The 288,358-nt window shown below is 43.9% G+C and overlaps 1 protein-coding gene across 1 annotated transcript; it reads right to left on the bottom strand.

Annotated features, from left to right (window-relative positions):
- Window positions 1-119,096: 119,096 nt before the first annotated feature.
- LOC141105850 (alpha-2-macroglobulin-like protein 1) lies at window positions 119,097-287,197 on the bottom strand. The gene is made up of 38 exons (XM_073595991.1): window positions 287,039-287,197; window positions 282,449-282,508; window positions 271,178-271,379; window positions 263,853-264,009; window positions 261,822-261,874; window positions 260,764-260,784; window positions 259,348-259,516; window positions 257,845-257,929; window positions 250,019-250,145; window positions 237,284-237,398; window positions 232,778-232,890; window positions 230,315-230,473; window positions 229,657-229,908; window positions 222,019-222,076; window positions 209,075-209,217; window positions 208,122-208,271; window positions 206,289-206,456; window positions 194,355-194,466; window positions 193,527-193,550; window positions 188,024-188,099; window positions 180,982-181,213; window positions 178,663-178,786; window positions 174,166-174,284; window positions 171,608-171,659; window positions 166,597-166,680; window positions 161,506-161,682; window positions 159,129-159,207; window positions 153,370-153,523; window positions 150,139-150,219; window positions 142,583-142,745; window positions 142,241-142,458; window positions 137,687-137,902; window positions 133,100-133,227; window positions 130,280-130,370; window positions 128,087-128,146; window positions 124,191-124,290; window positions 122,813-122,868; window positions 119,097-119,363 (listed from the first exon to the last, which is right to left on the bottom strand). The coding sequence occupies exons 1-38, from the start codon at window positions 287,101-287,103 to the stop codon at window positions 119,361-119,363; spliced, it is 4,446 nt and encodes a 1,481-aa protein (XP_073452092.1). The 5' UTR covers window positions 287,104-287,197; the 3' UTR covers window positions 119,097-119,360.
- Between the last annotated feature and the right edge of the window lie 1,161 nt (window positions 287,198-288,358).

The following is a 288,358-nucleotide window of genomic DNA, read 5'->3' as shown; positions in this document are numbered from 1 at the left end:
ATCGTCCAGAGGTAAACTCAACGGAACCCTAGACCCGGTGCCGGTGAAACAGAGGTATCGAGAGTGAAGGTAACAGCCCGCTTAAACCAGCAGCTCCACCGAGAGTTAGTGCTACATGTGGGGACTCGTCCGGGATTTGTTGACCATCAATTCTCGCAACCCAGAGAGGTGTTTCACCGGGAGTTTACGGTGAGAGCTGGACTTTGTCAGGAAGAGAAGAGGTTAAAAGTTGCAGGACTTTATTTCTGAGTGCCTAGGCGGCAGGCGCCAGTAAAAGCCTGGGAGCTACGTGATCAGAAGAACAAGTGGGAGGAGCCTACCCTACTTGATACCGCGTGTTTGGCGCCAGAGAAGAAGAGAGGCCTCGTGATCGTGCTGAGAAGATCAAAGTGTGGCCATGTCTTTTTCAGCGATGCAGCCAATTATGGGACCAAGAATGTTCCCTGCAAGCACTGTGTCGAGTATTGTACTGACCGGAACCCTGCTTATGGACACTGGTGTTCATCTGAAGCCGCAGGGGAGGTTTGTTCTGTATACCTCAGGAGATATTGAAGGACTGGGCATGATCTGCCACCGATGTGAAGGACTGGCCGTACATCTCCGTCCATTTGGCCGATGTCGGCAATGTGGAGAGTATTTGTTTGTGGTGGAGCAACCTACCATGTCGCCCCGTGCTTATCGAATGGACTGGGCAACAGGTATCGCCGCAGTAGAAGCTGCTACTACTACGGAGAGAGAACGGCAGGCCACCACTTGTTGCAGAGAATGTTCCGGAGAGAGACACTGCTGTTGCCGTCTCATCAGCGGACATTGCTTTGAATGCTGTGTCCACCACGCCTGTCTCTGTTGTACCTCCAGAGGAAGGTGGGATATGTGAAGGCTTCCCGCGGCCGTGGCCGAGGCCTACCCCAGAGACTACCCGAACCGGATCCAGCAAAGCCCACAACGGGAACGGGTAAGCAGCTGATGGGGAATGTATCTGGGGCTGTAAATAAATATCTGCCAGCAGAAGAACTGGGAGATTCGGAAATAGAATCCTTGGCGGATCTTTCCGGTGATGATGACCTATTTGAGACTATGTCACAAGAGATGTTATGGGCACAAGGCGAGGATGTCGCTTCTGCTATGACTTTCCCTGAATGGACAGCCCTGAGTTCTGGGAAGACGTCACCCTGTGTGGAGCCACACAGCACTGTAAATGAGACATTGTCAAAAGTTGTTAGTTCACTTCAGACAACGGCTGGGTCTATGGTGAGCAAATCATTGGATTCATGTGTGCCTCCTGGCATGGGGAAAAACAGATCCTTGCCCAAACTTGCACGTTTGCAGAGAATGTTGAACAAGCCTGTAGCTACGGAATATGGCTTGGAGTTCCCTTATGTCCCTCAGGACATAATGCAAGTGATTGAAGTTAACCGGGAACTTTGGTACAGTGAAGCTGTTTGGGACTATTTGTCTGTGCCTAAGCCTTTCCGAAAGACTGGATGTTCTGTTAAAATGGATGAACGTTTTAGTGGATGTTTTATGCACTGGAACTTCGGTCGGCACATCTATGCTGACAAAGTGGTTATCTGCAGGCCCGGAAAAGAGGACGTTGTATATTTCATTACTACAGTAGATAAACTGGGAAAGACATTGACCTTGCCAGATCCCCGGTTTTATTGGTGATTATGGACAAGAGAACTTTGGAGTTAGTTAGTTAGTGTCAGTATAAACAGATCTTCGTGGTCAAGATCTGAATATTCATCTCAGTGTTTCAAATCCAAGGACTTCTTTTTGCTAGCCGGATTTCTTTCATTTGAAGAGAAAAAAAATTATACAGGGATGGACTCCTAAAGATTATTTTTATATAGATTATGAGAAGAGAGTCTCATTTTTAAATTAGGCTTTGCTCCTGAAGTTGTACAGGATATATGTGTGTTAATATGCTTTCCTTTTCAGGAACCATTCGATCCTCTATCAAGCTGTTAGGATTTTCAGCTAGATAGACAGTGAGGTTATGTACAGTCATAGGATGGTTTTGTTTACAGACGTGAACATATTGTTTTATAGATGTTAATCTTATAATGTCTTTCCATTGTCTTTCCTTCTTCTTTATCTAATCCAAGTTTTAAGCTTAAATACCTACTCCCAGGCTTGGGAGTTATTATCATTATTTTTGGACAGACGTTGGGGACAACGTCTATTGTAGTGGGGGGAGTATGTAGCGCTGGTAGATTTATGATCTACCATCTGATAGGTAAATTTAGTGAATTTCTCGTTATAGGAAGTTAGATTTGCCTTTGTTCCAGCTTGGCTGACGTTGCGTGTGGTTCCACATTGTGCCGGTGGGTGTCGTTGTCACCATCGGCGGGTGTTGGAAAAGCAACGCGTTAAAGCAGATGAGTGCTCCTCTGAGACAACTCGGTGGAGTTGATCCTCCGAGTTGCATTCTGGGAGAGGGTATTTATGGGACAGACGCCATGTTTAGGGGTTCGTTTTCAGCCATCTGCTGGCCCTCCTGGCCGACAGGTATGTGTTAGTGTACCACCTTGTGGTCCTCCGTTCCGGAGGCCCGCGTCGCTGCAGCCGAGGAATGGTCCTGAGCTGTCTATCCAGAGTGAAGAAGCTGGACAACCAAGGAGATCCCAGGGGAGGACCCGTCATGGAAGGATCATGCAGAGTGCTGGTCTGGAGAGGGGCCTGGTGACTCGGTTGGAGGACGTATCCTGAAGTAGTCTTATTACATGGTACTGCCGGGTTGGCTTAAAGGGTCCAAGTACTGTGTCTGACATTCATCGCGAACCAGTACATCCTGTGGCAGAGGATCGTACGGGTTTATTTCAAGCAAGTCTGTGGCAGAGACTTTTGTTCGTGCTACGTACTGGCTGCTAGGCAAATGAGAGAGGCCTATCCAGGCGAGCAAAGACTGTGTCCCACAAAAGGGGATTGCACTCAATTGCAGTATTCAACTTTAAAGAATGTTCTAAAGAAACCTAAAGAAAGGTATTTGAGCTTCCCTGCAGTTTTCCTCCTGCCTCTTTCCTGCTACTTCCTTCGTTACTTGGTTCAATAAAGCATTGAAAAGGTACTCAAGTGTTGGTGCTTATATCGTCCAGAGGTAAACTCAACGGAACCCTAGACCCGGTACCGGTGAAACAGAGGTATCGAGAGTGAAGGTAACAGCCCACTTAAACCAGCAGCTTCACCGAGAGTTAGTGCTACACTACATTTGGAGAGGAATCAACAAGCCCTATGATGAAAGGCACACCATTCCTACTGTGAAACACGGAGGTGGATTGCTGATGTTTTGGGGATGTGTGAGCTACAAAGGCGCAGGAAATTTGGTCAAAATTGATGGCAAGATGAATGCAGTATGTTATCAAAAAATACTGGAGGAACATTTGCATTCATCAGCCAGGAAGCTTCGCATGGGACGTACTTGGACATTCCAACATGACAATGATCCAAAACACAAGGCCAAGTCGACCTGTCATTGGCTACAGCAGAATAAAGTGAAGGTTCTGGAGTGGCCATCTCAGTAAAGAGTAAACACAGTTGATTTGATAATAAATGGCTTTAGCCAAACACTAACCATGAGTGAAAGAAATGTTTTTGTGTTCTTATTCATATTCTCTGAAAAATGGCCAAGAAATCATAAATTCTGCCAGGGTATGTAAACTTATGAACACAACTGTATGCAGCTATAGACACTATACTGAAATGGCAGAGATCAGCAATTTATAGTGTTACTGCGATCGTGCGGTGAGCGATCTTGCGCTAATTGACATTGGTTGGAAAGGTCACTGACACTGACATTGCTAGTGACACTAATACAGTGATCAGATATAATACTATACACTGAAACTGTACTAATGACACTGACTGCTTTTCAGGGAGAAGAAACAGCCAGATCACTGTTCCCATGCACAGAACTCTGATTGGACACAGCCGATCAGCAGGTTTCAGCTGAAATCACTGGCTGCCAAAAAAAAAACCAGGAGTGTGTAATTCTGCTTAAAGTTTGCCCAGTACAGCCAGGAGCTGTACAAGACAGCCAAGAAAGTACAGTGCAGCCAGAGTTCATGCAACACCGCCTGTTTGTTTATTTGTACAGAGCATCCAGAAGCCTAGCAGTCCTCAAGTTGTGAATTTCTTCAGTTCTGGGGTATCCCATGCCCCCCATCTCTATCCAAGTTACTGTTCCAATAAAAAGCCAAACAAAAACCCTCTAGCCTGATCTTTGAGCCAAAGGAAGAATGCTGAAAATGCAGCGTGCCTGGTTATGTATGCTGTGACTGGGGGAAAAAGACCCAAATTACCAGCGGCTCCTGTGGGGGGTAGCACTGCATATATATTCTTTGCTATAGTGTGATTGGTTACTGCACAATTTACATTTTTCCTAATTTCTTTTACAACTCGGGTGTTGCCTATACATCCACATTAAAGTGGATAGATAGCCCTAGTGACAAGGTGGTGGGATAAATACACTGATCTTCACTTCCATTACTTTCTGATGGCCCACTTGACCCCTACTCAAAATATTTGTCTTTGGGATTTACTTTTGGAATGTTTTCCAATTTTATTAGTCCAATTCCAGTTCAGTTTGGCATGACTGTTTTTCACTAAAACTTCCCTAAGATGAATTTCAGGATTATAGTTCTATTATAGTTATAATTATGTTTACTGGTTCCAATTGATTCAATATATTTCTGATATTAATTTATTGTGACTTGTTTCTTGATATGGTTTTATAGTGCCATTTGTGTGTTCCTACGAACTCACATTTCTATCTATGTTCTATTTTCACTTTGTAATTTTTAATATGGCCACTGGGTGGCCATCTTGTATTCTTAGTATGTCCCCCTATGTTTATATTAAATTGGGTCCGGTCTGTGACACGGATCGTGCTCGCTGACTTGATTACTATTTAGTGCCTGGTTTTCATCTTACTTCATCTCTGGGGTACCTAACTCTATATGAGGTTTATGGTTCCCAGATACCCGACCTTTTAACTCACTTCCAGTCAGTGGGGTTTTGCCATTTTATGTATAAGATCGTATCCCCATTGATTGTGTACGCACCTGCGCACTTGACAGTACTCAGTGTCTGGGATTATTCGATCTGGGTAAGTTCGCTGATGGAGCGGTACCCATAGCGAGGCTTGGTCAAGTGAGGCACCACTCAGCGCTTGGGACTATTCGATCCTCTGCGCAAGTCCGCCGATGGAGCGGAATTCAAAGCGAGGCTTGGTCAGGCTCTTTGTGCTATAAAGGGAGGTGATGAGACTCGCCGCCCGTGCCCCTGGCTGACGTGACTCTATCACGAAACGCCGCGTAGGGCAGAGCGACGTGTTCTCCTCACCTCCCATTGCTGCTGTTGCTTCCAGTAGGACGGGCTGTCTGTGAGCTTCCAGCCAGCGCTCCAGACTACACAAACACCTACTATTGTCTACTAACGTGTGTTTAATCTTTTTACTTATTTTAATAAAGTCAATGATTTTACACTATATGGAGCCTTTTTTCTTTCATGCCATATCCGCAATGCTGTGGGCTGATGTCTGAGTACAGGGGGTCCCCGACTTACGAACATCCGACTTACGAACGACCCCTACTTACGAACGGGGCCCGAGTGACGTCACCGCGGCCTTGTCCGGCCTAGTGAAGCCTCCAGGATCCCCGGTCTTTCCTACAAGCGCTGCCCCGCGGAGGTGCACCACGGCCGGCCTGCCTGGACACACCATCTATCCATCTCCTTGCTGTGCCATCAGGTGAGCAGTCCGGCAGTACTGTAATATGCTTAATATATGCACAATATGCAGTGTACTGTACCTGTTCCTCCTGTCCCTGCCCCCATGTAGAGTGAGAGGGGAGAGCTGTGCTCCTCCCCTCTCAGCTATGACAGAAAATCTAGCAGTGCTAGGAGGTGACAGGGTCAATAAAGGGAACCTGTCACCTCCAATTGCTATCACACAGGGAATTGTTTTCTCCTGTGTGATAGCAATAAAGTTAAGTGAAAAAAAATTGATAAAAAAATAAAATTAAAAAAAATAAGAAATACAGTATTAAATTAAATTTAAAAAAAATAACAAAGTAATTAAAAAAAGTAAAGAATAATTAAAATAAAAAAAATTATACTGTCTGTATCCTCATTAGATGGATTTAATCTCACTTCCTGACTCTGAGACTGGATTTGCACTTAAAAAAGGTACTGTTCCGACTTACAAACAAATTCGACTTAAGAACAAACCTACAGTCCCTATCTCGTTCGTAACCCGGGGACCCCCTGTACCTGTCAGTGTGAACATCCCTAGTATGATACCAAGGTCTCTGATGTCTCATCTCGGTACAAGGCTTCTGGTCCATTGGTCGTGGTTCGAATTATTATTGATAAACAGCTCTCTCTGATCCTCTGTAACGGGGGATCATGAGTTTCTGGTAAGCGGCCAATCTAATTTTTCGGTGGTGGAACAAGCACTTTTTTCTTCACATTTTTTTCTTCTCACAGCAAGAATTTATGTTTTTTGGAACTTATTTGAGCCTTATATATATATTTTTTTATATATATATATATATTTATATATCACTTGGGTGATTCATATTTTTGTATATGGACTCTTATAATATTTTTTGGTTTATCTTTTTTGATTGATTATATATTTGGCAATGTGTTTTGAATTTCATGTTTAATGCACTGATGGGGATTCTTTCACTTATCCTTTAATATTTGGTTTGGCGATGATGTGCATGATCGCTATTCCTCTCTAGCGCGATTCAACCCCCTTTTTCCCATTTGATTTCACTGTGTTTGTGTTACATAGATGAATCGCAGCTGTGATTGTTATTGTGTGTGTACTTCACCGTAGCTCAGTTTTTTTCCCCCTTTTTTCCTAACCAGGATACCAAAAGCAGTAACAGCATTTATCTACGCAGGTGGTTTTTTTTTGGTTTTTTTGTTCCCCTCTCAGCTTGCGAGGGTAGATAAGAGGACTGACAAAAAGGACTGAATCTGCATTTTTTTCAGGCTGGGGTTATCTTTGAACCCACATCTTATATTCTCACAGGTGTACATTAAAAAAAAGTTATACTGTGTAACTAAAAGTAATACTGAGAGGAGAGTCCTCACATACGCCCGCCACCCGGGAAAGGGAGACTGGTGCCTAAATTGAAGCGGTAAAGAAGAAATGAGGAGTAAATCAACAAAAGGGGCTGGCGTCAACCCGCCTAGAGTAAGTGCAAGCCCAGGGACCATCAGAAAATATATGGTACAGGAAGGCGACAAAGACAGTCCGGGTAGACAAACAGGGGCAAAAAGTAAAACACCTGAAGGAGTGCCAAGGACGGGACTGAGAAGACAGGGCGCCGAGTCTGACACCCATATGGCAAACAGCGAGTTATTAGAGGAAGACATGACGATGGAATCCAAACAAAAAAGCAGATACGAACAAAAGGCAAAATGGCGGAAATGTTTGCGAGGCTGGAAATATCGATAAAAGGAGAAATAGCAACTTTACATGAAGACATGAACCATTTATTAAAAAGGGTAGAAGATACAGAGAAAAGGATGGACATGCAAGAGGATGTAATAAAAAAGCTTAAGAATCAGATGGAGGAGATGCAGAAAGAACAGATGAATATAAGGTATAGAATAGAGGACCAACAGAACCGGAATAGAAGGAAAAACCTACGGATCAGAGGCCTCCCTGAGATCCAAGGAGAAAAGGAGGAATTGCAAGAAAAAATGGACCAAATTTTTGGCCATATGATAAACACATCCGGTGAAAGCAGTAAAATAAAGCTTGAAAGAATCCACAGGAAATAGCTGGGGATGTTCCAAGAGACATCATCGTAAGATTCCATAACTTCCAAGATAAAGAACAGATTAGGACTTACTTAAAAAATAACCGATCAACAAAATATGGGGAGACTAATCTGCAAATTTTCCAGACCTGGCAGCAGAGACACTAGCCAGGAGAAGAACCTTAAAACCCTTACTTGAGCTGCTGAAAGTAAATAACGTTCAATATTCATGGGGCTTCCCAGCCTGCCTACTTGGACGCAAAGAAGGCCGATCTGCAACCCTAAGATTTCCTGAAGATACCCCAAAATTTTGTAACCGCTTGGACTAGCCTCTGATAGAATTAACGGGGTGGTGGGAAAAAATAGAGAATACAGCAAACCCAGAAGAAGAACAAGCCTGGCAACCAGTCTTCAAATCAAAACAAATAGATGCAAAGAAGAAATAAAGTCTAAAGGAAATAGGAAATAAGATGCGGCTTACAAACGTAGCAGACAAAGACAAGAGGAACAGTGTTTTTTGTGCTGGGGGAGATGGATTGAGTGGGGTGAGGGAAAAAGGGAGGGGTGTGAACGGGCACGGGACCCCATAGACTTCTAGGGGTAGTGTCGGCTCTAGCGGCGACCACACTGAGTGAAACCTCTAGAGGGATAACCGAAGGGCCTGGTGGAGTTTGTAGGGCCTCAGTTTACTGGGCCATGGGGAGGCCTGTTTTACCCCCATTTGGGAGGGGAAGGAGGGGAGGGTGAGGGGGGAGAGGAAGGGGAGGAGGGGGCGGGTGGGAGGAAGACAAAAAAAGGCTCCTGCCGGGAAACTACGATTTAGGACTACACAGATTACTATTCTGATGGAGGGTCAAATACAGAGAATTCTAAGAACTAAGAAAGAATGACTAGTGTAAATATAATTTCGTACAACGTTCGTGGCCTAAATTCCCCCATAAAATGCGCTAATATTTTGGGTGAATTAAAATATTTCAAAGCAGAGGTTGTATTGTTACAGGAGACACATTTATCCCTGGGCAAGAATCACAAAATTTTCTCAAGACTTCCCGGTATGGTTTTACGGGGATTCGCCTGTAAGCCGTGCGAAAGGAGTTGCCATAGGATTTGCCAGGGGGGTAAAGTTCGATTTGGAAGAGATAAAGACTGACCCGGAAGGGCGCTACCTATTTTTGAGGGGGAAACTAAATGGAACCGAATGCTCACTGGCAAACATATATGGCCCCAATAAAAATCCAAATAGATATCTCCTGGGAATTCTGACCGAGTTTATGGAATTTAAGAAAGGGGTTGCCATTATGGCTGGAGATTTTAAATTCTGTCTGGAACCAGGAGAGGACAATACGTTGCATGCACGGGGGACGGATGTGGTAGGTACGAACAAATTGAAACAGAAACTGCATCAGTGTCAACTTGTAGATGCATGGAGGGCGCAACATTCCAACTCAAGAGACTACACGTTCCACTCCCCCGTGCATGGGACGTATTTTAGGCTAGATTTCTTCTTGATTGAGCACAGATGGCTGGAGGCAGTAACTAGTACTAATATCGGAATTATGACCTTCTTAGATCACGCACCCGTAAGTTTACAACTAAATATAGGAGAGCTACAAAAAAGAGCAATATATGGAGGCTAAATGAAGAACTATTAAATGATAAAGAAATAGGAAAACTTATAAAAGAAGAACTAGAACTGTACTTTAGGAGGAATAAATCAACGGAGATATCAGAAGCCACTGTTTGGGAGGCCCATAAAGCCTATATAAGGGGAATACTTATTAAAGCTGGGTCCGAAAAAAAAAAAGTCTAAGCAAGATAAAATAGCTATAACAAAGGAAATCTATGACCTAGAGCAGCTCCATAAGTCAACTGGGGAGGGGGAGGTGTTATTAAAACTTTACCGTAAAAGAGAGGTAATGAGAGACCTAGTAGAGCAAGAGACTCGAGCGACATTTAACTTAATTAACCACTTCACATCCGCGCTATGGCCGAATGACGGCCACAGCGCCGACCTGAATTCCAGGGAGGCCGTCATATGATGGCCTCCCCTGTACACGTGCCCTGCAGAGCGCGCGCCGAGCGTGCTGTGATCACCAAGTCACTGAGACTCAGGTGATCACCGATCGGTCCCGGCCCCTTACCATGTGATCAGCTGTCAGCCAATGACAGCTGATCACATGATGTAAACAAAAGATCGGTAATCTTTTTTTTTTCTACTCACGCTGACAGCTCGGATGTGAGGGACATCGGTCCCAAAGTGGAAGAGGCACATCTGCCTCATCAGTGTCACCTAATAGTGCCAGCTAACAGTACCCACAGTGCCACATAACTGTGCCCACAGTGCCACATAACTGTGCTCACAGTGCCACCTAACAGTGCCCACAAGTGCCACCTATCAATGCCCACAAGTGCCACCTATCAATGCCCACCTGTAGTGCCAATCAGTGCCACCTAGCAGTGCTGCCCATCACTGCCACCCATCAGTGCCCATCACTGCCACCCATCAGTGCCCATCACTGCTGCCTATCAGTGCCCATCACTGCCGCCTCATCAGCGTACATCAATAAAGGAGAAAAATTACCTGTTTTAATTTTTTTATAACAAAATATAAAAAATAAAAATTAAAAAAAAAAAAATTCAGTTTTTTACTTTTTTTTTAACAAAAAGTAAAAACTGCAGAGGTGATCAAATACCACCAAAAAAAAAGCTCTATTTGTGGGAAAAAAATTATAAAAATTGAATTTGGGTACAGTGTTGTATGACCGCGCAATTATCATTCAAAGTGCGTCAGCACTGAAAGCTGAAAATTGGTCTGGATAGGAGGGGGGTTTAAGTGCCCTGTAAGCAAGTAGTTAAGAAAGAAAGGTATCTAGGGGGAAACAAACCGGGGAAGTTCCTTGCAAAGGTACTAAAAAAAAAAAAGAAAGCTGCCAACTACATTGAGAAAATAAAGACAACAGGGGGGATATGAGATATAGATCCAGAGAAATTGCCAACATTTTTCAAAATTACTACGGGGAGCTATACTCAATTAATAAGATGAACACACCAGTAGAGATTGAAAAAAAAAACAGGAAAAAAACAAAAGCTTTCCTAAAAGATATAGGATTAACTAAAATAGCAGAAGAAAAATGTAGTGATCTAGAGGCCCCTATAACAGAAGATGAAATAAAAAAATGTTAAAAGAAACACTGGTTGGTAAAAGCCCTGGGCCCGATGGCTTGACTATACTTTACTATAAAAAAAATTTCAGGACATATTAATCCATAAATTGTGCTCCTATATGAATGGGATTGGGGCAAAATGGGATATGAGGAAAGAGGCGTTGGAGGCCATTATTACCATCATCCCGAAAGAAGGTAAAGATAGTACACTCTGCTCCAGTTATAGGCCCATATCACTCTTAAATGCGGACACAAAACTATTTGCAAAAGTTCTGGCGGGGAGACTAAAAAACATAATGAATGATATGATACACCCAGATCAGGTCGGATTTATTCCAGGCAGGGAAGGGAGGGACAATGCCATTAGAACACTCTTGGTAGTGCAGAGAATAAAAGATAGTGGAGCCCCAGGACTACTCTTGTTGATAGATGCTGAGAAAGCCTTCGACAGGGTAGACTGGGGTTACATGCAGAGCATGCTGGAGGAGATAGGACTTGGGCCAAATATGTCCAGATGGATAAATGCATTATACGTACGACCTACAGCGAGGGTTAAGGTAAACGGAACACTCTCAGAGCCGTTTGAGATGTTCAACGGTACAAGACAGGGGTGTCCACTCTCCCCCCTTTTATTTGTGCTAGCGTTAGAACCCCTCTTAACAAAAATAAGGCAGAACCCGGATATTAGTGGAATAGAAGTTGGAGAAGAGGTTCATAAACTAGCCGCTTTCGCGGATGATATTTTATTCTATGTAACTCGTCCGAGGATTACCCTACCAAATCTGCTTACAACCTTAAAAGAGTATGGAGAAATATTGAACTTTAAGATAAACCCTGCTAAATCAGAAACATTAGAAATTAATAAAGGTAAAAAAGGGGATCTCTCTTTTCAAAAGGATTTCCCATTCGTGTGGGGGAAAAAAGAACTTAAGTACCTAGGAGTTAAGATAACCACATCAAGAGGGTCACTATACCAGTCTAATTTTGTGCCACTCCTCAATGAGATTAAAGAGGAGTTGAACAGAATTACAAGAGGACAGCTATCATGGGGAGGGAGAATCAACTTATTTAGGATGACAATCCTACCCAAAATCTTGTATAAGATGCAAATGCTTCCAATTCCACTCCCACAGGCTTACTTGAAAACATTACACACACTTTTTATAAAGTTTATTTGGAGAGGGAAAAAACCACGTATTAGTTTTGCACAATTAGAAAAAGAAAAGGAGAAGGGGGGGTGGGGGGCTCCAGATATTAGAAGTTATTACGAGGCAATTATTTTATCACGATTAATAGAATGGGCAAAAAACAATAAGGAAAAGCTTTGGGTGAAAATGGATAGCACGATATGTAAAGTAAAAATGGAAAAATAATATGGATCCCACCACAATTTAGAAAACTTAGCACAGATACACATGATATCACTAGACATGCATTAAAAGTGTGAGATAACTTGCACAAAAGAGAGAAATGGGAGTATAACTCACCTTTAATCCCATTGAAGGACACAGAATATTTTGCACCAGGGATGGAGACACTGTTTGGGAAATGGATCTTACAAGAGGATACACAATTAAAGGATGTGATGGAACAGGGTAGAATCTGTACATATCAGGAACTAAAAAATAATATTACTATGAACTCATAGTAATAAACCGATGGCGATATAGTCAATTAAATCATTTTATCGAAACTCTCCCCCAACCCGTTAGATCAGATAAAAACTTACGCCCCTGGAGAAACTATGTGTGGATAAAGTGGGGAAGAAGGGGATCTCTAAGATTTATAGAGTGATACTGGAACTGAAGGGATTAGAAATACCGCCATTTATTAAGAAGTGGGAGTCGGAATTGGACATACATCTGAAAGAACCAGAGACTGATGTGTTATTGAAGTGGATACATGAAACAACTGTGAATTATAGGATGCTCGAGTTAAATTATAAGTGCTTGGCTAGGTGGTATATTACCCCAGACAGAGCACATAAGTACCAGAACGAAACATCGCAATACTGTTGGCGGGGATGTAAAGAGATCGGGACGACAGCGCATATCTGGTGGCAATGCCCGGAAATCAAAAAATATTGGGGAGAAATTAGGCAAATCATAACCGAAATAATCAATATCGGAGTCCCGGATGATCCATGGGGATCTTTATTTCACGGGGTTAAAATGCCAACTAGGACATATTTGAGAACATTATTACCACAACTTTTGAACGCAGCTAAAAGCCTTATTCCTAGATACTGGCAAGTAAAAAAGAGACCCAAATGGGCAGAATATAAGTGTTCCATAAGGTGTGCTGAGGCGATGGGAACCAGAACAAAAAGGAGACGTGGCCCCAAAGCAGTTAGGCAGCTGAATGCTGAAGAAGCAGAGAAAAGGATAGACTAGAACTGGTAGGAGCAAAGGAGATGGGAGGTGGGGTAAGGGAGGAGGGAGTGTTGTGGGGGGGGGAGGGAGGGGCGGGTACATTAGGGGTCTACATACTTAATGTATATTAAACGAAACATGAGGTATGTTGTAATTCAAAGGAAAAAAAAAAAAGAATTCCACAATGATGCGAAAATGAGACGGGATGAAATTGAACTGTAAAGTTGAAAACATGTTTCCCGGAAAATGTTCACTGAAGTGGAAAAAAAAAAAAAGACTCATAATACCTCCTAGATTATGTGTTGGGGTGTTTACCTCACAAAAAAGGGGTAATTTTGTGGGTGTTTTCATTGTCCTAGTACTCCAGGGCCCTCAAAAGTGTGATAGGTCGTCATAAAATAATATGTGTAACTTTTGCTCCTGGAACGCCTGAAGGTGCTACTTGCATGTTGGGCCTCTGTATGTGGCCAGGCTGTGTAAAAGCCTCACACATGTGGTATCGCCATACTCAGGAGGAGTAGCAAAATGTATTTTGGGGTGTAGTTGCAAGTATGCCTATACAGTGTGTGAGAAATAACTTGGTATTATGACAATTTTGTGAAAAAAGAATCTTCATTTTGCAAAGAATTGTGGGAAAAAGTTACAACTTCAAAAAGCTCACCATGCCTCTTAATAAATACCTTGGAATGTCTACTTTCCAAAAAGGGGTCATTTGGGGGATATTTTTACTTTCCTGGCTTTTAGTGTCTCAAGAAATGAGATAGGCCGTCCGTAGATCAGGTGGGATCAATTTTCAATGATTGGCACCATAGCTTGTAGACTCTATAACCCTCACAAAGACCAAATAATATATACTTACTTGGGTTATTTTTACCAAAGATATGTAGCAGTATAACTTTTAGCAAAAATTAAAAAAAAAAAAAATACTAATTTTCAAAATTTTTTAACTAAAACGAAGAAAATGCATTTTTTTAAACAGATTTACGGTCTTTTTTTTATTTATAGGGCAAAAAATAAAAAAAACAAATTGTGATTAAATACCACCAAAAGAATAAAATGTGCTTTTATAGTCCATATAGTCAATCAGACCACTGTTTTCATAGCCGTAAGGACTATTTCAGAACTGTTTTCTGACTTATTTTGAGCTACTTTGAGATAATCACCCATCGCTACCTACTAGATACAGTACTGTGAAAAAGTATTTTGCCCCTCGCTGATTTTTTTTATTTTTGTTTGCATATTTGTCCCCCTTGAAATGGTTCCAAAGGCAGAAGTGTTTTTATCTTAATGCATTCTATGCATTAAGATATTAAAAAATCAGTATAAATCTGATATAAAGCAGCCCCTCTCAGCCCCCATAATACTTACCTGAGCCCCATCATCGATTAATGCACGAGAGACTCGGCTGTCCGGGACTCTCCCTCCTGACTGGCTGAGACACATAGAGGTGCCATTGGCTCCCGCTGCTGTCAAAGTCAGTGAGCCAATGAGGAGAGAGAGGGAGTGGGGCCGAGCCCTGAATGGACACACAGAGCAGCGGCTTGGCTCGGGAAGGAGAGGTCAAGAGCGCCGGCAAGGGACCAGAGAAGAGGAGGATCTGGGCTGCTCTGGGCTGCTCTGTGCAAAACCATTACACAGAACAGGTAAGTATAACATGTTTGTTATTTTCAAACAATAAAAACAAGACTTTAATATCACTTTAAATGATTCAGATCATCAAACGAATTTTCATATTACACAATGATAACCTGAGTAAATGCAAAGTGTAGTTTTTAAATGATGATTTCATTTATTCAGGGAAAAAAGCTGTCCAAACCTGCCTGGCTCTATGAGAAGTAATTGCCACCTAAACCTAATAACTGGTTGTGCCGCCCTTGGCGGCAATAATTGCAATCAAGCATTTGTGATAACTAGCAATGAGTCTTTCACATCGCTGTGGAGAAATTTTGGCCCACTCTTCTTTGCAGAATTGTTTTAATTCAGCCACATTGGAGGGTTTTCCAGCATGAACGGCTTGTTTAAGGACATGCCACAGCATCTCAATCAGATTTAAAGTGTCCACAATCTAAGCCTAACCTATCTAGCCCTGTAAAGAAGAAATCAGTATTCATACCTTTTTTGAAGCCAATCCGGTCTTTAGCGGTGGAAGCTCTGCAGAGGACATGGCCGACAATGGCTGTGAAATGAACGGGGAGTGACGTCACCCATAGACCTACTATGGGGCTTCCATTGTCGACAGTGTCCTCTGCACCCGCTTCCACAGCGAAGCCGCGGCTGACAGCTTAGCATGGGATCAGGTTGGATCGGCTTCAAAAAAAGGTACTATACTGATTTCTTCTTTACAGGGCTAGGTAGGTTAGTGTTAGATCCTGGATGTCTGTAGATGCAGAGATTTTAGTGTTAGGGTGGACTTCTACTTTAACTACTTCAGATCCGCGCTATAGCTGAATGACAGCTACAGCACGGACCTGCTTTGCCGGGAGTACGTCTATTGATGTCCTCCCGTGCCCGAGCGGCCTCCCGTGCTGAAGAAGCGGAGAAAAAAATAGACTAGAACTGGTAGGAGCAAAGGAGAGGGGAGGTGGGGTAAGGGAGGAGGGAGTGTTGTGGGGGGGGGGAGGGAGGGGCGGGTACATTAGGGGTCTACATACTTAATGTATATTAAACGAAACATGAAGTATGTTGTAATTCAAAGGAAAAAAAAAGAATTCCACAATAATGCGAAAATGAGACGGGATGAAATTGAACTGTAAAGTTGAAAACATGTTTCCCGGAAAATGTTCACTGAAGTGGAAAAAAAAAAAAAGACTCATAATGCCTCCTAGATTATGTGTTGGGGTGTTTACCTCACAAAAAAGGGGTAATTTTGTGGGAATTTTCATTGTCCTAGTACTCCAGGGCCCTCAAAAGTGTGATAGGTCGTCATAAAATAATATGTGTAACTTTTGCTCCTAGAACGCCTGAAGGTGCTACTTGCATGTTGGGCCTCTGTATGTGGCCAGGCTGTGTAAAAGCCTCACACATGTGGTATCGCCATACTCAGGAGGAGTAGCAAAATGTGTTTTTGGGTGTAGTTGCAAGTATGCCTATACAGTGTGTGAGAAATAACTTGGTATTATGACAATTTTGGGAAAAAAAAAATCTTCATTTTGCAAAGAATTGTGGGAAAAAGTTACAACTTCAAAAAGCTCACCATGCCTCTTAATAAATACCTTGGAATGTCTACTTTCCAAAAAGGGGTCATTTGGGGGATATTTTTACTTTCCTGGCTTTTAGCGTCTCAAGAAATGAGATAGGCCGTCCGTACATCAGGTGGGATCAATTTTCAATGATTGGCGCCATAGCTTGTAGACTCTATAACCCTCACAAAGACCAAATAATATACACTTACTTTGGTTATTTTTACCAAAGATATGTAGCAGTATAACTTTTAGCCAAAATTTATAAAAAGAAAAAATACTAATTTGCAAAATTTTATAACTAAAACAAAGAAAATGCATTTTTTTAAAACAGATTTACGGTCTTTTTTTTATTTATAGGGCAAAAAATAAAAAAACAAATTGTGATTAAATACCACCAAAAGAATAAAATGTGCTTTTATAGTCAATATAGTCAATCAGACCACTGTTTTCATAGCCACAAGGACTATTTCAGAACTGTTTTCTGACTTATTTTGAGCTACTTTGAGATAATCACCCATCGCTACCTACTAGATACAGTACTGTGAAAAAGTATTTTGCCCCTCGCTGATTTTTTTTATTTTTGTTTGCATATTTGTCCCCCTTGAAATGGTTCCAAAGGCAGAAGGTTTTATCTTAATGCATTCTATGCATTAAGATATTAAAAAATCAGTATAAATCTGATATAAAGCAGCCCCTCTCAGCCCCCATAATACTTACCTGAGCCCCATCATCGATTAATGCACGAGAGACTCGGCTGTCCGGGACTCTCCCTCCTGATTGGCTGAGACACATAGAGGTGCCATTGGCTCCCGCTGCTGTCAAAGTCAGTGAGCCAATGAGGAGAGAGAGGGAGTGGGGCCGAGCCCTGAATGGACACACAGAGCAGCGGCTTGGGTCGGGAAGGAGAGGTCAAGAGCGCCGGCAAGGGACCCGAGAAGAGGAGGATCTGGGCTGCTCTGGGCTGCTCTGTGCAAAACCATTACACAGAACAGGTAAGTATAACATGTTTGTTATTTTCAAACAATAAAAACAAGACTTTAATATCACTTTAAATGATTCAGATCATCAAACTAATTTTCATATTACACAATGATAACCTGAGTAAATGCAAAGTGTAGTTTTTAAATGATGATTTCATTTATTCAGGGAAAAAAGCTGTCCAAACCTGCCTGGCTCTATGAGAAGTAATTGCCACCTAAACCTAATAACTGGTTGTGCCGCCCTTGGCGGCAATAATTGCAATCAAGCATTTGTGACAACTAGCAATGAGTCTTTCACATTGCTGTGGAGAAATTTTGGCCCACTCTTCTTTGCAGAATTGTTTTAATTCAGCCACATTGGAGGGTTTTCCAGCATGAACGGCTTGTTCAAGGACATGCCACAGCATCTCAATCAGATTTAAAGTGTTAGTCCACGATCTAAGACTAACCTATCTAGCCCTGTAAAGAAGAAATCAGTATTCATACCTTTTTTGAAGCCAATCCGGTCTTTAGCGGTGGAGGCTCTGCAGAGGACATGGCCGACAATGGCTGTGAAATGAACGGGGAGTGACGTCACCCATAGACCCAGGGCTGTGTTTTGGCCTAGGCTGACAAGGCCTAGGCCTAGGCGGCACTTTGCGGGGGGCGGCAAAAAGGGCCGCCCCCCCGCATGAGATAAAGCCCCCCCACCCGTCTTGCCGCTCCCGCTGCAGCCTCCCGCACACTTGCAGCCCACGGCGGCCGGCTTTCTGTAGCGGCGCCACTGTGTATGGGCGTGCTTGTCAGAGGGTGGAGGCGTGTATCTCACGCCCCCCTACTCTCTGACAAGCACGCCTATACACCACGGCGCCGCTACAGAAAGCCGGCCGCCTTGGGCTGCAAGTGTGCGGGAGGCGGCAGCGGGAGCCGGGAATCGGCAAGACGGGTGGGGGGGCTTTATCTCATGCGGGGGGGCGGCGTGTGTCACTCGCGCCCCCATAAGCTGCAGGTGACAGGTGGAGCCTTAAGCTCCGCCTACCCTCCCCTGCTTTCCTGCAGTGAATCTTCTCCTCGGCCCTGGGGACGGGATCTAGCTGTGACGTCAGGAGGAGAGAGGAGCATGAGGGAAACCCCCAGGACAGCAGGTACAATGATTGAATAAAGTATATCAGTGTTATGGGCACTGGTAGCATTTGATGGGCACTGGCAGAATTTGATGGGCACAGTGGCAGCATTTGATGGGCACAGTGGCTGCATTTGATGGGCACAGTGGCTGCATTTGATGGGCACAGTGGCTGCGTTTGAGGGCACAGTGGCAGCATTTGATGGGTACAGTGGCTGCGTTTGATGGGCACAGTGAGGCTGCAATTGATGGGCACAGTGAGACCCCCCCCCCTGTGATAGCATTAAAACTCAGCAGCTAAAAATACTGTAGATGCTGACTTTTAATATTAGGACACTTACCTGTCCAGGGATCCAGCGATGTTGACACCTCAGCCGATTTTCAGATTGGCTCTCGGGTTTTGCCACTATCATTCATGGTAAGGGAAACCGACCGGTTCCCTACTGCACATGTGGGGCACGTGTGTCACTCGCGCCCCCATAAGCAGCAGGTGACAGGTGGAGCCTTAAGCTCCGCCTACCCTCCCCTGCACTGCTTTCCTGCAGTGAATCTTCTCCTCGGCCCTGGGGGCGGGATCTAGCTGTGACGTCAGGAGGAGAGAGGAGCATGAGGGAAACCCCCAGGACAGCAGGTACAATGATTGAATAAAGTATATCAGTGTTATGGGCACTGGTAACATTTGATGGGCACTGGCAGAATTTGATGGGCACAGTGGCAGCATTTGATGGGCACAGTGGCTGCATTTGATGGGCACTTTTAATATTAGGACACTTACCTGTCCAGGGATCCAGCGATGTTGACACCTCAGCCGATTTTCGGATTGGCTCTCGGGTTTTGCCACTATCATTCATGGTAAGGGAAACCGACCGGTTCCCTACTGCACATGTGCGAAGCGTGTTGCACTTTCTGAATGGCCCAGTGGAGGAAGGAGGAGGGTGGGGGCAAACTTCAGAGGGGACAGCGCAGTCTCTCGGAAGTGGGGAAGGGTACCTGTCAGAAACAGGTACCATTTCCCCCCTGAAAGGTGCCAAATAAGCCTAAAGAGGAAGGGGTGTTTACAGATGATAGGGTGGGTCTTAAACATGAAGGGGTGTGGCCTTGGCAGGATGGGGTGGGTCGTATCTAAATTAGGGGGGTGCATGCGTTTAGTCAGGCCTAGGGCAGCACAAAACCTAAATACACCACTGCATAGACCTACTATGGGGCTTCCATTGTCGACAGTGTCCTCTGCACCCGCTTCCACAGCGAAGCCGCGGCTGACAGCTTAGCGTGGGATCAGGTTGGATCGGCTTCAAAAAAAGGTACTATACTGATTTCTTCTTTACAGGGCTAGGTAGGTTAGTGTTAGATCCTGGATGTCTGTAGATGCAGAGATTTTAGTGTTAGGGTGGACTTCTACTTTAACTACTTCAGATCCGCGCTATAGCTGAATGACAGCTACAGCACGGACCTGCTTTGCCAGTAGTACGTCTATTGATGTCCTCCCGTGCCCGAGCGGCCTGCGCGCCCCCTGCAGGGCGCGAGCACTCTGTGATCAGCAAGTCTATGAGACTCGCTTGATCAAAGATCGGAGTAAGGGGTCGATCCCGACCCCTTACCACGTGATCAGCTGCCAGTCAATGACAGCTGATCATGTGATGTCAACAGAGCCGGTAATCGGCTATTTTTTCTCCTCATGCTGACAGCGTGAGGAGAAAAAAAAAAGCCAATCACCAGCGGCTGTGAGAGGGACATCAGTCCCGATCAGGGCGAGCTGCAGCCAGATCCTCAGTGCCCACCTGTGCCCCCTGCCAGTGCCACCTAGCAATAGGAAACAGTGACGCCTACCAGTGCCCACCAGCGCCACCCATCAGTGCCCACAGTGCCACCTATCAATGCCCACAGTGCCACCTATTAGTACCCACAATCAGTGCCTCAACAACAGTGCTACACATCAGTGCCACCTATCAGTGCCAATCAGTGTCACCTACCAGTACCCATCAGTGCCCATCAGTGCTGCCCATCAGTGCCCATCAGTGCCACCTATCAGTGCCGATCGGTGCCATCTATCAGTGGTACCTATCAGTGCCACCCATCCGTGCCACCCATTAGTGCCACCCATCAGTGCCATCGTATCAGTGTCAATCAGTGCCACCTTATCTGTGCCCATCAGTACTGCCTTATCTGTCCCCATCAGTGCAGCCTATCAGTGCCCACCAGTACCGCCTCATCAGCGCATATCAATGAAGGAGAAAAATAACCTGTTTGCTAAATTTTATAACAAACTATTAAACATGATTTTTTTTTTCAAAATTTTCCATTTTTTTTGTTTGTTTAGCAAAAAAAAAAAATCCCAGCTGTGATTAAATACCACTAAAGGAAAGCTCTATTTGTGGGAAAAAAAAGATAAAAATTTAATTTGGGTACAGAGTTGTATGACTGCGCAATTGTCATTCAAAGTGCGTCAGCGCTGAAAGCTGAAAATTGGTCTGGGCAGGAGGGGGGTTTAAGTGCCCAGTAAGCAAGTGGTTAAGTACGGACTTTGACTAGGCCACTCCAAAACCTTAATTTTATTTTTTTGAGTCATTCAGAAGTGGACTGCACTGTATGTGGATAGCTCTGTAAATTTTATTTCAAATCGTGAAAGGGTGATCATTCTGCAGTGTGACGAAAGAAGGTTGCGCAATGTTCAGGAGTTCTACAATCCTCTGACAGATTTTAGTCACTTGATCCTTAGAGATAATTCCTGTGTACTTGTTTGTAGAATGTCTAATTATTACATGTTTAGCAATATGGACTTGTGGCAACGCCTCATCATTGTTGACAATCTTTAAATCTTTCTTTCTCCTTGGGCTGAAGAACACCTAAAATTATTCATAGCAGCACATGCAGCTTCTGTGGTATCGGGGGATGGAAAGGAGACCCATTAAGAGAGAAGTATTGTTTTTTTTACATGAATCATACTTACCTAGGTGGATGCTGCATCTGTTCCCTACCGGCTTTAAGACTGGGAACTGAAAGATCAAAGACTGCTGATCACTGGGTTCTCTGAGCTCCCTGAGCAGAGAGCTGGTATCCAAATCACTTGGTGGAGGGGGGGTTATGGTGTGCGTTGTGGGGTTGTTTTTTAGGGGTTGGGCTTGGCCCCTTAGTTCCACTGAAGGGAACACTTAAGGCATCAGCATACCAAGACATTTTGGACAATATTATGCTCCCAACTTTGTGGGAACAGTTTGGGGATGGCCCCTTCCTGTTCCAACATGACTGCCAACCAGTGCACAAAGGAAGGTCCATAAAGACATGGATGAGCCAGTTTGGGGTGGAGGAACCTGACTGGCTTGCACAGAGTCCTGACCTCAACCCGATAGAACACCTTTTGGGATGAATTCGAGTGGAGACTACAAGTCATGCCTTCTCATCCAACATCAGTGCCTGACCTCACAAATGTGCTTCAGGAAGAATGGTCAAATATTCCCATAGACACACTCTAAACCTTGTGGATGGCCTTTCCAGAAGAGTTGAAGCTGTTATAGCTGCAAAGGTTGGGCCAAATCATTATTGAACCCTACGGTCTAAGACTGGGATGCCATTAAAGTTCATGTGCGTATAAAGGCAGGCGTACCAATACTTTTGGTAATATAGTGTATATTGCTGCAAACATACAGTATGTGTAAACAATACACACTGATTAGTGATCCCACAATCCCAGTGCTGCAACACTAACAGATGAATGCTAAATCCAATAAGCGATGCAAAACAAGCTTTAAACATTTAATTGCGATGGAGGTTGAAACCACAACCCCAGTGCTGCAAGTCGAGCAAAACAAGTCCAAACACCACACACTCTAAGGAGAGTCCATGAAAATAAGTGCTCAATATTTACTACACTCGTAGTTATTCTTCCACTATATCAGGTAATGTCCCCAAGCGGGCAATCAGCAGGAGTCCCACCACTGATGATCACCTTTAGCATTAGACCTGTGCAGAAAATTTCTGTCTCCCAGGGGCATGCTGTGTACATGAACTGAAAAATACAGCAATTGGCTGTCAGACTTTATTTAGCCATTAGCACTGCTGAAGCTTATTTAAGGTCTTACATAATGTGGACGCCACTGTGATCTGTTGGCCTCTACCAGGCCTGGAATACAAGCCCTCTTCTGCCCCTGCTTACAGATTTAGCCATACAAATTATAATTTATTCGTACTTGCGAAACATACTGTTCATCTTATCTTGGGTGTATTTGATAGTGTAATCCAATCAAGATAGAGAAATATGCTCTCTTATCTGTTTTGTCTTTGAACCTTGGTCGTGTCCTGAAGAAGCCTAACGGCGAAACGCGTAGACATACAAGGGCTCACTGCACATAAATATAGATGCATAAATGCTATATTTTTTTATCTCCTTTTTGATTTTTCGATGTAAATTCTAATAAACTTTATTATTTATACCACTTTTCCTCTCCATTGTTTCTTAGCCTATAAAGTCCGCCCCTTTGGTAATACTTTGTAGTACCTTTTTCTCTGTTAACTTATTACATGGTTACAAGTGTTCTGATTATCATGTAGCTGTTATGACCATGTTCCAAAACGAAGAAATTGGTTCAGGTGGTTCCTTATGTATTTATTATGCAGGACTGGTTTTGCTGTTTATAGCAAATGCATGATTGTTTAACCACTTTAGCCCCAGAAGGATTTACCCCCTTCCTGACAAGAGCACTTTTTACAATTTGGCACTGCGTCGCTTTAACTGCTAATTGCGCGGTCATGCAATGTTGTACCCAAATGAAATTTGCGTCCTTTTCTTCCCACAAATAGAGCTTTCTTTTGATGGTATTTGATCACCTCTGCCATTTTTATTTTTTGCGCTATAAACGGAAAAAAAAATGATATTTTCTACTTTTTGTTATAAAAAAAATCCAATAAACTAAATTTTAGTCATACATTTAGGCCAAAATGTATTCGGCCACATGTCTTTGGTAAAACAAATGTCAATAAGCGTATATTTATTGGTTTGCGCAAAAGTTATAGTGTCTACAAACTACGGTACATTTTCTGGAATTTACACAGCTTTTAGTTTATGACTGCCTATGTCATTTCTTGAGGTGCTAAAATGGCAGGGCAGTACAAACCCCCCCCCCCAAATGACCCCATTTTGGAAAGTAGACACCCCAAGGAAATTGCTGAGAGGCATGTTGAGCCCATTGAATATTTTTTTTTGTCCCAAGTGATTGAATAATGACAAAAAAAAAAAAAATTTACAAAAAGTTGTTACTAAATGATATATTGCTCACACAGGCCATGGGCATATGTGGAATTGCACCCCAAAATACATTTAGCTGCTTCTCCTGAGTATGGGGATACCACATGTGTGGGACTTTTTGGGAGCCTAGCCGCGTACGGGGCCCTGAAAACCAAGCACCGCCTTCAGGATTTCTAAGGGCGTACATATTTGATTTCACTCCTCACTACCTATCACAGTTTTGAAGGCCATAAAATGCCATGATGGCACAAAACCCCCCCAAATGACCCCATTTTGGAAAGTAGATACCCCAAGCTATTTGCTGAGAGGCATGTTGAGTCCATGGAATATTTTATATTTTGACACAAGTTGCGGGAAAGTGACCAATTTTTTTTTTTTTGCACAAAGTTGTCACTAAATGATGTATTGCTCACACAGGCCATGGGCATATGTGGAATTGCACCCCAAAATACATTCTGCTGATTCTCCTGAGTACGGGGATACCACATGTGTGGGACTTTTTGGGAGCCTAGCCGCGCACGGGGCCCCGAAAACTAAGCACCACCTTCAGGATTTCTAAGGGCGCAAAGTTTTGATTTCACTCCTCACTACCTATCACAGTTTTGAAGGCCATAAAATGCCCAGATGGCACAAAACCCCCCCAAATGACCCCATTTTGGAAAGTAGACATCCCAATCTATTTGCTGAGAGGCATGTTGAGTCCATGGAATATTTTATATTTTAACACAAGTTGCGGGAAAGTGACAATTTTTTTTTTTGCACAAGGTTGTCACTAAATGATATATTGCTCAAACATGCCGTGGGCATATGTGGAATTACACCCCAAAATACATTCTGCTGCTTCTCCTGAGTACGGGGATACCACATGTGTGGGACTTTTTGGGAGCCTAGCCGCGTACGGGGCCCCAAAATCCAATCACCGCCTTCAGGATTTCTAAGGGCGTAAATTTTTGATTCACTCCTCACTACCTATCACAGTTTCGAAGGTCATAAAATGTCAAGATAGCACAAACCCCCCCAAATGACCCCATTTTGGAAAGTAGATGCTGAGAGGCATGGTGAGTATTTTGCAGCTCTCATTTGTTTTTGAAAATGAAGAAAGACAAGAAAAAATTTTTTTTTCTTTTTTCAATTTTCAAAACTTTGTGACAAAAAGCGAGGTCTGCAAAATACTCACTATACCTCTCAGCAAATAGCTTGGGGTGTCTACTTTCCAAAATAGGGTCATTTGGGGGGGTTTTGTGCCACCTGGGCATTCCATGGCCTCCGAAACTGTGATAGGCAGTGAAGAGTGAAATCAAAAATTTACGCCCTTAGAAAGCCTGAAGGCAGTGCTTGGTTTTCGGGGTCCCGTACGCGGCTAGGCTCCCAAAAAGTCTCACACATGTGGTATCCCCGTACTCAGGAGAAGCAACAGAATGTATTTTGGGGTGCAATTTTAACATATTCCCATGGCATGTTTGATCAATATATCATTTAGTGACAACTTTGTGCAAAAAAAAAAAAAAATTGTTTCTTTCCCGCAACTTGTGTCACAATATAAAATATTCCATGGACTCTACATGCCTCTCAGCAAATAGTTCGGGGTGTCTACTTTCCAAAATGGGGTCATTTGGGGGGGGGGTTTGAACTGTCCTGGCATTTTATGCACAACATTTAGAAGCTTATGTCACACATCACCCACTCTTCTAACCACTTGAAGACAAAGCCCTTTCTGACACTTTTTGTTTACATGAAAAAATAATTTTTTTTTGCAAGAAAATTACTTTGAACCCCCAAACATTATATATTTTTTTAAAGCAAATGCCCTACAGATTAAAATGGTGGGTGCTGAATATATACCACCATAAACTGTATGTCACTTACTGCCATATTTTATTTTATGTTAAACAACCCATTTTATGTTATGTTACACAACCCATTTATTTTTACTCCCCACTTTTCTACTTTCTGTATCCTTTTACGAAATGCTCAATAAAAATTTATTGAAAGAAAAAAAGAACGCTAAAAAAAAAAAAATGGTGGGTGCTCATTTTTTTTTTGTCACACAGTATTTGCGCAGCGATTTTTCAAACGCATTTTTTTGGGAAAAAACACACTTTTTAAAATTTTAATGCACTAAAACACACTATATTGCCCAAATGTTTGATGAAATAAAAAAGATGATCTTAGGCCGAGTACATGGATACCAAACATGACATGCTTTAAAATTGCGCACAAACATGCAGTGGCAACAAACTAAATACATTTTTAAAAGCCTTTACAGGTTACCACTTTAGATTTACAGAGGAGGTCTACTGCTAAAATTACTGCCCTCGATCTGACCTTCGCGGTGATACCTCACATGCATGGTGAAATTGCTGTTTACATTTGACGCCAGACCGACGCTTATGTTCGCCTTTGCGCGAGAGCAGGGGGGGGACAGGGGTGCTTTTTTTCTTTTTTTTTTTCTTTTTGCTTTTCTTTTTATCTTATTTTTAAACTGTTCCTTTCATTTTTATTTTTTTTTTAAATCATTTTTATTGTTATCTTAGGTTATGTAAATATCCCCTATGATAGCAATAGGTAGTGACAGGTACTCTTTTTGAAAAAACTGGGGTCTATTAGACCCTAGATCTCTCTGCCCTCAAAGCATCTGACCACACCAAGATCGGTGTGATAAAATGCTTTCCCAATTTCCCAATGGTGCCGTTTACATCTAGCGAAATCTAAGTCATGAAATGCTCGTAGCTTCTGGTTTCTTAGGCCATAGAGATGTTTGGAGCCACTCTGGTCTCTGATCACCTCTATGGTCAGCTGGCTGAATCACCGGCTGCATTCTCAGGTTCCCTGTTGGGACAGGAGAGCCAGAGAAAAACATGGAAGACGGTGGGGGGGATTCCCTCCCACTGCTTGTAAAAGCAGTCTAGAGGCTAATTAGCCGCTAGGATTGCTTATACATGAAAGCCGACCGCTGGCTGAAAAGAATGATACTAAGATGATACCTAAACCTGCAGGCATCATTCTGGTATAACCACTCAAAGTCCAGCAACATACCAGTACGTTGCTGGTCCTTGTTGGGCATATATTGTAAACTTTTTTTTCATGCAGCCTGTGGGCTGCATGAAAAAAAGAGATTGATCGGTGGGTATGCCCACCATTAGAATACCTCCCTTCATCCACCCACTTCTAATGATGGGCATACATGCACCATATATATATGCCGAAGCATGGGGGCATCCTCCCGCAAATCTTAGGAGCAAATCGCTCCTCCACCCTCTGCTGCCCCCACGCTTCGGCATATATGCTGAAGTATGTAACTGTGGTGGTGAAATCACCTCCGACAGCGCTGGAGTCACGGCTTTATGTATCGTGGGAGCAAACACTGTTGCTGTCAAGATAAATAAATCCGCGTTGCAACTGAATGGCGTACCTGCTAAGCAAATGATGGTTAACAATAAAACAAAGTAACATTACAGTATAACAGTAAGACTTACCATACCTGCAAAGCAAATACAAAAAAAACATAGTAAAAAATAAAACATTTAACGCAACCTGTGCCTAAAATATATATATGCCGAAGCATGGGGGCATCCTCCCACAAAAGGCAGGAGAAAATCGCTCCTCCACCCACTGCTGCCCCCACGCTTCGGCATATATGCTGAAGTATGTAACTGTGGTGGTGAAATCACCTCCGACAGCGCTGGAGTCACAGCTTTATGTATCGTGGGAGCAAACGCTGTTGCTGTCAAGATAAATAAATCCGCTCTGCAGCTGAATGGCGTACCTGAAAACAAAAAAATGGTTACCAACAAAACACAGTAAACAGTAAAGTATAAAAAAATTGCATATCTGAAAAGCAAACATGGTAAAACATAATAACAAAACATTGCAGAATAGAATACAGTAAAAAAGAGCAGAACAATAGAGAGAGAATAGAGAGAGAGAGAACAATATTTTTGTGTTTTTTTATTTTTTTGTGTGTTTTTTATTTATTTATTTATTTATTTATTTATTTTTCTACACTTTTTTTTAGTAACTTTAACTTTTGTAACTGGTACCAGGTTTGGGTCTCTCAAAATGCGATGGCATCTTGGGAGACCCTGTGAAAGTGTGTCCTAGTCTGTGCAATGCTGTACCCTACGCTAAAACTCAACTAGTGTATGGTAGCGTTCAAAACATTCACCAATGCATAGACCAGGATTGTCAGGACAGGAGGGACAATAATACCAGGTGTCACGCCTAAATCCGCGCTTTCTACAGACACGACATCTTCTTTGGGGGGCCCATGGGGTAGGGGTACTCGAGAGGACATAAGGAAAATGCCTCTAATGCAGCCGGCTTACTGCATGTGGTTGGGGAAGGTGAGGTGGGCCACCGTCTGGAAACAGAAGGGCTCTGATGATCTCTTCCTGGAATTTAAGGAAGGATCCAGTTCGTCCTGAAGCTCTGTATAGCACATGAGCATTCAGCAAAGCCAATTGAAATAAATAAACAGACACTTTTTTGTACCAGCGTCTGGCCTTACGGGCAACTAGGTACGGCGTCAACAACTGGTCGTTGAGGTCCACCCCTGCCATATTTTGGTTATATTCGTGGACACAGAGGGGTTTCTCCACAACACCAGTCGGACCGTCGTGTCTGCATGAAGGGAGGTAAGAACGAAAACATTCTTATTATCCCTCCACTTCATAGCGAGCAAATTATTACACTGCAAGCAGGCTCTCTCCCCCAGCCTAAGGCAGGAATCTACAAGCCGCTGGGGAAAGCCCCGGCAATTAGGTCGCACGGTGCCACATGCTCCAATCTGTTGATCAAAAAAGGTGACTAAAAAGTGGCACGCTCGTGTAATAATTGTCCACGTACAAGTGGTACCTCTTTCCGAATAAGGGTGACACCAAGTCCCACACTATCTTGCCAGCGCTTCCTATGTAGTCAGGGCAGTTTGTCGGCTCTACGTGACTATCTTTGCCCTCGTAAACCATAAATCTACATGTATAGCCTGTGGCCCTGTCACAGAGCTTATACATCTTGACCCTGTATCTGGCACGCTTGCTGGGATGGTACTGTTTGAATGACAAGCGGCCAGAAAATTTAATCAGGGACTCATCAACGCAGACAACTTGATGGGGAGTAAACAAGTCTGCAAAACGTTGGTTGAAGTGGTTTACGAGGGGCCGAATTTTGTAGAGCCGATCGTATCCAGAGTCTCCACGAGGATGACAGAGTTCATTGTCATTGAAGTGCATGAACCGCAAAATCTGCTCGTATCGTGCCCTGGCCATGGAAGCAGAGAAAACGGGCATATGGTGAATTGGGTCAGTGGACCAATATGACCGCAACTCACTCTTTTTGGTTATGCCCATGAGGAGGGAAAGGCCCAGAAAGATCTTAAATTCGGAGACCGTAATTGGTCTCCAATCTCTGGCAAGGGAGGACTGGGGAATAGTGGCGATGTGTTGACCAACGTATAAATTGCTTTGGTCCACAATAGATCTATAAAGATCTTCGGTGAAAAACAGCGAATAAAAATCCAGTGGCGTAAAATCAACTGTTTCCACCTGAATTCCGGGTTGGCCAGTGAATGGGGGAAGTACGGGTACTGCAGAAGTGGTGGGTTCCCAATTCAGATTGGCGAATGCAGCAGGAAGGGCACTATGGGCACAACGGGCCTGTGTTCGTCTTCTTGGTGGCAGCGGGACACTACTAGTGCTTGCCACCTCGCCAGCTTGAACTGCACTTATGGGACGCGCCACGTCACCACGTGATACTGCAGTGCTGGATGTACGACCAGGGTGTACTAGGCCGCTGGTGCTTGCCAGTTCACCAGAAGGAATAGCGGAGCTAGTACTGCTCTGCTCCATACGAGGGACCTGCGGTTCTTGCACTTCAAGGACAGAAGATGAAGATTGGGGTCTGGTACGCCTGACCTTAGCAGGGACCACAACTCCGTCGTCAGAGCTATCTGTCATGGAGCCGCTGTCCTCTACAGGATCGTATTCTGAGCCTGAATCTGACAGATGAGTGACTTCCTCTTCACTATCTCTCATACTCAGAAACGTGTAGGCCTCTTCACTAGTGTACCTTCGATTTGCCATTTTGGGCTCTAAATTTAGGGGTACACTAGTGAGACTCACAGGCAAAAAAGCTCCTGACTGTTAGCGACTGATTCAAAACGCTACCAAAAAACTGTTAGCGATCGCAGGGATCAGGCCTGACTCTGCGAATGCTGCAGTTATGTGTACTTAGTGTTTTGTAAGTGTCAGTGATCGATCGATACTGCACTTGGGTGGGCTGGGCAGGGCTGGGCTGAGGGGCAAAACGCAGGTGCTAGCAGGTATCTGGGCTGATCCCGCTAACACTGTGTTTATGGGAACCTTAAACTGCTGGGGATGCTAGTATAGATCTGATCGGATCAGATATTGATCCGTTCAGATACTATAGCACTAAGGGATGTGTATGCTGCGTGCGTGGGTGTTAGCGGTACTGGCGCTAACCTGACGCTGCCTGGGGCGACGCAGACCTTATCTGACCCTAAAAACGTAACTTATATCACCGCCGGGCAATTAGGGGGTTAAACCTTTATAAGGTAATAAACGGCGGGTGCCCTAAAACTATAATAAACTATAAAAAACAAACTAAGGGTTAACTAGGGGGCAATCAGGGGGTTAAAACCATTAGTAGGTAGTATATGGGGGTCCCTGTCACTATAAAATGCTGACGGCAAACCTATATACTTACCTCCCTAACTAGCGTCACCAGTGACACTAATACAGCGATCAGAAAAACGATCGCTTAGTGACACTGGCGACGGGGGGTGATCAACCTTTATTAGGGGGGGTTAGGGGGGTACCCTGGACCTAAAGGGGGGTACCCCAGACCTAAAGGGGGCTAACCCTAACTGCCCTAACTGTCACAAACTGACACCAATGCAAAAAAAAAAAAACTGCTATTGGTGTCAGTGTTACAGGGGGTACAGGGGGGTGATCGGGGGGTGACTGGGGGGTGAAAAGTGTGCCTGGCGTGTTCCACTGGAAGTGTAGTGTTGGTGCACTTACTTGATGTCATCTCTCCTCGGCGCCGGAACGAAAAAGACCAGCTCGAGGAGAGATGACATCACTTCCTCTGCCTCTGTTTACATTACAGAGGCAGAGGAAGATTCTCATTGGCTGGGAGCGATCGCGAGGGGGGGCCACGAATGGATGGCCTCCCCCTCACGTCTGATCGCTTCCAGACAGAAGCCGACCGCCTCGGGCACGGGGGGGTCCGATCGGACTCCCTGTCCGCGGGAGGAAGATCACATACAGGTACGTGATTCTGCCTGCCCGTGCCATTCTGCCGACGTACATCGCCGTGAGGCGGTCGGCAAGTGGTTAATGAATGCGTAAAATAATTTTGTAGTGCTACCCTTGTGGGAGCTGCTGATTAGGATGGGTCCTCTGTTTTTTTTTTTTTTGCCTCAGGGGCGGGACAAGGGGTGGGCAGGAGGGCCAGGGATTTTGGGGGGTTGTGCTAAAATGGATCAACAATGGCAATGACACAATTTAGCATACAGCATGATTAACAGTAAGGGCTAGGCATAAAATGAGATTTGGCATCCAAATCAGCATAAACAGTAGCATGGCCACCTCAAGTGCAGCAGTGAGCAGTAGTAAAGTAAAATCTACTGAGTGCTGGAACTATACTGCCAGAGCGCATTTATAGTGGGGATGCTAGTCCTAGACCGATTGGGTATAAATTTTCCAAAAGAAAAGGAGGAAAGTAGCAAAGCGGGGTTATAGTATAATTGCTACAGGAGGGGCAGTCCTATGAGATGTTCTTCTGCCGACCATCATTGGGGCCCTTTAGGAGCGTTGGTTCACTTCATGATTGTCCCAGTTAACCTGCATGCTGTATAGGTATGGTATAGTCTTGGCACAGGTACTAAGTAGATGTGGTTCAGATGGGCCCATTCACACTATAGCAGAGAGCTGCTTTTTTCTGTAGAAGAAAAATGCAGCTCTTTACAAGGGCACAGAGAAAACAATGGTTTTCTCTGTGCCCTGTTCACACTTCCCCACATCTGTAACCTGCGGAGCTAAAAAAAGGCAACACTGCTGCAGTTTTGCGCACCACTCTGCAGGGGAACTCAGCCAAAATGCACAGAAATCTCCTGCAGCTGTGGACAGGAGGGGGTGATTGGTGTGGCTGGGGGGGCATCCTCTGTATGGCTCTCTGTACAGCAGCTGGAAGCCGGCTTAGTATCCTTTCCCTCCCACTGCTTTCATTTGCTTGACAGAGAGGGGATCGATTCCTCTAATCCACTGCACCGATCACCCCCTCCTGTTCACTGTCTCATTCTCCCAGCTGCCGGGCCCCCTGTGCCTCCTCCACCCTCCCCCCACACACACACTTCTCTCCTACCGGATGCTGCAGACACACGAGTTGGAGATCGTGAGGATGGAGAGCCAGGAAGAAGCCGATAAATATGTAATTTACCGGCCCCTTTCTGAATGCACACAGTGAGTGATCGGTACCGAGGCCCCAGAATACATACTGTCTGTGTACATGTGCATCCACACACCTGTCAAATTAGGACCTGTAGCTGTTTTCATACAGTTGCTGCATCCCCATAGCATAACACAGGCTGCCTGCACATAGAAAACAGAATCTGGCTAGCACAAATATCTGGCTCGCACTGTACAGGCCACAGTACTCATATGAGTAAGCCTCAAGACTTCATATATATATTTTTTTGTTTAACCATCTTCAGCCCTCTCCCCATCTGATGTTTATTTTTTCTCCCATGTCTCACCTAAATTATGGCCTTTTCTTATCTTTACAACTTTGCCCCTTGCAAGTCAGATTCTCAAGAGGAAATTATGCCCTGCTAGGCAACTACCCTTTATTAACTCCTAATTAGTAAATTAACAAGCACCACCCCACCTCTAACAGTATAAAACTAAAACACCTTTAAGGGGAGGCACATTTTCTCCTGGGGTTCTTTCTATAAGTGGGGGTATATTTAAGTGGGAGCACTTCCGACTCTGCACTTCAGCGAATGCACAAAGCGATAGTATACAGGAAACTACTTTGAACAACACCACACAGCACGCAGGTGACCTTGTTTACCCCTTCAGCTCTCCTTCCACTCAGCATGCACTCTCTACTAGGGATGAGCTTCGTGTTCGAGTCGAACCCATGTTCGACTCGAACATCGGCTGTTCGCCCGTTCGCCGAATTGCGAACGATATGGGCCGTTCACGCTAAATTCGCGTGGCGCGTCACAGCCCATAATTCACTGCGGCATCGCAGTGCATTGCTGGCTGATGATTGGCCAAGCATGCACTATGACCCGCATGCTTGGCCAATCACAGCGCCGTCAGTAGAGAGAGCTGTAAATGGCCAAAGCCAGGGTGGCTTTGGCCAATTATGGCTCAGGGGATTTAGTACACACCCCACACTATATAAGGCCGCCTGCACGGCGGCCCTGTGTAGTGTGTGTTCCGGTGTGCTGAGAGATAGAGAGAGAGAGAGACAGTGTCATTTGATTTGAGTTAGATAGATTAGGCAGAACAGTCAGTCAGTTAGCTGCACTTACAGTGTATTGTGTATATATATGCATCCCAGGTGTTGCATATATATATATACACTGTATTCAGTTTAGCTAGATCCATTCCTGTTATCTTCTATCTAGACTATTTACATTTAATGCAGTGCGTCCTGCTCACAGTGTTCAGCTAGATCCGTTCCTGCTATTTACATTTAGTGCAGTGCGTCCTGCTCACAGTGTTCAGCTAGATCCGTTCCTGTTATCTTCTAGACTATTTACATTTAGTGCAGTGCGTCCTGCTCACAGTGTTCAGCTAGATCCGTTCCTGCAATTTACATTTAGTGCAGTGCGTCCTGCTCACAGTGTTCAGCTAGATCCGTTCCTGCTATTTACATTTAGTGCAGTGCGTCCTGCTCACAGTGTTCAGCTAGATCCGTTCCTGCTATTTACATTTAGTGCAGTGCGTCCTGCTCACAGTGTTCAGCTAGATCCGTTCCTGTTATTTACATTTAGTGCAGTGCGTCCTGCTCACAGTGTTCAGCTAGATCCGTTCCTGCTATTTACATTTAGTGCAGTGCGTCCTGCTCACAGTGTTCAGCTAGATCCGTTCCTGCTATTTACATTTAGTGCAGTGCGTCCTGCTCACAGTGTTCAGCTAGATCCGTTCCTGCTATTTACATTTAGTGCAGTGCGTCCTGCTCACAGTGTTCAGCTAGATCCATTCCTGCTATTTACATTTAGTGCAGTGCGTCCTGCTCACAGTGTTCAGCTAGATCCGTTCCTGTTATCTTCTAGACTATTTACATTTAGTGCAGTGCGTCCTGCTCACAGTGTTCAGCTAGATCCGTTCCTGTTATTTACATTTAGTGCAGTGCGTCCTGCTCACAGTGTTCAGCTAGATCCGTTCCTGCTATTTACATTTAGTGCAGTGCGTCCTGCTCACAGTGTTCAGCTAGAGCCATTCCTGCTATTTACATTTAGTGCAGTGCGTCCTGCTCACAGTGTTCAGCTAGATCCGTTCCTGTTATCTTCTAGACTATTTACATTTAGTGCAGTGCGTCCTGCTCACAGTGTTCAGCTAGATCCGTTCCTGCTATTTACATTTAGTGCAGTGCGTCCTGCTCACAGTGTTCAGCTAGATCCGTTCCTGTTATCTTCTAGACTATTTACATTTAGTGCAGTGCGTCCTGCTCACAGTGTTCAGCTAGATCCGTTCCTGTTATCTTCTAGACTATTTACATTTAGTGCAGTGCGTCCTGCTCACAGTGTTCAGCTAGATCCGTTCCTGTTATCTTCTAGACTATTTACATTTAGTGCAGTGCGTCCTGCTCACAGTGTTCAGCTAGATCCGTTCCTGTTATCTTCTAGACTATTTACATTTAGTGCAGTGCGTCCTGCTCACAGTGTTCAGCTAGATCCGTTCCTGTTATCTTCCTACTGACAGGCAGGCTTGTCTGGTTACAGTATATAAAGCTACCTGAAGAAAATTACAGGTGTTCTATTTGATCCTATTAGTACCACGGTCAGGCAGCTAGACTATTTACATTTAGTACAGTGCGTCCTGCTCACAGTGTACAGCTAGATCCGTTCCTGTTATTTTCCTACTGACAGGCAGGCTTGTCTGGTTACAGTATATAAAGCTACCTGAAGAAAATTACAGGTGTTCTATTTGATCCTATTAGTACCACGGTCAGGCAGCTAGACTATTTACATTTAGTACAGTGCGTCCTGCTCACAGTGTTCAGCTAGATCCGTTCCTGTTATCTTCCTACTGACAGGCAGGCTTGTCTGGTTACAGTATATAAAGCTACCTGAAGAAAATTACAGGTGTTCTATCCCAGCTTAGTGCAACTACAGGCCATTAGTATGTCTGGAAGGCCAAGAAGGAGAGGCAGACAGTCACAAGCCAATAAGAGAGGGCAAGCAGGCTCTGTGTCTAGTGCTGGTCGTGGAGACGGTGCATCCTCATCAGCACGTGGCCATGGGACACGCTTGGCCTTTTTTTCGGCAGCTGGCCGTGTTGAGCCGCAACATGCGGAAGACTTGGTCAAGTGGATGACCAAGCCATCCTCATCCTCCTCATCCTCTCTCACCCATGCCCAGGGTGCTTTGTCTGGCAAAGCAGCGGCCTCTTCCCTCAGCTCAATGTCATCAGTGACTCCTTCCCTAGCTCCACCATGTCCCCTGAGGATTCCCTCGAACTGTTTGACCACAGTGTTGGGTACATGCTCCAGGAGGATGCCCAGCGTTTGGAAGGCTCTGATGACGATACTGAGCTCGATGAAGGCAGTAACATGAGCACGGACAGAGGGGGTGCCCAAGAAGGACAGCAATCTGGCAGTCATGCTCCCCCTGCTGCAGCATACTGCCAGGTTTGCTCCAGTGATGAGGAGGGAGGGGATGATGAGGTCACTGACTCAACGTGGGTGCCTGATAGGAGAGAGGAGGAGGAGGAGGAGGAGGAGGCGGCGGCACATCACCAACGAGGCAGGATGCCCTCCAGGGGCCAGCCTAAGGGCAGCACATTGACTGCATCACACCCCAAAGCTCCACATGTGCAGGGCGCTGCAGTCTCTGCGCGTTATTCAAAAAGTTCTTTGGTGTGGGCCTTTTTTGAGACGAGTGCATCAGATCGCACCGCTGCTATTTGCAACATATGTCTCAAGCGTATCTCGCGTGGCCAAAACATCTCCCGCTTGGGTACCACATGCTTGACCAGACATATGTTGACCTGCCATGCAGTTCGTTGGCAAGCGTATCTAAAAGACCCACACCAAAGAACAAAGAGGATCTCTCCTTGCTCCTCATCAGCTGAGATTTCCAACCCCACTAGACCTTCAGTCCTCTCTGAGACCTGCAGTGAGAGGAATGAAGGTGTAGAATTAGGTGTGTCACAGCCAAGTACTTGTGGGCAATCTGCTTTTGGTACACCGAAGTCAGATTGTACCAGGCAAATTTCCCTGCCCCAGCTGCTGCACCGCCGAAAGAAGTTTGCTCCCAGCCATCCACATGCCCAGCGGTTGAATGCTAGCTTGGCAAAATTGCTAGCACTTCAACTGCTGCCTTTTCAGTTGGTAGACTCTGCCCCCTTCCGTGAGTTTGTGGAATGTGCGGTTCCTCAGTGGCAGGTACCCAAACGCCACTTTTTCTCACGGAAGGCGATTCCGGCTCTCTACCGGCATGTGGAAGGCAATGTCCATGCCTCGCTGGACAGGGCGGTCAGCGGTAAGGTGCATATTACCGCTGACTCATGGTCCAGCAGGCATGGACAGGGACGTTACCTAAGTTTCACGGCGCATTGGGTGACTCTGCTGGCAGCTGGGAAGGATGCAGGACAAGGTGCAGTAGTGTTGGAGGTTGTTCCGCCACCACGCCTCCAAAATGCTGATTGTGACACACCTCTCTCCTCCACCCCCTCCTCTTCTTCTTTCTCCATGGCCTCTTCCTCGGAACCAGCGGTGCTCCGTAGGCGTTCAAGGGGCTACGCAAGTACGCAGGCCAAAAGATGCCATGCGGTGCTTGAGCTGGTGTGCTTGGGGGACAGGAGCCACACTGGGGCAGAGGTTCTGTCAGCTCTGCAGGGGCAGGTTCAGAGGTGGTTGACGCCACGCCAACTTAAGGCAGGAATGGTGGTTTGCGACAATGGCACCAACCTCCTCTCTGCCCTCCGACAGGGACAAATGACCCATGTGCCCTGTTTGGCTCACGTCCTTAACTTGGTGGTGCAGCGGTTCTTGGGCAGTTACCCGGGCTTACAGGATGTCCTGAGGCAGGCCAGGAAAGTCTGTGTGCATTTCCGCCGGTCATATAATGCCAGTGCTCGGCTGACGGACCTCCAAAAGGAGTTTAACCTGCCCAAGAACCGCCTAATCTGTGACATGCCCACCAGGTGGAACTCAACGTTGGCCATGCTGCAGCGGCTGCACATGCAGCAGAGGGCCATCAATGAGTACCTGTGCGACTATGGCACCAGGACAGGGTCAGGGGAGCTTGTTTTTTTTTCCCCACGCCAGTGGGCCATGATCAGGGATGCATGCACTGTCCTGTCACCATTCGAGGAGGCCACGAGGATGGTGAGCACTGACAGTGCATGCATCAGTGACACTGTCCCCCTTGTCCACCTGTTGGAGCACACGCTGCGTGGAATAATGGACAGGGCACTTGAGGCAGAACAGAGGCAGGAAGAGGAGGACTTCCTTAGCTCTCAAGGCCCCCTTTATCCAGACAGTGTTCCTGCGTGCCCGCCGATCACACAGGAAGAGGACGAGGAGGAGGAGGAGGAGGAGGAAGATTGTGTCAGTATGGAGGTGGAGCCTGGCACTCAGCATCAGCAGCAGTCTTTAAGGGATCAGTCCCAAGGAACACATGGACTTGTACATGGCTGGGAGGAGGTGGCTGCGGACGTTGTTGTCCTTAGTGACCCAGAGGACTCCGGACCGAATGCCTCAGCAAACCTACGCTGCATGGCCTCCCTGATCCTGCAAAGCCTGCGTAAGGATCCTCGTATTCGTGGTATCAAGGAGAAGGACCAATACTGGCTGGCAACCCTCCTTGATCCACGTTACAAGGGTAAGGTTGCGGACCTTATCTTGCCATCGCAGAGGGAGTAGAGGATGAAACATCTTCGGGAGGCCTTGCAGAAAGGTCTGTGCAACGCGTTCCCAGAGACTGGGAGGTTACAAACTCCTGTTTCTGGACAACGTGTTGCTGAGGCTTCGGTCAGTCAAAGAAGGAGCGGTGGAGAAGGTGGCCGTCTGACCGATGCGTTCAGACAATTTTTTGGTCCGCAGCCCCAAGGTATGATCGGTTCCAGCAACCATCGCCAGCGTCTGTTTTACATGGTGCAGGAATACCTAGGGGCAAGATCAGACTTGGACACCTTTCCCACCGAAAATCCTCTGGGTTACTGGGTCTTGAGGATGGATCACTGGCCAGAGCTTGCACAGTATGCAATTGAGCTACTGGCCTGTCCTGCATCCAGCGTTCTTTCGGAACGCACATTCAGTGCTGCTGGAGGAGTGGTAACCGATCACAGGGTGCGTCTGTCCACCGACTCGGTCGATCGGCTGACCTTCATAAAAATGAATGAGTCTTGGATCACCACCAGCTACCAAGCACCTGATGCTGATGTAACCGAATAATTTTTTTTGAAATCTCAGATCCCTTCAAAGACTGCCTATGCTGATGCTGAGTGACTATCCCTGAGTAATTATCCTCTTCCTCCTCAATCATCACGCTGATAGTTTGTAAGAACATTTTTGGTTCTGGGCGCCACCACCAGTGCCTAAGGCACAATTTTTCAGCCCCTGTTTAACAGGGGCGTGTAATTACAATTTTTGATGTAATACTTTGCAGCAGGGCTCGTTCCTGCATTCCAACTAGAGTGTCTGTGAGGGGTTGCAGTGTTGTGGCACCAGCACCAGTGCCTAAGGCCCAATTTTTCTGCCCCTATCTAACAGGGGCGTGTAATTACAATTTTTGATGCAATACTTTGCAGCAGGGCTCGTTCCTGCGTTCCAACTAGAGTGTCTGTGAGGGGTTGCAGTGTTGTGGCACCAGCACCAGTGCCTAAGGCCCAATTTTTCTGCCCCTGTCTAACAGGGGCGTGTAATTACAATTTTTGATGCAATACTTTGCAGCAGGGCTCGTTCCTGCGTTCCAACTAGAGTGTCTGTGAGGGGTTGCAGTGTTGTGGCACCAGCACCAGTGCCTAAGGCCCAATTTTTCTGCCCCTGTCTAACAGGGGCGTGTAATTACAATTTTTGAAGCAATACTTTGCAGCAGGGCTCGTTCCTGCGTTCCAACTAGAGTGTCTGTGAGGGGTTGCAGTGTTGTGGCACCAGCACCAGTGCCTAAGGCCTAATTTTTCAGCTCCTGTTCAACAGGGGCATGTAATTACAATTCTTGATCTAATATTTCACAGCAGGGCCCTGTGAGGGCTTACAGTGTTGTGGCCACAGCAACACCTAAGGCCCAAATTTCTGCTGAGTATATAGGGCAGGACCCTACTTTCAAACATCTAACTTACAAACGACTCCTACTTGCAAACGGAAGGAGACAACAGGAAGTGAGATGAAATCTACCCCTAGGAAGGGAAATTCTCTCCTGTAAGAGTTAATATGGGAAAACAATTTCTCCTTTCCACTGATGCTTTCCAATCCTTGTTCCACAAAAAAACCCAAATTTTCAAAAAACATTTTTCATTGGGACAAAAAAGTGAGGTGAAATCTTCTGAAGAGGAGGAAAGACAGCAAAACAAATGTCACAGGGGTGATAACCCTTCCCTATGTTTTCCAAAAAGCTTAGAAAAGATTTTTTGGCTGGAGCTAAACACGTTAAAAATGTTCAAAATTACAAACAGATTCTACTTAACAACAAACCTACAGTCCCTGTCTTGTTTGCACCGCCTGTATACTGCTGTTCAGAGTATATAGGGCCTGGTGGCCCCACACCTTTCCTTATTTTAATTTGGGTGCGGGGTTCCCCTTAATATCCATACAAGACCCAAAGGGCCTGGTAATGGACTGGGGGGTACCCATGCTGTTTGTCTCACTGATTTTCATCCATATTGCCATGACCCGACATGACATTAAACCCGCAAGCAGTTTTAAATGAGATTTTTTCCTTTAAAAATGACATTTGGTGCAGGGACTGTTCTAAACATGGGAAACACGCGTCACTTTACAGGCATACTATAGACACCCCCCAGGTACGATATTTAAAGGAATATTTCACTTTTTTTTTTTTACTTTAAGCATCATTAAAATCACTGCTCCCGAAAAAACGGCCGTTTTTAAAAGTTTTTTTTGCATTGATACATGTCCCCTGGGGTAGGACCCGGGTCCCCAAACCCTTTTTAGGACAATACCATGCAAATTAGCCTTTAAAATGAGCACTTTTGATTTCGAACGTTCGAGTCCCATAGACGTCAATGGGGTTCTAACGTTCGTGCGAACTTTCGGTCCGTTCGCGGGTTCTGGTGCGAACCGAACCGGGGGGTGTTCGGCTCATCCCTACTCTCTACCACTCCTTCTGACACTTGTGTCCTCTCTCCTAAACCACTTGCTTACAGGGCACTTAAACCCCCCTCCTGCCCAGACCAATTTTCAGTTTTCAGCACTGACACACTTTGAATGACAATTGCGCGGTCATACAACACTGTACCCAAATGAAATTTTTATCATTTTTTTCCCCTCAAATAGAGCTTTCTTTTGATGGTATTTAATCACAGCTGGGGTTTTTATTTTTGCTAAACAAACAAAGATGGAAATTTTTGAAAAAAAAAAAATCATGTTTCATAGTTTGTTATAAAATTTTGCAAACAGGTAATTTTTCTCCTTCATTGACATGCGCTGATGAGGCGGCACTGGTGGGCACTGATAGGCTGCACTGATGGGCATGGATAGGCACAGATAAGGCGGCACTGATAGGCACAGTTAAGGCTGCACTGATGGGGACAGATAAGGCGGTACTGATGGGCACAGATAAGGCGGCACTGATGGGCGCTGATAGGTGGCACAGATGGGTGGCACAGATAGGTGGCACTGATGGGCACTGATAGGTACCACTGATGGGGGGGCACTGATGGGCGGCACTAATGGGGGGCACTGATGGGTGGCACTGATGGGCAGTGATGGGCGGCACTGATGGGCACTTATGGGCACTGGTAGGTGACACTGATGGGCACTGATAGGTGGCACTGATGTGCAGCACTGTTGTTGCACTGATGTGGGTGCTGATTGGTGGCACTGATGGGTGGCACTATGGGCACTGATGGGTGGCACTGATTGATGGAACTGTGGGCACTGATGGGTGACGCTGGTGGGCACTGGTAGGTGGCACTGCTGCCTATTGCTGTGTCACAGAAGATCGCCGTGATCGGGACTGATGTCCCGATCACAGCTGCTGGTGATCTGTTTTTTTTTCCTCCTCACGCTGTCAGCGCGAGGAGGAAAAATAGCCGATTACCGGCTCTGTTTACATCACATGATCAGCTGTCATTGGCTGACAGCTGATCATGTGGTAGGGGGTCGAGACCGACCCCTTACTCTGATCTGTGATCAGGCGAGCCTCATAGACACGCTGATCACCGAGTGCGCCCTGTAGGGGCGCGCAGGCCGCTCGTGCACGGGATGACATCAATAGACGTCATCCCGGCAATGTAGATCCGTGCTGTTACCGTCATTTGACAATGGTCCGGATCTGAAGTGGTTAAACTCTTTCCTTCACCACCCCACACCTTTTATATATCACCCTCATTTCTGTCCTCTCCTCATTACTGCACTCTGGCAGCAGCTGCAATCCACACAATTTAGTTTCCACTCCTCTTCCTCCCAAAGCCAGCCCTCCCTTCTCTTGCGTCCTTTGGAATGCCTGCTCTGTCAGTAACAAACTCACCTTTCCCCATGACCTCTTTATCGTTAACTCATTTAATCTACTCGCTATTACTGAAACCTGGATTCATGAATCCGACACTACTCATACCTCCCAACTTTTATACTTCAGAATGAGGGACAAATGAGGGAGTAAGTGAGCTGCGGCATGCGTAACAGTAAAATGTGGGTGTTGCCAAAATCTTAATGGATGGAGGGTCTTAACAGGTGTAGTTAAGCAAAACCCAGTTCTCTCACCAATGCCCCCACCCTAGCTTTCCCAGCAATTTCCCCTGGCTCTCTTACAAATGCCCCCCCCTCCTCTCTTACTAATGCCCCCCCCCAGCTCTCCCACCAATCCTCCCCTCCTCTGTTACTAATGCCCCCTCCTAGCTATCCCACCAATTCCCCCCACCTCTCTTACTAATGCCCCCCCCCAACTCTCCCACCAATTCCCACCTCCTCTGTTACTAATTCCCCCCAGCTCTCCCACAAATTCCACCCTCCTCTCTTACAAATGGCCCCCCCCCCCAGCTCTCACACCAATTCAGCATGCAGTGAGTTCGTATTTGATTTTTCAGTGCGTTCTTGTCCGCTCGTTGCTGATTCTCAGGTCGCTCTTCACAGGTCTTGCTGTTCTTCAGTGCGTTCTGTTACTTCGTTCTGACCAGCCGACCGTTTTGAAGCCATGTTGCGTGTACGTACTCATCATAGAGTTCGTGCTGTGCGGGGGCTTGGTGTTGGGGTTCTTACTTTGACACAAGCCCAGTCCATGAACAGGGCGAGGAGGAGTTCATGGACCAAGAATTGGTTGCTCCAGCGTGACCAGTTCTGTCAAATGCCTTTGCTCCGTGAGATCCGTGAGAATAATCCTGTTGATTTCAGGAACTTTCTCAGGATGACGGACCCCATTTTTCACCGTTTGTTGGCTTTGCTGACCCTCAGCAGGCAGGATACCTGCATGGGGCAAGCCATCACTCCGGAGCAGAGGCTAGTTGCCATGTTGCGGTACTTGGCGGCGGGGAGAAGCCTGCAGGGCCTTAAGTTCTCCACAGGCATCTCCCCCCAGGCTCTGGGGATCATTATTCCAGAGACCTGTTCTGTCATAATCCAGGTCCTGCAGAAGGACTATATTAAGGTAAGATTTATCCTTTAAAATCTCATATGTATTTAATGTTTGCTAATGTATTGTATTTCTTTCATCATTCTCTAATTACCATGATTGTAATATGCTGTGAATGTCCCCTTTGTCCTTGTGCATGCAGGAATTTTTTAAAGTTTGTTTTTTGTCCTTCATGCACATTTGCCTTCACTTACCTCCCCAGCAGGCTTTTTTTTTTTTGGGATCCCAAAAACATTTGTAACCCCCCTCCCTCCAACCGCTAAGTCAACCGATACCAATCCTCTATCTGCTGACTTTACCAAACCCATACACACTATACCTACTTCTTTTGTAGTCATATTTATGGATAAATTCCACAAAGCATGTAGTGCAAGGGCCTGCCTGAATACTTTCAAATGGTACTGTTTAAAGTTTTTGTATCCTATTATTATCTTGATAGGTAATTGCAGAACGTAAAAATGTGCTCCAATTTGGACAGTGTGTATTTATATATTTGTATTATGACACTTCTTACCTGTCCAGTGGGCTGCCAATAGTGTAAGTGAGGGGCTGGCCAAAGTAATACACATTACTGTATTTTTCGGCGTATAACATGCACTTTTTTCCCCTTAAAATCAGGGGAAAATTGTGGGTGTGTGTTATACGCCGATCCCCGCCGATCTCCGCTGATTGTGAGCGGAGCAAGCGCCGCTTTGTGTTTGTCAGCGCCGCTCACTTCTCTCCTCTCGCAATCAGTGGAGATGGGCGGGACTGCGAGAGGAGCCGAGGGAAGCCGAGTACACTCGGCTTTGTGTATCTCGCCGGCGCTCGCTCCTCTCCACTCACAGTCAGCTGAGATCGGCACCAATTTTAAATAATCAGCGGCTGGGTAATGCTGCAAAGAGACTGGCAAGGCTACAAAGGCACTGGGCAATGCTGCAAAAGCACCGGGCAAGGCTGCAATGATGGACAAGGCTGCAGATGGACACTGATAAGGCTGCATTGATGGGCATTTAAATGTAAGTTTTTTACCTTAAACTTCCCTCCTAAAAGTTTTTTCCTTAAAATTCCCTCCTAAACTTGGAGTGCGTGTTATACGCCGGCGCATGTTATAAATACGGTATTTATGCATTCATCTCTCAATGAAGTGGAGAGGGTTACCTGTCCAAAACATCTCCCCCCCTAAAATGTTTACAATGGGCCATCAGAGGGGGTTAGAAATCTGATAGGTGGACCTTATACCTTTGTCTTTAAATACTCCCTAAAATAAATGTTCTAGTGATTTTGGCCAAGAATATTTGTGTCTAATCTGCTTTCAATGTTTATGTGCAAAATTACTAATTTTTTTTTCTTGTTTGACTCAACGGTTTCCTTCCACGCCACAGGAATGGCAGACTGTGGCCTCCCACTTTGCCACCCGTTGGGACTTTCCCAACTGCGGAGGGGCAATTGATGGGAAATACGTCAACATCGTCCCACCCCCTAACTCGGGGTCATACTATTACAACTACAGGGGGTTCAATAGTATTGTGATGTTGGCGGTGGTGTTGGCTACTTACGAGTTCCTCTATGTGGACGTGGGGAAAAATGGCCGGATGTCGAATGGTGGAGTCATCGCCCAGACCGAGTTCTACAGGCATCTCCAGAATGGCAGTTTGGGCTTGCCACCTCCAGAAGACAATGCGGAAGGACTCCCATTCGTCTTCGTTGCGGATAAAGCGTTTGCGCTGGGGGACCATCTTATGCGGATATTCCCTATGAGGACCCTCACCCCGGCTTGCCCCGCCAGAGTGACCGCGAGGTCCGTTTAAGATACCTTGAATACTTTGCGGGTAGGGGGGCCATCGATATGCCAGACAATGTCTGAGACATTTTTTAAATAAAAATATGTTTGAAACTGAACAAATATTTGCTTTGATTTACTGCTTGTCTTTCTTTTAGCTGTCTCCTCGGTTATCTTTTAATGGTATTTTTTTTGGCCTTTTTCTTCAACAGTGCAAACTAAATTTCTTTGAGACAATCTCTTCTTCGGCTAACTATTGTTATCATGTTGTGGGTCTGCTACACACACACACCTTGTTTTTGTTGTTAATGTATGTAATGCATTACTGACAAAAATATTCATAATTTTCAGCACCATGACCAAAATTTGGGGAGTCATGAAAATGGTGTGATTTTGTAAAATTATAAAGCACTGTTGGGTGTTATTTACTAAAGGAAAATCCACTTTGCACTTGAGACTGCACTGAAACTGCACTTGTAGTGCAAAGTGGATTTGCCTTTAGTAAATAACCCCCATTGCCACTGAAAACAACAACTTTACTCCAAAAACTGCTTTTGAGCATTGAAAGAAGAAGCCACACATTGTTGATTATCAAACTTTTTACTTAAAGCACAATCACATGTGCATTTATAAAAGGGTTTTTGAACAAATCAACGTGTTTGTTGTATAACATTTTTTTTAGGTCACGTTAAGTTGAAATCGCCTTTTATAGGTAAAATAGGCATGTTTAAAACCATAAAACAATACACAACTCTGGAACTTACAAAGTTCAACTTTGATAAAGTAAAGGCAATATCAGGCATGAGTATATACAAACTGTGTTTGATATTGCCTTCGTCAGATGAGGTGATGTCACCCCTGTAAAAGCCAAATTTTGAAGATGCACACAAATTGGGATTCAAAATGGAGCTTTCCCTCCTGATCCCATGCCTAATGTCAACATGTCCTAGCTTCCTTCATGGGGGATCAATGGACGTGTTTTGGGGGTGCAACCCCTTCCTCTCACCTACTTTATTATCGAGGAAGGGGTTGCACCCACAAAACATTGATCTTCCGTGATGGCAGATAGCACATGTTGACACACTGTGTGCATCTTCAAAATTTGGCTTTTAAAATATGTAAAAAAATTAGTCATAAAAACAAAAATAAACAAGAAAAAAGTTAGGGATTTCTGGGTGTTTTAGATTCTCCCTAAAACACCAATGATGTTCTTCTTTTTTTTTTTAACATCATTGATGTTTTGCTTTAGATTTTCTAAATCCCTATTGCACCCCATTATCGCCTCTATGAGGATCTGGGCACTTTCACTGGTGAAATGACCTTCTTCCACAACATCCCCATCACCTTAACAAAAAAAACAAAAAAAACACACCATGTATTATAAATATGCAGGCATCCATCTATTACCTGAAGCAGACACTCACCTGTTGTGGTGACAATTATGCCAATTTCAACAACGTCTCACTCCCTCTGGTTGTGTTTGGGGGATTTCCCCTTCTTCCTGAGGTGGGGAGTCCCTGCTCTCCTCTGATGAGTGGTGTCCTCCGAGTCTTTTCTCCCCTATGTGAAAATAAAATAGGTATACTTAGCACACAGATATTTAAGGGCAGAAATAGGAAAATGAAACATTGCTTGGAAGTGGTGTACAAATGTCTGTTTTGGCAGAGTTCCAAGCTGAATAATTTATTTTTTTACCTTTGTAAAGCTGGAATACTTACCTGTTTTGTGCAAGCTTCACAGATGGAGACACCCCTATAGTATTCACTGGAGCACCTGCGTGGGACACCCTAATAAAAAGTTTGCTCTGGTGTCCCACACTAGTGCTCCTGCGTCCAGATGTGTAAACAGCTGCTGAGTGTCCTCTCCTTACACAGAATCTAGTTTGCATTTCATTCTAGTTACAAACCCATCTAGACAACAAACTTTTTTTAATAGAAGTAGGCCAGAAAAAATGTATTGAACTGCATCTGGCCAAAACATTGTATTTTAGTGGCCGAACGAACAATGTTTCCTACGAACGATTAATGTGCCCATGAACATGAAAGTTGCCATTTTAAACTGTACAACAGTAAACAAAAGCACATGGAGCTGCACGAACGTTATACAAAGAAAGAATAGGAACACAGGACAACTACTTACTTTTTTGCAGCACTCTCCTGATCCTTCTATACTGATCATGCTCCCTTAATTTGAGGTCCGACCACCGTTTCCTTAGTTGATCCTTGGATCGTCGTACCCCAAAATTCCTGTGCAGACTCTTCACAACTTTAGCTATGATCTTGGCCTTTCTCACATTTGGGTTGGGGTAAGGTCCATACTTCCCGTCATAGTCAGTCCTTTTCAAGATGTCCACCATCTCTACAAAGGCCATATTTGATGCCTTAAATTTCCTGCGGATCGGGACGTTTCTGGCTCCGGGCTTTCCTCCTCCTCGTTGCTGCTATTATCATGCACCTGCTCTGTCTCCGCCATGTGCTCTACCCACTGCGCCGAAAGAGAAGGGGCGGGGAATAGACTAGAAAGAACGTCAGGGGCGGGCGGAGTTTCACGCATGCGCATGTGTATGTAAAGCGTAACACACGTGCGTTGTACGTACAATCTGTGAGCGGAGGAAGGAGTAGTGGAAGCGCTGATCGTGATAACAAAGGTACAATTTTACCTTGGGCCTATACTGCTTATAGATTGAGGCCTTTATTGGGACAAGATTAGGAGAGTTTAGCCTGACATTAGGGTTTGTCTTGTGTTGTGTCTTGCAGAGAAAATGGATCTAGAGAATGATCATGACTTTATACCCATATTCCTTGATATGTACAGGGAGCTGCCCTGTCTGTGGCAGGTAAACCACCCCTTTTATTACAATAAAACAAAGAGGAAGGCAGCATTGGTGGAATTTGTGAAGCCGGTGATCCCCACAGCAGACATCCCCTATTTGAAGGCCCTAATTGGTGGCATGAGGAGCACTTATCTTAGGGAGCGCAAGAAGGTCCAGGATTCAATGAGATCACGTGTTGCAGCAGATGACATTTATGTCCCCAGGCTGTGGTACTATGACAGACTGCATTTTCTGGCAGGCCAGACTGAACCCAGGCCAGCACTCTCCAGTCTTCCTTCAAGGCTTCCTTCCACCTCAGCTGAGGCTTCAGTCGACCAACCTGGGCCTTCCAGGCAGCAACATGTGGAGGAGCCCAGCTTGAGCCAGGTATAGCATTCTTCTAAATATTTCTGTTTGTCAAATTAATTATGTTAAATATATGTTAGTTTTGATAAATAATTTCTGATTTCACAAAGTGTTTTACATATCAATAGACAGCAGTGGCCACAAATGATTGTGACAAGAATGAAAAATGCTGGGGTCAGGATGATAGTCTTTTCTATTTATTAACATTCAATTTGCAACAGTCATGAGCTGAAAATTGTGTGTGATTGATGAACAAAAATCTAAAACTATGTCCCTTTTTCATACATAGAAAAGTCTCAGCCAGGAGGTGGCAGGGGTAAGTGGCAGCCAGGAGGTGGCCGGGCCCAGTAGCCTGCCCAATACCCAGGCCCCTCCCCTCGGCCTTCCACAAAAAAGTGTCAGGAAGAGGAGTAATCTGAAGGAGGCAGTAATTGGCCTATTTTGGAAGGCTACTGCAGCCCTCAGAACCCCCCCCCCCCACAGTGTTCACGAGATCGTTGCCTACATTACAGCTTGCAAAATGCTGGTAATGGAGGAGAGCCAACGCCTAATATGTGAGTATCTCATCTTACAAGCGCTAAATAAGGGGTTGAGGGGCCAACCCACAAGCCAAAGCCACGTTTGTGAGTTCAACCATGGTCCTCCTCCTCATCCACCTCCACCACCTGCCACACCTCCAACACCAGAGCCACAGCCTGGAAGGAAGCGTCTAAGGAAGACAAGAGAGTGATGGCCTGGGTTCAGTCTGGTCTGCAAAAGATGCAGGCTGTGTAGTACCACAGCCTGGGGACATAGATGTCATCTGCTGCTGTTCCTGATCTCTTGTAGTCCTGGACCGGATTGTGCTCACTATTATAAGGACTCCTCAGGCCACCAATTTTGACTGTAAAATTATTGATATCTGCCCTTGGGTACAAAAGCTTCTAAATTTCACCAGTTTATCCAGCGTTGCCTTCCTCTTTATTTGGTTATGACCCAGAATAAATGGCTATTTATTTTTCACAAATACTTGCCTATGTGTTTTACTTCAAAAAGGACAGTTTGTGAGTAGGCAGGTACATTTCAAAAATACAATGTCAAATTAACAAGGGACACCAACACCAAGCAACCTCCTTGAGATTAAAAAATACAAGATAATAATGGTGGTAACTTGACACACAAAACACACCCAAAACAATTATGGAGATCACCAAAAAACAAAACAAAAAAAAAAAAAAACAGGAGATCTGGATTAACCACTTCAGCCCCGGAAGGTTTTACCCCCTTCCTGACCAGAGCACTTTTTACAATTCGGCACTGCGTCGCTTTAACTGCTAATTGCGCGGTCATGCAATGCTGTACCCAAACGAAATTTGCGTCCTTTTCTTCCCACAAATAGAGCTTTCTTTTGATGGTATTTGATCACCTCTGCCGTTTTTATTTTTTGCGCTAAACACGGAAAAAGACCGAAAATTTTGAAAAAAAATGATATTTTCTACTTTTTGTTCTAAAAAAAATCCAATAAACTCAATTTTAGTCATACTTTTAGGCCAAAATGTATTCGGCCACATGTCTTTGGTAAAAAAAATGTCAATAAGTGTATATTTATTGGTTTGCGCAAAAGTTATAGCGCCTACAAACTAGGGTACATTTTCTGGAATTTACACAGCCTTTAATTTATGACTGCCTATGTCGTTTCTTGAGGTGCTAAAATGGCAGGGCAGTACAAAACCCCCACAAATGACCCCATTTTGGAAAGTAGACACCCCAAGGAAATTGCTGAGAGGCATGTTGAGCCCATTGAATATTCATTTTTTTTGTCCCAAGTGATTGAATAATGACAAAAAAAAAAAAAAAATTACAAAAAGTTGTCACTAAATGATATATTGCTCACACAGGCCATGGGCATATGTGGAATTGCACCCCAAAATACATTTAGCTGCTTCTCCTGAGTATGGGGATACCACATGTGTGGGACTATTTGGGAGCCTAGCCGCGTACGGGGCCCCGAAAACCAATCACTGCCTTCAGGATTTCTAAGGGCGTACATTTTTGATTTTACTCCTCACTACCTATCAGTTTTGAAGGCCATAAAATGCCCAAATGGCATAAAACCCCCCCAAATGACCCCATTTTGGAAAGTAGACACCCCAAGCTATTTGCTTTGAGGCATGTTGAGTCCATGGAATGTTTTATATTTTGACACAAGTTGCGGGAAAGTGACAATTTTTTTTTTTGCACAAAGTTGTCACTAAATAATATATTGCTCACACAGGCCATGGGCATATGTGGAATTGCACCCCAAAATACATTTAGCTACTTCTCCTGAGTACGGGGATACCACATGTGTGGGACTTTTTGGGAGCCTAGCTGCGTACGGGGCCCCGAAAACCAATCACCGCCTTCAGGATTTCTAAGGGTGTAAATTTTTGATTTCACTCTTCACTGCCTATCACAGTTTCGGAGGCCATGGCATGCCCAGGTGGCACAACCCCCCCCCAAATGACCCCATTTTGGAAAGTAGACACCCCAAGCTATTTGCTGAGAGGCATGGTGAGTATTTTGCAGCTCTCATTTGTTTTTGAAAATAAAGAAAGACGAGAAAAAACATTTTTTTTTTTCTTTTTTCAATCTTCAAAACTTTGTGACAAAAAGTGAGGTCTGCAAAATACTCACTATACCTCTCATCAAATAGCTTGGGGTGTCTACTTTCCAAAATGGGGTCATTTGGGGGGGTTTTTTGCCACCTGGGCATTCCATGGCCTCCGAAACTGTGATAGGCAGTGAAGAGTGAAATCAAAAATTTACGGCCTTAGAAAGCCTGAAGGCGGTGCTTGGTTTTTGGGGTCCCGTACGCAGCTAGGCTCCCAAAAAGTCTCTCACATGTGGTATCCCCGTACTCAGGAGAAGCAACAGAATGCATTTTGGGGTGTAATTTCACATATTCCCATGGCATGTTTGAGCAATATATCATTTAGTGACAACTTTGCGCAAAAAAAAATAAAAAAAATAAAAAATTGTCTCTTTCCCGCAACTTGTGTCACAATATAAAATATTCCATGGACTCGACATGCCTCTCAGCAAATAGCTTGGGGTGTCTACTTTCCAAAATGGGGTCATTTGGGGGGGTTTTGAACTGTCCTGGCATTTTAGGCACAACATTTAGAAGCTTATGTCACACACCACCCACTCTTCTAACCACTTGAAGACAAAGCCCTTTCTGACACTTTTTGATTACATAAAAAAATAATTTTTTTTTGCAAGAAAATTACTTTGAACCCCCAAACCTTATATATTTTTTTAAAGCAAATGCCCTACAGATTAAAATGGTGGGTGTTTCATTTTTTTTTTTCACACAGTATTTGCGCAGCGATTTTTCAAACGCATTTTTTGGGGAAAAAACACACTTTTTTAAATTTTAATGCACTAAAACACACTATATTGCCCAAATGTTTGATGAAATAAAAAAGATGATCTTAGGCCGAGTACATGGATATCAAACATGACATGCTTTAAAATTGCGCACAAACATGCAGTGGCGACAAACTAAATACATTTTTTAAAAGCCTTTAAAAGCCTTTACAGGTTACCACTTTAGATTTACAGAGGAGGTCTACTGCTAAAATTACTGCCCTCGATCTGACGTTCGCGGTGATACCTCACATGCATGGTGCAATTGCTGTTAACATTTGACGCCAGACCGAAGCTTGCGTTCGCCTTAGCGCGAGAGCAGGGGGGACAGGGGTTTTTTTTTTTTTTTTTTTCTTTATTATTAATATTTTTTTCTATCTTATTTTAAAACTGTTCCTTTCATTTTTTTTTTTTAATCATTTTTATTGTTATCTCAGGGAATGTAAATATCCCCTATCATAGCAATAGGTAGTGACAGGTACTCTTTTTTGAAAAAATTGGGGTCTATTAGACCTAGATTTCTCCTCTGCCCTCAAAGCATCTGACCACACCAAGATCGGTGTGATAAAATGCTTTCCCAATTTCCCAATGGCGCTGTTTACATCCGGCGAAATCTAAGTCATAAAATGCTCGTAGCTTCCGGTTTCTTAGGCCATAGAGATGATTGGAGCCACTCTGGTCTCTGATCAGCTCTATGGTCAGCTGGCTGAATCACCGGCTGCATTCTCAGGTTCCCTGTTGAGACAGGAGAGCCAGAGAAAAACACGGAAGACGTTGGGGGGGGGGGCATTCCCTCCCATTGCTTGTAAAAGCAGTCTAGAGGCTAATTAGCCGCTAGGATTGCTTTTACATAAAAGCCGACCGCTGGCTGAAAAGAATGATACCAAGATGATACCTAAACCTGCAGGCATCATTCTGGTATAACCACTCAAAGTCGTGAATGGCGTACCTGAAGACAAAAAAATGGTTAACAATAAAGCACAGTAAACGGTAAAGTATAAAAAAATTGCATACCTGAAAAGCAAACGTGATAAAACATAATAACAATAAAACATTGCAGAATAGAATACAGTAAAAAAGAGCAGAACAATAGAGAGAATAGAGAGAGAAAGAACAATAAACGACAGCTATTATTTTTTATTTTATATTTTTGTTTGTGTTTTTTTTTTTTTTTTACACTTTTTTTTGTAACTAACTTTTATAACTGTAACCGGTTCCAGATTCGGGTCTCTCAAAATGCGATGGCATCTTGGGAGACCCTGTGAAAGTGTGCCTAGTCTGTGCAATGCTGTACCCTACGCTAATACTCAACTAGTGAATGGTAGCGTTCAAAACATTCACCAATACAAAGACCAGGATTGTCAGGACAGGAGAGACAATAATAGCGGGTGTCACGCCTATATCCGCGCTTGCTGCAGACACGACATCTTTTTTGGGGGGGTTCGTTGGGTAGGGGTACTCGGGAGGACATAAAGAAAATGCCTCTCATGCAGCCGACTGCATTTGGTTGGGGATGTGAATGGGGGAAGTACGGGCGCTGCAGAAGTGGTAGGTTCCCAATTAGGATTGGCGAATGCAGCAGGAAGGGCATTATGGGCACGACGGGCCTGTGTTTGTCTTTTTGGTGGCAGCGGGACACTACTTGTGCTTGCCACCTCACCAGCTTGAACTGTACTTATGGGACTCGCCACGTCACCAAGTGTTACTGCAGTGCGGGTTTGACTACGACCGGGGTGTACTAGGCCGCTGGTGCTTGCCAGTTCACCAAAACGCTACAAAAAAAAATGTTAGCGATCGCAGGGATCAGGCCTGACTCAGCGAACGCTGCAGTTATGCGTTTAGTGTTTTGTAAGTGTCAGTGATCGATCGATACTGCACTTGGGTGGGCTGGGCTGGGCCGGGCGGAGGGGCAAAACGCAGGTGCTAGCAGGTATCTGGGCTGATCCTGCTAACACTGCGTTTGTGGGAACCCTAAACTGCTGGGGACGCTAGTATAGATCTGATCGGATCAGATATTGAGACGTTCAGATACTATACCACTAAGGGAGGTGTACGGTGCGTGCTTGGGTGTTAGCGGTACTGGCGCTAACCTGACGCTGCCTGGGGCTGGTGCTTGCCAGTTCACCAAAACGCTACCAAGAAAACTGTTAGCGATCGCAGGGATCAGGCCTGACTCTGCGAACGCTGCAGTTATTTGTTTAGTGTTTTGTAAGTGACAGTGATCGATCGATACTGCACTTGGGTGGGCTGGGCTGGGCCGGGCGGAGGGGAAAAACGCAGGTGCTAGCGGGTATCTGGGCTGATCCCGCTAACACTGCGTTTTTGGGAACCCTAAACTGCTGGGGATGCTAGTATAGATCTGATCGGATCAGATATTGATCCGTACAGATACTATACCACTAAGGGAGGCGTATGCTGCGTGCGTGGGTGTTAGCGGTACTGGCGCTAATCTGACGCTGCCTGGGGCGACGCATATCACCGCCGGGCGATCAGGGGGCTAAACCTTTATTCGGTAATAAACGGCGGGTGCCCTGACACTATAAAAAATAAACAAACTAACCAGCGTCACCCGTAACACTTATACGGTGATCAGTGGTGAAAGGGTTAACTAGGGGGCAATCAAGGGGTTAAAACATTTATTAGATAGTATATGGGGGTCCCTGACGCTATAAAACGCTGACGGCGAACCTAAATATTTACCTCCCTAACTAGCGTCACCAGCGACACTAATACAGCGATCAGAAAAATGATCGCTTAGTGACACTGGTGACAGGGGGTGATCAAGGGGTTAAAACTTTATTAGAGGGGGTTAGGGGGGTACCCTAGACCTAAAGGGGGCTACCACTCACTGCCCTAACACTGTAACTGTCACAAACTGACACCAATCAGTAATCAGAAAAAAAAAAAAAAATACTGCTTGGTGTCAGTTTGTGACGGGGGGGGGGGGGGGGGGGGGTCGGGGGTGTTTTATGTGCCTGGCATGTTCTACTGTGTGTGTGTAGTGTTTTGTGCACTTACATGTCTTCTCTCCTCGGCGCTGGAACGGAAACTGCCAAGCCGAGGAGAGATGACATCACATCCTCTGCCTGTGTGAAACTACACACAGGCAGGGGAGGATTCCGATTGGCTGGGAGCGATCGCGAGGGGGGGGGCCACGATCGGATGGTCTCCCCCTCGCCTCCCAACGCTCCCAGTGAAATGCCGACCGCCGCTGGCACCGGGGGGGGGTCCGATCGGACCCCCCCGCCCGCAGGAGGCAGATCATGTACAGGTACGTGATTCTGCCTGCCCGTGCCATTCTGGCGACGTATATCTACGTTAGGCGGTCGGCAAGTGGTTGAAAAAACAAACCACAAATAATACAAAATATAAAAACATTAAACCAAAACATTTTTTCGTTAGATCTGACAAATAAAAATATTATATTTGGCCTCAACACACCAGAGAAACTCTGTATGCTCTTAAATGAACTTAAAAGAGCCCACACTGATGTAGTGTTCGTCCAGGAGACACACTTTAGGACAGGCAACCCGGCCTATTTAAAAAAACGACATTAACCACATGCGTATCACGCCACCGATCTAGAAGCCAAATCTAAGGGAGTATCCATATTCATCTCAGAGACGGTACCCTGGACATGCACCGATACCCTAGTAGACCCTGGTGGCCACTACATGTAAATTAAAGGCTTGCTAAGGGGCACTAAAATGACACTAGCCACTGTATACGCCCCAAACGACCGACAAGACACCTTCTTCCACCGCACACTGAACTTGCTCACTGATTTCACGGAAGGCCAACTAGTGCTGGGGGGGACATTAATGTACCCATAATCCCCGCAGCTGACACTTTTTCAAGCACCCCATCTCTACGTTCAGGTGTACACAAAGGCATAACTCGAGACTTATATGATGCCCAACTGATAGACGTCTGGAGGCTAAATCATTCTGGGGAACGTGACTATACTTTCTTTTCATCCCCACGCAAAGTGTATTCGAGAATAGATTACTACTTTGTCCTCCATAGTCAATTGAAAGCAGTCCACAACGTTGGGATAGGCAACATCACATGGTCAGATCATGCACCTATCACCATGCGTTATTGTTTGTCCTCATCTCTGACCACCAGATCTAAATTTTGGAGGCTAAATGAAAGCCTCTTGCAGACACCGGAGGTCCTGACAGACGTCCAGACTTAACTGACACATTACTTTTAACTCAACGACACAGGAGACTGTGACCCAGGTATAGTATGGGAGGCCCACAAGACTATAATAAGAGGCATACTTAATAAACATGGCGCAACCATCAAAAAAGAAAAGGAACAATTACTATTGGACCTTCTTCACAAGATACATGACGTAGAATCCAACAAAAAAAAACACCGACTACCTTGATAGAAACAGAACTAACATCCCTCAGGAAACAAATTGTGGATCTATTGCAGTATAAAGCCAAAGCAGCCTTACAAATCTGTCAGAAACTATCCTACGAGTCAGGAAACAAGTGTGGGAAACTTCTAGCCAGATCAGTCAGAACACATCGACTTAACACATATATCCCCCAAATTATAAACCATAGGGGACAGAAAAAGACCACACCAACCCAAATTGCGGAAGAATTCAGGGACTACTACACCTCCCAACTAGACCACCAAACGACATAGCCCCAGGCCCTGATGGGTTGACCTTACAGTACTACCAAACACTCCTGACGATACTGGGCCCCCACATGGTGAAGATGTTTAATGGACTGGGTGAAGGAGATTCTCTACCCAGGGACACCCTGCGGGCACACATATCCCTTATACCAAAAGAAGGCAAGGACCCAGCGGCATGTGGCAGCTATAGGCCCATATCCCTCCTGAACGTGGACCTTAAGTTATTCATGAAAATTTTAGCCAACAGACTGACCCAGTTTATGCCAGATCTAGTTCATTTAGATCAAGTGGGGTTTATCCCTGCCCGGGAGGCAAGGGATAACACCACCAAAGTCCTCAATCTCATCCATGTGGTTACCAAACATCAAATCCCATGCGTCTTTCTCAGCACAGACGCTGAGAAGGCGTTTGACCGGGTTAACTGGGTTTTCATGTCATCAGTTCTTAGACAGATTGGCTTAGGTCATAAAATGATACAGTGGATCTCTAGCATTTACTCCACACCCACAGCACAGATTAAGGCCAACGGAATCCTTTCAGATACATTCACAATATCAAACGGTACTAGACAGGGATGCCCACTCTCGCCCCTCGTTTTCGCCTAACTTTAGTACCCTTCCTTTGCACTATAAGACTGAACCCGGACATATCAGGTGTGACAGTAGAAGGTACCCAATATAAAACCTCTGCTTATGCAGATGACCTTATGTTCACCCTAACTAATCCCATAGTGTCATTACCAAACCTCCTAAAGGAATTCGATAGATATGGGACTCTCTCCAATCTAAAAATTAATTTTGATAAGTCTGAGGCAATGGGGATCAATATAACTCCAAATAGATTGAGATCTTTAAAATCACAATTCAAATTTAAGTGGTCAGACTCCTCCCTCAAATATCTGGGAACCCTGATTCCCAGTGATTTACGACACACCTTTGACCTTAATTTTCCCCCCCTGTTGACTAAAACTCGACTACTATTGGAAGAATGGAACAGTGGACTACATTCCTGGTTCAGCAGGTGTAATTTGCTTAAAATGTCCATACTTCCGAAATTCTTATATTGTTTCCAAGCATTGCTAGTTAAGATCCCACCTCAATACTTTAAGCAAATACACTCCATCTTCACCAAATTCATTTGGGCAAAATCAAAACCTAGACTGCGTAGAAACACTACCCAAACATTACGGAGGTCTGGCCCTCCCAGACTTAAAAAATTACTACAGGGCAGTACAAATCGAATTTCACATCAAACTCCAGTTAACTGTACACATATTGCTGCAATGAAAGACTATGGGGGTTATTTACTAAAGGAAAATCCACTTTGCACTGCAAGTGCACTGAAAGTGCACTTGGAAGTAAAGTTGCTGTAGATCCAAGGGGGACATGCAACGAAAATAAAAAACAGCATTTTAGCTTGCACATGATTGGATGATAAAATCAGCAGAGCTTCCACTCATTTCAGATCTACCCCTTAGATTTAGAGCGACTGCACTTCCAAGTGCACTTTCAGTGCACTTTCAAGTGCACTTGCAGTGCAAAGTGGATTTGCCTTTCGTAAATAACCCCCTATGTGTGTTATTAGAGTACCATTTCAAAATAATGCTCTTTTAGTTAAACCAAATGTGATTTAACCACTTCAGCCCTGGAAGGTTTTACGCACTTCCTGACCAGGCCATTTTTTGCGATACGGCACTGGGCTTCTTTAACTAACAATTGCGCGGGCGTGCAACGTTGTACCCAAATAAAATTAATGTCCTATTTTTTCCCACAAATAGAACTATCTTTTGGTGGTATTTGATCACCTCTGCGTTTTTTTTTGTGCTATAAACAAAAAAAGATCGACACTTTTGAATAAAAAATAATTTTCCTTAGTTTCTGCTATAAAACATTCCCAATAAAAAAATTTTAAAAATCTAATTTCTTCATCAGTTTAAGCCAATATGTATCCTGCTACATATTTTTGGTAAAAAAAATCCCAATAAGCGTTTATTGATTGTTTTGCGCAAAAGTTATTGTGTCTACAAACTATGGGTTAGATTTATGGCATTTTTAGTTTTATTTATTTATTTTTTACTAGTAATGGTGGCGGTCAGTGATTTTTTTAACAGGATTGCGGTGGACAAATCTGATCTTAAGTGACACTTTTTGGGGACCAGTGACACCAATACAGTGATCAGTGCTAAAAAAAAATACACTGATCAATGTATAAATGACACTGGCAGGGATGGGGTTAACACTAGGGGGCGATCAAGGGGTTATATGTGCCCTAGGGAGGTGCTTTCTAACTGTGGGAGGGGGGCTGTTACACTGGAGGAAAACACAAGATCTCTCTTTTCCTCACTGACAGATCATCAGGGTGCCTTGTTTACACAAGCACACTGCTACTCCGTGTACCCGGTCGCCGGACCTGCTGATTGGCTCCCGCTGTGTCCAATCACAGCGGGTGCGGCGCTCTGGCGGCGTGTGCCCACCCCCTATACCGCGAGCACAAAATCACGTACAGTTACCCTATTTTGCACAGCCATGCTGCACTGCCACAGTATGTGTTCGGTGGGCGGTCTGGAAGCGGTTAAAGAGTCATGGTAATCATTTGATGAAGATTTTACTTTTGTTCACTTTACCAAAAAATCTAAAGTTTTCGATTCGACCGATTCAAAATCTATCGCTAAGAACATTTCGCATGGAAAAAAGTAAATTGAAAGAAAATTTGAAAAATTCCAAATACGAATTTCGAACTGGAGTCCTCTTCCACTCCTCCGACGACATCACGGAGATGGTGAATGTTAGAGACCTTGCGCTCCTCCACCTTCCCTTTGAGGATGCCCCACAGATGCTCAATAGGGTTTAGGTCTGGAGACATGCTTGGCCAGTCCATCACCTTTACCCTCAGCTTCTTTAGCAGTGGTCGTCTTGGAGGTGTGTTTGAGGTCGTTATCATGTTGGAATACTGCCCTGCGGCCTAGTCTCTGAACGGAGGGGATAATGCTCTGCTTCAGTATGTCACAGTACATGTTGGTCTTCATAGTTCCCTCAATGAAGCACTCATGCAGCGGGGAAGGGATCACCGCTCCAGGTGGATGTGTGGAAATGGCACTCTCTTCAAGGTGGAAGCATCAGGTGCAGGCTAAGCATATAGCAATTAGAAGAGGGAAGGTCTGGACAGCCGCACTCCAATAAAAAAGCCTTTATTGTGCAAAATAATAAAAGTACAAACCACAGCAGGGTACAGGATAAAATACTGACGCGTTTCACACTCTCGACAGTGCTTAGTCATAGCTATACAACCACAAAACTTTGCTACAAATATATACTAGTGCATATTAAACATGTGATCAATTGTGTAATTAATTGAAGCTAATCAATTATTTAAATGAAATTTGGTTAATAACAAACATGTGTGGTTGAGTATAGGAGCACATATGTGTATCCAGGTGAATTAACTTAAAGTGAACCTAAAAAAATGAAATAATTCATTTTATATAACTATAAATGTTGGATGAATGTGCTATCAAAAAAATTGTGAATGAATGGGTATGGAAAATGTAGTAGAAACCTCAAGATTGGGAGTAAGGAGGAAGGAAGAACCACGCAAAGACTGGATGGACACTGTATATCAGAAAAAGCCGTTCTATAAATGAGAATAATTTCTGTATTAAATGTATATGTAGATCGATGTAAATATAGAACAAATTGAATGGGACACAAGAAGTTGAGATAGATGTTTTAAAAAGAGGGAAAATAGAGGAATATACATCACAGCAAAAGCTGTATGGAAATATAAAAATAAACGTGAATATATTTTAAAAGTGAAAAATAAATATAAAAATAGTTGGACGTGGTGCATGGTTCGGAGAGTAGTATCTGATACTGAGCCACATGTACCTAGCAACAGTTGAGAACAAGTGGGTGAAGATGAACTAATATATCTATGCTCTGGCAGATGGTTCTGAAAAATTCTGAAATAGTAATAAATTATCCTGAGAGGAGTCATTTCGATATGAGGAGCACAAATAACCTAAAGTAGGGACTAAGTTCATTCTTTATTATGTACATGAGATACATATGGATACTGAGTATATGATGGATAATTACTATACTCTGAAAATGCGATTTATTGCATGAGAAACTTCTAATGGAACCTGTTACCCATGTTGTTACATTGTTGTATTGTTACACTATGCTGTATATTTCTTACAATATGTAATAAAATCTTTATGGAAATAAATAAATATAAAAATAAAAATGAATAATAAAAAGTGATTAACTCCATATGATTAGAAATGTTATTTAATCACAAAAATATATCTTTAGTGTATACTACATAAAAAATTGCTGTACATTGGTTTGTACAGAGGTAATGAATTTAACTTGTACTACAGAAAAAAAATTGGCGTGAGCTGCTAAAGTGTTTAGATTTGGCTTGACAAAATGGTGGCAACCCTATTCCCTGTCTCAGGCTTGGATGTCCACTGGAATGGTCTCCTGCTGGCAGGCGAATATTTAGACAGAGGTGCTCTCCCTACTACCTCCGTGCCAGGATGAAGAACATTCCTGGGCAGTTTAATAAAAATCATCTCTCCACTCCGCCTTCTGCACAGTGCCTATTGGGATCTGTAGTGTAACCATTATAGTGTAGATATTATATGGATGCCTTCTCAAACTACAACTCCCAGGATTCTCAGCGCTCTGCATAGATGTCTATGGGTTTGCTTGGTTTTCAGATTACCGCTACCCATCAGATTATGCAATGGAAGTGACGCTCCGACCAAAAAACATAATGCGCATGTGCGATTCTGATAGAAGACCCATCCGGACATCCCAGCTACATCTTGAATTTCAGAGTAATTTTAGCAATAAAGTGAGCGTAAAGAAATAAATATAGTATATTGACATCTGTGATGCTGTTTTGATGTTACATTTTGAAAGCCTAAATGTTTAGCGCTGACTAGTGCAAAATGTAACCTCAAAACACCATCACAGATATCAATGCACTATATTTTGTTTATATACGCTCACTTTATTGCTAACATTACTCTGAAATTCAAGGCGTAGCTGGGTGTACTAAGATGTCCACATGGGTGTTCTATCAGAATACCGCTACCCATCAGATCATGAAGTGTTTGGAATGCCGTGGAACGCATAGCACATTCGCAGTAAGTATTTTTTTGGTCGGAAGGTCACTTCCATTGCACAATCTGATGGGTAGCAGTATTCTGATAGAACACTTGGCTATAGGTCTCCCCGTGCTGCCCAGAGGAGGTTGGTGCAGCATGACATCAGTAGGGGGAGAATAAGGGGCAATTCAATGTTTCCTTCTCCATATTGTTGTAGCCCAGCACCTGGCTACAATATCATTAAAGTGTCTCTAAACCAAAGAACAAAAAATGTAATCTATTGCAGCTCACCAGTCCTTCGGTGTGGATTGGCCGCATTAATACATTTTTTCAGGCTTTTTTTTCTTCTTTATTTTCATCTCGTGAAATATCTGCCAGTAACACACTTCCATAGATGCAAATTGTTCCAGATGTATAACCTAGATCCCGCACCTAGGTGCGCTATCCCTGTGATGCTGTGTCCCAGGCTGCATCCCGACATTAAAGCATCATCTTTTTTGAGTTACTCAAAAAAGGGTATTGCTGAGGGGAATCAAGCCCGCAAGTGGGCATGATTTGGGTGGAACTACTTGGAAAGTAGGCATGATCTGCACAGAACCACCCAAAAGGAGGATATGATATGTGTGGGCCATGGACAGCGATAAAAGTGTCCTGGAGGACTGGGACGAAGAAGTTGGCAAATAGGAATGGGCTTGGGCGTGTTCGGGATCCCACCTGCCAGGTCCCTCCAGGAAGCAGACACTGCACACCGCTTATCACAGACACTGAGACATTTCCCGATCCGCAGTTGCACAGATCGAGAAATGTCTCAGTGCCTGTGATTAGCGGTGTGCAATGTCGGCTTCCTGGCGGGATCGGGCAGGGGGGATCCCGAACACGACCGAGCCCATATCTTTTGGTAAGTATGCACTTCCTGTCCTAGGGTGAGAATGCTCACTCATTGTACTGTATCTTTGGTGGAGCAGGGTTTTCATCTCATAGGAATATCTCCTTCTCTGCTCATCTTCATATCACAGGGGGTTGGGATTCTGTAGTCCAAGGAGATAGCTGGGAACAATGTAACTGTCAGCAAAGACAAAGGCTTCACTGCTGGTTTCCCTTACCATGAATGGCAGCGGTAGCACCCGAGAGCCAATCTGAAAGTTGCTTAAGGTGCCAGCTTTGTGGGAACCCTGAACAGGTAAGTGTCCTAATATTAAAAGTCAACAGCTACAGTATTTGTAGCTGCTGACTTTTATTTTTTTTGTGTTTTTTTCTGGTTTTCAGTTTAGTGTTTATCTGGCTGGTACCCATGGGCGTCCGCAGCATAGGGCGGGGGTCAATTGCCCCCCCTGGAATCATAAGAAGGTAGAGGCCGACCCATATATCGGAGAAGGGAGGAGGAACGTGAGGTTCCTCCCCCCTTCTCCACATGCTGTTGGCAGAGCAGCGCCGAGGTGTGTGAAACTGTATGGAGAGAGAGATTAGCTGTCTAAATTGAGGTTGGGTGTCGGGGGTGGGCCGGACCCAGGGGGCGGGACCCAGCTATCCAACACCAGCCAAGGGGATGCAATCTGGGTGGGCCGCTACGTGTATGTGGCCCCGCCCTTTTTTAAACAGCCCAATCATTGGCTGGATAGCTGCTGGGTCCCCTGTCCCGCCCACCCCGGGTCCCGCCCACCTCCGACATCACGCTGAATTTGTCAGATCCCCTCTCTCTCCATACAGTTTCACACAGTTACACTATCGGCTGTGAAACCTGCCATTGCCATCCAGTGCCACCTGCCAGTGCCATCTGCCAATGTCAACCAGTGCCTGCCAGTGCCATCTGCCAGTGCCACCTGCCAACCAGTGTCACCTGCCAGTGCCAATCAGTGCCATCTGCCAGTGCCACCTGCCAGTGCCATCCAATGCCACCTGCCAGTGCCATCTGCCAATGCAAACCAGTGCCAGTGCCAATCACTGCCTGCCAGTTCCACCTGCCAGTGCCAATCAGTGCCATCTGTCAGTGCCAACCAGTACCACCTGCCAGTGCCAACTGGTGCCATCCAGTGTCACCTGCCAGTGCCAATTAGTGCCACCTGCCAGTGCCAATTGGTGCCACCTGCCAATCAGTGCCAACCAGTGCCACTTGCCATTGCCACCTGTCAGTGCCACCTGCCAGTGCCAATCAGTGCCACCTGTCAGTGCCTGCCAGTGCCACCTGCCAAAAAAAAAAATTGGCCTAAAATATCGGCCGCAAATAGCCATGATATATCGGCCATCGGCCGCCCCGATTTCTAAATATTGGCATCGGCCAGAGAAAAACCCATATCGGTCAACCTCTATAGACAGGCAGATAGGCACATGGCCATATTAGGTCAATGATATCACGAGCCTTCCTGCCCCTTTGTATACTGTACGTGCAGTTGCAGGGTGGGAAATCTCCATCCTGCTACTCATTGATTCAGCAATGACTTCTAACATTCAGGTTTGGACCAAACCCAAGTTAAACCCTACTGCAGCGTGAGATTTATTTATTACCTTGGCTTCCTCCAATGTCAAAATGCTGCAAAAATGTAAAAAAGCTTGTAGGGCAAAAAGTAATTATATACAGTATACTAACCTGGGTTTACTGGAGAGGGTGTTGTTGTGCGTTCTTTCGATGAAACCCTGGGAAATGCAAAGTGGTCCAATTTTCATGAGAATGTGTGCCAGCACAATACAGGTTTGTCTTCTCACAAGGGTTGGGCTACTTTGCATTCTCCAGGATTTTACTAGAAGGAGCACAATATCACCCTAGCCTAGCATAGATTTTTTCCCTACATTATTAATTTTTTTGTTATTCTGTATAGGGGCGAGGGAAGCCCAGTAGCCAGAGACATTGTTGCTTCTCAAGGGATTAATATGGCGTGCTCTGGATATAGCTATATACATATAACTATGGGGAGGGGGGGGGGGGGGAGACAGAGTCGGGCAACGTTAGGGGATGGGAGAACTTGGTGGTAATGTTAAATGTTTCACTTCAAGTCCAAGAATTAGTCCATGTGAGGATAATAAGGTGCTGAGTATATAAAAGGCAGCCAGTCCATAAAAGCTAGAAGGAGCTCTGGAACAAGACAAGAGAAAAAAGGACGGCGCCCTCTAAGTGCAGCGTGTTTTACAATACCTACAATACCTTACCTACATCATGGTACAAAAAATTGAAACTTAATACCAAGTACCAAGAGGATTGTCTCATCAAAAATAAACTACAGAAGCTAAGTATGGACTTCGACGATTACAATTCAAATAAGATTTATTGTTGGAAAAAACCCAGACATAACCCACAGCAACCTGGTCCTCCTGAAAATTACCCTAAACATCCCACTCCATCTAGGTATACCATACCCCTCCATCTACTCAACGTTTTTCACATCCTTCAAGTAAGTTATTTAATCAGCGTAAGCGGCCATCACCTTCGGGACCAACACAGTCCACCCTTACGCCAAATGATGGTGACCATCGTTCACCTCCAACGCAAGGCTCTTCCACCATTAATTCCAAAACCCCAACCGGAAAGACTGTAAAAAAGAATAATAATACATATCAGTTTCTACTTCAAAGACACATATTGACAAGGTCACATCAGGAGACATAATCCATCAGAATCCAATATTGCTCATTCTAGATTTCGGTATTGGAAATCTAAATATTATACAGCCTATGACTACAGACGTTTCCAGGCTTACCACCAACGTAACTATACCACCCATTAGAGATAATTCCATGATAGTACCTGTGAATGAACCAACAACCTCCACTACCATTCCTTCTTTTTTAGTGATCATCCCCCAACCCTGCCCAAAAAGAAAGCTCACCGACGAGGCAGGAGAGGGGGGAGACACAGACACAAAAAGGAAGGAAAAGTTGCGTGAACTGTAAAAATTTTCAACCTCTCCGACCACACATTATCCATACCTGAACAATCACTATTAGCACGTGGTCTCACGTTTGCCCCTACAGCCTCCCCTAATCCATTCACTCTCTTTTTAGATCTAAATAGGTTAATTAGAAATATCACCATTAAACGTTTCTTCAACATTCAAGCCACCAAAAAAGACAGTAACACTCCAGACATTGCTAGTGATCATGCAGAATGTAGTACCATAACTGAAGATCCCCCCGTTCTAGGGCCTGCAGAACTTAAGGCCCTACATCAGTTAGAAGATCTGTACACCGATGAGCTTGTCGAATCATTAACTCAACATTTGCCTACGTCCCCACCCATTCAACACACTAAGTTTAGACCGAAATCAATTTTCTATCCCACTTTAGCCAAAGGACCATATGTTCAAACCTTTTATCCGGTTGTATATGCCGATATCTTATGAATGTGTATACAATCCAGTTCACATACCCATACACCATCCAATCTAACCTCCGCAGAACGCACAGCCCTCAAATCACTTACCATCAATAAACAATTGGTCATTAGGCTAGCGGACAAAGGAGGAGGTATCGTAGTCCAAAACCGTACAGATTACATGTTAGAAACCACCAGACTTCTATCTGACACCTCTACATACAAAAAACTCCCCAGAGATCCTTTACCTAACTTTACTATTGAAGCACATGAAATAATAAACAGAGCAGCAACAGACGGTATAGTTGCAGCACAAGGGGCCGCATTTCTTAAACATGACTTTTATAAAAGGCCTTATTTTTACCATCTACCTAAGGTGCATAAAGACCCGATACATTCTCCTGGTAGACACATAGTGGCTGCTATGGAAAGCATAACCAGCTACTTTTCCATTTATATTGATCACTTTTTGCAAAGTATAGTACAAAACTTACCTTCCTACATTAAAGATAGCATTCATCTTCTGAACACACTATAACACTACTCCTGGGAGCCTACATACCGCTGGCTTTCGCTGGATGTTGTTTCCCTATATACATCTATTCCCCACAATATTGGACTTCAAGCCGTACAACACTACCTCAACAATCAGCTACAACTTAACCCACGTCAGAATCAATTTTTACTTGAAATCTTTGAATTTTGTCTAACACATAATTATTTTGAAGCTAATGGTGATTTCTATATTCAAACACGAGGAACAGCTATGGGGGCCAATTTTGCCCCTAGCTACGCAAACCTAACTATGGGTTTTTGGGAGCAACCACACATACAACATAATAACCCATATGCGTCCCACATAGTTTTCTATGGGCGCTACATAGATGATGTGGATATTATTTGGGACGGCCCAGAAACCTCCATTCAACCATTTGTCCAAGATTGTAATAATAACACTATCATTCACCTCGGTTACAGATAGCGAAAAATTGGCCTTCTTAGATCTAAAACTGTTTCATTATGATAATATCATTTGTGCCCAGAACTATACTAAATCTACCTCAGGGAATCCTTACTTGCACTTTAATAGCTGTCACCACCCACGATGGGTTAAAAATATCCTAAAAAGTCAGTTTTGCCGATTGAAGTATATTTGTACGCGTTTACAGGACTATGAAACCCACGGCCAAATATTAAAAGTTAAATTTAAAGATAAGGGTTACCCAGATCATATTGTCGAGGATGCCTTTCAAAATTATCTCCTTGAAAATGTGAGGGACAAGAGAGAAACCAATACTGATGACACTATCCAACCTGTTAGATTTGTCACACAATTCCACAACAGATTTAAGAAAATGGAAAAAAATCTTTACCAAACACTGGTCCATTCTGTGCGAAGATCCACACTTAAAAGTCAGCCTAAGCGAAAGACCACTGATTACTTACAGATGGGCTAAGAATATAAAAGCCCAAATAGCACCTAGTAAAATTAAATCAACACGTTCTAAAACTAGTGCTCCCCTAACCTTTTTTAATATCAAAGGCATGTATCAGTGCAGGAAGCCCCTATGCCTTACATGTGCTCATGTTATCCATAGGCAAAAAGACTTCCATCATAAAGGAAGACATTTTATAATTCCTGACTTTTTCAACTATGGTTCTGAATATGTAGTTTATTGTCTTAAATGCCCTTACGTAGGCCACACCGTATGTACACTATTCAAACGGTTTGGAGAGCATCTTCGTAGAGAAGGGCAGCGATAACCACAGTGTACCCAGACATTTTAAAGAATGTCATGAGCAAACATCCTCAGGATTATGCGTGTGGGTAATAGAGTCCATCCCACATACCCTCCCAACTGCTGAACGTTATAAGCGGTTGTGCGAAAGAGAGAATTACTGGATCTATACACTAGACACTTTATTGCCAGGAGGCCTTAATGAGGGCATCGAAATTAACATCCTGTTATGACCCCAAACGTATGCCCATCCGGATTTTATGTTTTATTCTTAATTTTAGACATATAGGTGTGTCTGTATATATATATACCTTTTTTATATATATTTTAGTATATGTATCTATAATCCCTACTGATCGTAAGTTCAATTTATCTTTATGTTTCTCTGGTTCTGCACTATGCACTTTACATGTATGTATCCATTTATGTATTTCTGCATAATTTTGTATATAATCTTGATCATAGAAAATCATCCACCCAAAGTCTTTGTTCTTTCACCCCCCCCCCTTCATTACCCAGTTTAAACTCCTCTCCCTCTCCCCTCATCCCTTCCAATTCTCCCCAAAACAGTCAATTTGATTTAGTTCATTTCACCATAGTCTATATGAACCTTCACCAACACCCTGACATGTGTGCGGGTATATGTGTGTATATACGTGTGCATATTTTACATACATGTGCTTCATGCGTGTGTGTGTGTGTGTCTATATATATATACACACACACACACACACACACACACACACACACACACACACATATATATATATCACATGTGTGTATATAAGTATATGTAAAATACTATTCCCCAATTTATATTTCTTAATAATATTAATAATTGTAATATTTTTAAATATATTTTAATCTACCCTCCCCCCTTCCCCATCTGTAGGCTTAAAACTAAATGCCATGTTTACTTTTAGCTATACAAGCGTAACTCTATTTTTAGCCGCTAAGTACATAAGTGTCTTTTAGCAAAAATTAATTCCAATATATATTTATCATTTACCATCTATTACATATAGTATTATATATTATATATATAAATATTAAGTGATATCTCATCACTCACTAGTACCTATAATATAGCTCCATTTCCCTGGCCCTCCCTTTCTCCCTTTTGCCCCTTCACGCTTTCCTTACTCTCCCCGTGACACAGACATTATTGCCATACTGTGTTTACCTTGTTTCCATGGTTACTAAGGCACCGCATTACTGGACACAGTTCGGCCCTCAACCACATCTCAACCCCTCCCCTCTCTTATGGTATAAGTTCCCTCAACAAAGATTGCCACCAGCATAGCCTGCTCCGAACATGAAGCACCGCCCGCCTAACTCTGTTCCCGGAAGTGAGGACACCACAACAACGCGGAGCATCACGGAGCATCCCTCTTCTGCGTCCCAGCCACCCAGAAGCGCTGAGTACCCACAGCACCGCCGGAAAGCCACAGGACACAGGACACCCTCCACTGGCCCATGAGACTCCTATCACTCGGGAACATGCGGATGTACCTATCCACTGTAATAAATTTATTGTAAAACTTAGAGGGCGCCATCCTTTTTTCTCTTGTCTTACATTGCTGCTTCTGACTGATAGACTCCGGAGATTTGGAGTGAGATTTTGTGATGTCACTACTTTGCTAGTCACTGTTCTCCTTGCTGGAGGCTCTTAAAGCAAAGCCCTGCCTCTACCAAGATGGCTGGCTCAACATAGAGGCACGCAGAACAAGATATGGTAAGTCAGTAATCAGCAAATTTGCCTTCTCTCTGCCCTCTTTTGGGCTGAGCTTCCAGAGTTCAAAATTGAATTATAAGTGAACTATTGGAGTCAATAATATTACAATTCATTGCAATATGGACAAACTTGGACAGGGAGAAAACAATGGACAGGCAGGTGGTTCCGGAGGCATGGAGGTCTTTATGTGAGAACAAGACATTTGATGTAGACATGGGCGGCTCATACAGTGAATTGCCATTTCCATAAAATATTTAATACTTTTTGGGAAAATAGTTAATGGGTATGTGGACAGGGGATTATAGCGGTGCTAGGGTCCAGGAGTATAAAGAGGAGAAGTACGAAAACAAGAAATTTATACAAAAAAATATATAAAAAATTACAAAGTTTATTAATAGTTGTATATAGGTAAGAAATTACATTTAGGACGATTGACATTTAAAATAAGTACATAAATTGTATATGACCCAAAGTATAGTAAAGTAGGCCTGATGGAGATGGCCGTCGAAAGAGGGGGGGGCTCGATTTCCTACATGTTTCGCCAAGACATTGGCTTCTTCAGGGAACAAGAGCTCAAGAAGTGGAAATAGAGAAAGGGTTCTGTATACAGAGATATAGAAAACATCATGTGAGCAGATATATTCATCAATACAATACTTGGTATATACTTAGCAGGGTTAATATTGTGGCTGGACAGTCATGCACCCCAGTGGTCCCACCAATTCCGATATTGCAAACATACCTGCAGTGTCGGCACCAAGGGAGCGGCCGCACGGAGGCGTCACTACAAGGGAGTGGGCAGGCCGCACCGTAAAATATGCCTGCAGAGGGTATACAATATACCTGGCAATGGAATGTATTGACATTGTGTAAATACTTATTGGATTTTACATATGAAGATCAGTAGATAGTTATATATCAATTACGTGAAACTAAATTATGTATACATAGTGTATCAGATTCTCGTTAAGGCGATATAAACTCACTTTGTTCTTTAAAAACGGTAGATTAGAGTGGACATAGAGTGCCTGTAGATGGATGCACACACACAGCAGGGCAGTCAATGAACTCAACAAGATTGGCAATCAATTGAAAAAAAGCCTGAGTAAGAAAGTAAATTGCTTGGAGAGTAGTACTAATGATAGTTCTGGACTTTACATGGCAAAAGTCATCAAAAGAGTATATTTACTTACTCTGATTGACTGTCAAGTAGAGGCTTAAGAATGATGCAGTCACATATGTAAGATGTTTAGCTTAGGGGTTTTTTAATAGATTTTCTTTAGAGTAAGACAGAAGCTGCAATACATCCTAAAAAGAGTAAATATAGAAGGAAAAGAAAGTTTTTGAATACTATTAAACAGAAACAGGGCTGATAGGGAGACAGAAAATATCTTACCTAATCAGCCATACAATAAATGATGTTACTCGAGGAAATCTGTATTTGCAAAGAGGATGGATGATGGGTCCAAAATGCCTCCTATGAATAGTGTTTAGGAGCACAATGAGTGGTATACTAGGAGAAGAGTCGTAGCAAAGTGCCATAGAATAAAAGAATTACCTGAATGCTATGTGTGGGATAGAAGCAGGCACGTCCCTCGTCCAACAGTGGAACTGAGGGACTGGCCGGTTATTGTTATACCCCCCACACCTGATCCAATGCTGATCAGGTGTGCGGACGCAACCAGGGCACATCCGCGCCTGCGCATGTCGCGGTGCCGCGGAACTACACGTTCCATCATGCATCGCGAGCGCATGCTCAGAACAAGCGGGCCGTCTGGCGAACGGGAGAGCGAGACGTCATGGGATAGAAATTCCCTAGGCGCCGCTCTCTCCCATCAGCCGATGGAAACAGAAGGGCCAGGGAGTCCGAGTGCGGCGCGGACGTGCAGGGCAGACAGAAGTCTGCCCCGGGCGTCCGTACAAGCAAACACAGTACTGGCGATGCACCTCCCAAGAGGGAAGTCAGCGCCACGACCACTTACCCCAGATTGCCAGATAGCCGGAGATACGAAGCGATCGGGTGAAGGGGCACATCGAGCGCACAAAGAGGTGGGCGGAGACACAGGGTGGGGGAGCATGTTTAACTAACCCCCACATGGCAATCCCTAAGGGTCCATGGGGATGCCGGAAATACCTGTGTGTCAGCTCATAGTGTCCAGCCACAAATTGCATAGTATACATAGAGAACCATAGGGTTCTGGTTACAGAACAAAGTATCTAAAGAAACAAAAACAATACTTAAGTGATATAGACTTACATCAGAAAAACATGTGGATCAAAAGGATTATTTTTGTATGAATACAATATCCAACATATTTATAGACATAAAAAGAAAATGTAAAAGATTTTTAACAAAAAATCAAAAAGTAAATGGAATGTGTTGCTGTGGAAAAGAAAGCATTTATGGCAAATCACAATAACATAATAAAAGTTACCTTAGCAGAGCTGTAAACGAAGCCACAAGTGGAGCCATGGCAGGAGAGTGGAAAGCGAAAAAGAAAAAGGAGAAAAAAAAAAAAAAATATGAAAAAGTGGAAAGGGGAGAAGGAGGAAGGAAAGAAATGAGTGAAAAAAGAGAAAGGAGGGAGGAAGAAAAGAAAACAGGTAAAGGCTACAAACGAAGCTGACCGAGAGATGGGCATGGGAAAGAAGAATACAAAGTGTATTGTGAATATGATACGTAAAAGAATAATATTAGAGAAAGGGTTTAAAACTGATGTATTCGTTAAGTCCTGGAAAGTGAGTGGCATTTAATAAATGGATCCATTTTGTTTCGAGTCGTAGCAACTTATCTATGCTGCCACCTCTTACTTTTTGGGAAAGGTTAATAGGAAAGAGATCTAGCTGTAGAATCTCAGACATTAAACTTCTATTCTGTGTGCACAGGTTATTTGGTTAAGCATGTTTTGAGGCCAATGATTATTACTAAAGAACTTTACATCCTATTTGCATTTTAGAGACATTAATTAAATTTCCCAATCCCAGATAACACAGTGATTCATTTTGTCATATATAAAGTGTTTCTTGCTAAATCTCTTATGCAAACACTACCTGAACTATGACTTGCGGTTATATAATTCAGAAGCTTTGAGGGATTAATGACCAATTTCACTTTTGATGTCCTAAATTGCAACACCCGCTCTCCCTGTGATGTTAAGCCTGCAAGTCTCTATTTCCAGCCACTTCTCTCCAGCACAGTATATAAACCCTAACTGCACATAATTTGTGTCAGGTAATAATTATCGCTAAAATTAAAACCAATAGACCTATTTATGAAAATAGAAGAAATGTAAGTTTAAAAAAAAAGAGAACTCAGATAAAGTAACCAGGTGACTTTACCCAGAAATTTAAAACTGCAACCTGATTGGTCAAAATGGGCAGGGTCCTTACTTGGGGTTGGATTTGTTTCCTCCAATTTGTTTGAATATTCCCTCAAAATGCAACACTGAAGACTCTGTGCTGCATGCTTTAGGTGCAATTTGGACTTTAATCTTTAATCTATCAACTAGTAAAGTTCAGGAAAAGGGATGGCTTTATGTTTACTGAGCTGCAGAGAAGCTTGTGATGCTTATCAGCAACCCATACAAGGCCACTTGACTGCTGGTTCACCAATTGCTACCCCCTAATGAGTGCCAATAAATACACAGACTGCATGGTTTTAAATGGCTACAGAGGTCCTGTAATGATCAATTAAACAATTAAACTAAGGGAGAAGTATAGCCAAAGCTCTTTTGGTCCTACTTCTTCTATGGATCACAGGAGTGCAGTTCATTCTGCACTCCTGTGACCTGGTTTCAGCCGACAGCGGGCTAGAGTCAGCTGTCAGCTGACATCACACCACATGGTCAGGATCCACCCAGATGCCTGGCCTGGAACCTGGCTCAGTCTCTCAGCAATCCATTGAGAGCCTGAGCCAGCCCCTGCCGCCCAGTCCACAGCCCGGCGCTCCAGTGAGCATTGGAGGGGCAGAGCAGAGGGCCACCGACTGAAAGTCATGGCTCTCTGCTCAGAGTGGAGGGGAGAACTGAGCAATTAGTGGTGTTTGATCAGTTCTCAGTGCAGAGACTGCGGGGGACAGATGCAGTATTGGATTAGGCTGCATCCATCTAAGTGAGTACAATTGTTTTTGTTTAAATCTCGAACTTATCTTTTAATGCAGTGCTTAACCCCTGAAGAACCACTTGGCATGGCGGGTTCTCTGTACTTTGCCTGTGAACTGTTTCTTCCCCTCTGACACACCCGGTTAGGTAGTGAGATGCTACAAAAATTCTATATGAGCACAAACTGGGATTTTTTTCAGCCGGAACACGGCGGAACGCTGTTCTGCTGCCTCCGGCACTGGACTGTGCATTTCGATCACTATTGTCACTTCTAAACACCAGAAGTACCACTTCTGTAATTAGAAGTGACATCACTCCTGTCCTGGCCGCTGCAACAAATCCTCCCAGGGCGCAGCTGATGTTATGTACAGGCCCCCCCCTAGGCAGAAGGGACACTAGAGAGGAGTCCTCTCCCTAAGAACTTCAGAGAACAGGGGCGGACTGGGCCGCTGATCTCATGCCCCAAAAAAGACTGCCACTGAGGCGGCCGAGACCTGTAGCTGTCTTCACCACTGGCTCTACTGCCCACTGGTTTCTAGGGCTGCACCACCTGGTGTCTAGCAACCAGTGACGTCATGTCACGTCCCCACCCTAATGCCGAGAGAGGCCCCAGCATTCAAAGCGGAGAAGGATTTAACCTCCTCCTCCTAGACTGCTCCATGACCGCGCCTAATGCTTTCCACTTACCTTCTCCATCTCTATGATCTTCTATGGTGTGCTCTGGGGGAAGGGAACTCTGAAACTTAAAAGGCTCAAACTTAAAAGGCTCAAAATTAATTGAATATATACTGTATGTTGATAAGTACATGTACAATAGCTGGAAGGAGATTAAAGACTGCTTATGGACAAGGGACTGATTTGTTATTGTTATCTGCAATCGTCTCCATCCTGATGTTTAATTCGTGGTATTTGTTGCAGACACATGCTATGGGACCTCAGCTGCCATTGGGCAAATTTGGACTTGAAAAGGTTTGCTACCCCCAAGGTAATTTGAAATCCAATTCAGCAGCTGCTGTATATTTTCCCCAGTTTGGTTGTTTATGTAGTTAGGGACCACACTTTGTAGAGGTGCCATGGTATGGCAATGGAGCTTCACGTATATTTGGGAATGTATATGCAAGAAAAACCTCTATTGGAAACCATTTGTAGGTACGTAGGGAACAATGGTCCCCCCATATGCATCTAACTTTCTTGGAGGTAAGATGAATGAGAAGCAATATACAAACAAATTTACCAACTTAGACCTAAACTTGTTTTACAAAGACCAATCCAAAACAAACAAGTTAGATTAATACCATTCAAACCTTCTCATAGAATTGCGTTGTACAATATAGGGTGCTACTAAATCCCATCCCATCTCTCCAGGCTACTTACAAGAAGTATGATGAAATGGACACACCCACAAATTATATTGTTTAAAAGCTATGTATTTTGGCAATACTTTGTGGGTGTGCTCATCTCATTATACTTCCTCCATACAAATTGTTACACACAGTTTGCAAGCAAGGAGAGAAAAGACACGTTATTGCCTTGTCACCAAAATTGTAAGGAAAGGCCCCACAGCTGAAAAATACTGAAATCCGGAGGGGCAGGAGGCGGAGCCTAGCGGAGCAGACATGCATTGTTAGAGCTCCACACCGCTGAGGAGAGAAGAAAAGGACAAAGCGGAGCCTGCAGGCTCAAAAGGTATCCATTTGAACCTTTTTGCCCCAGGGAACAAACTGTGAAAGTTTGGGCAGGAAATATGGTACTGGGAGAAAACCGTGGCAGAAATAAAAATCACCTCACAAAGAGCTCACAGGCACTCACTGCAGCTGAAGCAGCTCCAGTCACCTCACAATATACAGAATCAGGGCGCTCTCACAGACAGAAAATGTCACAGCAAGACTCTCCATTTGAGTCAGATACAGAACAAATCCTCTCACAAACTTCTCCACAAGCCTCCTTAGAATCCCCAGTAATATTATTACAATTTGAAAAGATGCTTCATAAGGCTTTAAAACAAACCTCAGACCAAATAACAAAAAGCCTAACCAAAGAAATAAGAGAGCTGGGAAACCGCACCGCAGCCTTAGAAATAAAAATGGATGAAATTGAAATTACAACCCAAGAAAATATAACAGAATTGGAACAATTAAAAAAAGAGAATTTAATACTTCAAACTAAGCTCGAAGATTACGAAAATAGAGCCAGACGTTCAAACTTGCGCATAAGGGGAATACCTGAAACTGTGACAGACCTGCAATCTACTATTACTGCTCTATTACAAGAACTAAAGCCAGATATCCCTATTGAACGTTTAGAACTGGACAGAGTACACAGAGCCCTCACAGCCAAAAAGAAAGATGGACCCCCACGTGATATAATCACAAAATTTCATTATTACAGAACGAAAGAACAAATACTAATTGCTGCAAGAGAAAAAAAGGAACTTAATTTTCAAGGACACAATTATCAAATTTCTGCTGACCTATCCCAACTTACTATTACTAAAAGACGATCCATGAAACCCCAACTAATGGAACTGCAACGCCACAACATTATGTATCAATGGGGCTTCCCCTTTTCAGTCAGATTTAACTACCAAGGTACAATTTACAGAAGCAGATCAGCAGATGAACTACAACAAACCCTTTTAAAATTAAATCTGACAGAACCCACAAGCAGCAACACTCCCACACGCAGAAGAATGGCATCATCTTCACCTTCAGGCAGCACCCAGAAAATTTCAGAACAAAATGGGAATCATCATTCTCACAAAAGAGGCCGTTATGCCACATCATCCATGGACCAAGAAGATTCAATGGACTGACATCCTAATTCCTGATATCTCTTCATTTATTATACTAAGAGATGGTTCTCTATAAAAAAAACTATATTTATAACTGAATGTAACTGCATTCTGATAGTCACACACTGTGTGGGATCATGTTACATTCCAGTTATATTTCTTATTACTTCTGATTCATATAGCCTTAGAATATACAAATGAAATAAGGAAATTCTTGTTCAGTTATATATTATCAGGTAATAACAATAGATTTATTACTTTAGGACAAATATGTTCAATAATCCAGAAGTAATGGAAGCTTTTTCTTTCTTTTCTTAAAACAAATATATTATTACCTAACTAGTTCCTAGAGTTATGTTTTTGTTTATTCTAATCTGAAGCAATACAACCTCAATTTTATGAGTTAACATATCTAAACAGTTACATATGAATAAAATATGTAATTGTTTACTCTAAAAGGGTTAAAATCCCAAAATAATTCAAACTATCTTCATCAATACCAAAGTTATTACCAGTACCTTTCTAACTGAATTATTTAGCCTAGGGCAAGACTAACCATATAAAACCACCCTGGAATAAATAATTTCAACAAAAACTATATTCTGCACTCCAATTAATGAAACATCATTTTGATGTCTTTTGACATAGCACTTCTCTTCTGTAAGCGGAAGATCCGTGTACCCCCATTAGCCCTCCTCATTCTCCCAACCATATTATGTGGGAGTGTGACGAAGGCACTTATTCCCCTGCGAGATATATTTATTCTCTTTCACGGGTAAATTGTGATTACTTGCAAAAAATAATTTATACAATGTATCATCTAATCTCATATGTTTTTTGTTTACTCTTTACTCCAGAATTCACTGGTTTCTTTTCTATCTATTCATCTCTTCAGTCCACACAGGTTGATCTGCGCAGTCAGCTCTGCATAACAAAAAGTAAGTCAAAACTATTTGATCTATTGCCATGGCACCACTGAATATACTTTCCCTGAATGTTCAGGGAATAAATGTCCCTCAAAAAAGGACCAAAGCCTTCCGTACTTTCCATAACAAGAAGGCTCACATAGTATGCCTCCAAGAAACACACTTCACCAAAGATTCTACTCCAAAATATATTTCTCCTTTTTATCAACAAATTTACACGGCTTCTGCCTGTACCAAGCAAAGGGGAACTCTAATTGCATTTCACCGATCCACACCATTCACCTTATCATCAGAAATTAAAGACCCAGAAGGTAGATACCTGATACTCATGGGTTATATAATGGATACAGCAATCACGGTGATTTCCTACTACGCTCCTAAGAAACAACCTACACCATTCCTCTCACATATATTACAAGTGATTAATACACACAAAATAGGAACAGTGATAATGTGTGGGGATTCAAACCAGGTCCTCCTCCCATTTCTAGATAAATCACCTTTTACACCATCCAAAATAACCTCTAGATTACCTTTTTCTCAACTTCTTTCCAAATACAATCTGGTAGATTCATGGAGAGAAAGTAACCCAATGAAAAAGAAATTCACTTATTTCTCGCACCCTCATCAAACCTTCACCAGAATAGATCATATTTTTCTAACAATAGGAATGATACCAGAAATTATTGCATCAGATATAATTCCGATTCCGTGGTCTGACCATAATGCAGTATACACTACTATAGCCTCAGCCATACCAAAAGCGCATGACCCAACGTGGTACTTACCGGACATAATGCTCAAACACCCACTACATCAGATGGCCATTGAACAAGCTTTAAAGGAATACATATCAATTAATAATACAACAGACATCTCCCCAATAACACTGTGGGAAGCTCATAAGCCTGTCTTGCGTGGTACAATACAAAGACAAATGGCACTATTTAAACGGGAACGCAAAAATCTAGCAAAAAAACTAGAACTCAATTTTAATGCAGCCTACATATCATTTCAAGATAATCCATCTCAGAGTACAAAATCTCATCTGTAAAAATCTAGATTGGAATACGATCTATTTCTCACTGAGTCAGTTGATAAATCCCTCAAACGCTCCAAACACAATTTCTACATGAATACAAACAAACCAGGTACATATTTGGCTCGGGCATTAAATTCAACTAACAAATCTTTCAAACCAATACGTTTGAAATTATCAAAAAATGTTTACACTTGTAATCCAGTTAAAATAGTCCATAAATTTCACTCACATCTCGCAACTTTATACAAGACAAACAATGAATTTAATCCTACAGAGGCTGAATCCTTCTTCTCAAAAATAACCTTACCTGAGTTATCTCAGAATCAAAAAAGCAGTTTGGATGAGCCTATAACTATAGATGAAGTTGCTAACGCCATAAAAGACCTAAAACTTAACAAAAGACCAGGCCCAGACGGCTACTCGGCTTTATACTATAAAACATTCTCAGAAATACTCTCTCCCATTCTCACTGAAACTTTTAACAAACTTCTAGATGGACATTCTTTTCGGCAAGAAACACTAATGGCAATTGTTTGTATGATCCCAAAACCCCTTTCTGATGATACTTCCTGTGTGAATTATCGGCCTATCTCTCTGTTAAACCTCGATATTAAATTATTAGCAAAAATAATAGCAAAACGCCTCAATAGCATTATAGGAAAATTAATACATAGAGATCAAGTAGGCTTCATGCCAAATAGACAGGCAGGCGATAATATACGCAGGGCAGTGTTATTGGCACATATTGCTAAAAAACTGAAAATCCCTTTATGTTTTCTATCTCTCGATATTAAGAGGGCATTTGACACAGTATCCTGGCAATATATGCAATATTCATTACAAAAATGGGGTTTTGGACCCCACTTTTTAACATGGATCAAAGCATTATAAAATAAACCCAAAGCCTATATAAAATATGCTGGATACAAATCTGAAGCCTTTAATATCGAAAGAGGTACCCGACAGGGTTGCCCATTATCTCCCTTATTATTTGCCCTTATACTCGAACCCATGGCCCAATACATCAGAACAAACCAAACTATAACTGGCATTGAAGTAGGAGGTATTACACACAAATTATGTATATTTGCAGACAATATATTACTTTTTCTATCATCACCACAGGTCTCTGGTCCTAACTTAATACCAGCTCTTGATGGATTTGCAGCCCTATCCGGCCTTATGATTAATCCTAAGAAATGCCTAGTGCTTAATATTTCACTCACAAACATGGAATTGATCCCGGCTAGGGCTGCACTCCCATTCACATGGGCAGAAAAATCAATCCCATATCTTGGAATTCATTTAACAGCATCTCATTCTGACTTATTCTCAACCAATTATCCTCCTGTATTAAGACAGATCACAAATCTAATAAAACAATGGCCGCAACTTCCTTTATCCTGGATAGGGAAGATTAATGCAATCAAAATGACTATTCTACCCAAATTGCTTTATCTATTAAGAGTCCTCCCTATTCCAATTCCTTCCTATTTTTTGAGAATAGTACAAAAAAGAGCAACTTTGTTTATTTGGGGCTCTTCTAAACCACGTATACCTATACACACACTACATCTTCCCAAAAATAAAGGAGGCCTGGGATACCCTAATTTTACTAACTACTACAGAGCAGCACATTTGGCCAGTCTGTCCAAATACCATGCAAAACAGGAAATCCCATTATGGGTATTTATAGAAGCTTCAGAAAATGACCCTCTATTAATATCAAATTTATTATGGCTTGATCCTAAAGACCGCTTTAAAATTCATAATCCCATAACTAAACACTTCTTATCTCTCTGGGATAAACTAAAAACCAAATATCAGTTACAATCTCCACACAATCCTCTCCTTTCTTTTATCAGAAATCCGGCCTTTTATCCGGCATGGATCTACCCAAATTCTTTTAAAGCTTGGACAACATCAGGCATTCAGACACTAAATGACTTCATAGCATCTAAATCATTCCTTTCATTCCCATCGCTTAGAGAAAAATATGATCTACCAAACTCTGAGATATTTAGATATCTCCAAATCAAAAATTTCTATACACCATTCCTAAAGGGAGATACACCATTATCCCAATTATCCATTTTTGAATCAATCTGTACAAAAGATCCATTTGCTAAAGGTACAATTTCATCACTTTATAATCAATTATATGGAGTAGCAAATCTTAATAGACCCTCTTACGTTCAGAGGTGGGAGGAGGACCTGGGACGAACTTTAGAAGACACGGACTGGTCTAACATATGGCTCACATCTAAGTCATCTTCACCCAACATCTTAGCACTGGAGACAAATTATAAAGTCCTAACTCGCTGGTACCTTGTACCTGCTAGAGTGGCAAAATATTCGCCTAATACCTCAGCTCTTTGTTTTCGAGGATGCCCAGAAATGGGCACATATTTACACATATGGTGGACGTGCCCAGTAATCCAAACCTTCTGGAAGGAAGTCTTCGTGATTGCATCTAAAATATTAAAAAAAATAATACAACCAGATCCATATTTAACTTTACTTAATCTAAAACCGGAATGGTTAACACTCTCTCAATTCAAACTTATGATCCAACTAATAACGGCTGCAAAACAAACAGTGGCCAAGGCATGGAAATCTCCTACATTGGTACTAACAGAAACAATTCACAGAATGAATAATACAATGTCCCATGCTAAGATGGTAGCCATCGATCAAAATCAAATTCCAAAATTTGAAAAACTTTGGCATCCTTGGATAAAACAACAGTTCCTGTCAAACTTCAATGACTCTGTCCTGTTGCCATGGTAACAGATTAAATGACTTACAGAGACACCCATTCTAAGGCTTCAAAGAGAACTAAAAAGAATAATAAACTGACGAGCGGGACAACCTTGTGGACCATACCTCTACCTTTCAACCCTTTTTCTTCTTTCTCTTTCCTTTTCTCCACCTTACGATTAAAGCTCATTATCAGAATTTATTTGACCTATATACACTCTACTTGTAAACAATATGTATAGTAGGTATAAATCATTTAAATACCTACAAAAGTAACTAAGGAAATGATATATATCTTTAATCTAGGTTTACGTGAACCCAATGTTTAATATTTGAAATTTCATGATATTTACCTATATAAACCCTACTGTAAAACAATGAGCTTACTTTATAGATCCTTGTAAACTTACTTTATGTATCTTTATAACATTGTATACTCAATAAACTTCTTTTGACAAGGAAAAATACTGAAATCCTTTAAATTGCATGTCTTGGGGATGTCTTTAACCGCTTGACCTCCGGAAGATTTACCCTCCTTCCTGACCAAGCCAATTTTTGCGATACAGCACTGCGTTACTTGATTGATGGCACTGAGTGCGAGTTTGCGCGACGCTGTACACAAATGTCCTTTTTTCCCACTAATAGAGCTTTCTTTTGGAGGTATTTGATCACCTCTGCGTTTTTTATTTGTTGTACTATGAATAAAAAGAGACTGACCATCTTATCTTATCTGCTATAAAACATATCCAATAAAAAAAAAATTGAAAACATTTCTTCATCAGTTTAAGCCAATATGTATTCTGCTACATATTTTAGGTAAAAAAAAATCCCATTAAGTGTATATTGATTGGTTTGCACAAAAGTTATAACTTCTAGAAACTATGGAATATTTTTTATTTATTTATTTATTTATTTTTTACTAGTAATGCTGGCGATCAGTGACTTAGAGCAGGACTGCGATATTGCGGTGGACATTCTGACACTAACTGACACTTTTGACACTTTTTGGGGACCAGTGACACTAATACAGTGATCAGTTCTAAAAATATTCACTGTACTAATGACACTGGCTGGGAAGGGGTTAAACATCAAAGGGGAGGTGCTTTTACTAGGAGAAGACATGGATCCTAGTCCCTGCTTTGCAGAATCAGGATCCATGCCTTCCCTCCTGTTAGAATGACAATCTGCCTTGTTTACATAGGCAGATTGCAGTTCTGTCTCTCTGGCTGATGATCAATGGGTAGCAGCAGAGGCACGCATTCGCGCCCCCACCCGGAGGTGCAAGATCATGTATATATACTGTACAAATAATAGGCTGCGCTGCTAATAAATAAACGTGATCATAATTGATACAACCACCTTAATATTGATTGAACGTGAACAAAAATATTTTGTGACAATTAAACGTGAGCAAAATAATAAAAAATATTCAATAACTGAAAAGCATAAATCACATGCATGATGGTGAATAAGGGTTCAGTGATCAAAACAATTGAGTCCATATAATCCAGAAAAAGAGAAAAAAATATAAAATTAAAGTCCCTGTGGGTGAACAAATCGTCACCACCACACCACGCTGATCCCGGAAGGAACGGGCAGCAGCTGAAGCCGGCCGGCGCATTTGTGATTTTAAAGGCGAACATATACTGCACATTTTGTAAGTGCTTTTCTTTCATTTAATAAAGTAGTTTTTTAATTGTATTACGCTATGGAGCATTTTTCTTTATGTCTATTCATGGATTGGGAGCGGAAATGTCCTCATTAGGCTATTTTCCCGGAGAAGTGGCTGGTGACACACATACCCTTCACAGCCTTTGCCTCCTAAGCCTGCTGCCTAGTGAGGGTGTAAATGTGATGGGACCAGTCTTGGTCTCTCAGGCTTGCTACTTGAGGGGGGTGTAGCTCCAGAGAAAGAGGTTTTTGCTTCTCTGGTCTATTGCCTGGCGAAGAAGGAGTTCAATTACAAGTCTTAGCTTAAAGTTCCACAGCTGCTAATTGCTGGTCTCAGCTTAAAGGTCTACAACTAGCCTATGACAGGGGCTGAAGATACTTAAAAGCAGCAAGAGCTGGCCTGAACTGTGAGAACCTACTTGTGGCCTGCATGGGCCAGAGATCGCTTACACACCGCTGAGCTGTGAGCCCCTTGTGCAAAGACATTATTGCATCAGAGTGGGAAAAGGCAGAAACAGAGATTGGAGCGATTACACTATGGGAGCCTTTCTTGCTTTTATTTCCGGAGCCATACAGCCTCAGCCACAGACCCAGATGCTGGTATAGGTTATTGGGAAACCTGTAATCTCCCATATGCCTGGATAGACCTTTGTTGGTCTTTTGAGTCGGTAAGGAGCCTCATATCCACTTGGGTGTATTCACTTTTTGGGAGATTGGATTTCCTTTATCACGGATTTTGGATTAGTTCTTCTTTTTTACGTTTATGAACTTTATATATGGAATTTTTTTAATCACACTATTTGTGATGGGACTTTTTATGTGCTCTTTTTGTTTTTTTTTACACTATTAATTTTAGTATTTCATTATACACATATCCTACAGTGGTCATAATTTTTATGGTAATTTTTCACGGTATTAATTATGATATTATGTTTTAATAATTTTTAATAATTTTGGTATTTTCATTTATTGGTTGTCCTTAGCGCTGCATAATATTTATACTATTATCTAGAGGATGTGTCTGACTCTTTTATGCTGGCTGCTTTGGTAATTTGGGTTAAAACCTTGTTTTTTATTTAATGTGTTTTTAGTTTGTAAAGGTTAATCCCTTATAGCTACCAATCAATTATTGGGTTTCTAGCGCAGCGTTAACCCTTTTTGGTTTTTTTTACATATTTTGAAATAGGAATATGACATATTTTTCAGGCTGCAGTACGGTTTTCAAAGATGGCCTCAGTAACCACGTGCTTTGGCATTGTAGAACTATTTTTGCTTTACAATTAACTTTGTACCCCAAACTACTGTAGCCACCCTGTCATCAGATTTGTCTATTCAATTTAGTTCTCCTGGATAGTAGTGTTGCCTAGGTCAATTTGTAGTTTTCTCACTTGGTTTCTCCTCTAAGTTTGAGGGTGCTGCAGTTCCTGCTGCTGCCACTGGGTGTCACTGGTGCTCAGGGCAATAGTGATAGAAGTGGTGACAATCTTGAGCAATTGAGCATATGTGTCCCCTCTGACAACCACTAGGCGGTTAATGGTCAGTTGTGAATGCCAGGGGAAGATATAAATGTTTGGGGAGTGCCTGCTGGTGAGCTCTCTTCCATCCAGGCTATAGACTAGGGAGGTGTGTGCGATTGTTTGTGCTATGTAGGCCAGAATCTGTTTGGGACCTAGCACAGAATTCCTCAGGCTGCCCTGCCTAGTTGAGGAGGGTACAGTTCCCAAGGTGGGAGAGCCAGTGGATGGAAGTCCTACTGGAGGAGGATTGGTGTCTGCCCTGAGAGGAGCCTGGCACTCCCATGGATAGAGGAGAAATTTGGTGGAGTATGGAACCCTGATAACAGAGGAGACTTTTTACCCGAACCCTCTCTCCCTGGGAGTCGAAACAATAAAGCTGAAGAAAAAGACTAAAGTGATTGGCACCCATCATTATCATCTCCACTGAGCCCATGGATCCACCCTGGGGTAAAGCTAGCCCTCTCACTGCGTTGGGGCATGTTTTCCCTGTCTCCGGCTAGGAAGGTCACTATACTACTATTAGATTAATTTCAATCAGAAATAGGCTTTTTTCACGTAGTTTCAAAATTGACATAACATGACAGAGGCGTAAGAAGAACCTTCAGGGCCCCGGTGCAAGAAACTATGAAGGGCCCCCCTGGCCCCCAACCGGGGCCCTTCCCACTGATCCCGGGGCCTTCTTCTCCCATCACAGGACCCTATATTACGGTCCCGCAGCGGGCCACCTGCCTGCCGTCTTAGGATCCCCTCACGGTGGGGGAACGCCAGAGCCCAGTCGCAAGTGCAACCTTTGCGACCCTGGTAATTTTACCACTGGTGTCAGTAGTTTTGTTTTTGTTTTTTATTATTTTTTCACCATTTTATTATTATTTTTTTACAATTTTATTCCTTATGATTTTTTTTACATATTTTTAGCGGGCTAAAGTCAGCTGTTGGCTGACATCACACCACATAGTTGGGATCCACCCAGATGCCTGGGCCGAATCCTGTCTCAGTCTCTTAGCAATTCACTGAGAGCCTGAGCCAGCCCATCCCTCCCCCTCCACAGCCCGGCGCTCCAGTGAGCACTGGAGGGGCAGAGCAGAGGGCCACCGACTGAAAGTCACGGCTCTCTGCTCAGAGTGGAGGGGTAGAACTGAGCAATCAGCAGTGTTTGTTTGCTCAGTTCTCAGTGCAGAGACTGCGGGGGACAGGTGCAGCATTGGATCGAGCTGCATCCACCTAAGTGAGTACAATTGTATTTTTTTTAAATCCCAAACTTCTCTTAATGCAGTGCTTACCCCCCGAAGAACCACTTGGTATGACAGGTTCTCCGTTCTTTGACAGGACCCTGTGAACTGCCCCTTCCCCTCTAACACACCTGGTTAGGTAGTGAGATGCTACAAAAAACCTATATGAGCACAAGCAGGGCTTTTTTTCAGCTGGAACGCTGTTCTGCCGCCTCCGGTACTGCACTGTGCATTCCAATCACTACTGTCACTTCTAAACACCAGAAGCCCCACTTCTGTAGTTGGAAGTGATAGCACTACTGTCCTGGCCACTGCAACGAATCCCTGGGCGCAGCTTATGTTATGTACAGGGGAGCGCCAGTGGCATTACTAAGGCTGGGCATCCAGGCGTTGCCCCGTTGTGATTGGCGGCAACCAAACCTTTCTATCACCACTGCCTGCCCTATCACACTAGAGGCAGGGAAGCTTCCACTAGGCTCCTCCTCAGCTCTGATGTCCCTTATGACAGATCATGAGGAGGAGCCTGGGAGGAAGAACATTTCCCCCGCTGCACCTAGCCGCGCTGTATCTGAGGTCTGTGTTGCGAGATGAGAGAAGAGATTTGAGGGGTATAAGGAAAAGCATTAAAGGCAGATTTTTGGGCACCAGTTCTCAAAAAAGATATCGGGGACCTAGAGAAAGTGCAGAGAAGGGCAACCAAATTGATAAGAGACATTTAGGAGCTCAGCTATGAGGAAAGATTAGTAGATGAACAGAATATATTCACTCTTGAGAAGAGGAGAATAAGGGGGAATATGATCAACATGTTCAAATATATAAGGGGTCCATATAGTGAACTTGGTGTTGAGTTATTCTCTTTACGGTCAACACAGAGGACACGGGGGCACTCTTTACATCTAGAGGAAAAGAGATTCATCTCCAAATACGGAAAGGTTTCTTCACAGTAAGAGCTGTGAAAATATGGAATGTGTCCCGCCAGAGGTGGTTCTGGCCAGCTCAGTAGATTGCTTTAAGAAAGGCCTGGATACTTTCCTAAATGTACATAATATAACTGGGTACGAACATTTATAGGTAAAGTTGATCCAGGGAAAATCCGATTGCCTCTTGGGGGATCAGGAAGGAATTTTTTCCCCTGCTGTAGCAAATTGGAGCATGCTCTGCTGGTTTTTTTTGCCTTCCTCTGGATCAACTGTGGGTATAGAATTGGGTATATTGGATTGTATGATATTTTTTATCATACACTCTGTACACTCTGTGCACTCTGTATGTAGCACTCTCCTGAACCCTGCACTCTGTATGTAGCACCCTCCTGAACCCTGCACTCGGTACGTAGTACCCTCCTGAACCCTGCACTCTGTACGTAGCATCCTCCTGAACCCTGCACTCTGTACGTAGCATCCTCCTGAACCCTGCACTCTGTACGTAGCATCCTCCTGAACCCTGCCCTCTATATGTAGCACCCTCCTGAACCCTGCACTCTGTACGTAGCACCTTCCTGAACCCTGCACTCTGTACATAGCACCCTCCTGAACCCTGGAGTGAACGGCACTGAAGAACAGCATAAAAATCCTGTTGAGACACATAAGGAGGCTGCAGCAGTGTCTGTATTTTTGTACTGTTCTCTCTGCCAGATAAGCACCTATATTAAAGGGGTTTTAACCACTTGAGCCCCGGACCATTATGCTGCCTAAGGACCAGAGGTCTTTTTCCAATTTGGCACTGCGTCGCTTTAACTGCTAATTGCGCGGTCATGCAATGCTGTACCCAAACGAAATTTGCGTCCTTTTCTTCCCACAAATAGAGCTTTCTTTTGATGGTATTTGATCACCTCTGCAGTTTTTATTTTTTGCGCTATAAACGGAAAAAGACCGAAAATTTTGAAAAAAAATGATATTTTCTACTTTTTGTTATAAAAAAAATCCAATAAACTAAATTTTAGTCATACATTTAGGTCAAAATGTATTCGGCCACATGTCTTTGGTAAAAAAAATGTCAATAAGCATATATTTATTGGTTTGCGCAAAAGTTATAGCGTCTACAAACTAGGGTACATTTTCTGTAATTTACACAGCTTTTAGTTTATGACTGCCTATGTCATTTCTTGAGGTGCTAAAATGGCAGGGCAGTACAAAACCCCCCCAAATTACCCCATTTTGGAAAGTAGACACCCCAAGGAAATTGCTGAGAGGCATGTTGAACCCATTGAATATTTATTTTTTTTGTCCCAAGTGATTGAATAATGACAAAAAAAATATATATATTTACAAAAAGTTGTCACTAAATGATATATTGCTCACACAGGCCATGGGCCTATGTGGAATTGCACCCCAAAATACATTCAGCTGTTTCTCCTGAGTATGGGGATACCACATGTGTGGGACTTTTTGGGAGCTTAGCCGCGTACGGGGCCCCGAAAACCTAGCACCACCTTCAGGATTTCTAAGGGTGTAAATTTTTGATTTCACTCTTCACTGCCTATCACAGTTTCGGAGGCCATGGAATGCCCAGGTGGAACAAAACCCCCCCAAATGACCCCATTTTGGAAAGTAGACACCCCAAGCTATTTGCTTTCCAAAATGGGGTCATTTGGGGGGGTTTTGTGCCACCTGGGCTTTCCATGACCTCCGAAACTGTGATAGGCAGTGAAGAGTGAAATCAAAAATTCACGCCCTTAGAAAGCCTGAAGGCGGTGCTTGGTTTTCGGGGTCCCGTACGCGGCTAGGCTCCCAAAAAGTCTCACACATGTGGTATCCCCGTACTCAGGAGAAGCAGCAGAATGTATTTTGGGGTGTAATTTCACATATTCCCATGGCATGTTTGAGCAATATATCATTTAGTGACAACTTTGTGCAAAAAAAAAAAAAAAAAAATTTGTCTCTTTCCCGCAACTTGTGTCGCAATATAAAATATTCCATGGACTCGACATGCCTCTCAGCAAATAGCTTGGGGTGTCTACTTTCCAAAATGGGGTCATTTGGGGGGGTTTTGAACTGTCCTGGCATTTTATGCACAACATTTAGAAGCTTATGTCACACATCACCAACTCTTCTAACCACTTGAAGACAAAGCCCTTTCTGACACTCATTGTTTACATGAAAAAGTTTTTTTTTTATTTTTTTGCAAAAAAATTACTTTGAACCCCCAAACATTATATATTTTTTTAAAGCAAATGCCCTACAGATTAAAATGGTGGGTGTTTCATTTTTTTTTTTCACACAGTATTTGCGCAGCGATTTTTCAAACGCATTTTTTGGGGAAAAAAACACACTTTTTTAAATTTTAATGCACTAAAACACACTATATTGCCCAAATGTTTGATGAAATAAAAAAGATGATCTTAGACCGAGTACATGGATACCAAACATGACATGCTTTAAAATTGCGCACAAACGTGCAGTGACAACAAAATAAATACATTTTTAAAAGCCTTTAAAAGCCTTTACAGGTTACCACTTTAGATTTACAGAGGAGGTCTACTGCAAAAATTACTGCCCTCGATCTGACCTTCGCGGCGATACCTCACATGCATGGTGCAATTGCTGTTTACGTTTGACGACAGACCGCCGCTTGCGTTCGCCGTAGCGCGAGAGCAGGGGGCGACAGGGGTGCTTTTTTTTTTTTTTTTCTTTATTATTTTTTTGCTTTTTTATCTTATTTTTAAACTGTTCCTTTCATTTTTTTTTTTTTTTAATCATTTTTATTGTTATCTCGGGGAATGTAAATATCCCCTATGATAGCAATAGGTAGTGACAGGTACTCTTATTTGAAAAAATTGGGGTCTATTAGACCCTAGATCTCTCCTCTGCCCTCTAAGCATCTGATGACACCAAGATCGGTGTGATAAAATGCTTCCCCAATTTCCCAATGGCGCTATTTACATCCGGCGAAATCTAAGTCATAAAATGCTCGTAGCTTCCGGTTTCTTAGGCCATAGAGATGTTTGGAGCCACTCTGGTCTCTGATCAGCTCTATGGTCAGCTGGCTAAATCACCGGGTGCATTCTCAGGTTCCCTGTTGAGACAGGAGAGCCAGAGAAAAACACGGAAGATGGTGGGGGGGGGGGGCATTCCCTCCCACGGCTTGTAAAAGCAGTCTAGAGGCTAATTAGCCACTAGGATTGCTTTTACATGAAAGCCGACCGCTGGCTGAATAGAATGATACCAAGATGATACCTAAACCTGCAGGCATCATTCTGGTATAACCATTCAAAGTCGTGAATGGCGTACCTGAAGACAAAAAAATGGTTAACAATAAAGCACAGTAAACGGTAAAGTATAAAAAATTGCATACCTGAAAAGCAAACATGATAAAACATAATGACAATAAAACATTGCAGAATAGAATACAGTAAAAAAGAGCAGAACAAGAGAGAGAGAATAGAGAGAGAGAGAGAACAATAAGACAACTATTTTTTTTTATTTTATATTTTTTTTTTTTTTACACTTTTTTTGTAACTAACTTTTATAACGGTAACCGGTTCCAGGTTCGGGTCTCTCAAAATGCGATGGCATCTTGGGAGACCCTGTGAAAGTGTGCCTAGTCTGTGCAATGCTGTACCCTACGCTAATACTCAACTAATGAATGGTAGCGTTCAAAACATTCACCAATGCAAAGACCAGGATTGTCAGGACAGGAGGGACAATAATAGAGGGTGTCACGCCTATATTCGCGCTTGCTGCAGACACAACATCTTTTTGGGGGGGGTTCGTTGGGTAGGGGTACTCGGGAGGACATAAAGAAAATGCCTCTCATGCAGCCGACTGCATTTGGTTGGGGATGTGAAAGGGGGAAGTACGGGCGCTGCAGAAGCGGTGGGTTCCCAATTAGGATTGACGAATGCAGCAGGAAGGGCACTATGGGCATGACGGGCCTGTGTTTGTCTTCTTGGTGGCAGCGGGACACTACTTGTGCTTGCCACCTCACCAGCTTGAACTGCACTTATGGGACTCGCCACGTCACCTACGACCGGGGTGTACTAGGCCGCTGGCGCTTGCCAGTTCAATAAAAAGCTACCAAAAAAACTGTTAGCGATCGCAGGGATCAGGCCTGACTCTGCGAACGCTGCAGTTATGCGTTTAGTGTTTTGTAAGTGACAGTGTTCGATCGATACTGCACTTGGGTGGGCTGGGCTGGGCCGGGCGGAGGGGCAAAACGCAGGTGCTAGCAGGTATCTGGGCTGATCCCGCTAACACTGCGTTTTTGGGAACCCTAAACTGCTGGGGACGCCAGTATAGATCTGATTGGATCAGATATTGATCCGTTCAGATACTATACCACTAAGGGAGGTGTACGGTACGTGCGTGGGTGTTAGCGGTACTGGCGCTAATCTGACGCTGCTTGGGGCTGGTGCTTGCCAGTTCACCAAAATACTACCAAAAAAACTGTTAGCGATCGCAGGGATCAGGCCTGACTCTGCGAACGCTGCAGTTATGCATTTAGTGTTTTGTAAGTGTCAGTGATCGAACGATACTGCACTTGGGTGGGCTGGGCTGGGCTGAGCGGAGGGGCAAAACGCAGGTGCTAGCAGGTATCTGGGCTGATCCCGCTAACACTGCGTTTTTGGGAACCCTAAACTGCTGGGGACGCTAGTATAGATCTGATCGGATCAGATATTGATCCGATCAGATACTATACCACTAAGGGAGCTGTACGGTGCGTGCGTGGGTGTTAGCGCTACTGGCGCTAACCTGACGCTGCCTGGGGCTGGTGCTTGCCAGTTCACCAAAATGCTACCAAAAAAACTGTTAGCGATCGCAGGGATCAGGCCTGACTCTGCGAACACTGCAGTTATGCGTTTAGTGTTTTGTAAGTGACAGTGATCGATCGATACTGCACTTGGGCTGGGCCGGGCGGAGGGGCAAAACGCAGGTGCTAGCAGGTATCTGGGCTGATCCCGCTAACACTGTGTTTTTGGGAACCCTAAACTGCTGGGGACGCTAGTATAGATCTGATCGGATCAGATATTGATCCGATCAGATACTATACCACTAAGGGAGGCGTATGCTGCGTGCGTGGATGTTAGCGGTACTGGCGCTAATCTGACGCTGCCTGGGGCGACGCATATCACCGCCGGGCGATCAGGGGGCTAAACCTTTATTCGGTAATAAACGGCGGGTGCCCTGACACTATAAAAAATAAACAAACTAACCAGCGTCACCCGTAACAGTTATACAGTGATCAGTGGTGAAAGGGTTAACTAGGGGGCCATCAAGGGGTTAAAACATTTATGCGGTAGTATATGGGGGTCCCTGTCGCTATAAAACGCTGACGGCGAACCTAAATATTTAGGTCCCTAACTAGCGTCACCAGCGACACTAGAAAAATGATCGCTTAGCGACACTAGTGACAGGGGGTGATCAAGGGGTTAAAACTTTATTAGGGGGGGGTTAGGGGGGTATCCTAGACCTACAGGGGGGTAATACTAACTGTCCCAACACTGTAACTGTCACAAACTGACACCAATGCAGTAATCAGAAAAAAAAAAAACTGCTGGTGTCAGTTTGTGACAGGGGGGGGGGTGATTGGGGGGGGATCGGGGGGCGATCGGGGGGGGGATCGGGGTGTTTAGTGTGCCTGGCATGTTCTACTGTGTGTGTGTAGTGTTGTGCACTCACATACCTGTCTTCTCTCCTCGAGCCGGAACGGAAATTACTGAGCCGAGGAGAGATGACATAATTTCCTTTGCTGCTGTTTAGCATACAGCAGCAAAGGAATGATGTGATTGGCCGGCGGCGATCACGAGGGGGGGGCCACGAACGGATGGTCTCCCCCTCACCTCTGATCGCCGCTGGACAAAAGACGACCGCCTCGGGCACCGGGGGGGGTCCGATCGGACCCCCCACCCGCGGAAGGCAAATCACGTATATGTACGTGATTTTGCCTGTCCGTGCCACCTTGCCGACGTAAATCGGCGTGAGGCGGTCGTCAAGTGGTTAAACCTTCATGTTTTTTCACCTTAATGCATCCTATGCATTAAGGTGAAAAAACACCTGTCAGTGACCGCCCCCCCAGCCCCCCTGTTTTACTTACCAGAACCCTTGAACTTGACCCACGGGGACGCGCTGTCTCTCTGCCCCGGGTTCTTGGCTCTTGATTGGATAGATTGATAGCAGAGCAGCCATTGGCTCCCGCTGCTGTCAATCAATTCCAATGACGCGAGCGCCGGGAGGCGGGGCTGAGTCATGCATTCGGCCTCTATGGATGCCAAATGCTGGACTCGGGTGCGCGCCAGCAAGGTAACCCCCTCGGGGAAGCGCTTCTCCTAGGGGGTTATCTGATGCAAGGAGGAGCAGCGAGAGCCACCGGGGGACCCCAGAAGAGCAGGTTCGGGGCCACTCTGTGCAAAACGAGCTGCACGGTGGAGGTAAGTATGATATGTTTGTTATTTTAAAAAAAAAAAAATTACCTTTACAAACACTTAACACTTAATAACACAAAACAAATAGTATGACACTTGTTAAATTCTAAGAGAAGGTCTTTATTGTCCACTAACTCTGTTCCAACCCTGTCTCTAGCCACACCCCACTGGCTCGAGGACAGCTCCAAATTGACCATTTTTCTGTCTTCCCAAGGGACTGAGCCATTGTAAAGACAACCAATACCAAAAAGGGAAGCTGCATACCACCAAATGGGCCCCACATTTTATAACCAAACCTCTCTTGCACATACTCCCTACCTACTAAGCTCCAATGACAAGTCATCTTCCTAAAATCCAAACTTAGTTGACAAACAAGTGAGGGAGGGCAGGACCAGGGCCGAAACTAGGGGGGCTGGGGTGCACACGCCTCCAAGTGATGCATCTGGGGGGGCGAAGCCAGGGGTTCCCTCACCCCCACCCACACTGGGAAGCGCTGCTCTAAGGGTGTCACTTCCACCAGATCAAGTGTAATGGACAGGCAGCGCCTGCTGCCAAATACCGGAGAACCAAATAGGAGGGAGACTGCTCAGCAGTGTTATAGAAAGGCATTTCCAGAGCGACGCTTCAGCATGGGAGAGCCTTTGTGGAACTGGAAATCATTTATTAGGACAAGAAGAGGGGTTTGTGGGGCCCTGTGAGGCCCTGGACTAGGAAGTTGGGGTTGGTATGGCAAAGGATTGGGGTGCCTGGGTGGGGGTGCAGAGAATGCCCTAGACTGGGGGGGCAAAGGGGGCCCTGGACTGAGGGGGGTGTGGAGGAGGCCCTGGGCTGGGGGGGTGCAGAGGAGGCCCTGGACTGGGGGATGCAGTGGAGGCCCTGGGCTGAGGTGGGGGGTGCAAAGGAGGCCCTGGATTGGGGGGGTTCAGAGGAGGCCCTGGACTGGGGGGTGCAGTGGGGGCCTTGGGCTGATGAGGAGACACTGGGGGGGTACAGAGGAGACCCTGGACTTGACAGGTGTAGAGGAGGCCCCAGGATGGGGAGGGTGGTGCGGAGGAGGCCCTGGACTGAGGGGGTGGTTCGGGGGAGGCTCTGGACTAGGATTAGGAGAGGAGGCCCTGGACTAGGAGGGTAGTTCACAAGAGGCCCTGGACTGGGAGGTGCAGAGGAGACCCTGAACTAGCAGGGGAGTGCAGAGAAAGCTTTGAACTAGGGGATGCAGAGGAGGCCCTGGACTGAGGTGGGGGGTGCAGAGGAGGGGAGTACACAAGAGGCCCTGGACTGAGGTGGGGGGTGCAGAGGAGGCCCTGGACTGGGTGATGCAGAGGAGGCCCTGGACTAGGAGGGGAGTACACCGGAGGCCCTGGACTGGGGGGTGTAAAGGAGGCCCTGGACTTGAAAAGTGCTGTTGGTGTGGCAAAGGATCTGGATTCAGGGGGAATTGGAAAGCAGGGTGCAGAGGAGGCTCTAAACTTTGGGGGGGGGCTGTAGAGGAGGCCTTGTACTAGAAGGGGAGTGCAGAGGAAGCCCTGGACTGGAGGGGGGAGTGCAGAAGAGGCCCTTGACTAGGAAATGGTGGTTGATGTGGCAAAGGCCCCTGGATGGAAGGGGCACAAGGGAGATACTGAATAAGGTGAGGGGTGCCTGGAGGTTCCAGATTAGAAGAGGGGGTGTCTGGAGGCCCTGGACTAGGACAGCAGGTGTCTGGAGGCCCTGGACAATGAGAGGGGTATAGTGGAAGCCCTCTGGAATAGGAATGAGGGTGCCTGAAGGACCTGCCAGTTTAAGGGAGAAAGAGCCTAGTTCTAAAGTCTGAGCTATGGAAGAGCCTGCCTGGGCCCTGGAAGGTGAGTTCACATCATAAAAAGGGACATTTATCAATTGTCACAAGTAAGGCCAGACAGGAGCAGAGAGACAGGTCATGTGATAGATGTATTGCTTGTTTGGCTGTACTTCTCCTGTGGATCACAGCAATGCAGATTGTTTTGCAGTCCTGCGACCCTCTATGACACGTTTTCAGCTGACAGCGGGTTGTTGGCTGACCTCACAGAGCCGGTCCAGTCTGGGTTAAGATCACAACCATATGGTCGGGATCCACTCGCACTCCTGGACCAGCACCCAGCTCAGCCTGAGCCGGCTGCTCCCGTCCCCTCCACAGCCCAGTGTTTCAGTAAGTATTGGGGGAAACAGAGAGCCAGAGACTGACAACTACCAGTGCTCCGCTCAGTGATCGATGGTGTCTGATTACTCAGTTCTAGGTCTTAGAGCCGGGGGGGGGGGGGGGGGTGGAACAGGTGCAGCATCCACCTACGTAAAAAAAAAAATACCTGACATCTCCTCTTTCCCGCTATCTGTCCCACTGTACTGTCTGTTAAATACTCTCTTGCGACACAGTCATTAAAGCATATGGCCATTTAAGCCCCTCCCACTGATTCTGCAATCTGACCACAACCACAGTTTTGGCCATGGCGTGCACGGCGTTGCTATATTGCCACATACCATTTTCCTTGGGGGAGGTGCAAAAAAATGATCAGCCCCGGGTATCAGATGTGCTAGCTACGCCACTGGGCAGGACAACCTTATCATTTCATCCACCCCTCTGGCATGATCTACCAGAAATTGTCACCCCTACCCCTATGGTTCCTTCCAACCACTTGATGTAAACCTCCAATCAGATAAGGCTTCTTGCACCTATACTTTCCACATGCATTTTAACACCTTCCTGGGACTAGTCCTCCTCCAGTCAAGAACTTTCATTAAAGGCTAAGTTCACCTTTTTTTTTCTAAATTCCAGTGCACCAATATAGCATTCATGTACTTTTTTTGCAAAAAATATCAAAGCTTTCCATAAAATCTACAGACACGTACCTTGCTGTCCTCCATCCATGATTCCAAAGGTATCTATTGCTTCTGCCTTACGTCCTTACAGACTGTAGGTTATGACACAGGAAGCAGTTGACCAGCTGACCTGATTAGCACATACCCTGCATAACTACCCACCCATTCCCAGGTACATGTTTTTTTAAATGAAATGCAATCAATCAGTGATCACCCTTCTCACTAAATACACAATCAGATTGCATAGTGTATGGCCATCTTTATACAAGTACATAGAAGGGAGTGGACAGAAACACTCAGCTGTCAAGCCCCGTTCACATCTCTGCATAGCGGGAACTCGCATTCCCACATGCGTTTTTTTTTTCTTTTTAGCAAGGCGGGAGACGTTTTGGAGCATTTTCACTCATCACACATAGGGCAGCCCACCCACCTGAATGTGCTGCCCTGCACACAGCAATCACCCCAAAGAAGCTTCAGAACTTTTTTTAGAGCGGAGCTTGGTGCATTTTTACTGTGATTTTTGGTGCAGCGCATTTCTGAAATGCAAGGAAACACACAGATGTGAATGGAGCCTCATTGTTCTTGTGTTATCGCACCAATTTCACTTTCAGGACCCATTCACATCTAGCATAGTGGGAGTGAACGTTTTGTGGCTCATTTTTCCTGTGACACGCATAGGGCAGCCTGCTGTATTCAATGGGCTGTGATATATATAGCTTATGGGACATGTTGGCGTTTTGCAGGTTGCGTGTTTTTTCACTGTGCGTTTTGCAGCATTTGCCCCTTGTTTTTTCACATGCCAAAATGTGTGTTTGCTTCTGTGTTTGGTGTGTTGTTAACCACTTCAGCCCCGGACCATTTGGCTGGTCAAAGACCAGAGGACTTTTTACAATTTGGCACTGCGCTGCTTTAACTGGTAATTGCGCGGTCATGCAATGTTGTACCCAAATGAAATGTGTGTCATTTTTTCCCACAAATAGAGCTTTCTTTTGATGGTATTGGATTGCCTCTGCGATTTTTATTTTTTGCGATATAAAATGGAAAACGACTGAAAATTTTGAAAAAAAATGATATTTTCTACTTTTTGTTATAAGAAAAATCCATCAAACTCAATTTTAGTGATACATTTAGGCCAAAATGTATTCAGCCACATGTCTTTGGTAAAAAAAAATGTCAATAAGTGTATATTTATTGGTTTGCGCAAAAGTTATAGCGTCTACAACTAGGGTACATTTTCTGGAATTTACGCAGCTTTTAGTTATTGACTGCCTATCTAATTTCTTGAGGTGCTAAAATGGCAGGGCAATGCAAAACTCCCCCAAATGACCCCATTTTGGAAAGTAGACACCCCAAGGAAATTGCTGAGAGGCATGTTGAGCCCATTGAATATTTTATTTTTGTCCCAAGTGATTGAATAATGACAAAAAAATAAATAAAGAAATGTTTTTACAAAAAGTTGTCACTAAATGATATATTGCTCACACATGCCATGGTTATATGTGGAATTGCACCCCAAAATACATTTAGCTGCTTCTCCTGAGTACAGGGATACCACATGTGTGGGACTTTTTGGGAGCCTAGCCACGTACGGGGCCCCGAAAACCAAGCACCGCCTTCAGGATTTCTAAAGGCATACATTTTTAATTTCACTCCTCACTACCTATCACAGTTTTGAAGGCCATAAAATGCCAAGATGGCACAACCCCCCCCCCCCCCAAATGACCCCATTTTGGAAAGTAGACACTGTTGCAGAAAAATGACAAACTTTTTTTTTTGCACAAAGTTGTCACTAAATGATATATTGCTCACACATGCCATGGACATATGTGGAATTACACCCCAAAATAAATTCTACTGCTTCTCCTGAGTACGGGGATACCACATGTGTGGGACTTTTTGGGAGCCTAGCCGCGTACGGGGCCCCGAAAACCAATCACCGCCTTCAGGATTTCTAAGGGCGTAGATTTTTTATTTCACTCCTCACTACCTATCACAGTTGAAGACCATAAAATGCCAAGATGGCACAACCCCCCCCCACGACCCAATTTTGGAAAGTAGACACCCCAAGCTATTTGCTGAGAGGCATTTTGAGTCCATGGAATATTTTATATTTTGCCACAAGTTGCGGGAAAATGACAAACTTTTTTTTTTGCACAAAGTTGTCACTAAATGATACATTGCTCAAACATTCCATGGGCATATGTGGAATTACACCCCAAAATACATTCTGCTGCTTCTCCTGAGTACGGAGAGACCACATGTGTGGGACTTTTTGGGAGCCTAGCCGCGTACGGGGCCCTGAAAACCAAGCACCGCCTTCAGGATTTCTAAGGGCATAAATTTTTGATTTCACTCCTCACTACCTATCACAGTTTTGAAGGCCATAAAATGCCCAGATAGTAGTATAGATCTGATCAGATATCAATCCGTTCAGACACTATACCACTAAGGGAGGTGTATGCTGCGTGCGTGGGTGTTAGCGGTACTGGCACTAATTTGATGCTGCCTGGGGCAACGCAGACCCTATCTGACACTAAAACCTAACTTAATACACCCGCCGGGCGTTTGGGGGTAAAACCTTTATTGGGTAATAAACTGCGGGTATAAAAAACAAACTAACTAACCAGCATCACCCGTAACAGTTATACGGTGATCACTGGTGAAAGCGTTAACTAGGGGGCAATCAGGGGGTTAAAACCTTTATTAGGTAGTATATGGGGGTACCTGACGCTATAAAAAGCTGACGGTGAACCTAAATACTTACCTGGCTAACTAGCGTCACCTGTGATACTAATATGGATAATTACTAATAATCAGAAAAAAGATTGCTTAGTGAGTGACACTGGTGACAAGTGAAGAAGGGGTTAATTGGGGGGTGATCAAGGGGTTAAACCTTTATTAGGGGGGGTTAGGGGGGTATCCTAGACCTAAAGGGGCCTACCACTAACTGTCCTACCACTTATAACAGTCACAAATGACACCAATGCAGTAATCAGTAAAAAAAAAAAAAAAACTGCTATTGGTGTCACTGTGACAGGGGGTGCAGGGGGGGTGATCGGGGTGTGATCGGGGGTGATTGGGTGGTGATTTGTGTGCCTACGTGTTCTACTGTTAGTGTAGTGTTGGTGCACACTTACTTGATGTCTTCTCTCCTCGGTGCCGGAACGAAAAGACCGACACGGGGAGAGATGACATCACTTCCTCTGCTTCTGTTTACATTACAGAAGCAGAGGAAGCTTTTCATTCGTCAGGCTCCTGTAACGATTCCGACCACCGCAGGCACCGGGGGGGAGGGGGGGCCGCTGGGAGGGCAGGTACGCCCATATGCCTGCCTGTGCCATTCTGCCGACGTACATTGGCGTGTGGCGGTCAGCAACTGGATAACAATTAATGGCAGTGAAAGCGCAATTAGTAATTTTAGGTGTATAAAGGTGGCCATACGCTATACAATCTGATAGTACAATCTCCTTTAGATTTACCAAATGTATATAATAGGAGGAAACCCCTATCTAGCCAATCACTCTGTATACAATTAAGCAGGCCCTTGCACTACATAATTGATGGCAGATCTAAAGGAGATTGTACAATCAGATTGTAAAGCATATGGCCACCTTTATACACCTAAAATTTACTAGCCGCGCTTTCAGTGCCATTAATTGTTAACAACACACCAAACATAGAAGCAAACACACATTTTCGCATGTGAAAAAACAAATGGCAAATGCTGCAAACACGTAACCCACAAAAAGCCAACATGTCCCATAAACCACATATATCACAGCCCATTGAAATCAACAGGCTGCCCTATGCGTGTCACAGGAAAAACGAGACACAAAACGTTCACTCCCACTATGCTAGATGTGAATGGGACCTGAAAGTGAAATTGGTGAGATAACACAAGAACACTGAGGCTCCATTCACATCTGTGTGTTTCCTTGCATTTCAGAAATGCGCTGCACCAAAAATCGCAGTAAAAAACGCACCAAGCTTCACTCTAAAAAAAAGTTCTGATGCTTCTTTGGGGTGATTGCTGTGTGTAGGGCAGCACATTCAGGTGGGTGGGCTGCCCTATGTGTGATGAGTGAAAATGCTCCAAAACGCCTCCCCACCTCGCTAAAAAAATAAAAAACCGTTGTGGAATGCCCGCTATGCAGAGATGTAAAAGGGGCTTGACAGCTGAGTGTTTCTGTCCACTCCCTTCTATGTACTTGTAAAAATATGGCCATACACTGTGCAATCTGATTGTATATTTAGTGAGAAGAGTGATCACTGATTGATTGCATTTCATTTAAAAAACGTGCACCTGGGAATGGGAGGGTGGAGGATGCAGGGTGTGTGCTAATGAGGTCAGCTGGTCAACTCCTTCCTGTGTCATGACCTACAGTCTGTAAGGAAGTAAGACAGAAGCAATAGATACGTTTGGAATCATTGATGTCGGACAGTAAGGTACGTGTCTGTAGATTTTATGGAAAGCTTTGATATTTTTGCAAAAAAGTACATGAATGCTATATTGGGGAGTTGGAATTTAGAAAAAAAAAGTGAACTTAGCCTTTATCTTCATCCCTCTGGGTCTTTCATTTTGTTTTCAGCTGTAGATAATTAGCCATAGTCAGTCAAAGCAAAAATAAACCGGAACCAGGGGCGTATATGCTGCGAGGCAAACAAGGCGTATGCCTTGGGCGGCATACATACAAGAAGTATGATGAAATGGACACACCCACAAACTATATTGTTTGAAAGCTATGTATTTAGGCAATACTTTGTGGGTGTGCTCATTTCATTATACTTCCTCCATACAAATTGTTACACACAGTTTGCAAGCAAGAAGAGAAAAGATACCTTATTGTCACCAAAATTGTATGGGAAGGCCTCACAGCTGAAAAATACTCAAATCCTTTAACCACTTGCCTACCAGGCCAATTCTGACATTTCTCTCCTACATGTAAAAATCATAATTTTTTTGCTAGAAAATTACATAGAACCCCTAAACATTATATATGTTTTTTTAGCAAAGACCCTAGAGAATACAATAGCGGTCATTGCAACTTTTTATCTTGCAGCAATTTTTTGAATACGTTTTTTTGGGAAAAAAAAAACAGTTTTGTGCTTAAAAAAAAAAAAACAAAACAGTAAAGTTAGCCCAATGTTTTTTGCATAGTGTGAAAGATGAAGTTACGCTGAGTAAATAGATACCTAACATGTCACGCTTCAAAATTGCACACGCTCGTGGAATGGCGCCAAATTTCGCTATTTAAAAATCCCCATAGGCGACGCTTTAAAATGTTTTACTGGTTTCACATTTTGAGTTACAGAGGAGGTCTAGGACCAAGATTATTGCTCTCGCTCTAACGTTTGCAGCAGTACTTCACATGTGTGGTTTGAACACCGTTTTCATATGTGGCTTCTGCGTGCGAGCTCACGGGGGAAAGGGGCGCTTTAAAAAAAATTCTTTATTTATTTTAGCTTGACACTTTTTTTCCCCCCAATTTTTTTTTAATCACTTTTATTTCTATTACAAGGAATGTAAACATCCTTGTAATAGGAATATGGCATGACAGGTGCTCTTTACAGTGAGATATGGGGTCAATAAGACCCCACATCTCACCTCTAGGCTGGGAAGCCTGAAATAAAAAAAAAAAAACGGTCACCGCTTCCCAGCCGACGCGGCGCCATTTTTTTTAATACAGAGGGCGGGCGTGACGTCATAACATCGCGCCCGGCCTCTAAATGATCATAGAGACTCCGGCGACCATCTGGTCCACCAGAAATCGCTATTCTGGACATCTGGGGCCGGCGGATCCTGTGTCCGACTCACCGATCGTAGCGGTGAGTCGGTAGAAGCACCGGAGGGGGGGGGGAACGTCCCCTCTCACCTCCCGTAAGAACGATCAAGCGGTGGAGCAGCTGCTATGATCATTCTTATGGTGCACAGATTCGCCGGCTCTAAAAGACGATATCTGAATGATGCCTGTAGCTACAGGCATCATTCAGATATCCCCACTCAAAACCGAAGACGTCATTTGGAGTACGGCAGGCGGGAAGCGGTTAAATTGCACATCTTGGGGATGTCTATAACCGCTTGACCTCCGGAAGATTTACCCTCCTTCCTGACCAGGCCATTTTTTGCGATACGGCACTGCGTTACTTTAACTGACAATTGCGCGGACGTGCAATGCTGTACCCAAATGAAATGTATGTCCTTTTTTCACACTAATAGATCACCTCTGCATTTTTTATTTTTTTTTATTATTTTTTGTGCTAAAAATAAAGAGACCAACCATCTATCTTATCTGCGATAAAACATATCCAATAAAAAAAATCTAAAACATTTCTTCATCGGGGGCGTGGCTTGGCACGCAATACGGACGGCAGCACACTGAGGGAGCTCCACTGACCCACATGGCCGTACACAGCCCTGAACCGGACTAGCAGCCCACAAATGCCGAGAAAGAGGTTCCCCAACACCCCTCACACCCGCTCACGCCGTGGATCTGCTGCATACCCGGCGGGGAACATTCCTGAGCTCTTTAGGAACACAGCAGCGGCACGCAGCAGCGACCTAGGATCCAAGATGGCGCCGACCAGCCACGAGGACGAATACAGTGTGGACTCTCAGTCCGTGCCAGAGGACACAGGCAGGGGTAAGAAAAGATCAGATCTCCCCCTCACTTACTCTGACATGTCTGTGATCGCTGCGGATATTAAATCAACCTTCTCAGCAGCGATCATCTGATTTAAAGACAAACCTACTGGTCCTTAATGAAAAACTGCTATCTGCAGAGGCCGCAGTGAAACATAGAGACAGAGCCATTGCTAAACTTGAAAAGGCTTCCTGTGCACAAGCCCAACATTTCATAGAAATGAATAGGCACATTGAAGATTTGGACAACAGGGGCAGGAGATGTTACATTAAAGTGAGAGGGATCCCTGAAACAGTGGAGCATGACCAGATCATCCCAGTACTTCAGAGGGTCTTCAATAGTCTGTTGGAAAGACAAGAAGATACTGAGATAGACTTTGTCAGAGCTCACAGGGCCTTAAGACCAAAAGGTCCTGATACTGCTCCACCGAGGGACATTATTTGTTGCCTTCAAAGCTTCACCCTAACAGACGAGCCTTACGCCCTCTGCTGGAAAAACTCAGGGATAGAGATCTGCGATATGCATGACGTTTCCCCTTTGCCCTCATGGTCTCTCACAATGGACAACAACATGTCTTGCGCACACCTGCTGACCTGCCGGACTTCTGCACGGCCTTGAACCTAGGCCACATGGAACTGCCTGACTGGTATGCCGAATTCCTTCAGATCCCTCTGGAACATGTCCCACCCAGGTCCCCACTGCACACACCGGATAAAAGGCAAGCGAAGAAACAAAAGATGAGCCGTGGAGGTAGATCCAGATTTGGGACTCCAGGGCCACAAATGGATCCTGTCGGGGATCAGGAAGACGATTAATGCTCCTGCAAACTCTCCTCTCTATTGTTTTGGCATTTGATGATTTCTCGAGATGAACACCCAGGAGATGCTCAGTACCCATGGGGACAAGTTCCTACTTTTTTTTTTTTTTTTTTTGATCTAGTGTATCACGGACTTGCCCGAGTACATTTTCCATACTCTCATTGCTGTCTGCAGCCCAGTTCTGATATCATGGGACTTTGCAATCTATTATGGAGCTTTCTTATCCCACATGGCCATACCCCGTTTGCCAGATGGATCAGAACTCCCCCTAATACCATCCCCTGATGGAAGATCTCGGTCTTCAAGAATAACTCTGACCTGTGTTGTTCTTCAGATCCTCAGGGCACTTAGGCAAAACAACTCCAGGGCCCATTTCACCTCTTTCCAGTGATATTATCCCCCCTTTTAAGTCGGGTTTACAAAGTGTTAAAGTCACATTATTAGTGTTGCATAAGTGTGCCAGTTTACATGTTTCATGGCTTTGTTTTAGACCCGCACTTATGTAAAGTTTTAATTTTTCAATTTTCGCATTCAAGTTTACGGCTGTGTGTACGCCAGTCACTTTCTCTCATAAATTACTTACTTCAATCCTCTCCTAAGATATGATCAGGTGGGTTGCTGCCACATCGTTAGTGCCTCCCTTCTACCCCACAGAGAGACCTCGTGCTCCGGTTTACGGACAAAAGGAACGCTAAGACAAAAACCAGGTACCCTCTCCTGGGTGGGTCATACCACCGAGGGGACGGTTCCCTGATATACGAACAATTCTTTTCTCTACATATACTTCAACCTATTCTTATTTCCTGCCTGTTTTCTTTTCTTTATACACTTTTTCTGTGCCCATCTCCTGTATATGAGAATAACCATTATTTGCCTCAATCTAATTTTAGCACTAGTGTGACTCTGTCAGTTTTGCTTTTTGCAGTGGGATCCTTGGATCATCTCCTTCTGCGCCGCCCACATGGCCTACTCTTCCTTAGGACACAACCCTTCAGTGATATCGCACAATGTCAGAGGGCTGAACATCCCAGAACGCCGCTTGACCTTATTAAGGGAGCTTAAAAAAGGTAGGCCCCATTTCGTATTTCTTCAAGAAACGCATTTCAAGACAAACCATATACCCAAACTTACAAACCAGTACTTCACGAGGGCCTTTCATGCCACCAACAGAGACTCCAGGTCTAAGGGGGTCTCCATACTAATTAGTAAAGACGCACCGTTCAGCTTAATAGAACAAAAGTCAGACCCAAACGGCAGATTCATATTCTTAAAGGGTACATACAGAGACATACCAGTGACTCTCGCGAACGTATATTTCCCTAATAAAACACATGTCACGTTCTGCCACCAAATTACTAAAGAGCTCCGGGGGTTCTCTACGGGTTGCTTAATATTGGGGGGTGACTTCAATGCCCCATTAAACTCCCTGACGGACACCTCAAATGGCAAGTCATGCCTCACCTACAGAATTCTTAAAAAAATAAAATCCATGTTACAATCCCTTCAATTGACGGACACATGGCGCTTTCTTAATCCTGAGGGTCGTGACTTTACACATTATTCCACCCCCCACTCCAGATATGCTCGACTAGACTACTTGTTCATCATGCAAAAAGACCTAACCTCAGTAGAAGCAGTTCACATCGGGATTCAGTCGTTTTCAGATCACTCACCAATTTCCCTGAAGATTGACATATTGCACCCCCCTCCTAGACAACCAATGTGGAGACTTAACGTGTCTCTACTAACGGACCCAACAATACTCCCTTCAATCACCTCAGCCCTGACGGACTTTTTCAGATATAACTCTACCCCAGAGGCTGACCCACTAATGGTATGGGAAGCCCATAAATGTACAATTAGGGGGGAATTGATTAAATGGGGCTCAAAACGCAAAAAAGAAAGGGAGGATAATATCCCTAAACTTGTCAAACAAATTCACACGTTAGAAGCCCAGCACAAACATTCGCTCTCGACACTCACGGCCGGAAAGCTGCTTGAAGCTAGGAAAGACCTCCAGCACATTCTTGACTCTAAAGCTAAACGCATGCTCTTCTTTAGGAAGAAACTGTATTATGAATCGGGTAACAAGCTGGGCAGACTCTTGGCTACGGCGTTGAAGGAACACGTAAACTCAAACAATATTGCGGGCATAAAAAAACAGAACGGGGAAACAACTGTAACTACAGATGCTATAGCTGCACAATTCCATAATTTCTACACTAAGCTATACAATCTTCCATCACAACGTAGACCTCAGGATATGGTAGGCGACAGGTCTCGACTCATCCAGGATTTTCTGAGTAAAAGCGGATTACCGAGATTACAAGATCTAGATGTTTCCATATTAGAAGCACCAATAACTCAATTAGAAATCAATCAAGTTATTAAGCTACTGAAATCAGGGAAAAGTCCAGGCCCTAATGGCTTTTCGGCCATCTATTACAAAACCTTCTCAAACATCATCGCTGAACCATTCGCTGCTGCGCTGAACTCCATGTCCACACCTAGAGAGATGACACCCGATTTCCTCTCTGCGCATATTGTGGTGATTCCTAAAGCTGGCAAGGACCCCATGGATTGTGCCAGTTACTGTCCTATTTTCCTATTAAATTTAGAAGCCAAACTCTTCGGGAAAATACTGGCACTCCGCTTAAGCCCCCTCCTCCCTGACCTCATCGGTTTAGATCAGGTTGGTTTCGTACCTGGGAGGGAGGCAAAAGACAACGTCACCAAGGCCCTGCTTCTCATTCATGCGACAAGAGACGCGGACATCGAGGGCCTTCTTCTCTCTACAGATGCGGAGAAGGTCTTTGATAGGGTGGCATGGGACTTTATGATAGCGGTGTGCGGGCATGTTGGCATGGGTCCCCACATGATGTCGTGGATTTCTGCTCTATACCTTAATCCCACGGCAAGATTGAAAATTAATGGCTCTCTATCTGAAAAAGTTCAAATAAAAAATGGAACTAGGCAGGGATGCCCCTTGTCGCCATTGTTATTCATCCTAACGCTCGAACCCTTTATCAGGACGATAAATCTGAACGCAGCGATCAGAGGGTTCACGGTGCGGGACAGGGAGTTCAAGCTGGCAGCGTATGCGGATGACCTCCTGTTCTTTTTAACAAACCCAACAATTAGTATCCCTAACCTACTAAGAGAATTCTCCCTCTACGGCTTCCTATCGAACTTAAAGATTAATTACACGAAATCCGAAGCATTGAACATCTCCCTCTTGGACACATTACTAGAGCTGACCAAATCCAACTCATGCTTCAGATGGGACTCTAGATCTATTATGTATCTGGGCACGTGGTTGACACCACAAATACAGTCCATTTACGAACATAACTTCCCCCGCCTACTAAAATGTTGCACAGCAGATATCACAAATTGGCAAACAATGCACTTCTCATGGTTTAGACGGGCGGCAATAATCAAAATGGTAATTCTACCCAAAATCCTTTACCTAATGAGAACCCTTCCCATTAAAATCCCATCACATTTTTTTAGAATACTCAATTCAACCCTACTGAAGTTCCTCTGGAACCAACAAAAACCCAGATTAAAACTGGACAAAATGACCAACTCTAAAGAGATGGGGGGGATAGGGCTACCAAACTTTAAACACTACTATTACGCTGCTCATTTATCTAGATTAATTGATTGGCACTGCCACGGTAGGGCGAAGGACTGGGTTTCGCTGGAGGAATCCTTAAACACGGCCCAGCTGAAACTCTCTCCCTGGACCCCAAGACCAAAGACCCCTGTTAATACTCAGATTCACCCACTCACAGACAATACCTTAAAGATCTTACGCCACATTGCCAACTGTAAAGTCATTACTTCCCCCCATAGCCCCCTGACACCGTTGAGAGACAATCCTGACTTTCCCCCAGGCATAAGCACCACAACATTCCAACCCACCCAAGGAGACACACCACTACTAGCGGGTGACTGTTACACCGGCAGCAAATTTAAAGACCTATCTACACTAAAACTTGAGGGTAATCTACCCCAACTGAGATGGTGGTCATACCTCCAACTCAGAAGCTACCTAACCAAACAGAAACACACACAAGACTTCTATAGACCCCTGACCGACCTGGAGTCGGCGTGTCATGAGGGCTCCCCGCTACCTAAATCCACTTCAAATGCTTATTAATGGCTGCAACGCGCCAAGACCACGGGCATGGAAGGGCACAGGAGGAAATGGTCGGAGGAACTGCAGGAGGAGATCACGGACAACCAGTGGAGGTATGCTTGCATATTGGCACATAAAAGTACTATAAGTTCTAAAATGCAAGAAACAGGCTATAAGCTGCTAACACATTGGTACGATACACCTGACAAGCTCCATAAATGGGATGCCCACAAATCATCATTATGCTGGAGATGTCAGATGGATATAGGCACATTGCTCCATATCTGGTGGCAATGCCCCTTGATTATTCCTTACTGGAGCAATGTCAAAAAACTAAAAAAATCTCTGAGACCACTTTGAACCTAAATGCAGCTTGATGCCTGTTACACATCAATCACTTCACTCTCAAAAAATACAAAAACTCATTGTCTAAACACCTCCTAAATGCGGCAAAAACACTGATACCATTGCATTGGAAATCCACTCGGGTGCCCTCCATCTCAGATTGGCTAAATAAAGTCAGAGATGTTTGCGAAATGGAGGATACCCTAGCTCAAGACAACGGCAGAGTAGAAAGCTTCCAGAAAACCTGGCAGCCTTGGTTCGCGTTTCGCTACTCTAAGGACCATGATGAGGCCAAATCCATACATTTCTAACTACTGCTACATTTGGACACCCTTATATATACCTGTAATTCCTTTACTCTCATTCTTTTTACCCTACTCGCTACCCCTTTCTTCCTCTATGCTGAACAATGCCAACTGCAAAGTGTCATGGAGAATTAAGCAGTTTTAAGGTCAATCTTGGCTTACTCGACTCAATCCTCTTCTCTGGGTTCTTTGACCGGTAACGCTGGTGAAACCACAATCCTGTAACTCACCCATAGATAATTCTCGATATATGTCTGGTTCTAACCTTTCATGAGTTTCCCACTCACTTCTAAGTTACTCAAGATAACTTCTAATCGACATGATTGCTGTTCTGATATGTTGTATTCAATGTGCAGTTGTATCTGTGATTTGCGTATTGTGCATTTTTCTTTTCTTTTTCTCTATCTTCAATAAAACCAAATGTTTAAAAAAACATTTCTTCAGTTTAGGCCAATGTATTCTGCTACATATTTTTGGCAAAAAAAATCCCATTAAGTGTATATTGATTGGTTTGCACAAAAGTTATAGCTTCTAGAAACTATGCTATTTTTTTTATTTATTTTTATTTGTTTTTTTTTTTTTTCGAGTAATGGTGGCATAGCAGGACTGCAATATTGCGGTGGACATTCTGACACTAACTGACATTTTTGACACTCTTTGGGGACCAGTGACATTAATATAGTGACCAGTGCTAAAAATATGCACTGTCACTGTACTAATGACACTGGCTGGGAAGGGGTTAAACTTTAAAGGGTTAACTATGTGCCTGACAAGTGTTTTTCTAAACTGTGGGAGGTGCTTTTACTAGAGGAAGACATGGATCCTAGGCCCTGCTTTGCAGACACAGGATCCATGCCTTCTCTCCTGTTAGAACGACAATCTGCCTTGTTTACATAGGCAGATATTGCAGTTCTGTCTCTCTGGCTGATGATCAGTGGGTAGCGGCAGAGGCATGCATTCCCCCACACCCGGAAGTGCAAGATCACGTATATACGTGATCCTGCATACAGTTGCCGCCTTGTAGCTGCTATAGGGCGGTCGGCAAGTGGTTAAAGTATATGTGAACAAATATCCTGTAAAACAACCCATTCCATTGAAAATAGAAATGCAAGGCAAAACATTTGTGTATATACATTAAATAAATCTTATAAATACCCTTTTTTTTCCATGAATGTGCAGAAGGGCATGTCAGCACAAGTCTGAACATTGGAGGACATTGGAGAACATTGGCTCCCAGCACAGCCAAAAAACTGACCATATTGGTATGGATATGCTCTCATGTCTAGCGTGGTCAGTTTGAAATAGGAAAGCAGGTAACCGGAAGTATCACCAGGTATTTCGCACAAAAGAAGCAATACAAAGAGAACATGATACTTTTAAACACGTACATGGTACAACAGTCACATATCAAGAATATGACATATTCTTTAGGTTGCAGCACGGTTTTCAAAGACGGCCTCAGTAACCATGTGCTTTGGCATTGTAGAACTATTTTTGCTTTACAATTAACTTTGCACCCTAAACTACTGTAGCCACCCTGTCATCAGAGGTGTCTATTACATTTAGTTCTCCTGGATAGTAGCGTTGCCTAGGCCAATTTGTAGCTTTCTCACTTGGTTTCTCCTCTAAGTTTGAGAGTGTTGCAGTTCCTGCTGCTGCCACTGGGTGTCACTTGTGCTCAGGGCAATAGTCATGGAGGTGGTGACAATCTTGAGCAATTGAGCATTTGTGTCCCCTCCGACAACCACTAGGAGGTTAATGGCCAGTGGTGAATGCCAGGGGAGGCTATAAATAATTAGGGAGTGCCTAGTGGTGAGTTCTCTTCCATCCAGGCTGTGGACTAGGGAGGTGTGTGCAATTGTTTGTGCTATTAAGGCCAGAATCTGTTTGGGGCCTAGCACAGAATTCCTCAAGCTGCCCTGCCTAGTTGAGGAGGGTACAGCGCCCAAGGTGGGAGAGCCAGTGGATGGAAGTCCTGCTGGAGGAGGATTGCTCAGAGGAACCTGGCACTCCCATGGATAAAGGAGAAATCTGGCAGAGTATGGAACCCTGATAACAGAGGAGACATTTCACTCGAACCCTCTCTCCCTCTCTCCCTGGGAGTCAAAACAATAAAGCTAAAGACTAAAGTAATTGACACCCATCATTGTCATGACTATCTCCACTAAGCCCATGGGGTAACGCTAGCCCTCTCACTGGGTTGGGGCATGTGTTCCCTGTCTCCGGCTAGGAGGGGCACTATACTACCATGAAGGCCCCCCCTGGTCCCCAACCGGGGCCCTTACCACTGATCCCGGGGCCCTTTTCTCCCATCAGTGGACCCTTTATTACGGTCCTGCAGTGGGCCACATTCCTGTCATCTTGGGGTCCCCCCAAGGTGGCGGAACGCCAGAGCCCAGTCGCAAGTACGATCTTTGTGACCCTGGTAGTTTCACCACTGGTGTCAGTAGCTTTTTATTTTTGTTCTATTTTTTCATTATTTTTTTCACCATTTTAGTTTTTTTTTTTAAATTAGTTTTTTACCTATTTTTAGGACCCCCATTAGGGGGCTTTGGTGAAATATTAGGGGTCTAAACAGACAGATGTAGTGCTGGCCCTGACCTCCAAAGGCCTAATGGTGACCTCCAGACTTGGGGAGAGCTGACATCCTTCTTTGTAGAGTGGGTTACTAGGCATATTGGGTGTAATGCAAGATGGAAAGATTGGGCGCCAGTCACTTTTTGGATGCGAACAGAAGAGATTTATTGTCTCTTTACAAGAACTGGAGGAGAGAGGGTTAGGGCCAGGATACCCTGAGGCAGATGCAATGGTAACTGGCAGACTCTGAGACAAAATAGGCAGGCAGCTATACAGGATAAGGGCCTTCCAGCTGGATACGGTCCCTGTATTTGTAGAACTGCTGTCTCCTATGGCAACTGAACTTGCAACAGTAAATAGTGATCCTTACATGTAACTCACAGTAACTTGGTATAGATCTTTTCTTACATCTCACAGTGTCCTATTGTAGATCTTTATCATTATCAGACCTCCAGTTAGTCCAAGTTTCTTTGGAGATTTTAAAGGGTACTATTTATGTAGGAAATGTGAGGTTTGCCAAAATAATTGCCTTGGGGAGAGACAATATCTCTCCTTTGGCTCTAATGTCACTGGTCAGACATACAATGTAAACGTTTTTATTACGTGTTCGACTAAATGTGGTTTATTTGATCACGTGCCCGTGTGGCCTACATTATGTGGGCCGCACTATTTGTAAATTGGAAACCAGGCTCAATCAAGGAGCATCTGGCCAACATCCGCAAAGGTTTTTTAAACCATAGTCTGTCAAAACACTATGTGCTATGCCATGGAAAAAGCCTTAAAGGCACTTACTTTATGGCTATAGACAAATTCAATTCCCATTGGGAGGTAGTCATACCAGGAGAGAGATCTCAAAGATGGAAACCTGGTGGATTTTTTGTTTAAAATCCTACAGACCACATGGGTTGAACATAGAATGGGACACTTATTCCTTCATAAATAATAGCTGAATATTGAGGATGCTCACTATTATATGTTTTTGATTTTATTCATTTTAAATTAGGAATTTTTATTAATTATTTTGATGGCAGCACTCTATCTATCTGTAACTGGCCCTTGATCAGGCCTTTTATTTGTTATTAATATACTGTAGTTTTTTTTTTTTTTTTTTTAGACCTTCTGAAAAAGTTTTTTATTTATTAACATTTCTTTTTTCCATTTGGCCCAATTTTTTTTCAAGCTCACTCTCAGAAACCAGATTAATAAGATATGCATTGTATATGCATTGTCTTTGCTCTGGTCTCCCTTAATATGGCCACTGTGGGTGGGCTGGGCTATATACATCCTAGCTGTGCTGTTAGCATTCGGCGGTGACGTGGTTCTGCTTCCCGGCAGATGAGAGTGAGGCTTGGAGCGCAAGGAAGAAGGGCTTTCATTCATTACGCCCTCTCCCTATAAATAGAGAAAGTGATGATCTCCAAGCCATGCCCCCGATGACGTTCCTCATTGGATGAAACGCCACGTAGGGTGGAACTTGGAGATCTGACATCACACAGCTATACGTGCTGACCGCAGCCATTTTGTCAGTTGGAAACAATTGAAACCCAGGACTGTTGTAGTTCCTGACATGCCTGTTTTTAACTTGTGAAATTTGAGTATTCTGAATGTTTTTTATGCAATAAAATTGCCTTGATTCTACGTACTGCACCATGAGGAGTTGCTCTCTTTTCATTTTAATATATGAACCCGTGGATATACCACTTGCTGAGATATTCAAGATCCTGTCATCTACTGCCTGAGTGGAGTGGAATCGTGAAATATGGATATAACATGCGAATTTGACTACCTATAATTTAGTGGTCCACTCTTTCCTGTAAGAGGCCTGGTGTGTTGTTGTTCGGTGGAGGACTTATCATTTCACCTCAGCTGTTCTGTGTGCACCATGGGTGATTCCAGTTGCTTCTGAACTCTGACTTTTTACGCTGGATTATAGTGGACTTTTTGTTTGCACAGATATGCTTTTATTGTTTAGCGCTGCATACACCTATATATATTTTTATTACATTGTTACCAACAATTTATGCTAGCTGTTTTGTAGTTATTATAGCGCAGTGATTAATTTATGTTTTGATTGCAAAATATGTATTAGTTTTGACGTTGGTGTATTTTCTTATCATTTAGCTTCTCCATTGCCCAGGAAACCATTGTGGTCAAACCCCTTTGAGGTCCAAGCTAAAATTCCAATGTTTACATTGTTACATTGGTCCAGCTTGGTAAGTATTGCTTAGTCCAGCTTGCTAAGTATTTGTGCCATACCTGTGGAAGTTGGGAAATCACTGTAGTAGGCAACCCACTTTGAGGTCCAAGGTCCATGAAGTTTAGGTGTGGCAATTTTTCTATTCTCTGATTGGACGAGGAGGGGCAGTTATATCACAATTTTCAACTTGTCTATTCAAAGAACACATTGGGGTTGATTTACTAAAACTGAAGAGTGCAAAATCTGGCGCAGCTCTGCATAGAAACTAGGTTTCAGCTTCCAGGTTTTAGCCCTGGTTCATACTGGTGAGGCTTTGAAATTTTGCTACTTCAGTGTGTTTTCATAGCCGCACATCAGTGCAATTTTTACCTCCGATTTAATTGCGGCTTGTGACTTTATTTAACAGAAGTCAGTGCGAGTTGCAATGAAATCAGAAACAAGTAGTGCAGGAACCTTTTTCAAAGTCTCTGCGACATGAGTCGCGGCAACTTGAACGGTTCCATTGCCTGCAATAGGGTGTGACTTATGCGATTTTTTTTTTTTAACTGTCGAACTGCATGGCAAATCACACCAGTGTGAACCAGGGCTAAGCCCCCGTTTACATTGACTGCGGCTTTTAAATCATGCAACTTCATCTAAAAATCGCGAGGTTTCAAAGCCGCATGTCAGTGCGTTTTCGGGCGCGACTTGGAAGACATATGTGCGTCACACATTTGAACAGAGCGATTGCCGGAAATAGGCTGTGACTTGTCATACGCTTTGACCTGTCAAAGCACATGACAAGTCACTCCAATGTGAATGGGGGCTTATTGTCAAAGCTTGATTGAACAAGTGGAAGTTAGAAGCTGATTGGTTACCATGCACAACTGCACCAGATGGGTTTTAGTAAACCAACACCTTTTTCATTCATTGAGAAAGTGCAAAGTGTTCTGAATGATGCCTATACTGAGCGTGTGACCTCATGTGTTCACAATGTAGCAGGGCAGCTGCTCGGCTCAGAATCCAGCAGTAGGATCACTGTAGTAGTGGTGTCCAGCACAGTAATTTCCAGTTTTTATGGGGATCTCACAGGTATGGCATATACATACGTACTTTAGTCAAAGCTGCGCCTATGTAAAAATCGCCATACCTATACTTCAGCTTTAAATCTCAGTCCACACTATTAACCGCATGTGAATTGCATAGGGACTGCACTGCAGTCCTGTTCAATTCACATGCTATTCAGTGTGGTGCGATTTCATTTCATTCATTTTGAACGGGCTCAGATCACACTGCATCAGACCAAAGCCGTGCATGCACCGATAGTTGGAAGTGCACTGCAACCGGATCGCATGGTAGTTTTGTACCGTACAATCCAGTGAGATCTGGTTCTGGCAAACGTTTGCGACCTGCGTTTGGGGTGTCATTAAGATTGCACTGACCCCCGCTGTTGATCGCAAGGGCAGAGCGATTTGAATGTGGGGAAATGCACACGGTTTGTGGGGTTTCCCTCACCGCATTCGTGTGAACCTACGCTAAAGGAAAGCATGCCTACCTGTAAGTAGAAATGGGCAATCATTGACGGTTTAGATGTCACAGACCAAAAAAATTGCTTTGGAAAACATTCTTCCAAATTACACAAGGCCATCATATAGCAACATGAGAAATGTTCCCATTGTTTTACAGGCTTCTAATAGGCTTTTAATGTCTAACTGGCCCATCTTCTATTGTACATTGCATTCCAAAACTAAATTATTAGGTCAGGTACTGCTTGCCTTTTATCTGACTCTCGGGGCACTATTCCTTCCACTGGACCCCAATGATGGGGCAATCATCATCCCACTGACACCAACAACAAGGGACTATTCCTCCCTATTCCTGACAACAATGATGGGACACTAGACATGCGCAGAACAGAAAATGCTGTTTAGTTTAGTTTCGGAAAGATTTCTTATGTTACTAATTTTGTTTTGTTATGGAATTCTGCACCCCCCACCCCATAGCACCTTTTCCCCATATTGACCCCGTTCCGTTACGCACCGTATCCAGAGGACCCGACGGTCACAGACATTCCTGGATGTGTGCCCGGGGGGGTGGGACGACACGGGAATCGCGATTCTGGGAGGACATCATTGTACACCCTCCCAGAATTAGCCGACCACAATGTTGCCGTTATTCGGCTATGGCCTAGTTGGCAAGTGGTTCAAGCTGTACCTACAAAAAGGAATGTAGGTACAAATATTGTCACCTTTATGCCAAGGCGTTGAAAGCTCGTTCACATGTGTGGCATCCTCTGAAGAGCAATATGTGTTAGATCGCTTTTCAGAGGGCATTTGACAGGCTGTGAGGAGGGAATATGTTGCCTCCTCTCTGACTGATTTAATAAAATAAATGCTGCACTACCCTGTCACAATCATGTGCATTGAACAAGGTTGCATGGTGGTTGCAGCACGGCCCCATAGACCTGCATTAGTTGTGTTCGGCGGTGGTAAAGCCCGCCGAATGCGACATGCTCTTTCATTTTTGCCATGGCATGTCCTGAGCGGCTGCATGTCAGTGTTCAGCTGGGCAGCCGGGGATGCTAGAACCACAGCTCAGCCACCTGGTTTTACTGCCCCTGGCAGCTCGTCTGGGCAAGGTCTAACTATGAATCCAATGTATCTGTACTTTGATTTCTAATAACATCCAATTTATGTATCTGGTGGATGGAGAGCCCCATTTATCATGTGGACTACTTTGCTAGCCTAGGCAAGGCTGTGGTTGCCGGTGAGGGCTTGCATGTCTTGCACCTGGGTCCAGGGCTGCTGTTAGAAATCATGGGGCCCCATACAGCCTACTGGACTCTTAAAAGAGAACCGAATGGCAGCTGATTCAGTGCATATGTCCTCTCCGGTTGCTCAGAAGAACTGCACGTCAATCTGCTTAAACACATTGTATAGTGCACCAAGCACCACATTTCTTTTTTTTTTGTTAGAACATGGCTGGGAGGAGCCAGATAGTGTAATCCTCAGTGACCCTGAGGACTCTGATTTTCATGCCTCCACAAATTTGTGATGCATGGACTCCCTTATTCTTCAAAGCCTGCGAAAGAACCAGAGAATTTGTGGCATCAAGGATAAGAATCATTATTGGTTGGCAACACTCCTTGACCCCCGTTACAAGGAGAACGTTTCGGAACTCATCCTGCCTTTGCAGAGGGAGCACAGGATGAAATATCTTGAGGATGCCTTAAAGAGGAGTATATGAAACACCTTTCCAGACTCTGGTAGGTTACAGCCTAATGGAAAAGGTATTTTTGAGGCTTCTGTTGGTCAAAGGCGGAGCAGTGGAGAAGGGGGCTATCTAAGTGATGCATTTAAAAATGTTTTTAGTCCTCAGCGCCCTGGGCTGTCAGCTTCAAGATCCCATCAGCAGCATCTGCATTATATGGTGAAAGATTATCTAGGGGCAAAAACAGACGTGGAGAGCTTTCCGGTAGACAATCCACTGGGTTACTGGGTCATGAAAATGAACCACTGGCTTTTTCCGCACCTGTGTGACATAATTATAACAGAATCCAATCCTGCGTTTGGGTTATGGTGTGAAGGCAACACCAACACCCAAGGCCAAATTTTTCCACACCTGTTTCTTCTATCCAAAGTCTGTGAAAGAGACACCAGACTTTATCTTAAAAAAATTGTTAATCTTGGCCTGAGTGTACTATATTTGGCTTCTTCACATAGGGCTTGCTCACTGTGGTACAAAACTTTTTTTTTTCTTTATCTACTGTATGTCAGTTTGGCTGCAGCAGGTTCTATACACGGTAGAGATGGGCCACTTTAAAGGCAGACTACGGGACCCCCCAGGCACTATATTTAACCACTTCCCTACCCGCCCATAGTAATATAGCGCTGGTAGATTTTCATCTACCGCTTATAGGTAAATTTAGTGGGTCAGATTTAGCCTCTGTTCCAGCTTGGCTGTGTTGCATGTAGTTTCACACTGTGCCTGTGGGTGTCGTTGTCGCCATGGGTCGGTGTTGGAAAGGCAGCGCGCTGAAGCGCATGAGTGCTCTTCTGTCCCGGAGTTAACTCGGTGGAGGTAGTCCTCCGAGTTGCATTCTGGTAGAGGGTATTTATGGGACAGACGCCATGTTTTAGGGTTTTTTTCGTTCCACCTGCTGGCCCTCCTGGCCGACAGGTATGTGTTAGGAGTACTAACACGTGGTCCTCCGACCGGGAGGACCACGTTGCTGCAGTGTGTGGGTGGGCCCAGAAGCCTGTCTGGGGCCTACCACAGCGGCAAGGGAATGGTCCTGTGCTCTCTGTCCTACGGGAAGAAGCTGAACAACTGAGAAGATCCCAGGGGAGGACCCGTCATGGAAGGACCATGCAGAGTGCTGGTATGGAGAGGGGCCTGGTGACTCAGTTGGAGGACGCATCCTAAAGTTAACCTACCGCATAGTACTGCCGGGTCGGCTTAAAGGTTCTAGTGCTGTGTTTGCTGTCCATTGTAAACCATTACATCCTGTGGCAGAGGATCGTACGGGTTTCTATTCCATTCAAGTCTGTGGCAGAGACTTTTGTTCGTGCTGCGTGCCGGTTGTTAGGTTAGTGAGAGAAACCTATCCGGGCGGGCAAAGATTCAACTCTAAAAGGAGAGTACATTCATCTACAAGATTCCAATTCATAATACTACATCAAGAAAAGGTATTTGAACTTCCCTGCAACTCTTCTTCTACCTCTTTCCTGCTACTTCCTTCAGTTACTCTTTATTAAAGCATTGGAAAAGATACTCAAGTGTCTGGTGTCTACATTGTCTGGTATTAAACTCAACGGGACCCTAGACCCGGTTCTGGTGAAATTGAGGTAACAAAGGTGACGGTAACAGCCCGCTTTAAACCAGCAACTCCACCGTGAGTTAGTGCTACAGTATCTCCCATCCTGGGTGGGCGTCATATGACGTCCATCTATGAGGCGCGCGCGCCTGCTGCATTGCTCGGGACCCGGTGCGTGTGCCCGGCGCCCGCGATGTCCGCCGGGCACCGGCGATTGCCCGGTAACCGAGCAGGACCGTGGATCTGTGTGTGTAAACACACAGATCCTCATCCTGCCAGGGGAGAGAAGGTCGATGGTGTGTTCTCAGTACAGGGGAACATCGATCGGTCTCCTCCCCTTGTGAGTCCCCGCCCCCTACAGTTAGAAACACTCCCTAACAAACACAGTTAACCCCTCGATCACCACCTAGTATTAACCCCTTCCCTGCCTGTCACATTTACACAGTAATCAGTGCAATAATATAGCACTGATCGCTGTGTAAATGTGAATGGTCCCAAAATAGTGTGAAAAGTGTCCGATGTGTCCGCCATAATGTCGCAGTCACGAAAGAAAAAAAAATCGCAGATCGCCGCCATTACTAGTAAAAAAAAAAAAAAATCCATAAATCTATCCCCTATTTTGTAGACGCTATAACTTTTGCACAAACCAATCAATATACGCTTATTGCGATTTTTTTTTTTTTTTTTACCAAAATTTTCAAAATTATCGCTCCTCTTTTTGTTTATAGCACAAAAAATAAAAACCGCAGAGGTGATCAAATACCACCAAAAGAAAGCTCTATTTGTAGGGAAAAAAGGACGTCAATTTTGTTTGGGTACAACATTGCACGACTGTGCAATTGTCATTCAAATTCCGACAGCGCTGAAAACTACAAATTGGTCTGGGCAGGAAGGGCGTGAAAATGACCTGTATTGAAGTGGTTAAAGGAATTTTTCTTTTTTATTGTTTCACTTTAAGCATCATTAAAATCACTGCTTATTTAAAAATGATATTTTTTTCACTTTTTTTTTTTTTTTTTTGCATTGATCTGTGTCCGCCAGGGTAGGACCCCATACCCTTTTCATGACCAATAACTTGCATATAAGCCTTAAAAATTGGGACTTTTTTTTTTTCTAGTTCTGGTCCCATAGACTTTAATAGGGTTCTGGGTTCTGGTCAGAACTTTTTCTCTGTCTCAGTGTTCTGCCCACCACTACAACTTGCACGCTTGCCTTAAGATTGACAATGTTTGGGCAGGCAATCTAATGCTCAAAGTCCTCCACCTAAGATGTTTTATTTATTTATTCATGAGCCCCGATGAAGAGAAAATATTGTAACCCTTGAAACAATTTACATTTACTCATATGCCCTGATGGAGAGAAAATATGAACCCCCGAAACATGTTGGCTTTTTGTACAAATTCTACTTGAACAGTTTTTTTTATCAAATTTAATTTGGACCTTGGACTACAATACCTTGGTCTGGCACATAATTCCTATTTCTTTCTCTAGTCCAACTAAAAAGCAGTTTTATGTATTGAGCTTAGCCAACCAATAAATACTCCATAGCAATTTTATCTATTTTTGGGTAGAGTGACATTATAAAGCAGGAAATAATAATAGATAGGTCTAAATAATATTTATTACCTATCTTGCTCCCTTCAAGCTCCTACAAACCCTAGAAGTATCCACAATGTTGCTGTTAGAAATCACAGGGCCCCATACAGCCTACCTGACAGGGCCCCCTCCCCGCCGAAAGTGACCGAGGGCATACATTTTATCAGTCCTTTTCTCTACAGCCTCAGCTGCACAGATGAATGAATTGGAAGCACTCTGAGGCTTCCTGCTCATTCACAAACTGAAGCATAGTAAACACAGTTTACTATACTTAAGTGATGAATGAACACAGGAGTGATTGTAACCGATCACTCACTGTTCAGGAAAGGAAAGGGCCAGTAAGTAACATTTACTGGCTCCTTCCCCACTCTCCATCAGGAGAAGCTGACAGCGATGCAGGGGGGCATGATCGGTGTCTGCAATAAGACATTACAGCTGGCCCTCCTGCTAAGCAGGTGCCTGGGCCCCCCTTTTGAACTGATGGGGCCCTGGCCCAGTACAGGAGGGCTGGCTGTACTGCCTATCAGTGGCCCTGAGTATCCATTACAGTGGGAATTGTTCAGATGTTGCTTGGTTCTCTGATGTAACTCTAAACACATACATACTGAACCCAACATGTCATAGGCAGTTGTAGATGGTGGGCTTTACAAATTTTTAATTGTAAATGTTACTATTTTCCTTTGACATAATTAACACTTTACGAGCCGATACAGGTATCAGAAATTAAAATAAGGAATCATGAGCATTTAAGAGCTGAACGTTGCAGTTTTAATTGAAAACCTTGACAATCATCCATGAAATATTCCTGTTTTAGTTATCAATGCTTTAAGTGTAGACCACGCAGTCTAATGTTGCTCCCATTGCTCTGGCCACTTTTATTGCAGTTAACAGTCTTGCCATTTTCAGTTGCAGCTAAAATCTACGAATATCTTCTTCTAGTTGTCTTACTCCTTGGATTCTAGAGTGTGGACTTGTTTTCCTTTTTTTCATGTCACCACAGTTATTTGCCCTACTGTAGAGACAAAACAATACAACATGTTTGTTTTAGCGCTCATTCAAAAGTCTGGATTGAGGATTTCAAAAGTCTGAATTGATGTTTAACAGAAGTATCTTCATGCACCGCAACATTTCAACATGTGCTGCATAACAGCCAACATCTACATTCAGGGAAATCAATAGTACTTGACTATGAACAGTATCTGATAGCTGACAACATAAGCCATCCTTTAAGGTCTGCATAAATAAATTCCCTCCACATCACAATTTATAGAAGCAGTGTAATTTTTCAAAAAAGCTTAACTTTTATCATTAAGTAGACAGTCTCCAAAGTGGACCTTTTAAATTAACTTTAATTGTGTCCTGCCTCCTCCCCCTCCCTAACATTTGGAAATTCATTTTATTTTAATTTTTTTAAGTTAAAGCTGGACTCCAGGAATTCAGCTACTTTGTACTGCAGGCATACCATGAGTTAAGTCCAAGGAGGGGCCTGCCATCTTGTAGACTTATCTCTATTAAAACACACAGGGGGCACCTCTAATTTCAAAATTTATAAGAATTTTAGTGGAACAGCCAAATAAACACTCACATGTGTTCCATAAGAATGTGCATATCTAGTAGTATCAACAGGGGGGTTGCCAAAGTTCCAGGTTGGTAGCCAGCCACCGCTGGTGGTGTCGGACAGTGGGAGCCGGGTCACTGCTCATTTGATTTAATAAAGGAGCTGATTTGCGCTCCGAAACGCAATAACAGGACTGACCTCGGGGCTTGACGTCACTTCCACATACGGTGGTGGCTACGGAAGTCCACCTCTACATCCGATGAGCGTAGGACACCACCAGCAAAGGCTGGCTACTGACCTGGAACTTGGGCAACCCTTTTGTTGATACTACTAGATATGCACATTCTTATGAAACACATGTGAGTGTTTATTTGGCTGTTCTGTTAAAATTCTTATAAATATTGCACTTAGAGGTGCGCCCTGTGTGTTTTTGTTGTCTTACAGAGGTCGTTTCCTGTCTCTGGGAGGAGCTGCCCATCTAGTGCTCTCTTGATACACCATCCCTTCCTGTGGATTTATGGACTTTTGTAGTTTTATGAACTATAATATGACACATATTACAATTGGTTTTATATAAGACTATGGGGGTCTTACACACTAATTTACCAGAGATTGCACCATATAACTTGCTGTTGCTATTATTTACATCTGACAGTTTTATTGTGCTCCAGGAAAATAACTTCCAGAGTTCCGCCAGATGCTCACTGTAGTCTCAGCTACTTCAAGAGCAGAGTCGCTGGAATTGCTACGTCCACCCTTCCACTAATTTTGCCCATTCACAGAAGTCTTTGTATTATGTGAACTCATTCACAAAACACAAAGGCTTCTGTGAATGGGCAGCAGAGGAGAGGGGAGGGGAGGGGTGGCAATATCTGCTGTGTGTGCTTCTCTGCTCTCACAGCTGGAGTGTGTCCTCAAGCAATAGAGATAAGTCCCAGAGATGACATGCACCTAACTGGGCTTTATTTATAGTATGCCTGCACTCTTTGTAAAGTTGCTGAATTCCTAGAATTTCATCTATATTTGATTTTTTTATGCTTCAAAGCACTTGCGTATTTCTGGCCTAGGCTAGAACGATGTTTGTGCCCCTTCTTCTGCATGTGTGCAGATGTGCCTCTGGGGTTCGGGTCCCAGCAGAGCCCTGCGGCACATCTGCACACCCGCGGGTTGCGCACATGGGTATTCCCTCACATATGCAAATACGGGCTGTTATGGGAGTTAAGAAACTGTTTTGCATTGCTGTTTTGCACTGTAATTCCCTTACAGTGCGCAGATGTGCTGAGGGGCTCTGCCAGGAACTGAAGGCCAGAGACTTTTGGCACACCTTGTGGATATGGATCATCAGGTACGTTTCTGTCTTTATAGGATAAGACATGGGGGAAATATGAATGCATTGAAGCCTGCCCCAAGCAACAGGGCAGGGAATATTCAGATTGTCCACTGCATAGCTGGGAATGGAGATCCACTCAGAGCTGCAGGGAGTTGAGCTGAGACCCACGTAGAGAGCAGGTGTGCGTGCATGGAGCGTGCAGTGAACCCGGGGACAGGGTTTAGTTCTAAAGACTGCCTATGCAGCATCCGGGAGCCTGTGAATTGTGCTACTGCTACCGCTGATGTTGGAAGAGATTGTGTATGTATAAAATAAGGTAAGTACTTTTAGAGCCCACCAACACAAATAAGAATAATATCATGCATGTTTGTGTTAGCGGGAGGGGGTCAATTGTTTGGGGGAGGGCATTAAATGGGATCTAGTCATAAATCTATTTGGAAAGAATTGGAGCAAGGATAGGAGAGCAAAAAACCAAATGAAATCTGGCTGGTTGCTATTAACAGCTGGTTCAATTTTCTGTTCTGTATTTGTGTCTGGTATTATTACTGCACAGCATAACTCACTTAATCTTTATTTTCTTTCACATTTTCTAGAGTCTCTTTAAAAGAGAAGTATGGGAATTTATTTTTTTCGGGAATCATCTTTGCCTAGGTGGATGATGTATCTGTCCCCCTGCCGGCTCTAGGACTGAGAAGCGAGCAATCAAACACTGCTGATCGTTCGGCTCTCAGAGCTCTCAGAACTCCCCTAGCAGAGAGCTGGTGACTGTTAGTCACAGGCTCCCTGCTCTGCCCCCTCCTTGCTCACTGGAGCGATGGTATGTGGAACGGGCGGGAGCAGCCAGCTCAGGCTCTCAGCAGCTCGCTGAGAGGCTAAGCCAGGTGCTGGTCCAGGCATTTGGGCGGATCCTGACCATATGGTAGCGATTTTGCCTGAGCCTGGAAGGGCTCTGTGATATCAGCCAACAGCGGGCTTCAGCACACTGTCTGCTGAAAACGGGTCACAGGAGTGCAGAACAAAACGAGCTTTGGCTGTACTTCTCCTTTAAGGAGGGTGTCTTAATAATGAATTTCAGGAAGCTAATATCATCCTGGAACATTGTATTACAGGCACAAAGAGAGGTTAATATAATCAGACTTTATCTGTCTCATGCCTGGGATATTCAGACTGAACATAAGATGAAGAAACAATATAATATATAATTATAGTATAAAAACTCCATGACATAGCTCTATTAATATATAGGCAATGATTTGCATATTTTGACTTTAAACATAAAAGTCAAGCTAAGCCCCTCTACCCCATGAGTCTCCTTATTGGTTAAGGATGCCACCCATTATGTTAAAAGACTAATAGAGAGCATAAGAGGAAGGAAGGTGTAGAGCCAGGCTAGAATTTTACAGAAGTATTGAATGGCTTATAAATGCAGGTGCTTCTATCTCTGATTGTTTTGATGAAGAACTCAATCACCTAGAAGAATCAAGAACCCAATGGTGACTCTCCCACTCCCTTTATAATAAAACAATAAATCTATTGTGTCTGTAACTGCTATATAAATACATAAAATACAAACCTTTGTCACAAGTTCACTGCCACATGGATACTTATATCTTGCTCCTCCAGTCTCCCCTAGAATCAGAGACAATAAAGTTTGAGAAATGGTGACAGGTTAAAGGTCTGAAACAAAGAACAACATATCCCTCCATTTTGCATGGTGAGTCCCCTCTATGCCATTAGATGTCATTTAGACTCTTGGACATTTGGATGAGTCTAGGTAGATTGTATGCCCAACTCCAACCAAGGCAAAGGAACCAAGTTTCAACCACAACAGATGCTCACAGCTTTCTACACATGAGCTCAGGCCTGGTGCAAGGATTTTTGACATCCTAGGCTAAACCTCATTATGCGCCCCCTATTGGCTCCTCCCATGACTCCACCCCCATTTTCCCTGTCCATGTATACAGTGGAGGTGGCGGGTTGAAGATTTTTGTGGAGCCTCGCCACCTATTTCTTCGTAGTAGTATATAGACAGGCTGGTGTAAAGGGGAACTCTGATGTAAGGTGGTCACTGATCACCAGAGCCCCCTTACATCAGAGTCTGCAGCATTCCCCCTTACATTACGATCCGCAGAGTTCACCTTTTTACATCACAGTCTGCAGCATCAGTGTTCACAGTGTAAAGGCAGGGCAAGGAGGAACTCTGCAGACTCTAATTTAAAGGGGAATTCTGTGGACTGTGGCGTAAAGGGAAACTCTGATATGGGGGGGGTGTCTCTGGTCGCCAGAGCCCCCCTCCTTACATCAGCATACACAGCATACACTATGGTAAGGGGGGACACTGATGTAAGAAGGGAGTGAGGGCACTGATATAAGGGGAAGTGGTCCGGGCACTGATATAAGGGGAAGTGGTCCCCTTATCTTAGGGTCCCTACTCCCCTCTTACATCTCCCCCTTACATCTCCCCCTGCAGATTCTTTTCATCAGATGGCAGGGCAGTCTGCGGCATGGAGCTGTTATGCACTGACCTAAAGTTTCTGATGCAGTCCAGAGCACCGAGGGCAGGAATGGATCCACTTCTCCTTCCACTCTCTCTCCTTGCAGTGTGTTTTAAAAGTGGAAAAGGCGCCTTTACGGGCATCGGATCAGTGGACCATCCCACCCCTTGCCAGAGCCGAGCTTCGAACCAAGTGGCCTGGAGAGAGGAGGGGGGAGTGGGGAACAGCAGCAGAAGGACAGAGGCTGTATCAACACAGAAGCTTGCCTTGTTCCTGTCCATTGAAAACTATGGCCCGGACGGGACGAGAGCAAAGCTCCCTGTTTTTTTCATGAACATAACTCTGCTCTGCCATGACATAGGCATATAGGTTTACTGAGTCTGCTTGTATGTACAGGCATGTATTGCACCATGCAGTTTTGATGCCTGTATATTAGTTAGGATTCTCTGACATTACCTGTTACTATTTCTTGTGCTACAACAGAGGCTGCCTGGAAGATCGAGACCCTGTTCTGCAAATATGTTGTTAAAGTGAACTCGGTTGCTGTGCCATTGACCTAAAAGAAAAAAAGATATCAATATTTAACTTGAAAAAAAGATACATCAATCAGACTCTAGGAAAAAATGAACATGCCTAATACAGCATTAAATTAATTGCCTTAAAGGACAATGTGCAGATTGGGGAAGGCCCCTGCAGACTCTGTCACTTTTATCTGCATGGACAAGGTGACATTATTTCTTAAAAGTGTCCCTCATGTCTTTTCCTACATGGGCAAAGTACAGGTTCACTTAAAATATGTGGATTTTAAATATACAATGCAACTGAAGCTCAGTCCTCTGAAGTATGCAAGCCTTGGCCCAAAACCACCTCCTAGCCCACCCAAGCATATCTACCTCCCTCTGTTCTCAGCTGCATGAGAATGGGAGAGAAGCAGCAGCACACTGAGCTTCCCAGTGAGTGGCATTGCAGCGAGTGTGTGTCAGGACAAGACTGATCATTGGAGGGGAGCTGATCCCAGCATAGCTAGAGAACTGACCACAATGTGCTCTCCTGCTTAGTGTAGTAAGTTTTTAATAGGAAAACAAGTGGGCTAGCAGCAACACACACATAAATGAAGCAATACAAAGAGCAGGATACTTTCTCATACAAATACATGGTACAGCAGGCACATATCCGGTATATGAAGTGGTGGGGGAACAAACGCTTTAAGCTAAATATGGACGCCAAATTATACGCTGAAGCCATTGCACTCCGACTTATGCCCCTGGTTCCTCAGTGGATATCAAGGGACCAAACTGGATTTCATCCCAGGCAGGGAGGCTCAGGACAATTCTCTAAGAACATTGTCCCTGATCTCATAAGTGCGTAAGTTTCCCCCAGCCCCACCCTCCACTTATGTACTGATGCTGAAAAAGCGTTTGATAGGGTGGACAGGGAGTATCTCATGTCAACATTATCACACTTGGGTGTTGGCCCGACCATGCTAATGAGAATTTTCGCACTTTACAGCTCCCCCTCGGCACAGCTATGATTTAATGACACTTTAAGTGATCCCTTCACCTTGCACAATGGCACTCGCCAAGGCTTGTCCCCTTTCACCAATTATCTTCCCCCTTTTCCTAGAACTTTTCTTGCGACAATACGGAACAACTCCAACATTCACAGAAATAAAATAGGCTTTATGGAACATAAGTACGTGGCGTACGCGGATGACATTCTTTTCTATGTCCAACAACCCCTTATCTCCCTTCCCAACCTAATGTCAGCCTTCACTAAATTTGGAGACATTTCTAATTTTAAAATTAATCTATCCAAGTAGGAAATTCTGAACATCTCAAGCTCGCATAAAACAGCAGAACATCTGAGATCATTCTTCCCATTTAGTTGGTAACCTCACTCACTAAAATACCTGGGAATATTCCTTACGCCTAATCCAGCCTCCATATTCCATGTGAGTTTCATCCCTTTACTGAACTCGATTAGAGCAGACCTACATAATTGGACCCAGCTGACTCACTCGTGGCTGGGGAGAATTAGCATTGTGAAGATGAACATTTTACCCAGGCTGCTCTTCTTATTCCAAATGATCCCTTATAAGGTCCATCCGGGGTTCTTCACAGTGTTACAATCTATAATATGCAAGTATGCATGGAATCGCAAACGACCCCGAATTGCTAGAAATTTGCTAATTAAACCTAAAAGAGAAGGGGGCCTAACGTTACCGGATTTTAAGTGTTACTTTTTGGCGATTATATTGAATAGGCTATCAGATTGGAAATACCAGGAATCCAAACTATGGGTGCAACTAGAACTAGACCTGAGTGGTGTAGACTTATTCCCTCTGATGTGGATACCTAGTAAATTCCGTAAACTTTCCTTATCTACTTCACCTCTTACCAAGTCCTCCTTTGCGATGTGGGACTCACTGTGTAAAATGCATAAACGGCTTCACAATTCTCCTTTAATGCAACTAACGGGACATGATTATTTCCCTCCGGGAAACCCTGACCCTAAATTTAATGGCTGGATCTCCATGGCCCCAATCCTATTACATCAAATGAGAACGTCCTAGGGTATTTTACCCATATCCACACTTTTACCATCCCACACAACCTCATTTATGGACCAATGGAAATACCATCAACTCTCAAGGTTCGTCAAATCTCTACCACAACCACCACGCTCCCTGTCGGATCTAACTCCAGTGGAGAGATTATTTGTAGATGATCAACCACCCGAGAAACCTATCTCCTACTTCTACCAAGCACTACTGGCCCTAACTTCACCGGCTCAGCCCGCATTCCTGTCTAAATGGGAACAAGATCTTCAAAGCCCTCTCTCAGAAACACAACGCTCAACGATACTTCAATTAACCCACATCTCCTCCATATCCTCCAAAGCGGCAGAGGTAAACTACAAAATGTTGACAAGATGCCACTTTACCCCTGTGGTGCTGCATCAAGTCTTCCCATCCATATCAGCGCTATGTTGGTGGGGATGTGGAGAACAAGCAACACATGCTCACATCTGGTGGCTTTGCCCATGCATCCGACCATATTGTGCTACTATATTATATTGGATCAAAGAGATTCAGGGCTATGCAGTTCCAAATGATCCATGGGTGATACTGTTCAACTGTACAGGCAAATCAATAGGACCGTATAAAAAAATCCCTAACACCCCACCTCTTGAATGCGGCCAAAGTGCTTATTCCCAAACTGTGGAAACAACAGAATATACCCACATTACGCCAATGGCTAATGGAGGTAGATCACATATACCATATGGAGATAGCACTTACTCCCTCAGACATAAATCAGAACTATCCAAGAAAATATGGTCCTGTTGGTTTGCCTTCAAATTCTCAGCCACATATGCGGAAATCATTTCTCAGATGGTATAAGCTGATGACTAGTATTACTGTACAAGCAGGTGTCCTATTGAGGCAGGATACTACTCCCCCCTCCCCGATCTATATCTCTCTCCCTTTTATTTTCTCACTATCTTTCTCTATTTTCCCTCTTGGTTCTATACAGTTCTTTAAATTGTTGTTTTTACAATGTAGTACATCAGACCCTTATAAGGCAATTACTTCTGCATCTGACACCATGTCAAAACCAAAGAGTCACGCTTGTCCATATCTAATGACCAGCCCTTAGTCCTCAATTTCGTTAAGTGTACATATTCTGATCCCACAAGCTATTCCCATTCAATGCTGTGATGTGTGCCTATTGTGTTGACCTATTGGGGAAATGTACCCATATTTCATTGTAAACTGTTTTATACCTTATAATAAAAAAATGTTTTAAAAAATATCAAAAACAAAAAAAAAAAAACAAACGCTCCCAGGCTTGTCACGCATTTCATGTGTGGATTGTGTAGGGACAGGTCACCCATCTGACAAGGACAGTCATTAGTGGCAGAGGGAGGATCCAAGTGAGTAGGGAAAGGATAGGGACATGCCATCCTACCCGAAGACCTCCCCATTTGGGTACGGACTGACCAGGTCACATTCCGTCCCTCAGGACAGATGCTGTCAGCACATCTGAGACCTGCTCTGCTACACATTGCTGTTACTTGCCCTGAATGTTCCCGGTCACAGTCGGGTGCCTTCCCACCAGGTTTTTTTGTAAATGACTGGATTCTTCATGAATACAAGTTCTGTTCTCTACACCTGGAGTCTGTATAATTACTGCTGCCCCACCATGCTGCACCTCCCCACATACTGTCATCACTGGCTTTTACCAAATGTCAAACAGCAGAAAGGATGGGTGTAGTTCTAATAAAGGACAAAGTTGGAGAAAAAGTCTACAAGAATAATGAACTGACAGATAGAAGAGGTTTTCACTTACTGAGCTTAAATACAAGAGTGCTTTGTTGCCATTCATTCTATAATCCTCGATGTATGGTAGCTAAGAAAAAAAAAAGAAATGGAAAAGATGTAATGGCGACCCACCTTTGCTTCGTATTGACATATTTTAAAACCTATTATGAAATAACTTCCCTATAACCCTACCCTATTACATCATTTAAAAAAAACTATATACTTTACCTTTTTCCAGGTTTCTTCAATCAGGTTTGATAATGTCACAGATACTCTTCATCCTCTTCTTCCACCAGCAGTATGCAAGCAGGTGCCAAACATTTTAATGATGCACTATATGTTTAATGTGTTGCTGGTATCATTGGGGTTAACTTGCTGTGATGTGTCTATTTGGCCTGTGAAGGTTCCTGTAGCAAGGTGTTATTTAAACATAAGAGTATGGGTCTGTAGGGCTCTCTTGCTTGGAAGACTGGTCATGGAAAGGAGAGGGACTGTACATCGAGAGATGTAGTGTGGCAAAACTGTGTAAAATGCATAAACGGCTTCACAATTCTCCTTGAAAAGGGTCACCAATTGGTGGGACTCTGAGCAGGACTATTAATGAGTGCACGACTGAAAGATGGGAACTACTATAAGCTAAAGGTATGGGACACATATAGCTGAAATCCTGCCTCAATTTAAAAAAGAATGCAGATTGTGTGGAAAACTGTTAAGTTGCCATGTGAATGCTGATTCTAAACTGTCTGAAAAAGTTTGTATGTTTTGCCAACTTTATTCAGTAAATGGAGTTGTTGGTTAAGTGCATTGTCTGGTCTGATTTGCTGGGAATACTTAGTGAAATCCTACAGTGTATGGGAGTGAGGAACACAATGGGGGTTATTTACTAAAGGAAAATCCACTTTGCACTGCAAGTGCAGTTGAAAGTGCACTAAAAGTGCACTTGGAAGTAAAGTCATTGTAGATCCGAGGGGGACATGCAAGGAGAATAAAAAACAGCATTTTAGCTTGCACATGATTGGATGATAAAATCAGCAGAGCTTCCACTCATTTCAGATCTACCCCTTAGATTTAGAGCGACTGCACTTTCAAGTGCACTTGCAGTGCAAAGTGAATTTGCCTTTTGTAAATAACCCCCAATGTGTAGTTAAATGTTCAAATTTCTGAGTAATAGAGAACGAAAGATAAAACAAGGAGAAGCAGCCAGTTGGGAGCGGAGACGGTGATGGCCGATAACAGAGGTTCTGAAAGAGGGGTTGATTGGTAGTTGTATGGTCTAGCCTTTAAGTGGCAAGGACTCAAAGCTAGGGCCTGCTGCATTGCAAAACCTTCCTATGAACTGGGCCTTAGCCAGGAGTGTGAGAGACCTTGCAAAGTATACAACAGTTTCTCTCTATGCCTTTGGGTTGAAGAGCAAAGTGTAGCGTGTGTTAAAGAACTGGTGGAGGCAGTTCGGAGTTCTATGCTATCGCCCTCAAAATAGTTTGGCAGTCAGTGCTGAGACAGGTGTCACTGGTAGGAGAAAAGACATTCTCCTTCTGGTGTGGGGCCCGGTGTAACTGGTTGGACTCTGGCCATGAGAGGGTGATCATTTACACATTATATGGCACCAACATGCAAAAAGTAAAACTATCATTAGGTCATGGCATGCTGGTTTCACCATGCTATCTGTGCAATCAACAAGAGCCTACAGAGAGTAGGCTCTATATAAGTATACACCACAATCATCAAACAGGCCAGTTACTTTCCACAATATCCCCCTGCAACCTATTTAAACTGCTATCTAGCCTGGCCCCCAAATATTTTTATTTTTTATTTATTTCAGATACTTATATAGCACCGTCAATTTATGCAGCGCTTTACATATACATTGTACATTCACATCAGTCCCTACCCTCAAGGAGCTTACAATCTAAGGTTCCTAACACACATTCATACATACTAGGGACAATTTAGACAGGATCCAATTAACCTACCAGCATGTCTTTGGAGTGTGGGAGGAAACCGGAGTACCCGGAGGAAACCCACGCAGACACAGGGAGAACATGCAAACTCCAGGCAGGTAGTGTCATGGTTGGGATTCGAACCAACAACCCTTCTTACTACTAGGCGAGAGTGCTACCACTACACCACTGTGCCACCCATAAATATTTCATCTAGTCAGTGTATATCAAATGTGCTTGTTCCAACCAATGCTTTTCAATCAAAAAATTGTGAGACTTACCTGGCTTACTGAACTAAAGTCAGCACTATATCCAGTCAGTATGTCAACAGACACAATAGTATCGCCACTCTCATCTCTATCTCCTGTGTATCTGAAATAGGAAAATTACATTTTGTAAGAATATAAAATTAAATGTACAAGGGCTGCACCAAATGTAATGCAAAGGTGGACATAACTTACATGGGTCAATCAAATTTCATACACTATATTACCAAAAGTATTGTGACGCCTGCCTTTACACGCACATGAACTTTAATGACATCCAGTCTTAGTCCGTAGGGTTCAATATTGAGTTGGCCCACCCTTTACAGCTTCAACTCTTCTAGGAAGGCTGTCCACAAGGCTTAGGAGTGTGTCTATGTGAATGTTTGACCATTCTTCCAGAAGCTCATTTGTGATGTCAGGCACTGATGTGGACGAGAAGGCCTGGCTCTCATTCTCCACTCTAATTCATCCCAAAGGTGTTCTATTGGGTTGAGGTCAGGACTCTGTGCAGGGCAGTCATGTTCCTCCACCCCAACTTGCTCATCCATGTCTTTTTAGACCTTGCTTTGTGCACTGGTGAGCAGTTATGTTGGAACAGGAAGGGGCCATCCCCAAACTGTTCCCACAAAGTTGAGAGCATGACATTGTCCAAAATGCTGACGCCTTAAGCCCAACCCCTGAAAAACAACCCCATACCATAATCCCCCTCCACCAAATGCGTTGGACCAGTGCACAAAGCAAGGTCCATAAAGACATGGATGAGGGAGTTTGGGGTGAAGGAACCTGACTTGTCTTGACCTCAACCCTATAGAACACATTTAGAATGAATTAGAGGGAGGACTGCTGGCCGAGCCAGGCTTTCTCGTCCACATCAGTGCCTGACCTCACAAATGCACTCCTGGAAGAATGGTCAAACATTTCCATAGACACACTCCTAAAACATGTGGACAGCCTTCCCAGAAGAGTTGAAGTGGTTATAGCTGCAAAGGGTGGGCCAACTCAATATTGAACCCTACGAACTAAGAATGGGATGCCATTAAAGTTCATGTGTGTGTAAAGGGAGGTGTCCCAATACTTTTGGTAATATAATGTATGTTGTTTGAGTAACTAGCCCTCTATAGTAACTCTTATGCCTTGTACACACGGTCGGATTTTCCGATGGAAAAAGTGCGACCGGATTGTGTTATCAGAAATTCCGATCGTGTGTGGGCTCCATCTGACTTTTTCTGTCGGAATTTCTGACACACAAAGTTTGAGAGCAGGATATAAGATTTTCCGACAACAAAATCCGATCGTTTAAATTCCGATCGTGTGCACACAAATCCGACGCACAAAGTGCCACGCATGCTCAGAATAAATTAAGAGACGAAAGCTATTGGCTACTGCCCCGTTTATAGTCCTGACGTACGTGGTTTACGTCACCGCGTTCAGAGCGATTGGATTTTCCGACAACTTTTGTTGTCAATGCATTTCCCCATAGATATCTACCAATGGAACAGATCTTCACTCATGTCATACAGACAGCTGTGAAAGATGTATTTCCCATCATTTGTTACTGTTGCAGTGGACATCAGAAAAAGCGGAGAGATTAAATCTCCCTGGCAGGGACCCAGACAACAATAAAACCCTCACAAGTCTTGTAACCCTTGCCCGCTCTATCCAAAACAAAAAAAGGGTAGCGATACACTTTGCTTTCACTCAAAGTTCTATGACAACAAAAGAAAAATTCCAATCAGTGAATAATAGGCACTGTAAATGAACAAAATTAACTCCCTCTTAACCAATTTTAAGTCCAGGTTAACCATAACCACTGGCCAATTTTCAGCTTTCAGTGCTGTTTAGTTGTTTTTTTCGTTTATGTAGAAAAAAAAAAAAACACTTAAAAAAAAAGTTTTTCTTCATTTCTGATATAAAATTTTGCAAATAAGTAATTGTTCTTCATAAATGTATTCCAAAATGTATTCTGCTACATTTCTTCTGTGAAAATAACCCAAATCAATGTATTTTTTTTAGTGTTTAGGAAAGTTATAGAGTCCGCAAACTATGCTATACTGTATATCTGAAAATGACAAATCCTGATGTACTGATGGACTTTCTTGAGGGCCAAAAATGCCTGGACAGTAAAAATACCCCCCAAATGACCCCTTTTTGGAAAGTAGACAGTCCAAGGTATTTAGTAAGAGGCATGGCAGGTTTTTTGAAGTTGTAATTTTTTGTCATAATTTTTTAGAAAATTAAAGTATTTTTTATGTACTGTCACCAGTTCAGTACAGTGTCATCATAAAACTGGTGTGGCGGTGATCAGGGACACTGACTGGTGACAGTAAGAAAACGTTTTTTACATTTGTACATTTTTTACATTGTTTTTCTTATTTTTGCAATTACGACACACTGTGACCAGAGCAATATAATGTTGCCATAGTAACAATGTACTGGATTTTTTTTTTACACATTATGTTTGCTAATAGCAATGTATTACATTGCTATAAGCAAGCATTTTACTGAATGTAACTGATTCATTCAGTCTGTTTTGTCATGATTAGTTGTGATTGGTCAAAGCTAATCACATGGTACAGATGGGCTGTGATTAGCCCTGTCTATACCATGTGATTGAATTGACCAATCACAGCTAGAAACACAATTGTACACATTGGATGGCTTGAAATGAAGCCATCCATTGTGTACAACTGTCATGTGACTTGCTGTGATTCATCATGGTGGTCACATGGTACCGGAAGCGAGCCGGTACTCGGATTGGTCATCAGCTGTGTCCCTTGATAAAGGGGAATCGGGGAGGCCCCGAAGCGCGTTATCGACATTTGTTCACAGAGTTACCTGATAGAAACTGTAACATCGACCTTTCTTGCTAGCCCACCGAAGCAATTCAATGCTGTTGCCCGGGCAGTCAATTCAAAAGCAGCATCTTCTCCTTTAGCAATCTTTGTGTTGTAGGAAGTCGAAAGCTGAAAAGGGAAAGACCGAGAGAGAATGAGAATGGGAGAGAGAGCGTAAGGGAAAGATAAAAAAAGGGAGAGAGATAAAGTAGAGAGAGATAAAGAAGGAGAGAGAAGGGGATAAATAAGAGAGTAGAGAGAAAGAGAGATAAAGTAGAAAGAGAAAAAAAAAAAAACATTCCTATGAGGCAATTAGGTACACCATCTGTCTTTTACCGGGACCTGTTCATCCCAGTACTGGTGTCCCATTTGAGTCTACTGGGACATGCGGCTGTACAGACACAGCTGCTGTGTCCCTGCATGACACGTGGATGTGGGTCTTCGAACGCACACAGGGTGAATTTGGGGACCTGCACACACCCGCATATCATATAGTGTAGCCCCCTTTCCTAAACAGAGGCTACTATGTCGGGTTTTCCCTAAGCTTAAGTTGGCTTGTGATTTCTCACTCGTCAGTAGGTGTCACTGGTCAGACTTCACAAACAAAACTACTGTATGTTATGAATATTTATATTTCCTTCAGCCAATCCAGTAGCAGATGTAGGGCACTGGTGCATGCTGGGGGAGGATATATACATTTGGGACAGGCCACATGCTCACTCTCGTCCCCTGGGCTGAGGCCTGGGGAGGTGCCGCTGGATGGAGCTCTGCTGTTAGGCCCAATAGCCTGGTTTGGGGCCTAAAATGTGCTGAAGTGGTTCTAAAGCTGTCCTGCCTGGTCTGGAGGAAGCTATGCCAAGGAGGAGACCAGGGGAGGTCCCTTGCTGGAGAGAGCCAGGAAGAAGGTTGGTCTCTCAGAAGGGCCTGGTGACTCACTTGGAGGGCACACTGATGTTTGGGAACGTGCTAACAGTGTTGCCGGGTTGACTTAAGGGTTCTGACACAGTTAAGCTGGACAATGATCTGGATCTGGAGAGTCTGTAATGCCTCGTTTCCACTAAGCGGAACGGTTTCGGTCGGTACAGTTTGGAAGGGTTAGAATGGTCCGGCCTATTCAGGTGAGCGTTTCCACTGCAAGTCGGACCGACAGGGGCCATACGGGGTTTAGAAAAAATGCCTTTGACGTGAGCATTGGCGTTTTTTCTGTCCGCCAATCAGTGGAATGTATCGTGTGATGCCAGTAGCTCCGCCCTAACCGTACCGTACCATTTTCTATGGCCCCACATCTGAAGCAGGACCATGAATGGTGCAGTATGGTTCGGTTGTATGGGCCACTTTCATAATGGAAACACTCGAAATAGCGTACCATACCAAACCAACCCGAACCGATCTGCTCAGTGGAAACGAGGCATAAGTGATCTGCTATGGTATGTGGGACCCCTAACCCTCACCTCCATCATTCTGCAAGACAACTCTGAAAAGGCAAAAGTGACTGGTTCCCAATATCCTTTCTTGGTCCCCTAATTTTTGGCATGGACTCACTCAGCCCTGGGGTGAAATGCTAGCCCACCCCCTGGCCGCTGGAAGTGCATTCTTGCCATTGGGATGGGTGCTACACAAGGACACAGTGGCTTTGTCTGTGCAACCACTGGTCCCGATAGACTAAAATGGGACACCAGCATGGCGATGCAAGAAGGAGTGAGGATGGGGGAGGGGAAGAGGGATTTTGGAATGAATGTAATTTCCCAAAGAAAAACCACATAGTCTCTTTGAAATTTGTTCATTGTAGAAACATTTTCCATCCTGCTCCTTCGAATTTTCTCATTACTATGGCCAATATGAACCAAGTAGCAATTAGAAAATCCAAATGTCAAGTGAAGTTCTACCAGCTTATGAACAGCTTAACTGCAATAAATTACCTGCCCTTACTCAAGATGACAGTGGCTAGTAATGCAAGTGGGTGTTTTTTCAAAGTGATTTCCCAACATACTAAAGCATGGAGACATGAATGGATGGAGAAGTTTGGTTTGAATACGTTTGTGGTGCTGAGATACAGTTTAGGTATGCCTTAGGGCCCCTGTTCACATCAGAACGCAAAGTAGAAAACTCACGATCCATGCGCATTTCCTGCATCGTGTTCAAAATGCACTGCAGTTGCAATCTGCAGTGGGTATCAATGCGAGCTGCCGATAATGACTGCATTGGTGTCCAGGAGCACAAGCCTCCGCTGGCAGTGGGAACATAGCCCAACTGCGTGCAGGACATACACTGTGTGCACAATTATTGAACAACTACAGTGCTCTCGGTCAATCCAAAATGGTAATAAACCTCAAACCTGAATATTTAAGAAAGTAAAAGTTAAGTTTTTGCTTTCTTAGGATATTATCTATGTGTGCACAATTATTGGGCAACTATTAGTGTGCACAATTATTATGCAACTAAATAAAAAACAAACATTTTCCAATCTCACTTGTTTATTTTTATCTGTTAATGTGAGAATGCTAAACAAACAAATCAAAATTTACAAATAAACATTTCTGACATAAAAAAAAAAAATCAGTGACCAATATAGGCCCCCTTCTTCTCAATAACAGTCATAAGCCTTCCATTCCTGGAGCCTGTCAGTTTCTTGATCTGTTGACGATCAATTTTTTGTGCAGCAGCAACCAGAGCCTCCCAGACACTGTTCAGAGAGGTGTATGGTTTTCCTTCACCGCAAATCTCCCATTTAAGAAGGACCCACAAGTTCCCAATAGGGTTTAGGTCAGGTGAGGAAGGGGCCATGTCATTATTCTTTCATCTTTTTCCTGTACCACTGCTTGAAGAAAGTGTTTTCTGAAAACTGGCAGTAGGTTTGGGAGTTGATTTTGAGTCCATCTTCAACCCAAAAAGGTCCAACTAGCTCAACTTTAATAATAATACCAGCCCATACCAGTAACTCACCTCATCTTGCTGGCATCTGAGGCAAAGTGGAGCTCTGTGCCTGTTACTAATCCAGGCACAGGCTCATCCATCTGGTCCGTCAACAGTCACTCTCATCAAACCTTTGAAAAATCAGTTTTTCAGATATTTCTAGGCCCAGTCTTGACATTTCAACTTTTGTGTCTTTTCCAGTGGTGGTCGGGTTTCAGCCTTCTTTCCCTTGGCCATGTCTCTGAGTACTGAACACCTTGTACTTCTGGCCACTCCAGGTAGATTGTAGTTTTGGAATATGACAGCACTGCAGGATAATGGGTTCCTGGTAGCTTCACGTTTGATTTGTCTCAAATCTTTGGCAGTTAATTTGCGGGGTTTTTTTTCTCAACGCGTTTCTTGCGACCCTTTTGACTATTTTCATCATTTCATATTCATTTGATCACAGTTATTACCAGTGACTTTAATTGGAACCATTCATGTGGACAATTACCCACCAACAGCATCATGCTTACCAACATCCTTAAAATTTCTGACACCTATTAATAGGGCAGGTTACCATCCCATGTTTTTTAACCAAAACCCTGCAGCCCAGAACAGGTGCATACTAATCAGCACGGATAGCACCACCTCACCCTCCCCCCCATCATTCCTCCCTGTACACCTCTCTAGGATCTTTCTCGTTCACTTACTGATACCTTTTTGGCTATTATTTAATTATTGATATTGTGGTTAACAAACCAAATAATATCACCAAATACCCATACTATTTTCCTCGTACCAGCCAATACGTGGCAAGATCCTAAAAGCGTCCGGACGCTGTTCTACGTTGTATGTTTTTTTGTTTTTGTTTTTTGTTATTTTTGTTTTGGTTTAATGTAATTATTAACCATTGTTCGCTCTGTCTGACCTATTACCTGATGACATATGTAGCAACAGGGTCCCAGTGGAGCCCAACATAACCAATTCATTTTTACTTCAATCCAACTTGCTGTTTAACATGTTTAATGCTGTTTGAAAGTATTTAATAAAGTGATTCATTTAACTAATTTTTTGGCAATTCAGTTGGTAATTACTGATAATAATACTCAATTAGTGCTGCTAGAGTAACCCCTTACCCGGACACTAGCACCGGGTACTTCTTTCTTTTTCTATTTTCATCATGACCTAATATCTTAGCAATTTCAAGAGTGCTGAATCCCTCTGAAAGACTTTACAATTTTTGACTTTTCAGAGTCAGTTAAAAAAAATTTTTGTCCCATTTTGCCTGAGGAAAAGTAGATGGCTAATTATGCACACCTTGATATAGGGTTATGATCTCTTTAGGCCACACCCTCCCTCATTACACAAATACATATCACCTGATATGCTTGAATCCAATAAGCATTCAAGTTTACACAGCTTGGAGTTGGACAATATGCATAAAAATTATGATTTGGTCAAAATATTCACTTGCCTAATAATTGTACACAGTGTAGTCGCTACATTTTCATCAATGGATGCTTTTGCGTTAAACCATGCGTTGGGGTGATGAATGCGTTTTTAAAATTGAAGTTGCATTTATGCATTTATAAATAAAGCCAGTCAGGTTGTACTGTTGAGGATTATTTCTTGTACACTTTCAGGAACACTTTTCCTAGAGAGAGGTTCTCTTTAGTGATGCCACCTATCTTACCTGAATAAAAGGGCTGCCTTTTCCGGTCACGATGAATTTGTAAACCGCAAAAGGTGAAGCGATTTCCATACTTTGGAGTAATAATCTATTTTGTTTGTTAATCGTCACATTGAAAACCTCTGTGTCATTTTGACGTAAGGAAACCACGACATTGGTCTCATTGGTATTAATTTTTCGTCCAAAGCGCGTCAGAGCTTCAGTTGCCGATGATGTAGGCTGCAAGAAAGAAAAGAAATGGATGAAAAATGAAAAAAAAAAAAAAAACTGTAATAGTTCAGAGAACAATTTAGATTTTTTTTTTATATCTACTTTCACTAAGATCCCTTGGGGTGCTTTTACCCCCCGCTAGTGGCCGAGAAAGGGTTAAAACCACCGCAAAAGCACTGATGCAGCAGCGCTATGCCGGCATTATAGCTGCGCTGCCCCATTGATTTCAATGGACAGGAGCGATGTATACACAGCTCCAAAGATGCTGCTTGCAGGAGTTTTAAATGCCTAATCTGAATTTTGCAATTTTGACATGTGTTTGTAAAACTGTACATAAATATCATCACAACTATTTTGTGCATACCTTGTTTTTTTCATGACAAGTTGGGCTTTCATTAGTAGTAGTTAGTAAATAGTTAGGATAGTAAACAGTTATTTTGTATTATTTTCTGTATATTTCTTGTTACTGCCATAACCTACCACCAAAGAACAACCCAAAATATATTCTCCTGCTCCTGGCGATTGCATTTATACCATATATGCCTATGTTATTTGTTGTTTATAACCGTAGTACAGCCCAGAAGCAATAAGGTGGATTTTGCTTTTTTTGTTCTTTTTTTGCTTTTTTTTTTGCTTTTTGTCCTACCTAAAACACACTGGCCCTAACTGACACTGATGCTAATTTAAAAAAAAAATCCTGTCCAAAATATACTGACCCTGACCTTTGGCTCTGACCTTGAACTGAACACTAACCCTGGCACTGACCTCAATCAAACATTGATCTAGGTTTTTTCTTTATTTTATTATTTATTTAAAACATTTTTACAAAACCTTTTTTTTAACTTTCTGCAAGGAACGAGAAAGATACATTGTATCCTTTTTCTCCATTCACAGAAAGAAAATAACACAGGGGCAGGCTTCACAGTGACTGATCACTGTGGTAGCCAATCAGAGGCTACCACAGCGATCAGTTGACCCGGAATCGGGAGACCTAGGTCCCGATCATTAGTACAGGACCTGGAGCTCTCGTGAGACCCCAGTCTCTGTGCTTAGAGCACGCCATGCGGTGCGCTCCCAGCACAAAGGGAGAAACACATATATGCAGCTTCACATAAAAAAGCCTAGTGCAGTGAGGCCGCATAAGAGTGTTACGTCGGTGTGAAGGGGTTAAAGTAGAATCATAGGCAAAACTTGTTCTTTCAATTTGGATAGAGTAAGGGAAGGTTATAACCCCTGTCAGTTTACTTTTGCCATCTGTGTCCCATTGGGGAGATTTCCCTTCACTTCCTGTCCCATAGCCAAACAGGAAGTGAGAGGAAATTCCTGCAATTTAGGGAATTCCTTGGGGACCCCCAGGTCACCAGAACTAGTGTCCCCATTGGAAGATATCCCCTCTATTACTTTTCTGGGGACAACCCTTGATTTTGTGATTTTCTTTTACTTTCCCATTCAATGTGAAAACGGGACAAATAGAGAGGATGAATCCCCCTAATGGGGACACAGGCTGCAATAAAACCTGACAGGTGTTCTAACCCCTCTCCACTCTGTCCATAACTAAAAAAAAAAAAAAAAAAGTTTTGCCTTTAGTTCTACTTTTAGGGCTGGTTCATACCAGTTCAGTTCATCAAAAGCACGTGCACAGTGTTTTCCATGTATTCCAATGGTCCTAGTTCACACAAGTAGGGTCAGTTCTAATACAGTCAACAAAACTAGAACATGATGCATTTTTTCATCTGGAATGTAGAAAAAAACGTAAATGCACCAGAATGTCCTTAACAAAACTTTGTCAATTCTTAGACCAAAAAAAAACCTAAAAAGATGCATATTTTCTTCTTTGATGAGTGCTCAATTAAAAAAAAAGTGTTACTGTACAAAAAAAGTATACATTTCATTCTGGAATTTCTACTATTTAAAATAACACTTAAAATTTGATTCTGGTATGGAGCATTGCAAAGTTTATGAAATAAAGGGGTTTTTTTCCATTCAATTTTGAGCTTTTTTTAAAAATTGACACTAAAATAAAAAAGAACAAAGAAAACAAAAATGAAAAACAAAAAATTGAAATAAGAAACGTAGGATTATAATAGTTAAAGCGAGAAGGATAAGAATTCGTTAATTAGGGCCGATTAGGGTAAACTAAAGGTAAAAGTACAAATGTTATGAAAAAAAAAAAAAAAGACAATGTCCCAACTTCCCTGTAGTTAAGTAGGTCGCCCTTACTGCTCTAGTCAACAGCGCTCCAGCTTTATAAAAAGAAGATTTGAGTAGCGTTTTGGGAGGCATGTCTAACAGCTGGAGAGCCATGGTCCAAATCACCTATGTGCTGACAGCACAGAATATTTTAATTCTGCCATTCCAATCCTCTCTTTATTTTATGTATTACAGGTACTTATATAGCGCCATAAATTTTACGCAGCGCTTTACATATACACTCACCAGCCACTTTATTAGGTACACCTTGCTAGTACCGGGTTGGACCCCATTTTGCCTTCAGAACTGCCTTAATTCTTCCTGGCATGGATTCACCAAGGTGTTGGAAACATTCCTCTGAGATTTTGGTCCATAATGACATGTTAGCATCACGCAGATTTGTCGGCTGCACATCCATGATGCCAATCTCCCGTTCCGCCACATCAGAAATTTCCTCTATTGGATTGAGATCTGGTGACTGTGGAGGCCATTGGAGTTCAGTGACCTCATTGTCATGTTAAAGAAACCAGTGGTGAGATGATTGGAGCTTTGTGACATTATGTGCATTATCCTGCTGGAAGGAGCCATCAGAAGATGGGTACACTGTAGTCATAAAGGGATGGACATGGTCAGCAACAATACTCAGGTAGGCCGTGGTGTTTAAACGATGCTCGATTGGTATTAAGGGGCCCAAAGTGTGCCAAGAAAATATCTCCCACACTATGACACCACTACCAGCCTGAACTGAACATACAAGGCAGGATGAATCCATGCTTTCATGTTGTTTACACCAAATTCTGACCCTACCATCTGAATGTTGTAGATGAAATCGAGACTCATCTGACCAGACAACGTTTTTCCAGTCTTCTATTGTCCAATTTTGGTGAGCCTGTGCAAATTGTAGCCTCAGTTTCCTGTTCTTAGCTGACAGGAGTTCTGCTGCTGTAACCCATCTGCTTCAAGGTTCCATGCATTGTGCATTCAGAGATGGTATTCTGCATACCTTGGTTGTAACAAGTGGTAATTTTAGTTACTGTTGCCTTTCCATCATCTCAAACAAGTCTGCCCATTCTCCTCTGACATCAACAAGGCATTTTCCTCCACACAACTGCCGCTCACTGAATAAATTCTCTTTTCTCTTTTTCTCTTTTTCGGACCATGCTCTGTAAACCCTAGAGATGGTTGTGCGTGAAAATCCCAGTAGACCAGCAGTTTTTGAAAAACTCAGACCAGCTCATCTGGCACCGACAACCATGCCACGTTCAGAGTCACTTAAATCCCCTTTCTTCCCCATTCTGATGCTTGTTTGAACGTCAAGTCGTCTTTACCAAGTCTAGATGCGTAAACACATTGAGTTGCTGCCATGTGATTGGCTGATTAGCAGTTTGTGGTACCAAGCAGTTGAACAGGTGTATCTAATAAAGTGGCCGTTGAGTGTATATTATACACTTACTTCAGTCCCTGCCTTCAAGGAGCTTACAGTCTAAGGTCCCTACTTCATATTCATACAGAAGGGCCAATAAACCTTCCAAAATGTCTCTGGATTGTGGGAGTAAATCAGAGTACCTGGAGGAAACCCACCCAGGCACAGGGAAAACATGCACACTCCAGGCAGGTGGTGCCGTGTTTGGGATTAGAACCAACTACCGTAGGGCTGCTAGGCGGAAGTGCTAACCACTTAGACACTCTGTCTTTAAATGCTTTCAGAGTCATTGACCTGAAACAAGTGTGCCAAACCTGGGGTTCTTCTACCATTTTCTTACTACTTCTTAAAATGCTTCCTGGCTGTCTCTGGCTTTGATCTTTCTGATTCACAGACCCGGAGCAAGAATGCAGTAAACGAATCTGTATATTTGTCCCATCAGGCAGATGCAGATCACTGGTATATAGTGCAGAGATAGCCTAAAAAATTACTCTATGATTTTAGACACTATTCACTAGCAAATCTGGATGTACATCTGGCCGATGGGTCATGAAGCATTCACTGGTATGGCTCCGCCCACTGGCACAGAATGAGGAATAATCCTCTTATTTTTTGGGTACGTGATGTAAATGAGACAGGTGGATATCTTACGTTCAAAGAAGGCTTTACTGTGCTGTGGCAACCATTGTAAAACTTTGGCCACAATTATATAGTAAATTTGATATATTTATTACCTGTGAAGCGTAAAAACCTCCATATCGGGTCATTCGCCCAGACAGCCATTTTGCTATACTTCCCATTTTGTTTAAAAGATCTTGACTGGGGTTTGGGTGTTTAGTCAGGCCTATCAGTATGCTTGATGTGATCAAGACGTCTCCAGTACTCGATGTTGGGAAATACTGATATAATACTAACTTCGCTTTGTTGTCATTCCTCCAAAAAATTGTGTCACCTAGAGATGAGCAAAATAAGGTTCAATTATTATGCAGGAAACATGAGGAGAGATGACACGTGGTTGAAGAAAAGAACATTGTATAATCGATGGCTTTCTTATAGATTTAAACCATCAATATTACCATTGCTGATGGACTTGGCATCTAGGGCATCATAGTAGGTCTGCCACTTGTCCCAGTCTCCAACTGAAGCTGCAGCATTTAACATGTAAGATTGGGTCAAAGTATTCTGGCTTTCAAAGTCCGTATTATTAAGACACCTGTTTACACCCTCTAACAACGGTCCCTAGAAAGGAAAGCAGCACATTACAATATAATCATTTCACATAGTTTAGCTTTTATGTAGTGCAATAATAATTAATATACTACTCAACATTGGAGATCAAAGAGACCTGCATCCCAGAAGAGAACATGTTTTGAAACAGCAATAAGGGGACTTTAAAGGTGCCATAACACACAGATCATAAAAATGTTTGTTTATTATACATTAAAAATATGTAACTACAAATGAACATTTAAAGCAAGCAAGGAATATCAAATACAAATTCTTATGTTTTTGACAAATGCTCTTCACTTGATATGTTTCGCCAGTTGGCTTCTTCAGGAGCTGTAAAGCATTATACACTATATTACCAAAAGTATTGGGACGCCAGCCTTTACACACACAAACTATATTGGCATCCCAGTCTTAGTCCCTAGCGTTCAATATTGAGTTGGCCCACCCTTTGCAGCTATAACAGATTCAACTCTTCAGGTAAGGCTGTCCACAAGGTTTAGGAGTGTGTCTATGAGAATGTTTGCCCATTCTTTCAGAAGCACATTTGTGAGGTCAGGCACTGATGTGGAGGAGAAGGCCTGGCTCGCAGTCTCTGCTCTAATTCATCCCAAAGGTGTTCTATTGGGTTTAGGTTAGGACTCCTGGATTCAGGATTCCTCCACCCCAAACTCACTCATCCATGTATTTATGGACCTTGCTTTGTGCACTGGTGCACAGTCATGTTGAAACAGGAAGGGACCATCCCCAAACTGTTCCCACAAAGTTGTCAAAAATGTCTTGGTATGCTAACACCTTAAGAGTTCCTTTCACTGGAACTAAGAGGCCAAGCTGCAAACCCTAAAAAACAACCCCACACCATAATCCCCCCTTCACCAAATGATTTGGACCAGTGCACAAAGCAAGGTCCATAAAGACATGGATGAGCGAGTTTGGGGTGGGGGAACTTGACTGGCCTGCACAGATTCCTGACCTCAACCCGATAGAACACCTTTGGGATGAATTAGAGCAGAGACTGTGAGCCAGGCTTTCTCCTCCACATCAGTGCCTGACTTCACAAATGTGCTTCTAGAAGATTGGCCAAAGATTCCCATAGACATGCTCCTAAACCTTGTGGACAGAGTGGAAGCTGTTATAGCTGCAAAGGGTGGGATGCCATTAAAGTTTGTTTAAATCCCAATACTTTTGGTAATATTATGTACTTCAACATTAAAAATATGTAAATACAAATGAATATTAAAAACCTGCAAGGAATATTGAATACAAATTCTTATGTTGTTGACAGATGCTCTTTGCTCAACATGTTTCGCCAGACGGCTTCTTCAGGAGCAATAAAGCATTATATATTGTGACAGACCTAGCCAGGACAGAGTCTTTTGGAGGGGACTGAATGCTAGCCTCTTGCCTGCCGATTATGGGCCCTGGCATTTGGGGGAACGGTGCTCTTTGTGAGCTGTATGCCTGGGGACCCTTCAGGTGGCATTACTTTAGATTCATATCCCCCCAAGAGACACAGACTCTGGGGACCCTGTATTTGCCAAATTACAAATAGTGACTGATTCATACTGTTGGGAAAAAATACTGTTAGGAGATGCTGATGTCAATTCCAGCCACCTGTCTCTGTCCGTGTCTGCTACAATGTAAATTAGTCTAGTATGACTTGTCCCAGCATCTAAAGAGTCTTTTCATCCAGTGTGCTAATTAACCCTGCAATTGTATTGAGATGTATGATAATGTGTATTGTATAGTCGGTGAGCTAGGAGACATGAAGTCTGTCCTAAAGGTCATGTCTCTGAGTCACCTAGGCTGTCTAAAGGATTAGATAATTAGCTCATGTTAATTAGGTTTCTGGTGAGAGGTTGTAGTTTCATCCTGCTGTATATATTTGTGTGAGTTCTCAAAATAAAGATTCATTCCTGTCTTGAACCTCAACACAGAGCCTCGTCTCGTACTTGGGGAGAGAATTATTCATATGGGTTTCTTGTTCGGCTGATTGGAGTGTTCGGTAGCTGCCTTTGTGTTCGAGTATGGAATGTCCTAAACGACTTTAACCCCTTTCATACTCGGGGTGTCGTTACATATATATTGTCACAGCATCGATATTCAAAGGTTATTTAAACAGCCTTCACAAGGAGTCACTAAGATTCATGCTTAAAGGGAACTGGCCCCATAGGGAGAACAAATGGAGACCAAGAGGATCCTTCCATAAACTTAGAGTAATCCCAAAGGTACCCTTATATTCAATAAACTGATAGAACAACCTCAAGAGGGTTTTCGAGAGGGGTTTCAATTAGAAAGCCAAAGATCTTTCCCAGAATCTTTCTTTCAAAGATCTTTCCCGGAAGCTAACGTGAAAAGTTCACAAAGTGATAGCCTACTCCATGAGCAAACAAAAAACCCCTGAAACAGGACAACAATCATCCCAGGATTGTGGGTAGGGTCCCAGTGAATATCCTGCAGGCTCACAGAATCCTTGTGTAGGCTGTTCAATCAACCTTTGAATATTGATGTTGTGACAATAAATATAATGCTTTATGGATCCTGAAGAGCTGACTGGCGAAACAACATAAGAATTTGTATTCAATATTCCTTGCTTGTTTTTAATATTTGTATTTACATATTCTTAATGGTAGCGTATAATAAACAAACATTTTTATGATCTGCATGTCAACTCTAAAGTCCCCTTATTGCCGTTTCAAAAAATGTTCTATCTAGTACCATCCTTCTTTCTCCAAAACTCACAAGTCTGTGAAAAAATGTCTAGATTTAAATCTGTTGTCTATGCTGCAGAAAGGAACTACAACTTTTTAAAGCCCCAGAGCAGAATAAATACCACAAGCGCCCAGCAATGATCACTCTCAGTCTGTTGGTGCTTAGATTGTTGTCTTACAAGCTGGAAAATATCTGCACAGATTGAGGCTGAGGGTGCCATTGTCACATGTAGGATACAGTTTTGTGAAAAAGAATTTGCCACCTTTAAGATTTTTTATTTTTTTGCATATTTGTCACACTTAAATGACTCGGATCATCAAACAAATGTTATTATTACACAGATAACCCAAGTAAATACAAAATGCAGTTTCTAAATGATGGTTTCATTTATTAAGGGAAAAAAGCTGCCCAAACCTGCCTGGCTTTATGTGAAAAAGTAATTGCCCCCTAAACCTAACAACTAGTTGTGCCATCCTTGGCGGCAACAACTGCAATCAAGCATTTGCGATAACTGTCAATGAGTCTTTCACATTGCTGTGGAGCAATTTTGGCCCACTCTTCTATGCAGAATTGTTTTTATTCAGCCACATTGGAGGGTTTTCCAGCATGAACGGCCTGTGTAAGGTCATGATACAGCATCTCAATTGGATTTAAGCCCAGTCTTTGACTAGGCCACTCCAAAACCTAAATTTTGCTTTGTTTGAACCATTTGGAGGTGGATTTGCTGTTGTGTTTCAGATCATTGTCCTGCTTCATAATCCAAGTGCACTTAAGCTTGCGGTCACAAACTGATGGCCGGACATTCTCCATTAGGATTTTCTGGTAGAGCTCAGAATTCATGGTTCCATCAATTATGGTAAGTCATCCAGGTCCTGATGCTGCAAAGCAGCCCCAGACCATCACGCTACCACCACCATGTCTGACTGTTGGTATGATGTTCTTGTTATGAAATGCTGTATTCTTTTTATGCCAGATGTAATGGGACGTACACCTTCCAAAAAGTAAAATTTGTGTCTCATAAGTCCACAGAATATTTGCCTAAAAGTCTTGGGAATAATTAAGATGTTTTTTGGTAAATGTGAGATAAGCCTTTGTGTTCTTTTTGGTCAGCAGTGGCTTTGTCCTTGGAACTCTCCCATGGACGCCATTTTTGCCCAGTCTCTTTCTTATTGTTAAATCATGAACACTGATCTTACCTGAGGCAAGTGAGGCCTGCAGTTCTTTAGATGTTGTTCTGGGTTCTTTTTTGACCTCTTGGATGAGTCATCGTCATGCTTTTAGAGTAATTTTTGTAGGCCGACCACTCCTGGGAAGGTTCACCACTGTTCCATGTTATCTCTATTTGTGGATAATGGCTCTCCCTGTGGTTCACTGGAGTTCCAAAGCCTTAGAAATGGCTTTGAAACCCTTCCTAGACCAATACATTTACATTACTTTGTTTCTAATCTGTTCTTGAATTTTTTTAGATTGTGGCATGATGTGTGCCTTTTTGCGATCTGTTAGCGTGCTTCACTTTGTCAGACAGCTTCTATATATGTGATTTCTTGATTCACAAGTCTGGCAGTAATCAGGCCTGGGTATGGCAAGTGAAATTTAACTCAGCTTTCCAAAAAAATGTGGTTAATCACAGTTCATTCATGATTCAGCATAGGAGGGGGCAATTACTTTTTCACATAGGGCCAGGCAGGTTTGAACAGCTTTTTTCCCTTAAAGGGGTTGTAAAGGTAAAAGTTTTTTCACCTTAATGCATTCTATACTGACCCCCCCAGCTCCTCACGGTTTTACTTACCTGACCCCTCGAAAGTTCTGCGCTCGCCCCCGACATCCTCTTCACCGCTCAGCCTGCCCGTTGATTGGTTACAGTGGATGGATTGCATTGGCTCACGCTGCTGTCAATAACATCCAATGACGCGGCGCGCAGGGGGCGGAACGAGTGATACAGTGAGCGGCTATGGCCGCCGGCTGTATCACAGGAGCGCGCCCGCAAGCTCACATGAAGGTGTTGAGTCCTTGCGGGGGGAGCCGAGACAGCCGCCGAGGGACCCCAGAAGACCAGGTTCGGGGCCACTCTGTGCAAAACGAGCTGCACAGTGGAGGTAAGTATAACATGTTTGTTATTAAAAAAAAAAAATTATCTTTAGTGATCCTTTAATAAATGAAATAATAATTTAAAAACTACATCTTGGATTTACTCAGGTTATCTTTGTGTAATATTAACATTTGTTTGATGATCTGAATCATTTAAGTGTGAGAAATATGCAAAAAAATAAAAAATCAGGAAGGGGCAAATACTTTTTCACACAACTGTAAATAAATATTGTCTAAACACAAAATCCATGTGTTTTGTTACTTGGATCTCAGTTTGTATATCCTCCAGGTCTGTGCAGGAATCCAGTGTGAAAAGTCACCTCTGTGCAGGAGCTTCCTGTATTAAAGACCAGTCACGGTTGCTCTCTCTCCATGTGCAGAGTGACTGGTCTGTTCTCCACCCCTCTCCTGTAGTTTTCCATAGGCAGGCTGTAGTGGGTGGACATGTTGCGACACCCGCCAGCACAGGCTATGTACAGCACAGTGAAGTAGTTAATGCCAAAGCACAGTGAAGTAGTCAATCCACTTTTACAAGATAATCATAGGGTTTGTAAAGGTTTTTGCACACAAAGTTAATTTATATCCTCTGTGACTCTTGAAGAATGTATTTAAAATAAGTTCTTGGATTTCCACTTTAAATCTGCAGCTGTTATCAAAATAATGTCTGTTAATCTTGCCATGAAGGTCCCACTCTTCCTGTTCGGGGGTGACAACCGCCTATCAATTTTCAATTTTAGTCCTGTGTTGTCAACCTATCACTGCATCCCTAGTAAAGGCTACAAACAGTCATTTGAACACACATCGCCCAGACAGGGTGTACTGTTGCCTTGATCAGGAAGCTTATCCAAAGCAATGCAGCTGCTGCTACAGTGAGTACATATAGGCAGGAAATGGCTGAAAAAAAGGCTGGAGGACATCAGCAGCACTGAGATGCAACTTTATTACAATAAAAATAAAGGGGACAATCCAAGGGAAGCCCAAGAGATTTCAGGGTTCCAAAAGTGCCCTTGCAGCCAAACCAGCTGTTGAAAATACACGTGCTTGAAATGTCGTAAAACAGCCTAGCAGCTATGCAGATCTGGCCTTACTTGACCAGAAACTGCCCTTTCTTTCATATTCAGCATTCAACTCTAGACATACTTCATAAATGGTTCTGTAATGGGGATATCATAATAAAACATGGCTACACTAATGTATAAGAGAATAGACATGTGCATGACAAAAAAATTTGTTTTGTTTCGTTTCGTTTAGATTCGGTAATCTAGTTATTTCGTTTAGTTAAATTCAATTAGCTCGTTCAATTTGTATTCGGGATTTGTATTCATAATTTGTTTTATTTCTTTTTCAAATTTTCCCTCGAATTTAACAATTTTTTTCGATTCGAAACATTCGAATGGATACATTTTGAATCGGTCAAATTGAAAACTTTAAATTTCTTTTTTTTCTTGCAAAGTTAACAAACAAAAGAAAAATCTTCATCAAATGATTACAATGACTCTTTAAATCACTTTTGGCTAAACAAAAACAGCATTATTTCGAAATGGTACTCTAATGCCCCGTACACACGGTCGGACTTTGTTCGAACATTCCGACAACAAAATCCTAGGATTTTTTCCGACGGATGTTGGCTCAAACTTGTCTTGCATACACACGGTCACACAAAGTTGTCGGAAAATCCGATCATTCTGAACGCGGTGACGTAAAACACGTACGTCGGGACTATAAACGGGGCAATGGCCAATAGCTTTCATCTCTTTATTTATTCTGAGCATGCGTGGCACTTTGTCCGTCGGATTTGTGTACACACGATTGGAATTTCCAACAACGGATTTTGTTGTCGGAAAATTTTATATCCTGCTCTCAAACTTTGTGTGTCGGAAAATCCGATGGAAAATGTGTGATGGAGCCTACACACGGTCGGAACTTCTGACAACAAGGTCCTGTCACACATTTTCCGTCGGAAAATCCGACCGTGTGTACGGGGCATAATAACACACACAGTCTTTGATTTCAGAAATATGTTTCCATGTTTATTTCAATTCGAATTTTGGAAATTGTGACAAATTTAGTTTAGTTATTCAGAGCATCCGTAAACTTAATTTATACTGTAATTCGGGTATTCGGATATATCTGAGTCTCCAAATAACGAAAAATTTGCCGGAAAATTTATTTGGAACGAAACAAACTGCACATGTCTAGAAGAGAATAGCAATCATTTTCATACCCAACTTGACCATGCTATATTGTGCAGCAGTTTAATTAGACATATTACAACTGCTAAGGAGAATATGCATAAGATCCATATCGCGTTTGATGCCTACCAAATCATGATTTCATCATTAAAAGTTTCCAGTTCGCGTCTATTCAATCTCAATGAAAGGAAAGCTTTTGAACCCCCAAAATGATTTGTATACTCTTTGGATTGTTCCCCTGACCTTTACTGAAATAAAGTTATATCTGGACCTTGAGCAGTGGCGTGGCATTTCAATTTACATTTTTGTCCCCTAGTGTGTGTCACCATTATCAGGCTTTCTTATAGTTGTGGGCAAAACTGGGAATTCTGTCATTACTGTTTCTAGTATATCACAGCAAATGATGTACTTACTGCAGCACTATATTTAAGAGAAATTTCCTGTAGTATAGATGCCGCCATGGCATTGTACTGGATGGTGGCATTAACCTTCTCCTGTGAAAGAAATACAAACGTTTAAATGCTTTATCCAATATAAATATATATATTACAAAGCTTATAGCAATCACCCTTTAAATTAAAAACTCTACAAAAACAAAAGGTAAATCAGTAATAAGTAAAGATTAGCTACAGGGAAACCACGTCCAATATCGGTGTCTAGTCCCGTTGCACTTATGTTTTTGAAAGAAAATATAGGAACCAATGGGTTCCAAACCCGCGCAAATCAATAACCAAAAAACAAATAAACTACAAAGCTGCAATAGGGAGCTGTGTTTTGTAAAGCGTAAAAACACCTATAACGTGAAAAGAAACAAAGGAACCGCGCACTTATATCATAAATTACATATCACCATAATAAACAAATAAATAAATACATCTTCATTTAAATTATAACAGATACATAAAAATTGTGAAGTCCATATATAGATCCCACACATGAATAATGTCCTCAGTGAGTATAGGAAAGGTTCCTCTCCACCACCATGCAGACACACTATGCACTCCCCAGACCTTATCGACCCCTATTACAGGGGTCAAATTACGCATATGGGAAAATCCAAGGTGTCATACATGAGGTCACAGGAATTAATTCAAACCCCTGCTGTCATCCATTCAATATATATGTAGATAACATATTCAAAGCTCCAGTGTTGCCATATAGAGTGGGAGAGGAAACTACACTCTCATGGTGCAGTATTTCAAATTATTTATTTAACCGCTTGCCGAGCAGCCGCCGTTATTATACTGTGGCAGGTTGGCTTGATCCCGCAAGCCGTCGTAGCTATACGTCGGCTCCTTTAAGCGGGTTAGCAAGCGCGCGCACGCACCCCCCGCTGCACTGCGGGGGTGCCGATGCTCATGGCCGACGGTCGCGATGAGCACGAGAGGCAGAACAGGGACGTGTGTGTGTAAACACACAAATCCCTGTTCTGTGAGGAGAGACACATCGTGAGTTCCTAATAGCAAGGAATCACGATCTGTAATTTCCTTCAGTCCCCTCCCCCTACAGTTAGAAACACACACAGGGAACACAGTTAACCCCTTGATCGCCCCCTAGTGTTAACCCCTTCCCTACCAGTGACATTTTTACAGTAATCAGTGCATTTTTATAGCACTGATCGCTGTATAAATGCCAATGGTCCCAAAAATGTGTCAAAAGTGTCCGATGTGCCCGCCATAATGTCACAGTCCCATCAAAAATCGCAGATCGCCACCATTACTAGTAAAAAAATAATAATAAAAATGCTATAAATCTATCCCCTATTTTGTAGACGCTATAACTTTTGCGGAAACCGAGCTATATATACGCTTATTGCGATTTTTTTTACCAAAAATATGTAGAAGAATACATATCGGTCTAAACTGAGAAAAAAATTAGCTTTTTTTTTAAAAAAAAAATGGGGAAATGTATTATAGCAAAAAGTGCAAAATATTGTGTTTTTTTCAAAATTGTCGCTTTTTATTTGTTTATAGCGCAAAAAATAAAAACCGCAGAGATGATCAAATACCACCAAAAGAAAGCTCTATTTGTGGGGAAAAAGTGTTGCACGACCACGCAATTGTCAGTTAAAGCGACGCAGTGCATAATCGCAAAAAATGGCCTGGTCATTTAGCAGCCAAATCTTCCGGGGTTGAAGTGGTTAAAAAAAGAAAGTTGTATTGCACTTACATCAACGAAAACGGGGATCAGCATGTATTGTATAGGAATCACCGGTTTGCGCTCCACCTGTGTTTCAGCTGACCGGAAATGATGTATCTCAAACACTACCCAACACTGTTTTGTCAGCCTACGTCTGACACCTTCAGGCTGACGAAACAGTGTTGGGTGGTGTTTGAGATACGTCATTTCCGGTCAGCTAGAACACAGACCGGTGATTCCTAAACCTCTTTTTTAAATAAATGATATGAAATACTCTCCCTCTCTACATAGCAACACTGGAGCTTTGAATATGTTATCTACACATATATTGAATGGATGACAGCAGCGGTTTGAATTAATTCCTGTGACCTAATGTATGACATTTTGGATTTTCCCATATGCGTAATTTGACTTCCTGTAATAGAAGTCAATTAAGTCTGGTGAGTGCATAGTGTGTCTGCATGGTTGTGGAGGGGAACCTTTCCTATACTCACTGTGGACATTATTCATGTGTGGGATCTATACATGGAATTTTTATATATCTGTTATCATTTAAATGAAGATCGCGGTTCCTTTGTTTCTTTTCACATTTTAGGTGTTTTTACACTTTACAAAACATAGCTCCCTATTGTAGCTTTGTAGTTTATTTGTTTCTTGGTTATTGGTTTGGAACCCATTGGTTCCTATATTTTCTTTCAAAAAAATAAGTGCAACGGGACTAGACACCGATATTGGATGTGGTTTCCCTGTAGCTAATCTTTACTTATTACTAATTTACACCCCCAGGTACGAAATTTAAAGGAATATTACACTTTTATTGTTTCACTTTAAGCATTATTAAAATCATTGCTCCCGAAAAAACATCAGTTTTTAAAACTTTTTTTTGCATTGATACATGTCCCCTGGGGCAGGACCCAGGTCCCCAAACACTTTTCATGACAATACTATGCATATAAGCCTTTAAAATTAGCACTTTTGATTTCTCCCATAGACTTTTAAAGGGTGTTCCGCGGCTTTCAAATTTGCAGAGAACACCCCAAATTGTTCACTGCTCGGCGAGCTGGTGAACAGCCGATGTTCGAGTCGAACATGAGTTCGACTCAAACTCGAAGCTCATCCCTATTAATAACGTATGTACGTACAGCCCTCATATTATATTTTTTATTTTGGGTTTGGATATAATTTTTTAACACAAGATAGCATTTTAAACACGTGTTCATTTTACTGGTGTCAATGACCCCTTATACAGTTCTACCTTTAGCGGGAACAAGCAAATTTAACCCCCCCCCCCCCATTTACAGTGTCTTCTAGGGTGTCGGGAACCTGAAAATTTCTGGCTTTCCCGGTGCCATTTTCCTCTGTTGGCTCTGAATGGGTAAAGTGATAAATCTCTTTAGTCAAAATAGAACTGGGTGGCATTGTAGTAAAATTTTCTTCAGCCTACAGAAAAAGCCTGCTGAGATCTATGTATATTAGAAAAAAAAATAAGTTAGCATTGCACTCACCTGGTAGATGGACCAGTACCCTATGGGGTTAAGACAGCCGCTTTCCAAGTCCTGTGTTCTGCTTATATATATAAGGGTTTGGGTTGAGATGTGCTCATCAATATAAATATATTTGTCCAGATAGAAAATTGTGCGAAGACTTAACATGGTCCCCCTGAAAAAAAATTAAAAGAAAATCCTTAATTGTGCCCACTCCCATTCTCTCTGCCCTTTAACCACTTCAAAACCTGACCAATTATGACACTTCTTCTGTGGGTTGGCATCTGGTGATGGAACATAGAGAATATTGACTGAATGGTAGTTTATCCCTTTAACAGGGTCTTTACAATCGGAGGACAGGAACAGGTGATCACTGTGATTGACTGCCACGGTGGTCACATGATCAGGGGTTGGTCCTGCCTGTTCCTGATTATTATAGAGACTGGGAGATGTCTTTGACAGCTCAGTCTCTGTGCTTTGAGCATACAGTGAGCATGCTCAGCTCAAGTGTGAATGTAGATTTAGTCCTGCTAATCTCCTCCAACCACTTTCTATCAACATGCACACCTTCCAGTGATGACTGCATGGCATTTCTCAGCAAGGCGGGATTACTGGTGGTGACAACACTAGTCTATATATAACGTGTGTTGAAACAACCATTTGCAATCTCCTTGGGAAGCCCATGTGACAGGGGACAGAACGTTGTCACCTTAAAACAGGAAGTGCCTGCACACACATCTTCATGGCACTGGGTATGTGAATGAAAGCGGAACATTTACAAAAATTTAAAATGGCTTTTGGAATTACATTAACATGTTAACACTTTTATGAAATTTTAGTGATTTGGAGCTTACACCTAATTAACTTTGGTATAATAGTTCAGCTTACCTCTCAGGGATGGTGTTTGTGGTTGTTATTCACTTGTATTCTATCCCTGCCAGAGTTAAAAATGTCAATCCAGTGTCAGACTGTAAGGCCCCCATAGAGGCTGACCTGGGATTGCAGCTAATAACTAATACTCTGTCCAAGTTGCTGGAGGAACACAAACTTGCCAGCTAAAGTGGAACTAAAATTTCTCCATCAACATGAACCATTTTTCATCCTTATGCCGCTAGCATTAGTAAATAGATAAGAAGGTATATTATATTTACTTGTTTTAACCTTTTTTTTTTACCTTAGTTGCTTCCTGGTTTCGGGCCTAGGCCAAAATGATGGCATACATCCAAGGGTTCCTCATGGTAGGAGGGGCTTTCTCAGCTAAGCATACCCTCCTGCCTGCATGCCTGAGCTAAGGGCTGATAGATTCCAGAAAGTAAATGCCAAATGAATCATCTGCATAACTCAGGATGGCTCCCGGCTCGAAATGCTAAAGGGTATTTTATAAAGTGATTTCTCAACAAAATAAAGCATGAAGACATGGAGGGGTGTAGAAATTTGCTTTGAATATTAAAATGAATTAAAGCGGAGTTCCACACGTTTTTTAGTTTATTATTATTATTATTATTATTATTGTCAGCAGCTACAAAAAGTGTAGCTGCTGACGACTTTTAATAAACAGGCACTCACCTGTCCCACAGTCCAGCGATGCGGGCGCCCAGAGCCTCGCTCCTCTCCCTCTCCTTTCTGCGGTGCCGTCATAGCAACTGTGGGCACCCGGCCTACAAAGAAAAATTGAATTTGGATGGCCGCACTCCATTGATAATACCTTTATTAGTAAAAATCCATACAACAAAAGATAAAATAGATCGCTGACATGTTTCACACAGTAACTACTGGTGCTTACTCATATTTAAACCTTTAAACAAGTGACAATGGTTTATATATACATGCCAATACATACAAAGTGGGCTTGAGTGAAAGATTGAACAATTGAAAGATTGACAGATTGACAGACTCCTGTTACAAATCGCAACTTGACTCTGACTAACTTTGCAATAGATCTACTGAGACCAAGGTCTTCGTGAATGTCAAAAAGATTTCCTTTTGTTAATACAATTTAGACAATAAAGCCCACATCAAGCATGATCGGCTTCAAGACCATCTATATGACATAAAAAAGGACCACAATACCAACGTGGCCAGACACTGGAATGACATACACCAGATGTCTCCAGATTAGTTATTCAGGGTGTTGAAAAAATAGTGTTACCAATTAGTGGAGGAGACAAGTTTAAGATTTGAAGATGTAAATGTGAGGTTTACTGGATCTTTTTCTTTAGCACTAGAATACCGGCAGGTATGAATTTCGGTGGGATGTCACTCATTATTATGAGTAAACCCCATGTTGACCCTTTTGTTTTGGGTATTTACATGGGTGAGTCTTCTAACAAAGCCCTAAAGCCCTTAATCGCTTTAAGACATCAGCGATCGTTTTTTACGATCCAATTCGTATTTTTGTCAGTGTCAGTGGCTTTTTTTTATCACCACATCAGTTAGATCATCCTCAAACGCTTGGCACACTGCATGTACATGCATGTGTATACATAGGATCCACATAATATACACCATATTTTAATGCCGTATTCTTTTCCATCACATCTATATCCTTTCCTTTCCTTTTCTCCGCATACATATATATATAAATATTTTCTCCCTCATGTAACCAAATAAATTTAACGTACTGAAGCTTAGAAGTCAAATGAAAAATGGTAGTTTTATGGGAGAATCTTTATATTCAACAATGGGTTAATGAGTGTTCCTCTTCTTGCTGGAGGAATTCTTGTGTTTCAAAAAATGGTTTCTTAATGTACGGGGTATTACACCAAAGATTCTTACATTTGTTTTTTGATGTTGATGCCACTCCACTCAGAAATTCCTGCAAGAGTTATTTTTCCTCCATTTAAGTAATGATTTATTGTCTAAATTGTATGAACAAAAGGAAATCTTTATGACATCCATGAAGACCTTGGTCTCAGTAGATCTATTGCAATGATAATCAGAGTCAAGCTGCGATTTGTAACAGAAGTCTGTCAATCTGTCAATCTTTCAATTGTTAAACCTTTCAATCAAGCCCACTTTGTATGTATTGGCATGTATATATAAACCACTGTCACTTGAATAAAGATTTAGCTATGAGTAAGGACCAGTAGTTACGGTGTGAAATGTTAGCAATCTATTTTATCTTTTGATGTATGGATTTTTACTAATAAAGATATTATCGTTGGAGTGCGGCCATCTGGATTCAATTTTTCTTTGTAGGCCGCTTGCATACTGAGCCAGCACTCGTACCTGACAGGGGAGGAGATTTTGTGGCTAAGACACCTGGAGCAGGTTTTTCCTGTCTGTGGGCACCCGGCCGTGACAGCTTTGGGCATGCGCGAGTCGCGCTGCTATCTGCTATTGGCCAGGCAATCTTCTGGGACCTGTGACGTGTCCCAGAAGATCGCTGGCAGTAAGGGGCCGCCTAGGGCGAGAGGAGGAGTCGCCTAGGCGGTCAAGAAGTGGAAGGAGGAAGTGGGACAGGAAGTCCCACTAAAAAGAAGGTACACACTCCCCCCCCCAAAAAATGACATGCCAATTGTGGCATATCAGGGGGCGAGGAGTGCTTAAAGCAGAAGTTACACTTTTGGGTGGAAATAGGGTTTTCAGTTTGTGGTGCCCAGATAAGGTTTAGTCCCACTTTAACTACTTGCCGCCTGCCCACAGTAGTTATACTGCGGGCTAGCAGCACAGGCCCACCGGATCATGTACCTGCACGTTGGTGGGGCTCTTTCTTCCATGTGCTCCTTGCTGTTAAGGCCAGTTATAAGTTGGGGTGGTTGCCACTTGTTTGTACTTCTGGGTTTGTGGGCGTGCATGCGTCACTGCTGTGGTTAGACATGATTGGTGCGCTTTTCCAGCAGATCCTGGCCAATGATTCATGGCTGAGGCCTGCTGATTGGCTGTTTCCAATCACAGCACAGAGCCCTGTGTGTACAAACACACAGGGCTCTTTACACAGATCAGTAATCTGGATGTTTCTATTCCTTGCAAAGCAGGGAGAAAAAACAGCCAGACAGAAAATTAAAAGCAGCACACAGTACACACATTAAACATTGTTAGGCACATATTTAACCCCTTGATTGCCCCTAGATGTTCACCCCTACCCAGTCAGTGTCATCAATATAGTATCATTGTACAGTATTACCACCGATCACTGTAATAGTGTCACTAACGATGTCAGTGTCAGTGCCAGATTGTCTGCCACCCTATCACATTCCCACTATAAGTCGCTGATCACCGTCTTCACAGTATAATGTAACAGCTGTGTAAATTCAAGCATACAGTATATACCACAGTTACCATGCTATAACTTTCACACAAACCAATTAATATGCACTTATTGGGATTTTTTTTTTAGAAAGACATGTAGCATAATACATTTTGACCTAAATTTATGAAGAAATTTTATTTATTTTTTTTTTTTTTATTGGATTTTATAACAGAAAGTAGAAATATAGTTTTATTTCAAAATAAAACATAAAAAAAATACAAAAAACAGTGATGATTAAAATACCACCAAACTAAAATTCTATTTGTGTAAAAAAAAATGATAAAAAATTAATTTGCGTACAGTGTTGAATGACTGTGCAATTAATTGCCAGTTAAAATAGCACAGTGAAAAATGCCCTGGTCATGAAGGGGATTAAACCTTCCAGAGGCCAAGTGGGTAACAAAGCCTTTATTTTGTCTGCAGGGTTTTTTTTTTAGCTGGAGCTTGGTGGAACTCGGTTCCACCACCTCTGGCTCAGGCCTTCTTCTCCCTGCTGACCACTATTACTTGAAAACACAAAAGTCTGGCTTCTATACTTACAAGTGACAGCTTTTTCCCCAACAGCTCCCACAGATCATATCTCCCGAGTAGCTCCCACTGAGTGAAGGATGGGGACAAGGGAGATGCAGGTACACGAGGTGCAGTGCAGCAAATGCCAACATCACCACTGGATAATCTCCCGGCAAGTGAGAGAGGTGGAGCCAACTATAGTATGCGGGGAGGTACTAGAGCTGGCTGTGTGCTTCAGCTCAATGCAGCAACAAAAATAAGACATGTGGAAGATGGTGGAGCTTTTAAGAAGATGGGGGCAGTGGAGGGGGTTGTATGCAGAGGTCAGAGCTGAAGAGGGGTAATTGTGAGATGTGGATGGGGGATGCAGAGGTAAGCAGCTGTGGAAGAAGACTGAATTCTGCACTCTGTGTGTAGCGCACCGCTAAACTCTGCACTCTGTATGCATCGCATCCCTGAACTCGGCACTATTTACGTAGCACACCCTGAACTCTGCAGTCTGTGTGTAACCCCCTCCCTGAACTCTGCACTCTGTACATATTGCACTCCTGGTATTTAATGACCCTGTTAAGACCCTCCCACTGTTAGTAAAATTTGACCACACCCAATATTTGATGCGGTTTGGAGGGTGTGTGTAAGGGAAGGGGGGGGGGTCGTGATACAAGAAAATAATCCAAATGCAAGTAATTCCTGAGAGCTAAAGCTTGCTATTGTAACATTTCAGGAGTGACAATTCAGATTACTACAAGTGCCTGCTGATGACTGGTTCTCTTTAAGAGTAAAACATGGTTAATATCCTCTTATGATCTATATTAGAAAAGAATAGATATGGAATCCTGGTTATTGGGGAAAATGCTACCAGAGATGATCTTGGTCTATTGACAAGTCCATCTCACTGCGGGTTTCTGAGCCTCTGTCCAACAGTCTGCATTAGCTATGAACCCCAATCTCTAATTCAAATGTGTTTTTCACAAATGTATGCAATGCCCATGTTTACTTGGCTGTGCATTGTCCTCACCAAGAGCTTATTCCATAGGTGCTTGGATACCGACTGAAGCCTCCATCATATTGTTGACATGTAATCATATCCATATACCCTGCAAGTAAAAAAATAAATAAATCTTAAAGTGTATGTCCAGGCATTACCCAAATTTAAACCCAAACCTCCATCTCCTCCTTGCAGGATTAGACACTCGGAAGTCAGTTTCTATTCACATGCACATAAAACCAGAACTACATCTCTCAAGAGCTCTAAGAACCGGCTGAATTTCGGTCCATCTATGACCAGCTTTAAATTGTTGAGACAGGCATTGCCCAAACTTAACTCAAAACCTCCCTCTCCTCCTTGCAGGATTAGACACTCTGAGGTAAGTTCCTATTCACATACGCACACCACCAGAACTACATCTCCCAAGAGCCCCTTCCTTTTCCTATGCACAAGGCATTGGCAGGCTGTTGAAAGTCAAGACAGCAGCGTTGTTTTGCTGGGAAAGAAATTGGCTGCAGCCACCGATCAGCAAAAATTTCCAACATTTCCATTCAACAGCAGTTGTTTGTTTGACTTCTGTTGTTGAGCAGGAACAACTGTAGATGGATCGAAATTCAGCCAGTCCTCGCTAAACCGGCCGAATTTTGATCCATCTATGGGCAGCTTTAGAGTGTTGAGACAGGCATTGCCCAAATCTACTTTCAAAATATTTTTTAAAGATTTTAAAAGTAAAACAGGCGTCAATACAAAAGTACCACCGTAAGCTAAACAAATATAGGAATAAAACACAAATGCAATGCTTAAACACTTCACCTGACTCACAACAATCAAGGTAATCCTCAGATTATGCAGGGTTCAATGATCCATCACCTTATGCACCAGTGAGAGAAGTACGCTCCCACTGACGACCACCCCAAGATCAACAAGCTGGATATGTGGAGTGCTAGATCATCAGACTCCTGGGTAGTCAACCATACAATGGAGAAAAGATAGAAGAAAGAAGAAGGACAAGAAAAGAAAAAGAATAGAGTGAAGAGAAATGGTCCAGACCAGAGTCGGAGGGAGTAATATAATCCCCAAAACCAAAGGGGAATAACAGGCTAATGCACCAGAGAGACATGCATATAGATAGCCCACGGCTCCCAAATCTTTTCAAATTTTTGGACTGTGTCCTCCAGGATGCCAACTATATTCTCATGTAACATGATGGAGGTGACTTTATTCCTAGCCTGCTTCAGGGATACAGTAGATGGTTTCAAGGACTTGGCAAGAGTCATATTAGCCCCTAACAAAATAAAGAATATCAAACATTGTAAGCTTTTAGGTAGACCAGGCACAGGGGAGTTAAGGAGCACTATACTTGGAGTCTTATTCTCCGTATCAGGGCAAAGATGCTGTTCCAAAAGCCACGGATCCTAGGGCATTCCCACCAAATATGGCACAGTGTCCCCAACATCTGGCAGCCTCAAAAACACAAAGGCGATACAGAAGGGTACATTTTAGCCAATCTAGTTGTCACCAAGTACCAACAGATAAGTACCTTCAAATTTCCCTCTATCAAGGCGACATTCCAGATACCCCTGTATGACCTCAGGAAACAACTCTGCCATACTTCCGTGTCCCTTTTCTCTCCCAAATCCGTGTCCCAGTCCACCATATGAGGGAGTCTAGGAGGGGAATTTGTAAGTAGTAGCCCATAGACAAGGGAGATCCCACCACGCTGATCCGCATCCCGTGTATACCATGTCTCATAAGGAGTCACCTGGTAGTGGTCTGGTTTGACTGGGCAAAGGGATTGTAGGAAGTGTGAAATTTGGAAAAAACGAAAGTGCTCCGACTGAGGCATACCAAGGACCTCCGTACAAGGCATTGCCCAAATTCAACCCAAAACCCCCTCTCCTCCTTGCAGGATTAGAAACAAGGAGGTTGGTTTCTATTGACATACGCACACCACCAGAAATACTTCTTCCAAGAGCCCTTTCCCTACACATATGGGCAGGCTGTTGAAAGTCAAGACAGCAGCATTGTTTTACCAGGAAACAAATTGCCTGCAGCTACTGATCAGCAACAATTTCCAACAATCCCGGTCAACAGAATTTGACTTCTGTAGAGAGGAAACAACTCAAAATGCAGACAGTCTCTGCTGAACCATCTGAATTTTGATCCATCTATGGTCAGCTTTAGAATGCTGCTGCCCAAGGGTGTCCCCATACCTCCTTCATCCAGAGTGGAGACAACCTACAACAGGAAGGCGGTCAGATCACCAGGTGAAAATAAAGGGGGAAAAAGCCTAAAGAAAGAAAAACTAATGCAGACAGCACTTTTAAAAATTGGTAAGCTACAATGTATAACATTTTTGGTTTTAGGGTTTAGATATACTTTAAGCTTCATTGTTTTTTTCCGGTACCTGTTGACAGTTTAGCCAGCATTTTCTTAGATCGGTCATCACTTAGCTCTCCAATGTCCTTCAAATATTCTGATAGGAAGATAAGGGATAGCACGCTACCCTGCAACTGGTCACAGCAACCGGAGGGAGTGGACAGCAAGCTATCGTAGTTTTCTGCCGCCAAGGCTACGGGGTCACCTACAAGACAAAGAGAGAGAGGCAAAAGGAAGAAATTAACAAAAGAAATGAAGGGTACGTAGACCCTGACAATTAACTTTTCATATCTGCTTTTGATCTGTTAAAGTGTATGTCAAACTAGCATTTGATTGGGTAGGGAAGGATTAGGACTTGTGTTGGGTCGGACAGGTACCAAGAGGTACTTGTGTTGGGTCCAAGAGATCCAAGATGTACATGAACTGAAAAAAATAAACATGAAAAGATCCAAGAGGTATGTCCAAGAGATCCAAGAGGTATGTGAGATCCAAGAGGTACATGAACCGTAACAATGAACCTCTTATATCTGGTCCCTTTTGATCATACGTCAAGCTAGTGTTTGATTGGTGTCAGAGTACCATTACAAACGATTGTTCCCGTGCGCCAGCCAGACGTGCGGCACGAACGTGTGAACCCCGGACCAGGCATGCATGTTAGTACTCTCATACGAACGAGTGCACGTCGGCGTGGGCATGTCCGCAAGCCAACAAATCACAGCACAGGGCGCCCTATTTAAAGGATCAGCATACTAGTATCAGTGCTGGATTGTCTCAGCTAGTTCCTGTATCCTTGATTGCTGTTTGATTGAACCTTGATCCTGAAACCTTGGCCTTCCTGACTACTCTTTTGGATTATCCCTGCAACTCTGTTTACTTCTGCTTCCTGTACTGAACCCGGCTTGAACTTCTGACCACGGCTCTGTCTTCTGATCTTGTACCTCTCTGCCAGCCCATTGCCAACCTCCGCTAGCCCCTGACTACGAACCTGCCTATCGATTGTGCACCTTCCTGCCAGCACGTTGCCGACTCCTGCTTGTTCCCGACCTTGCAAGTTCTCCTGTTGGACTTTCCTGAACCTATCCAGGATCAACATCTCACCAGCATCTCTAGGCTCCGGTGTTCCTGATCCTGCCAACAGGCACCTGCACCCTTCCGTTGCCCTAGCAGCCCTGTCTCCACCTGCAGGGGTGTTAGGACCGGAACCGTGCAAGAGGCCACCCTCGTCATTTCAGACTCCACAGTAAGGTACGTGACAATTGGGTAGGGAAGGAGAAAGACTTGTGTTGGGTCTCAGAGATCCAAGAGTAAGGATGAGCTCAAGCGTGTTTGCAACCGCACGTGCAGAGCCCACTAGGAAGTCGGCACGGCGGAGTGCTTATCACAAGCAGTAAGACATTTTCCTGATCCGTGGCTGCAGAGTTTGTGAAATTTCTCACTGCCTGTGATAAGCGCTGTGCAGTGCCCACTTCCTGGCGGGTTCTGCATGTGCGGTTGCGAACACGCCTGAGCTCATCCTTATCCAAGAGGTACCAAGAGGTACTTCTGTTGGGTCCAAGAGATCCAACATGTATGTGAACCGAAAAGTGAAAATGTGAAGCGATCCAAAAGGTATGTGAGATCCAAGAGGTACGTGAATCCTAACAATGAACTTCTCATATCTGCTCCTTTTTATCTGTTAAAGTGTATGTCAAGCTAGTTTTTATTTGAGTAGTGAAGAACTAGAACTTGTGTTGGGTCAAGGAGATATTTGTGTTGGGTCCAAGAGATCCAGCGTGAACCAAAAAGTGAAAACATTAAGAGATCCAAGACGTACGTGAACCTTAACAATGAACGTCTCATATCTGCTCCCTTTTAATCTGTTAAAGTGTATATCAAGCTAGTTTTTGGGGAGGATTAGGACCTGTGTTGGGTTTGAGAGGTACCAAGAGGTACTTCTGTTGAGTCCAAGAGATCCAACATGTATGTGAACCAAAAAGTAAAAATGTGAAGAGATCCAAATGGTATGGGAGATCCAGAAGGTACGTGAACCATAACAATGAACTTCTCATGTCTGCTCCTTTTTATCTGTTAAAGTGTATGTCAAGCTAGTTTTTAATTGAGTAGTGAAGGATTACAGCTTGTGTTGGGTCAAGGAGATATTTGTGTTGGGTCCAAGAGATCCAGCGTAAACCAAAAAGTGAAAACATGAAGAAATCCAAGACATTTGTGAACCCTAACAATGAACTTCACATATCTGCTCCCTTTTAATCTGTTAAAGTGTATATCAAGCTAGTTTTTGATTGGGTAGGGAAGGATTAGGACTTGTGTTGGGTCCAAGAGATCCAAGAGGTACATGAACTGTAAATTGAAGAGATCCAAAAGGTACGTTCAAGAAGTCCAAGGGGTCCAAGAGGTATGTGAGATCCAAGAGGTGGGTGAAACCTAACAATGAACTTCTCATATCTGCTGCCTTTTGATCTGTTATGCCCCGTACACACGGTCGGATTTTCCGACGGAAAATGTGTGATAGGACCTTGTTGTCGGAAATTCCGACCGTGTGTAGGCTCCATCACACATTTTCCATCGGATTTTCTGACACACAAAGTTTGAGAGCTTGCTATAAAATTTTCCGACAACAAAATCCGTTGTCGGAATTTTCGATCGTGTGTACACAAATCCGACGCACAAAGTGCCATGCATGCTCAGAATAAATAAAGGGATGAAAGCTATTGGCTACTGCCCCGTTTATAGTCCCGACGTACGTGTTTTACGTCATCGCGTTCAGAATGATCGGATTTTCGGACAACTTTGTGTGACCGTGCGTATGCAAGACAAGTTTGAGCCAACATCCGTCGGAAAAAATCCTAGGATTCTGTTGTCGGAATGTCCGATCAATGTCCGACCGTGTTTACAGGGCATATAAGTGTATGTCAAGTTAGTTTTTGATTGAGTAGGGAAGGATTAGGACTTGTGATAGAGCCAGGAGATTTCCTGTCACTTTCTGTCCTACTGACAACAGGAGGTGAGGGAAAAATATTTTGATCCTACCAAAAATACAGTGAGCTCATAGCTTCTTCAATAGGTATATAGTAAATTCCGTGCTCAGGATAATAGTGGGTTGCAGCCCCCCTATTGGGTTCCCATAGGAACTTACAGAAATAGAGATAAAGAGTGGGGTAATTGGTGCTACCCTGTGAACCAATCCCATCGCCGGTAAGCAAAATACAAAAAATTCAATAAAAAGTGTGCAGGAAGAGCCAGCCCGCGGCATGCTTTTACGTCATATCCGGAAGCGGAGAGCCTGGAACGCAGGTGGTACGCACGCCGCGGACTGGCTCTTCCTGCACACTTTTCATTGCATTTTTTGTATTTTGCTTACCGGCGATGGGAAGCCGTTGTTTTTATATACATTTTTAATAAAATATATTTTTAAATACTGCACTATGGGAGCCCCTTGTTTCTTCCTATGGGGACCCCACTTTTGAGTTACTGTGGAACGATCTGGGAGGTCCTGACTGAAGTACACTCCTGAGCTTGAGAGGACAGGTGGAAAAGCCTGATGGAGGAACTGATGTGATAGTACAGAAAGTCGAGGAGGAGGTTTATCCACAGTCACCCACTCTTTGCCTATTACCCCTGCAGGGGTAACTACGTTTGGTGAGTGGGGACCCATTGGGGGGAGCATCAAGAGTCACATTACGTGCTGAGCACCAAAGTCACCTGTTATATGCCACTATTGGACATTCTGGGATCACACTTTTTCTACTTTTATTTTCACATGTGGGACTTGGAACTTTTGCATTGAATTATACATTTTGAACCTAATTTCTATATTTTTTATCTTTTATACACATATATTGTTTATATATATATATATATATATACTTAGATGTGTATGTTATTTGCACTTCATTCACGGTGGTGTGTATATATATTTATTTCATTCACATTTTTGTGTATACTACGCTTTGGGTATACCACATTATTGTTTGGTATATCTGGCTGGGTAATTGAGGAAATATTTGTGTCACATTAGTTATATGCTGAGTTGCTAGCCTCAGCCTTACTGAGATATACACTCACTCTCCTTTTTAATCTGGGAAATTACTTGGTTGATTATATATACAATTTGGTGTACCTGTTACACATACATTTGGGTTTGTCTTGGTGTATCACATTTTTTGTAATACTGGAGCTTACGCATACACACACTTTGTCTTATAAGATAGCCACAGTTTGGTACCCTCTACACTATCCTTTATATAACATTATTACTTATTGGTTCACAGGGTAGCGCCAATTACCCCACTCTTTATCTCATACCTTCTGCAGGCTTATCTCAAGCAGATTTATTAGCCCTTCACAGGTCACCTCTAAACTACAGATCACCTCCACTCTACGTTAGAGAGCTAAGGATATGGAGAGGTGTTTAGTATCGCAAATCAAAAGTGAGCAGCTTAGGGTGACAACACTCTCTTCCATAGATGTACCGTATGAGCGAGAATCGGCATCCTACAACAGGAAGTGTGTTACTGGCATGATGACTGGGTGATATTATAAGACCAAAAGGAAGACAAAACATAAGAGACAAATATATAACATAAATGGAGGAACCCCAGCAATGAACTTCTCATATTTGCTCCCTTTTAGTTGTTAAAGTGTCAAGCTAGTTTTTTAGTTGGGTTTTTACTGCTACCTTAGAAATTTCCCCTCACTTCCTGTCCTAGCAGGAAGTGAGGGAAAATATGAACATGGGCACAGCTGATCCTGTCATATATCTAGTGAGCTCATAACTTGCAACATTATCTCAAGTAGCCTTATTAGCCCCTCATAGAGCACCTCTGTGAACTACAGGCCACCTCCACTCTATATTAGGCAGATGAAGGGAGGGGGAGGTGTATGGTAGCCCAAATCAGAAGCATGCTGCTTAGGGTGACAAGGCTGCTTATCCATAGAAGTACAGTGTAAGCGTTGTCACCCTACAGTAGGAAGTGATTTCATGGTGTTCAAGCAGCTTTTAAGGTGTAACTCTAAATTAGATTTTTGTTTTGTGGCATGCAGTAAGATTTGATATCCTGTCTGGTCATAACTGGGCTTTACCCCATGTGCCCACCCACCTGTTTTCATGCAGTCGACTTACCCATGACATTTACAGTTAATGCGAAGGAATCTGGCACCAAGTTGACTGGCTCGATTATACCGACTTCTACTTCAATTGTTGAATCTGAGGATAAGAAAGAATAGAAGGTTAATGCATTTTTCTCTACCATGAAGGCTGATTTAGACTTGCTGTTGGATGAGGTGGGGGGGTATAAACACGTGGTTGAGCCACGTTTACACTCCTCCCCCCCTTAACCACTTTCCTACTGGATTGGACTGAATTTTTTTGTGTTAAAGTCTGCATTTTTTTTCAGAAACTACTGTAAACCCCGCAAAAGTCTATATTTTCTGATAGCAGAGACCCTGGAAAATAAAATGGTGGGAGTTTCATTTTTTTTTTTTATGTAGCACAATATTTGTGCAGTTATGCATATTTTCAGAAACTATACACTAAAATAAATTTTAGTGCAAACAAACACAATATGCTACACGATTTTGTGGTCAAATATAAAAGATAAGGTTGCATCGAGTAAATAGATACCAAACATGTCAAACCTTAAAATTGCGCACACCTATGGAGCCCAACATTTTCTATAGGTGATGCTTTAAATGCCCTTTCTAGGTTATCAGTTTAGAGTTAACCATGAATTATATCCCTGGGAATATTTGCCCTCACTCCAACGTTCGCGATGATACCTCACATGTGTGGCGCCATTGATGTTTACACACACACGCTCGCCCTATGCTGCACTTTTTATATGGGGTGTATACAGGGCTGACAGGGGTGCTTTTACATTTTTATTAATTTTATTTATTTTATATAATACTCTTTTTTTTTTACACCTTTTATTTATTTTTTAATTTTATTACTATCACAAGGGGACTAACAAGCCCCATTTGTGATAGCATGGGCAGGTGACAGGTACTCTTTTTAGAGACATTGGGAGTCTATCAGACCCCCAATGTCTCCACTGCCCTTCAATGCAGCTAATTAAGCACATATTGCTACACTATCTGAATAACAGCTTTGACCCTGGAAGTGACAAAAGACATGTCACTTTCAGGGTCATTAATTCGAGGAGGGATCAGGAAATGGATGCTCATCCTGCTCTTACTGTACAAGCAGCTTCTCCCATTCTGTTGAGGAGCCCAGGAACCACTGTAGGTGCCACCAGCAGGGGGTGCACTTTAAGAGCTCCATAAAAGTGATAGAGCCACCCAAGATAGAGCTTCCCGGATAACTTCTATCAGAAAGGCCTTCGCCAACTCTTACAGCCGGTACAAAGCAGCAGCAGGGCAACCATCCTGCATCCAGTGTTAATTTTGACATCAAATTTCGATTTATTCTTAGTTATAGTCTTTTCACTAAAATGCCATTTTAGTTTTAGTCGTATTTTAGTCACCTGAATTGTTTTAGTTTTAGTCGAACATTAGTCGACTAAAATCTCCAGTACATTTTAGTCGACTAAAATCAATTGGGTTTAGTTAAATTTGAATGCATTATTTCTGTAGAATTGACAAACATTGTATACTCCTGGGGTAAAAATCGAATAACATGTTATTTCTGATATTAAGGTTTGAACATGCACGACAGACACAGATTTAGCCATTGTGATATTAAGCACTTCCAGCCCGGCCTATACCAGATTGACAGTCGTGAAGTGGTTCTGTTATCCTGACTGGGCGTCATATGACATCCAGCAGGATAACATGCCGGCGCGCTCCCGCGGGGGCATGCAGTGCAGCGGTAGCGAGTGCAGCATGTCAGTCTGACACACTGCATTTCCGATTGTGGTAAGAAGCCTCTGACAGAGGCTTCTTACCACGTGATCAGCTGTGACCAATCACAGCTGATCATCACGTGAACCAGGAAGTGCCAGTAAACGGCATTCCTCGGTTCGCGCTGACAGGGAGAGCCGATTGGCGGCTCTCCCTGTCGGGGGGGGGGGGGGTCTGTGCTGATAATCAGCACATTGATTATCAGCACAGCCCCATCAGATGTGCCACCACAGCTGCCAAAAAGGTGCCCATCAGCTGCCAGTCAGTGCCCCCTCAGGATTGCTTGTCAGTGCCCAATAAAGTGCAAATTAGTGCCCACCACAGTGCCAGTCAGAGCCCATTACATTGCCAATCAGTGCCCTACAGTAACACCTGTCAGAACCTCATCAGTACCTCATCATCAGTGCTGCCAATCAGTGCCACCTGTCAGCACCAATCAGTACCGCCTATCAGTGCCAATCAGTGCCGATTGTCAGTGCCCATCAAAGCCGCCTGTCAGTGCCCATCACATCCGCTTGTCAGTGCCCATCAGTGCCGCCTGTCAGTGCCACCTATCAGTGCCCATTAGTGCCACCTATCAGTGCCCATCAATTCTACATATCAGTGCCTCCTCATCAGTGCCCATCAGTGCCGCCTCATCAGTGCCCGTCAGTGAAGGAGAAAACAAAATTTTATAACCAAAACAAAGAAAAACTTTTTTTTTTCAAAAATTTTGGTATTTTTTAGTTTGTTTAGCAAAAATTAAAAACCCTAGTGGTGATAAAATACCACCAAAAGAAAGCTCTATTTGTGGGAAGAAAATGACAAAAATTTAGTTTGAGTACAGTGTTGCATGACTGCGCAATTGTCATTCAAAGTGTGACAGCGCTGAAAGCTGAAAATTTTCCTGGGCAGGAAAGGGCGAAAGTGCCTGGTATTGATGTGGATAAACGTCTTTAGAAATAAAACCGTTTCATAAACAAACAAAAATATTGCTTTTTGACAAGCAGAAGTACAACTTGAAAATATAAAAAAACCCCAAAAAACTGTAATCTCTATTAGCTATAATGCCTTTGCACATATTACCTGAATATAATATCAACATTAAATATTAAGAAAAAAAAAAAAAAAACACTTTTCTTTTAGCAGCTTAGTAGATGCCCCCTATGTATTTTTATGTGGTAGTGCAGTGGTAATTTTGACGTCTAATTTCAATTTAGCTTTAGTCATAGTCTTTTGACTAAAATGGCATTTTAGTCGTATTTTATTCATCTGAATAATTTCAGGCATATTTTAGTCGACTAAAATAGTATTCATTTAGTCTACGAAAATATTTTAGTCAACGAAATTAACACTGCCTGCATCTGCATACAACCTCAGTACTCCTATCGAGAGGCTTACTGAGGCATTTGTGAGGTCAGGCACTGATGTTGGACGAGAAGGCCTGGCTCGCAGTCTCTGCTCTAATTCATCCCAAAGGTGTTCTATCGGTTTGAGGTCAGGCCAGTCAAGTTCCTCCACCCCAAACTCGCTCATCCATGTCTTTATGGACCTCGCTTTGTGCACTGGTCTAGATCATTTGGTGGAGGGGAGATTATGGTGTGGGGATGTTTTTCATAGGTTGGGCTTGGCCCCTTAGTTCCAGTGAATGGAACTCTTAAGGCATCAGCATATCAAGACATTTTGAACAATTTGATGCTCCCTCCTTTGTGGGAACAGTTTGGGGATGGCCCCTTCCTGTTCCAACATGACTGCGCACCAGTGCACAAAGCGAGGTCCATAAAGACACGGATGAGTGAGTTTGGGGTGGAGGAACTTGACTGGCCTGCACTGAGTCCTGACATCAACCCAACCTTTGGGATTAATTAGAGTGGAGACTGCAAGCCAGGCCTTCTCGTCCAACATCAGTGCCTGACCTCACAAATGCACTTCTGGAAGAATGGTCAAACATTCCCATAGACACACTCCTAAACCCTGTGGACAGCCTTCCCAGAAGATTTGAAACTGTTATAGCTGCAAGGGGTGGGCCAACTTAATATTGAACCCAACGGACTATAACTGGGATGCCATCAAGTTCATGTGCGTGCGTGTAATGGAAGGTGTCCCAATACTTTTGATGATATAGTGTATGTGTAATGTGTTCTGATTTTTAATAAAGATCTCTCAGTTCCTCATCCCTGCTTTACAGAGATGAGAATCTGACAGATCACTCCCTATGTACAAAGCTCTGTGTTGTTTATATTAGAAGGGGCATGCTCTAAATGTCGAACATAATACACAATATACATAAAAAATCTGTAGGAAACTTTATATCTTCCTAAAGCAAACCTTTTCTGAAAGACACATGGGGGCTATAATTTCCAACCCCGTTCTGAAATTAATGTTATCGTATTATAGTACATCAGCCAACAATTATGCATAGCTGTAGAATTGGACATTTTCATTTGCATACTTGCTCCAGGTTAAGGGGTCTAGTTATAAAACATTTGTTGCACGAATGTCAGAAGCATTTGTGCAAGCTGATTGAAATGTCAATGTATTTTTCCAATACCCATATTGTCAGCTCCATCTAGTGGCCAAAATGCAGTATAGTTTTCCGTAATAACGCAATGAAAAAAAAAACTATATTGCATTTTGGCCACTAGATGGAGCTGAGGATACAGGAGTTAATCTCTTATGCCGCGTACACACAAGCGGATTTTCCGTCGGAAAAACCATCCAAGAATTCCGCTCAAGCTTGGCTTGCATACACACGGTCATACAAAAGTTCTCTGAACTTTCGACAGTCAAGAACGCAGTGACGTACAACACTATGACGAGCTGAGAAAATGAAGTTCAATGCTTCCGAGCATGCGTCGAATTGTTTCTGAGCATGCGTAGGAATTTTGTGCATCGGAATTTGTACAGACGCAACTTTTTCCGACCGAAAAATTGAGAACCTGCTCTCAATCTTTTGCTGGCGGGAATTCCGCCAGCAAAAGTCCGATGGAGCGTACGTGCGGTTGCATTTTCCGACCAAAAGCTCTCATCAGTCTTTTGCTGGCCGAATTTCCGATCGTGTGTACGCGGCATTAGAATAAAGGAAGGTGACCTTTTGTTCAGCTTGCATTAATGTGAAAGGGATGAAAGTTTTATAAATAGACCCTCATGTATTGAAGCAAGAGAGGAAGCATAACAGCCAGGAAAATATCATTTGCAGAATGAGAAGCAACAATGGTAGTCTCCATCTCTCACAGGAAAGTTTCACTTCAAAGGATTAGAAGAACACTTACTAGATATTTTTATGCTCTTACCTGAGACAGTGACCAGGTGACTGGAAGATTCCTCGCGTTTAATACCTTCAGGCTTTCAAAATAAGTGAAAGAGACAATATAAAAATAGCTGCAGCTTATATAAGGCATATATACAGAATAAATACCCCCCTGCAATAAGGAAAGTCAGGAAATCTGTGACCATAAAAAGAATTATAAGGCTGAGAGCTTTTCAACGCTTGCAATTTCCTATAAACGTCCATAGGGGGCGTATAATCCCGTTCAATGCATGTCTAGGTCATACACACAGCACCCACAAAAGAAGCCGCCACCAGTTTCAAAGACCTGCTAGACTCTTAGCCCATGTTCACACCGGTCTGACTCCTCATGCGATTTGACAGTTCCAAATCCACTCATGTCGCAGCGATTATGAAAAAGGTTCCTGCACTACTTTTTACCAATTTCACTGTGACTTGCATAGACTTCTGTTATATGAAGTCGCAAGCGGCAATGAATTTGGCAGTGTAAATCGCACTGATGCGTGGCTTTAAAAAATTGCGCTGAAGTAGCGCGATTTCAAAGCAGCACTGTTGTGAATCAGGGCTAAAGGGGGCCTATTTATTATACAAATAAAAATAAATTGTATAGCCATTTATCCAGCAAATCTGCACGTACTTTTGCTCTGTGCAAACAAATGTTCTTTAATCTATTATATCTTCTAAAAAGAAGTTTTAATATGGGCAACAGTAAAATACTATATTATGGCCACTAGAAGAAGGCGAGGAGCATAGGAAAAATATACATCTTTGTAATAAGAGATACAATGTCACAATTTTGGAGAACACTAGAGGGAATTTTCTAAATAAATGTAACCATCTTAAATTGTTATGTTGTATCGTTTGTTAGAAATTTGCATGTAAAAGAATACTCCTTCAGAAGATTTTGTTTTTAAAGTGGAGCTATAGGCAAAATGTTTTTTTTTTTTCATTTTGGACAGAGTAAGGGAGGGTTATAACTTGTCAGAGAACCCTGGGGGTTCTGTAATGTGGAAGAGGTGACTGTCATGAGGGGTATGTATTGTTGAAGGGGTGACTGTCCTGAGGGGTCTGTATTGTGGAACGGGCTCTGTACTGAGGGGTGACTGTCCTGAGGGGTCTGTATTGTGGAAGGGGCTCTGTACTGAGGGGTGACTGTCCTGAGGGGCCTTTACTGGGGAGGGTTTATTATCCTGAGGGGCCTGCACTGGGGAGGGTTTATTGTCCTAAGGGGTCTGTATAGGGGAGGGGTGATTGTCCTGATGGGTCTGTACTGGGGAGGGGTGATTGTCTGAGGGGTCTGTACTGGGGAGGGGTGATTGTCCTGAGGGGCCTTTACTGGGGAGGGTTGATTGTCCTGAGGGGCCTGTTCTGGGGATGGGTGATTGTCCTGAGGGGTCTGTATAGGGGAGGGGTGTTTGTTCTGAGGGGTTTGTATAGGGGAGGGGTGATTGTCCTAATGGGTCTGTACTGGGGAGGGGTGATTGTCCTGAGGGGCCTGTTCTGGGGAGGGGTGATTGTCCTGAGGGGTCTGTATAGGGGAGGGGTGTTTGTTCTGAGGGGTTTGTATAGGGGAGGGGTGATTGTCCTGAGGGGTCTGTACTGGGGAGGGGTGACTGTTCTGTGGAGGGGGTTCTGTACTGGGAGATGACTGTCCTGAGGAGTCTCTACTGGGGAGGGGTAACTGTCCAGAGTAGTCTGTATTGGAAAAGGGTGTATGTATGGAAGGATCTGTACTGAGGCATCTGTACTAGGGGGAGGGGCCTGGTCTGTTCTGTGGGGTCTGTACTGGGGAAGGGTGATTGTCCTGAGGGGTCTTTATTGGGGAAGGGGGTCTGTACTGGGGAGTTACTGTCCTGATGGGTCTGTACTAGGGGGTAACTGTCCCAAAGGGGCCTGGCCTGAGGGATCTGTACTAAGGAGGGGAGTATCTCTACTGAGGGGTATGTACTGGGGAGGGGTGATTGTCCTGAGGGTTATGTACTGGGGAAGGAGGTCTGTACTGGGAGATTACTGTCCAGGCGGTTCTGCACTGAGGGGTGACTGTCCTTAGGGGTCTGTACTGGGGAAGGGTGTATGTACTGAAGGGTCTGCACTGAGGAGGTGGGGTTGGTTTTTACTGAGGAGGGGGGTCTGTATTAAGGGGTCTGCGCTGGGAAGAGGTGTCTGTACTAAAGGGTCTGTGCTTGTGTACTGAACGGGGGGAGTCTGTCTGCACTGAGGAGTCTATACAGGGGGTTTGGGCTGGGAGGGGGGATTTAGGAAAGTTAGGGAAGATGTGTAATGTGGAGGGTATAAGCTTGATGGGGGGGGGGGGTAAAAGGATTGTGGTATATGTGTGATGTGTATAGGAGGAGTAGAGGAGTAGGCTCAGGTTTTATTTAACCATGGCCTGTGTACATCGGACATTTACATTTTTACGAATCTACTTGAGCTCTGCGCAAACTGCTGGCGCTATATAAATCCTGTATAACAGTATTAACTGACTGTACTAATAATGAACTACATGTTATGGCAGATAACACATGCACTATATCTTAGTGAATTGAGCCTATAGTTTCTTACCTCTGAATTGACTTTCAATATGATTTTGTCTGAGCGGGACGGCTGGCTGTCATCGTTGGCTCCATCACATGTATCAGAGATCTTCTTTGTTCTCGCTGTAATTCCAATGTTTAATTTGCCTTTAAAAGATATAAAATAAGGGAATATCATTGTTGCGTCGTTTGCCAAAACTGACAATCTTGTAATGTAAACCGATGTTAAAGTTAAAATTAGAAGAAAAGAGGTTTAACCTTAAACTACGTAGAGGGTTCATTACTGTAAGAGCTGCAAAGATGTGTAATTCCCTTTCACAGGCGGTGGTCTCAGCGGGGAGCATCGATAGTTTTAAAAAACTGTTAGATAAGTACCTGAACTACCGCAACATACCGGGAAATGCAATGTAATACTGACACATAATCACACATAGGTTGGACTTGATGGACTTGTGTCTTTTTTCAACCTCACCTACTATGTCACTATGTAAATCAGAATATGTGTATCACTTGAACCATATGTACTGTGTGTCTATGTATATATATAATATAATATATATATATATATATATATATATATATAAAAACACTCCACTTGATTACTTCTGTCAGTATACCACTTCCGTCAGTGTACCGCTTCCTCCAGTCTGAAAATAGATATCAGATATTATAGCAGCCTATTACAACCAATAACTAGACAGGACTCGTTTGGCTGCAAAACTGGAAAATTTTATTTGTAACTCAGACACATACTTTTATATCCCACAGGTGGACATCCCATCCTGATCATATTACCCTGACATATACTATAAACATTATGTTAATTAGACACCTGGATGGCTCAGAGGTCTCATTCCAGGTCAGACTTGCCGGCTACAAACTCACAAGGTACAATACACATTAACATAAGTATAAACACAGAACACCTTCAGACAATAGCAGGAGATCCCAGTAGCAGACTGTCCACCTCCTACCTATAATGGTCAATGAGGCAAAGCTCATACATTGTTTCATCATTCTGATTAAGTGGAATTAATGTATCATAGATTTCTTGAGAGATATTGCAGATAAATATTACTGTCCCATGATTAACATTACACCTTTCAATCCACTCCAGAAGGGAAGCTTTATTGTCCTTATTCAGAGAAGTAATCCAAACCTCATTCTCAGCGTCCATTAAGTTGTGGTCCATCATTAGAGAATGACCTGCTCTCTCTCTGGGCCATAGTCAGTGGGTAAGAGGCTTGCTCCTAGTCCTCTCCAAAAGCACCCCTCACAACACGCGCCGGCATATAACATGCACCCCAAGTTTAGGAGGGAATTTTAAGAAAAAAAACTTTTTAAGGAAAAAAAAAACTTACATTTAAATGCCCATCAATGCAGCCTTGTCAGTGTCCATCTCCAGCCTTGTCAGTGTCCATCTCCAGCCTTGTCAGTGTCCATCTCCAGGCTTGTCAGTGTCATTTGCACCCTCGTCAGTGTCCATCTCCAGCCTTGCCCATTGACACTGCACCCTCGTCAGTGTCCATCTCCAGCCTTGCTCAGTGACACTGCACTTTAAATTTGGCGCAGCCGCCGCCGATATACACAGGGCCAAACGTGCGGGAGAATGTAATATTGTGCAGGCACCTCATAATCGGCTCTTCTTCGGAGACTTTCGGCGTCTCCTTTGTCTTCCATACTGCGCAAGCACTGCACCTGCGCAGTGCGGGGCGGACAATATCCGATGGGGGGACACTTTTCTCATGAGAACACCGCCGAGATAGTGAGCGAAACTAGCCGAGGAAAGCCAAGCACACTCGGCTATGTGTGTTTTTCGTTGGTGATCGATCCCCTCCGCTCACAGTCAGCGGGGGGATCGGCGGGGATCGGCTTATAACACGCACCCACGATTTTCCCCTGCTTTTAAGGGGAAAAAAGTGCGTGTTATACGCCGATAAATACGGTATATCTTATCATGACAACACAGACGAAATGGCACTTTGCTACAATGTAAAGTAGTGAGTGTACAGCTTGTATAACAGTGTCAATTTGCTGTAGACACTCTGTACTCTGATGTAAGGAGAGACTCTGATGTGAACAGAGGGTTCATCCTCATTGCTGTACTCTGTATGCTGTTTTGTAGGTTATTTACTCCTGACCCCTGCACTCTATACATTATGTTTTAAATTACATGGCCTATTGATTGGGGGGGCAAATGACATGCCTTGCCCCAGGCGGTGACAACCCATGCTACGTCACTGACCATGAATACACCCCTTTAGAAATACACTTGGTTCATTTTTAAGTAATTCAGAACAGGCAACTCTTCTTGAAACAAAATGGAATTGACAGCCAACATTTAAAGTTACAGTATAAGTTGACAAATCATTCTATACAGCAGGCACCAACTTACATGCTCTTCAATTAACAGCACTCTTGCAATACTGCAGTGATACTGCAGTGACTGGGCATAGCTGTAAGGCTACATTCCAATGGGCAGAGTAGATTCTCGCCACCAGTTCTAAATGCTTCCTGCACATACTGTGTGCAAAAAGAGCAGCAGCTGTCAGATTCGTAGATAGCCGATGCCATTGTTGTTTGCATGCAACTGAGTGGCTACAAGTGAATAGAACTTCCGACCGACCCTGGATCAAACAGTTCGCACCTAAGGTCAACATTTCTGTGGGGTTCTGGCCATGCACAAACTGCCTGCCGCTAATCAGGCAGTGTCTGTGTGGGGCCATAGCACATAGTGTTGCTGCGTCCAGAGGCGGGCTCTAAAGGCCGCCTCTAAACACCGGAAGCTATGTACCCGAATAATAAATTATTGCTGTTGGAAAGGGGATGTAGAGAACTGGGGAGCCCTGGACAATTGCACAATTTGGTCCCCAACACTGGCCATGATTTGCATACTATTTGTAGCTTGCAATTTTAGTATGTTTCCATGCAAAAAAAGGCTTTTTGCCTTAAGGAGATGACATTGTAAGAAGAAAAGAAAATGAGTCACTATGGGGAAGCTGTCTGTAGTTGGGACAAACCAGGACAACCATGCAGCTAGTGAGTCATGTAAGTGGCTTGTTGAGTAAAACAAGGCTGAGGATAAAGCTATAGACTTTTGACATTTAAAAACCAAGTCAGTGATGGCAACTACTATACTTCTGTTCTAGCATGTTTCCTTTAAAGTGACACTTTTACACTGAGGCGGTGGGGGGCATCGGCAGTAATACGCCGCTAGTTTTCGTGGCACTTTACCACCTTTTTAGCTGCACTTTTCAGCCGCTAGCGGGATGCTTTTAACCCCCGCCAGCAGCCGATGAAGGGTTAAAAGTGCTTGCAAAACGTCACTGCCGAAGCGCTTTGCAGGCGCTTTGCAGGCGCTTTGGCAGCGCTAGCTTTTGATTTCAATGGCAGGGGAGGTTTAGGAGTGCTGTATACAGTGCTCCTAACCTGCCCCAAAGATGCTGCTTGCAGGACTTTTTCTAGCGTCCTGCAAGCGCACCACTCCAGTGTGAAATCACTAAGGCTTTCACACTGAAGTGACAGGGGAGGTGCTTTACAGGCGCTATTTTTAGCGCTAAAACGCCTGTAAAGTGCCTAAGTGTGAAAGTGGCCTAAATGATATCCTTTTTCTGCAAAAATAATCCATACACATCCATTACTTAACCCTTTCATTATGGAGGTAAGGGCCAGTTCACACCACATGCAGTCCAGTGCATTTATTTTCTGCATCAAAAATGCATGGGATATAGGTTATATGGTTTCCAATGGCATAGTTTACACCAGTGCGGTCAGTTCTAGGGCTTTCCAGTTCCAGAAAAATGTAGAACATGCTGCATTTTCCCTGCTCTAGACTGTACAGGAACGCGGTAAAACGTATCAAAAACACACTGCAATGCGCCAAAAATGCATTAAAAACGCAAATGCAAAAACGCATCCAGAACAGATCTGGAGTGTGTTTTTGTGGTATGAACCAGCCCTAAAACTAATGCTAATGCCTGAACACAATTTTGCAACTGGCAATCTGGCACTAACTGACACTAGCTGGGAGAGACACTGACTGACTAAAGGGGCATACACAGGGGCGGAATGTCGGGCAGCATTGGCCGGTTCAATAGAAACTGGCCAAAATTCAGCCTGTGTGTACAGCAGCTGGTCTTGCCCCTTCTGGCTGGCTTCTTTTGAAGGGTCAAGACTGAAAAAGGTCTGCCGACTGGCATCCAATCAGCATCTTAGCCAATGGCTAAGACTGCTGACCGGTGTGTTTTGGCGGGGGGTCTGTCCCCCTGTCTAAACATAATAGCTCACTGGAGGAGAATTCGCTACAAAATGACAGGTACACTTTAAGGAAATTCAACTTGAAGAAAAACTCCTGTGTGAGAATAATCTGATGGAAGTAAACCTAGAAGCCTCATATATGTAGAGACATTGCTGCTGGATCTAGTATGAAGATCAGGAAAGGGTTGCTTTCAGCAGGTATTCCCAAGTAAAAAAAAGTCTAGTTTCTCCATTAGAAGAGAATAAAAATCAGGCCTGGTATCCTTACCTATTTTTTTAAACATGATTGCTGATGTCCAGAAGACTTTCTGCTGGCTGCCAACACATTGCTGTGACTTGTTGTCCAGAGGGGTCACCTGATAATCCTCAGAGGCATCCACTTCTATTTCAACCTGTGCATAGAATAAGAGATCATTTATAATCCAGACTTGTTTTCTGTTTAGGATAAGAAATCAGTGATAGGAGTTCCTTTACTTCCCTGGGGCCCAACCTGTGGCCATTTGGTGCTCAACGTGCGACCCTTTGGTTTTCAGTGTGTGGCCCTTTGTTATTCAACATGCAGCCATTTGGCACTCAATGCGTGGCCCTTTGTTGCTCAATGTGCGCCCCCTTTGTTGTTCAAAGTGCGGCCCTTTCGGTGCTCAACGTGCAGCCATTTGACACTCAACGTGCGGCCTTTTGGTACTCAATATGTGGCCCTTTGGTACTCAGTGTGAAACCCCTGGGTGTTGTCCATTTCCTTTTTTCTTTTTATGTATTTTTTTCTCTGACCTTATATAATTGATCTTGTTGAGAAGAATATCAAATGGGGAACCAGTCATTTTTAACTGGGATGTAGGGAGCACTAATGCGGAAACATTGCTTTGAAAATGGGATGTAATAACAGTGATCTTTAGCAGTCACCTGTAACATGTCCCCAGTCTTGGACTGTCTCCTGTAACTTGTCCTCAGTCTCTAATCATTCCTGTAATATCCCCAGTATCTGACTGTCTCCTATAACTAACTCGTCCTCAGTCTCCAACCATCCCTGTAATGTCCCCAGTCTCAGACTGTCTCTTATAACTCATCCTCGGTCTCCAACCATCCCTGTAATGTCCCCAGTCTCTGACTGTCTCTTATAACTCATCCTAAGTCTCCAACCATTCCTGTAATATTCCCAGTCTCTGACTGTCTCTTATAACTCGTCCTCGGTCTCCAACCATCCCTGTAATGTCCCCAGTCTCTGACTGTCTCCTATAACTCATCCTAAGTCTCCAACCATTCCTGTAATATTCCCAGTCTCTGACTGTCTCCTATAACTCGTCCTCGGTCTCCAACCATCCCTGTAATGTCCCCAGTCTCTGACTGTCTCCTATAACTCATCCTCAGTCTCCAACTATCCCTGTAATGTCCCCAGTCTCTGACTGTCTCCTATAACTCATCCTCAGTCTCCAACCATTCCTGTAATATTCCCAGTCTCTGACTGTCTCCTATAACTCATGCTCAGTCTCCAACCATTCCTGTAATGTCCCCAGTCTCAGACTGTCTCCTATAACTCATCCTCAGTCTCCAACCATCCCTGTAATGTCCCCAGTCTCTGACTGTCTCCTATAACTCATCCTCAGTCTCCAACTATCCCTGTAATGTCCCCAGTCTCTGACTGTCTCCTATAACTCATCCTCAGTCTCCAACCATTCATGTAATATTCCCAGTCTCTGAGTGTCTCCTATAACTCATCCTCAGTCTCCAACCATCCCTGTAATGTCCCCAGTCTCAGACTGTCTCCTATAACTCATCCTCGGTCTCCAACCATCCCTGAAATGTCCCCAGTCTCTGACTGTCTCCTATAACTCATCCTCAGTCTCCAACCATCCCTGTAATGCCCCCAGTCTCAGACTGTCTCCTATAACTTGTCCTCAGACTCCAACCATCCCTGTAATGTCCCCAGTCTCAGACTGTCTCCAATAGTGTGTCCTCAGTTTACAACCATTCCTGTAATGTCTCCAGCCTCAGCCTCCCCTATAACTCAGCCTCCAACCATTCCCGTAACATCTCCAGACTTGGACTGTCTCCTGTAACTCATCCTCAGTCTCCAACCATTCCTGTAATGTCCCCAGTCTCAGACTACATCATGCGCTCAGTCTATAACTATTCATGTAACATGCTGTATAGCAAGTTCTAGGTATCCAATATTACATGCAGCGCCAGTCATTTTAACTGGGCTGTAGGTCGAACTAATATGAAAACATGACTTTGCAAATGGTTTGTAATGACAGTGCTCTCTAGCAGTCTGTATCATACTCCCAGTCTCTCACTCTCTACTCTAGTATTTTACAGTCTCTGACAGTTTGATGTAGCTACATAGGCAAAGCCATTTTCGGCGAATGTAGTAACATTTGAAGGCTAACTCCAACTTAAAAGCTTTATTTCGGTTTCGCATAGTTGCCCTCAGTGGCAGAGCTTGTGCCAATGGGCATCATTGTTTGAGTGTGCCTAGGGTAGCAAAATATTTAAACATGGTTACGTTTTTGGGAGAGCCAGGAGGACTAACACTAAACGTGAGGTGGTTGTACATCGAAATTGTTCCCCTTTGGTCCATAATACTGACCTGTGCACTTTTTTCCAGGTAGTTGGAGACCACAATACTGGCGATCACCTCTTCTCCTCTAATGACGTATGATGGGATGGAAGACTCCACAAAGAATGGCTGTATTGTGGTGGTCTTTGCCAGCTCATTGGTCAAGCCTAGACCTTTGCTAGCTGAAATGCAGAATCCGTCACTCTCCCAGTTGGTGATGCTTTGTGGGATTATCGAACTGACTGTTGCCTCGCCATCTGGACTGTGAGTGGAATAAAATTGGACCCGTTGTTAGACAAATTTTTGGGGGCTTTAAAATGGACCAGTTGCTAAAGGAGTTTTTCCCACCAAGTAGTACATTTTTAACCTGATCATCCTGCTCTCATACAGTATATGCATACTAATAAAAAAAATCAGCCTTAGGGCAGAAAACAGTGTTTTGGGAGCCCTCTAATTCCAGTATTAAAGTATAAAAGCAACACGTTTTTCTTTCCTTTTGGATAGGGTGAGGAGGGATTGGAACTCCTGTTAGGGTTTTACTGTTGTCTGTGCCCTCTCTTAGGGAGTTTTACTTTCTCTATTTGTCCTGTTTACCGTTATCACCGAAAGAGAAAGAAAATCTCACACTTTGGTTTGTCACCAGAAGAAGAAAAGAGGGTAAATCTTCCAATGGAGATGCTAGTTCTTCTGACAACCAGGGGTTGCCTCATTTTTTGAGAGATTTCCTCTCATTTTCTGTTTTGGCAATGGGACAGGAAGTGAAGGGTAATTCCCCCCCCCCCCCCCCCCCCAAAAGGGACACAAAGGGCAAAAAAACTGACAGGGGTTATAACAATCCCTTAGCCAAAAATGAAAAAAAAAAGGGTTTGCCTTTAGTTCAAATTTAGATTCAGGTCATGTTGCCGGCTTTAGAGGGAGGCCATAGCATTGATCTCAGATAGGGACTGATTTATGTCCCCATCCATACTCCAGCATTTGGTCACATGACTGCCATCAGTGAAGTCCAAAGTACTGGTCAGTGCATCTTGGATCATATTTTTGTATGTATTTAAAGCGGAACTAAAAACTATCTTGATCAACATAACTATTTTTAATCCTTATTATGCTGCTAGTATTCGTAAATAGATAGGAAGTTATATTATATTTACTTGTTTTAGGGCTGGTTTACATCACAAAAACAAATTCCAGATACACTTTTTTTTTATGCGTTTTTGATGCGTTCCAGTGCGTTTCAGTGTGTTTTTGATGCGTTTTACTGCATTCCAGTACAGTCCAGTGCAGAAAAAATGCAGCATGTTTTACTTTTTTTTCTGGAACTGGAAAGCCCTGGAACTGACTACACTGGTGTGAACTATGCCATTGTAAACCATATAACCTGCTTTACATGCTTTTTTGATGCAGAAAAAAACTGCACTGGAGTGCATGTGATCTGAACTAGCCCTTAAACTTTTATTTTAGATTTCTTCAGTTGCTTCCTGGTTTCTGGCCTAGGCCAAAATGATGTCAAACATCCCAAGAGTTTAAACGGAGGGAGGGAAAGAGGATCTTTTTCAACTAAGCACACCCTCCTGCCTTCATGCCTGAGCTAATGGCACATGGCTTCCAGGAAGTAAGTGCTACATGAATCATCTGCCCTTACTTAAGATGGCGGTGGCTAGAAATGCCGGTGGGGTGTTTTTTAACGTGATGTCTTTAGCATGGAGACATGGATGGAAAGGGGAGTTTACAGTGGATATTAACTACTTCCCGCCCATAGGACATCAATGGACGTCCTTGGATTTAAGTAGTTATACCAGGATGATGCCTGCACCCAGTGGCGGAATTATCAGGGTCGCAGCAGTTGCAGTTGCGACTGGGCCCTGTGTTCCGCGCCACTTCAGGGGGGCCCATTGACCGCTTGTTCGTCAGTGTGAGAGGGGCACGCCCGCCACCCGCCTGACTGTCCTGTGTTGTGATTTTATTCTGGCTGCTGTGGTGAGGGCATCATGACATATGCTGGTGGTTTGTTCTGCCATGGAGAGGGGGGCTTTCGTCTGCTGAGGGGAAAGAGAGAAGGCAGAGGCAGCGCTGAGAGACTGTGGACCACCCCGCCTATCCAGAGAGAATGTAGGGAGGCAGGGCGGACACTGAAAAATAAAGTCAGCAGACCTGCTGACACCAATTGAGTGAAGGTGGGGGGGGAGCTCTCCCCTCTGGGACTGCGTGGACTGCAGTACCTGTCCCGTCTAGGCATCTACCCATGAGGCAAGGCATTCCTGGAGGAGGCACAGTGAAGGATTTCTGAGGGGGAATCAACTGATTGGCGTTAAGTCAAGTTACATTTTGCACTGCAATCGATCCCAACCTCCACTACCTCTGCCTCTTACTGATCCCATCCCCCCACAACCACCACAGATCTCATCCCTATCCCCCTATCACCACTACAACAGAGGTGATGATGGGGGCGTAGGCATGGGCGTAGCATAAGGGGTAGCAGGGGTCACAATCGCAACCCCACCCCTAGCTCCAGGGGGGCCCTGCAGCCTCCCTGTCATATTATCATATCCTCCACAAAGTCCAGCTCTGATCTGCCCTGGGGCCCCACAGCCACTCTCCAGTACTGGGCTTCCACTTTGCCTTCCACAGTCCACACCCCTCTGTTCTCATTGGCTGGGGAGAAGCTGTGAGCCATTTACTGAATGGAGAGGAGTATGGGGTGAGAACAGCCCTGGATGGGGAAGTGTCTGTGCTGTGTGCTGGCAACATGGAATGGTAACCGAGCTCAGCGAGGCAAGAGGAGGAGAGTGCTGTCCTGTAGCCACAATGGGACCGATGTCATTGGTGAGGTATGACACTGCTCAGTGTCTTCTAGTCACTATCTTGGATTCTCTGTACCCCCCACCTGGGGATGTCTACTTACCCCACTTCCCTGACAACTGGGGAAAAGACACATGCCTCCGGGAGGTGACCTCCCCCCAACACCTGACAACACTGACAGTGAAACCTTCAGAAACTGCTAAAACAAATCCCTTAACAACTCCTGAGGGGCTGCGGGCCCCCCCCATATCTAAGTTAGCCCCCCCCCCAAAGCCCCCTGACCACCCCCCCAGCCCTGGATGCTATGCCCGCTGCTGAGCTTCTTTCGCAGTACAGCACTCTATACTGCTCCTCCTCTGCAGGGATGAAATCACATTCCTTTACAACACAGCCAGTCAGCCATGATCTGCATAGGGTACATTTGCCTACTGCAACTACACTGCCGTTCAGGTCAGAATGGCAACATAAAAGCCAGATACACCCTGTGAAGGCTGATAAACTGTGTGTGAAGGAATGTAATTTCAGCCCTGTGTATTGTGGGGGGGGGGGCAGCTGTTTACAGTGCTGGAATGGGAAAGGAGCTCTGCCGAATGACCTGCCAGGGGTCCCTGTCCTCTGATTCTCCAGGGGTGATCCCTGTCCTCTAATGTAAGGAGGAACTCTAAACTCTTAAGCCACTTTGAGTATCTTGGCGTGCGGTGGGCGGTGGAAGTGGTTGGTGCTAGTGGGGGGGGGGCCAGGTCAACTTTTGCATCGGGGCCCACAAGCTTCAGGCTACGCCTCTGGGCGCAGGGATGAGATCTGTGGTGGTGATTGGGGGATGGGATCAGTAAGAGGCAGAGGAGGTGGTGGGAGAGGATGGCACCACCACTGCCACTGCTGCCACCCCCCCAAGTACCACCACAACCCCCCCTCCAGTACAACCAATACTACCACCCCCCTCAAGTACCACCGCTACCACCCCCCTCAAGTACCACCGCTACCACCCCCCCTCCAGTACAACCGCTACCACCCCCCTTCCAGTACCACCGCTACCACCCCCCCTCAAGTACCACCGCTACCACCCCCCCTCCAGTACAACCGCTACCACCCCCCTTCCAGTACCACCGCTACCACCCCCTCCAGTACAACTGCTACCATTTCCCCTCAAGTACCACCGCTACCACCCCCTCCAGTACAACTGCTACCATTGCCCCTCAAGTACCACCGCTGCCACCCCTCCAAGTACCACTGCAGCCACCCCCCTCAAGTACCACCACAGCAACCCTCCCTCGAGTACCACCACTACCACCCTCTTCCAGTACAACCGCTACCTCCCCCCCTCCAGTACCACTTGTACCACCCCCCCTCCAGTACAACGGCTACCATCCCCCCACCAGTACAAGCGCTACCAGTACCACCGCTACTAGTTGAAATCAGAAACACAAATCTTTTTTTTTTGTACAGTGGGAAAAATATAGTATCAAAATCATGCTTTTCAGGGAGGTGGGAGGCCTTCATGATTTCTTGCACCGGGGTCCTGAAGTTTTCTAGTAACGCCTCTGCCTGCACCTGCATGCATCGACCCTGTGTGGATTTTTTCAGCCGGCGAGTCCCTTTTTAGCAGAAGTGATTTGAGTGGCTAAATAGCCACTCAATCACTTCTATGGGTGGTGGAAGGGCACCCTCCGCTGCCACTTTTCCAGTGCCAGTGGCTGGGGCCCATCCGCCACCCATAGCCCGGTTGCCTGGTTGCGCTGCGGCCAGTGGTGATGGCTGCATGGCACAGAGAGAGAGGAACTGTCCCTCTCTCTCTGTGACCCTGGAAACTGGGAGCGATGAGTATGTTGTCACTTCCGGTTCTGCCTCTTCGTTTGCCTGGCCGTTATAGCGCCCAGGAAAGCAGCAGATCAGACCGATCTGTGTCTGATCAGCAGCATAGGAGGCCAGAGGAGAGATCTGGGGCCTAATAGACCCTAGATCTCTCCATAAAGAGGATCTGTCAAACAATTTTGTATAAAATAAATTAAAAAAAAAATTAAAGCACCCCCGTCCCCTCGTGCTTACACACAAATGCGAATGCATACGTTAATTCCGCATGCATATGTAAACGGTGATCGCACCACACATGTGAGATATTGTCACAAATATCAGAGTGAGAGCAATAATTCTAGTACCAGCAGAATACATATTGGTCTAAATTTATGAAGAAACTTGATTTTTTAAAAAAAAGTGTTTTATAGCAGAAAGTTGTTTTTTTAAATTGTTGCCCATTTTTTGTTTATGGCACAAAAAATAAAAAACCCAGAGGTGATCAAATACCACCAATAGAAAGCTCTATTTTTGGAAAAAAGGACATACATTTTTTTGGCTACAGCGTCGCACAACCGTGCAATTGTCAGTTAAAATAACACAGTGGTGTATCGCAAAAAATTACCTGGTCATGAAGGGGGGTAAATCATCCAGAGGTCGAGTGGTTAACCACTTAAAGACCAGCCTCGTTTTGGAATTTAGGTGTTTACATGTTTAAAACAGTTTTTTTGCTAGAAAATTACTTGGAACCCCCAAACATTATATATTGTTTTTCTTTCTAACACCCTAGAGAATAAAATGGCAGTCATTGCAATACTTTTTTTCACACCGTATTTGCGCAGCTGTCTTACAAGCGCACCTTTTTTGGAAAAAAATCACTTTTTTTGAATAAAAAAATAAGACAACAGTAAAGTTAGCCTAATTCTTTTTTATATTGTGAAAGATAATGTTACGCTGAGTAAATTGATACCCAACATGTCATGCTTCAAAATTGCACCCGCTCGTGGAATGGCATCAAACTTTTACCCTCAAAAATCTCCATAGGCGACGTTTAAAAAATTCTACAGGTTGCATGTTTTGCTTTACAGAGGAGGTCTAGGGCTAGAATTATTGCTCTCACTCTAATGCCCTGTACACATGGTCGGATTTTCCGACGGAAAATGTGTGATAGGACCTTGTTGTCGGAAATTCCGACCGCGTGTGGGCTCCATCACACATTTTCCATCGGATTTTCCGACACACAAAGTTTGAGAGCAGGATATAAAATTTTCCCACAACAAAATCCGTTGTCGGGAATTCCGATCGTGTGTACACAAATCCGACGGACAAAGTGCCACGCATGCTCAGAATAAATAAAGAGATGAAAGCTATTGGCTACTGCCCCGTCTATAGTCCCGACGTACATGTTTTACGTCACCATGCTCAGAACGATCGGATTTTCTGACAACTTTGTGTGACCGTGTGTATGCAAGACAAGTTTGAGCCAACATCCGTCGGAAAAAATCCTAGGATTTTTTTGTCGGAATGTCCGATCAATGTCCGACCGTGTGTACAGGGCACCGCCGTTTTCATATGCGGGTGCTACTCACTTATGCGTTCGCTTCTGCACGCGAGCTTGTCGGGACGGGGCATTTAGAAATTTTTTTTTTTCTTACTTATTTTATTTATTTTTTCACAGTTTTTTTTTTTTAAATATTTGGGTCACATTCCTTGTAATAGAAAAAAGCATGACAGGTCCTCTTAAATATGAGATCTGGTGTCAAAAAAGTCCTCAGATCTCATATTTGGAGTTAAATGCAATAAAAAAAAAAAAAAAAATGTAATTTGAAAAAAATGACATTGAAAAAATGTGGCTTTAAGAGGTATGGGCGGAAGTGACGTTTTGACGTCGCTTCCGACCTGCAGTGTCATGGAGATGGGTGGGGGCCATCTTCCCCTCACTCGTCTCGATGCACAGCTAGGGAACGGACGCGATTGCCTCCACCGCTGCCGATGGCTCTGGTAATCGGCGGAGGGCACCGGATCACGGCGGAAGGGGGGCCCCTCTCCCGCCACCAATAAAAGTGATCTTGCGGCGAATCCGCCACAGAGACCACTTTTATCTTGTAGCCAACCGCCGGCAGAAAACGGGGATACCGGGGTTATGGCAGCTAGCTGTTGCCATAACAACGATATCGGTCCTTTAAAAAAGGGACGTACATCGGCGTACGGCGGTCGGCAAGTGGTTAAGGTAAAAAAAAACTATTTTAAAGTCTTAAACCCCCCCCCCAAAAATGTAATATATTACAGCTTACAAGTTCTTAGATGTGGTGGCTGCATTCGTTTTTAAGGCTAAGAGCATTTTTTGCAAGTATTGACAAATACCCATTGATGCTACCATAAAGCTAAAACAATGTTCTCAGCTCTTCCAGCTACCATACTGTATGTGAATTCCAAAACAACCTCCCTCTATGCAGATTGTTTCCTGCATGGGGTGAACACTTACCCAATAATGACTGCGTCATCTCCAAAGGCGTCCCTAAAGTCACTACGAACGGTTTGAATGCTTTTTGTCAAAAACCCTGTAATATATATAAAAATATATATATATATATTACACTTACATTTAAATTCATTAATGCAGATGTGTTAGGTTAGGCCTGCTTTTACAGTGGAACTCCAAGCAAATGTTTTTTGTTTTAGATAAAATGAGGAACAGTTGGGCTCACCTAAAGGTTAGTTTAGGTCTCTGTTCACACCGGTGTGACTTGTCATGCGATGTGACAGGTCCAAGTCGCACCCTATTGTCGGCAATGGAACTGTTCAAATCAGTGCAACGCCGACTTAACGGGGCCATACCGATTTGAAAAAAAGTTCCTGCACTATTTTTTGTGATTTCAGGAGTGACTTGCATAGACATCTGTGCATGAAGTCGCACAGATGTCAGCCAAGTTGCACCTAAAGTCGCATTGACCTGCAACTTTGAAATTGTGCAATTTCAAGTGAAGTCACACGATTTCAAAGCCGCATTCAGTGTGAACCAGGGGTAAGGGATCTATTTGCTGTTTGACTGTCTCAATTATTCGCACAGCTATTACAAATAATCCCTGTAATTTGCATAATATGTTTATTTTCTATGATCGCTAGCTCTCTCTAGTGGCCATAATGTGGTATTTAAAGCCGGGTACACATGAGCCAAATTTCAGAAGACATTGGCCGGTTCAAAAAAAAAAACAAAAACGTCCGACATTCGGCCCATGTGTATGTCGGTCGGTCCGACAGAAGCCAGTCTGACTGGCTTCTGTCGGACGAGCATGCTGGAAAAGCAGCAGCCGACCGACTCCTGATCAGCACTCTCAGCCAATGGCTGAGCGCTGATCGGAGTGTTATGGCGTCCCCTTGTCAGAACACAACAGCTCAGCGGGGGAGATCGCTGTACTAACTTTGCATAGTTAGTACAGCAGCTCTGACCAGAGCTGACAGGTTTTTTTTTTGGCTCAACCCACTGGGTCAAATGGAAAAAAACAAATACAGTAAAACCTTGGATTGCGAGCATAATTTGTTCCAGAAACATGCTTGTAATCCAAAGCACTTGTATGTCAAAGCGAATTTCCCCATAAGAAATAATGGAAACTTAGATGATTCGTTCCACATCCATTTATTCATAGGTCTTTCAGTTTATAGTCCATATAAAAAGATTATAGCAATGGGACCAGGTTGTGTAACCATAAAATGTCCGTTTACAAATGGCAGCCTTCACAAGGGGATTAGAAGCAAAATCCAGCAGGATCTACAGAGTATAAAAGAGAAGAGAGGCGCCTCTAAGTGTAGCAATATGGTTAAATTTAATGAAGGTACATTTAGCAACTCACATGGTTGATGATTAAAACAGGCACATCTAAGTATGCAGGCATCCGGGGTAAAGCTGTCCACATAAACCATCCTTCGCACCCCCGGCTCTCACCGATGTCAGTCTGCAATTGTGACCAGAAAGACTACCCTGCAGTAGAGTGATCTGAGAGCGAGGCTTGAAGCGCTCGTGGAGCGCATCGTGGAAGGGATGACGTTGATGTCGGTGCGGAGGATGATCTATGTGGACAGTATTACCATGGATCCTTCATATTTAGATGTGCCTGTTTTAATCATCAGCCATATGGGTTGCTAAATGTTTCATTAAATGTAACCATATTGCTACACTTAGAGACACCTCTCTTCTCTTTTATACCCAGTTGTGACATGACGCTACTTGTATATCAAGACATTGCTTGTATATCAAGTTAAAATTTAGGAAAAAATAAATGTGGGTGTGGGAATCTGATGTCACAGACTGCACAGAACAGTGTAATCTGAGACCTGAGCGGAGAACATGGAATTGGGGGGGGGGGGGGGGTTAGGGTCAGAAGTGACTAATGGTATCTCACAAAAGTGAGTACACCCCTCACATTTTTAAAAATATTTTAGTATACCTTTTCATGTGACAACACTGAAGAAATAACACTTTACTACAAAGTAAAGTAGTGAGTGTACAGCTTGTATAACATTGTAAGTTTGCTGTCCCCTCAAAATAACTCAACACACAGCCATTAATGTCTAAACCGCTGTCAACAAAAGTGAGTACACCCCTAAGTGAAAATGCCCAGATTGGGACCAATTAGCCATTTTCCCTCCCCAGTTTCATGTGACTTGTTAGTGTTACAAGGTCTCAGGTGTGAATGGGGAGCAGGTGTGTTAAATTTGGTGTTATCGCTCTCACTCTCTCATACTGGTCACTGGAAGTTCAACATGGCACCTCATGGCAAAGAAGTTTCTGAGATCTGAAAAAAAGAATTGTTGATCTACACGAAGATAGCCTAAGCTATAAGAAGATTGCCAAGACCCTGAAACTGAGCTGCAGCACGGTGGCCAAGACCATACAGCGGTTTAACAGGACAGGTTCCACTCAGAGTCAGAACAGGCCTCGCCATGGTCCACCAAAGAAGTTGAGTGCACGTGCCCAGCGTCATATCCAGAGGTTGTCTTTGGGAAATAGATGTATGAGTGCTGCCAGCATTGCTGCAGAGGTTGAAGAGGTGGGGGGTCAGCCTGTCAGTGCTCAGACCATACGCCGCACACTGCATCAAATATGGTCTGCATGGGTGTCGTCCCAGAAGGAAGCCTCTTCTAAAGATGATGCACAAGAAAGCCCGCAAACAGTTTGCTGAAGACAAGCAGACTAAGGACATGGATTACTGGAACCATGTCCTGTGGTCTGATGAGACCAAGATAAACTGATTGGTTCAGATGGTGTCAACCGTGTGTGGTGGCAACCAGGTGAGGAGTACAAAGACAAGTGTGTCTTGCCTACAGTCAAGCATGGTGGTGGGATTGTCATGGTCTGGGGCTGCATGAGTGTTGCCGGAACTGGGGAGATACAGTTCATTGAGGGAACCATAAATGCCAACATGTACTGTGACATACTGAAGCAGAGCATGATCCCCTCCCTTCAGAGACAGGGCTGCAGGGCAGTGTTCCATCATGATAGCGACCCCAAACACACCTCCAAGACAACCACTGCCTTGCTAAAGAAGCTGAGGGTAAAGGCGATGGACTGGCCAAGCATGTCTCCAGACCTAAACCCTATTGAGCATCTGTGGGGCATCCTCAAATGGGAGGTGGAGGAGTGCAAGGTCTCTAACATCCACCAGCTCAGTGATGTCATCATGGAGGAGTGGAAGAGGACTCCAGTGGCAACCTGTGAAGCTCTGGTGAACTCCATGCCCAAGAGGGTTAAGGCAGGGCTGGAAAATAATGATGGCCATACAAAATATTGACACTTTGGGCCCAATTTGGACATTTTCCCTTAGGGGTGTACTCACTTTTGTTGCAGCGGTTTAGACATGAATGGCTGTGTGTTGAGTTATTTTGAGAGGACAGCAAATTTACACTGTTATACAAGCTGTACACTCACTTATTTACATTGTAGCAAAGTGTAATTTCTTCAGTGTTGTCCCATGAAAAGATATAAAAAAATATTTCCAAAAATGTGAGGGGTGTACTCACTTTTGTGAGATACTGTATGCAGATAGCAGAGGAATGAGAGAGCAGAGAGAAATCAAGGTAGGTGCTTTTGATTGAGTTAAGTACATGCAATAGAATGATCTGCTTTGTTATTTTTTTTTTTCATTTTAGAGGTTTACAGCCACTTGAAGGGCTCACAATAGAAGACGAAGAACAAGAACGTACATGCTGTGCACTACAAAGCATGGCGGTGCATTACCATGTGTTGAGGTGTGCTACAAAGCATGGCCATTTGCAGGGTTGGGGTGCCGTTTAAAAAAAATAGTAGAACATCAAACAAATGCACATAATGATAGTGCAGTGATAGTGTAAATGGGGCCTTAGGGTTGGGGGCTACATGTTTAATTCCAACTCCATCCAAAATAGTTTTAGAGTAAAGAAGTGTCAGGACCTCTGTCAACTTTTATTTGCTCTTTGTCTTCATTTGGAAGATTTCTCCCCACTTCCTGTGGCAATGAAGGGAAACCCAACAAACCATGAAATAGAAATATGAGCACATCTTGTTAAAGAGTGAGAAAGGGTTCAAACTTCTGCATCTTATTGCAGTCTGTGTCCCCATCAAGAAGACTTGCCCTTACTTCCTGTCCAGGAGGAAGATCTCAGAGAAGAATGGCCTCAACCAGAACACAGACAGCATTTATGTCCTGACAGAAGCACTAATCTTTCTATTCCAGCTTCATTCTACCATTCATCTCCAACACCTGAGCAGGGCAATTTTTTTTTTTTGTGGGGGGGGGGTATTTTTAGTTTAAGCCAATGCAAAAAAAAAATGCAAAAATGACATTTTTGATGTAGCCAATAAGAAGCACTAGGGGGTGGCCAGCAGTTCTTGCAGGCTAAAAAAACTCCTAAAAAACACCTAAAAAGATGCATGAAAATGTTCAATTCTTGTGTTTTCAGGCATTTCTATTGAAGTCTATAGGGCGCAAGAATGTCCAATTCTGCCCTAAAAGTGGCTCATGTAGCGTTGGGTGTCAAGCTACAGATGCCTGAGCGCTCATATGTTAACAGTCACCACTGAAATACATGAGATTTTGGATGCTGAGCATTTTGGAGCTACAAAACACATGGGTGTGAATACGACCTAAAACTCAAAAACAAAATAAAGGACATTTTGCCTATAGCTGAAGGGGGGGGGGGGGGGGTCAGCACTTAAATGTCAAGGGTTCATTTCAGATAGAATATCATTGAAGTGGTCCAGGTATAAATTTTTCCATAGTTACATTTTTCCAGCTTGATCCAATGTAACTATATACCATACCTGTGGGATCTTCTGGAAGATGGAAATCACTGTTTTAGACACCACTACTCCAGTGTTCACTAGTTTCTGGTTCTCGTTCCAGGCAGCTGCCCTGCTGGATTGTGAACACAGGAGGTCAACTGCTGGGGATGGCTGCCATTCAGAAGATGTGTGCATTTATAAATGAATGTAAAGTGTTCTACGATTGAATGGGATGGAGAGGCGGAGTGGTGATGTCACACTCTCCACCTCGTTCAAACAGAGAATGCTTTGCATTCATTGACAAAATGCAAAGTGTTTCCTGAATGGCACCCGTCCTGACTGGCCAACCTAGTGTGTTCACTTTTCAGTAGGACAGTCATTTGGCATGGGAACTGGAAGCTAGTGGAAATCAATGGAGTAGCGATGTCTACTTCAAAGTTTCCAGCTTCTAGAGCAGGGGTCTCAAACTGGCGGCCCTCCAGCTGTTGTGAAACTACAAGTCCCATCATGCCTCTGCCTGTGGGAGTCATGCTTGTAACTGTCAGTCTTGCAATGCCTCATGGGACTTGTAGTTTTGCAACAGCTGGAGGGCCACGAGTTTGAGACCCCTGTTCTAGAGGGAGCCCAAGGTGGACCAATGTAACGATATAAAATATACACACCCAGAATTCTTCTTTAAATATCTATTTATATATTTTTTTTTTTAATATACACCATGTTTTGTACTTACCGCCGCCCCCACTGAAACCAGCTCCTGAAGAAAGAAGAAAAATTGTTAGAATTAACAACAGGTGATGGTTTGCAGTATGATGCATACAATGGGAATTCTCCCAGAAAACCACTGAATGTGGTGTAGTTCCACTTTGCAAAGAAAAGCCAATCATATGCAAGGAAAAAAAACAGCATTTTTTGCTTTAACATGATTGGATGATGGAAGTCAGCAGAGTTTAACCTCATTTACTGAGCTCTGGGTAACTTCCTTTGCAAACTGAACAGTCTATCAAACCCATTGACTTCTACCTTGGAGAGTATCCAGGAGAAAAATCACTGCCACCTTACAGTCTCACTGTATTGAAAAAGGTCAACAAAAAAAAAGAATGGTTGGCAATAGAGACTCTATGGCCGAGATCTCATTGTCGAAGATCCAAAATAATATATAAGAAGTCAATGGGTTTTTCAGCTGGTTAATATTTACTCTAAACCCAGCTTTGATTGGCCATCTTGCCTCAGCCGTCTTCTGAAGCCTGAGAGCACTCTGCTTCTTGACCACCAACGGGGAGTGTCAAAGCCACCTACGCAGCAGCAACATTAAAGGCTGAAAAAGGATCCTCCCACTCTGCACTGAAGTACAGTGAGGTGAAGGACCCAGTGAGCCAAATGATTGAGGAATTAGGAAAGTAAAAGGGGCTTTTTAGATTTTTTATCTATTTTTTGTAACCCAGCATTTGGGGGTAAGGGAGGGGGGTTAAAGGGTCTGTGTTGGGTAGGGGGGTGGATGGCAGATGGGAAGGGGGAATGACATGCCTTTCAAGCCAGAACATGATTCAGATATATTTACCACTACCAAATGATGAAATTTTCGGAAATATTGAAATGTTAGGTTCATTTTCCAACCCACAGACTTTAGGTCTTCTTGAGCCAAGACTTGAAGCCAACTGAATACTGAGGCCCTGGAGAGACAACATCAAGCTTAATTTAGTTCCATTATAAACTGCAGGGCAAACTGCAAGCATAGTTTGGGAATGGTGTAAACCTTTCACTGCCATAGACAGTTTTTTCCACATGTTAAAATGCACATTTTAAGCCTGAAGATTAGTTACACTGCCCCAACCATTATATAATTCCTAAATGCTGAAAACCTGGAAAATAAAACTGGGGTAGTTTAAATTTTTATGTCAGGCGATATTAGCTCAACGGTTTATCTTTATTAAGTGCATATTTTCAGTAAAAAAATGAAGCTAATTTTAAAGCACACAAACACAGTGCATTACCCATTTTTTTTATTTAAAATACAAAAGACGAGTTTGCACTGAGTAAATAGATATCCAACCTGTCTAGCCTTAAAGTGGTTGTAAAGGATTTTTTTTGTAATAACGAACATGTCTATACATACCTGCTCTGTACAATAGAATTACACAGAGTACCCCAATCCTCCTCTTCTCGGGTCCTCCGCTGGTGCTCCTGGCTCCTACTCTATTGCTGGTGCCCCCAATAGGAAACCGATTCCCATAGGGGCACTCGTACGTGCATGTGTCCATTGACACAGGCAACAGAACTTTGCCTCGCCCCCCTTTGTCACTGGAGTTTATTGACAGGAGCCAATGGCTCCCCCTGCTATTGATCTAACCAGGGAGGAGGGACAAAGCCAGGAGAGCAGCAGCGCTGGATTGCGATGGGGTGAAGGGAAGTATAAGGGGGGTAAGGGGCAAGTCTGTGGCACATAAGGTTTTTTACCTTAAAGCATAGAATGCATTAGGGTAAAACATCTTGAGGCTTTAGAACCACTTTAAATTATGTGTACCCATGAAGCCCTTAAAGGTCATCAGTTGTGAATAATGGCTCTAGAATAACTGCAATTCATGTTTTCATATGTAGGTCTCCCCCCGACGTGAATCTGTGTGTGTTGTCCAAAGTAGTAAAACAAGAAGGATGAACAAAAATTTAAATCTCTTTGAATGGCTGGGAGAAGACTATTACTGTGACGTATTCCCTTGTGTGTAAATTTCAGCTTCAGTTACTGAGCTCTGTAAACAGGCTTAATTCAACAGTACCCTGGGTGATCTTTGATCTTTTATACATTTCTTTTTTCACTTAATTTTATTGTTATCACATGGGACAGTGGAGTCTGGGATGGGGCAGCTGTTCAGAGGGGTTTATGGAAGTGATCCAGTATCTGTATACAGTGCCTTGAAAAAGTATTCAGATCCCTTGAAACTTTCCACATTTTGTCATGTTACAACCAAAAGCGTAAATGTATTTGATTGGGATTTTGTTAGATAGACCAACACAAAGTGGCACATAATTGTGAAGTGGAAGGAAAATGATAAATGGTTTTCAAAATGTTTTACAAATAAATATTTGAAAAGTGTGGCGTGCATTTGTATTCAGCCAATTTTACTCTGATACCCCTACCTCAAATCTAGTGGAACCAATTGCCTTCAGAAGTCACCTAATTAGTAAATAGAGTCTATTTATGTGTAATTTAATCTCAGTATAAATACAGCTGTTCCGTGAAGCCCTCAGAGGTTTGTTAGAGAACCTTAGTGAGCAAACAGCACCATGAAGGCCAAGGAACACACCAGGCAGGTCAGGGATAAAGTTGTTGAGAACTTTAAAGCTGAAAATATCCCAAGCTTTGAACATCTCACGGATGATTCAATCCATCATCCAAAAATGGAAAACTGGAGTTAGGCTTAACTGTAACTGTAACTTTGTTTCCAGGAGTCTTCCAGGACAGCCCTTGAGAGATGGAGCTCCTCCCCCGGACAGGAAACACATTGCCTCCAGCTCTAGGCTGGTCAGTTTTATCCAAGTATTTAACCGAAGGATGGAGCTGAAATATAGTTAAACCGTACATACAAATTAATTTTATACATACAAAGGGTGGGAATGTGCTGTCCTGGAAGACTCCTGGAAACAGAGTTACCGGTAAGTCTAACTCCGGTTTTTCCCCAGTCATCTTCCAGGACAGGATGAACAAGTACTCACCAAATTTTTAGTGGGGGATCACTGCTTGGAGGACTTTCCTCCCAAATGCTTGATCTTGATCACCCAAAACGTCCTAATCGATAGTGTAGAATGAACGTAGACATGCTTGACCATGTGGCGGCCCTACATATCTGCTCTGGGGTAGCGCCGGCTCTTTCCTCCCAGGACGTGGCTGACTCCTTCGTGGAGTGTGCATTCAAGCCTTGTGGCAGGTCCATGTGTAGAGTTTTGTACCCTTCTGAGATGGCCATATTTATCCACCTAGCTATTATCCCTTCAGAAGCTGGTTTACCTTTTTTATTTCCTGAAAAGAGGATAAACAGGGCCTCTGATGTTCTGAAGCTCTTAGTAGCTTCCAAATAGCCTATGAAACATCTCCTGACATCCAGTCGATGGAGTTGCTCTTCTTTGCTATTCGATGTTTTACTACAGAAGGAGGGTAACGCTATATCGTGACTTCTGTGAAAGGTAGAGGCAACCTTGGGGAAAAATGCTTGGTCAGTCCTGAGAATGACCCTATCCTCCAAAATCTGCATAAAGGGCTCTCTAATGGACAGAGCCTGTAGTTCGCTGACTCGAGCAGACGACATAGCGATAAGAAAAATTGTTTTAAGGGTAATCAGTCTTAAGGATGCCTTTGATAATGGCTCAAAAGGCTCCTTAATGACTGCCTTACAAAATCTATTTATGAGCGGGTCCTGTTGTAGGGAACGCTGCAAGTAGACTGATAGAGCTGCAATCTGTCCCTTAATTGTGCTTAAGGATATGTTTTTATCAATGCCTTCCTGCAGTAAATATAGAATTATTGGAGAATCATATTCTCTTTTTCCATTCTCTATTAGCAAGAGGTTAAACTTCCTCCAGAATTTCAGGTTTCTGGCTCTTGTAACTGGTTTGCGACTTTGTAGCAGAGTTTTATCACTCTACTTGATAGACCCTTATGCTGCATACACACGATCGGACTTTATGGCATACTTGGTCCGGCGTACCGGATTTCGACGGACAATTCGATCGTGTGTGGGCTCCAGCGGACTTTGTTTTCTCAAAAGTTTGACGGACTTAGATTTGAAACATGTTTCAAATCTGTCCGACGGACTCGAGTCTGGTCGAAAAGTCCGCTCGTCTGTATGCTAGTCCGACTGACAAAAACCTACGCTAGGGCAGCTATTGGCTACTGGCTATGAACTTCCTTGTTTTAGTCCGGTCGTACGTCATCACGTACGAATCCATCGGACTTTGGTTGATTGTGTGTAGGCAAGTCCGTTCATTCGGAAAGTCCGTTGAAAAGTACGCTGGACAAAGTCTGCCGTAAAGTCCGCTCGTGTGTACGCGGCATTAGACTTCAGGATCTCTGTTTCAGATACAATACTAAGTTTAGCATGGCTGGATTGGGATGCAGTACTGGGCCCTGGGATAGCAGGTTCCAACTGAAAGGTAACATCCAAGGTGGTCAATCCGCTAATGAAAGCAGAAGGGAAAAGCATGCCCTCTTTGGCCAAAAGGGGGCTATTAGGATAAGAGCTCTCTGGGGACCCTGATGTAAGGAGGGGCTCTCTGGGGACCCTGATGTAAGGGGGGGGCTCTCTGGGGACCCTGATGTAAGGGGGGCTTTCTGGGGACCCTGATGTAAGGAGGGGCTCTCTGGGGACCCAGATGTAAGGAGGGGCTCTCTGGGGACCCTTATGTAAGGAGGGGCTCTCTGGGGACCTTGCTGTAAGGGGGGCTCTCTGGGGACCCTGATGTAAGGAGGGACTTCCTGGGGACCTTGATGTAAGGAGGGGCTCTCTGGGGACCCTGATGTAAGGAGGGGCTCTTTGGGGACCCTGATGTAATGAGGGGGGCTCTGGGGACCCTAATGTAAGTAGGGAGGCTCACTGGGGACCCTTGTGGAAGGGGAGGCTCTCTGGGGAACCTGGTGCAAGGGGAGGCTCTCTGGGGACCCTGGTGTAAGGGGTGGCTCTCTGGGGACCCTGATGTAAGGAGGGAGGCTCTCTGGTGACCCTGATGTAAGGGGAGGCTCTCTGGGGACCCTGATGTAAGGGGAGGCTGTCTGGGGACCTTGATGTAAGGGGGGGCTCTCTGGGGACCCTGATGTAAGGAGGGGCTCTCTGGGGACCTTGATGTAAAGGGGGCTCTCTGGGGACCCTGATGTAATGAGGGGGGCTCTGGGGACTCTAATATAAGTAGGGAGGCTCTCTGGGGACCCTGGTGTAAGGGGAGGCTCTCTGGGGACCCTGATGTATGGGGAGGCTCTGGCTCTTGTAACTGGTTTGCGACTTTGTAGCAGAGTTTTATCACTCTACTTGATAGACCCTTATGCTGCATACACACGATCGGACTTTATGGCATACTTGGTCCGGCGTACCGGATTTCGATGGACAATTCGATCGTGTGTGGGCTCCAGCGGACTTTGTTTTCTCAAAAGTTTGACGGACTTAGATTTGAAACATGTTTCAAATCTGTCCGACGGACTCGAGTCTGGTCGAAAAGTCCGCTCGTCTGTATGCTAGTCCGACTGACAAAAACCTACGCTAGGGCAGCTATTGGCTACTGGCTATGAACTTCCTTGTTTTAGTCCGGTCGTACGTCATCACGTACGAATCCATCGGACTTTGGTTGATTGTGTGTAGGCAAGTCCGTTCATTCGGAAAGTCCGTTGAAAAGTACGCTGGACAAAGTCTGCCGTAAAGTCCGCTCGTGTGTACGCGGCATTAGACTTCAGGATCTCTGTTTCAGATACAATACTAAGTTTAGCATGGCTGGATTGGGATGCAGTACTGGGCCCTGGGATAGCAGGTTCCAACTGAAAGGTAACATCCAAGGTGGTCAATCCGCTAATGAAAGCAGAAGGGAAAAGCATGCCCTCTTTGGCCAAAAGGGGGCTATTAGGATAAGAGCTCTCTGGGGACCCTGATGTAAGGAGGGGCTCTCTGGGGACACTGATGTAAGGGGGGCTTTCTGGGGACCCTGATGTAAGGAGGGGCTCTCTGGGGACCCAGATGTAAGGAGGGGCTCTCTGGGGACCCTTATGTAAGGAGGGGCTCTCTGGGGACCTTGCTGTAAGGGGGGCTCTCTGGGGACCCTGATGTAAGGAGGGACTTCCTGGGGACCTTGATGTAAGGAGGGGCTCTCTGGGGACCCTGATGTAAGGAGGGGCTCTTTGGGGACCCTGATGTAATGAGGGGGGCTCTGGGGACCCTAATGTAAGTAGGGAGGCTCACTGGGGACCCTTGTGGAAGGGGAGGCTCTCTGGGGAACCTGGTGCAAGGGGAGGCTCTCTGGGGACCCTGGTGTAAGGGGTGGCTTTCTGGGGACCCTGATGTAAGGAGGGAGGCTCTCTGGTGACCCTGATGTAAGGGGAGGCTCTCTGGGGACCCTGATGTAAGGGGAGGCTGTCTGGGGACCTTGATGTAAGGGGGGGCTCTCTGGGGACCCTGATGTAAGGAGGGGCTCTCTGGGGACCTTGATGTAAAGGGGGCTCTCTGGGGACCCTGATGTAATGAGGGGGGCTCTGGGGACTCTAATATAAGTAGGGAGGCTCTCTGGGGACCCTGGTGTAAGGGGAGGCTCTCTGGGGACCCTGATGTATGGGGAGGCTCTCTGGGGACCCTGATGTAAAGAGAGGCTCTCTGGGGACCCTGATGTAAGGTGAGGCTCTCTGGGGACCCTGAAGTAAGGTGAGGCTCTCTGGGGACCCTGATGTAAGGGGAGGCTCTCTGGGGACCCTGATGTAAGTAGGGAGGCTCTCTGGGGACCCTGATGTAAGAGGAGGCTCTCTGGGGACTCTGATGTAAGGGGAGGCTCTCTGGGGACCCTGATGTAAGGGGAGGCTCTCTGGGGACCCTGATGTAAGGGGAGGCTCTCTGGGGACCCTGATGTAAGGGAAGGCTCTCTGGTGACCCTGATGTAAGGGGTGGCTCTCTGGGGACCCTGATGTAAGGGGTGGCTCTCTGGGGACCCTGATGTAAGGGGAGGCTCTCTGGGGACTCTGAAGTAAGGGGAGGCTCTCTGGGGACCCTGATGTAAGGGAAGGCTCTCTGGGGACCCTGATGTAAGGGGTGGCTCTCTGGGGACCCTGATGTAAGGGGAGGTTCTCTGGGGACCCTGATGTAAGGGGAGGCTCTCTGGGGACCCTGATGTAAGGGAAGGCTCTCTGGGGACCCTGATGTAAGTAGGGAGGCTTTCTGGGGACCCTGATGTAAGGGAAGGCTCTCTGGGGACCCTGATGTAAGGGGAGGCTCTCTGGGGACCCTGATGTAAGGGGAGGCTCTCTGGGGACCCTGATGTAAGGGGAGGCTCTCTGGGGACCCTGATGTAAGGGGAGGCTCTCTGGGGACCTTGATGTAAAGGGGGCTCTCTGGGGACCCTGATGTAATGAGGGGGGCTCTGGGGACCCTAATATAAGTAGGGAGGCTCTCTGGGGACCCTGGTGTAAGGGGAGGCTCTCTGGGGACCCTGATGTATGGGGAGGCTCTCTGGGGACCCTGATGTAAAGGGGAGGCTCTCTGGGGACCCTGATGTAAAGAGAGGCTCTCTGGGGACCCTGATGTAAGATGAGGCTCTCTGGGGACCCTGATGTAAGATGAGGCTCTCTGGGGACCCTGATGTAAATAGGGGGGCTCTCTGGGGACCCTGTTGTAAGAGGAGGCTCTCTGGTGACCCTGATGTAAGAGGAGGCTCTCTGGGGACCCTGATGTAAGGGGAGGCTCTCTGGAGACCCTGATGTAAGGGGAGGCTCTCTGGAGACCCTGATGTAAGGGGAGGCTCTCTGGGGACCCTGATGTAAGGGGAGGCTCTCTGGGGACCCTGATGTAAGGGAAGGCTCTCTGGGGACCCTGATGTAAGGGGAGGCTCTCTGGTGACCCTGATGTAAGGGGAGGCTCTCTGGTGACCCTGATGTAAGGGAAGGCTCTCTGGGGACCCTGATGTAAGGGGTGGCTCTCTGGGGACCCTGATGTAAGGGGTGGCTCTCTGGGGACCCTGATGTAAGGGGTGGCTCTCTGGGGACCCTGATGTAAGGGGAGGCTCTCTGGGGACCCTGATGTAAGGGGAGGCTCTCTGGGGACCCTGATGTAAGGGAAGGCTCTCTGGGGACCCTGATGTAATGGGTGGCTCTCTGGGGACCCTGATGTAAGGGGAGGTTCTCTGGGGACCCTGATGTAAGGGGAGGCTCTCTGGGGACCCTGATGTAAGGGAAGGCTCTCTGGGGACCCTGATGTAGGGGGAGGCTCTCTGGGGACCCTGATGTAGGAGGAGGCTCTCTGTGGACCCTGATGTAAGTAGGGAGGCTCTCTGGGGACCCTGATGTAAGGGGAGGCTCCCTGGGGACCCTGATGTAATGGGAGGGCTCTGGGGAACCTGATGTAAGTGGGGGATCCGCACCCAGATATGTAACGATTATATATACTGTATATATACACACACACACACACACACACACACGTTATATACATGCGTATGACTTTCTTTACTTCGCTGCTATGGGCTCTAGCCCGAGATCTTTTGTAGACCCAGCAATGCCCCTGGTGGGGGTCCTTCATGGTTTCTTGCACCGGGGCCCTGAAGATTCTCGTTACACCTCTGGCTAGGGGGGCATCTAATTTAGGGGACTGATTCCAGACTGGGTTTGGGTCAAAAGGAAATCTTCTTTTTAGGCTACTTGAAAAGAAGAGCCCTTTGACTGGTTCCACCCACTCCCTAAGCACTAAATCTGTCATGATTTTATGCACTGGGAATACCTTGGGTTTCTTTTTATTCAACCCTTGGTACATTTTGTCATGTCTTGAGAGTGTGTTTTTTTTCTTCTTTCATCTCTAAGGTCTCATAGATTGCCTCCACTAGTTCATCCACTTCCTCCTGGGAAAGTTTGAACCTTGTGGGCACTCCTGAATCCTCCTGGGCTTCCTCCTGTTCTTAATCTGATTGGGAGGAGTCTGGGTCATTGTTTTTAAGGGAATTCTCCCTACTCTCTAAAGGCTCTCCTGAACCTGAAGCTACCAGAGCAGGAGAAGTGGGCACCTGATCCAGTTGGCTAAAGGCCATGCCTGGGACTTGTGCATCTCAGATAAATTTTCTAAATGACTGAAAAGTAGATTGCATTTTATCCTTGAAGCAGCAGAGGAATTTTGAAAAATCAGAATCATCCTCGCTCTTTAGCACGGCTGTGATGCAAGTTGGACACAAGGTTTTTGTGTAGCTAGATGAGAGCCTAGCACTACAAGAAGGACTTTTTTTTTGTCTGTCTTGGTAGTGGCTTTGTCTGATCTGGATGATTCTTTCTGAGAGGGGGACAAAAAGGAGAGAGGGTTTTGTTTAACACAAGAACTCATCTAATCCTGGCCTCCTCCCAGTGTGCTAAGGCGCCCAACAGAGCTATAAGGTGGTTCCCCCAGGGTCTTCTAGCTCCCCTTGTAATCAGTGATACACAGGAAAAAGAGGCTCTGGCCAGGCCAGCCTACCTGTGATGAGCTGACGTTTGACTCCCCTGGAGCGTGGGATGCCTCCATGGTGCTCCGTTGCTGTTGGCGTCTAAAGCCCATGCTGTTGCGCCTTTAATACACCAGCTCGGCGCTCCCCTTTTCTCTCTGCACTGAAAGCCGGAACCACAACCTCCGGTGTGCAGTGATGACATCTTATCCACTGGAAGTGATGCCCAGCATTTTCTGGGTCATGGCGTCCTACAGCAAGGAGAGTGAGCTCTCTCACTGCTGACGCCGCTGCCGATGCTCCGTTATCACTGGGGCGGGGGCAGCATCATGTTGTGGGGATGCTTTTTCTTGAGCAGGGACAGGGAAACTGGTCAGAATTGATGCGAAGATGGATGGAGCTAAATACAGGGCAATCTTAAAAGAAAACCTGTTAGAGTCTGCAAAAGACTTGAGACTGGGGAGGAGGTTCCCCTTCCAGCAGGACAACGACCCTAAACATACAGCCAGAGCTACAATGGAATGGTTTAGATCAAAGCATATTCATGTGTTAGAATGGCCCAGGCAAAAGAAAGACCTAAATCCAATTGAGAATCTGTGGCAAGACTTGAAAATTGCTGTACACAGACACTCTCCATCCAATCTAACAGAGCTTGATCAATTTTGCAAAGAAGTATGGGCAAAAAAATGTCACTCTCTCTAGATGTGGAAACCTGGTAGAGACATATCCAAAAAGACTTGCAGCTGTAATTGCAGTGAAAGGTGGTTCTACAAAGTATTGACTCAGGGGGGCTGAATACAAATGTACGCCTTACTTTTCAGATATTTATTTGTAAAAAAACTTGAAAATCATTTATCATTTTCCTCCCACTTCAAAAATTATGTGCCATTTTGTGTTGGTCTATCTATCTATAAAATTCCAATAAAATAAATTTACGTTTTTGATTGTAACATGACAAAATGTGGAAAATGTCAAGGGGTGTGAATACTTTTTCAAAGCACTGTAGTTTCCGGATCACTTTGCTCTGAAAGCTGACAGTTGGCTACCACCATTGCAAATACTACATCTGCAACAGATTAAGAATTAAAGGGTCAATTCACCAGAAAGTATTATTGTCATGAAAGCTGGAACATGATGAACAGAGTTAGCAGCTTATAGATGCTACAATAGTGAGATCTCTCTTCCATTATTCCTGACTCTGCTCTAGACCACCTGGGAGTTTTGGGTGTTCCCACCAATACAAATCAAACAGGGATGGTGGTAACCCCTTATAATGAGCACAACAGGGTAATCAGTGCAGAGATCTCACCAATAATTTTTCCAAGTGACAGAAAAAACTGCCAAGTTTAACCCTTTTTACCAAACACTGAGCTGTCACTTTTGGGTGGCCTGACCTTCCTCATACATTGTTTCTACCTTTATGGGGAAGCTCCTGCCATAAACTCAGGTGAAACTAAATCAGAGATTTGCTCAGAGGATGCTTTTCTAATAACAGGCACCTTGGGATCTGCCCCCAGGTAGGACTTTTACTTTTAGAAGTTTAAAATAGAATGCAGGTTTGTTTTAATCTTGCCTCAGGACAGGCAGCCCAGTCTTCATATGCATGGCAACCTTAAAGTAAACTTTATATAAACCCTAATGTCTCATTCACACAGGTACCTGGGGTTGCGCTGCAGTTATATCACCCCTTGCCCCCTACTCTAAGCTGCAATGATTGCTGGACGGGGCCGTACACATGCTGAGGATGCAGTGCTATGCTTCTTGGCCAAGGGAATAATTATACCCCATGTCACAATTGGCCATCTAACACATTGGTTCTCAACCTTATTCCTCTAATACCCACAACAGGCCATGTTTTGGGAATTTCTCTTAGATAAAATAGCTGTCCAAAATACCAAGCCATTGACTTCGATTTAAAGCACCTGTACAAGATAAAGGAAAACCTGCATACACGGCCTGTTGGGGGTACATGAGGACTGAAGTTGAGAACCACTGATCTAACGCACCCTATTCAAGTGAATGGGGCTGCAGTACATCCATTGTCCATGTTGACAGCTCTCTGGTCATCTGTCCTTGATTTGGACATGTTAAGATCAGTGACAGTAGGGAGGTCGCTGTGGGGCCCGTGATCTTTTGTTATGCCCCCGTGGAGAAGCCACATTGATCATCTTTGCGTGAGATTTCTGGGGTTTGTTTGAATGCAGCATCTCCTGTTAAGGTGTGTTAGGATTGCGGGCAAAAGGACTCACACGTCAGTTTTGGAGTTCTGTATTCAAACACATGCTTTTGAACAGCGAGCAATTCTGAATTTGAATTCAAGGCTTTGTCAGGCTGTGCTTGACATGAACACCTATCTACAGTACATGGGTCCTCTCTAGGTAATAAAAATGATTTGCTTAAAGAAAATCGTGTATAATACATTATTCTCTGTTGAGATGGTTCACATCTCCACTCCAAGTCACCTGAAGCCAAGTGCATGAAGTGCAAAAATAATCTGAAGCTTTTTTTATAGGTCGAACTGGGCAGATTAGTGATTTCTTGAAGTTTTTTTTTTTCCATAGAAATGCATGGAAATGCACAATTCACGCTTTTTTGAGCATTTTAGCGTGTTTTTGAGCATCTTTATGCTTAAATGCAATAATTAAATGAAAATAAATAATTAATAAACAAATAAATAATACATAAAATACATAAATAAAAATCATAAATAAATAAATACATACATCAAATAAATAAAAAAAAATAATTATAATAATCATAAATAAAAATAAATAAATAGTAAATAAATTAACCCTAACCCTAATAATAACCCATAAGCCTAACCCCTAACTCATAACTCTAAGCCCTAATCCCAACTCTTAACCTAACTAAATAGATAAAATAATAAGTAATAGGTAATAGTAATAAGTAATAGTAATAAGTAATTCAATCATATTAAATCAAATAAATACATACATAAATTAACCCCTAAGCCTAACCCCTTAACCCATACAAAAAAAGAATGACTAAATAATAAATAAATAATAATATATAAATACTTTTAAAAAAGCAGATAAAGTTGAAAACATAGCAACAAATTATGATATTTTTCTCTGTTAGTTAATTAAAAAACGCCAAAGCTCAAATATGCTTTAAAAACAGGCATACAAAGGCCTGGAAAAACACTCAAAAATGCAACGCTAAGGTGTGACTGCAGCCTAAATGATGACATTGTCCCCCAAGATGTGGTCTCTGCTACCTTCATTCACTGGTTTGGGACCATCCACCTGAGCAAGACATCTATGACATTTAGAGACACAAGGGGGGCCAAGCTGTCAGGAGGCCAAGCTTTGTTACAGCTATGAAGCGTATAACTTACCACAAAGTCTTGATAGGTTTCCCTATCTGTTCTGCTGCTGGTTGGCTTAGTGTACACCCCGTTGCAGAATTGTTCCATATTTTCATCTATACACGGAGGTTCTGAGTCCTCATAATTAATGTTTTTATATTGTAAACCAAAAATATAGGAACGCACACTATTGTATACCTGTAAAGTAAACATAAGAAGAATTTGCGTGAACTGCATACATACAAGGTCCAATGTTGCGGCAATATTTCTTTCACAGGTACCAATGTTGGGGAACCATTCCTTCCATTGACACCAATGTTGGGACAATATTTCTTTCACAGATATCATTGTTGGGGCACCATTCCTTCTACTGACACCAATGTTGGGATGCTATTCCTTCCAATGGCTCCAATATTGGGGCACTATTCCTCCCACTGACACCAACAATGAGGCACTATTCCTTCCACTGACACAAACAATGGGGAACTATTTCTGTAACCTTTTTCCACTTGCACTGGTCACAGTGTGGCCACCAAAAGGTCTGAAGACCAGTAAACTGGCAATTCACGTAGACCTCTTTCACGCTGGGGCGGTTTGCAGGCGTTATTGCGCTAAAAATAGCGCCTGCAAACCGTCCCATAACAGCTGCTGCTGTGTCTCCAGTGTGAAAGCCCCGAGGGCTTTCACACTGGAGCGGTGCGCTAGCAGGATGGGAAAAAAAGTCCTGCTAGCAGCATCTTCGGAGTAGTGAAGGAGCGGTGTATACACTGCTCCTTCACCGCTCCTGCCCATTGAAATCAATGGGGCAGCGCGGCTATACCGCCGGCAAAGCGCCTCTGCAGAGGCACTCTGCTGTGGTTTTTAACCCTTTCTCAACTGCTAGCGGGGGGTAAAACCGTCCCGCTAGCGGCCGAATACCACCGCTAAAATGACGCACCTAACTTTGGAGACCCCTGGTCTAACTCTTCTCTACTCTGCCCAAAATTATACAAAAAAAATTGGGCTTAAACCCAACATTTAGAACTTCCCCCTCATCTTGTGCTGACCTGCCTCCTGTCCCTGCCTTTTTTACCAATGAACATTTTTTTTTACAATGTACTTTGTGTGCTGCACTGTCTAGGCGAGATGTTTTCTCCACCCCCTGCATGTGCGCAGAAGTACAGCAAGGCTTGGGTCCTGAGAGAGCCCAGTGGCACATCTGTGCATGCGTGGGTTTTCCTGGCTATCAGCACATGCATGGAATTTTCCACACATGCACAAAAATGCTAACAAGGAAGTCTGAAACCTTCCCTGTCTTTGCGCACGCGCATGAAAAAACCCTGCGCTTGCTCAAATGCACCACTGGGCTGTTCTAGAACCTAAAAGCCTGGCAGAGCCCATGGGTGCATCTGCGCGTGTGCAATAATGGTGCCACTGGGGAGGGTGGAGTCTGCTCAGAACAGGATTGAGGTTCCATGTTATTTTGGGCTTTGAATTCCTCCAACATGTTTAAGTAAATAGGATTTAAAGTGTATCTAAACCTAAGAACATCATTTTAATATATTGCAGCTTACAAGTCATTCAATATGGCGGCTGCATTACTTTTAATTTGTCAGGATTATTTAGCAAGTACAGGGAATATCTGTTGATCTTGCCAACAATGTCCTTGTCACTTACTATGAATTTAACTGACTTCACCAACAATGTACTTCTTCCCAAGTTATCTTCTATAAACGACAAATACCCCCCACTTCCCCATGTGATGAACAGTACATAACAGAATAAACAGAGGAGGTGTTTGCAGTTCATATTAAGAGATCAGACTGGGTGACAACTATAGCTTTCTCCAATAAATAGACACACCTAAAAGAAAAGAATTCTTACATTATCAGGATTGAATTCATCATATGAGTTGATCAAACTGAAGGAGGCGTCTCTTGCTCTTAATCCACAGAAGGACCCTGGTGCAGCTTTTATTTTTCTATTAACTGTAGCGCCTGGGGCCACAGCCTTCTCTGTAAACTCCATATTCACCTAAAATGGAATAAGTATTGTATATAAGTATAAGTATATAAGGATATATCCTTTCTATGTAATTGAGCCTTTTTACTTTCTACAAACCAGTGGCAGCTGGTGGTTTTTTGTTTGAGGGGGGCGGCAAACAACCGAACACTCCCCCTGCTGTCCACCGGTCGGTCCACTGGCACCTACCCCATCTAGGCGGTGGGCATCTGAGGAGCAGAGGCGGGGATCGGGCATCCGAGGAGCGGGCGCGGGGATCGGGCATCTGTGGGGACCGGGCAGCCCTTCTCCTCCTCGCTTCCGCTGTGCATCTCCTCCCCTCCTCCTAGGCATCCAATAGGATTGCATGTCTCTTCAGCCAATAGGGTGACGGGTATCAGACCCGTTTCCCAATTGGCCGGGAGGAGGATCAGTGTTGCAACAGTGAATATTCATTCGCTGTTGCAACACACCTGGTTGGGCTCCGGACGCATCCTCTGCGGCCCGAGCCCAGCCTATTTTGAAGCCTATTAGAGCCTCTGGCTCTAATCAGGTGTGTCAAAAAAAACCTGCCGCTGTAATTCATGCACCCGATGCCCTGAAAGGGGCAGAATGCATGAATAGGGGGTGGCCGCAGCAGCCATGGATAGATTCATGCTATGCATGAATCTAACCATTACCATATAGAGGGTGGCGAGGAGAGAGGGCGAGAGAGTGGCAAGAGTTTTCGTATACAGGGTAGTTGGCAAATATCAATCACCTTGTGGTTTATATTTGCATGATAGAGTCCATATAAACTTTAGCCATTTTAGGTTAATGCAGTGATTCTATCATACCTCATTCTCAAAGCAGGCCACAATGTTCACAGGTGCAGTGTCTGAGATCACATCCTCCTTCAGGGGTACAAAGGCCAGTAATGTAGCTCCTGTTGCAAATGTACTATTAACAGTAAATTCTATTGAAGCTGACCCTTTATAACCTGTAAAAACAGAGGAACATATGTAAGAATTCACCCTACTACTAGTATTTTTGTAACACAAGGCTACTATAAGAAGTAGAAATCAGTTGGGCTAGTAGAACCAAACGATTCTGCCTCTATTACTAGTTAGCCAAAAATGCATTAAATTGTATTGAATAATGCCCCTCATTGTTATTATCTTGCTAAATAACATGAAAAATTCACATAATAATGTCATAACTTTTTTTCTGAAAATAAATAAATAAAATAAATAAATAAAAAATAAAACACAAAAACAGTAAGCACAAATGGGTAGAGAATATTTATTTATTTTTATTTTATTCAGGTACTTATATAGCGCCGTCAATTTACGCAGCGCTTTACATATACATTGTACATTCACATCAGTCCCTACCCTCAAGGAGCTTACACTCTAAGGTCCCTAACTCACATTCATACATACTAGGGACAATTTAGACAGGATCCAATTAGCCTACCAGCATGTCTTTGGAGTAGAATATATTTTTAAACCAATTTTGTTGTCTTTTATTTTGAGTTTTCAAAGCTTGGTGTGTTATTACATTATCAACAAAGTCATATGATTAGCATGTCAATGGGGACATGGTTAATGTTGCTAATTTTCCCGCAAAAAATACAGTTTGTCAAAATCACACCATTCATCCTTAGTGATAACCTGTGATATCCTAGAAAAAATGCTGCAGCATAATCAATGCACAGCTGGCAGTACACAAAATAGCCAGATGACTGCTGCTTACATCTGCTGTTAAGAAGACCTGTCAGAGGACTGGTATATTCTCTGTACAAGGCTCCCAAAAGCCCTCTCGGGGAGCCTTGTGTCCTGATCTCCTGAGATTTTGATGACCATCTTGGGCCATACAGTTGTGCTCAAAGTTTGCATACCCTGGCAGAAATTGTAAAATTTTGGCATTAATATTGAAAATATGTGTAAAAGGTATAACTGTGCTAACCCAATAAAAACAAAAATGGCAAGCAGCAACACTAGAATGTGACTAAAATTCAAATACGATAATGTGAAAAAAGTGCAGCGCTAACATAAAACACATGTAAGTGAACCAATAAAGTTCAGTGATAAAATCAAGTTCATTGTGTGTATAAAGAAGGTAATGAAGTCCAAACAATGAAACAGATGGCAAATCCAATAAGACCGAAGAAATCTTCTGACATACCATTCATCTACGGTTAACTCTAGTGGTAAAGAAGGTGAAAATACTCTTACCAGAAGGGGTGGATTCTGATGCCGATGACACAGAATCAAATAGGCTTATGGAACCAGATGGAGGGTTCTCCCAGATGGTAATAGAGGTCCAGAATCTTTGAAGATGTCTCCTCTAGGCTGGAACTGCTGTGATGATGTCCTCCAAGTTAAGGAAGGCAGCCCATCAGATGGAAGAGTCCTGGTTTCTCATGGACCAAAAGGTATGAGAGGAAAAAACATATAGAGTGCTCCAATGGTGCAGGTCAAAAAATATATTTATTGGAACCAACCAATATACAAAAATATAAAAATATAAAAAGTGATCACATAAAATGTTATAAAAGCAATGTAGGAAACTGAAAGCCTTGCCCTACATTGCTTTTATAACATTTTATGTGATCACTTTTTATATTCTTGTATAATGGTTGGTTCCAATAAATATATTTTTTGACCTGCACCATTGGAGCACTCTATATGCTTTTTCCCCTCATACCTTTTGGTCCATGAGAAACCGAGACTCTTCCATCTGATGGGCTGCTTTCCTTAACTTGGAGGACATCATCACAGCGGTTCCAGCCTAGAGGAGACATCTTCAAAGATTCTGGACCTCTATTACCATCTGGAAGAGCCCTCCATCTGGTTCCATAAGCCTATTTGATTCGGTGTCATCGGCAATCCACCCCTTCTGGTAAAAGTATTTTCACCTTCTTTACCACAAGAGTTAACCGTAGATGAATCGTATGTCAGAAGATTTCTTCGCTTATTGGATTTGCCATCTATTTCATTGTTTGGACTTCATTACCTTCTTTATACACACAATGAACTTGATTTTATCACTGAACAATAATGAAAATATGACTGATCATGCCAAAAAAAACTGTATTTCTTGTGGCCATACGACAGGACCCGGAAGAGGGAAGCATCAGAGCTTCTTTCTTATTTCACTGGTGTGCAGGGATGACTGGTATCTAAACAGCAGAGCTTGGGTGCTTGTCACCTGGTCCAGGAACAATATAGTGGGATCCAGAAGGTCCCTAACTTTCCCTATGCAGCAAGAGCCTTTCCCTGTGCTAAACCTAATTGCCCTATCATTGACAAGACAGGTTCCTCTCTCTACCCACCCCAGGGCCATCTTTAAGGCAGGGCAAAAGGGGCAGCTGCCCTGGGCCCTGTCATTGTTGTGGGGCCCAAAGCAGCTGCCTCATACTTGCCAACTTTCCTAGTTTAAATTCCTTCGTCCCTTGAGGTTTTAGTCTCATGCTGTGTCCTAATATTTCAATGTGAAGTTCTGTTATTATTGCTGCCCAGCTCTGTCTTATTGTTGTGTACAGATGACTCACCTGTAGACCCTGTGTTTACATGTAAATACCGGAATTGATATGTACATAACAGTGGCATGCATATGTGAATAGTGGCAGACCAGGAGCATTCTATGTAAACAGAACTGGTATTCATATGTATATCATGCCCCCCTGAGGTCATATCCACCATCACCTATACTGAATGCTACCCACTGGGGAGATAAAGGGTCATGCTCGAAAGTCCTGCCTACAACTGTGGTCATTAAGCCTACCATTAGCCTGTTCTGCAAAGGTAAGGAAATTAGTGGGGGAGGGTAGTGTGTGGTGTGCAGAGGTAGGCAGAGAAGGAATTACAGTTTGGGGTGCACAGGTGAGCAAGGTCCAGTCCATGTTGTGCAGCCAGTGAGGAGATGATGTGCTGTAACCTCTAGCAACCAATCAGTAAGCAGTAATGATGTGCAGTAACCAATCAGTGAGCAGTATTGATGTACAGTAATCTCTAGCAACCAATCAACAAGCAGAAATCATGTGCTGTAACCTCTAGCAAGTAATCAGTGAGCCGAAATGTTTGCTGGAACCTCTAGCAACCAGTCAGTGAGCAGTAATGATACACTGTAACCTCTGGCAACCAGTTGCAATCACTGTCTGATCTGATTCAGTAAACTGATTTTGAGTCTAGCTGCTATTTATTGTATGTCTCAGAGCAGGTGGAGAGCAAAACTGCATAAGGGGGCCCCAAGAAAATGTTTGCACAGGGTCCAATCAATATTAAAGATGGCCCTGACCTACCCCCACACTGTTGGTGCCCACAGTAGCCTTAGTAGGGAGTATACAGTCATGCTCAAAAGTTTGCATACCCTGGCAAAAATTGTGTCATTTTGGCATTAATATTGAAAATATGACAGATCATGCTAAAAAAACGTCTTTTATTTAAGGATTGCAATCACATGAAGTCATTTATTATCACGTAGTTTTTTTGGATCCTTTTAAAATCTTAATGATAACAGAAATCACCCAAATGGCCCCGATAAAAAGTTTACATACCCTGCAATGTTTGGCATTGGTACACACACAGAAGGTGGCACACACAGGTTAAAATGGCAATTAAAAGGTTAATTTCCCACATTTGTGGCTTTTTAAATCACAATTAGTGTCTGTGTATAAATAGTCAATGAGTTTGTTAGCTCTCAAATGGATGCACTAAGCAGGATAGACACTGAGCCATGAGAAGTAAGAAAAGAACAGTCAAAAGACCTACGTAACAAGGTAATGAAACTTTACAAAGATGGAAAAGGATATAAAAAGATATCAAAAGCCTTGAATATGCCAGTCAGTACTGTTCAATTACTTAAAGTGGAGTTCCACCCTAAAGTGGAACTTCCGCTCATCAGATTCCTCCCCCCCTCAGGTGCCACAATTGGCACCTTTCAGGGGGGAGGGGGTGCAGATACCTGTCTTAGACAGCCGCAGAATATTCGCAGAAGCCCGCCCCGTTGTGTGCTGGGAAACACACAGTTCCCAGCACACAACGGGAACCAGTGCAGAGGCGCAGCGCGACTCGCGCATGCACAGTAGGGAACTGGGCAGTGAAGCCGCAGCGCTTCACTTCCCAATTCCCTGACAGAGGATGGCGGCGGGGGCAGCCGAGAGCCGAGCGATTGATCGGCTTCGGCTGCCGACATTGCTGGACCCTGGGACAGGTAAGTGTCCATTTATTAAAAGTCAGCAGCTGCAGTATTTGTAGCTGCTGGCTTTTAATATCTTTTTTTAAACGTGCAGCTCCTCTTTAATAAGAAGTGGAAACGTTGGGGATCTCTTGATAGCAAGCCAGGGTCAGGTAGATCAAGAAAGATTTCAACCACATCTGCCAAAGGAACTGTTCGGGATACAAAGTAAAACCCACAAGTAACCTCAGGAGAAATACAGGCTGTTCTGGAAAAACAAGTATGGTTGTTTTTAAGGAGCACAGTACGATGATACTTAAACAAAAAAGAGCTGCATGGTCAAGTTGCCAGAAAGAAGTCTTTACTGTACAAGTTCACAAAAAAGTCTGGTTACAGTATGCCTAACAACACCTTAAGATGCCTCATTGGCTTTTTTGTGGCATTGTTGCAGTAAAAGCTTCCTTCTGGCAGCTCAACCATGTAGCTCTTTTTTGTTCAAGAATCGTTGAATTGTGCTCCTTGAAAACAACCACACCCTCTTTGTGGAGAGCTGCCTGTATTTCTCCTGAGGTTACCTGTAGGTCTTTCTTTGTATCCTGAGAAATTCTTCCACCAGTTGTGGCTGCAATCTGTGTTGGTCTACCTGACCTTGGCTTGGTATTAAAAGAGCCCCTAATGTTCCACTTCTTGATAAGTGATTAAACAATACTGACTGGCATATTCAAAGCTTTGGATATCTTTTTATATCCTTTTCCATCTTTGTAAAGTTTCATTACCTTGTTACGCAGATCTTATGACTGTTCTTTTCTACCCCCTCTTGGCTCAGTGTCTAGCCTGCTTAGTGCATCCATGTGAGAGCTAACTCACTGACTCATTGACTATTTATACACAGACACTAGTTGTGATTTAAAAAGCCACAAATGTGGGAAATTAACCTTCAATTGCCATTTTAACCTGTGTGTGCCACCTTCTATGTCTGTACCAAGGCCAAACATTGCAGGGTATGTAAACTTTTTTATCAGGATCATTTGGGTGATTTCTGTTATCATTATGATTTAAAAAGGATCCAGAAGACTATGTGATAATAAATGGCTTCATGTGATTGCTATCCTTAAATAAAAGACAGTTTTTTTAGTATGATCAGTCATATTTTCAATATTAATGCCAAAATGTCACAATTTTTGCCAGGATATGCAAACTTTTGAGCATGACTGTATACTCCCTACTAAAGCCACTGTGGGTACCAACAGTGTGGGGGTAGGTAGAGAGAGGAACCTGTCTTGTCAATGATAGGGCAATTAGGTTTAGCACAGGGAAAGGCTCTTGCTGCATAGGGAAAGTTAGGGACCTTCTGGATCCCACTATATTGTTCCTGGACCAGGTGATTAGCACCCGAGCTCTGCTGTTTAGATACCAGTCATCCCTGCGCACCAGTAAAATAAGAAAGAAGCTCTGATGCTTCCCTCTTCTGGGTCCAGTCGTATGGCCACAAGAAATGGCACTTAAAGCTTAACTTCACCCAAAAAGGGAAGTTCCTCTCTTCCTCCTCTTCTGGAACATTTGGATTATATTTTTTTGGGGACGGTGGTAAGCAGGTACCTGGTTTTGACATGTACCCAGTCCCACTTCTGGTCAGATCGCTATGGCAGATTCACTAGAAGTCCCCCCACCACTTCCCGCAGCTTTCTGGAACCATTCACAAAGATCAGTGCGGCAGGAAGCCGGCTGTGAAGCCACAAGGAATCACAGCCCCCAGTTAACATGCTGCCATCAGGGACCCAAAGACCAGTGAAGAACCAGCTCGGGTGAGGGCAGCGCTGGATCCTTGGTTAGGTGAGTGTCCGCTTATTAAAAGTTAGCAGCTACAGCATTTGTAGCTGCTGACGTTTTATTTTGGGAACCCTGGCTGAAGATCCTATTTAGGGATGCAAGCCTCTGGCAACAAGTCCATGTAAACACTGCATGATTGTTGTTTTCTTCATATAGAAGCCCGTAGCTGAGAAGGAACGAGTCAGCGGAGGGGGACATGACAGGGTGATAAGGCAAGCTAGCAAGGTCAGGTTTAAGGTGTGGCATTTAAGTTTAATTAAAAGGTCATTATTGGTCAATATTTGGTGCAAAGGGGGGGAGCCAGTAGTTAATAAAATAAGGAGGAGTGGGTGGGGCTGTAACAGTCTTTTGAACTGGTCAAGAGCTTCTGGTCAAGAGTGTCAGGTGTCTCTGGACATTGGGAGTGGAGTTCCTGTTTAAAATGAGTGAGCTACAGCAACTTTTAGCTCAGCTTAGAGCAGCTGCGGATGTTCATGGAGTGGACTGGATACAGAGCAAAGTGTCGGCTTCTCTGCAAGGGGTCCAGCAGAGTTCCCCCAGTTTGGGACCTGCGCCCCAGCGCGCTAGGAGGTCTAAACCCCCTGAGCGCTTTACACCTGATGGAACCCCTCAGGCTCAACGCCGCACCGGGAGCCTGCAAGCGGAACCTTCAGGCCCCCCTGCCAAGCGCATGCCTGCCTTGGACGGGGGTGAGCCTGGAAGGAATCCCCATCCGAGGCGGAGCCTGCGGGGGATGGGGTCACCTCGGCGATCCGCGCCACCCCCATTCTCCATCGCCCGGATTCCGGTTACTGCGGCCGGTGTGCCTGGCAAGGTACCGGTCAGCACACCGGCTCAGCGTGGGAGAGCTGGAGCTGCGAGCATCGGCCTGGAGTGAGAGGCAGCCGGTGGCACACCAAGAGATTCGGATGGCTGGCGGGAGAGGAGGGCACGTCTGCCCGTGGACGTTTGGCTGCTGCACCGCGCACCTCCGGACTACAGGTGGCGCCTGCATGCCCAGGTCAGGCCGGGGCGCAGGATGATGACGTCAGCGGGAGCGGAGGTCGGATCAGGCCGGCGAGCCTGTCAGCGCACAGAACGACTGCCGGTGAAAGGGAGGAGAGAGAACGGAAGAAGCTGCGGCGGCTGCCTGAGACCGGAGGAACACTGGAGGAGCGGGGATCGGATGCCAGCAGTGCTGAGGAGGGTGAGCTGGTGGAGGACCCTGGGGACGCCGTGAGGGAAGTCGGACCGGCGGCTGGAGGGGTTTTCCGCCCCATGAAGCCTGGTGAGTCTCATCCTATTTTACCTTTCATTTCTCCTCCTGTGTTGTCGGGGTTGGGAGCCCAGGGGCAAGGGGGGTTGTTGATGGAGGCCCGGGGACGGAAGGACTAACGAGGGAAGTACTGATGGGTTTAAAAGAATTGCTGCAGAAGCTTGGTAGTGGAGGGGTGACTGGAGGAGCGGCTGCAGTGGGGGATACGTCCGTGGGACCGGCAGAGGCGGTAATGAGCCCCTCTACCCCTGCGACAGTAGGGACAACGGGGGATGCGCTGCAAGAAGGTAGTCTTGTGGCAGAAAATCAGAAGGATCCACAGGACAAGGCTGCGGATAAGGTAAGACTGGCTGACGCGGCGAAGTGCGAAGTATATGTATGCTTCGAGGGACCTCTGGGAGCACACCTAAAGCAGGAAGTTCGGGATAGGATTTGGAAAGGGGAATATGTGGAGATATTTTCTCTGCTCCCCCTGGAAAAATTTAATCTGGATTGTGTCAAGCCGGATGAAAGTAAAAAGGAAGATGAGGAAAAACGGAGGTATCGTCTGATTCCTCATACGTTTAATAATTGGTTGCAAGCATTTGCAATCCTGGCCAGTGTGATTGGCGAAAAGGAACCGGCGAGCTGCTCAGCCTTGTTCTGTTATCTAGACGCGATCGGGGAGGCGAATAGGGTTTATGGTGGCATGGCATGGTTGCGCTATGACGAGCAGTTTCGGCAACGTAAGGCGGTCCGACCAGCTATCCGCTGGGATCACAAAGACATAGGGCTTTGGATGAAACTTATGACCCCGGCCAGGACCGGGAATCAGTTTTTTCCAGGAGGGGCTGGTGGTGCTTCCACCCCAGGTGCGTCGGCCATTAGAAAGAAGGGGGTCTGCTGGCAATTCAATGACAGCTCTTGTCGTTTCGGAGGGTCCTGTCACTTCAAACATGAATGCTCAGGATGCGGGGGCAGTCATGCCTTCACCAGGTGTTTTAAGGCCGGTAAGCACAAGACAGGAGATGGGTCTGGAAAAAGGGAGGACGCCGGTGATGGTGGGAAGGATGTTTCCTTTCCTAAATAGGTATCCGGACTGGGAGTCGGCTCGACTCCTCGGGGAGGGATTCTCTGTGGGTTTTAGAATCCCATGCTCATTGGTTACAGTTCTCCCGATTCCGGCTAATTTACAGTCGGCTCGCCTGTTCCCTGAGGTGGTAACGGAGAAACTTCGGAAGGAAGTTGCTTTGGGTAGGATGGGCAGTCCTTTTTCTTCCCCGCCATTTCAGGGATTGATAGTGTCCCCTTTGGGAGTGTTTCCCAAAAAGGAGCTGGGAAAGTATTGTTTGATTAATCATCTTTCTTACCCGAAAGGGGCGTCGGTGAATGATGGTATTGACCCGCAGGCTTGTGCGGTCACCTATACTTCATTTGATGCCGTGATCACATGGGTTCGGAGGTATGGCCAGGGCACTTTGTTGGCAAAAGTGGTTGTGAAAGCAGCATTTCATTTGCTTCCTGTTCATCCGGATAGCATGCACTTATTGGGCTGTAGATGGCAGGGGTCGTATTTCGTCGACCGTTGTCTGCCTATGGGGTGCTCCATCTCCTGTGCGTTGTTCGAGACCTTCAGTTCCTTTGTGGAATGGGTAGTACGTGACGTATCAGGGTTGAACTCTGTCATCCACTACCTGGATGATTCCCTGTGTATTGGCCCGGCGGATTCCAATGCTTGTGCGGTTCTGTTGGGAATGTTGCAGCACATAGCGGCTTGTTTTGGAATTCCATTGGCACCCGAAAAAACAGTGGGCCCCACAACAGAATTGGTCTTTTTGGGAATAACGATTGATTCCCTGGCCATGGAGTGTCGTCTGCCAGAAGACAAGCTTGTGGCTTTGAGGCAGGAAGTTAAGGACTTGGGGGGCAGACATAAGGTTCGGGTAAAAGAGTTGCAGTCTCTGTTAGGCAAATTGAATTTTGCCTGCAGAATTATCCCAATGGATAGGATATTTTGTCGTCAACTGTCGTTGGCAATGGCGGGTGTTAGCAACCCCAGGCATTTCATCCGTCTGACTCTGGATCATCGAGCGGATCTTGGGGTATGGGACGATTTCCTGGCTGTTTAAAATGGGAGATCAGTTTGGATGTCAGGCCCCGTTAGCAATGTGGACATGGAGTTGTTTACTGATGCAGCAGGGTCAGGAGGATATGGAGTGTTCTTCCAGGGTAAGTGGAGTGCGGGAGGCTGGCCTGATGATTGGAGGGCGGAGGGTTGGTTGCGTAACCTAGCAATTTTGGAATTGTTTTCCTATAGTGCTGGCAGTGGAAATTTGGGGTAGTGCCTTACAGAATAAAAAAGTGCATTTCCATTGTGATCATTTGGGAGTGGTTACTGCCATCAACAATTTATCGGCCTCTTCTCTCCCAGTGGTGCGATTGCTGCGCCATTTGGTGTTGTTATGCCTTCGCCTTAATGTGTTCATCTATGCTGTTCACATTCCGGGGGTTTCTAACAGGATTGCGGATGCTTTGTCTCATTCGCAGTGGACGGAATTCCGTGTATTGGCACCGGAGGCGGAGCAGCATGGTACCCTCTGTCCTCAGAGGTTATGGGCGATCGCATCGGAGTCGCCGCAGGATTGATTTGCAAGTCACTGAGTGAGACGACGTGGGGAGCATACGCTGGTGCATGGAAGGAATGGAATTCGTTGGTGGCAGAGGTAGGGGGGCTCGAGCCTCGGGACGATGAGTTGACGTTGGTCTTGTACTTTATCATTAATAATTTTCTTCAAGGGGCCTCTGTGGCATCGATTGAACGTAAGTTAGCGGGATTGGCTTTTTGGTTCAAAATGCAGGGAGAGGTGGACGTCACGAAGTCGTTCATCGTGCGTCAAGCCTTGAAGGGCTATCGCAAGGGTTCCAAGGCTAAGGATCAGAGGCGCCCGGTCTCTTTCGATACGTTACGGAAGATAGTGGCAACTATACCACGGGTGTGCATTACGACGTATGAGCAGCGATTGTTTCATGCTGCCTTTTTATTGGCTTTCTTTGGGGCCCTACGCATAGGGGAGCTGGTCAGCCCCTCTAAGCGTGTTGCTGGGGGTCTTAGGAAGGAGGATGTGACGCTGCATGGTGACTCGGTGAGTATTAATATTCAGAAGTCAAAAACGGACCAGACTGGTAAAGGGGCCGTGTTGGAGCTGTATCGGGGGGTTGAGGCCGGGCTGTGCACGGTCTCAGCTGTATTGCAGCTGGCAGCAGCCAGGCCTAATAGGTAGGGACCTTTCCTGCTGCACATGGATGGCTCGTTCTTATCACGTTTCCAGTTCATTGCAGTTTTCCGCAAGTGTCTTACGGCGGCAGGCTTGGTTCCCAGTCAGTTTGGTTCGCACTCTTTTTGGATTGGCGCAGCTACGGAGGCAGCTAGATGGGGCCTGGGGGCAGCAGTTATTAAACGGATCGGTAGATGGGAATCAGACAGGTTTAGGCTTTATGTCAGACCTCATCTTATTTAACCAAGAGGTGTGTGTTTTTTCATGTTCTTTCTGCATTTTCCGCATCTTGCTCCTGCCTTTTTGTGTGTTTAGTTTGTGCATGTTACGTGGTGTTCGGGTGCAGGTGGTGGGGCAATGTTTCTTCTCTGTCTGTTTCAGGTCGCAGATGCCTGGTGTGGATCCTCGGGCATTCCTTTTTTTACTGGGGGGCCAAGAGGGCAGAAGTCAGGCCCGCAGCTAGGCAGCTAGGTTTGTCCTGGGAGGTGGGTAGTGTCCGGTGGATTGGAGTGAGGGGGATGATGTGGAATAAGGTGGTTCCTGAGGTTCATAAATTTGCACGGTGGGACAGGGCTCCTGATATTGTGGTTATCCACGCAGGGGGGAATGATCTGGTTGTCAGGAGATCCAGGGAACTGATTCGGGACATTCGGTTTGATTTTCTCAGACTTAGATGTGATTTCCCAGGCACCACATTTATTTGGTCGGAGATTGTGGCACGTACTTTTTGGAGAGAGGCCAGATCTTTGGACCGAATCAATAAAGCCTGGGTGAAAGTCAATAAGGAGGTAGGAAGATTTTTTATTAGGAACGGAGGTCTGGTCATTAGGCACTTGGATTTAGAATCTGAGACTTGGAGGTTCCTCAAGGGTGATGGAGTTCACCTCAATGCAGTGGGTACTGATTTATGGTTTCTAGGTTTGGAGGATGGAGTGCAGAGGGCTTTTCAGGTGTGGTGGAGCGCGCAGGCATAAGGTGTCATACCTGCTGCGCTATGGCATTTTGGGATCCTTGGCGGTGACCGTGTAGATTAAGGACCCTGGGGTGGCTGAGGTCAGCTGGGTTTAGGCCCTTAGTCTTTATAAATAGCGGCTGGGGTGGATGGGCCTCGGACACAAACAAAGAGGGTTGTGGATACACTGGTACCGCCTTGGATCTTAAAAGTTATACATTTCAGTGAGCATAGTGAAGTTTAGGTGGGTGTTTATATTATGTATTATTAAATAAAAGTTGGTTATTATTAATAAAGGCCATGTTGGCCATTTAACCCACCTCAGGTGTTGTGTGGTTTTTTAAGTGTATTAAGTGACAGTATGGGATAAATAGGTGAGTGGCATTTAGCAGGGTAAGCTCTTAGCTACCCTTGTCAAGAGAAGCCCGTAGCTGAGAAGGAACCAGTCAGCGGAGGGGGACATAACAGGGTGATAAGACAAGCCAGCAAGGTCAGGTTTAAGGTGTGACATTTAAGTTTAATTAAAAGGTCATTATTGGTCAATATTTGGTGTAAAGGGGGGGAGCCAGTAGTTAATAAAATAAGGAGGAGTGGGTGGGGCTGTAACAGTCTTTTGAACTGGTCAAGAGCTTCCCTCCCTCCCGCCCTGCATATAGGTATGGTAGTATTGGTTTTTACATTTGGAGTGGTAATGGGGGCATTTTGGGATCCTTGGCGGTGGTAGAATGTGATGCATTCTGGGTAAACGGTGGGGAACCATCAGGTATGGTATTCTCGAGTGGGAACGGTTCACTGGCTAGTGACCGTGTAGATTAAGGACCCTGGGGTGGCTGAGGTCAGCTGGGTTTAGGCCCTGAGTCTTTATAAATAGTGGCTGGGGTGGCAACTCAGTTAGATGGGCTTCGGACACAAACAAAGAGGGTTGTGGATACACTGGTACCGCCTTGGATCTTAAAAGTTATACATTTCAGTGAGCATAGTGAAGTTTAGGTGGGTGTTTATATTATGTATCATTAAATAAAAGTTGGTTATTATTAATAAAGGCCATGTTGGCCATTTAACCCACCTCAGGTGTTGTGTGGTTATTTAAGTGTATTAAGTGACAGTATGGGATAAATAGGTGAGTGGTATTTAGCAGGGTAAGCTCTTAGCTACCCTTGTCATATTATATATATTTAATGTTTGTGCCTTGACTTTGAAACCCGGTTGAACATTTATTGTAAATATCATTTTCTACTACCAATTTTTTGTAAAATCTGTCATCTGATCCCTCTGAACCATAGCCACACACAACCCTTATCCACACATATCTAGAAATTAAATACTTACCTTTTGATAGGTCAACAGGGATTTCACCATTTGCCGCAATTTTGTTTCTTGCCACAAACTGTAAAAAATTAAAAGCAAATTAGATGAAAAAGCAAAAAAAACTTGATAGTTTATGTATATCCAAAACATTTTTTTTGTTTTTAGATAGAGTAGGAAAAAGGTAGAACTTTTGTCTGTTTTTTTTTTTTTTATTGCTCTCTGTCTCCCCTCTGGAGAGATTTGTTTCATCTATTCTTCCTGGTGACCATTAATTATCTCCAAGACAGAAAGTAGTAGTAATGAGAAATCCAAAATTTTACAATGGTTGAAAGAACAAAAGATGAGCGAAAATCTCCCAATGGGGACACCTGCTCTAGTGTCAACTGTCTAAAAGGAGAATTCCCTTTATAGATAGTTCATCTTACTTCTTCCTGTTTTGACTGCAGGACAGCACATAAAGGGAAGTCTGCCCCAAGAAACAGACAGGAAAGAAAATAAACTGACTGGAGTTTTACTCTTTTCTATTATATCTAACCTCCCCTTCCAAAAAAATATATATATATTTCCTGTACTACACTACTGCTGTAGCCAGGTGCTTAGATGACAGAGACAGCAACTACAGACATTGTACTACAGGTGCCTTTTTTGCCAAACCGGATTCTAATGCTGGCTTCGCAACTGTTTAGCCTACACTCACCAGGGGGAGCCGGTGGGACTTGAGAAACTGAAAGGACTATGATGCAGCCATGCTGGGTCATGGGAGCTGTAGTGTGTGGGGAGTACTGTGTTGTGGAAGTGAATGAGGCTGCAAATTCCAATGCCCTAAAATCACAAATCACAAAATCTGGGCTTGTGATATATAGAACGCTCTCTTGCTGTGTAGGGACTGGAGCTGTGTAAACCGTTGTGCCTGGGTGTTCCTACATTAGAGACTGAACCTTTGAAGGCCAGAGTTTTGGGGGACTGAACCACTGTGGACCAGGTCCCTGAGGATCAGAGACAGATGAGAATCCAAGATAGGGTTCACTGAGTGCCAGGACTGGTGAACTTCTGTGGCTGTGATGACTTTACCACTGTTTAGCAAATTTGGACAGGGAGAGACTGCCTATTTGCCTTGTAGCCCTAAAAAACAAACCACTGCATGCAGACTGAAGGGGACATAACCAAGTGCACCACCATACAGACTGGGCCCCACTGTTAACTGGCTGATGTTTGCGGGTCAGGTTCCAGATACTAATACTCTCATCTACAGTGCCTTGAAAAAGTATTCATACCCCTTGAAATGTTCCACATTTTGTCATATTACCACCAAAAACTTAAAGGTATTTTATTGGTATTTTATATGATTGACCAACACAAAGTGGCACATAATTGTGAAGTGGAAGGAAACTGATAAATGGTTTTCAAAATGTTTAACAAATAAATATCTGAAAAGTGTGGTGTGCATTTGTATTCAGCCCCCTTTACTCTGATACCCCTAACTAAATCTAGCGGAACCAATTGCCTTCAGAAGTCACCTAATTAGTAAATAGAGTCCACCTGTGTATAATTTAATCTCAATATTATTACAGCTGTTCTGAGAAGCCCTCAGAGGTTTGTTAGAGAACCTTAGTGAACAAACAGCATCATGGAGCCAAGGAACACACCAGACAGGTCAGGGATAAAGTTGTGGAGAAGTTTAAAGCAGGGTCTCACAGAGCACTGTTCAATCCATTATCCAAAAATGGAAAGAGTATGGCACAACTGCAAACCTACCAAGACATGGCCATCCACCTAAACTGACAGGCCAGGCAAGGAGAGCATTAATCAGAAAAGCAGCCAACAGGCCCATGGTAACTCTGGAGGAGCTGCAGAGATCCACAGCTCAGGTTGGAGAATCTGTCCACAGGACAATTATTAGTCGTGCACTCCACAAATCTGGCCTTTATGGAAGAGTGACAGGAAGAAAGCCATTGTTGAAAGGAAACCATATGGGGGAAACAGCAAACATGTAGAAGAAGGTGCTCTGGTCAGATGAGAATAAAATGTAACTTTTTGGCCTAAAAGCAAAACGCTATGTGTGGCGATAAACTAACACTGCACATCACCCTGAACACACCATCCCCACTGTAAAACATGGTGGTGGTAGCATTATTGTGGGGATGCTTTTTTTCAGCAGGGACAGGGAAGCTGGTCAGAGTTGATAGGAAGATGGATGGAGACAAAAACAGGGAAATCTTAGGATAAAACCTGTTAGAGTCTGCAAAAGACTTGAGACTGGGGCGGAGGTTCACCTTGAAGCAGGACAACGACCCTAAACATACAGCTGGAGCTACAATGCAATGGTATGCCTGTGAATGTCAGAGGTTTACAATGCCTCATGGGACATGTAGTTTCGCTAACAGCTGGAGGGCCGTAGTTTGTAGATCCCTGGTTTAGATCAAAGCATATTCATGTGTTAGAATGGCCAAATCAAAGTCCAGACCTAAATCCAATTGAGAATCCGTGGCAAGATTTAAGAAATTGCTGTTCACAGACGCTCTTCATCAAATCTGACAGACCTTGAGCTATTTTGCAAAGAAGAATGGGCAAAAAATGTCACTCTCTAGATGTGCAAAGCTGGTAGAAAAAGACTTGCAGCTGTAATTGCAGTGAAAGGTGGTTCTACAGAGCATTGACCCAGGGGGGCTGAATACAAATGCACACCACACTTTTCACATATTTATTTGTAAAAAATGTTGAAACCCATTTATCATTTTCCTTCCACTTCACAATTATGTGCCACTTTGTGTTGGTCTATCACATAAAATCCCAAAAAAATACATTTATGTTTTTGGTTGTAACATGATAAAATGTGGAAAATGTCAAGGGGTATGAATACTTTTTCAAGGCACTGTGTTTATATCCATATCTACACTCAGGGGGGACATACAGAGAATGCACTCTGACACACCTGTTATGCCGCGTACACGCGGGCGGACTTTTCGACCGGACTGGTCCGATGGACTGTCCAACGGACTTTTGACGGACTTCCGACGGACTTTTGAACGAACGGACTTGCCTACACATGATCACACCTAAGTCCGACGGATTCGTACGTGATGACGTACGACTGGACTAAAATAAGGAAGTTGATAGCCAGTAGCCAATAGCTGACCTAGCATGGGTTTTCGTCCGTCGGTCTAGCATACAGACGAGCGGATTTTTCGACCGGACTCGAGTCCATCGGAAAGATTTAAAGCATGTTTCAAATCTAACGTCCGTCAGATTTTCGAGCGGAAAAGTCAGCTGAAGGTCCGATGAAGCCCACACACGCTCGGATTGTCCGCCGGACTCGGTCCGTCGGGCCAGTCCGATAGGAAAGTCCGCTCGTGTGTACACTGCATTAGTCATTTATAGCTAGAGTTACTGTGAGAATTTTAATTACTGTTTATACAATTCCCTGCTTATACTGCTCATTAGTAGCACTAATGCCCCGTACACACGAGCGGAATTTCCTTCGGAAAAATCTTGGATGGCTTTTCCGAAGGAATTCTGCTCAAGCTTGGCTTGCATACACACGGTAACACAAAAGTTCCCTAAACTTTAGACCATCATGAACGCGGTAACGTATAATACTACGACGAGCCGGGAAAATGCTTCCGAGCATGCGTTGAATTGTTTCCGAGCATGTGTAGGAATTTTGCGTGACGGAATTGCTACAGACGATCGGAATTTCTGATCGTAACTTTTTCTGTCGGAAAAATAGAGAACCTGCTCTCAATCTTTTGCTAGCAGAAATTCCGCCAGCAAAAGTCCGATGGAGCATACACATGGTCGGAATTTCTGACCAAAAGCTCACATTGGGCTTTTGCTGGCGTAATTTCCTATTGTGTGTACGGGGGATAAGGGTTACTAACCTCCCGCAGCATTTTTTACTGACAAAAATGGGAAATTTACTGGAGGAGCACATTTTGGCAACTTGAGAAATTACAGAACTCCTATTGAAAATTAACACAGTGACTATTTGAACAGTATAAACATGATATTGAAACACTGACAATACCTATAACAAAGTCATTTGCTTGATTTACACTTAAAAAGTCAACACAGCATGAAATGATCAGCCCCTGATATTTACTGGCAGTTGTAAAAAAATCACTGATTTTTACAAACTGCCAGTAAATTTACTAGCGGTTGGCAACCCTGGTAGCACTGCTTATACTAGGTTAATCTTGCTTAGTACTGTGGTGATTTATAATAACTGCTAAGCCTAGCATTTACGTCAGTTAGTTTACTGCATGCAAACAGATTATTTCACCTGTCCATTGACATTTGTACATTTCCACTTATATTGCCTTGTGACAATATACTTACTTTACTTATGATTAAGTAGCCTAGTGCCTATTTCCTGAAATACTAATATAGTTATGACTAGAATATAAATACCTGAACTCACTTTGGTATTAGCGGCATCTCATTACCTAATCAGGTGTGAATAAGGTTCAGGGGGGCAGTATTTTCAATGTGAAGCTATTTTCACAAAGGGATGTGACCTCATACTAGCAGGAAGAGAGTTCAAAACTAACTTTAGAAAATATTATTATTGATGCTTGGAATATACTTCCAGCAGAGGTAGTGAGTTGGTCGAAAGTAAGTGGATTCAAATATGCTTGGGACAAACATAGATCTATACTCAAGGCTTTTTTTTCAGTGGGAACGAGGGGGAGTGCAATTTTGGCACCTCCATCTCTGAATATATGTAATGGCGAAGGGGATCTATTGTAACTGTTGGGGATCTATTGTTGCTAGGGGGTGTATTATTCAAGTGGTCTTCTTATGTTGCTGAGGGGTCAATTGTTGCTGGGATGGATCTACTGTTAAGGGAGAGGTCCATTGTTTCTTGCTTCTGGAAGATCTGTTGTTGCTGCTAGGGGTCTATTGTTGATGGGGTGGTATAATGTTGTGTGAAGGATCTATTGCTATGGCGGGATCTATTGTTGCTGAGGTGGGGTCTTTTGTTGCCAGGGGGATATATTGTTTCTGGGGTGGGATATATTGTTGCTAGGGAGATATATTGTTGCTGGGGTGGGGTCTGTTGTTGCTGGAGTGGTTTCTATTGTTGCTGGGGGGGTCTTTTGTAGCTAGCGGGATATATTGTTGCCGGGGTGGGGTCTATTGTTGCTGGGGGGGTCTAGTGTGGCTGGAATGTGGTCTATTGTTGCTGGCTGCAGGGCATCTATTTTACTGCTTTTTTTGTTATCATTAAGAAATTACATACAAATCACTTAACACCACAAAAAAATGATTGTTTCCGCATTTTCTAAAAGGGGTGCTACTGGGAGGTGGGTCAGGTGTGGAACCAAGGAACGATACTCAGAGGTGGATAGGGGGGCGGAGACAAGGCGACTCATAATGGGGAGTTTCTGCACCTATTCTCTGAGAGAAAAAAGCCCTGACTATACTTAAAAAAAAAATGAAAAAAAAAAAAGTGGGTGCATTATTAAATCTGGGTATAGACAACTTTCCTTTACACTTCCGCACTGTAGTAACTCGTATACTCCTAGCTGCTAGGATCACAATTATGAGAGAGTGGAGGAAACAAATGGCACCAAGCTTCTTATATACCTTAATGTCAGCTCATACGACTTGCTTATTTTTCTTGTTTCTTCTGTATATGCTGCAACAAAATGTTCTAACTGTAAGTTACAGCCCTCGTTTTTTCTTTTCTTTTTTTTTTTGTATTGATTGCTCTTTACTCTTTTGTCTATTGCTCCTTTGTAACCATTTGACCTGGTTCAATTCTGTATGGTTTTATTCAAAATTCTAATAAAAATTGATTGATTAAAAAAAGTGTGAAGAGGGGCAGACTCAACAAACCACTTGGTCTTTTTCTGCCATCACTCTTCTATGTTTCTATCTATTCATCAAGGCTTTTTTATATTTGCATAACTCCTCCATGAGCCAGCACAGACTTTTGACAGGAGCGGTGACTCAGAATATGATGTACAGCACCCTGCCGCCACCTCCAGCTAGCCATGATCTGCCTGGATCTGGTGCTATCTGTGTGGATATAAATGTTGGGGTATTTCTCTGACACTCATTAGAACTAATCTTTGTGATGTAGGGGCGCTGAACCTTATAAATGCAATGGGTGGTTTACAGTCCTAGAGTCTGCTCACCGACAACTGTAGGGTCTTGCTGGACCCCCAGAGGAGTTTGTTGAAGTTTTGAAAGGATAGGAACGCCACACCAGCATGATTTTTATTTTGTAACAATCAACTCGTTTCAGGGGCTCAAAACTCCCCCTTTTCTCAGGGCTGAAAACCAGATGATGTAGGTACTTCACCTTTTCAATCCAAGTGCCTACATCATCTAGTTTTTAGCCCTGATAAAGGGGGAGTGCCGAGCCCCTGAAAAGAGTTGGTTGTTACAAAATACAAATCTTTTAAAAAGTCTGTACAAGCTAGTGTGGCACTGCCATCCTTTTAACACTTCAACAAACCCATGAGAACTGGAAAATGGCTTGGAAGAGCTATGAAACATCTTCAACATTACAGAACAAGTCTAGATGAATGTGACTAACCACCACTAGATATAGAAACATAGAAACGTGACTGCAGAAAAAGACTGAGTAGTCCATCAAGTCTGCCCATTTTTGTTTTTTTTTTATGTTTACCCCAAGCATGTTTGAAGCTGTTTAGTGTTGACTGTCTCACTGCCTCTGTTGGTAGGTAGTTTATTCCAATCATCAACCACCTTTTCAGTAAAATAATACTTTCTAAGATTAGTTTTGAACTTTCGTCCAGTTAGTTTGAGGTCATGTTAGTTAGTATGAGGTCATGTCCCCGTGCACCCTTTTCATATTGAAAAAACTGCCTTCCTGAACCTTATTCACCCCCTTGATGTATTTAAAGGTTTCAGTCATGTCTCCCCTTTCCCTTCTTTCCTCCAGACTGTATATATTAAGTTCCCAAAGTGGCTCTCGATATGTTTTATATCCCACACCTTTCACCATTTTTGTTACGTGTCTCTGAACTCGTTTTTTTTTTTTATCAATATCTTTTTGTAAGTGAGGTCTCCAGAACTGGACACAGTATTCTAAACAAGATCTTACTAAAGATCCATATCGGGGAATCAGAACCTCCTTCCTCCTGCTGGTGATCCCTCTAGTGATGCATCCTAGAATTCTATTCGCTTTTCCCACTGCCTGGTCACACTGTTTACAGCATGTACAGCATCGCATGACCGTGCAATTACCAGTTAAAGCGATGCAGTGCCAAATTGTAAAAAGTGCTCTGGTCAGGAAGGGGGTAAAATCTTCCGGGGCGGAAGTGGTTAAACTCACTGGTCTGTAATTGCCAGATTCTACCTTGCTGCCCTTCTTGTGGATAGGTACAATATTAGCTGTCCGCCAATCATGGAGAACTTCTCCTCTTAGAAGAGATTGATTAAAAAGATCTGTTAATGGTCCAACAACTATATCTCAAAGTTCTCTTAGAACTCTGGGATGGATACCATCAGGTTCCATTGCTTTATTAAGCTTTAACCGAGCCAGTTCCTCTTCTTTAGCCATGACCTGGATAAATGAGAACCTTCACAGACAGGGTGTGAAGAAAATACACATACTGGTACGATTATCTACATTAAGCTGATATACATGATTGTTTTCAAGTGACTTCTTTTGCGCTTAAAACTCACAATGTATTTGATACTGGTAGTAGTTGCACCTTTCCCAACTCCTCCTTCTGTGAATAAGTAATCCACTTGCATGCTGTAACGCTTATCGCAGGACAACAGGTCCTGTAGAGGTCTTATACGTATATGGCTCTGTGACTTTGAGAAAGAACGATAGAGCGTTATCTCATCATAGGGGTAACTTCTAGCAGAATTGATGTAGTAACTGCTATATTCATCCCGGCCATAGCAGAGGTCATTATCCTCATAAACGGCCTGTGGAAGTAAAAGAAAGACATCAAATTATTTTGTGCTTTGCAGTGTGTGATATCAGATCCCCATCCCCTGCCTGCTACAGCTCAATGTGTAAAATGTGTGCATTAGAAGGCTGTAGAGAAGACAGGGCCACAGATAAACAGGTACAACACATGTAGGAGGATTTGTTTCATCTCTGTGTATCACCTGAGGCTAGTCACTTCACTGGGTATAAATATGGGTTTACAACCACTTTAAAGCCTTTATTTCCGCTTTCCACTCTGAAGAGATTTTAGAGGGCTTCGATAAAGCTGGACATCAGCATGATACATTCTAATGTTCTAACAGACTAATGTTTACAATCAAAATTTTTAAAAAGTGCCGGCGTGTATTTATCCCTATCCCTTTATGTGTATACTGTACGTACAGAAAGGGTGATGTTGGCCTTGTAGTATGATGATGTGTCTATCACAGTTTCGGCTCTTCCATTAGCATCAGTTGTTAGACATTTGACATCTGCTCCATCAATCCGCACTTTAATTGCTCTAGAGGCCAATGGCTTGCCTTTCTCATCTGTTAATGTTGCCTAAAATACAAAAAGTATACACAATTAAAGATTGGCTTCCGTTTGAACAAAAACAGCAATTAAACCTAAAGCAAGCCATACATGGATGGAAGTTTGGCCGGTTCAGCAGGGATCAACTGAGATTTGATCCATATATGGGCAGGCTGATTGTACCCAAGTTGAACCATCGATCGACTTTGATACAACCAGATTTTTTTACATTCGATTACTCCCGGCACCTATAGCTGCTAGCAGTAATCATTGCATTCTGCCAGCCAGGAAAGCTCCCCACGCCCCCCGCTAGCAGAACACAAAAGCGCTGTGGGAAGCATTGCCTCATCAACACTGACTGTGTTGATGAGGGAATCGAACCATTTTCTTTCCTCCCACCCATGGTGGAAGGAAAGAAAATCAAGTCGTCTATGGGCTGCTTAAAGTGGTTGTAAGCCCTTACAGACCACTTTTCACTACAGGTAAGCCTATAATAAGGTTTACCAGTAACTACCGTGGATATCTCCTAAACTTGCACAGTTTAGGAAATATCCACTGTATCAGCATGTGCCGACGCCATCGGCACATGCACACTGAAGCAATGGCTTATTTGTGCCGTTGTTTCAGCTGATGTGCCGCTAACGGCAGCTCCCGCACGCATGCGTGGAAGTGACGTCATCGCAGCTCCGGTCAATCACAGCGCCGGAGCCTGCGATGCTCGGAAATAACTCCTGGAGACATGTCGCCGGGCAGAGCAGTGAGCCGGGATTGCTGCGGGGGCTGCGATCTAAGGTGAGTATTTCATACTGAACTAGCTCATTATGCCTTTGTCTTGCAGGTTTGTTTTTTTTTTTTCCTGGGTGTACAACCACTTTAAAGCTTTATTGATTTTTTTGCTAGAAAATTACTTATAACCCCCAAACATTATATATATATATATATATATATATATATATATATATATATATATATATATATATATATATTTTTAGTAGAGAGCCTAGAGAATAAAATGGCAATTGTTGCAATATTTTATGTCACATTGTATTTGTGCAGAGGTTTTTCAAAGCAATGTTTTTGGAAAACATTCACTTTAATGAAATAAAAAAAAAAAAAAAACACAATATTTACCCCAATTTTTTGGTATAATGTGAAAGATGATAGTACGCCCAGTAAATAGATACCAAATATGTCATGCTTTAAAATTGCGCACACTCGTGGAATGGCGGCAAACTTAAAAATCTCCACGATGATATAAAAATTGTTTACAGGCTACATGTTTAAAGCTACAGAGGAGGTTTAGTGCTAGAAATATTGCTCTCACTCTAATGTTCGCGGTGATACCTCACATGTGTAGTTTGAACACCATTTACATATGCTTGCACGACTTACGTATGCATTCACTTCTGCACTTGAGCACGGAGGGATCGGGCGCTTTAAAAAAAATGTTTTCTTATTTATTTTACCTTTTATTTTTTTATTTTTACACCGTCCCTTTCGTTTTTTTTTTTTTTGATCACTTTTATTCCTATAACAAAGGAATGTAAACATCCCTTGTAATAGAAATAAGGATGACAAGTCCTCTTTATTGATAGTTCTGGGGTCAAAAGACCCCAAATCTCTCATTTACCTTTAAAAGCAAAAGAAAAAAAAATATTTTTATCTTTCACTTTTCAAAAATTATTTACTATTGCCCAAGAACCGGTAGTGATGTCAGACATTGCTCCAGTCCTCCAAGGGCATAGAGACGAGTGGTGGGCTATCTTGGCCTCACTTTTCTCTGTGCCCAGCTAAGGGCCACAACTAGATCGCTCCTGGGCTTTACCGATTCGCTGCTTCTAAAAGGGATCCTACGGCAAATCTGCCCACGTGACCACTTTTATCTGAAAGAGAATTGGCCGTAGTGAAAAAAAAAATACAGAGGTTATGGCAGCTAGCTGCTGCCGTAACCCTGGTATTTAACATGAAAGTAATGATGTATTTTTACTATGGGCCGGTCAGCAAGTGGTTAATATATTTGTTGCATTGGGGAGATTTCCCTTCACTTCATTTCCTGTAGGCACAATTGGTCTTAGATGGCAGTCACCAGAACAAGTGTCCCTAATGGGAAATTTCCCTTCTATTCCTGTTCTGGTGAAAATTCAACCTTTTGGATTCTCCCTTTTTAGTCCCGGTGGTAATGGACAAGTAGGGTGAATTTACCCAAAAGGGACACCTGTAGGAGAGGCTCCAACACACCCAACAAACTCATAATTAAAAAAATATAGCGGTGGCAATTGTGTAGTGTATTTAGTGCACACATGCTCATATTGACCTAGATAGTACTATACTTACAGAAAATGGTAGGTGGACTTTATTGTAGTATGAGCCTATGCGTGCATGATCCAGCTGGAGGATAGCGAGCCTGTTGGTGATTGACATGTAGCAGGAACTAGGAACCAGAACACCTGTGAAAAAAGAGACCATGTTTGTGAATGACCTCTCAGGGCTGACTGTGTGTGCTATTATTCACTTATATTCTCTCCCCGTCATACAGAATTGTCCTCCATAGGGGCCTTGCAGCCAAACTGATCTCAGGGCTGACAAATAACATATGAGGCTGATGTCATGTTGACCCTCTAGCTTCAATAACCTCAATGTTGAGTGAATGACCCAAAAAAAGAGTAAAGATAGTGACTTCTGACCTTTTTATTAAATGAGAGCAGATCTGGGCAAATTGAGGCTCCCGGGCCACATCCTGCCCTTTGGCTGCCCCTGCCTGGTCTGTGATGCCCCTACTGTCAGCGTGCCTTCCTGAGCCTGCCAGCTTCTGAGAAAGAGAGGCATGCTAACAGATGTCCAATTGGAGAGCTCCAAGGACTGGAAGGAGAGAGCCTGAGAAGCTCTGGTGGAAGAGCATTGCCTAGAAGATGTCCTGACATTCTCCCACCACTCTGCTACCCAGCTAAGGTCTTCCTATGTTAGCATCTGCACGCTGCAAACTCTGGGAGCCCGACACCTGTTCTTCATTCCAGGTTAGGATCTGCAGAAATCCCCACTGTACCATTCTCAGGCCCTCTTCTTCCAGTCACAGGACTTTTCAGAGGACATTTGGCAGGGCGTGGTATGGAGGTGTTACATAACTTCCCCACACCTGATTTAACCCCTATAACAATTGCGTGTATTGCATGTGGTTATGGCACAGCCTAAATGAACTCAATAGGCAGGTTTCGTTATTTCCGATTCGTTTAAATTATTATTGTAATTCGGAAATTTGGATACATCCGAATTTCCGACTGATGAAAAATTTGTCCGGATTTAAATTCGGAACAGAACAAACCGCACGTTTCTACAAGCATTGCAGCAGCAGGATGTGAACTGCCCCATTCAGCTGTTATTCTGTAGTTCTGGTGGGTGGCCAGGAAGCCGTAAAACCATGTCTCAGCTGCCCGTTTTTACCACCCACTGACCACGTGTCTGAAAGTGACCTATTTCATGAGTAGTTGTAGCTATTATTGCTAGTGTCGGGAGTTTTTTTTTTTTATAAGTTTACGTACTCACTGACCTTCCCTGGTCCCAAATTAAAGTAGAACTACAGGCAAAACTTTTTCCTGACATGGCAGCATACATATGATATCATTCCGCCACCCTATATCCGCCCACGGGGCCTGTTTAACCACTTGCTTACCGGGCACTTAAACCCCCCTCCTGCCCAGACCAATTTTCAGCTTTCAGCGCTGTCACACTTTGAATGACAATTGTGCGGTCATATAACACTGTACCCAAATGAAATTTTTATCATTTTTTTCAGACAAATAGAGCTTTCTTTTGGTGGTATTTAATCACATTTGGGATTTTTATTTTTTGCTAAACAAACAAAAAAAGATGGAACATTTTGAAAAAAAAATCATGTTTCATAGTTTGTTATAAAATTTTGCAAACAGGTAATTTTTCTCCTTCATTGATATGCGCTGATGAGGCAGCACTGGTGGGCACTGAAAGGCTGCACTGATGGGCACTGATGGGCACAGATAAGGTGGCACTGATAGGCACAGATAAGGCAGTACTGATGGGGATAGATAAGGCGGAACTGATGGGCACAGATAAGGCAGCACTGATGGCCATTGATAAGATGGCACTGATGGGCCCTGATGGGTGGCACTAATAGGTGCCACTGATGGGCACTGATATGTGTTACTGATAGGTACCACTGATAGATGGCACTGATGGGCACTGATAGGTGGCACTGATAGATGGCACTGATGGGCACTGATAGGTGGCACTGATGAGCACTGATTGGCACTGGTAGATGACACTGATGGGCACTGGTAGGTGACACTGATGGGCAGCACTGTTGATGAGGCACTGATTGGTGACACTGATAGGTGGCACTGTGGGCACTAATGGGTGGCACTGTGGGCACTGGTAGGTGGCGCTGGTGGGCACTGGTATACGGAACTGTTGTGCACTGGTAGGTGGCACTGGCAGGTGGAACAGGTGGGCATAGATGAGCTGTCTGGAGCTCTCCTTGATCGGGACTGATGTCCCTCTGAGTGCAAGGAGAAAAAATAGCCGATTACCGACTCTGTTTACATCACATGATAAGCTGTCATTGGCTGACAGCTGATCATGTGGTAAGGGGTCGGGATCAACCCCTTACTCCAATCTGTGATCAGCCGAGTCTCAAAGACTCGCTGATCAAAGAGCACGCTGTGCGGGCCCTGAAGGGGCCGCGCAGGCCGCTCGGGCACGGGAGGACATCAATAGACGTCCTCCCGGCAAAGTAGGTCCGCGCTGTAGCCATAATTCGGCTTAACAAGTTAAATCTATAAAAGTTTGAGTGCAACCTCCCTCATTTTTACATCTATAAATTTGGGCATTTGACTATGGAGACATCTGCAAAGCAGCAGGCTGGTTGGCGCAGTGCACCTGCCTTAGGCACTACAGGGAAGATCCAGGGGCTTGTACATCAATGGACTTCAATGGAATTACGGTCCAGGCTTCAATGTCCATTGTAATAAAGTTTGATTATACATTTTACCCCTGCCTGTTTAGCTAATTATTTACCACATGTATGCTGCCACTGCTACTTACCGTAATTTTTCCTTTACTGACGCCAATCCATGGCAGCATAATCCTCCTTTTTTATTATTTATTTATCTTATTACAGTATTTTTACGGAAGGGGGGAGGTTGCTCTCAGTCAGACCTTTGTTAAACAGGTCCTGTGGATGGATAGAGGGGTGGAGCTATATCATATGTTTGCTGCCATGGATTGATGTCAGGAAAGGAAAATTACGGTATGTATTTGATACAATTTTCCACTTTTTTTTTCATTTTGGATAGAGTTATAACCCCTGTCAGAATTTTTTTCACCATCTGTGTCCCATTGCGGAGATTTCCCTTCACTTTCTGTCCCGTAGCCAAACAGGAAGTGAGAGGAAATGGCTGCAAATTAACCACTTGCAGACCGCCTTCCGCATATATACTGCGGCATGGCAGCTCGGCTACGCAAACCGACGTACCTGTACGTTGGTCTGTGCATGAGATACAGTGGGCGCGTGCCGTGATGAATAAATTAGTTTTTTTTAATATTTTTCTTTTTTGATATGTATTTTAGCAGAAAGTAAAAAATATTGTTTTTTTTTTCAAAACTGTATTTTTTTGTTTATAGCGCAAAAAATAAAAACTGCAGAGGTGATCAAATACCACCAAAAGAAAGCTCTATTTGTGGGAAAAAAAGGATATCAATTTTGTTTCTGTACAACGTTGCACGATCGTGCAATTGTCAGTTAAAGCAATGCAGTGTATCGCAAAAATGGCCTGGTCATTAAGGGGCTGAAGTGGTTAAGGAAATTCCTTGTGGTCCCCCAGATCACCAGAACTAGTGTCCCCATTGAAAGATTTCCCCTCTATTACTTTTCTGGGGACAACCCAAAATTTGAGATTTTCTTTTACTTTCACTTTCAATGACAATAGTAAACAGGACAAATAGAGAGGATGAATTTCTATTTGTACATAACAAAAAAGTGGCCCTGGGATTCCCCAGACCGTATGAGATATGTGGTGCCCTGCCCAAGAAGTCCCCTAAAAATACTGAAACCAAACAAAAAGTGAAATAGCAAAATGACACCTACTTGTGGCTACCACAAGTTTATTACAAAAATGCAAGATATAAATAAAAATGGCAACTCAGTATCCCACCACACAAAACTATCCTACCCCCTTCCCACTCCACCCCTGTCCAAAAGACCCAACCTCCCTCCCCCAACCCAATCTCACCCCCCCTGGACAGAACCCCAAGAACCTCCATCCCCTGAAAGGCATGAAGAGCCTGTCTATTGCTAGAGACCCCAAGGTGGCGCTGCTCCTAAGGTACAGACTTTGTACGCTACAATGAGCTGAGCTAGTGAAACACTACCAGGTCTGTGGACCAATGCATTCATATACCAATAGTCAGTGGAGGTGGCCAACTGGGTCAACATTGCACAAGAATCCACATCACTCATTACCAATGCCTGAGGGTCACCATGAACATGGCAAGATGAGCCCAGCTGGACGCTTGCATGTAGGGAGTAATGTCATGTACCATAGGTACTATATAGTAAAAAGTGAAGCAATTCAAGCAAAGGGAGAGTCTGTACAGTCCAGCTAGGTGTATGCAAGCACATTAAATATGCCAGAAGTCCTGGTATTGGGGCAATGTTGGTGGAGTGTGGATAGAGTCTCCCCTGCATATCATGATCAGTAGCCCAACATGTGTTTCTGCAACCAGTACGTTGGGGCTACAGTCCATGGCCGTTCTTTTATCTCTGTTTACAGCAGATTTACTTTAAATTGGAACAAAAGAGGTAGACATTACCTGTCCCATTTTCTTTCATTGTGATGTCACACATGACATAATTTGAAAGTCCTGAAAATGGTAATTTAAATTGATCCAAGTCTAGGGATTCACTGAACGTGCCGTTCTCATCCAGCTGCAAGGACAAAGTAGAAGTTAGTGTCATGAAGACATAAAGCAAGCCAAGTCAGCCCACCAGGCCCTACTCATAGCTTAAATAATAATTTTGGTTGGACTGACTCTCTTTAAAGCTAAATTACTGAAATACTGTGGCCCGAGTAATAAAAAAATATTAGTTTATACACAGTAATTATATATAACAATAATTATTAATAATAAACATATAAATATTTCAGTAGATTGTCAGAGTAGGGATAGGTGTTGTATTCTCTCCCTGTCAGAGCAGACATGTCAGGCTTTCAGTTTATGGTGAACGGCTGGATGGGGCTGTTCACATGCAGTTTAGCATATGTCCCAACTTTCTAAGATGGCAATGAGGGACACCTATTAGCAAAAGTATGTAGGCATAGGGCACGCCCCCATGCCACCCCACCTTAAAGGAGAATTATACAACAACAAAAAATTGGCTAAGCACATAAGTGCTTTTTTTAACCAGTACTATTCCCTTATATTGGCTTTTGAAATTCACTAATGCAGCAATTTAGAAATTGGGTGAAAGGTTTAGCACTGGGAAACACTTCTTGACAGATAATTAGTGCATTTTATATACTATATAGATCAGACCAAAATGTGGGATAAATGAGGAGGAAGGGGGATGGGGCTTTGTTCCAAATCAGGGACAGTATCAAAATTAGGGACAGTTGGGACCTATGCAGTTTAGTTCTGCTTTAGGCTCACATGTAATCTTTTTGCCACCTTTTGTCTCCAGTGGTAACCAATTAGGCAGTACAGCAAAAAATGGCATAAACATTTCATATACAGTAAAACCTTGGATTGGGAGCATAATTCGTTCTGGAAACATGCTTGTAATTCAAAGCACTTGTATATCAAAGTGAATTTCCCCATAAGAAATAATGGGAACTCAGATGATTCGTTCCACATCCATTTATTCATAAGTTCTTTAGTTTATAGTCCATATAAAAATATTATAGCAATGTGATAGGTTGTGTAACCATAAAATGTCCATCCACAAATGGAAGCCTCCACAAGGGGATTAGAAGAAAAATCCAACAGGAGCTACAAAGTATAATAGAGAAGAGAGGCGCCTCTAAGTGTAGCACTATGGTTACATTTAATGAAGGTACGTTTAGCAACTCACATGGTTTATGAATAAAAAAGGCACATCTAAGTATGAAGGCATCCAGGGTAAAGCTGTCCACATAGACCGTCCTCCGCCCCGCAGCTCTCACCGCTGTCAATCGGCAATCATGACTGGGAAGACTACCCTACAGTAGAGCGATCTGAAAGCATGCCTTGAACCGCTCGTGGAGCACAGAGTGGAAGGGACAACATCGATGGCAGTGGAGAGGATGGTCTATGTGGACAGCTTTACCCCGGATGCCTGCATACTTAGATGTGCCTGTTTTAATCATCAACCACGTGAGTTGCTAAATGTTGTACCTTCATTAAATGTAACCATATTGCTACACTTAGATGCGCCTCTCTTCTCTTTTATACTGAGTTGTGACTTGACGCTACTTGTATATCAAGACATCACTTGTATATCAAGTCAAAATTTATGAAAAAATGTTGCTTATCTTGCAAAACGCTCTAAAACCAAGCTACTCTCAAACCAAGGTTTTACTGTATCACAATTTTTATACAATCTATCTTTCTATAGATTCTTATAATTCCTATTATTTATCTGGCAAAACATATTGAATACTGGTGCCACAACACTGCAACCCCTCACAGATACTCTAGTTGGAACGCAGAAACAAGCCCTGCTGCAAAGTATTGCATCAAAATTGTAATTACACGCACCCTGTTAAACAGGGGCTGAAAAATTGGGCCTTAGGCACTGGTGGCGGCGCCCAGAACCAAAAATGTTCTTACAAGCTATCAGCGTGATCATTGAGGAGGAAGAGGATAATTACTCAGGATAGTCACTCAGCATCAGCATTGGCAGTCTTTGAAGGGATCTGAGATATCAAAAAAAATTATTCGGTTACATCAGCATCAGGTGCTTGGTAACTGGTGGTGATCCAAGACTGATTCATTTTTATGAAGGTCAGTCGATTGACCGAGTCGGTGGACAGACGCACCCTGTGATCGGTTACAAAGCCTCCAGCAGCACTGAATGTGCGTTCCGAAAGAACGCTCGATGCAGGACAGGCCAGTAGCTCAATTGCATACTGTGCAAGCTCTGGCCAGTGATCCATCCTCAAGACCCAGTAACCCAGAGGATTTTCGGTGGGAAAGGTGCCCAAGTCAGATCTTGCCCCTAGGTATTCCTGCACCATGAAAAACAGACTCTGGCAATGGTTGCTGGAACTGATCATACCTTGGGGCTGCGGACTAAAAAAATTGTCTGAAGGCATCGGTCAGACGGCCACCTTCTCCACCGCTCCTTCTTTGACTGACCGAAGCCTCAGCAACACGTTGTCCAGAAACAGGAGTTTGTAACCTCCCAGTCTCTGGGAACGCATTGCACAGACCTTTCTGCAAGGCCTCCCGAAGATGTTTCATCCTCTGCTCCGTCTGCTATGGCAAGATAAGGTCCGCAACCTTACCCTTGTAACGTGGATCAAGGAGGGTTGCCAGCCAGTATTGGTCCTTCTCCTTGATACCACGAATACGAGGATCCTTACGCAGGCTTTGCAGGATCAGGGAGGCCATGCAGCGTAGGTTTGCTGAGGCATTCGGTACGGAGTCCTCTGGGTCACTAAGGACGACATGGTCCACAGCCACCTCCTCCCAGCCACGTACAAGTCCATGTGTTTCTTGGGACTGATCCCTTAAAGACTGCTGCTGATGCTGAGTGCCAGGCTCCACCTCCATACTGATACAATCCTCCTCCTCCTCCTCATCCTCTTCCTGTGTTATCGGCGGGCACGCAGGAACACTGTCTGGATAAAGGGGGCCTTGAGAGCTAAGGAAGTCCTCCTCTTCCTGCCTCTGTTCTGCCTCAAGTGCCCTGTCCATTATTCCACGCAGCGTGTGCTCCAACAGGTGGACAAGGGGGACAGTGTCACTGATTCATGCAGTGTCACTGCTCACCATCCTCGTGGCTTCCTCAAATGGTGACAGGACAGTGCATACATCCCTGATCATGGCCCACTGGCGTGGGGAAAAAAATACAAGTTCCCCTGACCCTGTCCTGGTGCCATAGTCACACAGGTACTCATTGATGGCCCTCTGCTGCGTGTGCAGCCGCTGCAGCATGGCCAACCTTGAGTTCCACCTGGCTAGCATGTCACAGATTAGGCGGTTCTTGGGCAGGTTAAACTCCTTTTGAAGGTCTGCCAGCCGAGCACTGGCATTATAAGACCGGCGGAAATGCACACAGACTTTCCTGGCCTGCCTCAGGACATCCTGTAAGCCCGGGTACCTGCCCAAGAACCGCTGCACCACCAAGTTAAGGACGTGAGCCAAACAGGGCACATGGGTCATTTGTCCCTGTCGGAGGGCAGAGAGGAGGTTGGTGCCATTGTCGCAGACCACCATGCCTGCCTTAAGTGGGCGTGGCGTCAACCACCTCTGAACCTGCCCCTGCAGAGCTGACAGAACCTCTGCCCCAGTGTGGCTCCTGTCCCCCAAGCACACCAGCTCGAGCACCGCATGGCATCTTTTGGCCAGCATACTTGCGTAGCCCCTTAAACGCCTACGGAGCACCGCTGGTTCCGAGGACAAAGCACAGGAAGAGGCCATGGAGGAAGAAGAAGAGGGGGTGGAGGAGAGAGGTGTGTCACAATCATTAGTAGTGGCATTTTAGAGGCGTGGTGGCGGAACAACCTCCAACACTACTGCACCTTGTCCTGCATCCTTCCCAGTTGCCAGCAGAGTCACCCAATGCGCGGTGAAACTTAGGTAACGTCCCTGTCCATGCCTGCTGGACCATGAGTCAGTGGTAATATGCACCTTACCGCTGACCGCCCTGTCCAGCGAGGCATGGACATTGCCTTCCACATGCCGGTAGAGAGCCGGAATCGCCTTCCGTGAGAAAAAGTGGCGTTTGGGTACCTGCCACTGAGGAACCGCACATTCCACAAACTCACGGAAGGGGGCAGAGTCTACCAACTGAAAAGGCAGCAGTTGAAGTGCTAGCAATTTTGCCAAGCTAGCATTCAACCGCTGGGCATGTGGATGGCTGGGAGCGAACTTCTTTCGGCGGTGCAGCAGCTGGGGCAGGGAAATTTGCCTGGTATAATCTGACGTCGGTGTACCGAAAGCAGATTACCCACAAGTACTTGGCTGTGACACACCTAATTCTACACCTTCATTTCTCTCAGTGCAGGTCTCAGAGAGGACTGAAGGTATAGTGGGGTTTCAGATCTCAGCTGATGAGGAGCAAGGAGAGGTCCTCTTTGTTCTTTGGTGTGGGTCTTTTAGATACGCTTGCCAACGAACTGCATGGCAGGTCAACATATGTCTGGTCAAGCATGTGGTGCCCAAGCGGGAGATGTTTTGGCCATGCGAGATACGCTTGAGACATATGTTGCAAATAGCAGCGGTGCGATCTGATGCACTCGTCTCAAAAATGCCCACACCAAAGAACTTTTGGAATAACGCGCAGAGACAGCAGCGCCCTGCACATGCAGAGCTTCGGGGTGTGATGCGGTTAGTGTGCTGCCCTTAGGCTGGCCCCTGGAGGGCATCCTGCCTCGTTGGTGATGTGCCTCCTCCTCCTCCTCCTCTCTCCTATCAGGCACCCACGTTGAGTCAGTGACCTCATTATCCCCTCCCTCCTCATCACTGGAGCAAACCTGGCAGTATGCTTCAGCTGGGGGAGCATGACTGCCAGATTGCTGTCCTTCTTGGGCACCCCCTCTGTCCGTGCTCACGTTACTGCCTTCATCTAGCTCAGTATCATCATCAGAGCCTTCTAAACGCTGGGCATCCTCCTGGAGCATGTACCCAACACTGTGGTCAAACATTTCGAGGGACTCCTCAGGAGGACATGGTGGGGCTAGGGAAAGAGTCACTGATGCCATTGAGCCGAGGGAAGAGGCCGTGTTGGCAGCTGCTTTGCCAGACAAAGTACCCCGAGCATGGGTGAGAGAGGTTGAGGAGGATGAGGACGGCTTGGTCATCCACTCAACCAAGTCTTCCTCATGTTGCGGCTCAACACGGCCAGCTGCCGACAAAAAGGCCAAGCGTGTCCCACGGCCACGTGCTGATGAGGATGCACCGTCTCCACGATCAGCACTGTTGCCTCTAGACACAGAGCCTGCTTACCCTCTTTTATTGGCTTGTGACTGTCTGCCTCTCCTTGTTGGCCTTGCAGACATACTGATGGCCTGTAGCTGCACTAAGCTGGGATATATATATATAGCAAAATCAACTGCCTGCCTGTAGTATAAGAACACCACCAACCTTCTACAGGTAGCTTTAGGTGAACACTGTGCAGAGCTCGCAAAAAACTAACTTGTAGCTTATTTAGCTGCCTGCGGTAGTGATAGGATCAGGAAAACACCACCAACCTTCTACAGGTAGCTTTAGCTGAACACTGTGCAGAGCTCGCACTACACTAACTTGTAGTTTTAGCTGAACACTGTGAGGGGGACGCACTACACTAACTTGTAGCTTTAGCTGAACACTGTTCAGAGGACGCACTACACTAACTTGTAGCTTTAGCTGAACACTGCAGAGGTCGCACTACACTAACTTGTAGTTTTAGCTGAACACTGTGAGGAGGACGCACTACACTAACTTGTAGCTTTAGCTGAACACTGTGCAGAGGTCGCACTGCACTAACTTGTAGTTTTAGCTGAACACTGTGCAGAGGTCGCACTACACTAACTTGTAGCTTTAGGTGAACACTGTGCAGAGCTTGCAAAAAACTAACTTGTAGCTTATTTAGCTGCCTGCTGTAGTGATAGGATCAGGAAAACACCACCAACCTTCTACAGGTAGCTTTAGGTGAACACTATGCAGAGCTCGCAAAAAACTAACTTGTAGCTTATTTAGCTGCCTGCGGTAGTGATAGGATCAGGAAAACACCACCAACCTTCTACAGGAAGCTTTAGGTGAACACTGTGCAGAGCTCGCAAAAAACTAACTTGTAGCTTATTTAGCTGCCTGCGGTAGTGATAGGATCAGGAAAACACCACCAACCTTCTACAGGTAGCTTTAGGTGAACACTGTGCAGAGCTCGCAAAAAACTAACTTGTAGCTTATTTAGCTGCCTGCGGTAGTGATAAGATCAAGAAAACACCACCAACTTTCTACAGGTAGCTTTAGCTGAACACTGTGCAGAGCTCGCACTACACTAACTTGTAGTTTTAGCTGAACACTGTGAGGAGGACGCACTACACTAACTTGTAGCTTATATAGCTGCCTGCGGTAGTGATAGGATCAGGAAAACACCACCAACCTTCTACAGGTAGCTTTAGGTGAACACTGTGCAGAGCTCGCAAAAAACTAACTTGTAGCTTATTTAGCTGCCTGCAGTAGTGATAGGATCAGGAAAACACCACCAACCTTCTACAGGTAGCTTTAGGTGAACACTGTGCAGAGCTCGCAAAAAAATAACTTGTAGCTTATTTAGCTGCCTGCGGTAGTGATAGGATCAGGAAAACACCACCAACCTTCTACAGGTAGCTTTAGGTGAACACTGTGCAGAGCTCGCAAAAATCTAACTTGTAGCTTATTTAGCTCCCTGCGGTAGTGATAGGATCAGGAAAACACCAACAACCTTCTACAGGTAGCTTTAGGTGAACACTGTGCAGAGCTCGCAAAAAACTAACTTGTAGCTTATTTAGCTGCCTGCGGTAGTGATAGGATCAGGAAAACACCACCAACCTTCTACAGGTAGCTTTAGCTGAACACTGTGCAGAGCTCGCACTACACTAACTTGTAGTTTTAGCTGAACACTGTGAGGGGGACGCACTACACTAACTTGTAGCTTTAGCTGAACACTGTTCAGAGCACGCACTACACTAACTTGTAGCTTTAGCTGAACACTGCAGAGGTCGCACTACACTAACTTGTAGTTTTAGCTGAACACTGTGAGGAGGACGCACTACACTAACTTGTAGCTTTAGCTGAACACTGTGCAGAGGTCGCACTACACTAACTTGTAGTTTTAGCTGAACACTGTGGGGAGGACGCACTACACTAACTTGCAGCTTTAGCTGAACACTGTGCAGAGGTCGCATTACACTAACTTGTAGTTTTAGCTGAACACTGTGAGGAGGACGCACTACACTAACTTGTAGCTTTAGCTGAACACTGAGGAGGACGCACTACCCTAACTTGTAGCTGTAGCTGAACACTGTGCACTACACTAACTTGTAGTTTTAGCTGAACACTGTGAGGAGGACACACTACACTAACTTGTAGCTTATTTAGCTGCCTGCGGTAGTGATAGGATCAAGAAAACACCACCAACCTTCTACAGGTAGCTTTAGCTGAACACTGTGCAGAGGTCGCACTACACTAACTTGTAGTTTTAGCTGAACACTGTGAGGCGGACGCACTACACTAACTTGTAGCTTATTTAGCTGCCTGCGGTAGTGATAGGATCAGGAAAACACTACCAACCTTCTACAGGTAGCTTTAGGTGAACACTATGCAGAGCTCGCAAAAAACTAACTTGTAGCTTATTTAGCTGCCTGCGGTAGTGATAGGATCAGGAAAACACCACCAACCTTCTACAGGTAGCTTTAGGTGAACACTGCGCAGAGCTTGTAAAAAAATAACTTATAGCTTATTTAGCTGTCTGTGGTAGTGATAGGATCAGGAAAACACCACCAACCTTCTACAGGTAGCTTTAGGTGAACACTGTGCAGAGCTCGCAAAAAACTAACTTGTAGCTTATTTAGCTGCCTGCGGTAGTGATAGGATCAAGAAAACACCACCAACCTTCTACAGGTAGCTTTAGCTGAACACTGTGCAGAGCTCGCACCACACTAACTTGTAGTTTTAGCTGAACACTGTGAGGAGGACGCACTACACTAACTTGTAGCTTATTTAGCTTCCTGCGGTAGTGATAGGATCAGGAAAACACCACCAACCTTCTACAGGTAGCTTTAGTTGAACACTGTGCAGAGCTTGCAAAAACTAACTTGTAGCTTATTTCGCTGCCTGCGATAGTGATAGGATCAGGAAAACACCACCAACATTCTACATGTAGCTTTAGGTGAACACTGTGCAGAGCTCGCAAAAAACTAACTTGTAGCTTATTTAGCTGCCTGCGGTAGTGATAGGATCAGGAAAACACCACCAACCTTCTACAGGTAGCTTTAGCTGAACACTGTGCAGAGCTCGCACTACACTAACTTGTAGTTTTAGCTGAACACTGTGAGGAGGACGCACTACACTAACTTGTAGCTTTAGCTGAACACTGTTCAGAGGACGCACTACACTAACTTGTAGCTTTAGCTGAACACTGCAGAGGTCGCACTACACTAACTTGTAGTTTTAGCTGAACACTGTGAGGAGGATGCACCACACTAACTTGTAGCTTTAGCTAAACACTGTCCAGAGGTCGCACTACACTAACTTGTAGTTTTAGCTGAACACTGTGAGGAGGACGCACTACACTAACTTGTAGCTTTAGCTGAACACTGAGGAGGACGCACTACCCTAACTTGTAGCTGTAGCTGAACACTGTGCACTACACTAACTTGTAGTTTTAGCTAAACACTGTGCAGAGGTCACACTAAACTAACTTTTAGCTTTAACTGAACACTGTGAGGAGGACGCACTACACTAACTGTAAATAGTCTAGCTGCCTGACTGTGGTACTAATAGGATCAAAAGAACACCAGCAATTTTCTTCAGGTAGCTGTAAATACTGTAACAAGACAAGCCTGCCTGTCAGTAGCAAGATAACAGGAACGGATCTAGCTAAACTGAATACAGTGTATATATATATATATATATATATATATATATATATATACACATACAACACCTGGGATGCATATATATACATAATACACTGTAAGTGCAGTTAACTCACTGACTGTCCTGCCTAATCTATCTAACTTAAATCAAATGACACTGTCCCTCTGTCTATCTCTTTCAACGCCGGAACACACACTACACAGGGCCGCCGTGCAGGCGGCCTTATATAGTGTGGGGCGTGTACTAAATCCCTTGGCTTTGGCCAATTACGGCTCTCTGTTCAAACGGCGCTATGATTGGCCAAGCATGCGGGTCATAGTGCATGCTTGGCCAATCATCAGTCAGCAATGCACTGCAATCCACACGAATTTGGCGCGAACGGCCCATATCGTTCGCAATTCGGCGAACGGGCGAACATGCGATGTTCGAGTCGAACATGGGTTCGACTCAAACACGAAGCTTGTCACGGAACGCCCCACACTCCGCTTGAGTGCTTCCGTCATATACCGCTTCCTAAGTTCTGGAACACGAGTCCAATGGATCTGGCCATAGGAACCCCAAGAACTAGACAACACCAGTCTTGGAGTACATCAGAACTGCTTTTTATTTGAGATATCACACACATTTATACACCAGGCTGACTCAAAGCTAACCTAATTAACATGAGCTAATTATCTCATCCTTTATACAGCCTAGGTGGCTGAGACATGACCTTTCGCCCAGACTTGTGGTCACCGAGCTTCACACAGGAATATAAACACAATAGCTGGAGCTAATTACAATTAACAATACAAACATAACCTAATTAACCTAATTAACATGAGCTCCAATAGGAGTCGTCCCGTCTCCTACATTGTATAGAGGACAATGTGATCAGCTCATTCAATTAACAAACATTACCATAAACATCAACACAGGGTTAATTAGAACAAACAACAATGAGTTGAATACCTTTAGAACCTAGACTAAACTTATTTACATTAAACCCATTATAGCTGACTTCAGACAGGTGAGTGGAGATGATGACATTAGCATCTCCTCACAGGATGTGTCCCAACAGTATAATTCAGTCTTATCATTCTAATATGGCATATAACGGGTTCCAGAGTCTGTGTGTTTTGGGGGGACATGGAGCTGAATCCAAAGTAACACCAACCCCAGGGTCCCCAGGCATACAGCTCACAGAGAGCACCATTCCCCCAAATGCTAGGGCCCATAATCGGTGGGCAACAGGCTTGCATACAGTCCTCTCCAACAGCCTCTGTTCTGGCTAGGTCTGTGACAAAGCTCATCCCTACATACAACTCATACTTACAAATGGAGGCAGAGTGATGTCGCGTGGCTCCCTGAAACCACCGAGCATGCTGCCATCTACTGTCCGACGGACCTGTCTGCAATCCCACATCACTGCATGGCCAGTTAACCCTTCCCTATGCTATCCAAACTTAAAAATCTTTATTTGGCTGGAGTTACATTTAAAAATGTACCTGTTCCAACTTACATACAAATTTAACTTAAGAACAAACCTACAGAACCTCTTGTTCGTAATACTCCAATACTGCCTGTATTAGAGTTTGAGTCTCTAAGGTTTTTAATGCTGTCTGTGTCACCTTCTTTGTCCTGATGAGTGACCACTGTCACCGAGACAAAAAGGTGAAGGGAAATCTTGCAACTGGGACACCCGTTGCAGTATCCATCCAAAATGGCCACAGAATAGGCTACAGTTGGCCATTAAGCTCAGCCAACAAGTAGATATGGTCTCTTTGATCAGATTCAGACGCAAACAGCAATTTACAGGTCCCTTCAATAATTAAAGCGGAACTTCAGTCATTTTTTCATCTTTCCATCTATTAAACCCTCTGCCCTTGTTGTTTTACCTTTGGATAGTAAAACATAATTTTTTCTGCCAGTAAAAATACCTTATACAGCCCACTTCCTGTTTCTTGTCTGATAAAAAAACCTAGGCTTATGACATCATGCACAGCTCTCTCTCTCACTCTTGTGAGAGTTTGCCAGGAAGGGAGGGTGGATGAGTCATAAGAGGGCCAACGAGAACTGCAGAGCTGGAGGTGTGCCTCTGTGTGTCTGTGTAAATCCGGGAAGTGAACAGGCAGCAGCTTCAGCTACCCACAGGTAAAATAGATGCAGCCAGACTCAGTGGAGGGAGATTTCTGCAGCATATTTGGCAAGTACAGAATCACAGTATATATAAAATAATGTAGCACCCTGATGGTTAGGCAGGGTTGCTAGTAAATTTACCTGCCAGGTATAGCTGCCTTGGCCAATTGATAGGAGATCAATTGATTCCAACCTAACTCTGGAATTGCTGCACTTCTCTCTTCTGTCACTAGATAGCCAGGTATCTGGTGGCACTAGATAAGACAAGGGCATTGCAAGGACAGATTAAGAATAGATGGGGTATCTCAACCAATGGACAGGGATCTTCTTGGGTCCCTTGGCCTGCTGGGAGAGCCTATTTATTTGGGTGAGGTCAGGTGATTGGGGTTCTGTGCCACCTGGACGGCTGTCTGGGTGGACGTGTGTTGTGCTGCTGCTAGGGCAAAGCCTGAGACCTATACCTTTGGACATCTGGCTGCTAGGCTGTCTGAGGGCCTATCCAGATGCAAGAGAGCAGCGTAGGTATGGGACTGCGGCTTGCAGTTCAACCAGAAGTGACAGTTCTGCCAGCCGCAGAACCTGTCGTGGTCGGAGGTAGAGGGGAAGCTGTCGCCACTAAGGGACCATCCACCTTATTACCAGGGACCACAGTGAGTAGCTGAAACAAGTACCAGAGCAGTATTCTCACCAACCGGGGACGGTGAAGAATAGGGAAACTTCAGCAGGTGTCAAGCCAGGGACCCAGCCAGCGGAGGTGACGCTTGCAGAGCAGCCTTGTGTGTCAAGCCAGGGACCGAGCAGGCCAGTGGGGTGATGCTTGAGTAGTATCTGTGAGTGCTAAGCTAGGGACCCAGCAGGGACGGGGGGTGACGCTTGAGGAAGATACTCAGTGAGAAGATTGGTAGAGCTCAGGAGATCCAGTGGCAGTGGATTAGAGAGTCTAAGTGATAGACTGGGAGCTCAGTTGAGTGAAGATCTAAAGAGGAGATTGTGGAGGAAGTGAAAGAGTTCATTACCTTTGTTAGAAACTGTTCAAGATTGTTGCCATAGGAGACAGCGTGTCTACACATGCAGATGTGGTGCTCGGCTGGGTGCCTTTCCCTGCATGGCTGTCTACCTATAGAAGTCTCTGAGTCTGCTAATTAACATTGCAATTACTAAAGGGTGTCCTGGCCCTAAACCCTCTCTCCCACAGTTCTGTTCAAGAAAAAATAAATCTCTTTGCATTCAAAAAGTGTCTGGCACCCATGAATCCAACTTGCACTACACCCACCATGCCTTGTAACCCGCTCTACATAGAAGGATGTCAGCTATCTCTAACTCTGGATGTTCTCATTAGACCAAAGAGGACTCGGGACCTTACTACAGTAATATGCAAAGTGGTTGGAGGGAAGCTTCAGAATGGCAAAGATGTTTTTATTACAAATTATGTGAGCAGACTGCTGTTCCTCTTTAAGAATTTACATATTAGGGAAGGATGAATGTAGAGTAGGAAAGAGACACAGCAGGCCAACTAATATCTCTGGCTTCTCCAGGATTGTTCTTTGAGAATGGTTAGCTTCTCATAGCTGCCTGTACCCTAGACATGAGACATAATCAATTCAAAAACCCTCATGAATTCAGCAGGCCTATTTGGATTCTGTAATAACCATTCTATGTAATCACCTCTTTTGTAAACTCTTCGCAGATGTCATTAATACCCTTAAAGCAGTTGGCTTCTCTTCCATATTTAGGTATAGTTCTGCAGCACCGGACTACGACAGTGCCTGGTACAGGCTCCCCATATACATATCTGGAGAATGGAAGAATATATAAGCATTTGTGAGGAGGAAAGTATTAAACAGTATAGCACATGTATTGTAAATACAATGTTTTAGACTTTTGTTCTAATATTGAATCTGTAAGATAGGTCCAGTTTGTTCTAGAACAGAAAGACCAATGTTGTTATAACTGGAACACTGCAAGGACAGATTACTGAGTGGCCTTCAGCTAGTTTCTGTTAACCTGTGACCTGACTTGCTGAATGATACGGCTTGATTTGTGACTTGCTTTTGGACCTTTGCTTGCTCATTCTGACTTCAGCTTGCCTGCTTGACTCAGCTTACTGCCTTCTGCCTTAACCCTTCACTGTCCAGCTGTTACCAACCTTAGCTTGAATCCTCACCTCTGATCCTGTCTCTTGAATTGGTACTCTTTTTGCCTGACTATTACCACCAACCTTGGCTTGAATTTCCATTTAGGATCCTGCTTTCCCGAATTGATTCCTTTATTGCCTGACTATTGCAAACATTGGCTTTAATTCCCAACTCTGATCCTGTCTCCTGAATTAATTCCTTTAGGCTCTGTTTCCACTAGTGCGACTTTTCATGCGACTTGGGACTGAAAAGTCGCATGACAAATTGTTTCCCATGATTTCCAATGAGTACCGTTCATATCTGTGCGACTTCAAGTCGCAGCGACTTCAAAGTAGTCCCTGCACTACTTTGGTCCCACTTTGATGCGACTTGAGGTCCATAGATACAGGCATTGCTTCAAATCGCGGTAAAAAGTCGCGGTAAAATCGCGGTAAAAAATCGCGGCAAAATCGCGCGACTTTGGGGACGCACTAGTGGAAACATAGCCTTACTGTCTGACTATTACAAACTTTGGCTTTCATTCCCAACTCTGATCCCTTCTCCTGTATTGGTAACTTTACTGCCTGATTATTACCTCCAACCTTACCTTAGCTTATCAACCCTACCTTCCCAACTTTATTAACCTTACCTTACCAACCTTAGCTTGAATCCTCTCTGATCTGAAAACTCTGATCCTGGCTCCTGAATTGGTTTCCTTACTGCCTGACTACTACCACATTTGCCTTCAAATCCCCAACTCTGATCCTGTCTTCTGAACTGGTACCCATACTGCCTGACTACTACCACTTTTAGCTTGAATTCCCAACTCTGATCCTGTCTCCTGAACTTGTACCCTTTCTGCCTGACTATTACCACCAACCTTAGCTTGAATTCCCAACTCCAATCCTGTCTCCTGAATCGGTTCCTTTATTTCCAGGCTATTGCCAACATTGGCTTGAATACCCAACTCTCATACTGTCTCCTGACTTGGCTCCTTCACTTTCTGATTATTACCAACTTTGGCTCAATTCCCAACTCCAATCCTGTCTGCTGAATTAATTCCTTTCCTCCCTGTCCCTGAGCACTACCAACTTTGGCTTGAATTCCCAACTCTGTTCCTGTCTTCTGAACTGGTACCTTTCTGCTTGGGTGTGACCAACCTCAGCTTGTATCATGTCTAGGTTCCTGCCAGCTGCTCTTGTACACCGATGTTCCTGCATCTGTTTCCTATACGGGGGTCTACCTGTCAAGCTTAACGGATCTGGTGTTGCCTGTAATGCTGGCACTCCTGCCACTACATGTTCTTGCACTCCCTGTTGCCACCTCCTGGAGTGTTACACAGGAGGTACAAAACAGGCCCCATCGTCAACTTGGTCTCCACTAAGTTTGTGAAATCTCCTTATCATTCACACTGTTAATATATACATGGTAAAGATTTACCAAGTATCCTACATGCTCCAGTCATGATCCTTTTAGCATGGAATTTACTACAGCCCCACCTTTCCATGAGAAACACGTACAGCAAGTGTAGGAAATGCTCCTTCCACTAGTCAATAGGCATGATTTTTTTAAAATCTTTCCACTGTCATCTAAAGCCTTACACCTGTATGGAAATCCAGAACTCCAAGTCTTCCATAGACTTCCAAATTAAATGTCTTACAATACGTAATGTGGGCACTAGGGATGATCGGAGTGATTCAGGCAAAATGTATTGAAATTTTGTTGAAGTAGAGACTCTCAATTTTCACTTATTGAGCTGCATAGACAAAATACCCTTGAAAAGAGAAACTAGTTTTCTTTTTTTTCTTCTAAATTTAGAGGTGTGGGGGATTTTTTTTGGATGTGTGAATGCTTTGGCCCAAAAACAGGTCCGGGGTTTTTCAAGTGGACTCTATAACACTCAGGAGTCATTTCAAATCCACTGCACCCTTAAGAACCACCAAAAACATTTTGAATTCAAATATTGGGGTTGATTTACTAACTTGTGCACCCAGAATCTGGTGCAGCTTTTGTGAAATGGACGTGTTCTGTAGGCTCTGAAGGGAAACCTTGAAATGCGTTAGCTGATGTGTCTACAAGTCTAGCAAATTTTGCATATGGACTTAAGGAGGAGTTCCAGCCTGGGGGAAAAAATTAAAGTCAGCAAATACAAATACTGTAGCTGCTGAATTTTAATATATGGACTTGTCCCGGGAGCCCATGATGTCGGCACCCCAGCCAATTTTCGGATCGCCTGTCGGGTGCTGCCGCCACCATCTCCAATACAGGAAACTGCCTGTGAAGCCTTTCAACTTCACAGCCGGTTCCCTACTGTGCATGCGTGAAGCGTGCTGCGCTTTCTAATTGGCCTGGCGGCAGAGGAAGGAGAAGGGGGCCAAACTTCTGAGGGATGGTGCCGTGACACCGTCTCCCAGAAGTGGGGACAGGGACCTGTCAAAATCTGGTCCCCGTTCCCCCCTCCCCCTGAAAGGTGCCAAATGTGGCACCGGGGGGTGGGAAGCAAAAAAGCAGAGGTTCCACTTTTGGGTGGAACTCTGCCTTAAGCAGAAGATTTTTATGATAAGGCTTTGACACAAGTACTGGTTTGTGAGTACATTCACCTTAATATTATTTCATTCAATAAAAAATGTATTGAGGATAATGCACTAGGAACCCGCGCCATCTGTTTTCTTTTTGTGCTTTCAGTATTTTCAGACTTCCCCAGTCTTTGGAAGGCAGCAAGGTGTGCACTATCCACATACTGTAATACGCTGATATAGAAATCTGTCACTTGTGACTTGCTGCACAGCGCAGGAGATCGATCATTGTTGTTTTTCCTGCATAGTAACCAATCGGCTTCCAGGTATTTTGTCAAAACTTCATTGAACAAGCTGAAGTTAGAAGCTGATTGCTTACCCTGTACAGCTGCTCCAGACACAGGAAGCCAGTAGGTGACTGTAACTAAACTGCTTCCAACTCCATTACATTGGTGGCAAGCAGTGGGATGATTTCTGCAGTCTGGGACATCCAAACTTCCACCAGGATCCAAGGTCTGGATAGCAGGGGAGGAGGGGTACAGATACCAGCCGCCATGGAAGAGGAATTCGGAAGGAGGTTGCGAGAGATGCAGATACAGCACAGAAGACCAGTGGCAACGCAGGTCCTTCTGGTATGGTATGATTCTGTCTGCTGCCAACTCTGAAAGGAAATGCAAGCCCGTGAGCAGTGCCATCAAGGAAAAATTCTCCACTCCATCCAGGAAAGGTACTGGTCGCAGTAGGGATTGCAGGTGCTGCTTTTGGGAGAAAAATCGCAGGCTGGTCTGGGCAGAGATGCGGTTGGATGAGAGCTACAGAGCCCTCCGATGGCATGTATCCCAAGCATGCTCTTGGATAACAGATTACAGCCCAACGGAAGGCTTTGGCTACAGCGGCCTGGGACTGTTGTACGGGAAGCTGTCAAGGGACCCTGACTTTGGTTGCGATCTGGAGTCATGGTTGGATGAAATCATTGGTTACAGAGAAGAGATACTGAACACTCGGAAGTGCTCTGAGCACTGGAAGATATGGAGTTTCTGGCTGTTCAGGATTGGGAGCTGGAGATCGCCTACAGACAGCTGCTAGATGCTGCTCAGCAATAGGGCTGGGCTTCCTTTGCCTGGAACTATCCAGAAGTAGCAGCCGATAGTTCTGAAAGCCTGGCTGAAGTGTCGGCAATGTGGCAGAGTAACAGTGTGCTTTGCCCATCTTCGCCTACAGCTTTGGAAGCAGAGGTCTTATGGCGGATGCAGCAAGTGTTGTTTCACCTTGACTATCCTGTTTATGCATGGGATGATCTTGGATGGAAAAATGCGCCTGTCCAGCGGCAGTTCAAGGGCTCGGGAGAAGAGGAAGCCACCCTCATTCCTCACAGAAAACAGGGATTTAATTGACTTTTCATCAGAGGATGTTATGGATGATGAGTCACCTGCCAAAGTGTTGGCACCGGGCGCAAGGGCCACCAGCTCATGCCCTGGACTTTCAGAAATTCCAGAGGCTGGGGATTTAATAGACTTTTCTGTAGAGGAGGAACCACCTAGCGAACCTCCAGCAGGAGAGCTGGCATCAGGGCCCAACATCATTGAGCTCTGCCCAGCACCAACAGCAGCTTCAGCCTCCCTGAGAGAAAAGGCAGCTGGTCTTTCTCCTACACCATTGACAGGGACATGGGATTTCCTGCCAGCAGCATCTGTGGAGTTACAAGAAAGAAGAAGTTCCAGTTTTGTAACTGAGCTAGTCTCACCTGGTTCTTGTTTGCAATATGTGGCTGTAATATCTGATATCTATGTTCAGACTAGAGGAAGTTGTATACTAATGGAAGCACTCAAGTGGAGGAGTGTGGGTCGGACAGTCCTGTGACAGTGACCGACTGTTGGGCAAACCAGCACATTAGGAAGTATGTTTGTCAGAGAATAGATTGAAAAAAACAATATGAAAGGTGCTACAGAAATACTTTTCCTTGTGTCATGTCTTCAATTTAGAACTAAGAGAATATACGAGGTCACAACTTTCAGCCAATTTTATCCATTTAGAAATATGTGTGAATCTTGGATGAATGTTTAGAACTAGACCCCTAAGTGCCTGTTGTGCCCCACTTTTATGTATTTTTATATCTTGCATTGGATGAGGTTTGCAATTTTCTGGGGTGTGCTATCATCTAGTGGTGGTTTGGCCACTACAACAGGTTTACTAATGTCATTTTGATATCCTCTGTCCTCCCCTCCTGTTTAGTGCTATTTGGTTTAGTCTTGCCTAGACCCTCCCCACCTCTTCCATGTTTCCTAAGTCCAGTGTTACTTATTCTCAGAGACAGAGCTTAGGATAGTAATTGTCTTCTAACACTTCAAAACTGGAAAATCAGTAAAAGTAAAATTGTGTTGGATTCAATTTCTGTGTCTTATTGAAGAGTCAGGCCCCTTTTACATGTTGGGTCTGATCAGGTCCCCCTGTAAGTTTTTTAGGTGGACTTGATCGGACAGTCCATTCATGGATGGGTGTAAACAGACTTGTGTCCGTTTACCTCCAGGCCCGATCCAGTTCACTAAAAAAATGGAAAGAGATTCATCCTCTTCCATCTAGGCAGATCAGATTGGAGGGTAGTTGGGTGTAAACGGACAGTGGAGTCCATTTAAATTCCATTTACAGATGTGTCATCTGCCCCCTCTGCTTTCATCAGCAGGGGATCTGTTAAGAGAGCTCTTGCTGATCAAGATGGAGTCTGCTCCATCTGAAAGCGGCCTAAAGCTGCCTGTGGATGGTGCCAAGTCAGCAGGTGACCATACTGTCTGGATGACTGGGCCTAAGGTGGTATGTCAATGCATAAAGTAGCATTTGAAACACAACAGGGTCATATACAACAGTCCAGTCCACTGCTTTGTGTTAAATGCAGTTGCATGTTAATGTAGCACCCTTGTCCCAAAGCAGGGCTACAGGTAAATTTAGTTATGCTGGGTGGTAGCCAGCCTGGCTAATTTTTAATGTTTAGAGGTCAAACGGCTTCCCTCCTAATCCAGTTTAGCTGTGGTTTCTCCCTTTTGTCAGTAGGTGGTGCTGTTGCCCTTGACATTAGTGTGATGAGCTACAGTGAGTTCAGGTTATGGATAAACATACCTTTCTCAGCCAATCATATTTGCTGTTATGCATGCTGGGAAAAGGTATTTATTTGGAAGAAGTCCGGTGATCAGGGTCAGTCTTCCTGTCCAGGGCTGCGGCATGGGTGGCTGCGTGTGGAACAGCTCCTGGCTGCTAGGCCTGAAGCCTGAGGCATAACCAGGTGTTCAAGATTTTGCTGAGAAAAGCCTACCAGAGATCTGGAAACAATTCTGAGAGGGATGGAGTTCTAAGGAAGGACCAGAAGTGACTCTTAATGAGCTGGGGACTATGTAGTGGCTGGGAGGACTTCAAGAGAGAACTCATCCAAAAGAATTCAGTATGATGCAGTTAGTAAAGCTTAGTTACTAGAGAAGACAGCCTATCCTACAAAGTACAGATGTGCCGGGTCAGCTTAAAGGCTTTTTTCCTGTACTGCTGTCTACCTTATCTCACCTATTTTTGTCTAAGGAGTCTGCCAATTTGACTGTTTGCTGATCATTACCAAGGGTGTCCTGTGCCCTATCCCCTCTCTCCCACATGTTTCCTGTTTGAGAAATAAACTTCTTTCTTGTTTAAGCATAAACTTTCATCATTATGCCTAGTAACCTGCACCTTGAGGAATTATGTCAGCCCTCCCTACCTCTGGTAGTCACCATCAGACTCCCGAAAAATAGGGGTTGGGGCTACATTAAGGTGCATCGCAATAAACCCCATTTGTTTAAATGGGCTGCCCAATGTATCACAATGGACCAAAAATTCATGCATGCAGCATTTTCAGCTGTTCACCATCACCACTGAGAAGGTGCATTGGCACTCTATCACAACACGTGTAACACACACCGAATGTTACCTTGCCACTATGATGTGAACATGCCCTCATGGTATGAGTAGGTTTATAGGATTATAAGCTTTAACTGCAAAAAGACCTGAACAAACTAATGGGGTGGGCGACTACATGGCAAATGAGGTTCAATGTAGAAAAATGTAAAATAATGCATTTGGGTGGCAAAAATATGAATGCAATCTATACACTGGGGGGAGAACCTCTGGGGGAATCTAGGATGGAAAAGGACCTGGGGGTCCTAGTAGATGATAGGCTCAGCAATGGCATGCAATGCCAAGCTGCTGCTAATAAAGCAAACAGAATATTGGCATGCATTAAAAGGGGGATCAACTCCAGAGATAAAACAATAATTCTCCCGCTCTACAAGACTCTGGTTCGGCCGCACCTGGAGTATGCTGTCCAGTTATGGGCACCAGTCCTCAGGAGGGATGTACTGGAAATGGAGCGAGTACAAAGAAGGGCAACAAAGCTAATAAAGGGTCTGGAGGATCTTAGTTATGAGGAAAGGTTGCGAGCACTGAACTTATTCTCTCTGGAGAAGAGACGCTTGAGAGGGGATATGATTTCAATTTACAAATACTGTACTGGTGACCCCACAATAGGGATAAAACTTTTTCGCAGAAGAGAGTTTAACAAGACTCGTGGCCACTCATTACAATTAGAAGAAAAGAGGTTTAACCTTAAACTACGTAGAGGGTTCTTTACTGTAAGAGCGGCAAGGATATGGAATGCCCTTCCACAGGCGGTGGTCTCAGCGGGGAGCATTGAAAGCTTCAAAAAACTATTAGATAATCACCTGAATGACCGCAACATACAGGGATATGTAATGAAATACTGACACATAATCACACACATAGGTTGGACTTGATGGACTTGTGTCTTTTTTCAACCTCACCTACTATGTAACTATATGACTGTACTTACTTTGCAGTTCCAGTAATTTCAGCTGTTTCGTCCAAAACAGAGATGGTGCTGGGACAATTGGCGTTCCAATCAAATCTTGGTAGCTCTGAAAATGAATGACAAAATCATCAACTCTCATCCTAGAAGGACACTTGCTGTATACATTGTCCCTGATACTCTTGCATTATAGTCCCACGGTAATGGGTGTATGAGACTCCATTCATAGCAGTGGGCTATGTGTTTTATGTGTAGATGGCTATAATGGGTTTTTTTTACTTGTTTTTCATATAAACTTATTATTTCTGAATTCCACTATGTTTTTTTTTTTTGTTTTTTTTTAACTGCATTATACAGATGAACAGTGCCAGCCTACACTCAAAAAACCAATGGTCCTTGATGCAAATTTTTCCCTTAGGTATAAAGGAATGATTTGCATTGCTTTGCCCCCTACTCAAATATTAAAAATAGACCCCCTATTATTTGCATTTGCAATGGATGTGAGACCTGTAGATCCCTTCAATATTAGGAGTTAGGATAATAGGAGTCACCCTAGAACACCCTAGAACAGCGAACTCCAAACTGCGGCCCGTGGGCTGGATGTTGCCCTTTGCTTGCTCTTATCAGGCCCTTGGGGCAGTATTCCACCCACTGTCAGCAACATTGGGAAATAGTTCCTGCCACTGATACCAACAATGGGACACTAGTCCTCTCACTGACACAACAATGAAACACGAATTCCCCATTGATACCAAAGATGGGGCACTATTCCTCCCACTGACACCAATGATGGGGCACTATTCATCACACTTACACCAATAATGGGTGGGGCACTATTCCTTCAATAGAAACCAACGACAGGGCACTAATCCTCCCACTGATACCAATGATTGGGTACTATTCTTTCCATTGATACCACCAACAGGGCACTATTCCTTCCACTTACACCAATGATGGGGTATTGTTTACTCCCACTGACGCTAAGACATTTTCTTCCTCCACTGACCACAGTCCAGCCCCCCTAAAGTTTGAAGGATAGTAAACTGGCCCTTTGTTTAGAAAGTTTGGAGACCCCTGCCCTAGAGAATAAAATAGCTGTAGTTCCAATTCTTTATTTGTTACGTCACATGATATTAGTGCAATGGTTTACAAAATGCAAAATCTCAGTAAAAAATATATTAAAGTTCATTTTAAGGCATACAAACTAAATCATTTATCCAGTTTTTTTTTGTAAAATATAAAAGATGAGGTTTCACCAAGTAAATAGATACCCTAACGGTCAAGCCTTGAAATTGCATGCACCTGTGATCCAGCCCTATATTTTCCATGCTTGATGTTTTAAAAGCCCCTATAGGTAACAGTGACCCTTTTCAAGGTGCCCAGCATAGCCCAGAAGAACCCACGCCAGGATAGGCCTCCTATGTGACCCACACTTGGTGCCCAACAAGGAGGATAACATGGAGGAAGTGCCACCTACCCCCTACATATTCGCTACATCAGTTACAAGGGTTATACAATTCAACACACCGTATCTCTGAAGCTGAGCAGATGCGTACTCAATTGCTCCCTTATCATCTTCAAAATGTATACTCCAATACCCGAGCCGTGAGCGCTCAGATGTAGGGAAGACCACTGTCACCACACCATGGTCTATCGTGGGATTCAGAATTTGGTTCACGCGTGCTCCATTTGGGTCCTGCAAAAACATAAATGAAGCATGTGAGTTAATGATGGATAATGGTAATACTGTATATATGCATACTTTAGATTTATGCTAGATAACCCTGGCATGGGCTATGATCTATAGAAGAACAAAACAAGCCATATAAGACGACAAGATGCCCAAGCAGCAACGTTTGCATATCTTTTTAACCATTGTTATTATGCAGAGGAAGTACCATTTCACTTCATGTGCAACGTATTTCTGTCATTTAAAGCACACGAAGCCACAAAGAACTCAGATCCCCAGATACATAGCATGGAAAAGCAAGAATAAAAGACATAGTTGGAGTCTGGCTTTGAAAAACATTCAAGAACTTCCAAAATACTAAAGCTTTAAAGAAATATATTATGGTTTTGTACTTTTTGCTTTAGTAAGAGGGGCTCTAATGGGGACACTGGTGTCATGGGGACCCTAATGTTAGGAGGGACTTGAGTCCTTGGTATAATGGGGAACTCTGATGGGGCCCTTGTTGTAAATTGGGACTTTTATATAAGGGGAGGCTCTGATAGGGACCCTGATGTAAGAGGGGACTCTGATGGGGACCTTCATGCAAGGAGGCTCATATCGGTACCCTAATGCAGTGTTTCTCAACTCCAGTCCTCAAGGCGCCCCAACAGGTCATGTTTTCAGGATTTCCCTCAAGTGAAATGGCTGTGGTAATTACTAAGGCAGTGAAACTGATTAAATCACCTGTGTATAATAATAGGAGGCTTGAAAACATGACCCGTTTATTGCGCCTTGAGGACTGGAGCTGAGAAACACTGCCCTAATGTTAAGAGGACCTTTATGTAAAGGGGGACTCTGATGGGAACCTTGAGGTATGTGAGAAATTAGATGGGGACCAAAATGTAAGGGGGACTCTGAAGGGGACTCTGTTGAAAGGGGGACTTTAATTAGGACCCTGATGTAAATGGGGGCTCAAATATAAAGGGGCTCTGATGGGGTCTTGATGTAAAGGGAACTCTAATGGGGACCTTGATGCAAAGGGGGCTCATCTGGGGACCCTAATGTAAGGGGGAACCTGATGTAACAGTGACTCCTATGTAAGGAGGCACTCTGATGGGAACCTTCATGTAAGGCGGAACTCAGATGTGGAACCAAGGTGTAAGGGGGACTCTGATGGGGACCCTCATGAAAGAGGGACTCTAATAAGAACCCTGATGTAAGGGGGGGGGGGTTACTAAAAACATTAACTAAAATAAAAAAAAGATAAGTCTTACCACAAGTGTAGCCTTTGTGAACTGTAAAACAAAAAAGGAAAGGTATTAATCAAAAGGTGGTAAATAAATGATTTGTTTCATTTAGCATTGTTTATACACAAATACACACAGCGGTTGAAGCACACCATTTGGCTAAACATATGTGGACCCCCCTCCAAATAAGTTCAGGAGTTTCCAGTCAAGAGTTCCATTAATACTACATCATATAAAAGGCATTGTAGACAATTGTGTATTTCCAACCTTGTGGTAACAGTTTGGGGAAAGCCCTTTTCTGTTCCAGCATGATGTACCCCTGTGTACAAAGCCAGCTCCATAATTACATGGTCTGGTGAGTTTGGTTTGGAGGAACTTGTGTCCTTAACAGAGCCCTGACCTCAACCCCACTGAACACCTTTGGGATGAATTGGAACACCGAATGGGAGTCGGGTCTTCTCATCCAAATGCCTTTTACAAATGTTATTTTTTGCGAAATAGGAACAAATGCCCACACTTTCGAAATACTTGTGGAAGGGTGGAGGCAGTGATAGCTGCAAAGGCAGAGCCAACTCCAAATGAATAGCCATAGTATTGTAAATAGGATGTCCAACAAGCTCATATACTGAAGCTGCTTTAACTGCAAAGGCTGTCCATTATAATGGCCATAGTTTTAAAATGGGATGTCCAATATGCTCATGTACGTGTGATGGTCAGTCATCCACAGACCATAGGCCATATAGTATATTAATAGTCTTTTCTTTGCAATGGTAGAGCAGGTAACTGGAGTTCTAATACATGAGTGCCTTGCCAGTTGTGGACTTGTACCCACTCTTTCTATTAAAACCATTGCCTAATGCAGATTACAAAGGGCATAACAGGAAGCTGTATGGTCATCTGGAAGGTGGGTAAGGGCAGTGATCTCTGGACATAGGGAATGCTACAATAGTGGTGGGCCATATACTATAGATGGGGCACACAATGAGACCATGAAATTATTATTTTTGCCAAATCATTGAGAGGAAGCTGCCTGAAGCCTGAACGTATGTTTTTTTAAAGAGCAGAACATTATAACAGTTTCTTACATTTTTTACAACTTGTTTCAGGTTTTCATCATAACATGGCATCCTTATTTGTACTGCGGAAAAAGAACAGAATGTTAGAGGGACGTCTGGCATATACTGTAACATAGGAGATAGACCCAACAAATTGTTTTTATTTTGGATAGAGATTGGAAAGGTTGGAATCTAGGAGCTAAAAAGAAATGTAAAAGGAGTTTTGATGCACTCATAGAGATGCTTTATTGAACTACTGTGAACAAAAAAGTGAACCATGAAATCACAGCACACTAAAAAGTTCACAGAGGGTACAGAATGGCCAATGAAGAGAAAGGACCTCTAACCCTAAACCTCCAGAGGTGCAAGGCTCCTGACAGAGGCAAGGTACCTCATGGTCCACCTAGCCGAAACAAGGTGGACCCCACTCCTTAGGGACCAACAAAAAAGCCGGTCCACCATGTACTTGGTGAGGGGCTCTACTGAAGAGAGACCCCTCTGGAATGGGGAGAGGCATAAGACCCAAAGGTCACAGAGCCTCCAGGATTGGTGAGCAGGCACATGCCCTAAGTTTTATTGCCAGCCACTAGCACATCACTCTTGAACACTGCATACCAGCCATCATTAAATGGTGGCTAGCAGGTCCAAGTACGGACTGAGCGACGCTCCTGCCTGGACCGCCAGTGTAGTGCTGAGTGTCAGAAGTCACTGGTATGCTGGGACCATGGGATTCCCAGCAACCATAGACGTTGCGTATGTGAGCCTCGCCCCCTGCTCCTGACCGCAACTCTCACTCCCGGCCGGGCTGCGAGTTGGGGGCGTGACGTCACGTGTGTGCCCCGCCCCCCTGCTTCTCCCAGCTCTCACTCATTGCAAGATAAATCTCGCAGCTTCCGTCCCCTGCAGTTTGCCAATTTTGCTGAGTCCTGCAAGCATGATAGTGGGGCACATTTTTTTCTAAGGTGATCACTGATGGGCTTGATTTTTAATGTACACACTGATGGCCATATTTTTTTTATGTGCACACTGATGGCCATATTTTGTATCAGAGTGCCCCTTAACATAAAATATGCCTCCGATTCATACTAGCTCATTATGCCTTTGTTTTGCAGGTTGTTTTTTGGGGGGAATTTTTTTCAGAGGTATACAACCTCTTTAATGTCTGTTACTGTCTGTTACTTTGGATAATATTGTCATTCGTGTGTTATTGCTATTTTCATTCAACTGCTCTGAGAGTTACCTCAACTAAATCTTGGCTCCTGTTTCCCAGGACTTGGCTGATTTGACACTCTTATATAGCCTCCTTCTCTGATTAAGTAAAACTAAGAAGGTTGAATTCAGTTTGCATTGTGTTGGTGTCTTATTTAAAGGTATTCACATCATGTCTGAACCTAGAGTGTCAGAAGGGCTGGAAAGTTAACAGGGTCAAGGCTGCAGAGAGGAACATACAATATTAGGCGGCCCTTGCAGGGGTAGCGCTACACAGGGATGAAGGCTCTTATGAGGAGTACTGAGGTACCCTGCTGGCCCCATCCATGATATGTCTGCATGGCATAAAGAAGCATCAGCCCAGTGAGCACATTACTGGGACTACAATAAGGTATGTAATGAAAATGGAAATAATTTACTTAAAATTTATATTATAATATATTTCATTTTACTTCACTCTCCATTGTTCTGTTTACCCCAGGGAATAAGGAAAAATAACCTGTACTTTGGGGTATCATATGACTCAATTTTTTCCTAATTTTGCCCAAAACAACAGGTAGCCTTTAATTGGCCACTTAGACACCTAGCTACATCACATGGGGGTAGGGGAAGAATCCTCAACCCTGTGTACACTCAGCGTCAGTCATCCCTTCCTGTGAGCCCTAGGTATCATGAACACACGCCTCTTGGAGGTACAACATGACACCAGGCCAGACTCACAGTACAATGCTGTACATATTTTAATGCATGTCATTGACCTATTCTTTTTTACAACAATTTGTAATTTTATGTATAAAAAAAAAAGATACGTTTTGGGGAGGTCTGACCTGCCCTCATGACCTTTGCACTAACTTGTTTCACTTTGCTTGTATAGCGGTTTGTTTTTCTGAGCCAAGCAGGCGGAACGTGGGACATCAATCACGGCAGCTTTTCGATTCACCACATTAACTTTGTCACCAGTTGCTGAAAAAGTGAAAAAAACGCTTGTCTCTTCACCAACTGTTGGCACCTTAAGAAGAAGAAATGAGAGTTCCTGTAAACACCTGGGGTATGTATACAGTGTGTTATATGGTAACCACTACTTGTATAAAATATGAAAAACTGTCTGAGGCCAAATTTCACCAGCATTGAATGCTCTGTCCCTGTCAAGTCCAGCAATGCCTTGCAAGTTTGGCATTTAGGTTTGACTGAACTAGTTGAATAATTTCTACCAAATACTCTGAGAGCATCGGCACTCAATCCTGTGGCAAGCATGGTTAAATAAACTGAGAAGAACACCTACATAAGAAAACTCTGATAGAGGCAGACACCCTTACATGACTACCATATACTAGGCACATGGCTTGGGTAGTGGTTGTCCCCATTTGATGCATCCCACAAAAATATTTTATTCCTTGACCCAAAGCCTATAGGGTCATGTCACCTGTGAGAACCCAGTGATAACAACTTGATCAATTTTGCCAGGTTCACCCGCCCAGTACATTAATATGTACATCAACTTACCTCTATGGAATCTTCCTTCAACTAGCCTGGTACACTGACAAATCTCTCATTGCTTGCAACTTACTCTCCCAGCTAGTGAATGAGCGACTCCAAAGAGACAAGTAAGTGGTTTCGTACTACCCTACCACCCTAACACAACTGAGCTGTGATGCCCTTCATATTTTAATGCAAATAGAATTAGGTGTGTTTTTAGCAGTGCTAGGATAGTCTAATGCAGTGGCCCCTAAACTGTGGCCCTTTGCTTGCCTTTATCCAGCCCTTAGGGTACTATTGGTTCCCCAAAAACAAGGTACTATTCCTCAGACTGTTGTCAGTGAAAGAAGTAAGAAGTTGTGCCCCATTGTTGGTGTCTGTGGGAGGAATATGCCCCCTCATTGGTGTCTGTGGGAGGATTAGTCCCAATTGTTGGTATCATGAGATGGTGTCAGTGGAAGAAATTGTGCCCCATTGTTGGTGTCAATGATAGGGCACCAATGAGGGGGAAAAATTCCTCCCACTAACAACAACTATGGGGCATAATTCCTACTAATGACCCCAAATATGGGCCACCATTCCTCCCAATGACACCAATGATAGGACACTATTCCTCTCACTGACACCAATGGTGGGATACTATTCCTTCCACTGATACCAACATTTGGCACTATTCCTCCCACTCATGCGAATGATGAAGCATTGTTTACTCTCATTGACGCCAAAGAATTTTCTACTCACAATGGCCACAGTGCAGCCCCAAGAAAGTCTGAGGGGCTGTAAACGAGCCCATTGTTTGGAGAACCGTAGGCTAATGCATTGAAACTATCTATTTTATTTTCCAGGGTCTCTGCCATCATTAGCCTATCCTAGCACTGCCAAAAACACACCTGGTCCTTTTTTAGGAACTCAACTCCCATAGTGCGTTGGGGTAGCATTCAGAATGTGTTAGTGCAATGCAGTAGGGTGAATTTAGTCTAAGAGACCACTTACTTGTCTCTTTGGAGTTGCTCATTCACTAGTTGGGAGAGGGAGATGTCACACTCTTGGTAGCAAGGAAGATTTGTTAGCGTACGGAACTGGTTGGGGAGAGGTTCCATATAGGTAAGTTCATGGTTCTCCTGAAAATGGCACTTCTCTGGTCGTCTAATCTGATGGCTTAAAATGTATCTAAAGATAGGATTTTATGTTTTTTTAGTTTTGGAACAGAGTGGGAAAGGATTAAATTGAGGGGAGATTCACGGTCTCCAATTGTTCTAGTGACTCTTGTCCTCGGAAGAGACAGTAAACAGAAAGCCAACATTTTACAATAGGAAGGAAAGTCTTCCAATATGTGATTTAGTAATCATTTTCTAAAAGGGGATCTCCCATTACTTTGGAGAGATTTCCTCACTTCCTGTTGTTTCCCTGGGTCAGGAAGTAAAATAAAAAAATCTCACATGGGGAAAAAAAAACTCTAGACAGGAGTTTTAACCATCCCCCATTCTTCTAAATAATAATAAAGAAAGACGTTAAAGTATGAAAGACTCATGTAGAAATTTACAGCACTAAACTATTCCATATTTACAATTGGTATACAGTATGCTAAATTACTTGCTGCCAGAGTCCTATTTTTTTCTTTTTTGCAGACATGTTTAAAAAATAATTGAAAAAGATCAGTTAAAAACCCCAACATATATTTTCTTGAGATAGCAAGCATGGAAAATAAAATGGTGGTACTTTTAATGTCACACAGTATTAATAGAATGGTTTATCAAATACCAACCCAATTGTTTAGTTAATAATAAAAGATGAGGTTGTACAGAGTAAATGGATCCCCAACATGTTGAGCCTTAAAACTGTGTGTGCCTAAGAAACGGTGACAAACTTTGGCACCCACAATTTTCCATAGGCGACACTTTGAAGCTCTTACCGGTCATCAGTTCAGTGTTAAATAATGGGCGTAGAATTGTCGCTTTCACTCCTGCATGTGGGGTGATATGTATCATGTGTAGAGCAATGTTCATATGTGAATGTACTCTATAAGGGGTAGAGAGGACTCACTTTTTTTTTTTTTGAAGGAGGGGTTGCTGGATGGATGTAAATGTAATTTTTTTACACTTTTTTTTTCACTAAACTTTATTTTTACCACATAGGAGATCAAAAGTGATAGCATTTTGTTGTGACTGGTTTTCTTTAACCCCTGATTTCTCACATGCTTTTAGTTGAAGCTAATGGAGTACAACCCATGTTCCATTAGCTTCTTCCCTGGCCACATCTGCTTGGGAAAGTGACAGCTGAAAATGGAAGTGATGTAATGCGAGTCACTCCTGGTAGCACCCTCTACTAATAGGTAGGTGCTAGTAATAGGATTTTTTTGTTAAATAGACTGTCAGCACAGGTAAATTTAGGCACCTATGCTGCAAGCTAGGCCTGTCTGTTTTGATCTGGGGGCTGGGAGTGGTTAGAGTAGCAGTGGGTGTGGCCACCTGTGCTCTGGTTCTGAGGCACCTCCCCTGCTTCCAGGGAGAATGTTCTGGAAGAGGGGTAGGGCCTGGAACTGGAGTGGCAGGCAGCTCATGTGGGAGCCCTGACCAATCCCCAATTGGAATTGGCAGGGGGCAGGCCTCCTATATAAGCTGAGGTAACATGCCACTGGGGAGAGTTGTTGGCTGAGTGAAGTGAAGGATGGAATACTAGACAGCAGCAGGAGGGCACCTCCATCTGGGGGGAGGGGGTGCGCCGATCGCAGGAGGAGGACCAGGGAGAGCTGTGAATGAACTTTGCCATTACAAGGTCATTGGCAATGTCTTTACCATTACACGGTCATTGGCAATGTCTTTACCATTACATGGTCATTGGTAAAGAACTCCTGGAGCAGAGGGGCAGGTGAAGCTGTCGGAACGTATGGTCCGGTCAAGTTCTCCATCAATGGCTCAGGGCAGTGAAAGGTCGGTGAGTGTTACCACAGTGGAGGGCTGGATGTACCAGGAAGTCTGTGAGGGAATTTTGCTTTTACACGGTCATCAGCAAAGTCTTCATCATTACACGGTCAATGATGGGGAGTCCTGGATCAGAGGATTGAATGTGGGGATATGTGTCAAATCGATGTGGCCTGAGGGCACAGGATTTGCAAGCTGGGCTGGCTGGGAACAGTAGTCCACCATCCAACATGTGCTTTTAAACTACTAGGCCTCCGGGGAGAGGTGCTGCAGGCCTCTGGCCTAGTAGCAGCGAGCAACCAGAGCCAGCTTAAGGATTTATTCAGAGTGGGTCCTTCTTGCTTACAGAAGAAGATGTGACATTACTTTACTTCAGGATAAGCTTTGTACAGGAGGAGAGGAGTTCTGGGAAAATCACCTTTACATGGTCAAGAGTGATGTCCTCATTCCTTACACGGTAATGGATGAGGAATGCCTGGAAGTAATAGTCTGCGGGAGTTAAGCAGAGGAGGAGCAACAGTCTGCATAGTGATGCAGGAGGAAGATCATAGCAACTAATATATGCACATCATCTCTTCTGGTTCTAACTATGTGCTAGTGTGTAACATCTTTAAAGTATGATGGAAAATGAACTATCCTATGGGCATCCCAAATACCCTTTTCCCCAACCAAGTTGTACCCCCCAATAGACAAAAACAAAGCCAGCAAAAGACTGTTCATTGTCTCTGCAAGTGATATATGGGAGTCTGGCAGCGGGGTGATTTGGTGGATGTTTGTTACTAGTGGCAACTACACTGCTACACTTCTATGTTCATTTTAGGTAGACAAAATTAGCACACAGATGTTCACTGGCCTCCCTGTCCCCTACCCAGTGGCACCAGCCATGGGGGTTCTGGGTCTACAGGTGGGATAATGGAGCCCAATAAACATGGCTGGGGAGTCGTACACAAGGAGAGAGGGATTCACTCCACTTGACAGCCAACAATCAGCTTGGCAGGTTTGTGTGTAAAACTCCTCACTGCTGCCGATTTATGCCATACATTGGTAACAGCGAAAGAGTTGAAGGTCTCTTTGGGCTGAGTTCAATATCACCCATGTTTGCATTAAAGAAAAGTTTGCAAAACACATTTTTAAAATTTTTAAATCCAGAAATGAGTGTGGCTTTCCCTTCAGGGGCTTAAAGATGACAGAACATCATGTTAGACCCACTTGTATGAATAACCTGTCTCATGAGGTATGAGTCAGGTTGAGACTTAAGGTCAGCGTCACTGGAGAGGCTGAGTGATTGGGACAATCAATCCCTGTGTCTAAAGAAATGAGAATATATTCCCCTCTGTGGGTCTCAGAGAGCTTAAGTTGGGAGGAAGAAGAAGTTGTGTCTCCTATGCCAGCAGAAGAATAGAAAGCAAAGATTATCCTGGAAAGCCTTGGCTCTAAAGCTGGGTACATGCTAAATGTTATATCCGTGTTCAGATCGCTCTTCGGTGAGCATTGGACAGATGTTGTACCGCCTCTTAACCATCTCCTAACCGCTGCTTTAACATCTGGGACCTTGCATTGCATGCATTTATAGGGCGCTTGCTGAGCGACCAAATTAACTTGAATTGGTTTCGATCGGCAGCCAGTAGCACCCACCGAAAACCACATCATAATTCCAGCATTGCAGTCTCAGCATGTGTACACCCCCTGCTGCTGCCCCTGCAGCTAATAGGGGAATAGTTGAAGGGCAGCAAAACCGTGGGTTGTCACATGTGAATGAGCCCTAAAAGGGTTATATAGTTAGGTTGAAAAAAGGCACAAGTCTATATAGTTCAACCAATAGCTCATAGGTTGAATAAAAATAATCCATGTGTGCATGGCTGCCATTAGAAATTATTGGGCCCCGTATAGCCTGCCTAACAGGGCCAGTTTCCCCCCTTCACTCTACACAGAGACTTTAAAGTGATATTAAAGGTTCCTTTTTTTTTTTATTTAAATAATTAACATGTCATACTTACCTGCTCTGAACAATGGTTTTGCACAGAGCAGCCCCGATCCTCTTCTTCTGAGGTACAACGCAGCTCCTGGCTTCCGCCTCTTTGGTGAATGCCGCTTCCTATGGGGGCACTCGTTCGCTCTCGAGCCACCTTTTCTGTCTCCATTGACACAGACTGGGCAGCTCTGCCCCGCCTCCACAGCATTTGATTGACAGTAAAATTAGCCAATGGCTCCTGCTGCTATTAATATGCCCAGACAGGGGGACAGAGCTTAAAAATTCCCTGGTCCTCATCAGTTCAGCAGCAAGGGTAGGAACAGAAAGCGGGTTGTTTACTCATTTTTAGGATCAGGTGGAGGAGTCCTCGATGCCATAATGCCTGAAGTTCCTACCTGCCCATGCAGATTGACTTAAAAGAAGAGGTCAGAACCTCAATTTGAAATAGAACTAAAGGCTTTTTTCTTGGATTTTGGATAGAGTAAGGGAGGGTTATAACCCCATGCCAGTTTATTTTTTGCCATCTGTGTCCCATTGGGGAGATTTCCCTTCACTTCCTGTCCCATATCCAAAACAGGAAGTGAAAGGAAATCCATGAAGATTAAGAGAATTCCTTGGGGACCCCCAGGTCACCAGAACTAGTGCCCCCATTGGAAGATTTCCCCTCTATCACTTTTCTGGAGACAACCCAAAATGTTGGATTCTCTTTTATGTTCACTTTGATGATAATGGTAAACAGGACAAATAGACAGGGAGAATCTCCCTAATGGAGGTACTTACAGCAGTAAAAACTGACAGGTGTTATAATCCCTCTCCTCTCTATTCAAAACTAAAAATAAAAGCTTTGCCTTTTAGTTATTCTTTAATTGTTGGGAACAGGTGGCATGGAGGATTACTCCACCTGCTCCTGAAAATGAGTAACTCTCTGTCTCTGACCCTTGATGTTGAACTGCCCAGGGCCAGGGAACTTTTATCTAAAGGAGAAGTAGGGGCAAAGTTTTTTGGCCTCACTTCTCGTATGGGTCACAGGCATACCTCCCAACATTTTGAGATGGGAATGAGGGACACCTACTTGCAAACGTATGTAGGCATAGGACAGGCCCCCTGACACACCCCCTTAAAGGAGAATTAACCCAAAAAAAGGTTAATTAAATCCACGAGGACTTTTTTTGTCACTCCTATTCCTTTATATTGACTTTTAACATTTACAAATGCAGCAATTTAGAATTTAGATGAATGGTTTAGCACTGGGAAACACTTTCTGAAAGATAAAATGTGCATTTTATATACAACTATATAGATCAGACCAAAATGAGGGACAAATGAGGGGGAAAGAGGGACAGAGGGACATTGCTCCAAATCAGGGACAGTCCCTCGAAATCAGGGAAAGTTGGAAGCTATGGTCACAGGAGTGCAGTTTGTTTTTCACTCTTGTGACCCAATTTCAGCCGACAGCGGGCTAAAGGTAAATACTTCTCTTTTAATTGCTGGGAGCCATGGGCTGTGCTATTAATGAACATGTGCACAAAGGTACTTAAACAGTCCCCTCTCTACCCCCAGCTGAACTTTTGGGAGCATTGGAAGAAGATAGCAGGGCTCAGTGTTCTGCGTACATTCTTTGACTTGTCAGTACTGGAAGAAGAGAAGGCATGTGGGGTACGGCAGGGGTGGAGTACCCCTTTACACTTAATTGCAAGGTGATGTTGCAAGATATTAGTGCTCCCTTAGCAGTGTGTCTATAAATGGTGGGATTGTATAAAGGATATATTAGAACATTGAGTTTTTGTAGCTGAAAGGACATTACTTACTGTGAATTCAGTGCAGTCATAACTTTCAGAAGTCACGGGTTTGCTGACAATAGGCAACTTTTGAGAAAAATATTCCAGGTCAACCGTGATATTGACGGGTACTTCACTCTTCAGCCACGTGCAGACTGTGCCTTGGGATCCACTGGTCAGTTTGAATGGTACGATCATTATATAGTCACATTTGGGTTTTGGGGGTACAGTGCTGTAATGAGAATGAGAAGTTTTAATTTGCCCAAACATTTTTTTATTTTGTTACTAGACTTTTTTATTTTATTTAACACCTTGTTGAGAAACAGGCAACTATTCATCCATGGAGCAAGGTGTGAATCTTGTCTTAAAGCCCATCTACAGGAAGCTTAAAGATTACCCCTGCACCCCCAATGCAAGGGTTAAATGCTCATTTAGTCTAGAGGAGAATGAAAAGCCTTTTAAATAAGCTGATCCTGTGCTCCCCTGGCACTAGGGTGACCATATTTTCAAACTGCCATTCAGGGACATCCCCCCGACAACAAAAAAAGATGATTTTTTTATACCCCTTTTTGCCAATTTTTGAATTGCGGCGTAGCGTGCAGAGGATGCCCTCTGTGGACACTCCGCTCTCACATCTCTTTTGCACACATTTTTATTTCAGATAAACTTTCCAGCCACAGAGTTCTCACGCACATGTGGCACAGCTCCCCGGGGGGGGGGGGGGAGGGGATTCCTTGCAATACGAGGCTGCCAGAGGTCAGATAGAGAAGGAGGGGGCCAGGCAATCAATTATAAGTATCCTTTATTGTCCCCTCATGCTCACACGATGCGGCCACCTTGATTTCAATGGACAAGTTTGACTGGCGGTGCTGTAGCCCGAATTAAAATTGTCGCAGCAACAAAGGTAAGCATCTCGGCCGCAGCATGTGTACAGCCCTGTCAAGCTGTAGTTAGAATTCTGGTGAGTGGCCAGGGTGTTCTAACACCACAGCTCAGCTGCCTATTTTTACTGCCCCACCACCAGTCACCAGTGTGAAAGAGCCTATACAGTATAGATATGCTATAGCAAATACAGGTGATTTGGTCAAAATTATGGTTTTAGTCCATTTTAAAATGTAACAAGCATATAAAAAAAGCACATTTTAAAATGTGCTATACCCATAGGGGTTAATTTACTAAAGGCAAATAGACTGTGCACTCTACAAGAGCAGTTGCTCCACACTTAGAAAAAGAGCAGAAGCTCTTCTGACTTCCCTCATTCAATCATGTGCAAGAAAAAATACTGTTTTTTAAATTTTCCTTTTTTTGATTGGGTACTCTTTGCAAAGTAAATATTTACCTCACTTACTAAATGCTGGAGCAACTGCACATGCAGAGTGCACAGTCTAAGACTCGGTTCACACAGGGGCAACTTGTCAGGCGACTTAGCCGCCTGACAAGTCGCGTTCCATTCTGTACTATGGAACTGTTCTAACAGGAAAGACTCAAGTCGCTCCGACTTAGAAAAAGGTTCCTGTACTACTTCGGGACGACTTCAGGGCGACTTGCATTGCACTTGTAGTGCAAAGTGGATTTGCTTTTAGTAAATAACCCCCTTTCGACATGAGACTAGCATGCCACAAAAAAACAGACATTCAGTCGTCCGAAAATCTAAGCTTGTGTACGAGGCTTAACACATAAATATGCTTTGATCTAAACCATTCCATTGTAGCTCTGGTTGTATGTTTAGGTTCATTGTCCTGGTGGAAGGTGAACCTCCACCCCAGTCTCACCTCTCTATACACGATCGGATTTTCCGCAGACAAAACCTCTGACTTATGTCCAAAGGCGTGCGCCTGGATTTTGTCTTGCATACAAACGACAAGGAATTGTCGGCCAACAAACACGAACGTAGTGACGTACTACATGGTTTTTCAGCTCTTTAGCACCACCCTTTGGGCTCCTTCTGCTAATTTCGTGTTAGTAGAAGTTTGGTGAGTGTTGATTTGTGCTTTTCAGTTCGTTTCTGAACGGCCGTTCTTCAACCAGACATGTTGCGGAATTGGAGGAGATAACGTGTTATTTATTATTGGCCTTGGAGTTATTGCTTTGACCCAAGTCCAGTCCAGGAACAGGAGGAGGAGGATTTCTTAGACCAAAAATTGGTTGCTTTATTAATCGTGACCAATTATGTCGCATGCCTTTGATGCGGGAGCTCCAGGAGAATAATCCAGATGATTTTCAGAATTATCTCCGGATGACGGACCCCTGCTTTCACCAACTCTTGGCATTGCTGATCCCCTATTTTAAGAAGCAGGACACATGCATGAGGCTTTTATTTTATTTTTTGGTTAAATAATGATTTGATTTGTTATATTTTCTATATTTTTGGATGCATAGAATGTACTTTTTGGTTAAGTTCTATTGGCAGATAGCATGTCTAATTTTATTTGTTTTCTTTTTTTAATGCACAATAAAAAAAATTGTGTGTAATAATACTTTGCTATGTGTTTTACTTCAAGTCTGACAGTTTGGGGGTAGGCAGTTACATTTAAAAAAATACAATGTAAAATCGACAAAGGACACCAACATAGTTGAATCTTTGATCTTAAAAACTACGGGATAATTGTGTTGTGGTAACTTGCCCCCCCCCAAAAAAATAAAGCATAATAATATTATTCTTGATATCACTAGAAAAAAAAGCCTTTGAAAATTTGTTTGCAATAACTTCATCAGTGTCACCAGCAAAGCAGCTTCATTATTATCCCATTAAAGAAGAAGAAAATTGTGCGTGGCATTTTGAGATTTCATAATTTGCCGCGTCACGAATGTTAATTCTCCATTAGGAATGCTAGTTTACAAGACCGACCGCTTCTGGCTCGTTCTTGCTTCCGAGGATGCGTGGTCATACCTTGGACTTTTGTCGGACGGACTTATATACACACGCTCGGAAAATCCGACAACAGACATTTGTCCGCGAAAAATTTTAAAGCCTGCCATCTAACATTTGTCTGCGGAAAATCCGACAACAATTGTCCGATGGAGTGTACAAACGGTCGGATTTTCCTGCAACAGCCTGTTATCACACATTTCCCATTGGAAAATTCGATCGTGTGTAGGCGGCTTCACAGGTTTTCTTCTAAGATTGCCCTGTATTTGGCTCCATCCATCTTTCCATCAACTATGACCAGCTTCCCTATCCCTGCTGAAGAAAAGCATCCCCACAACATGATGCTGCCACCACCATGTTTCTTGGTGTGGATGGTGTGTTCAGCGTAATGTGCTGTGTTAGTTTTCTGCCACACAAAGCGTTTTGCTTTTAGGTCAAAAAGTTCAATTTTGGTCTCATCTGACCAGAGCACCTTCTTCCACATGTTTGCTGTGTTCCCCACATGGCTTCCCACAAACTGCAAACAGGGCTTCATATGGCTTTCTTTCAACAATGGCTTTCTTCTTGCCACTCTTTCATAAAGGCTAGATTTGTGAAGTGCATGACTAATAGTTGTCCTGTGGACAGATTCTCCCACCTGAGCTGTGGATCTCTGCAGTTCCTCCAGAGTTACAATGGACCTCTTGGCTGTTTCTCTGATTAATACTCTCCTTGCCCTGCCTGTCTGTTTAGGTTGATGGCCATGCCTTGGTAGATTTGCAGATTTGCCATACTCTTTCCATTTTCAGATGATGGATTAAACAGTGCTCCATGAGATGTTCAAAGCGTTAAATTAGAGGTTAAATTACACTCAGGTGAACTCTATTTACTAAATTAGGTAACTTCTGAAGGCAATAAGTTCCACTAGATTTTATTTAGGGGTATCAGAGTAAAGGGGGCTGAATACAAATGCATGCCACACTTTTCAGATATTTATTTATAAAAAAAAATTGAGAACCATTTATCATTTTCCCTCCACTTCACAATTATGTTCCACTTTGTGCCATTATGTTGGTCTATCACATAAAATTCCAATAAAAGACATTTAGGTTTTTGGTTGTAACATTACAAAATGTGGAACATTTCAAGGGGTATTAAGACTTTTTCAAGGCACTGTAACTTTTTTTTTTTTTTTTTTTTTTTTTTTTTACACCCTCTATGCAGGATCCTACCCAACCACAGGATTTAATGATTTCTACTATTACCTACTATAACAAGTCTCCACCAACCCTAAATCCCCCAGTACTAACCAAAAATTCTATTATTCCCATCAGACTTGTCCTGCTGGAGCTATGGCCCACACTGCTGCTCTCCAAACTTTCCCCTTAGGCAACCCACATTCCACATTCTATCGAATTCCTGGAGATTTCCTCTCTTAATGTACTCCACTCTTTCCCTGCTCAGGGAGTCACTAAGTGTACCTATCCAGTCTTTCACAGTTGGGGAGTCCTTTGATAGCCACCTTAGCATTATCATTTTCCTAGCCTGAAACAGACCTCTCAAAATTGCCAGTGTAGTACTCCTCCTCTCCCCCTCTACTCTTCTATATCCCAAGATGCATTCCACTGCCTCCCTTTTCACTAGGGTACCAAAAATATCTTCCAGGCTACTAGTCACCCCCTCCCAGTAACGGACCAGCTTGGGGCACCTCCATAGCATGTGGATAAAATCCCCAGACTCCCGACATCTGGGGCAACTATCGTTAGATCTTCTACCGAACCTAAAGAGCAGTTTCGGAGTATAATAAGCTCTGTTAAGCAGCAACAGATGCGAAATCTTCTGTGAGGGGGACACTGACACCAGGGGCCCCATCTCAAGTATCCTCTTCCATTGTTCCTGGGGCATTACCCCCAAATCCTCTTCCCATTTAGCTCTTACCCTCTGTAATACCCCCCTGCTATTCTCTGAATTACTTAATTGGTCATAGATTTTAGATATTAGCCCCTTAGTGGGGACTACTTGGAGTATATTTCGAAAAAAGAGCATTCCCTCCCATCTCGGAGGCTGATCTCCAAATTGGGCCCTGAGGTCATGTTCCATCTGGCCGTACAGAAAAAGGGAACTCTGTGGAATCTTAAATTCCCTGACCAACTCAGGGAATTTTTTAAGAGTATTACCTGAGTACAGCTGTCTTAGCGTTTTAATCCCACAGGCCTCCCACACTCTAGCTTTTCCGATTTTTAGAATTTCCTGTAAGTTGCGGTTATTCCAGATAGGGGTGTAGTCTGTAAACCCCTCTTGCCTCATTAATTTCTTAACAGATTTCCAGAGCTTAGTTAACAATTTAATTGTTAGGGATTCATGATGAAACATGTCTGCCTCCAAGGCCTCAATTAGCGTATTATGGCATAGTTACATAGTTACATAGTTAGTTACATAGTTAGTCAGGTTGAAAAAAGACACAAGTCCATCCAGTCCAACCACAAAAAAAAAACAAAAAAAACCGTACAATCCAATATACCCAATACTATACCCACAGTTGATCCAGAGGAAGGCAAAAAACCCCAGCAGAGCATGCTCCAATTTGCTACAGCAGGGGAAAAAATTCCTTCCTGATCCCAGAGAGGCAATCGGATTTTCCCTGGATCAACTTTACCTATAAATGTCAGTATTAATCTACCATTCGGAGTACCACCCTCCGGGGACCCACACTCCATTAATTGCTGCAGCTGGGTTGCAAGAAAATAACGCTCTGGATGGGGAAGAGCCAACCCCCCCTCCCGACTGGGGAGCTGGAGTACTCGAAGCCGTATCCTGGCCTGTCCCCCTTTCCATATCAGTTCCCTGAAAAGAGCCTCAATTCTTTTAAACCAGCTCTTACAAATCCAAACTAGGGAGTTATGCAGGACGTACAGTAGTTGAGGCATCCAAATCATCTTTATAAGGCTGCATCTTCCTGCTACTGACAAAGGGAGACGTCTCCATATGCCTAACTTTTGTTTAAATTTTGACAAGAGAGGAACCAGGTTTTTACTGATGTATTGATTGGGGTCCTTCGTGAGGACAATTCCCAGATACTTCAATGCTTCCACCACTGCCACCTGAGGCAGTCCGTGTACTGTTGGCGCTCCTAGTGGGTCGAACGGTAGGAACTCGGATTTCTCCCAATTTATTTCCAACCCAGAGAAGCTACCAAATTCCTCCACTATTCTCATTGCCCCTGGTACTGAGTTCCTGATATCTCCCAAGAATAACAAAATGTCATCCGCGTACAGCGCAATTCTTTCTTCACTCGACCTCCTTTGGAAACCTATTATCTCATGGCTTTCTCTAATGGAGATAGCCAGGGGCTCCATCGCCAGTGCAAAAAGCAAAGGGGAGAGTGGACATCCCTGTCTCGTCCCCCTCTCCAGCTCAAACCAGTCTGAAAAATCATTGTTTATTTTAACTCTTGCCTTAGGGTTGTTATAAAGCATTTTAATCTAACCAATGAAGGAGGGACCAAACCCAAATTTCCCCAACACGTGCCACATATAGCCCCATTCCAGATTATCGAAAGCCTTGGAGACATCTAAGGTTAACAAGGCTCTTGAGACCTCATTCTCCATGGGGGACTGTAAGTTTGAGAAGGCCCTTCTGATGTTCAAACTTGTGGATCTATTGGCCATAAATCCCGCCTGGTCTTCATGTATTAATTTATGAATAACACCATTCAATCTGGCAGCCAGGACCTTGGCCAGGATTTTAGCATCTGTACATAGTAAGGAAATTGGCCTATATGCAGCCACATCTAGGGGATCTTTCCCCTCCTTCTGCAGCACTATAATTGTTGCTTCTAGCATTGATGCCGGCAATCGGCCCCCATCAAATGCATCCCCCAGTGTTTGCAGCAATGCAGGGATTAACACTTCCCCAAAGTGCCTGTAGGCCTCGATTGGAATTCCGTCGGGACCTGGCGACCTAAGGCATGCCATACTTCCAATTGCTTGTTGTAATTCAGCAATTGTTATTGGGGATTCTAATAAATCCTTTTCCTCTTGCGACAATATCGGGATCGACAACTTCCCCAGGAAGTCCTCCATCACTTCATATTTACCTTTTTACTGGGAGGTATACAGTTTTTTATAATAATCCCTGAAGGTTTGCACTATTTTTGGGGGCTTGAATGTATATCTCCACTCTGTGCTCTGATAGCGAGAACCGTTGGCGGGGCTGTGTTGGATTTCACCAACTGTGCCAACACTCTTCCCACCCTCTCTCCCTCCACCAGAGATACCTGACATTGGAGTAACCGCCTAGTCTCTGCCTTCTGCATGGTAACCTTTTTATACACTTGTTGTTTCTCTTGCCAAGCCTTTTCCTTCTCAGGGGTTGGGTTACTAATGAAGTTATTTTCAGCCTCCAGTGCTTCCCTTAGTGAGTTCTCTTCCTCCCTCCTAGCTTCTTTATTAAATTTGGCCATCTGCTGTATTAAGACCCCCCTAAGAAAAGCCTTAAGAGCGTCCCATAGCACAGTGGATGACACTGTACCCTGATTGAAATCTACAAACTCCCTCAGAGAGGGAAGAACTCCATTCTCCTTTCTGATTACCTCAAACCCATGTGGGCTTATTCTCCATTCCTTCCGGGAGCTATATCCTCCTGCCTTCAGTGTAACTACCATGGGGGAGTGGTCCGAGACACCTCTTGGCCCATAAAGAATCTTGCCTGATAGCTGAAGTGCTCTATCGTTCCCCAGGGCCAGATCTATCCTCGAGAGCATTGAGTATGATGCTGAGCTGCAGGAATATTGTAACACCCCCGGGTTACGCACCCTCCACAGGTCCACCAACCCCACTTCCTCCATAAACTGACTCAAACGGCTCTTTGCAGCATACTCTGAGAGGGTTCTCACCGGAAAGTGGTCCAACCTTCTATCTAGGACCTCATTATAATCCCCAACTGCTATAACCGGAAACTCCTTTTTATCCAACAGAAATTCATTCAATTTAAGCATAACATCTAAATTAAAAGGGGGTGGAATATATATGTTTGCCAGTACATACATAACACTGTCAATAGAGCATAATAAGAAAATATAACGGTCCATTTCATCTATCCTGGATTGCCTGCAGGAAAATTTCACCCCCGTTTTCACCAGGACACTCACCCCTCTACTATATGAAGAATGAACCGCGTGGAATTGACGTTGAAATTTATGCGACTGCATATGCTGGGTTGTATCCTTGGTAAGGTGAGTTTCCTGCAGGCAAACCAGGTCTACCCCATAGTTCTCCATCACAGAGAGCACTGCCAGCCTTTTGAGCGGTGTCCTTAAACCCCTAACATTCCAAGATCCTATTTTCACTGTTCCGGCCTGCATCCTAGTTATTTAGAAATATAACAAAAAAAAAAAAAAAAAAAAGAATAGGAAGAGGAGCCCAGGCAAGTACCTCTACCTACAACTGACCTAGTTACTATACAAATTATTTTTGCGCCTTACAGCCCCCATGTGTAGACATATCCAGTGGGGATCCAGTCACCTTTAACCTTTCAAACGCTGGTAAAACTAAAGAGCAAACAAAAAAGGTGTAGAAAATCCACATCCGCACTACCTTAATATAAACATGAATAATAAGCATATGTGTTTTACAAATAATAATTTAAGAGCCAGTTTCCTGTCATTATATCTAAGTGTGAGACCCTGGAACTGACCTGTGTGTTTTCCAAAGGTGTATATATTTCCTGTGAACATTTCCTGTGGACATTCTACCAAACATTCTACCCCTCCCACCCCCCCTACCCCCCTACCCAGACCCACCCCCCTTCCAATCCCCCTCCTACCCCCCCACCACCTATCTAGGTGAACCCCCTGGGGGTTAACCGTGACCATTACCCAACTAACTCCATCTAGTTCCATACGCTGCCTCCTATACTCCTCTCCCATTCAACACCCCCCCAACAGGCGCCTGTGTGTCCCTACCCCCCCCCATCCCCCGCCCCAATAAGCCAGAATATCCCAAGTCTTATCATGCCACTCATAGCACTCTATGCTGAGCTTGAAAGTTTTTCTCTATTCTCCTCAAGCCATTTCTCCACGCCAGTAGGGGAATCAAAGAACAGGGTATCTCCCAAAGCTGATACCTGTAGCTTCACCGGATAGAGGAGGGCATAAGAAAGGTTAAATTTTTGTAAGGTGCGTTTTGATTGAATAAACACTGCCCTTCGCTTCTGCAGGTCTGGGGAAAAATCCGCGTAAAAAGATACTCTAGCCCCTTTAAAGAAGACATTTCCTGCCTCCCTTATTTTACGGAGCAGCACCACTTTGTCTCTATAATTAAGAAACCTTATAAGTAAAGGTCTGGGGAAGCCCCCTGCTGGGGGAGCGCTAAAGGGGACCCTGTGGGCCCTTACTACTGAAAAGGATGCTGAGAATGATTCTCTTCCAAATAATTCCACCAACCACTTTTCTATGAATTCTGGCGGGTCAATGCCCTCGCTTTTTTTTAAGGTAGTCCCACCAGCCTCACATTATCCCTTCGGCTCCTATTATCCATTTCGTCTAATTTGGAAGCTTGTTTGGATATCTGCTCCTTTAACCATTTCATTTCCTTAATCAATGGGGACATGCAGACCTACTCTTTCTTCCAGAGCTGTTGTTCTATCGGCAGTTTTCTGTAGGTCTTGCCTGACCAACAACAGGTCTGCTTTTACTCCCCTCATCTGCTCACAAAGTTCTTTAAGCGAGGAGTTACACACCCCCACTGCCATAAATACGTCTGTAAGAGTTGGTTCTTTCCCTAAGGGCAAGTTTGAATCGGTATTAACTTCCATATTTACATTTATATGTTGATCACTTAACCCCAGTCCTTTTGTATTGTGCGTTTTGGATGAATGGGCCGCTTGAGTAGCCCCTGATGGCAGTATCTGCTGTTGACCTTGGCTTTTCCTATCAGGTGCCCCCCCCTGGTTTGTTTTTGATTGTGACCCCTTCTTTGGGGGAGTCACAGCTGGAGCGTGAGCATATTGCTCTAACTTCGCTGCTGGTGACACCGCTACTGAAAGCTGTGGTTTTTTATCTTTAGCAGAACGTAGGTTCTGCATTGTACGCTCCTTTCCTCACAACTACTAGCCAGCACAGTGCTTATATAAGTGGAGTATAAGGAGCAGGGAGAGAAAAAAAAAAAGAAAGAAGCAAGGGAAAAAAAACACCAATTACACCGAGTTATGAGTCCAGCTGAATGGCCCACGCTGTATAGCGTATGAAAAAGGTGCCGCCAACTGGATTACCCTTCAGTTAGCATATGCACAGGGTAGTATGTGGGGGGTAACTCCACCCTAAGATTCAGATCACCCTATTAGTACTGGCCACCCCACGTAGTCCTCCCACAGTCCCACAGTTCCTATTCTACCTCCATACCAGTCCCACATTAAGCAGAGTAGCTGGAATGTGTAAAAAACATTTTCCCCTCCTGGGGCAATATCAAGCAGTCCGCACAGCTGGGAAGGAGAGCAGCATAAGAGATAGAAAGCAACCCGGGCTTCACAGGAGAAATCTTCCCCTTATTATGATTATACTGGATATTACCTGCGTTGAGAAGTAAATTTGTGTGCACAAGGCCACTTACTGTACCCCACCACCTTCGGGTCTCTAAATGACACACTCCTCCCGGGTATAACCGAATGCGGCCGGTCGCCTCTCACACGCTCGGTCCGCTCGGTCCGCTGTCTCGGAGCTCCGTTGGTGGGCGGGGATTTGACGACACACCTGCAGGTTCTTTGGCTCCCACAGCCCGCCTGGGGCAAGGGAGTTAAGGAGAAGGCTGGAAGATAGTTTGAATGTCCAGGGCTTTCTCAGCACCTTCTGACGACTTCCATCCAAGCCCAGGTGTGCTCAGGGATATGCCCGAGGAAAGCGCTCAACTATCCAGAGAAGTGTAGCGGGAGGTGGGGAGAGCCACACAGCGTCCCTGCGTTCACACACTCACTCCATCACACAGCGCTGCGCACACCCATCCATCCGGTCACGCCCCCATTTCTGGCACTGTAACTTATGGAGTATGGTATATACAGTACATGGTTACATTGGTCAAAGCTGAACCAATATGTAAAATATCCATACCTGGAATGCCTCCTTAAATATAGAGATTCCTGCAATTGTTTTTGCTAGTGAGGATTAGAGATCATACAGAGACATTTTGCACAGGACCACAGCTCTTTCGCCATCCCAGCCTGTACAGATGGACCTTAATGATTCTTAAAATTGGGAGGCAACAGAAGGCAAAGACTCCCCAAAATGAATAACATATAGCACCTTCACAACCTATATTAAAACTTTATATTATCTCCCCCTATCAGGGGTGCTTGGCCATTGAGTACAATGCCAATCTTGGGTCCATTTCAGAAGTCAGCTCTGAGCAGAACTGAGAAACTCAAACTACAACAAGCCAATGAAGACATCAGAACAGGCATACCTGGTAGATGGAGAAGGGCATGACCCAGATGGCACAGGATCAGATGGAAAGACGATTAATCTGTAGTAAGGAACACAAAAGAGGTTTCATAATGTGGATTTATATTTTATATTTATCTTTCACAAATGCAAAATTATTTCAAATGTTTCCAGTGAAGGTTTCTGTTAATACTAGAACATACAAAGACATTTTAGACCAGGGGTCTCCAAACTTTCTAAACAAAGGGCCAGTGTACTGTCCTTTAAACTTTAGTGGGGCCAGACATTGGCCAGCGGAGGAATAAAATATCTTGGCATCAGTGGGAGTAAACAATACCCCATCATTGTTGTCAGTGGAAGGAATAGTGTCCCATCATTGGTATCAGTGGAAGGAATAGTGCCCCATCATTGATATCAGTGGAAGGAGAAGTGCCCTATTATTGGTGTCAGAGGGTTGAATAGTTCCCTATCATTTGTATCAGTGGGAGGAATAGTGTCCCATCATTGGTGTCAGTAGAAGAAGAAGTGCCCCATTATTGGCATCAGAGGGATGAATAATGCCCCATCATCGGTGGCAGTGGGAGATATAGTGCCCCATCATTGGTAGAACTAGTGCTTCATTGTTGGTGTCAGTGAGAGGACTAGTGCCCCGCTGTTGGTGTCAGTGGCAGGAATAGTGCCCCGTCATTGGTATCATTGGTAGAACTAGTGTTTCATTGTTGGTGTCAGTGAGAGGACTAGTGCCCCATTGTTGGTGTCAGTGGCAGGAACTATGCCCCACTGTTGCTGACAGTGGGTGGAATCATTTCCCAATTCCCTGATAAAAGCAAGCAAAGGGCCACATCTGGCCCCCAGGCCGCAGTTTGAAGACCACTGTTTTAGACAATTGTGCTCTTCCAACTTTGTGGTACTGGTTTGGTGAAGGCCACCTTGACCCTTCTGAACATCTCTGGGATGACGATTGTGAGCCACATCTTCCCATTCAACATCAGTACCTGACCTCACAAATGCTCTTTTGGCTGAATGAGCACACATTACCATAGACACCCCAAAATCTTATGGAAAGCCTTCCCAAAAGAGTGTAGGCTACTATAGCAGCAAAGGGGGTAGGATTTGGTCAACTCAATGTTAATGTCCATGGTTTTGATACTAGATCAAACAAGCTCATATGAGTACTGGTCAAGTATTCACAAACTTTGGCCATATAGTATACATTAACCTAAGACACAAGTGTAATGTTCAATGTATATATTATCCTTCTGTGCTTTTAGACAGGTTATTTGCTTTAAAACCTACCATTTGTCAAAAGGGGCACTTTAGTTTTAGGGAGTAATATAAAACACCTGTGAAGCTTTTTATACTTCTGCTATCTCCTACTTGGAGGGGGGATTTCTCTTACTTCTTGTTCTGGAGACACATCAGGAAGTGAAAGGAAATCCCTTCTCAGTTGTCCATCTTCCACCGGAAGCTTTCCACCATAATCCTGCTCTGGTGACATCCATAAAACATTGGATTTCCCATCACTATTTCTTCCCAAGTGGCAATGGCCACCAGGACAAATGGAGAGGATGAATCTCCCATTAGAAGCATGTGTGTAGGGGAGCAGGGGAATTCTAGGCAGCAATAATGCATTGAACAGAGAAGCACAGAGACCCAGTGATGATGTCTTTGGGTCCAAAACAAAGTATGCAATAAAAACAGATTTTACTCAATAATTTCTTTAGCATGATGTAGAGGGGGAAGGGAGAAACCAGAGAAGGCAAAATATAATCAGATTAAACATCAGCTTTAAAGGATAGCTGTAGCCAAACTTTATCCTTATAGCTTTGCATGCAGAGAAGTTAGAAAGGTTAAAATCTTCTCCAATGTCTTTTTGTTTGTATAACATTGGGGTTTTTTTTATAAAATTTTTGTCCCATAGACACAATAGGTAGTGATAGGAAATCTTTCTAAATTAAGGAAAATCCCTTCCTCCTATCTTTTGACAGTTGTCACTAAAGCAAATATCCCCATTGAAAGATTTCTCCTCTCTTCCTGTTTCAGTGACAACTCAAAACAATGATCACTTGGATGAATAAAGAATCTTCCCAGTGGCAGCACAAACAGCAATGAAAACCTAACAAAGTTTATAATGCCTCCACGCTCCATCCAAATGAAAGGAAAATACTGGTTTTACGTACACAATATATCCTGTAGTTGGATAAATATGGAGACTGCCATTGTTGACCAGGGATGAGCCGATGGATCGGTTGGAACCTAGGTTCAGACCAAAGTATGACTGTTCGGCATTTGGAAGAACGCCAAAATTTTGCCTGTTTGACTCCCTGTTCAGTGGGAGCTGAACATTATATATAGAAGAGGTATTTCTACCACTTCTATATGTGACAACTTCCCATTGTCAATGGTTTCTAGGAAAGCAGCGGGTGATGGTACCCGCTGCATCGCTATCAACCGCAGCAGTCTCCGGCACATTGCCTTACATGGCCAGGAATCCCCAGCCATGTAGGCAAAGGGGTGGGTATAGCGGAGATATCACTGCCCAAATAATGTCACTGGCCATACCAAATATCATCAATAAGGTCACTACTATCCCCATCTTTTACCTTTACCTTATATAGCTGACAACAGCTCAAGGAGCTGTCATTCAGTTAGACGTACTATTGGGGTTGGTCGTGTGCGCTGGGTCTGTCAGGTTTTTAATTTCGAGGAGTTGGAAGGCAACAGGTATCGTGATTGATAATGGATTTACAAAGAGGGACATTTTTTGGGCCTTTTTTTTTGCTTTTTATGAGGACCCCCCTTAAACTTGCTGCCCAGCCTTTTTCTGACATTTTGTTGCTTACAGGTTAAAATTAGTATTTTTTGCTAGAAAATGACTTAGAACCCACAAACATATATTTTTTTTTGCAGAGACTCTAGAGAATAAAATGACGGTCATTGCAATATTTTATGTCATACTGTATCCGCGCAGCGGTCTTTCAAACACAATTTTTTGAGAAAAAATATACTTTAATTAAAAAAACAAACAAAATAGTTACCCCAATTTTTTTGTATAATGTGAAAGATGATGTTATGCTGAGTAAATGGATACCTAAGATGTCACGTTTTAAAATTGTGCATGCTTGTGGAATAGCAACAAACTACGGTACTTAAGAAACTCCATAGTAGACGCTTTAAAAAAAATTACAGGTTACTTGTTTAGAGTACGTACGTATGTATGCGTTTGCTTCTACATGCAAGCATGGAGGGATGGAGTGCTTTAAATTTGTATTTTCTTATTTATTTTACTTTTATTTTTTACACTATCCCTTGTAATAGAAATAAGGATGACAGGCCCTCTTTATTGAGAGATCTCAAAAAGACCCCAAATCTCTAATTTACCTTTAAAAGCAATAGAAATTATTTTTTGGACATTTTGACTTTAATAAACAAAAATAATCATTGTTTATGCCCGAGAACCGGAAGTGACGTTAGAGGTCCTCAAAGGACATAAAGTCGAGTGAGGGCTATCTTGCCCTCACTCGACTTCCTGCCCAGCAAACAGCTGCATCGGATCAATTGCGGGCTTAGCGGATGGCTCCGGTAAGCTCAAAAATGACTGGGAAGCGGCAGGGAGGCACCTCTCCCTCCACTCATAAAAGTTATCTTGCAGGGAATCCACAACTGGGATCACTTATTGGAAAACCAGCCGCCTAAGGGTAAAAATGATGCTGTGGTTATGGCATATAGCTGCAGCCATAACCCCAGTTTTTAACGTCAAAATCATGATGAACATTCCCAGTTAGCCAGTCAGCAAATCCATACTGGACTCAAAGGGTCTTCTATGCATTTTTTTTTTGGGGGGGGGGGGGACTTTACACACAAAAAAAAAAAATTCACTCGTTCTATAAGATATGCTACAGCAAAAGTAAAATTTACAAATAAAAATAACATTTTATTACATTTACGGCAGATTACATTTCATTTCTGGCTTCTTTTTAGAATAAAAAAAAAAAACACACACAGACCCCACAGGCATCCATGTGCCTTTTTTTTAAATAGAAGCCAGAAGGAAAATGCAATTTGTTGGCAATTTAAAACCATTTTTCTTTTGTAAATGTCAGTGCTTGAAAAATAAAAAAAATCACTGCTGCCAGCCAAATGGGATTTTTTAAAAATGTTGTACTGGTACATGTTCCCCAGGGAAGTGTCCAATCTTCCCCCTATGCTATTTTTTGACAACTCTTTGCGTATTAGCCCAGAAAATAGATATTTTTAATTCAACAAGTTTGCACCCCATTGATTTTTAATGGGGTTCGGCTTTGGAGATTGCCAAATCCTGCCCGTACTGACAGTTTGGCTCATCCCTATTGTTGACCTCTATCTGGAAATAATCAAACGGCTGCTTCTGGCTTTAGTATTTTCTAAGTCACAGACCCAGAGCAAGCAAACAGATCAGAAAAGGCAAAGTGAAGTCACAAATCCTGATCTGCATACTTGTTTGAGATCAGTGTCAAAAAAGCCACCGAAACCATTAGACAAGCATGACTTGAACTGGTGCTTTCCGAAGAGTTCACAAATGATGGCCTCTCTACTTCTTAGGTAAAGAACAGAAAAAAAGACAATTTCTTACTGTGATATGCCTCCAGCAATGAGACCCAGGAGGGTGACGCTCAGCAGAAGACCTCTGGAACACATCTTCACAGATGGTGACAGGACTGTGAGCAGGACACAGTTTCAAGGTATACTTGGAACCTGGAACTTTTATAGACCTGTAAGTGAAACTTAAACCAACCTCCTCTTTGATCCATTGGTGCCACCCCATGATCATGAGTTTCTTCACACCCAGCATCTTTGTAAACATTATGCAATAAGGAATCTTTGCTAAGTCAGAGCAGGAGCTAGGTAATAAATGTTTAGACTGCAGGAGGAACACGTCAGGGGTTAGAATTTTTTGGATCAGATGAAATTTATGGATTTCCTCATTACCAGTCTAAAAGAACAATGCTTCCCTCAGGGCAAGGCTGAGTAGTTGTGTAGGAAGGAGGAAGGGAACTGTCACCTGCCAAATTGCAGTAGATTCATTATTGTTTATTGTTCTTTTTTTCCCTATGGAATTGGACAATAGCCAATACAGAGCCACTCCAGTCATATACTGTTTACATGCTAGTGTAACTGGCAATTGTTTCTAGAAAAACAATTCTGCTACAAATATTGACAATGGTAGCTTTATCCTGAACACTAAGGGTCTTTTCACATGGGCGCCTCCGCGAAGTGGATTCCACTTACTCATCAGGGGATCGAGCAGGCGGATGACAGATCCGTGTCCGCTGTGACACAGTCCCGCTCTCCTCTATGGGGAAATTGGATGGAAACAGACCGCCTGTCCGTTTGCATCTGATCCAATCTGCTGGATGGATAAAAAATAGGACCACCATTCCATTTGTTTTTTGCAGGCAGGATCGGGTTGGATGGCGGCAGGTGTCAATGGACATGTGTGCCGCTCCATAGAGGACAATGCAGCGTCCGCTCAGGTCTGCATGAAAAACTGATAGGAGGATCTGATCGGACAGCACGTGGTGTGAACGCCTGACCTTTGCACCTATATAAGCTTTTTTTATATCCTATTCTAAAACCATGGGCAATAATATGGAGCTGACCCACCCTTCACTATTCTGGAAAGGCTTTCTACAAGATTTTGGAATATGTCTGTTGTACCTATTCAGCCAAAAGGACATTTATGAGGTCAGGTACTGATGTTGAGTGAGAAAACCCTCCTCACAATCGGAATTCCAGTTCATCCGAAAGATGTTCACTAGGGTTGAAGTCAGTGGTCTGTGAGGGCCACTGTAGTTCCTCCACACCAAACACATCAAACCATGTCTTTATAAAGCTGACATTATTCACAGGGGTACAATTATGCTGGGACAGAAAAGGGTCTTCATCATATTTG

The sequence above is a fragment of the Aquarana catesbeiana genome, linkage group LG08, assembly GCF_042186555.1.
Source record: "Aquarana catesbeiana isolate 2022-GZ linkage group LG08, ASM4218655v1, whole genome shotgun sequence".
NCBI lineage: Eukaryota > Metazoa > Chordata > Amphibia > Anura > Ranidae > Aquarana > Aquarana catesbeiana.
Note: the sequence above shows the minus strand (reverse complement) of the source record. Positions and strands in the feature narration are given on the sequence as shown.

What these genes read in the sequence shown, in the direction of transcription:
- LOC141105850 (XM_073595991.1), bottom strand. Translation starts at nt 287,103, where the DNA reads ATGTGTTCCAGAGGTCTTCTGCTGAGCGTCACCCTCCTGGGTCTCATT. An exon ending in ACCTGGAAAAAAGTGCACAG is followed by an intron (nt 178,787 to 180,981) that starts GTCAGTATTATG and finishes TTCTATGCACAG; the next exon opens with GTTGAAATAGAAGTGGATGC. An exon ending in GCTGGCTAAACTGTCAACAG is followed by an intron (nt 159,208 to 161,505) that starts GTACCGGAAAAA and finishes TTTTACTTGCAG; the next exon opens with GGTATATGGATATGATTACA.